The sequence below is a fragment of the Vicugna pacos genome, chromosome 15, assembly GCF_048564905.1.
Source record: "Vicugna pacos chromosome 15, VicPac4, whole genome shotgun sequence".
NCBI classification, from domain to species: domain Eukaryota; kingdom Metazoa; phylum Chordata; class Mammalia; order Artiodactyla; family Camelidae; genus Vicugna; species Vicugna pacos.
In genome coordinates, this window is record NC_133001.1 from 3490590 (window position 1) to 3725809 (window position 235220).

At 46.1% G+C, this 235220-nt stretch overlaps 6 protein-coding genes and 1 long non-coding RNA gene across 19 annotated transcripts; 4 read left to right on the plus strand and 3 right to left on the minus strand.

Moving 5' to 3' along the window:
• The first annotated feature begins 668 nt into the window (after positions 1-668).
• Positions 669-31552, plus strand: LOC140685375 (deoxyguanosine kinase, mitochondrial). Of its 3 annotated transcripts, XM_072937469.1 has the most exons (7): positions 669-866; positions 11700-11812; positions 20708-20895; positions 24366-24513; positions 30013-30128; positions 30771-30870; positions 31299-31552. In XM_072937469.1, exons 1-7 carry the CDS (start codon positions 725-727, stop codon positions 31335-31337), a joined length of 846 nt encoding a protein of 281 aa, XP_072793570.1. In that variant the 5' UTR covers positions 669-724; the 3' UTR covers positions 31338-31552. The 3 variants fall into 3 exon arrangements, with proteins under 3 accessions (XP_072793570.1, XP_072793571.1, XP_072793572.1); XM_072937470.1 differs by lacking the exon at positions 11700-11812 and having other exon boundaries at positions 727-866; XM_072937471.1 differs by lacking the exons at positions 669-866; positions 11700-11812 and adding an exon at positions 13224-13317.
• A 21912-nt stretch (positions 31553-53464) lies between these two features.
• On the minus strand, positions 53465-55925 carry LOC140685982 (uncharacterized). The gene is made up of 3 exons (XM_072938373.1): positions 55911-55925; positions 55597-55742; positions 53465-54715 (listed from the first exon to the last, which is right to left on the minus strand). The coding sequence occupies exons 1-3, from the start codon at positions 55923-55925 to the stop codon at positions 53626-53628; spliced, it is 1251 nt and encodes a 416-aa protein (XP_072794474.1). The 3' UTR covers positions 53465-53625.
• On the plus strand, positions 53740-154743 carry LOC102543706 (methylcytosine dioxygenase TET3). 8 transcript variants are annotated; one of them, XM_072937474.1, is made up of 12 exons: positions 53740-53859; positions 55501-56226; positions 69916-69972; positions 103520-105665; positions 121984-122074; positions 131976-132069; positions 137453-137661; positions 138911-139061; positions 141567-141656; positions 142088-142225; positions 146113-146449; positions 146961-154743. In XM_072937474.1, exons 2-12 carry the CDS (start codon positions 55924-55926, stop codon positions 148748-148750), a joined length of 5406 nt encoding a protein of 1801 aa, XP_072793575.1. In that variant the 5' UTR covers positions 53740-53859; positions 55501-55923; the 3' UTR covers positions 148751-154743. The 8 variants fall into 8 exon arrangements, with proteins under 8 accessions (XP_072793575.1, XP_072793574.1, XP_072793576.1 ...); XM_072937473.1 differs by lacking the exon at positions 53740-53859 and adding an exon at positions 54408-54658; XM_072937475.1 differs by lacking the exon at positions 53740-53859 and adding an exon at positions 54408-54658 and having other exon boundaries at positions 137453-137619.
• A 16879-nt stretch (positions 154744-171622) lies between these two features.
• On the minus strand, positions 171623-183251 carry LOC140685627 (bolA-like protein 3). Its single transcript, XM_072937480.1, has 4 exons — positions 183028-183251; positions 180783-180906; positions 178754-178842; positions 171623-171864 (listed from the first exon to the last, which is right to left on the minus strand). The coding sequence occupies exons 1-4, from the start codon at positions 183079-183081 to the stop codon at positions 171799-171801; spliced, it is 333 nt and encodes a 110-aa protein (XP_072793581.1). The 5' UTR covers positions 183082-183251; the 3' UTR covers positions 171623-171798.
• LOC116283567 (uncharacterized) lies at positions 182614-184631 on the plus strand. Of its 3 annotated transcripts, XR_012058877.1 has the most exons (3): positions 182617-182733; positions 183413-183879; positions 183967-184631. It is a non-coding gene; the product is annotated as an uncharacterized lncRNA (long non-coding RNA). The 3 variants fall into 3 exon arrangements; XR_012058878.1 differs by having other exon boundaries at positions 182614-182733; positions 183456-184631; XR_012058876.1 differs by having other exon boundaries at positions 183413-184631.
• Positions 184632-189870: 5239 nt separating this feature from the next.
• On the minus strand, positions 189871-205809 carry LOC140685628 (MOB kinase activator 1A). The gene is made up of 6 exons (XM_072937481.1): positions 205563-205809; positions 202069-202235; positions 198627-198720; positions 197034-197167; positions 193151-193314; positions 189871-192055 (listed from the first exon to the last, which is right to left on the minus strand). The coding sequence occupies exons 1-6, from the start codon at positions 205574-205576 to the stop codon at positions 191978-191980; spliced, it is 651 nt and encodes a 216-aa protein (XP_072793582.1). The 5' UTR covers positions 205577-205809; the 3' UTR covers positions 189871-191977.
• A 16576-nt stretch (positions 205810-222385) lies between these two features.
• Positions 222386-234824, plus strand: LOC102545702 (bifunctional methylenetetrahydrofolate dehydrogenase/cyclohydrolase, mitochondrial). 2 transcript variants are annotated; one of them, XM_006219002.4, is made up of 8 exons: positions 222386-222538; positions 227903-228087; positions 229248-229370; positions 229789-229941; positions 230545-230652; positions 231857-231949; positions 232341-232466; positions 233637-234824. In XM_006219002.4, exons 1-8 carry the CDS (start codon positions 222426-222428, stop codon positions 233798-233800), a joined length of 1065 nt encoding a protein of 354 aa, XP_006219064.1. In that variant the 5' UTR covers positions 222386-222425; the 3' UTR covers positions 233801-234824. The 2 variants fall into 2 exon arrangements, with proteins under 2 accessions (XP_006219064.1, XP_072793590.1); XM_072937489.1 differs by lacking the exon at positions 227903-228087 and having other exon boundaries at positions 222402-222538.
• Positions 234825-235220: the final 396 nt, after the last annotated feature.

Below are 235220 nucleotides of genomic sequence, written 5' to 3' on the forward strand. Positions count from 1 at the left end.
AGAATCCAATCTTAGATGGCTTAAATGACTTCCACGCTTGTCCCTGAGACTCCACCCTCTTTATCCTTATACAATTTTTGGCTACTATTCAAATCGCTTGAGCGAACATTTATTCATTCAAAAGGCAAAATGAGAGGTGGGGTGTAATTGATGAAGTAATTTATTAATTTATTCAATAAGGTTCCTGCATTGTGCCGCAAGTTACAGGGCCTGGGGAAAAGTCAGTTTGTGTAAATCATCAGGTTGAGTCATTTTCCTCCTTCAAACCGTCCAATTTCTCCCCATATTAGAATTAAAAACCAGACAACAAACACTTGGGGCGGGGAGGGGAGGTACTCTTTTAAAATTACAATTATTTTTATTTGTCTTTAGTTATGAAATTTATTTTAAAATGATACAAAAGTGCAAAGGTGATGGAAATACTAGCTTATGTCTCTGTTTAAATGTTGTTTGGGCAGTGAACGGAAACGAAGGCGAGATTCGCGCGGCGGCCACTCCAATTGTCAACAAACTCCTCCCGCACCTCACACTCGGCTTTCTCTCCGCAACACTCTCCTACAAACATCGCGAGAACAGAGCGGTCCCTTTGGCCCCCTCCCCCTTCCAGCTAGTTCAACCCCACCCACTTCCTGCCTGGCGATCGCCTGACGTCAGAAGCGCGTCGGAGGTACCGGGGGCGGAAGTGCTCTCGGCGGAAGTGATCGCTGCGTGACTCGTGGGCGGGATGGCCGTGGGCCGGCTCTATCTAAGGCTGCTGCGAGCACCCTGCAAGTCCGTGGCTCAGAGCCCACTCGGGGGCATGCCCCCCTCCAGGGGTCTACACGCGGGGCGCGGGCCCCGAAGGCTCTCCATCGAAGGCAACATTGGTAAGGGCCGCAAAGTAGCTGCCAAGCTTCGGCCTCCACAGAACAAGTGTCTGAGAGGCTGGGAGAGGGAGGTGGGCCCCGAACCCCCTCCCTCTCGGCCTGATGCGGCCGGATTGCTTGTTCTGAGCTGGCAGGCCTTTCCCCTCACAAGGTGCAATGTGGGCTTTTGCTTCTTTGATTTTACAGACGTCAGGCCTCAGTACGCTCCCACAGGGACACGTTTACTGGGGCCTAAATGCCACGCAGTACGTAGATAGGACAAGAGCTAGCTAGTTTGGATAGGTCAAAATGGAAGCGATAAGGAACAGGGTGCGATTTCTTTGTTCTCCTAAGATAAGACTGCCAGATTTAGGGGAGAAAAAAAATGCGCATTTAAAATAAGATTTCAGATAGCGAATAATATTTTAGTGTAAGTGTGTCCCATGCAATATTTGGAACATACACTAAAAAAACCCTAAGATTCAAATTTAACTGGATGTCCTTATTTTATCTTAGAATAGGCAGCCCTACCCTAAGATAGTTCCTAACCTTCAGTCGTTCAGATACCACTTTCACTGTTTTTGCTATGTCTCTTTGCTAGTCCCACTATAATTTCTAGCGTTTTTCTTAGAAGGTGCTCACTTGTTAAGCTTTAAAACGTGTATTATATTAAGAATAACTGTTCTAAGAATAGAGACGCAGTATCTTAAAAATAATCAAAAAAAATGAAAACAAAACATTTCAATTTAATGTTACTACAGTCTGACTTGAGGCTTTTACCTGCCAAGGTGCTGAGCCCAAAAAAAGGGATTAGCAAGTGTTAAGTGTGGAAAACATTCTAGCAACAAACAATTTCTTTTCTGGCACATTGAACAAATAGCCCTTTGAGTGACTTCCATATTCAGGCGCTAGAGATACTGCAGTGAACAGAGCAAATAAAAATCTCTGCTCTCAGGGAATTCTTAGTAGAGCGAGATAGACAAGAGACAACATGAATTAAGCAAAGTGAACAGTAGATGAGATAGTAAGGAATGTGATGGAGAAAATTCAGGGATGAGGGGTTGAGGGAAGTTGCAGTTTTTAAATAGAGTAATCAAGACAGGCCTCACTGAGAAGGTGATATTTGAGCAAAAACCTGAAGAAGGTGAGGGAGTGAACCATGTGGATGACTGGGAGAAGAATCTTCCAGGTGGAGGGAAGGCCAAGTGAGAAGGCCCTGAGGTGGGAAGTGTGTTCAGGGAACAGTAAGAAAGCCATTGTGGCTGGAGTGGAGTGTGCACGGGGGAATCGGGGGAAGATGAGGTCAGAAGGTGAGGAGTGGCTGGATTGTGTAGGCCTTGTAGTCCATCATGGAGTTTTCCTCTGAGATGGGAAACTGTTGGAAGGTTTGAGCAGTCAAGTGACGTGATTTGACTTAGATTATAAAAAGATCACTCTGGCTGATATGTTGAAAATAGAAGGTGTCAGGAAGTTGTTGTGATGACGAGTTGTAATGGAGGTGGTGAGAAGTGATTAGATTCTAGTTATATTTAAAGTAGGCACACTGAATTTGGTCACAGAAAGATGTGGAATCTTGGTGCTGATGATCCAGGCGTGATGTCAATCTTGAGGAGAGTTCATGGGGATGAGTGCTTCTTATGCCCCCACAAGCTTTTGTGTCCACAGAGTGAGCTGCAGCCACCACCACCCCCCCCCCAACTCCCCAGGAGACCCTCCAAGACCAGCAGATTTTTGAGTGGGTCGGATTATCCGAGAGGAGGCGCACTGGGGAAACATCCTTTGGAGAGTCCAGTAAAGACCAAATCAATACATGACCCTCCAGGATCCCTCGAATGTTGCCTATTTATCCTGCAGCCCTTAACCAAGTAAACACCATTGATCAATAGGAACAAAACCAGAGAAAGAAGAGCCCGCCTGGTCTACAGCAGAATGAGAAGATGTTGGAAGCCAGGTGTGAACTTGATTTTAGCCCCTTCACTTTGTAGCTGTGGAACATTAGCCAAATTAAGTATCTATTCTACCTGTAATGTGACTTTAACCATAGTAATGCCCTCCGGCAGTTGTTGGGAGGATTCAGGGAAGTCCTGAATGCCAAATGCCGATACTAATCAGAACTTTTTGAATAAGAATGTTTCTTTGTTTAAAGTAAAAAAAAAAAAAAAAGAAGAAGAAAGTGGCATAGAAGATAAAGAGGGCTCAGTGATGACTCCAATCATTTTGGCCTGAGCAACTTGAGAGATGGAGTTCCAGTTTTCTTAGATGAGGAAGAGTGGGAAGAACAGCCGGAGGCCAGAGGGTCGTTTCACGTTTGGGGTTTTAGGCACGTTAGGTTTTTACACGCATTTTAGAGATCTAAGCAGGGTTGTTGAATAGTCAGCTGGGTATATAAGTCCAGAGTTCAGACTCTCCCTGGACTGGAGTTAATAAATGTAGATGGTATTTAAAGCCAGGAGCCTACGTGTGTGGATGGAAAGGATTCCATCCTGGGCACACAAAGATTAGAGAGATGGAGGAGAGGGGAAGGAACCAGCAAAAGAGACTGAGAAGGAATGACCACTGAGATAGCAGAGAAACCAAAAGAGAATGATGTTCTGGAAGCCACATGACAATGGTGTCCAGGGGCAGGGACTATAATGCCATTTAAGTAATGGAGCTCTATGGTGAACTTGAACAATTATAGGAGCGGGAGGGGTGAAAGTCTGATTGGCAGAGGTTCAAGGAGAATGGGAGGTGAGGAACTGGAGACGGTGGGTGAAGACAACTGTTCGGAAGTTTTTCTAGAAAGGGGAGACACAGGGTGGTAGCTGAAATGAGAAGAGGGTTTGAGAAGGTTGTTTTCATTCTTTTTTTTCTTTTTCGTAAGAGGAATTAGATCATGTAAGCTGATAGAGAAGGAAAAAACTAGTAAAACAGGAAAGAGGAAAGACTTGCCAGAGTGATTTCAGTAAGCAAGGAGGAGTGGAACCTGTTGCCCAAGCAGAGAGAGGCTGGCTTTAGCTAGGAGCACAGTTTCCCTAGGAACGGGGGAGCGCCAGCATCAGTGATTACTGACTCAAGTAGGTGTAGCGGGACCTTGGGGAAGATCGTCTGGTTGTGTCCGTTTTCTCAGTGAAACTGGAAGAAAAATCAGCTAAGGGTGAGTGTGAGGAGAGAGGAAAGACATGAAAGAGTCTAGAGAGTGAGCGGGAGAAATGCAGAATTGCTGGGTGGCAGTAAGGACCCATTTATACTCAGTGGTCTTGAATTTAAACTGAGCCCAGTCACCAAAGCCAAATCAGAAACATGGAAAGGAATGAGACGGGAAGGTCCTGCTACCTGCCTGAGGGTGTTATTTCAAGGTGTTCTGTCCTGTACTTTGGGAACAGCAAAGGAAGCTCTGTCCTCAGAGCCCAGAGAGGAACAAAGCACTTCACCAAGTGAGTACTTTGTCAGGCCATCAGGTGAAGTGTGAGCTGCCTCTCACAGTTTTCCTGACCTTTTCTTCTTAACCTTCCCAGATTCCTGTGCTTCTTCCTTGCTTTCTCACACATCCAAGGCTCACTGAGTGCCTACTGTGCAGGTGGACTCAGATGTGGGCCACCTCGTATCCGCACAGTGAAGTGGGAGGAGCAGACTTCTGAACATAATTTCTGTAGCATGTGATGAGTGCTAGGTTTGGACATGGACACTCAGAATCTCTGGGGTAGGAATTCCTACCCGCAAGGAAAGAGTGTTCCAAGCACAGGAAGTAACACTTGCCAGTGCAGAGCCTGGAGAAACATGCAGGGGTTTTTTGTTTTGTTTGAAACATGCAGTTTTAATATCGATCTTGTGCCTGGAGTTTAAAGGGCCTGAGAGAGGACGGTAGAACCAGAAGTTGGAAGGGGAGGATTTGCCAGATGTTGAACAGCTAGGGGTTTCTCGTTTGGGCTGTGGGAGGCTGCTGAAGACTTGAAGCCAGTATATGCCGTGGTCCAGATTAATCTTAAAGAGGAAATTGGCTAGAATGAACGAATAGACAGAAAGCTCCATGAAGCAGGCACTTTGTGTGTTTTGTTTGCTGCAGGACTCATACTGCCTTGCATCCAGTTTGTTGAATGAATGAAAAGGAATAGAGTTTGGAGTAGATAGACTAGTTTTGTGGCTGTTGTATAGCTGAAGGGAGGGAAGGTGCAGGCCTGAACAGAGAATGGTGGGACAGAGAAGACATGATGGTTTGAGAGAGATTTTGGAAGTGGGATTAACGGGGCTTGGTGGCCACCTTGGAGGCAGGGGATAAGGAGGTTTAATTTGGACACTGAGTCTGAGAACCGAGGATGGAAATAAAGGAAGAGGACATCTGGGGAGGTAAGAGTGATACATTTTGTAGGAGGTGGCTCTGAGACAGACAGAGATTGCTGTTCTGAGGCAGACCGGAAGAAGAACCTAAGTCAGTAGAGAGATTGGAGCTAGGATCTGAGATATGGAAGTTGTTGACTTGTGGGGGTAGTTGTGGAAGCCTTGGAAGTGAACACAGTTGCCCAAGGAGAGTGTGACTAATGAGAAGTGGACTGGGGGACCTTAATCTGGCTCTTTCTAGTTTTATCTCCTGTTATGTTTTTCTCTATCACCCACACAGCCTGATGACTCTCCCCAGACAGAACTGATCACTGCCTCCTCTGTGTGCTCGCGTAACGTTCTGTGCCCAGAACGGCTGCAGCACTTGCGTCCTGTTGAGATTGTTTGCATATTCCCTGGGTTAGCCACTTAGTGTCTTGCTCATCTCTGTATCACCAGCACCTAACCCACGCCTGGCCCGTTGCACTCATTCAGTGTTTACCAGATGCTTGAGTTCTGTGCTGTGATATCCTTGTGGAAGTTAGTCATTGCTGTCCACAGAGGAAATACATTAAACTTCTTAAATAGTAATCGTGTTCTCTTAACCACAGGTGGCACCCCTCCACACACACACCCAAATCAGAGAGTTGTCCACTCAGAAAATCTGAACAGGGGAAGGTGAACCCCTGTCCCAGCTGAAGTTAGATATGTGTAGAGGACCTTTTCTTGTAGTCCTGCTGCTGTAAATCTTGTTCATCTGATCCTGCACGTGCAGACAGCAGCAGACAGGAAGATGGGTCAGTGAGGTAGCAACTAATGGCACCTGGCGTGAGTTACTAAGCCAGATGCCGTGTGTGATTGAAAATCAAATGCTTGCAACCTAGAATCGCTTACAATCTAAAAAATAAAATACCTAGCCTATCTTTTAAGTGTATTCATCACTGAAGTGTATTTTCACCTTCCAAAGTAAATTATTTTATGATTACAAATCTGAATTATTCTTAGTGAGGCATCTCCGACTGTTTTTTGGTTTTTTCACTTTGATTTTCCAAGGTCTGACAGAGAAGAGGAAACTTCACTTTTGCCATCTAGAGACTTGTACATAAAGCAGTGGAGGAGTTCCCTAATAACATTTCCTCCAGCATTCAAAATTAGTGATTTAACATCACTAATGTGTATCTTTTACTTTCATTAAGTATAAACAATTGGACAAGAATCCTAGTGGGGGAAAGAGACCTATTTATTCCAAACACTGTATATTGGATTCTCTGTTTCTGTGATTCACCTCACTCCATCCATCCATCTCCAGTCTTAGCACCTGGCTAGATACTCAGGATGCAAGGAAACAGTTAGTCCCTGAGCTCCCAGCCTAGCTGGGGAGAGTGATGAGTCAACAAATAATTACAGTGTGATGCCTTGGTAAAGCAGAGCAGGCAGTAATTAACTTTGCCCAGGGATAAGGTGGAGCTGGAGAGAGTTCAAGGAGACTTCACTGAGGAGGCGACAGTGAAAGGATGAATCAACTGGTGGGCAGAGGTGGGGAGGGCATTCCAAATCGATTAGAGCCTCATGCTGAACGCAGGAGTTTGGTAGTCTGGAAGCTGTGAGGAACTTCTTTGTGTTAACAGTTTCCCAAGAAAAGAAAAAAGAAGAGAAAAGAAGAGTAATCAAGGCTAAAATGTATCAAGTTTCTTTAACTCCGCTGAGTGCTTTTTTTTTTCCCCCAGAGTGCTTTTAGGCTCAGAGCCTACCTGATCCTGGATGCTTAATCTCAGTACAGGTTTCCTGAAGGCAGCATCTCAGCCTACTCCATCATTTTAGTTATAGTACCCACCATTAGTGACTACTCCGTAAACAGCTGTTGGTTGAATGAATGCAAATATAGTTCCCGAAATAAAGACTCTGAATTTTCTTTGGAAGAAGTTTTTGGTTTGAAGATAGGCAGTTTTATATTTACTACTTTAGTTGGCTTTTTGGTAAAAAGTTTTAGATTGGATTTTTTCCCAGGTTTTTCATCTTGTTCAGGCGGAGAAAATGCCTGGAGATGATGGTATACTTAAGAGGCTCCCGTGAATTACAGTTACATTAAATTAAAAACAATATATTATTTTGAGTGTTATATCAAATACTATCTTACTACTAGATTTTAGTATCATGTAGCTATACCAGACATCGTAGTTTACAGAGAAATTGTGGGAGGGAAAAAAAGCATGATTTAGGAAAAGATGAACATTAGCAACAGAACTCTGGTCCATCTTGTGGAATGACAATCTTGGTGCTAATAAAAATCAACACATTGGTGTGAACTTGCTTTAAGTACCTTGCATCCTTTTTCCCTTAGGGGAAGGTTTGATGCTACTTACGAGATCTGATACCTCCCAAATTTCATGATATTAAAATGTATATTGAAAGAGAACAGTTAAGCTGGGACCTAAATTGTGATAAGTCTGAGATAACAATATCATAAGAGGCTGGTCCTGTGCATGGAGACCACCAAAGGGAGGCATTTGTCAGTTTGCCCAGTGCTGCCTGAGGAAGAGGGACTTTTGGTGGACACAGACATTCTGGTCATTAGGAGGAGGCCCGTGTAGCAGTGGAGAACCAGACAACACCATTCTTATGAAACCCCTGGGAGTACTTTAAAACATTTGTCTTAGAAAAAAAAAAAATTAAAGCCTTAAAAGGAAGAAAAAAGCTATTATTATCATGTGTCATAGCTTTAAAAAAGTTATGCTGTGTCTAGTTTTAAGATAAATATGTAATTTTGAATTATTTTTTAAAATAATTATTCCATATCTGGGTGGTGCCTGGTTCAGCCAAGTTCTGTTGGAATGCAGCTTAAGAAATGCTGCCCTATGGTAAATTACCCAGGCTCCCCGAGCCCTCCGGCAACATGGATGGCAAAGCTTCTAGGACTTTCCGCCCCCATTTACTGTCTTTCTTTGCTGAAGCTGGCTTCTCATTACTCAACCGGCTTTCCAGAGTGGGGAAAGCCATTTTTGGAATGGGGAGTGGTGTGCAGGGTGGGGGTGTTGCCTGGTGTGATTGTTCCAGTCATTGGAACTGCAATTTCCCATCACATCTGATTTGTTGGCATTCCGGGTTTTGTGTGTTTAAATGGCATGAGTCGGTTTCTCAGAGCCCTGACTGCCCTTAGATGAACTAACAGTGTCTGATCTCAGAGGTGAAGTTGGCACTCCCTAACCCTCAGGGCCTGTCCTTTTTTCATCTGCAATCATTTCTTAGGTAGTTGTTTTTAACCGTAAAAAATTTAAGTAATTCTAACAACCATGCAGTCCCACCCATCTGACAAATCAGTTACCTTCATCTTTTCATATTAATTGAGACAGTTTTTCAGCTGATAGGCAGAGACCCTGTTTTAGGCTTAATCAGCAACCTGCATTCTAAATATTGACTCTCTGTGCTAAGTATTTTAAACTAGGGTCTAGTCTGAGGAGGCAGGTATCTGATAATATACAAACCCCATCAATTTTTAATTCCTACAACTCTGTTGGATATTCCATGACAAGCCCAGAGGGTTTTATTTAGTAGTTTGGGATGTGATGTTTGGAACCTATATTTTTAAAAAACCGCCTGTGTTGGTTGTGATCAGATTGTTCCGGTGGCAATCTCAAATGTAAGTGCGCATCAGGGTTCCTTGGGGCATACTTTACAGGTGTGGATTCCTGGGACCCAGCCTCAGAGGTTGAGATCCTATTAGGAAACCAAAAGTGAGACCCATGAGACGATAAAAACAAAAAGCTAATCCTATCAGAGGGAGTTAATGAATATTTCTTGTTTGATTCAACTGCCCAACATGGTAGGAATTTGGTGTGAGCTAGAGAAGTTCTGAATTTCAGGAAAGAGGTGGGCCTTAGGCTTGGTAGGGGAAAGGATTTAGACACAGGCCTAGCAGAGCAGGGGGGAGGGATTTATTCGCTGAAGTGTGGGAGGAACAGAGGCTGAGCAGATGTGCAAAGACTCACATGAGTTGGGTGGAGGTGGGACTGAGAGACCAGCGTGACTACAAAATACACAGATTTCTGTTTTGTTCTGACCCTGTGTGTTCAGAGAGGAGCTGAGGTGGTGTGTGATAAATGTCACATAGTGGATGTGTGGGGCTCTTCTGCTGAGACATCTCTTTACTCCCGATCAGTAACCATGGGTGGCTGATAGAATTGACTGGAAGGGTGCCTCCCCTCTCCTTCTCTTGGTTCCATTTGGGTTCTTCCTAAGGGGAGAATTCACTTGAGAAAGATCATCTCTGATAGGGGAGATTGAGCTCCAAATGCACTGTTAAGGTTCACTTTTTGGTTTTTAACCAATGTGGGTTTCGTGGGGAACCAGAATTAATAACATATTATGTGTTTTATTCATTCAGCCATGTCATTAGTCTGGGCTTTGGCTCCTGCCCTGGAGGAGCCCCATCTTCTACCTAGAGAAACAGAATTGCATTGTGGGTGATGGAGTCTTACCCAGAATGCCAGGCCAAGCGCAAAGGAGCTGGTCCCACTTAGAGGTGTCAGGGTCCTGAAAGGCTTCCCACAGGAGGTGCATCTGAGCAAAATCTTGAAGATTGAGTAGGAGTTTGCCAGGTGAAAAGAATCGCTGTTCCAGGAAATGGGAAAGCATATGCAAAATCACATTTGCAGCAGACAGCATGGCATGATTAGAGTTTCAAGGAGTTTGGTCCAGTGGGAGCTCTGGATGCCTGAAGGGAAGCTGAGGTGGAGAGGTTTATGCAGAGGCCAGATTTTGATGTGTCTTGTAGACCATCTGAAGGGTTTGAGTTTTCCTGTAAAGGCATAGGGAGCTGCCAAAGGATTCTAAGCAGTGTTATTTAGTTTTTGGTGTGTCTGCAGTGTGAATGATGAATTGAAGAGGGCAAGGCCAGAGCTGGAGAGGCAACAAATGAGATCCTGGCCTTGGGTGGGAGGTGGGAATAGAGAGAAAAGGACAGATGGAGAAAATTGAGAAGGCAGGTTCAAAAGCACTTGGTGGCTGCTAGAGGTTTGGCAGAGGAGGAAGAAGTCCTGACTGCGTGGATGGTGCTGCCAACCCCGGAGGTTGGGATGCGGGAGAAGCTCATTCTGTTGGAGAAGATAATGAGTTCACTTAGGGACCATATTGACTGAGGTGTTTGTGGGACATGCAAGTGGAAGTGTCTGAAGGGCTCTTGGATGGTGAGTCTGGAACTTAAGGTATGGGCTAGACATTGGTGTAAATGGGAAAAGATAACTTGAATATCGTGGTACTAGGTTAATTTCATCTCTAAAGCATTTCTCACAGCAACCACTGCTTTCTTCCTGCTCTGCTATCACCTTGGTTCAAACTCCTGTTATCTTCTAACTGGTCTGCCTGCTTCCTTATCAGTCCATTCCCACATCGCTGGTGGAGTGGTCTTTTACAAACGAGATGGAAGGTTGTCATTTCCCTGCTTGAAACCCATCATCACCGAATTCCCATTGCCCTTCGAATGGAATTTAAACTTCTTACCGCGGCTGTGAGGCCCTGTGTGAGCTGGCCCCAGCCTGCCTTCCTGCCTCTCCATGCTCATTCTCTCTCACTTGACCACCCTGTTGCAGCAGTGGGTGCTTTAATGCCACAGACTTTTCTGTCTTGTCGTGCACAACGTTTTCTCTTTTCCTGACCTTTGTTCACACTTCTCCCTCTGCCTTCCCCCTCTACCCCTTGGCCTGGCAATCCTGATCTTTCAGGTCTCACCTCAGATGACATTTTTCAGAGGAAGCATCCTTAATCTTCTGAGTTACAGTAGAGCAGTTCTGCACTTTTCTTTCTTTTCTAACACTTAACACAATTCCTTAGTTACTCGTATGAATGTTTACTGTCTATCTCCCATACGAGCTCTGTGAGGGCAAAATCCATCCTGTGTTTGGTTCACCATTGTATCCCCAGGGCTGGACAGTCCTGAGTGCATATAATAGCTCCCTGAATATTGGCTAGATTTGTTGAATAAATGAGGGTTTTATCTTCATTTTTTCTATCTTGAAAGACTTGCAGTTTTTACCCTGTCACAGAATAAATAGGGCTGTTTTAAGCTTGACAACATATGTAGCTGATTTCATCTATTTCTGAGAGTCTATTCGTTTTTTAATATTTTATTTATTTATTATTGTATTATTTAATTATTTTATTTTGGCAGGGGTGTAGGTAATTGTTTATTTTTAGAGGAGGTACTGGGGATTGAACCCAGGACCTCATGCATGCTAAGCATGTGCTCTACCACTTGAGCTATACCACCCTCCTGGAAAGTCTATTCTATTGTTGTTAAAGATTCTGCCTCTGGAAGGTTGGGACATTAAAATTACAAATCAAATCTTAGAGGTATTCCCCACCTCCCCATGGGCTGCATTAAGGTAACTCTGGTTAGCATGGCCTGATCTGTCATCAGTCTGGCAGTGATGTGGCTGCTGAGTTTTGAAATTGGAAAAACCGGTACTTACTCCCTTGAGTCGGGCGTTTGTGGCAGTTTGGTAGCAGCCTTCTCCTGCGGCCCTGCTTCAGGAAGCATCCCAATACATGCTGTTTGCGTTGCAGCTGTGGGGAAGTCCACCTTTGTGAAGCTACTCGCGAAAACCTACCCAGAGTGGCACGTAGCTACAGAACCCGTAGCGACATGGCAGAATGTCCAGGCTGCTGGAACCCAAAAAGTAAGTTTCTAGTTGTGGTGGGTAGTTGGCAGGCACGGGTGAATAAACTAATTGTAATAATGTAATTTGCTCTGAGTAGGTTAAGTAGTCCAGTCTGAATCACCTTTAAAAAAAGAAACCTTTCATTCCAGAAAGGACCGTGTACACCAGAGAAGATGACTTGTTTAAATCTGTTTAGTTTTGATTTTTGTGGTTTTTACATGTCTACATAAATGCCTCTGTTCTTTGTGGTTTCCCAAAGCATGTCCAGCCAACCTGACTTTGAAGATTAATTTTGCCATTCCTACCCTTAAGTTTATTACTGAAATTGACCATCAGGAGTAATAGTTAACTATAGTGACTTTAACATATTTGTGAAGTCTTAGAAACTGGAAGGGACCTTAGCGAGCATCTTGTCACATTTGGAGGCAATGCAGAAATAATTGCTAAATTTATGAAGTGTTTACTACGTGCCAGGCAATAACCTGTCCCAAGCACTGTGCATTTCACTTATGCCTCGTGGCTTAGGCCCGAGTGTCAGGTCAGTTGCTTTGGGAGAGGCTATAGAGTTGGTTTCAACACCAGCCACATCACTGTGAGCAGGGAAGGACCAGCTGGACATGAACCTTAGAGGGAGCTGGGGGAGTGGCAGCACCATGCCTCAGTCTCCACAGACTGTCCCGCAGTCACTGAGCACTCACTGAGTGCCTCGTTCTTGTTTTTAACAACCTATTGTTAGAAAGTTTCCTGTACGAGCCACTTTGCATACCTGTGACTCTGACTCATTGGTTCAAGTTGTGCCTCTTAAGTCTTTTTACTTTTCCACATGGCAGCCCTTCATGTATTTCTAAGGCTTGCTTTTTCTCCCCCATCAAGTCTTCTCTTTTTGAAACCAAATACCATTTTCCTCCAGACTAGTCCTCATTCTCAAGTTACTCTGTCTAGGTGATGCACTCCAGTTTGTCAGTTTCGCACCTAGCTTTTAGTCAGAGTAGTACTCAGAGCTGGACAGGACATTCCGAATGTGGTCTAAATAGTACAGAGCATCATAGAACTTGTTCCGGGTGCCGTTTTCTGTTATTCCAACTCAGGATTGTGTTACCTTTTTTGGCAGGCACGTGATACTTATTGAGGATGTTTATTTTTTAAATTGTCTCTGTGTATATGTATGTGTGTGTGTATTTGTGAAATTAACTTTTCTATTTAGAAAATAAATTATCTTTTTCTGAGTACGCACAGGTCACCTGTTGTGGGGATTTATACTCTTTTCTCCAAGAGGTGGCCCTTAATTCTCCCCTTGAGTGTGGGCTGGACTTAGTAACTTGCTTCGAATGAATGCACAGTAGCAGGGTTAAAAGTGTGTGACTTTCTATGGTAGGTCATAAAGGGCATTGTGTCTTCCATCTTGTTCTTGCTTGATCACTTTTACTTTTGGCTCTGGTGATGCCAGCTGCCAGGTCATACAGATTACCTGTCTATGAAGAGGCCCACACGGCAAGGAACTGAGTCCTCCTGCCAGCTGCCATGTGAGTGAGTCTTCTTGGAAGCAGATCCATTAGTCCCCTGTCAAGTCTTCAGATGACTGTAGCCTCAGCCAACATCCTGACCGAAATCTCATCGAAAACCCTGAGGCAGAACCAGCACTAAGCTGTGTCCCAAATAACTTTACCACAGAAACTTGAGATAATGAATGTTTTTTGTTTCAGCCACTAAATTTTGGCACAAATAGATAACTGATGCTCCCGTAATCTTATTATCCAGAGGTAGTACAGCTAACATTTTTGTCCTTTTAGGTTTCTTTCTACAGAGGAGAAAATATATATATATTTACATACACTTACATAAATGTATCAAACATACATACATTTCCTTTTTTAAAACAAAAGTCCTGATTGTCACCTACATGTCACTTGATATACAACATCTTTCTTTCATAGTAACATCATTTTGATGGTTGCCATATACTGCATAATATGGTTTACTATCATTTAATTATGTAGTCTTATTTTGAATATTTAGTATTCTAATTTCTCCTTATTATAAACGTTGTTACAACAATGAATATCCTTGTAGCTGTATCTTTTTTTCTTTTTAATAGCTAAATCTTGAGGGTAATCTAGAACCATAATCTAGAACTAGAATTTTGATATCCAAAAATTACATGTTTTGTTGACTTCTGTTATATTTAACAAAATTTTCCTTTGGAAAAGTTGTACTAGTTTTCTCATACTTTCAGCAACATTGGGAGTTTTTTTTTCATCTTTTCTTTTTTAAGGAATTATTATTACTATTTTTTTTAAATGGTTCAATCCCCAGGACCTTGTACATGCTAAGCATGTGCTCTACCGCTGAACTGTACCCATTCCCCTCATCTTTTCTAACTTGAGAGGCAAGAAAATGGTGTGTTACTTTATTTCACATTTCTTTGGTTGCCAGTGAAATGAACTTTTTTATCAGCCATTTATTAGCATGCTTTATTGAACTGCCTGTTCAAACCTCTTGCTTTTTTTTTCCATTGAGATTTTCAGGTTTTTATAATGACTTCATAAGAACTCATTGTATATTATGTATCTTAACTCTGTCAATACTTTCCCCAGTTTGTCATTTTTCCTTTATATTTACATATGATATATTTTGTAGTATGATACTTGGAAGTTTTTATATGATCAGATCTGTCTTGTCCTTTATAGTTCCTACCTTTGATGTTAAAGTTTAAAAAGACCTCTCACAGCCCAAGATTATAAAAACATGCACCTGCTTTTCTTTCTCTTGCTTTTAAGCTTTTACTCTTTATATGACCTTAAAGTTACAGGAGTCTCATTTCCCCTACTAGTTATCTCTGTGTCCCAGCAGTGGGCTTGTTTAGTTTATTCCTGAGTGATTTTGTATTTTGTTACTGTGACTAGGATCTGTTTTCCCATCACCTTTTTCAAACAGGTTATTGCTATTTTAAAGAAAAGCAGTTGATTGTTGTATTTGTCTTGTGTGCCTTAGTTTTCATATTAGTTTTTTAGCTTAATTGCTTGAGGTTTTAGAAAATAATCGTTTTCTCTAAATACTAATCATTTGCAAGAGTTTTCCAGTATCCAAACCTCATTTCTGTTTCCTTTCATTGGACAGAAGTTCCAGAACAGTGTTAAATGATAGCAGTGGTGTTAGTCACCCTTATCTCTTCTGTCGTTAGTGAAGCTACCTCTGATGTCTCACTGTTGAGTTCTGTGATTGTCATTCATTTCAGTAAACCATATGGAGGAGGTACCCTTTTATTACCAGGATATTAACTGTTTTTATCAGCATCAGATGTTGGATTTTCATCAGAGGCCTTTTTTAGCATCTAGTGAGGTAACCATGGGATTTTTCTTTTCTTTTTATATCTCTTAGTATTAGTCATAGATTTGATAATGGTGCCATCTTCACATTCCTAGAATGAACCCTTTCATTCATGGTGTACTGTTCCATTCAGTTGGGATTTTGCATGTATATTTATAAATTTAACGGTATTAATATTTGTGTGTCCAGTTTTTGACGGATTTTACCTTCATGGTTGTGAAAACAAATTGAGAAGTTTTACATGATTTTTAGCATAAGAATCATCTATTCCTTGAGGGTATGATAGAAATCAGTTTTAAAGTTATATGGATTCATAGTTACTGGACAACTGTTTCTTCCTCAGTTATCATTTAGTGTTTTTTTCCCCCACATTCTTGAGTCAATTTTGATCATTTTGTTTTCTTAGGAAATTAGCCTTTTATTGAGATTTTCAAATTTAATTGTGTAAAATCAGTACATGTATTCTTTTATACTTTTAATTCTTTTGTGTCCAGAATTACTGTCTTTTGTCTTACGTTGCTTATTTGTGTGACTATTTGGGGAAGGATAGATAGGACAGATGATTGTCTGTTTGTCCTGTTTTAAAAGACCCAATTAATGGGTTTTATTTTTTAATTCTATGGGGGCTTACATTCTAATTTGTTCATTTTTATCTTTAAATTTATTTATTTACTTCCCAGGATTTATTTGCATTTTTAAAGCTCTTTAGTGTGAATGATTGATTTGTGTATTTCCCCCTTTTTCTGCCTTAGTAATAAAAGCATTTGCAACTGGAAATTTTCTTCATGGGATAAGCTTTGGCTCTGTCTTCTGGATTTTAACATATGAGATTTTAACTGAAATTTCTAGAGTTTATAATTATAGTTTTGATTTATTTTTTGCTCAAGAATTACTCTGAATGTTTTACATATTCTGAGTAGATTTTGGGTGTTTATTACTTTGTTAATTCTAATTTTATTTTGTTATGGTCAATGTGGCTTATATAGGTTTTAAAACTTTTTGTTTGTTTTGGAGGGAGGTAATTAGATTTATTTATGTATTTATTTTAATTTAATTTTTTTTTATGGCGTGCTAAGCGCATACTCTACCACTGAGCTCTATACCCTCCCTGCCTTTATAGAGGTTTTAATTGGGGAAACTTACTGAGCATTTCTTCATGGTTTATGTATGATCATTTTGGTAAGTGTGCCATGGACTTTTAAGAAGAATATGTATTATCTGTAAGGTATGGAGTTTAAAGTGACATATTTTACAAATTCTAAAATGCCATTTTGTGTAAGACACATAATCATTTTAGTAAACACTTCTAAGGAATAATTAAAGTGTCTGTTAAGTTTAATAAGCATTGTAAGATGTATCCCAATTTCAGATATGTGAGAAAAATAATGACTAAGAGTCTTATCCTCCAAGTGCTCATTTTGGGGTCTACTTTTATTTATTAAATCTTAGAGAAGTGTATTTAAGTTTTGAGCTTTTACTGTGTTCTGTTCGTTTCTCCCTGTATTTTTAATTGGCTTTGCTCTATATTTTTGTATTTTAGTGCTTTATTCATGTGAAAAGGTTCATGACTTCTTTGTGAAGTTTTTATTGGTTTATTAGTGTTAAAAACCCCTCTGGTAGCATTTACTGCTTTTTCTCTCAATACGGCTTTGCCACATCTGCTTTTTTGTTTGCATCTGCTTGGTGGAGCTTGCTGTCCCTTTGTTTGCAGTTCATCTGTGTCATCTTGTTTTAGGTATTTCTCTTACGAACAGGGTTTTTAGCTTTCACCCAGTCCCAGGGTTTGCCTTTCCTGAGATTTTTTTCCCGTTTATCATGACGATGTTTAATTTATTCCTGCCACTTTATTTTGTGCTTTCATCTCCTTTTTTCCTTCATTCATATGGAAACTTTACTATTTTTATTCCACCAGTGGAAACATTTAAGTTAAAAATATACATGTTTAAGACCCCCAAATCTAGAAACAAACTTATGGTTACCAGAGGAGGGACAAATTAGAGGTATGAGATTAACAGATACAAACTATTATGTGTAAAACAGATAAGCAACAAGGATATACTGTGTGGCAGAGGGCATTATAGCCATCATCTTGTAATAACCTGTAATGGAGTAAGATCTGCAAAAAATTCTCAATCACTATGCTGTACACCTGATATAACTAATAAAAGATTGTAAATCAATTCTACTGTAATTAAAATATATATACACACACACACACACACACGTTTGAACCTATCTATCAATGTCAGTGAAGTCTCTGTGAAAGAAAAAAATTAACTTTTACTACTTTCTTATAATCCTTTTCTCCCGATTCCATCCCCCAGATTATAGAAATCTGTAATTTTATAGATCCAGGGTGTTTCTATATTGTGAAATTTCTCTTTTAACAGTAGAAATTGGCAGTAAACTTCCTAATCACATTAATAGTAGTTACTTTATACTTAACTCTGTTCTGCTGGTCATTCACTGACCACTGTTTTCTTGTTACAACTTCTTCCCATTTCTTGATTCTTTATTTTGATTCATTTTTCAATTGGTTGAAATATATTTTAGAGAAACTTTTTGGAAAGTGAGTGGTATCATTTCTGAGTGATTGCTTGTCTATATGTCTTCAGTTTCTTTTGTAGGGAAGTATTATATGGTTCTGATCTTTAAAAAAAAATGTAGATAATTCATGCTTTTCCTCCACCTTAGGTTTTTGTGTTGTTTTGCTTATATGAATTGTTCACATTTTGCCAGGATAGGTCTGGTCGTGGGTACCTGTGTGTGTGAGAGAGAGAGAGAGAGAGAGAGAGAGAGAGAGAGAGAGAACTATATGCGTAAATCTATATTAAATCTTTTCTCAGTGACTCAGTGAATTTCTTAGATGGAAAGTCTCACACCTCAGAGATTTTCTTTAATTTTTCTTCTTTGATTTTGGCTGCTTTTTTATCTGATCAGTTCCCACGACTGTAACTCCTAGTCATCCCGTGGTTTTAAACTTCATTGTCGTTCTAAAATACTTGGAGGTAAGCCATGTTTCTGTTAGACAGTGATTCTCACTGATGGTGAAATTTGATGAGAGGGCATCACATACCTTACGAGTAGTGGTCTTCCTCTGCTCATCTCTTTTTTATTGGGGGTGACATGTCCCTGTATTGGACTCTAACTGCATGAGAAGGAAAATTATTTCCTCTGAGTGGGTAGCTTTATCTGAGGTATCATTTTAGCCCTTGTTTGAAAAGTTGTTTGATACAGAATTGTATTACCTGCTGTAAGGTAGGACACAAGTGACATTATGGCTTGCTGTGTCTTTCCAGAGGAAAGAAAGGAAAAAACAAAAAATACCCTACCACTATGCAACAGTGTGTATTGGGTCTCCTAAACTGTGTGTCTTTTCATTTCTTTCATAATTTTCTGCTTTTTTTCCTCTTAGTTTAGGGAAATTTTCTTGAGTTGGTATCTATGTGACAGTCACTGCTTAGGTTGACTGAAGTTTAGTCTGATGGTTACCATCTTCATTGGGTGTTTTGTTTTGGCAGCTGCGTTTTTCCCATCTAAGAATGTTCTTTTCCTATTGCTCTTTTTTTTTTTTAATAGCCTGTTTTACCAATGTGTTAGTCTTGTGAATCTCATTGAGATTTTTTCTGTTTTCTCCTGTTTCCCATATCAGCTGTGTCCTGAGAGGCTGCTTGTCCTGAGCACGTGGATTGGTCCTCTCCTTTTGAGTGGCTGGGTATTTTCACATCCAGTGATTAGCCCTCTGTCTGTTTAAATGTTTGAAGGGTTGTTTGCATACGTTCTGTCGCTGAGATGGGTTCTTTCAGCTGTTTTGTAGGCCTCTGTGCGATATTTTATCCTCGGCTAGCCCGCAGCCTGCTGATAGAAGCCCCCGCCCAGTCAACCGAGTACCTCTGCCCACATAGGGGGCTTCCGCGCTGTGTCAGGACTACACACACTACACACCAGGGGCTCCCTAGTGACACCATCAGAGACTCGAGTAGCTTCAAATTTGTCCCCTGCTTCTACCTCCAGCTCTTAGCCAGGGGCCATTTGTGAGGCTGGTGTGTGTGTGTGTGTGTGTGTGTGTGTGTGTGTGTGTGTGTGTGTGTGTGTGTGTGTGTGTGTGTGTGTGTGTGTGTGTGTGTGTGTGTGTGTGTGTGTGTGTGTGTGTGTGTGTGTATGTGTGTGTGTGTGTGTGTATGTGTGTGTGTTAGGGGATGGAAGGAGGGAGACTGTTTTGTGAACCTCTCTGCTCTGCCTGCTGAAGCCTTCCAAAGGGCTCGGACCCTTCTTTGGAATCCAGGCAGGCCTGATATTTAGCCAAACTGGACCATTGGTTGTCTGACCCTTTTCCCCACTCCTGTATTTTTGTCTCTACCTAAGATTTCTTCTTCCTCCTATTTCCATCTGTGGAAATTCCATGTCACTTCCCAGCTTAATGCCACTTTTTCCCAGAAACTTTCTCAGATTCCCTCCACCATACATGATCGCCCCTTCGTGCTGTGTTCTGCTTTATAGTCTAGCTGTCTGTATCTTTGTCACCCCTCTCCTTTTGCATTATGAGCTCCTTGCGTTTGGGAGCCATGTCTCGCTCACCTTAATATGGAGAAGTATTAGAATAAAGAAGTTAGAGGAAGCCAGGTTTGAGTGTCCACTGGACACTTACTCACCACGAAACCTTGGACAAGTAAGTTACTTAGCCTTTCTGAGAGGATATTCTCAAGAAAATGTGCGTAACCATAGTACCTACCTCATGAAGCTGTTTTTGCAGATTAAATGAGATAACAGAGCACAGTGAACATTGAGATAAATCTTATTTTTTGTTTTCTGTACCCCTTATAGCACCTAGCTCATGTAGTGTCTCCTCCACACAGGCCTTCAGTTAATGGTGACTGAATGAATGCAGATCCAAAATGCTTTGCTCAGAACTCACTTTTGCACTGAGTCAGTGGCAGAGCCCAGGGGAAGAACCCAGGGTTCCTGAGTATCTTAACACATGTTCCCACCTGCAGCTGCTGAGTAAGTGGGTTTTCAGATGCCTTTCGTAAAGTCTCCAGAATCCAGGAGGAGAGATTTGTTTGTTTTTGTCTGTTCATTTGTTTGTTTGCTTAACAAATTATAGCCTTGCTGTAAGAGAGAGAGCACTCTATTTGGTTGGTTTGATTTTCAAATAATGTTACTCTCTTGTCTGGGTTGAAGTTTTAAAAAGAAATAGCCACAAATGGAAGCTCAGAAGAGAAGCAACAGAGTGCTCTGCTCCAAGGAGAGGTTTAGAAGGCTGTTGGTTGTCAGCCCCTCCTCCGACCTGCTCTGCAAGCCCTTCAGTCAGTGACTGTGCTAACCTTTGTGTGGTTCTCCCTCTGGTCTCTCTGGTATATTGACGGTGGTGTGCCATTTCCCTCTGTCAGAGTCTTGTCTAATAAGGTAGGAAGATCTCTTCCTTGATGATGTATTTTTGACTAAGCTAAGGGGTGTGATTGTATCTTTTTAGTGGACGGAAACTTTTATAATAGCTTCTCTCACTGGTTATCACACCTGTGGGGGTGGGGATTGGAGGTGGTTCATGCCTTCTAGGAAATTTTCCATCTTGTAATTTGCCTCTAGGCCGGCACAACTCCAAATCTCGGAAACTTGCTGGATATGATGTACCAGAAGCCGGCACGATGGTCCTACACATTCCAGACATTTTCTTTTATGAGCCGCCTGAAAGTACAGTTGGAGCCCTTACCTGAGAAACTCTTAGAGGCCAACAAGGCGGTACAGATCTTTGAGAGGTCTGTGTACAGTGACAGGTAAGACCCTGAGACCCCACGCCAGTCACGGGCTCCGTGCTCAGCCCTGCATGCTTTCTCCTCTCGCTCAGACCCTGCACTGCTCTGCTCATTGAAAATTATACTTGGGAAAATTGTCTTCTTTTTAAAGACAACACTATATAGATTTGTTCGGACTTACAAATTTCACAGAGTTCCCATATATGTCAGGAAAGGAAATTGTGTTTCTCATAAACTGAATGCACTTAATTTCTCATATTGACACTGATTATGTTTCCTTATTCTTTTCCAACGTCGAAGCAGGCTGGTAGCTACCTAGTGTAACCATTACATGCTAAAAGGCACAGAATAGACACTTAAGTAGCAGAGTATCTTCAAGCAAACCAAATGAATCGGTGGTTGGTGATCACCTTTGAGAAAAAAGCAGACGGAATTAAAATTTGTGTTCTTAAAATGGTAGGAGAAATATGTTTTTCCTTTTTTTATTCTTCGAGAAAGGATTCCTGAGTAGGAATTGCACATTTGCCCTGAGCTGGACCACCCCCCCTGGAGTCGCTGCCAGTCAAGGCTCGCAGCTAGCTGGGGAGCTAAGCCCATCTGTTCTAGAGGAGCTAGTCCCTCTGGGCTCTGGGATTCCTGGTCTGCCACATGACCAGGCTGTGACTTGTGTTTACACCACTCGGAGGTGAAGTAAGGGTGCCTTGACCTGGACATTGCTGGGGGTTTTTTTATCTGAAGGCCATGAATGACCTGTGTCAGTGAAATGGTGGCTTAAAGCACGATGGTCTATCTTAAGCCCCTCTGAGTTATCAAAATAGAAGATGCTACATTTGTATTGTCCATTCACTTCTGAGGACACTAGATTGGTTATCCATGTAATTCCAAATTAGACAAACTAGTTCTACTTGTGAGTGCTCCCATAAAGCCTCCTGGAGGGAAAAACTGAGGGTACATTTGTCAGTGTTTTGTGATTTTTTTAAACATTACTTAAAAACCATTCCAGAAATAAGAACAACCCCTCCAGGTGAGGCTTCCTTCTCTCTGGACTCCAAGAGAGAGACGGCTCTTTTTAAAAGCTAAATATATGAATTATAAATGGTTCGGCTGTAGATTTGGGTTCTTTTTTGACTGTTGGCCATACTGCTACCTACATTCCTCTCCCTTCTCCCAAACCGCGCCTCTCGGATTAGGAAGATGCATTGTGTATAACTATGTGGGTTGCTTGGAAGTGGTCACCATCAGTCTTTTGATTTCCAGCCCTTTAGTGAGGCAGGCACATGAGAGACCCCTCAGAGATAGAAATATTTTGTTTAGAAGTTGCAAGATCTTAACATGTACTTGTAAAGGAGGAGATGAGGATTGCACTATAAGGATCTACAACATCCTATATTTTTTTTCAGAGGGGGCATTTTTGAGACAGAGAGGATAACTAATTACACATTCTAATCCATGATGATAATTTAAAGCCTTTCCACTCATTTAAAAATTTATTCATTTGTTCATTTGCTCAGCATAGATTCTCACTGAATGCTGCCTGTGTTCAGGCTCCAGAGGTCAGCAAAACAGACCCAGTCTCTGCCTTCACGGTGACTTTAGTCTAACAGGGAACCCTGAGGCTGTGTCACAGGTGTTCCAAAGGAGGAGGAAGCTGGGTTGTTTGGGAGAGTGGATGACAGGAGGAAGAAATCTCAGCCTTTTCTGTTTGAGTTCAGAGAAACAGTAGCATGTAGTTTTATTTTAGAGCAGGGACCCCCGACACCGAGGTCCTCGAGCTGGTTCTCCTGTGCTGCAGTGGTTCCCTCCCCTCAGCGGCAGCACCACGCCCTTCTAGTCCCTCTCTGCCCCCGTCACCAGCAGCATGGGAGAAATAGGGCTCATCCTCAAAACAGGCGAGAGCCCTTTTTTTAACGGGGCTTATTAATAGGTATTTACTTTCTCTTGGTAAGATCTTAGTTTCCATGTTACCTGTAAAGAAGCTGAAAACATTTTTCAGAAACTGAATTAGAAAAGTAACCTCTTGATATCTGGAAGAGAGATTGTGCCTTCTCTCACTTAATACGTAACCGTCTTTGATTACCAGCTAAGATACGGAATCACTGTACTGTAAGTAGTCAATAACTGAGAGCTCGTTTCAGGGGGAAAAAAAAGTCACCTCCTTTTTCGGTTGCCTTCACCTAGACTCTCGCTAAACCATTCCAGACTGGGAGGGTCGGCTTCTGGGGCTCCCAGGTTACTCCCTACATAGCCTGGCAATGAAGTAGTTATCATAACAGCTACAGTGTCTTGAGTCCTGTGTGTCAGTCACTCTTGTGAGCACCTTGTCAGTATTAGGGACAGTCCTCACAACTCTGGGGTGTTTCTTCTCTCTTTGTTCAGAGGAAGAAACGGGCTGATGACTTGCTCGTGGTGACACAGCTAGTGACTTTGGAAGCCAGGATCTGACTCAGGAATGTGCCTCTGCAACCCATTCTCTTATCACAACACTCGCAGCCTTGTGGTGTGTGCTTCCCTGAGCCGTTCACACACAAGGTTTCTGAATTTCATTTTCCCACAAGTGGCCAGTTGCTGAGCGTTGCCTTAGAAACCAGAATTCATTGTTCAAAAGATGTAAATTGCGTTTTGTATCAAGATGCCTGAGGTTTGAAAGCAGAGGTGACCCTCCTGAAGCAGTGGGTTCTAGCTGGCGCTGCTGTCCTGTTTACCACATGCTCCTTCAGTTGTGGAAGTAAGCAAGGCGGGAAGCCACTTTGCTTTTTAGAGTTAGCTCTCTTGTGTCTGGATTAGAAGCTCAGCAGGAGAGGAAGCACGAGCCCAGCCGAGCTTGCTTTGGAGGAGGGTCTGCTTCCTCAGTAATGCTGCAGTCAGGAGAAGACGCGCTTCTTGCTCCGTGGCTGACACCGCTTATACATAGTTCCTTCCCCACTTCTCAGTGAGACAGGAGGATGGCTCAGCAGCCCGGAAGCATGGAAGCCTTAAGTCCTTAAATTAGAAGTGGTAGATGATTTATACTAGATTGGTTTTTTTTGTTCGGGGGCTTACTTACTATAATAATAAGGAAATCTCAGAAGTTCGAGTTGACGTGCACCACTTAATGTCTGTTTTGACTGATATCCAGCAGGGGAAATTGTTAGCGACCAGTGACGTTCTCCTTCAGCGCCCCTTTTCTTCCAGTGGATTCATCCATCCGGAGAGCTGTGATTTTGGCCCCTAGTAGTCTGAATGCTGTTCTCATCTTAGTGTTGAGCAAGGAGGGAAAGACATAGGTGAAGAATTCAGATTTCTTCAAGTTTGGTGAGGAGCTAGAAAGGTTAAGAGCCAACTATATGTCAATTAAAAAAGAAAAAGGGGGGAAAAATTGATGAGCTAGAAAGGTTAAGTGGTTTGGACAGACATGAACAAGTCGGTTATTGATTTTTTTCTTCTCTCTTTTGTCTTTCATTCCATTTTCCATTCTTCCTGCCTTCCCCCATCCCACTTACATTTCCAACCAGGTATATCTTTGCAAAGAATCTTTTTGAGAACGGTTCCCTCAGTGACATGGAATGGCATATCTATCAGGACTGGCATTCTTTTCTCCTGCAGGAGTTTGCCAGTCGGCTCGGATTGCATGGCTTCATCTACCTCCAGGCTACTCCCCAGGTAACACAGAATCGAAAGCCTTGGACTTCAGGGCCATATGATACTTCAGAGGTGATGTTCTCCAAGCCCCTGATTTTCCAGTTGGAAAAATTCGATCGTGGCTGTGCCCTGGAGCACGGTGTGCAGTGGGTGATCACACCCCCCCCCCATTCTAGCGTAGGCACCCTTTTCCCACTGGCTTTCTGCAGCAGAGGGCTAAAGCAATTGACCGTGCATAGAAAGTGTCCCTCTTGAAGTAGGAACCACACAGAGGAAGCTGGGCATTATCTTTATCACCCAGTTTGCAGGTTGGACCCTCTGACCAGCTAACCTGTAGCCAGTTGCCTCAGCGTTTCCTTCCCTCTAACGAGTCATCAGAGTCCGTGGTGGTCTTGATGGTTTCCTGAGTAGCATGTCAGGAGGAAGAAAAGGAGGGTATCCACACCTCATCCTGTTACTGCCCTAACATAGAGTCTCCCTCTGACCTTTGAGGATGCCACTGCTAAAGCGAGATGCACCACGGAAGTTGCATCCCATGGCCCTCTGGCTTGGCCCGTGGAGCCGGCCCAGCACACTGCAGGGTGAGGTTATGGCAGAGCACTGAGGACTGGAGGTGGCAGTGGTGCTTGGCTCTGCTAGCAGGCAGTGACCGTGGGCAGCTGCTGGGAGCCCTTCCCCTGGAGGGGCGCTTGTCTGTCGAGTCAAGCGTCTCAGACTAGTGATCTCTAAGGGCTCTTCTGGAGTGGGACTCTGAGTCAAGGTGGGGGCATTTTTTTGAGGATTGTGTTGCTCTCAGCTTGTGAGACATACATCTGATGTACAGTCAAATGCCAGCTACACCACATAATCTTAGGAGGGAAAACTCTGTTCAGGCTAGAGAGACCATTGGTTTTTGGAGACAGGACTGAACCCTATGGACAGGAGGATGCCTGTGAGCAGATTGAGCAGGGTCAGAAAATACTGGCAGAGTCCCCATGGCACCAGCTCACAGGAGCCAGAGAGGAGATGACCTCACAGAAGGCCTGACCTCAGGAAGGTGGCAGCCCGGCAAGGGGCCCTGAGTGTGCCTGGGGCCAGATATTGGGGCTCTTTGTGTCAGGAGTTTATGAAGATTGTGGGGCAGAAGCTAGATCATGGAAGGAAATAAAGAGCTTCCACAGACATAAGCAGGGTCTGAGGTTTACAGTGAAACTCCAGTAGACATTCGATGAAGCCAGAGGGCTGAGAACCTTCTGTGAGAAGAACTAAGTTGAGTCTGGCTGGGTCTCTTATTTATGACTCTTGGAGTAGCTTCGTTGCCTGGGAGCAGGAATAGACAAGGCCAGTTTTGGAGGTGACTGAACTGTAGAGGTGGGGATTGGTGTCAGTGATTAGGGGGAAAAGGAGAGCCCTGCCAGAGACGATGGTTTGAAGTAGCTGAGTGTAGGGTTCAGGGTGAGAGGAAAGTCCTGGGCTCCAGGAGGGCTCATGGCCTGGACCAGGGATGAGTAAGAGCCCCATGGACTTGAACTGGGTGAAGACTGTGGCTGGATATTGAAGAGGTGACAGGTTTCCAGTAAAATAGTTGAAAACAACGGTAGGTTGAAGGGGTAAGCCTTAGGAGAAGAATCAAGAGGACTGGCTGAGCCTCTTCCTGGTTCCTAACCTGACCTAACCTGCTGGGACGCTGGGACCCGTAAGGAAAGCAAGAAAGTCTTCCTGACCTCTGTGTGTACTCAGAATGGCTTTGTGAGAAGGGACAGTGGTGATGACAGTGGTGGTAGTGATTACTATTATGGTCTGACTGATCCACCTGTTTGGAGAGACTAATTGAGGTCTTCCAGCTGGGGAAGAATAAGGGTTGAGGGAGTATTGTAATTTAATGGTAGAAAAAAATGTATTCATCTGGTGACTGCATGGAGATTTGGGTGCTGTTTTGATGCCATTAGAGCCAGGAGCCCAGGGATGCCGATGCCCATCCCTTGAAGTTACCGCCGATGTCTTCTGTGAGATCCAAGAGGGCAGAGCAGAAGTGGCAACATCTCCCCGTGGGAAGCCGTGCAGGTGCTCCGCCACCGGCGCAGAGCCCTAGGAGATGCTGGGTTTGGTGCGCAGGAGGTGGGCCTGAGGTGGGCCTTTTGCTCCTTCCCACCTGCTCTTCCCTAAACTGTAAAAAACAAGCGAACCAACAATTGAAAAATCAGAAAAGAAGTGGCTGGGCCTCCGTGCCCCGTGGAATCAGGACAAGAGAGTGTAGCTGGCCAGTGTGCCGCCAAGAGCCAGGCCGTGTTTGCGACATGGAGACAGCATGCGGGAAGGGCCTGGGGACAAGTGGCACCTGGGTGTGGGGCTCGGGAGGCACAGGGGCCAGAGCCACCAGCAGTCACTGTCCAGTTGCTGTCTCTGACTCCACGCAGTCCGCACGGCAGCTCTTCAAGGGGGTGGGGCCAGTAAGTGAAGGGGCGGGTTGACAGAAGGGCCCCTCCCCTGCCGTGGCCAGATGCTCTGTCTTTCCTAGTCACATTCAGGTGTGTCTTCCCCTGAGGACTGAGGTAAAGCGGGACCAGAATAAAGCACTGTTTGTACAGGATTTTGTGAAAAATAGAACTTCTTGTAACCATATCAATAAAGCAAGAATCATGCCAAATGCTCAAAATAGAAATTTGCCTAGACTTCTGGGGAAGAAGAAAAGTTTGCTCTGTTAAGCCAATTAATAGTGCAAAGGGAAATGTTACCTATTTTAACAGGAGAGACTTTAGCATCAATGTTTGCCTGCCAGCAATGAATGAATAATTATAGCTTTTATAAAAAGAATAGCTCTGCCCTTGTGTCTACTTGAAAACATAAAGTCACATTTTTAAAAATACACATTTTCATTAATGCCAATGATGTTTTTCTCAGAGAGGAAAATTAGATAGCTTTGCTGTGTTTAGAAATCCTGAAGCTGCCTTGCAGGCGGGGATGTGACTTGGTTAGCCTCTAAGGAGGCAGGCGGTGTGGCAGTCTGTACTAGCAAGTGTACAGACCTTTGCCCTATTTATTAATCATGCTCCTTGGAATTTACTCCGTAAATACGCTCCCACGCGGCACTGTGGCTCATGTGCAAGGCAGCGTTGGTTGTAATAGCAAGTTACTGCAAACAACCCACGAGGTCATCAGTAGGGACCGGCTGAATATATGATGCTCCATCGATGCCCTGTTAAAGCCTGAAGTCATGAGAAAGGATTAGAAAGTACTATAGTGATCCGTAACAACAAAACGACGGAGCGATAGGACCCCTTTTAGGTGTGTGTTTTAGAAAGCGAGGCTGGGGTAAGAAAGTGCACATGCATAAAACGTTTCTGAAAGTGCACAGCAAGTCACTACTGTCGGTCATCGTGGGTGGAGGACTGAGGATCCGGAAGCCAGTGGAGTAGAGCTGTGTGATGGGGGAGGGAAGGAAACGAGAAGCGATGTCTGGCTGCAGTCAGCAGCGAGGATGAGGGTGTCCGGCAGGAAGACAGGAGGAAAGAGAGGAGGTTCCGCGTGAAGGAATGTAAAACGTGAACGGTGGACGTAGGAGCACCGGGTAAATGCAGATAGACTGGCTCAGAAGTGAAAGCGTTCAGTGAACACGTGCGACAAATACTTATCCACCGCGTCCTCTGCCAGGCCCCACACTAAGCCCTGAGCAGGACGGACTGTGGCCCGCCTCTGGCACTACGCCCTCAGAGCACCCCGAGTAGACCTCCCGCCATCCTCCGACTCAGCTGAAGTGCCACTGGCGGTCTGCGTTTGTCCGGGGCTCGCACAGCGCCCCGGCTCTCAGAGCGGTGCTAAGTAAGCGGGGACCAGAGATGAAGGGGGAGCCCCCGCCTCCTCCAGGACGCGCCTCTCTGACTGCCGGAGCCCAACTGCTGCCTCCCTTATCTGGCCCGCTGCGCTTAATCTAAGCCTCGCAGCTTAGCGCTTGATCTGCTGGTTTGCGTATTTCGTTTTACTTGTTACCCGACTGAATTACAGAGTCCCTGGGGCAAGGACATATCTACGTTTTACAACAATTCTTGATTCAGGGGAAAGAGGTGTAAAGGGCATGCTGGAAGTACTAACCTGTTAGATCTGTGTTGACCAGTTTGAAAAGTTGGACATCAGATCGTAAATGAAATGTGTTTACATGACTTTCTTCCCTTTGAGGAAAGATGAGATGAGAGGGAAACAGCAGTCTGTACCTTTGTGAATATTGTACACGTGGAGATGAGGTTTAAGTGTTTGAAAGAGAGAAGTCTGAAATCAGTGGGCGCGGCTACCTGTTCTTCCCAGGACGGATCACGTTGAATAACGGGGCGTTTCCCGGGCAGAAGGGAGGAAGGCGGGCAATTCTGGCAAAACACATGCATAGAACAAAAATTTTGAGATTCGAAAGAGCTTGGTCTGCACTGTAGGCAGAAGGTCAGATCTGGCTGAAGCAGTGAGTCCAGGGGAGGAGCTGAGGAAGTTGAGAGTAGGGATTTAGGAGAGGTGGCCAGACTCCGAGAATGTCCTGTGTGACCAGTGAAGGAGAAGGTGACACTGTGCTTCAAACTCTCCCATCAGATGAAGGCAGAGTGGAATTATGCACACTCTGGAAGCAGTGGGGGATGGAGAGTTAGTCTGAAACCTCTGTTGTTTTTTTTTAACTTCCTTTACTTTTGACCTACGTAGGTTTTGCATTCTGCCCCAGAGTGAGTGATATGATGTGATGTGAAAGAGATGTTTCAGATTACTTACTCTACCGTCAGTGTGAAGTTACTCAGACTTCTTGAACTGTGGGCAGTAAGGACCCTGGAAAGTGTTCTAAGCGAGGAGAGTAAGACCATGACAGTCAGCCCTCCGTGCTCGCAGGTGCAGACCCCACTGACGGGGAGAGCTGGCGACCATTTTACACCTATAAGCCACTTGAGCAGCCTTGGAGTTAGGTATCTGCAGGGGGTCCTGGAGCCCTCCCCTTCACAGATCCTGAGGGACGACTGTATATTGCAGTATATGGAGGGCAGACTGAGTGGAAAAACTGGGAGCAAAGAACAGCTTTTGCTGGGAACCTGACATGCCTCCCCCTGTGAGTCCTCACAGCCTCCTTGGGTTTGAGTGGAGGCTGAGGAGGAGGCTCCTGGTGAAGACGGGGATTTCACCCTGGACTTTCTGACCTTAAGGCCGCTGCTCTTTCCGTACACTGCAGGAGGCAGAGAGCCTGAAGGCTCTGCCCCTGCCCCGGTGACGTGACGAGGGTCTGACCGGGGCAGAGGTGAGAGAGAGGCATGGAGAGAACCAACTGGAGAGAGTAAAGAGAGCCCGGTGACTTCCTGGATGTGGTTGGGAGGAGGGAAAAGAAGGGTAACTCCAGGTTCCCCGGCTGGATGATGTTTGCTACTAACCTGTGATTGAATAAGGACACAAGGCTGCAGAAACAAGTCATAGCCGAGAGAGCCCAGGATAGACATGACGAGTGCGTCTGAGAGCCCCAGACTGCACTGTCACAGCCGAGATCAGCAGTGAGCTCAGCAGAGCCTGGGGATTGTCTTCCAGGTTTGCTTGAAGAGACTGCGCCGGAGGGCCAGGGAGGAGGAGAAGGGAATTGAGCTGGCCTATCTCGAGCAGCTTCATGGTCAACACGAAGCCTGGCTTGTCCACAAGACAACCCCGTAAGTGGCAAAGAGAGCGGCAGCGGACAGAGGCCTGCCTCCCTGCCTCCCTGCAGTCCTGCACCCCTGTCCCTCTGGCCCCTTGCTTCCCTGCCGCCAGTCTTTACAATACAGGAAGTTCAACATAGCAGCCCCACAAGCATGTTCAGAATGCATTGAAATTGTCAAGCATTATCCGAATTAGAAATTTAAAATTAGATGTAATCTAGATATTCCAAGAAACCTTTTGTTAGATTCTGTTTCTCCAGCTTTTTCATTTTTTGACGTCCTTTTGGATGGAACATGGTGACCAGTGATGATGACCTCGTTGGCTCAGGGTGAAGGGCTGAAAAATTTTAGACATTGTCAGTTTACTAAGTTGACATTCCTAGTTTCGGCCCCTTCTCCCCCTAGCCTTGGTGTGCTGTCCGCTTAAAATGTCTGGGGCTCTGACCTTCAGTAGAAGTCTCAAGACTAAAGCGAAATCTCAGCCTCATCTTTCCATCCAACTTTATTGAATTCTTTTTCTAAACTGCTGTTTACATGAAATTTCATTGGGAAGCCGTGTGACCTTAGATCTCTCCTCTGAGTTAGTAAGACTTGGTGAGTATGTGAAACTTGCCGTCTTTTTTCCTGTTCCCTGAATGTTCCCACTTCTTCCAGGCTCCACTCTGAGGCCCTGCTCAACATTCCAGTGCTGGTGTTGGACGTCAATGATGATTTTTCTGAAGAAGTAACCAAACAAGAAGAGCTCATGAAGAGGGTGGGAAAGATGCCTGCTTTCTGGTGGTTTTCCTTTATTGCACTTTTACCGCTTCAGACTCCAGTATGGGTCTGGTGCTCTGCACCTCAAAGTCACCCCACACTCCGAAGCCTGTGGGACCTCGTATACATGACTGATGGAACCCCTATTCTGTGGCGTGTTAGGGGCTAGTAATTGTTAAACACTTGACTTGTACGGTGCACTTTCCTGCTAACTCCTCCTCGAAGGCGTTCTGGAACTAGGGAAGTGAGACCGCTGGCTTCTCCAGCTCTGCGCCTTGATACTGTGTGGCCCTGGGCGGGTGACATTTCCTGTCCATACCCACTTTCCCTTCCCCACAAAAACTCACGGGCTTGGCAACGCGCGCATTACGGGTATAATCTCCTGGAAATGTGAGGTTTAACTCATGGGTTTTCTCTTTCCCACAGGTAGACACCTTTGTAGAGAATCTGGAACCAATACCATGATGTTCTAGTTGTGACCTGGGCTCTCTGACTTTCTGAAGCCAGACGGATACAGAGTCACCCACCTTCCCACCCGCACTCCCATGTCCGTTTACCCCCAGAGCGCCCTCAGCGGTTGTCAGCGGCAGCGCCTAGTGCAGCTGTGTTTCTGTCATCCTTAGACCCAGCCCCATCTTCTTTTGTATTTCAAGGACTTCTTACAGTCTGAGTGTTGGTTATCTTGCTAATCCACTTGTTCATTCATTTCAGCGAGTGTCTATTGGTGCTTGCTGTGAACTCCCCTCTAGGCTGGCCATTTTCACTTGAGAAAAGTCTCTGCTTTTTTTCTTTTGGAATCCTTCCCTGTGTGTTCACTGGTTCCCTCTGACATGGCAGGGCAGGAATTGCTTCCAGGACCCCCAACCAAGCTCCACCTTGGACGTGAAAAAGGGAAGTAAAGTGGCTCAGGAGTCGGGGGAGGACGACACTCAGATGGGAGCCCCAGAGCCAGGAGGTGCCTTTATCTCTTCCCACCCAGCGCTCTTGGAATGGGGGTTGGGGTGGGGATTTGGACCTTCGTCCTGGGGCTGAAGAACCTGGACAAGAGAAAGGGAGGCAGGGAGAGAACAAATCAGGAGCTCAGAAGTCCGGCATCTGACACTCGGGGTTTGGTCACCTGGCCCTCTGGCCTGCCCCAAACACCTCACCCCATGAGTTAGTTTCTGATCACGGAGCGAATCTGTCTCTGCTGGACAGAAAGAAAATAATATTTTGTGTGGTATTTCAAGGACAGTTTATTGTTAGAAAAATACACGGCTGTATAGAATTCAGGTGCTTCCATGCCAGAAGCCTGCGGGCCCATGATTCACCGGGATGGGAATTCCTGCACTGAGCCCTTGACAGTTGCGCAGGCCCGCGGGAGAATGAATGCGCTCGGGACCCCGTGTGTCCCAGAAGACAGAAACTTGTGTTTTCCTTTCTGCTTGGGAAAACGCATGTGCGATTGGTTTCTAACAAACGTGTGATGTTTTGAAATAGCATGGCATTTCTTTATCCTACTTTTAAAAATTTTAACAGCTTTACTGAGATATAATTCACATACCATACAATTCACCCATTTGAAGCGTGCAGTTCAGGAGTTTTTATTATAGTCATAGGGTTGTGTAACCATCAGCACAGTTGATTCCAGGATGTCTTCATCACCCCAAGAAGGAGTGTCATACTGATTAGCCATCGCTCTCCAGCCCCCAGCCCCACAGTCCCCACCTAGCTGCACCCCACCCTGTGCATTTACTGTTGAGCTGTTAGAGTACTTTATATATTCTGGATACAAGTCCTTACTGGATACATGATTTACACATATTTTCTCTCGTTCTGTGGGTTGTATTTTCATTTTGATAGTGTCCTTTGAAGCACAAAAGGTTTTAATTTTGATAAAGTCAGCTTTACTTGTCACTTAGCCTTTTGGCATCACTGGTAAGAAAGTTTTGAATAACCCAAAGTTACAAACATTTACTGCTATGTTTTCTTTCAAGAGTTGTATAGTTTGGACTCTTGAATTCAGTCTGTGATCCGTCTTGAGTTAATTTTTGTGTGCAGCGTCAGGAAGGAATCCAGTGTCATTCTACATGTGCAGATTCAGTTGTTCCAACACCATTTGTGGAAAAGAGGAGCCTTTCCTCCCACTGAGCTGTCTCGGCGCCCGTGTTGAAAATCTGCCCCACTTGTTCTTGTGTTTATTTGCTGCTTCAGGCTTTGGACAAGACCCGGGGTGAACGTGGGCTGCTAGGTGGGTTCTAGAAACTCTGTGGTTTTGGCCTTTAGCTTTGAGGGGCCCCAATGTTTAATTGCCATCTAAGTCCCATTTAAGGAACTTGAAGTCACCATTTCCAGGAACCGCTAATGTAGAAATCACCTGTAAACCCAGAGTAAGAGCACTTGGCCCCCTTCATTGATTTATTTGATTATCAACAAATATTTGAGTATCTGCCATATGCTGGAGACCAAGGAGGTAACAGTGAACACAGCAGAAGGCAGACCTCGTCCTTACCTCACAGAACTTGTCATCCAATGGAGAAGGTGACAGACACTGAACAAGTATTGCCGGTGAGATGAGCATTTCAGAGGATGTATGGGTATACTGTGGGGGCCTGTAACCGAAGGGGCCAACGTAATCTGGGACAGCCCCCCACGAAAATAACCATTCTGAAGAATGAATGGGGTATTCAGGCAGAGAAAACAGTCATGTGGCAAGGCCTTCATGTGAGAATGAGGCATTAGGCCCAGATTGTCAAAACTGGAGGAGAGTAATGAGTTTATCATTTAAGAATACCCTCCTCTCCACGTTCCTCACTTAGTCTTAAGGCCTGAAAATCTACACTTTGAGGGCTTCTTTTCATTTGTAAAACTTGCCTTTTAGAATGTAAGTGTTCTCTAAGATACTCAAGCTATCAACTGTCTCACTGGGGTGAAATAATTTGCCATTTTCCAAATTAGCTGAGAAGGTCTGTAGAGAGAAGATAGTTTAATGAGGAGTCATTTTGGGACTTTTAAGTATGAGGGTTGGGGGTAGATCTGGGCAGAATGTTTAAATATGGGGATTGGGTCCACCTGGCAGGCCAGCCTGGGTGGGCTGCTCTCGCCCTTGGGGTAGGCTGTCCTGCACAGTCAAATAACTAGAATTAACACAAAAATAGCTACATTTCCTTCTGGTTTATGATGTGGTAAAACCTGCTCTTCTGGAACCAGAGTAATTACCTTGATGGGCTTATAACGTGGACTGAGGTTGTGAAAGTTCTCAAACTCAGGCTTTTAACGTGAAGGGAGACAGTGATCCTTTCAGGTGAAGGAGGTTGCTATGTACAAATGGGGAACTCACAGGGGAAACAAACAAGAAAGTAACGTGCTTTAAAATGGAAAGACTGTGTAACCTCCTTCAGTCCTTACTTTAAAGAACAGGCAGTTTAAATCTCTGGACTACTTTCTCCTTGGAGCTTCTTTGCTGTTCTCTCCAGGCTTTTCTACTGTTTGGTGTCTCCCTTACTGTCTCCTCCACTGACTCACCATTTTTTCCCCTCTTGTCTGAAGTGTTGGCGTCGCCCCAGGCATCCTTGGCTCATTTCTGCCTTTCCTCACTCCTCTGGGTGATTTTGCATTCATTTTCTATTGCTGCTATATCAAATTACCATGAATGTGGCTTAAAGCAGCACAGACCTATTATCTCATAGTTCTGTAGGGTAGAACTCTGACTTGGGCCTCATTGGGTTAAAATCAAACTTATCAACAGGGCTGCGCTCCCTTCTGGAGGTTCTAGAGGAGAATTTGTTTCCTGGCCTTTCTTGTCTTCCAGAGGCTGCCCACAATCTTTGGCTTGTGGCCCCTTCCTCCTTCAAAGCCAGCAACGTTGCATCTCTGACCCTTCTTCCAACATCACGTCTCTCTCTGACTACAGCCAGGAAAGCCTCTTTGCTGTTAAGGGCCCACTTGATGGCATTGGGCTCATCTGGATAATCCAGAATACTCTCCCATCTCAAGGTCTTGAGCCTTAGCTCCACCTGCGAAGTCCCTTTTGCTAGTAAGATGATGTTCACAGGTGCCAGGGGTTAGGATGTGGATGTTTCAGGGGTGTAATCATCCTACCTTGCACAGATCTCAAACACTGTCCTGGTGTGCATTACTAAAATACGGGGTGATGGCTTTTTAAAAACTTGGAAATGTTATGGAAAATGTGAATCATTGCAATAGTGGAGAGAATAATATAAAGAACGCCCATAACCCTGTTGCTCATGTCATAATCAGCCTAGGATCACCAGGGAGAAACCCGTATTTTGACAAAATCAGGTTAACTCATTACAGTGAAGGAGACCAGATAACAGAGGAACTATGGGGTGTCTCGCCAAATAGGCAGAGAGTTACAGGAATTGAATTTAGGAAGGATAGAAATTTAAGGAGCAGTGTTTTGATAGGCTCAAAGGAAAGCAAGAGGCAACATCTGGTCTGAGCTGCACAGTAGACCCAGGTTCATTTCCTTAGAAAGGGCAAAGTCAGGATAAACTGGGGACGCTGTGTTCAGAAGCCCCTTATCTGAAGCTCTGAACCTGGGTTGCAAATCAAGACTGCTTCTCTGTGTCAACGTGACTTAGATCCTACTGGCACCAGAGGGGTGTTTCATTTTTACTGATAAAATTTCAAATGGCAAAGTTTCTGATGGTCTATCATTTTAGAGAACAAGGTTTCCCAGGGGGTCGGAAAGCAGTAGTCACGCAAGAAGGGGGTGGTTGTGACACTTCAGCTGCAACGTGCCTTTGGGAGGAATATTGTTTCATGGTAATGTAGCTGGCCTTACCTACGTTTGTCCTCCCAGCCTGAGGAGTGGCAGGGCAGATTTTTTTTTTCCTTTAGTGGGAGCTAATTTTTACTTTTTCACCCACTTCAGTTATCTACTTATAGTCAATTTTGTTTCACCTATAGCCTACCCACCATCCTCAGATTATTTTGAAGCAAATTGCAGACGGGAAAATGACTTTTTTTTTTTTTAATTGAAGTATAGTCAGTTACAATGTGTCAATTTCTGGTGTACAGCATAATGTCCCAGCCATGCATATACATACACATATATTCGCTTTCATATTCTTTTTCATTAAAGGTTATTACAAGATACTGTATATAGTGTCTTTGCTATACAGAAGATATTTGTTTTTTACCTATTTTTATATATAGTAGTTAACATTTGCAAATCTCAAACTCCCAGTTTTATCCATTCTCACCCTCTTTCCCTAGTAACCATTAGATTGTTTACTATGTCTGCGAGTCTCTTTCTTTTGAAGATGAGTTCATTAGTGTTCTCTCTCTCTCTTTTTTAAGATTCCACAGAGTTCTTATTCCATTCACCCAGGTGACGACACTAGAAGCCTCAGAGCCATCTTTGCCCCTCCAGCTCTCACCTTCCCTTCCTTTCTCACCAAATTCTGCCTGTTCATTTCTGAAATCCCTCAAATCTTTTCTGCACCTCAGTGACTGTTTCTCTAGTTGAAAGGGTAGTGGATATTGTGGTTGGCTCCCCAGCACTCATACATCTGCCTCCTCTTCCATAGCAGTCACATAGCTCCCAGTGTGGCCATGCCAGGAAGGGGTGGAATGCCCACTCCCAGCCCCGCCCATCACTACTACCAGTCATCATCTCTTCCCCAAGCCACCTCAACTAAACCACGGACAAAAGAACAGCCTCCAGTCAGATCTCACGCCCCACCCTTGCCTCCAGATAGCTGCCCTTCAGCCCTTCCTGTGTGGACATATTCTAGCCGCCGTGTTTGTTTAACCTCACCTCCCACTACTCATTCCATAACCCCCCAAGACTAGCCTATGGTTCTAGAATACATCTTGTGTTTTCCATAGAGCAAAATGCTTCTCTGTCTCTCTCTTCCCTCTCATTCTTTCCCCGCTCTCTTACTGGAAGACCTACTTATTCTGCCAGTCCCCAGTCTCCTCCTCCTCTCTCTATGAAACTCTTCCCTGGCCCCCAACACAAGTAGCCAGTCTTTGTGTCCTTGGGCACTCTGCTTATTGAATTATGTCAAACTATGCATCAGACCTGCGTAAAAGTTGTCTGGAGGCATCTCTTTCTTCTGGGCTTTGCCATTCTTGACACAGACTGTGTCTTAGTCACTTAGCACCGTGCCTGACATGTATCTATTTATTGCTATTTAGTGAGTGACTAACACGGACCTGCTCAGTAACTGAATGTTGTAACTGGAGACATGATCTGCCCTTTCTGAAATCATTAGGTTTGTGAGCTCCACATTACAATCACTGGTGTGCCAAGTACTTTCCAAAGGTTGAGGACATGCAAGAAAATGATGGCCCCAGACCCCACCTTCATATTGTCAAGGGAGCTGATGACTGAATGCCTGCAGTGTGCCAGTCACTTCCTGAACACTTTTTAAATGTTAATCCTCTCAACAATCTTATGGAAGAAGTTCAATATCTCACTTTTTACTGGTGAGGAAACTGAAGCTCAGATTCTCAGTTACTCACACATGGTTCTGCAAACTGTGCTCCATGTTCTCTTTCCACAACATCAAACTGACTTGCAAGGGAGACAAGACTAGACTTTCAGAAAAGAAGGCAAGCATGCATTTCTTTGACTGCCTGCCTGGAATTATCAGCCCACTGTGGTCACCTGGGCAGGAAGATCTTCCAGCTTGCCAGCACTGCTGGGTGGACGTCCTCAAGTGCATCCTAAATATACCTTTGGCCCACTGGGGCCCTAAGCAGGCACAGAGATGCTTCCAGGGGCCCACATTTCCTCTTCCTGGCAACTGCACCTTCAAGGTGCTGAGCTCCATCAGACTGGGCAGTGGGGTGTATTTGGAAGTTAGAAAGTTCTGGAAGTGCCTTCCTATCCCACTTCCTGGACCAAGCTGCCCATTGCTATCAGATGATGCTCCTAAAGCACGTTTAATGATGTAAATATTCTCCTTATAAAGGACTGGTTTCTAAATGCAAAGTGGTATCCTGGACTGGATCCTGAAATACAAAAATAACGTTAGTGGAAAAACCAAAGCAGTGAAATCTAACTGAAATCTAGAATTTGAATAATAGTGATGTACCAATGTCAGCTTCTTAGTTTTGACAAATGTTCCATATAATGTAAGAGTTAGCACTGGGGAAAACTGGGCAAGGGATATATGGAGACTCTGTGCCAATTTTGGAAATTAATTGCAAAATAAAAGTTCACTTTTCAAAAATGTTGGTGCCTCTTACAAGATAATGACCAGGCTCTTTAATGGACATTTGGGGTCTGCCAACCTTATCTTCCCCTGCCCCTGTGAAACAACCTCTGCTCCAGCTACATGGTTTTACTCACTGTCCTTTGAACAAAGTCATGCTCTCTGGTCCCTGCATTTGCCCTAGCCATGCCTCCTGCTGGAAAGACAACTGCCAGAGAATCAGTCATGGTCCTGAACTGTGATCAGAAGCAGTTCAGGACCATGACTGTGAAGCTGATGGAGGCCCAGGGCCCATCATTTACAACTGCTGCATCCACAGAAAATTCTCAGGGACCCAAGGCTCTGGTAGGGACATCCGACTCACAGAATCTGGGCCACGTACCTTTGGCATGCCAAGTAGCTGCAGGGGAGTCTGGGAAGAACAGTATTTGAGTAAAGTATTTCCATTTTTACTATGGGAGGCGGGCTTTACCTCCAACTTGCCTCGGTAGGCTAGTCCCCAAACACAGGAAGGGATTCATTCACTGGTTCTCCGCACAGTGGCAGATGTCCACCACACCTGGGTTTTCTAGCGCCAAAGCTTCCACTGAGGACCATCGGGCTCAGGTGACACTTGGGAAACTCCAGCTGGATTTGGCCTGGAGGGTGCATGGTGTAGACTGTGATTTTTGATATTTGGTTTGCTAGACCAGGATCAGGAGGACTTCATCTCCTGAGGGCACTTGAGTTAAAACCCTGGAAGTGAGAAGGGCCCAAATGCACTTCTTCGGAAGCAGCGATGGGAACGGCAACACTGGGGAAGTGATGGCCAGCTCTGAGGTGAGAGAGCTGGGGCGTCCGTGAGAAGATTTGGCATTCAGTGTTCTCCCCATCACTTCTCCAGCCCCCAGGAGCATCTGACTCCTGTCTCACTCGTTCTGAGTCATCTGGGTCTCGCAGCATCCCTCCTGGTAGTTCTCATATCTGGCTCATCAACAAGCACCTCTTAAGGGAGCCTTTACTGACCCCTCCCCAGCTGGGTCAGGTGCCCACCATTGAGAGCCTTTGGCATGTCTTATTGTTGCATTTGCCACAGAGCATTAAAATGACCTATTTCCCTGTCTCTTTATCAGAATGAGTCCCATTCCTCTTTGTATCTCTAGTGCCTGGCACATAGGAGTGATAGCTCAATAAATATTAAACACAAGGAAAGATGTAGGCTGAGCTTGAGAAGGGCCCCCTTGAACTAAGCAAGGAAGTGCCCCCCAACATCTTTACCCTCTTATGCTCCCAGTTACATGCTACATACTTGCCAAGTCCCAGGCCAGCTCCCAGACAGGCTCTGAGCAGCTTCTCCATCTCTGGACTAGGTCATGTGATTGTTAGCTCCTCAGAGTAAATGACAGAAATGGGCAGCAGATTCTGCTCTCAGGGGCCCCGCCCCAGGTGATGCTGGAGCCGCTGTGGAGCCGCTGAAGGACCCCTTGAGGAGAGAATTGCAGAAGAAAGAAGAAGCCCCAGGCCTTGACTTTGTAAAACTGCCACAGCAGCCCTGGACTGCCCTGCTCAGACTTCTTTTAGGCAAGAAAGATAGGACTTCTCAGCATGGGGAGGGCATAGTTCAAGTGTTAGAGCATGTGCTTAGCATACATGAGGTCCTGGGTTCAATCCCCAGTGCCTCCTCTGAAAATAAGTAAATCTAACCACCCACCTCCCCTCACCCAAAAAAGAAAAAAATAGAAAGAAAGAAATGAAACTCTGTTGTTTTATCATAATATACAGCTGTGGCTCTGAGCTTGTTGCAACATTCTCTCTTACCCAATCTGGGGCCCTGCTGCGGGGCAGTTGTGTCAGATCCCTTGCAACTGGGACCCCAGGGAATATTACCTGGTACTAGGGATCCACCGCAGTTGATAGATGTTTCCACAGGTAGGGAGAAGCTGTGTCACCTTGGGCAAGTCATTTCACCTTAGATTTCTTGCACTGAAAACAAAAAAGATAATCTTCAAGGCCCTTACAGTCTTATGCTCAAAATATTTGCCCTTTGAAAGAAGAAGCATCACCACTGGATGGAGGGCAACGGTTTGAGGGCTTGGGTTTGGGTGTCAGACAACCTGGGCTTCAATCCCCACTGCACCACTAGCCAGCAGTTCACCTCAGACACAGTCCTGAACTTCTCTGAGCTTCTTTTCTTTTCTTTTTAATATTACAATTTTAATAAATATACCTATATAAGCACTTTGGATCTTTATAATTATCAGCAAGGGTATTCTGGAAAAGATTCTGGGGTTTTTTGTTTGTTTGTTTTTTAAACTTTTTTTATTGAGTAATAGTCATTCTACAATGTTGTGTCAAATTCCAGTGTAGAGCACAATTTTTCAGTTATACATGAACATACATACATTCATTGTCACATTCTCTTCCGCTGTGAGCCACTCTGAGCTGCTTTTCTTACATCTGAAAGTGAAACTTACTTTGCAAGGGTGTTCCAAGGATTAGAAATCCTGGAGATAAACTTCTGGGCACTTAACTTCAGAGTAGCCACTCAAAAACTGGAGCCGGTCTGTGTGGGTGGAGAGATGGAGGGAGCTGGACAGTCCGTCACAGTCTGTCTCTGAGCTGAGCCTTGAAGAGCGAGGTGAGGAATGTGTCAGCGGCGGAAAGGTAAGGCCAGGCACGTGCGCAGCACCGGCCAAAAAAGGCGGACACGCGATGCGATGGTGACAAGTGGATATAACGTGGTCTCAAATGGGAAGAGATAACATGTCCCTAGGTGTGATGCAGGACAGACGGTAACAGGTGCTACTTCCAGCAAAGGGAGCTTCAGGGGTCACATGGCATTCGAGCTGGTAGTTAAACGACAGTAGGATGTCTAGAACAAAAGTTACGGTGAGAGTGGCTCTAGGGGAAACCCCATGGGCCCGTGGGCAAAGGCAGGGAGCTAAGAGTCCTGTGGGTCTAGGGGAGGGGAGGCCGTGAGGCTGGAGGAGGAGGCAGCAGTTGAGTGTTTTCAACCCAGCGCTCCGAGGGGCAGGGGCGCGGACAAGACAGGCGGGCGCCGCCCCCGCTGCTCACACCGACTCGCCGCCGCCTGTACCTGCTGCTCCGCGGCACTCCGCGTGGGCTGCATCCGCCAGGCCGGAGCCGGGACGCCCGGGGGTCCGGGAGGGGCTCCCGAGGTCCCCTGGGCCACTCGGCAAAGGGGCTGGTGCGGGACTTGTGTTCAGAAGGTGAAGGGCTGGGAGAGCAGGCAGGCATTCGCTGCAGCTTCCTTCCCGCCCGCCGGGCGGCTGGCTGCGTGCCCTGAACTTGACCTCACATGACCTATGTGTTCCCTTCTTGGAAACGATTCCAGTGCCAGGAGCAGTTGAGCTCTGCCTTTGGCTTTCTTTTTCCTTCAGAGCAGGGACTTTGTCTCAGCTGAGACTGGCTTCTGCTGCTCCCAGAGTCTCGGCTCCCCCGTCAACAGCACCTTGCGAGCCCTCCGTGGCTGCCAGCGGGGGGCCTAGTGTTCGCAGCCTCTTTTCCTTGATTCCTGTCAGCCCTCATTGTTCTTAGAAATGATGACTTTGAGAGTGCGAGATCATTGCATAGATAAAGACCAAGGGGGGGTGGAAATCCCCCCGTCCCCTCCCCCGCTCACAGCCCTCCCCACCCTCTCCCCGCCCCCCGCCGCCCCCCCCCCCCAGGTCACTCGGCTGCGCAACAGCTGAGCTGGACCATCGCAGTAGTTCTGACTCTCAGGCCAGTGCTCTCGGTCCTGGCTATGAGCTGCTTAACTCCGTACTCGTCAAACTCATTAACGCGTGGAGGTGTGGACGTCGGCTCGTTTGCAAGTCTTAATTTGGATTAATGTCAGTGTCTTGCAACTCCTGTGTGAAAAAGTGAGTTATGTTTTGGACATCGTCCTTGTTGACAATACCATGTTTGGATGTTTTGTGGACTGGGTTGGCATGAAAAATAATTCCCAAAATGCCTGGATTTGTCCAGTGTTGCTGATTAGTGTTGTCTTAGGAGACTAAATCCAGCATTAGCCCCAATAAGGGGAAGGAAGCACACCATTCTCTCCTTAGTCCAGTGCATAAGGAATACACACAGCATATTTATCAAAAGAAAGGGACGGATTTCTAACCAGCATAAAAGCTAGAAATTACTAATCCCAAACAGACTGCTTTGCTCAAAAACCTTTTGAGTTAGTTTGTGGGTCCCAGTAGAGAGCCAGGCTCTGTTCACCATTCAGCAAGAATTTGTTGACTGTCTAGGTCCCAGGTGTTATGGATGGTGCTGAGAATACACTGGGTAGCAACACTGACACACACGTGTACAAATGACCTCTTGACTTAAAAAGGAAGACGTCTTACCTAGGCTTGAGTACCATGTTACTCCTCAGATTTGGTTCTCAAAGATATTTTCAGCTGCTTCCTAAAATTAGGCTTCTCTTCAAAGGATGCAGAATGAATTCACTGATTGAAAATACTCAGAAAATAATGTAACTTAGACAAAGGCAATCTCAAAAGAGGGATTCCTAAGACATTTTAAGCAATGGCCACATAGCCTCCCAAGGAGGTGACTTAGATAAGAACATTTATTTAGAAGTAGACATTCTGGGGTTTTTGTGTCAAATGCAAAGGCAAATTTTCATGGGAACAAGGTTTTGGCTTCTGGAGGCCAGCCACCTCTCAAAGCAAGACGACCAGAAGACCTGAACCAACTCAGCCTATTGGCTGCTGTCCACTGTCCATGAGCCCTCAGGCTAGGACTGCCCTGGGCACCCACGTTTGACAGCACCTGCCTGCAGGATCTCCAGATCAAATCAAATTACAAGACCAACACAGCTTAGAAACAAATCTTTTCATTTGCACAGGTTCCCGCACTGCCAAGGATATTTCATTGATCAAAGGGAAGTGCTGTCATCTGAGTCTCCAGCTTCTTTCACAAAGAACACATTCTCTATACTGTCCCACACAGCACTTTCTCAGTTACCTTCTCCTTGGAGTCACCCCTAACTCTTGCAGTAGGCATTAAATATTCCCATTTGACAGACAGACTGAGGTTCCATTAAATGGCTCCCCTAAAGCATGCAGCTGGAGAGGGGCCCTTATGGGGCTTGAAGCCAGATGCTGTGGTTTCTCCTCCCTTCTCCACCAGACCAGGGGCATCAGCTCTGTTGGAAACTCGCAATGGCTCGTGCAAGCAGTGGTCCCCAGCCTGGTTGCACATTAGCCCCCCACCCAAGAGTGATTAGATGTTGCCAGTGACACAAGGCCCAGGCCCCCCTGCAGGTCCATCCCACCAGTATCTCTGTGAGCGGGGCCCGGGGATTGACATTCCTTAAGAGCTCTAGGGAGCTTCCGCGGGCTGTCGTGGTCATTCTGTTAGTCGTCAGGGATTTGCTGCCTGCTCTCTCAAGGACCTGCTTTAAGGCCTAGATATTTCAGTTGTCTTTTCAAAAATAATTTTCTATTTCTCAATTATAGGAATAATACTTATTTATTGTAGAAATTTTAGAAGGTATGAAGAAGAAAACAAAAATCCAGAGATGCACTGTTTGTTTTTAGTATGTTTTTATTGAAGTATAGTCAGTTAACAATGTTGTGTCAATTTCTGGTGTACTGCACAGTGCTTCAGTCACATAAGAACATACACACATTCGTTCTCATATTCTTTTTCACCATAGGTTACTGCAAGATATTGAATATGATTCCCTGTGCTATACAGTATAAACTTGTTTATCTATTTTATATATATTATTTAGCATCTGCAAAGCTCAAACTCCCAATTTATCCCTTCCCACCCCTTCCTTCTCTGGTAACCATAAATTTGTTTTCTATTTCTGTGAGTCTGTTCCTGTTTTGTAAATAAGTTTGTTTGTTTTGTAGATTCCACATATAAGTGATATCATGGTATTTTTCTTTCTCTTTCTCACTTACTTCACTTAGAATGACATTCTCTAGGTCCATCCATGTTGCTGCAAATGGCATTATTTTATTCTTTTTTATGGCTGAGTAGTATTCCATTGTATAAATATACCACAACTTCTTTATCCAGTCATCTGTTGATGGACATTTAGGTTGTTTCCATGTCTTGGCTATTGTATATAGCATTACTATGAACATTGGGGTGCATGCGTCTTTTTGAATTAAGGTTCCTTCTGGATATATGCCCAGGAGTGGAATTGCTGGATCATATGGTAAGTCTATTCTTAGTCTTTTGAGGAACAGAGATGCACTGTTACTATTTTGATGTATTCCCTTCTAATCCCTGTGCATATTTACTTACAAATTCTTGATACTATACAGTGATTATTTTCTTTTGACTTCGTATGGTAAATGTTTTCCAATGTTACCAAATATTTTTCAAAAACACTGTTTTAATATTAAAATATAAAAGATTTTTAAAGATATGGTCCACAACATTAACAATGACTAACAAACACTTGGACAGCAGATTCTTCTTAGGTTTTTCTTTTTGCTCATTTGTATCTTCTTCTTTTTTTATAATTAACTTGTGTTTGTTTAATTTTTAAATGAGATTATTATAATAGCTGCATCATGTTCTATTGTGCTTATACCTTATAAATTAATCATTCTTTAATGTCACACATTTATGTTGTTTCTAATTTTGTTGTTATAAATAAGCCTTCCATGAAGACCCTTGTACCTAGATCTTTGTGCACTACTTTCCTAGAAGTGAGATTATTGAATGAGAAGGTATATAAACATTTTGCAGAGTATCGATAAACCTACTAAATTGCTTTCCAGAAGGGCACATGAGTTTATGATCCCATCAGTGGCATTATCTTGGGAAAGAAAATTGTTAACAGTATTTGCAAAACTGAGCCTTGAACAACATGGGGGTTAGGGCACTGGCATGCGGAGAAGTACAAAATCCCGGTATAACATACAGTCAGCCCTCCGGATCCTCGGTCCTCCATGTCCACAGTTCTGCGTCCTGAGATTCGACCAACTGCAGATGGTGCAGTACTGTAGTATTTACTATTGAAAGAAAAAATCCAGGTATAAATAGGCTCATGGAATTCAAACCTGTATTGTTCAAGGGTCAACTATATTTTCATTTTGTGATCGTCAGCTTGCTGCGTTCATTAAGGAGGCTGGACTTTTTATATCTTCATTGGTCATTTACGTTGCTGCTTTTGTGAATGTTCATATTCTTTGTCTTTTTTCCTCCCTGTGGGAATTCATCTTTTTTCTTATATACTAACTATATAACCCTTTTCCTTTTCATTTGTTCTGTAAATATTTTCCCTGAATTTATCATTTAATTTGGGTTGTTGACCCACAGAAGGATTGATTGATTTTTATGCTTAGAAAGACTTTTTGATTGCTTGATTAGATAAATAGTTACCATTTTCTTCTGTAGGTCGCAATGAATAAATGCTTACTTAAACAAGAGCAATTTTTTTCTGGCTAAGTGGGATTTTATTGGTCTGGACTAAGAAACAGTCCATCTCCTACAGGGACCTGACTTGGAATGATCAAAACTACAATACTTTGATAGTATGCAATCCTTGAACGACCCCACCAGATACATGATCGTGTAAATAAAACATTGTTGGTAGTTCCCACCTTTGTAGGACAAAGCATCTTAAAAGCAAACAGTATAGCACAGCCTCTCACAAAAGACTGCCCCACCCTTAAACTAACAAAATCCCATTCCCACTTCATATTCAAAACTAAGGTGGGTCTTAGGATGATACCACTTGGCCTCAGGTGGACACTTTCTTTCAGGTCAACCCCCCTCTCCCACTCCCAGGTCCCATGCCTTGAGGACAGACACTAATCCTGAGTGGGGTTGCTCTGGCATGTAGTATTTGAGACATACAGATACAAAAAAAGAAATTATTCGCTGTTTCTCTGACATTTGAATTTAACTGGATGCCCTATATTTTTATTTGCAACCCAGATTTATCTGGCAACCCTAACCCTGAGGTTTTCTTTCAGTGTCGATGTTGGGGCCCACGTCCCAGGAGTGCCCACAGGCAACAGCAGACAGACCTGGCACCTCTGACAAACCACATGAAGGTCTGTACCTGTCTGCCTCCAGAGAGGGCTCTTGCAGTCAGGAGGCCTCAGAGACATTTTCCAAAAACCCCCACTACACTGACTTTCCTACGAAGGTCAGCATGTGCTTATAAACCTGCTCTTCTCCCAGGCCTCTCAGGGGTGCTTCCAGGCATCCTGCACTTCATTGTTCTTCCCTCTTCTCTTCCCAGCAGCTGTGAGGCTCATCTTGGGCCTGTGGATCTGGGCAGGCCCTGCTGAGTGCCCGCCACTGCCTCGCTCGGGTCCCCTTAGCCCACATCCCTGTTTGAATGGCCGGTCTGTCTGATCCCTGTGGCCTCTTTCTGCCTGAACACCCATTTTCTGTCTTATAGGCTTTTGATTCACTATAAATAATTAGATTGTTTTCCAAAGGCTGGATGTTCAAATTCAAGTTTTATGGTGGTTTGAGATGGCTGAATGTCATGTGGATGTGCCCACCATTAGGACAACCCTAAAGATTGGCAAGACTGGGACACACGCTGAGAACCCCCTCCCCCATTTAGCAGATAAATTGTACAATGTGGGCAACAGAAAACCTCCCCAGGAACGATGCCAGAGTGACCTCAAATGACTGGATCCATTAGCGCAGGTGTTTCCGAGAACGCCCCTCCCAGCTCCGTGGGGGATGCTTGCATCTTTTTAATCCCTAGCCACTGAAGATTTCTAAGGCAGAGCTTCCCAATCTTTAGAGCACCTGCAAATCCCCTAGAGTTTTGTGAAGATGCAGGTTCTGATTCGGGAGCTCCGGGGCCTGCTGAGATGCTGCACTGCTGTAAACTCTCAGTGGCGCCACTGCTGCAAGTCCATGGATCGCACTTGGGACAGCAGGGCCAAAACTTCTTTCCGATTGACTGCAGGGTGGCCCAGACACCTGGTGTTTTCAATTCCAGGGCTCTGGGCTAGACTGCCTAGGCCCAGGCGGTCTGAATCAAAGGAGATGTGATCCACGTCTGCGAGAAAGGAGACACAGAGCGAGGGCAAAGGAGATGGGCCAGGGTGAGAGAGGAGGGTAGAGGCAGGAAGCCTGAGAGAGGGGACGAATTCAAGACAGTTTAGGGTGGAGCTGACAAGACCCAGGCTGATGGAATGTGGGGCGGCGGGGAGGCATTTGGAGAACAGACTGTCACCAGCTGGGGAGGAAGAGCAGGGGCTGCTACTCAGTGCCACGCCTCATCCTGGGCACCTGGACATCATTATCTACTGGAGGTAAGGCAGTACCTTAGATAACACATAATGTCCTCATTGCTTTCTGTATATATTTTAACTCTGCTTGTCACGGCTACGTATGGTTAAAATATTGTAAGATGCTTTCACTGTGAAGTGGGAAGAGTGATAGGGGATGGGGATGGGCATGGAAGGATAGGACTGTTTGAGTGCCTACTGTATACTAAGGCCTGAAATAGGACATTGCCATAGTGTGGCTCTTTGCTTTCTGTGTCCCATTTTTACAGACGGGAAGAAGGCTGGGAGAGGGTAATTGCCCACCGTCACAAATCAGTACATGGAGGAGCTGGAAATGGAGCCCAGACATCCAGAGAGAGCATCTCAGTGTGTGGGGAAGGGGGAGGGTGTTGTGGGGGGCACAAAGGCTGAGTGGGAGCAAAGTGGTCTCTGGTGGGAGCTCGGAGGATTGGTCGCCCTGCACTGCACAGTTCCTGCAAATGCGGCTTCATCCTCACCCATGAAAGGATGTGGGGAAGGGGAGCCTCAAGGACACATGAGGCTGATATCAAGTTCAGGTCTCAGATGGGACGAGCAGACCCCTGCTCAGCAGAGGTGGGGATGGGAGCAACATATGGAAATAGGATAATGAGATGAACCAATCTTTTAGGGAGGCTCAGCTCTTTCTGTGGTGCCTTGGCACTGCTCTAACTGGATTTGTAGGATTTGTACTTCAGGCATTTCATGATTTTTATACTACACATATTTTCTGTGGTTTCCTCTCCCTAACTCCCCACTTTCTTCTTCTTCTTTTTTTTAACAAGTTCCTTTTTAAAATGCTGACCTTGTTTGAAGATTTGACGTTGAAGTTTAATCGACATAGATCATAGGATCTGGGCACAGCCGGTTTCCCCTGCTGAACCCCAGGCCCCTGTGTGCACTGTTTCCTGGGTCTCTCTGTGGGCAGGTCCCGCAGGCGCCTCAGTGGAACATGTCCTTGCTGACCTCATTTTACAACCTGCTCCTCCTCTGGGCCGCTTGGTCCTGCCATCCACCCTGCTGCTCTTTCAGAAACCTCCTTCCCCCTCCTTGATCCAATCAGCCCCTTCCTGTCTTTTTTTTTTTAATTGAAGTATAGTCAGTTACAATGTGTCAATTTCTGGTGTACAGCATAATGTCCCAGTCATGTATATATATATGCATATATTTGTTTTCATATTCTTTTTCATTAAAGGTTATTACAAGATATTGAATATAGTTCCCTGAGCTATACAGAGGAAATTTGTTTTTTTAATCTATTTTTATATTTAGTGGTTAACATTTACAAATTTCAAACTCCCAAATTTATCCCTTCCCACCCCCTCAGCCCCTTCCTGTTGATTTGACTCCCTAAATCTCTCCAGTACACACTTCTCCTGATCCCCACCCCTACCTATCCTAATGGAGACCATCATTTTTTCTCACCTGGGTTCCTGCAACAGCCTTCCAGCTCGCTTTTCTGCCTCTGTCCCAAGACCCTAGACCACAGCTGGCACTGAGCAAGATATGGTCCCTGTCCATGGCACAGTGGATGAGACAGACCAAATCATTCTTACGATGTGATTGGCTGGCCCAGTCTTGAGAGCTCATCAAAGGCTTCCTGGAGTGTCACCTGAGCTTAGCCAGGAAGGATGAGTGGGAGTGAATGGCAAGAAGGCAGGAAATGCTTCTGCCAAAGCTATGCTGTTTTAGTAGTCTCCTTTAACAGGCAGGCCCCTAGTGACATATATACCCTGAGTCCTTTCCTTTTCTGGATTGTTTTTCTATTCACACATAAATTTCTACTGAGTTTGCCCCACTGCCACTCATCTCTCCCACCATGCTCCCCTCCACTCTGATTTCTTTCACAGTAGTCTACATCTCTGAATGTGCTCTAGGGGGAGGAATGACAACCATTAGAGTGGAAATCTCAAATATATGTCCCCAGGAGGGAAAGATGCTCTAGAAATGGACAGAACTGATTGCACTAACACATACCTCAAATGCACATACACACATCCACCTTACATGCACACACACATACCATTCCCTGCATGTAAGTTATTAGTGCTGTTAACCAAATATTTTTGCTTCTCCTTCCAGGCACATGGGAGCATTGCACCTGTGGTACGTCCCTGCCTGCTTGTGACTTGCTCTGGTCAATGAAATGGGAGCAAAGTGACATGTGTTACTTCCAGGTAAATGCTTTAAAGAGTCAGTGCTCAATTTGCCTTATTCTCATTTTCTGCCTTCAGGGTTGAGGAGGCAACACGTCTATTGCAGCAGCCTGTGTCCCTAAGTGGCTATGGAAACCAGACCCATAGTGGACATATGTCATGATTGAGAAATAAAATTGTGCTACGTCAAGCCACAGAGACCTGGGGATTTTTTATTACTGTAGCACAACCTAACTGATCCTGACTGATACATCTGGCCAAATCAAGGTTTAGGGGCACCAGGGCCTTCACTCTTGTTGGGTATTCAGCATCCTGAGTCCCTGAGTCAATCAGAGTTCCTATCCTCCTGCCCAGTCCCCTTAGGCTGGAAGATTTCCAGGTTATTTCATCTCTTTCCCATTATGATGGGGACCCTTGCATGCTCCTTATAAGCTACGTAGTCTATTTGATTGAACCTAAATTCAAAATGAAGTCACAGAAATAGTTATAAAACATGAAAGCATTTGCTGAGCTTTTCAAAAGCTTATTCTAGATGCCCTACACATGTCACACTAACCAATGCATGTCCGAAAGCAATCCCCTAATGAATCTCCCTTTCCCCAAGAGCAAAATGGCAGCCTCTGCCCCCAGAACAGCCTTGGCCCTGGTAGGCTAACTTCAGAGGTCCTGGATTGTAGGCCTGATCCTGCCACTTAGTAGTGAATGATCTTGGCAGAATACCTTTCTGAGTCCCAGTTCCCTTATCTGTAAAATGATGATGATGATGATAATAACAACCATGTCATAGAAAGAAAAGGAAAGTAACATTTGTACAGTTGGTGTATAACCACTGTCTGCAGATAGAACAAGAATGTGTGAGGAAATGCTTTGAAAAGGGAAAACCCTGTGCAAACAAAAGCTGATAATATTTTTAACCAATACATGACCAAAGAAGAAACACAGCCCAAATCAAATGAGCTTCCCAATGCCTTCAGTCTTTAAAACCAAGCCCAGGTGTAGACATCGGTCTCTATTTACATTTCTGCAAAAGGTCCCGTAATACAAAGCTCATTCTTCAACTAGGACAAATTGCTTATTAGCTGAAGTGAAGGAGTGGGGTCAAGCACCTCAGCGGAGGTCAGTCACATTCAATCATCTGCAGGTTGGGCAAGCACCCAGCAGTGACGGTTCCGCGCAGTGACTTCCCGAAGAACCGCACGCGCGCACATCCAGTTATACTTTCTGTGCCCTTGGCCCAGCGCTGAATGAACTTCAGTTCATCGAGGAAGCCCTGCTTATTCCCCAGCCCCACCTCCATCCCGATCCAGCGAAACGCCCCTTGCCAATTTCGAAGCGCCTGCAGTCCTTCCGGCTTTTCCCTCTCGCGACGGGATTTCCCTTCCCAGCCCTCTGGGCCCGCGGCGCCGCCGGGTCCTGACCTCACGGCAGCAATTGCCGAAAAGGTTCTGCCCTCGGCAGCCGGTGGGTGGCCCCCCCCGGGGTGGGGGCCCCCCGTCAGTCTACCTCCTCTAAGCGCCTCGGGCGTGATGTTGGCCGCCGCCGAGGTGCCGAACTTGCTCTGCGACCGCTTCTCCAGCTGGAGCGCGCACCACCTGAAAGGCTTGTTAAAACAGAGCGCGGGCCCCACCTCCAGAGTTTCTGCCTTGAGTAGGTTGAGGGTGGGGCCGACAACTTGCATTTCCACCAAGTTCCCAGGTGTCGGTGACGCTGCGCATCCGGGACCACCCTTAGTGAACCTCTGCCTCTGGTTTTAGGCGGCTGTCAGATACAGAGGGTCGCTGGGCTCCTCCGCGCCGGTCCCGGCTGTTCTCCCGACCTGAGCGCTGTTCCTGGAGGGAACAACCCAGAAGGTTGCAGACCTGGGAAGGCAGGGCCGGAGGAGTTTGGGCTTTGTTTTGGAGGGCCCTGAAGGATTTGTGCAGATAGGAAAGCAGGCAGGAATAAACTTTGGAAGCCTGTGGGTCGTTGGTGTTACTGGGATATTTCATTCATCAGGTTGTAGTGACCTCGTTTCTTCAACCCGTATTGATCCTGTGCTAGGTCTAGGGTTACAAAGGTGAACAGACAGGGTCCTAGCCTTCCAAGGGCTCATAGTAACCGGGAGGGAAATGTGCAAACAATTAAATTACCGATAAGATAACTGTTCCTAGGGAGGTAGCAGCGTCAAACTTCTGCGGAGGGCGGGCGGGAGGGCGGGAGCGCGGGCGGGCGGGGCTCTGGAATCTGTCTGAGGAGCTAGAAAAAGGTTTCACGAAGAACTGGCATTTATGCTGAGACTTGCAGGAGGGGTGGGAATTTGGCAGGTAGAAGTGGGTAGCTGGGAAGTGGTTTCCCCAGGCAGAAGGCATGAGAAACAAGACTGCTCAGGTACAAGGTTGTGAGGGAGACTGACAGTGCGTCTCCGGCCTGGGCCTGGTTTCCCTCCTACCTCTCTCTCTGGAGGCTCCTTCTGTCTCCTTTGCTGGCCCCTCGTTAGCTGCTGCCCCTCACGAGCTGCTGTTCCCAGGGCTGTGTCCTGGTTGCCGTTTCTTCTCACTCTCCATGTCCACGCCTGATGAGCAGCTCCACTCCCGAGGCCTCCAGATCTCTTCCCGATGGGGCCCACGTGTGTTTCCAGCCCAAGCCTTGCCCCCTCGGCTCCACGCAGATGTCCCCAGGCATCTTTCCTCCTGTGTTCTGCCTTGGTAAATGGCACCAGCATCCACCTAGTTACCTAAACCAGAAGATTTCGTGAAATGACTCTTTCATAGATAGCTGGTGAACTGGCACAGTGAATTGCTGGTGCCATTTACCAAGACAGAACACAGGAGGCTCCAATTCTGAGTCTACAATTTACTAGCTGAGTGACCTTGGGCAAATTACTTAATCTGTTTCCTCCTCTGTGAAATGGATTTAATGATAGTACCCACCTCACAAAGTTGTTCTACGGATTAAACAGTAATTGTTACTTATTAAGCCCTATGTTAAGTACTTGGATTTCTTCAGAGATGGTGAGTACCTTGTCCAAGGTCACTCTGCTGGCAAGTGGGAGAGCCAGGTCTGGAACCCACAGTTCCTTGACTCCTAAGCCACCTTCTTCATTGTCACACTATCTGGAGATTGTATATCAAATAGGGAAATGCTTACAACATAACGTTAAGTGAAAAGAGGACAGCAAATTGCCTAATCAGTGAGTACAGCCATGTTATTTAAAAAAGGGAACTAATCTACAAATAGAAAAGGCTAGAAGGAAATATGACAAATGGTTAAATGTAGTTGTATTTGGGTTATTTTTGACTTCTAATTTTCTATTTTCTATCTTGTCTTTAATATACATATTTTTACTAAAATAAAATATTTATAACATTAAACATTTATTTCACTAAAAACAACTACAAGTCCACAAACTGTTCTCATGTTTGAAAATTATACTCTACTGGTATCTCTTCTCAGTTCTAGACTTACTTCCCTCAACAGAAATTCTTTCCTACTCTCAAAGGCCAGAGTAGGACGTAGGTATTACAGCCATATTCACCACCCACCCCACAGCTGACAACCTGGCCATGAGAGCAGGCTGTCAAAATCAGGCCTGTGAGGAGGGAAGTTCCAGACAGAACCCGGCTTCTCCTACCGCCCAGGGCTTTCTGGACAGCGCTACTTGAGATCAATTACTTTTTTTCTTCTTCTTCTAAGTAACTAGCCGAATGCTCTTTTTCCAGTTCTGGCTGAGTTGTTAGCTTCAGCCTGGTGGCGACGCCTGCCAGGTACCTGGCTCCGTGAACACCGCCCAAACTGGTCAGGCCAGTCCGCCCCGTGGTTGTTTCTGCCAGGACTTGCCCGTGTGTGGCGGTGTGTGTGTGTGTGTGTGTGTGAGGGGTGTCTTAGAGACCCACCCTTCTCCCCAGCAACCCAGGTAGGTGGAAGGCAGCTTCGGGGACCAGCCTGGCAGTCAGGCTAGAATGGGTGGAGCTGAATTAATCTAACCTGGAATTTCAACTTGGCCTGCACAACAGGTGAGGGAAAAGAGCAGCAGAGAGAACAGGCAGTTTGGCAACTTGGAAGTATTCTTCTGCCATGCCCCTTGCCCCCTGCCTGGAAAATAGCCCGGGGTGACTTTTCAAAGTGTCTGCGCCGGCTTGTAGGGCTCAGTTGCGCCAAGGCCTCCAAGGAGGCTGTCCGAGCCCCTCCTGCACGCTGTCCTCCACGGTTACTCTCCGCGACGCGCCCGTTCCCCCTCCTCTGGGAGGCAGGGCGGGGGTATCGGATTAGTCTTTGTTTTCGACGCGAAAGAGCCGAGCGCGGCGCGGGGGAGGCTCGCGATGCCAGGGCCCCGGGGTCCGCCTGGGTAGGGCGCTCGGCCGTGACCCCCGCGAGGGTGCCTCCCAGCTGGCCCGCGGCCTCTGCTCGCGGGTATCCCCTCCCTGCCGGCCAGGCTGACTCGGTACGCAAACGCGCGATGTCCCCCATTGTCCTGCCTCGGAATGAGCGAGCCGCAGGAGGAGAGTGGGGTCAGCCGGGCTCCGAGCTCAGGGCTCCTGGGGGCGCCGGGGCGGTCCCAGACCGCTCGGCCCGTAGGGAGTGGCAGGAAGTGGGGACACCGAGGCTGGCTCCGCCGAGGGCCTAGGCTGGGAGGTCCGCGTGCCCCACCCCGCGCGGCCCGCCGCGCCCGCCGGGGCTGCAGAACCGCCGGAGGGCGGGGGCGGCCAGCCGGAGGAGGGCGGCCGGTCCCGGGAGGACCGACCGCGGGGGAGGGGAGGTACTGCAGGTGCAAAGGCGCGGCGGCCGGGCCGGGCCGGGCCCTGCCCCCACCCGCTCGAGGGCCGCCCGCGCCGTCCCCTCCCCCTCCACGGAACTCCCCCCTCGCGTAGCCGGGAGCCCGGTGGAGGGGGCGGCGGCGGCGGCGGGGCCGGCGGGGCTCGGCGGGGCCGCACGTGCGCGCCCTCCCGGGCGGGGGAGTCCCCAGGCGAGCACGTGCCGCGGCGCGCGGGGGGCGGGGAGTCCCGCGGACGCCTTCATTGCTGCTGCTGCTGCCGCCGCGGCCGCCGCTGCCTCTTCCTTCCTCCTGCGCCGTCCCCTCCTCGGCCCGGGCGGGGGGCTCCGTGCGCCGAGCTCGGCCGGGCCAGGCGCTCCGGGAGGCGGGCGCCCCAGGCGGCGGCGGCGGCCGCGACGGTGGTGGCGGCGGCGGCGCGGGCCGGGAAACTTTGCCCCTTTGTGCGCTCCGCCCCGGAGGCGGCGGGCAGGTCGGTGCAGTCGGTGCCTTTCCGGCTCCGGAGTGGGGGAGGGGCGGCGGGGAGGCGCTGGGGGCCCGACCCGGGGGGAGGGGACGGCCTGGGGGCCGGCCGGGGGGGCCGCTACTTTGTTGCGGGGGACGGGGCTAGGGTGCTGCGGGTCACAGTGTAGCGGAGCCGGGCGGGGGCGGCGGGGCGGGGCGGGGCGGGGGCTGCGGAGCCGCCGGAGCCGAGCGGCCGAGGCCCCAGAACAAAGGAGCCCGAGCGGTGGCGCGCGCGCGGCCCGGCCCGAGCCCGAGCGCGCCCCCCTCCCCGCGCCCCCTCGGCGGAGCCGGCGGCCCTCCCGGGTCTGGCCGGCGGGCGCGGGGCGCGGCGGGGCGGCCGACGCGGGCTTCCCCCGGCGCGCCCCTCTCCAGGCCGCTCCCGTGCCGGGGGCGCCCGGGCAGCCCCGCCGAGTGAAGCTCTCGGCAAACTTTATTTTGAAAGCTGTGCTCCCTTGGGGAGGGCCTAGCGACCTCCAGCGAGGAGTGTGTGGGAATTTTGGCGAAACTGTCCCAAGCCCGTGGGGTTGGGGCAAAGAACAACTTTATTAGAAATCTCACCTTGACCACCACCCCCCCCCGCCTTAAATTCGTTGCCCAGGTTTCCTTAGCACCCCATCGCTCCCTCGGCCTCCTTTCCAAGACAGGGAGCGGGTGCTGGTGCGCCCTGCCAGAGGTTCTGGGCAGAAGTTCATGTGAGCAAGCCCCATCTCTTCCCCCATCTTCTCTTTTCCCAGAAGCAGGAAGAGGTAACATGTGAAAGTTGTCCCCGAGCCCCGAGTGATGCGCTTCCCTTTTCTGTCTCTCTTTCAGGCAGCGCTGCCTTCTCCATCATCCTGACCCGGCAGAAGAAATACTGGAGGAGAAACTCCTCACCCTGCCCCGCCCCCCCCACACCCACCTGCTCACCTCATGCCTGGGTCCAGGGTGGGTGAGGGTGAAGAAGCCACCCAGCCAAGATGATCCCTTCTCTGGGGACTGCTGCTGGTGTCCTCCCCCAGATCCTGGGCCCCAGCAGGTGGGAGAGTGGCCCTCAGCTGAGTCCTGTCAGACTGCTGCAGAGGAGGTGAAAAGGCGTTGAGAAGTGGTGCCCATCCCAGAGCCTGGAGCTACTTGCCTTCACCCTTGTAGACTTTTGACTGCTTTAGGAGAGAAGGACCCGTTGGTGGCCTTTGCAGACAGGAAGCTGGACTACAGCTTAGCCCCAGCACCTATGCCCCCACCTCTGGCAGCGTCATGAGTCAGTTTCAGGTGCCCCTGGCAGTCCAGCCGGACCTGCCAGGCCTTTATGACTTCCCTCAGGGCCAGGTGATGGTGGGGGGCTTCCAGGGGCCTGGGCTTCCAGTGGCCGGTAGTGAACCTCAACTCCGAGGTAGTGGAGATGCGCGGAAGAAACGAAAACGGTGTGGTACTTGTGAGCCCTGCCGGCGGCTAGAGAACTGTGGGGCTTGCACCAGCTGTACCAACCGCCGCACACACCAAATCTGCAAACTGCGCAAGTGTGAGGTGCTGAAGAAAAAAGTGGGGCTTCTCAAGGAGGTAAGCTGGCTCTTGCTTGGCTGCACTTTCCCGTCCTTGAGAGTGCTGTGGGCACAGGGGTCTTGCTAAAGACAGTAAAGCACATTCTCCCGTTCTGGTCGTACTGGTCCAGTTTTTAGTGGGGCTGTGAATAAGCGTATAACTGTCCTTGGAAGCTGGTGTGGGCACCTTTGTTGGGCTGACAGTGTAAGAGTAACTGTCACAGAGGGCTCTGAGCTAGCACTCTCATTTCTGATGTCTCTGTGTGCTGTGGAACAGTGATATCTAGCTTTATCTCTAGAAGTTTCTTGTCCTACTTGAAGCCTCAGATGTACTTCAGGGTCACACCAGCGCTTGGGTAACGTGGGGAGTGATGGTGTCAGGTAAGAGTTGGAGGCTGATGGATTTGGGAAGAAAAATGTGGAGCGACACCGTGTCTTTATGCTGCCCTAGTGTAGTGGGCTGTTTCTTTTCGTAAACCTTCTTTGGGTACCATTATTTTGGGCTGGTACCTGAAAATGTTTGGGAATTTTTTGGGGGGAATCTAATGAGAAACCCATGATGTGGGTTCTCCTACAAGACAGTACTTCTTGAGGTCAGGGACTATTTATCTGTATTCTCAGGACCTGGCCTAGACCCTTGGTGTGTAATAAGCCTTTGGATACTAACTGAATGAATAAATGATGTGCTTTAGAGATACTGTCAACTCCAGAAGGAGTACTCCCTTTATTTGGAGTAGGGAGATAAAGGGAGGGAAGGACGAGTTGGAATGAGAGCAGACGGGGAAGTGTGGAGAGGCAGTGACCCCGCGCTGGCCATCTTTCCTTTCCGTTCTGGTGGTGGGCTGCCGGCATGAGGTTGGTGGCAGCCGCAGCAGCGGAGAGTTGGCAGAAGTAGGGACGAGCGTAGCTGAACAGCTTGGGAGGAGCAGTGTAGCGGCGGAGGTCGCTCCAGGCAGCCAAACTGGCGCTGGACAGAGACGGAGGCCTGCGCTGTCCGTGGGGCTCCCGGGAGCTGCCACTGATTTGTACAAGGGCTCAGACAACTCAGGTCCCTTCTCAGAGCCTGTCTTCTCCCTAGGGAGATGGAAAGGTTGTGCTTGATGGCCTTTGAAGCCCTTTCCAGCTGGGCTGGGAGTCGCTGTGCTTCTGAGCGCTGGGGCACCTGTGGCTTCGATGGGCTGGCGGCTTGCGCTCGGGATTTCCCTGACCGCTGAGTGCAGAGCTGTGCCGCGAGCTTGGTGGGGCTGAGGTCCCTTGGCTGGAAAGATCCAAATGTTTCAGGGAGAGAAGTGGGTGTTGCTGGAATGTTTCTGCCCCTTCTCGCCTTCTCTTGCCCGTTCCCCGTGGAAGCTGCATCGTGGCTCAGGGACGGCGGGCGAGTGTGCCTTGTTTCCCTGGTCTCAGGTGAAAGCAGACATCTGGGTCACATCTAGAGCTCCCCACCTCAGCCCAGAGACAGTGTCCAGCCCCTTTACGTGGCTGGTATTTCTGGGGAGTTGGCATCCTGCTGACCTGGTACCCTGTGGGTCATTTCTGAAAGGGGGATGGGATCGGGGGCTTCCCTCCTGGGCATGAGATCTGGTGTTTCGGTGTAAGGAGGACCTGGCCAGTCTACTTTGTAAAGCTTGGTTCCTTGGCTTGCTTCTTTCCAGGGTTTACCTCCTCCCCTTTTCTCTCATTCCGTTCCTCCCATTATCAAACCCTGGGGGACAGAGGGGATGAGCTTTTCTGGGCTGGGTGTTCCAGAACCTGTGGCCCTTGTGAGCCGTGTTTAAGCGCCTCTCACGGCAACAACGAGGCATACCTGAGTGAAAGGGGTTGGGACTGAAGCCAAGGTCCTGTCAGCCTTGTGTGTAAGCTGCTGGCTCGGGCTGCCGGTGGTCACGGCTAAGAGACCGGAGTGCTGGGTTGGCTGCGGCTTAGAGACGACTGAGAGGTGTCTGTGTCCCCGTGGAACTTGCCATGGCCAGCTGCCCCCCAGCTCCCCAGGGTCAGGGAGAATGCAGCTCCTGGCCTGTAGTCTCCAAGGACAGGGGGTTCACATGCAGGTCTGTGGCCTAATGCTACCCCAGGACAGAGTCCTCTCAGTTTCTTAAGAAACAATGGAAGGGAGACAATGGAGTGAGCTTTTTTTTTTTTTAAAGCTAACTTTCTTTAACTTAAAGAGCAGTACTTTGTTTTAATATAGGTCCTTTCTACTTACTAATCTTTCAAAATTACTCTCTTTTATGAAATGAAGGTGTTGGTAGAAAGATCTATTTTTTTAAAAAGTGTTTACTTGGCAAAGTACAAAATATTAACTAGTATCTGTCTTCACAATTTTTTTTTTTAAATTGGTCCGTGAAGACCGAAAGCGTGCGAACCGCTATGAGGCTACCCTGCCCTGATGAATGTATTCTTGGCAGAGCTGACAGGCCGGAGAGGCCGTGCCTGAGTGAGGGAGCCCGGAGAACCAGCCCAGCATTTACAGCCCCCAGGGGACTGCCGAGACCTTAGCTGCTAGGTCTGAGCAGCCATGTAGTTGAGGGGACATGTCCAAGGATTTGGGAGGTCAGGAAAGGAGACACTTTCCTCAGAAACAGAACTTTAGAATTTTGCCCTGACGCTTCATGTGGGACAAGGCAAAGCATCATCCTAGGAGCCTCTTGGGAATCAGACCGTCTCCTTGCATCCCTGCTTCCCGGCGTCTCCTCTTCTGGACACCTTTCATCACCTCCATCCTGTCTCCACCTCCCCTGGTTTCCTTTGGGACTTCCTCTGAGCTGTGCGCCTCCAGCTGCTTTGTGTCATCCTGTAAGCTGGGGGGCATCATCTTGCCTTCCTTGTCTTCCTTCCCTGCTCCTCACTTTTTTCCCCAGTGCGGGTGATGGTGGTGCTGCAGTCCCCCTACTCAGAAAAGCTCAGCGTTTGAAGACTCGAGGCAGCCCTCTGGGATGGTCCCGTCCATCACAGAGGCAGGTGACTGCTTCTCTGGGCCCTAAGGTGAGGTAACACACCTGAAGGGGCTCATTCCTGTCTCAAGGTCTTCATTCCTAGTTCCAGGAAGGATTTAGATCCTAGGCTGATATTGGAGGCTGTTTGACTTCCACATTCTTTTCACCTGAGTGGTGGCTTGAAGCACAACATGGCAGCTGCTTAGAAAAGTAGGATTTGGTGGGTGTGGAGATACGGTAGGCCTCCGACCCCAGAGCAAGCTCTGTGTATCAGTTTTCTCTTACATCAAATGGAGTAACCCTTCTTTGTGAGGATTAATTGGATAAAATATGCATAATGTCTGGTACCTAGTAGGTAATTGGTGCATGGTGACAGAGCACTCTTAGAACATCTAGAAAAGAATTAATCTTTATGCATAAAAATTGTGTATGTTAGTCTCTGAGCTGTAATTGTAAGAATGCAGTACAAATTAAATGTTTATTTGAAGACATCCTCTGCTTGCTCGTAGGACTGAGGGAGGGAGGAGTTTGCCAGCCTCTTTGTTGGGGAAGGAGGCTGGATACCCAGGAGCAAGGAGCTGTGGCCCAGGGTCTGACTGAGAAGTTGCTCGTGGGTGAGGGTAGTAAACATCTGATAAAGAGGGCGGGAGAAAAACCCTTTGTGGAGGAAAAAATACTCCATGGAAAAATGCATGCATAGATTGGAAGCGTGACTGAGAGCATCGTGGCTGAATAATGGAGAGAGAACTGTGTATGTTGTGAGAAGCACACCTAGCCCTCAGCCAAGTGGGTTTAGTGGCTGAAGCAAAGCTCTGTGCCAGTTTTGAGACAAGATACCTTGGACTGAGGCTGTCTCAGCAGTGTCAGAACACCTGACAGTTCTTGCCTCGCCTGCTGGTGGTTCTGTCTTCCTGAAGATGGAGGCTGTGAGGAGGGAAGCCGAGTTCCCACCAGCAAAGGGAGAGCTGATTGGTAGAGTAGAAGTGAAGAGACACTTTAGAGAAAGGGGCCCCATCTCAGCATTTGTGAATCTGGAGAGAAGCCTAGGCAGGGGGAGGTGTTTACCATAGACTGTAGAAAATTGTTTTTTTAGATGCAAACAGTTTTTAATACCCTGCTGCAGACTTCAGAGTTTAGGGAAGTTAGCTGGAGGGATAGGATTGCTTTTAAAAAAGGAAGTGCTGACTTAACAGTCCTAAATGGTGCCCTAAGGAGGAAGATGGTGGCACTGGGGACGATCTGAACCATCTGCGTGGCTGCTTGGGCTGCTGTCTAGTGAGTGCAGATGGTGCAGACCAGGCTTTTTCACATGGAGAGGGGGTGCCATTCAGGCATAGTCTAACCCTTTAAGAGGAGCATCAGAGAGTTTGGTGGCCAGAATGTGCTGAGGCTCGTGGAAAATGCTCAAAACAATAAAAGCCTTTCATATATTCCCAGCAAGAACAAGAGGGAAGGGGCAGCCTTACAGCTTCAGGAGCAGAACTAGTGACGGAGAAAAAGCAGCCCCTGGGTCCCTGTTGTGTCAGGGAGTGTAAACTGGGGAAAGACCATGGCATGTGTGGTTAGCAAGGGAAGAGCCAGCTGCCCGACCTGCATCTGAGTCATCCACTCCCTACCGAGCACCTCCAGATACGCTCACGGAATGACATCTTTATGGAATCATGATTGAAAGAGGGCCAGAAGACAGGCAGAAAGTTCAATTTTTCTAGGAGACGTTGGAAATTATAAACGACATGTCAGTTTTTGACAGTGCTAGAGCAGATTGTTAAAAGGTGGTTTGTGAGACTTAGAAAGACAAGTGGTGAGCTTCGGGGGTCCCTGTGGTTCTTTGCAAAGTAGCCCGGTCAGACTGTTGGATCTGGATTTCTGCAAATAAATGATGGTATCTCCTGCCAACTGCTTGGACAGATCAGAGGGCCAGTTTCTTACTTAAAGTCATCCTGCAGAGAGGGCACAGGTATAACTGCCTTGTTCAAACTTTTTATCAACCGTGTGGATCAGGATCCCCTGGGTCCTGTCCCCAGGGATTCTGATTAGATTGGGCTGGGGTGGACCCAGTTGGGCTGGTTCTTTCCAGGTGTGTGTAATGTGTAGTTAGAGTGGAACTCCTCTGACACAGATGAGAGCTGAGAGGATGGACAGCCACCTGGACTCTTTACTGCAAATTGCTCACCTGAGTCTTAGGGCACCGGAATGGTTCATAACCATTCTTCCACCTTGCTCATCAGTGAACCAGCATTGGCATCCCCTGGGAGCTTGTCAGACAGGCAGAATCTCAGGCCTTCTCTCGGAGTTACTGAATCAGAATCTGTACTTTAACCAGATTCCCAGGTGATTTGTATGTCCATGAGGGTTTGAGGAGCTGGTCTGTGACACTTCCGTGGCTGGAGAAGGGGACAGAAATAAGCCTTGATGAACATAGGTAAAGAACGGCAGTCCCTGGTTTTCAGCCGATTCTCAAGGGTAAGGAGGATGACCCGACACTTTCTTTGTTCTGTAGGCCAGGGAGACAGGAACAGCTTAAGATTCACCCCACGTTTAGTCTTGTTCTTCTGGAGTCCATTTCCTTCTAGTCTAGTGAGTTACAGTAAGTAGCCTTTAAGAACGTGTGTGTGTGTGTGTGTTCTGAGAACAGTCAGGAAAGGGCTCCCAGAAGATGCGTGCTGTTTCGCAGCCTAACTTGGAGCCCCCTGAGGGAGTAGTAGCTGGTGGTGGTTGTGAAGAGGAGGCGCACATGCCTGGAACCCGGGGACTCAGGGCAGGGCCTGGGGGCTTAAGAGCTGGACTTGTGTGTCCTCTTCGTAAGATGTGGGCAGGAGCCGGGCAGGTCAGCGGGCGGGTGGGTGGTGGTGGTAAGTGGTGATGCAGCTGTTACGCTGAATGCCAGATCGAGGGGTTAAGGAGATTGGAGCAGTCTGGAGCCAAGGACCTTAACTGAACTCAGTGGGATTTAATCAGGGTAAATCTGAAGTCCTGTACTTGTTTTAAGTACAGAAAAGAAACGTATGGTTAAGGAGCCCTGGCTTCCTAGCAGGTGGGAAGAGCTGAGATTCTAGAAGGGTTGTGAACAGCCTGTCTCTAGGAGCTCTGTCAGAGTGGCCACATGCCCGACAACGGAAGAAGATGGGCCGTTCAGCTTGGAAATGAGGAAGAGAACGCAGGCTAAGAGGAGTCCTACATGGATGAGGGAGTCAGTTCCTTCGTGTAGGGAGTAGGCAGAACTTCTCTGGAGAGTAGAAGCTATAAGCAGGTGGACTGAATCCATGTTTGAAGAAAGAGTTGTCTGGCATTTATATTGTTCCAAGACTGAAGAGCCAGCCCTGTGCCAGCATGGGTCTGAGGAGAGGCTGGGTGTTCTGGCTGGGATGTTGCCAGAACGTCCTGTCGGGTGGAGGCCCCCACCCTCAGTGGTCTCTTGCTAAAGCCACGGGAGGTGAAACGCCAGGCCTACCTCGTATTCCTTTGTTGACTACATTGCAGAAGAAACATCGCTTTTAGGTCAAGTTCTACACCTAGTCTCAGACCTGGGTTGGAACAGAGTCTGTGAGCTTTCTGAAACTTTCAGCCGAATGTGTGACTGTGCAGGGGATGTGTTTACTCATGGGAGAGAGTCCCTGCTTTTCAGCCGATTCTCAAGAGTTATTCATGACTTCTCAGATTTAAGAAGCATGCTCTACCTGAGCTGTCCAGTGTGGTAGCCATTAGCCAAGTGTGGCTACTAAAATTCAAATCAATTAAAACTGAATAAAATTAAATTTGGTAATGCAGTCACCCTGGCCGCCTTTCAGGTGGCTCGTGTGTTGGACAGCACAGAGCGTTTTCATCACTAGGGGTAGTTCTGTGGGATATGGAGTTCCCCTGCATGGTCCCTGAAGCCTGTTTCTGAGTCAGGGAAAAAGCTGCCCGAGTTGGCTATGCTTGGAAGGATGTTTTTGGGTTGGGGCCCCTGTTCCCACTTCCAGGTAAGTGGTCAGGGGTATGGGAGGGAGCAGTACTTTCCTGGGTTCTAACCCATGGCAAAGCTCATTGTTTCTCCTTGAAGGCACGGGGCCATGTGTTAATTATATGCTGTGGGGAAAACAGTAGGAGTGGAGTGTGGGTCCCCATCCAAGGTCTCTCTCTCAGGCTCCCTGGGGGAAAGTGGCTTCTCTCACCCACACTCTTGCCCAGCAGCCCTGGTGAACCTTGCCCACATTTATTTCTGGCCCCAAACTTGCTTCTGCACCAACCCCAGCGTTAGCAGTCAGCCCTCACCCCTCTGCCTTGGGCCTCTCCTTCTGGAGAAGGCTGTGTGGTGACTGGGTGAAATGAAGGACCACATGAGGGGTCTCAGGAGTCGTCACGAATTCTCCCTCCCCTCCGCATCACGTCTTTCCGGCTCCCTTGTGGATCAGGGGCAGGATGCAGAGGAAGAGAGGAGGTGTTGGAAAGGAAAGGGACCTCTTCATCTTCTTGAGCCCTGCTGCACTCCGGCTGAGGGGTCCTTTAGGGTTGCTGTGGCCTTCTGCCTGGGTGTCTCTGTGCGTGGCCCAGGCTCCTGGCACACCTGCAGCAGACACACCTCTCTGTGGCCTCGTCTCCTGTCACTTGCATCGGGAAGCTGATAACCTGAGGTTTTATTAGTCACTGGGGGAGGGAAAAAAGAAAGCTAGCAGCCCAGTGTGAAGGAACTGGCCAGCCTTTTGGTGACCACAGGCCTGGGGGCTGCTCCCTTGCCTCAGGTCGCACAGGCTCTGTTGTTGCACTGCTGGTTCTGACCTGTTCAAGTTCCAGCTCCGTTGTGGCATCCCCACCCACCCAGCCAGGGAGCTTTTAGAGGACAGTGCATCTCCCACTACTGGTAGAGCAGCAGTTCTGTTTGTTTATTTTTAAACAGAGATACTGGGGATTGAACCCAGGACCTTGTGCACGCTGAGCAAGCGCTCTACCCCTCCACCAGAGCGGCAGTTTTAGACACTCTGAATGGAAGGGGAGTTGCACTGGGTAGAGTCATCTGGGGACATTTGCCAGACTGCATGTGCCCCGTCGTACCGCACCCCATCGTTACTGCCGGAGGAAGCCTCCAGACGGGGTGCGGAGATGCTGGGTCAAAAGCAGGTAGCAAGGTACTGGACTAGAGTCTGTTCCTTTCTGAGCTTTTCTTATGAGAGGGACGTTGGGTGGCTCTCCCTGCTCTTACTTTGTTCTGCCTTACTTTTTATTGATTGCTCTGCCCTGTAAGGGTGAGCGCTGGGTGCCCCGCTTCTCTCCTTGGTGCTGGGAGTGGTCCTGGCGCCCTGGAAGAGATGGATGGCATCGTTTCTCTGGGAGGCTGGGTCCTGTCGGGACTGTTGATGCTGCAGGCTGGGGTCGGGGCGTCGGGAGCCAGCGTGAGAAGAGCTGTGAGGAGGAGGAGGAGAGGCACCTTCTGGGAATGTTTCCTCAGCCCCAGGATCTCCAGCGTCCCCTGTGCCGGGGGAGGGCAGCACCTCTCCCTGGCGTCACTTCAGTTTCCGGAGGCCGACGTCATCTGCTTTGACTGGTAGACCTGCAAGTTGCCTTCCCGGCTCTCTTAGCAAATCACGCCTGGGACTGGCTGCGTGCGAGGCGCAGCGCTGAGCCTGAGCCGCCGGTAAAGGGGAGGCAGCGTTTGCTCTGTCCTTAACAAGCTCGCTGTCTGGGGAGGGAGACGAGCATGGAAACAAATAATTACAGTACAGTCTGGTAGGGCTATACGGGAGGGACGCCGTAGGGCAGAGACGGGCCTTAGTCACCGTTGGGCCCAGAGAGCCCATCGTGGAAGGAAAGGGGCATGTTTTGAGAGTTTCAGCATAGTGATATGTGCAGGATGGGGGGGCACTGCCAGGAGGAGCGAGGCACCTGCCCTGAACCTGAGGTGTGTAGAAATGCCACTCGGATGCTTGCGGCTGGTGGCAGGGGTGTGGAAGGACGCAGACAGGCCACAGGGCGCCACCTGAGGGTGTCCATGGATCCTCAAGGTGGAAGGTAAGATGTTTTGTGTTAATTACTCTGGGAAGTCTTCCCCTGGGGCTGTCCCCCAGTTTTTAAATCATGCAGCTTTCCTGTCCCACCTTCTCAATGACCTGTTAAGGCTCTGTGTTATTTACTTGGGTCTTGGAACATTTGGTGCTCCAAGGCTGTTGAATTTGGGGTGAGGAGAACCTAATACGGTTCATCCGATATAAGACTGTCTTACAAGCAGTTAGGAGGGCAGGTGGGGCGTGGGCAGAGCCGCCGCCGGTCAGCCTGAGGGGCCTGAGTGCCTTCTGTTTGTTGATGTGGGAGCGTGCGGGGAGTTGCTGGCTGGCTGGCTCTGTTTTCCCTCTGACATCACTGGTGCCTGGGCTCAGTCTGGCTCTGCTGCATCTCCACGGAGGAGCACCCTTTCTGTTGCTGCTGTTCCTCCTCCTCAGCTTTCTCCTCCCTGCCATTGCCGTTGATACAGACTTCCGCTGCCAAAGCTAATTGTGAGGACTGATCAGTGAATGAAGGCAAAGGCAGTTCCCATGACAACCGCGAAGAGTTTCAAATATAGGGGATGATGTGTGTGTGATGGGCTGCAATTACTTGGGTGGAAATTGATGCGTGGACACCGGTGACTTCAAACATAGGCTCTGAAGGTGGAGGGGGTGTTAGGTTTCTTTGGCAGGATCCTTTGTGCGATGGAGAGGGAAGGGAAGGTCACAGGCTTCCCCCACGGTCGATTCCAAGTGCCTTCAGCGTGTGGAATGCTGAGCAAAACCCCGCAGGGGTTTGAAGAGGCACAGCTCTAGCCATTCTGGTTGGAGAGTCAGGACACACAGGAAGACAGATAGCAGCACCAAGCATCAAATGAGAAACCTTAGGAGTGCTGTCAGCTGGCAGAGGACTAGGGTAACCCGAGAAGGCTTCCTGGAGGAAGTAGGGCTTGACCTGAACTTTGAAGTAAAGCCCTGGGGAGTGACCTCTTTCAGGACACAGCCATGGCGAGGGAGGAGAAGTCGTCCGTCTGCCCCCTGCCAACTCTAGAAGAGGTAGGTTGATGAGAAAATCATTGAGCTACACAGGGCAGCCGCGACTGTACTGCCGTGAGTGAGGGGTGGTGAGAGCCCTGCACAGTCTCCTCCTTTCTCCATCTGTGGAATGGGCAGGGGAAGTTCCTCTCTCATTGGTTTGTTTTGAGGGTTAAATAAGATAAAGTACATCATGCTCCAGTTACAGGGCTTGACATCAGGTTGCTGCTTGTTTGATGCTCCTGTGAATCCCCTTGAATCTATGTCTGGATGTGTCCCCATTTCCTAGTCTTTATATATCTGTGTGGGTTCCGGCCTGTGGGATCCGTGTTTCTGAGGTTCTCTGTGTTGGGGTATTTTGTGGGTTCTGGGAGTGAGTCAGTCCAGTCACTTCTCCCCAGTGGGGAGGGCAGTAGCCCTGTCCCTCCTGCTGGGAGTGCAGTGGGGTCTAGGAGTCATTGATGGAAGGTGGGCAGGGACCCTCAGCCCCCATGTAGAGGGGCCCCGAGTACCTCTGGGTCGGTTACTGTGAAGCCTCTAATGTAGAAAGAGGGGCAGACAGAGACAGGAGGGAGTCAGGTGTTGGGTATGGAGAGTGTCCCTGCTGGAGGCAGAGTGGCCCCATCGTGCACCTCTGTGACTCCCTGGAGCTCTGCTATTCCAGGTGCCTCTGAAAAGGGCAGGAGGTCAGGGTGGGATAGAGACGGGAGCAGGTGGACTGACTTGGGGACCGTGGGCTCTGCTAGGGGTGTCCATAGGCTGCCAGGGGGTGGGCGGGGACCTGAGGTTGGAGTGGGGCTGAGTTAGCACTGGGGCAGGGGGTTGGTTCAAGCAGAGTGTCCGGGTGGCTTCTGCAGGCTCGTGAGGAAGATGTGTGCTGTCCGAACAAGGTTGGGCCTCACCGACAGTTCAGTTGTGGCAGGTCATGTCCTCCCAGGAGAGCAAGGGTCTCTCCTATCCTTGGGGACCTTAGAAAGAAGGCCGACCAAGAGAGTGGCCTCTGCATCTCAGTGCCCGGCCCCCTGCCTCTCCTCCCTCCTTGTGCAGAAACTCAGCTCAGCACATTCCAGCTCTGCGCAGAACCTAGTGAGCGGGGAAGACGGGGCCCCTGGCCACGTGGGGAAGACGGCCGTGTAAATAAATAACTGCGCTTGGTTGCGACTGCTCCAGACGAGGTCCCGGGAGGGGTGAGCCGTGCTCCTGGGCTAGATGAGCTGGGGAGGCAGCAGAGGGAGGCTAAGCCTCGCAGCATTGCAGCTTCCCAGCTGGGGAGAGGCAGGGGAACCTAGGCAAGGAGCAGCGTCACCAAGTTTCTGAGGCATGAAAATACTACCTTCCTCAGACGCATAGCTTTTAAAGGGAAGTGGTCTGGTTCGAGTGACCCTGTCCCCCTGTGCATTTCCCTGGTGTTGGCAGGGAGAGGGGGTTAGAGAACAGGAATGAGAAGGGCCTGGATTAGAATTCTGGCTCACCACTCACCAGCTGGGTGCTGACGGGCAAGTAACTTGACATCCCTAAGCCCGTTTCCCCGTAAGAGACAAGCTTGTCCGTGGAGTAAGTCGGGCGAGATGCTCCTGCAGCATGGTTGGCACGGGGCCTGGTACGCAGCAGGGGCTTGATAAACTGTGGCAGCCGCGGCAGCAACAATGTTGATCGCTGCCGTCCAAGCAGTGCTGCCCCTGCCCAGCAGCAGGCTGTGTGCAGTAGGTGGGTGGGGGACCAGGGTAAAGGAGGGACTGCACTTGGCCTGGCCAAGGGAAGAGCTGAGGGGTGCAGAAGCCCACACACAGCGCAGGACGCTGCTCCTTGCCCTGCCTTGTCACCTGCTTTCCTCCCTGCCCTGGGGAGGAGCCCAGTGGGGCTACCCTTTGCCCCAGCGGTGAGGCAGGTATGGGCCTTGGTTCCTCCTGCAGTCTCCTCACCAGAGGCCAGCTTTGCTGTCTCTCCTCAGGCAACCCATCCATCCTGAGTACCCTCTTGGAGCCTCAGGGAGGGGGCAGCACGTGGGCAGGAGCTGGTAGCAGAGCGCATCCTGACTAGTCCCGTAAGTCATTTCTCTCTGACCTCAGGTTCTTCTTCTGGGACTGAGAGGTAGCACACAGTGGGCTCTCTCAGAAAGTAAGAGGGGTGGCTAGCAGCACCTACAGTGTGGCCGGCTGTGTACATTTTTTTCAGAGTCTTCACAGCTGTGTTTAAGGTAGCTGCTGTGTGTAGTTCTGTTTTCCAGGTGAGCCAAGTAGGCTAAGAGAGGTAAGGTGCCATCACGAGGTCCTGCAGCTGGGTGGTGTAGCCGGGAGCTGGGCCAGATCATGAGTACCAGGGTCCACGGAAGTCCCCCTCTGGGACAGCAGGAGCTCTAGGGTGTTCGGCTACAGGGAGTCGATGGTGTGAAGTGGGCTGTGCCCCGGGATGCCCAGGAATTACAGGGTTTTCCTCCCAGTTCTGTTCTTTCTCCTTCAGTCTCCTGGGTATTGCAGCTTTCAAAGCTCAGAGCCTGGGAACTGGAGACTAGAGCTCTTGCGGTCTGGGCCCCCTCCCCTCCTCAGCCTTTACAGGGGGTGGGAAGCCCTGAGGTCTAGGGGCACCACCTCCTCAGCCTTTCTAAAAGAGGAGGAAACACTGAGAGTGGTAGTGGTGGGGAGGCACCAGGGATGAGTGATCCTAGGATGAGTGTGGGTGTTCGAGTGCGAGGGAGGGCAGGGCTGACTTGGTAGGCTTTGAGCCCCAGGCAGTGTGGGATTCGAGAAGAAGCCTGTTGGAGGGAGGGAGGAGAAGGACTGCATAATGGTGAAGAGCCTGGTCTTCAGAGCCGGGCGGACCAGCTTGGAGTCCCAGCGCTGCTTTCTAGCTGTGTCACCTTGGGTAAATTACTTCACTTATCTTTCCTTGTTTCCTCATCCGCAGAACGGGGTAAAGGGTCATACTGCCAAGGCGTTTTCTTCCTCGGAAGATTGCAGGGGCTGTTGCTGTTATCACAGCGCCTGGCACTGACCTAGCTGCTGCGAGAAGCGGCAGTTTGCCGGTGTCCAAGGGTTAGAGAGCGGCCTGGGGGGGTGCCGCCCGCGTCCGCTCGACCCCCGGCGCAGTCCGCCCTCTTTGACCCTGGGGATGCCTCTGGGTGTTACCTTCGGGTCCCCGACTCTGGAGGAGACGGCGGTGCCCCGGGATCCCCGGCCTGCCGGGGAGCGGCGGCGGGCCTGGGCCGCAGCCAGCACGGCTCCACGGCACCCTCGGCGGCGCCCCCGCCTCCCGGCTGGGCAGGTCCGGCCCCCGGCGGCCCTGCCCCCGCTCGGCCGGCCGCGGGGATTGGCTGGCGAGCGCGCCGCCCCCTCCACACCAGCCTCGCCGGCGGCGGGGAGGGGAGCCAAGCCGGCAGCTGGCCGCCGCCGCCTCTGCAGTGCCTCCCTCCGTGCGCTCCGGCGGGGATAATGGGAGGCCCGCCGGCCGATGCACCAGAGGAGGCCGGCCGAGGTAGAGCGGGCAGGGCGGGGAGGGACGAGGCCAGACCGGACGCAGGAGGAGGGGCACAGCCCTCCTGGATCTCGGGAGGGTGGAAAAAGAAGAAATGAAAACAAAAACACTCTGGAAGGCGAATGAGCCATCCACCGCTCGTCTGGGTGGCAGCTGGAGGCAGGAAGATGGTCCCAGCTATCCTTTCTTTGGGAGGCCCCCTGCCTCCCGTTCTCCCCCTTCCCCTGCGGCGGTGCTGGCGGTGCAGCAGAGGGACTTTGCTGCTTTCCTGGTGTCAGCCTGGCTCATCAGTCTCTCCGGCTTCTTTTGCAGGTGGAAATAAAGACTGGTGAAGGAGCCGGGCCGTGGGGACAAGGGGCTGCTGTCAAGGTAGTGTGTGTGTGTGTGTGTGTGTGTGTGTGTGTGTGTGTTAAGGGTGAAGTGTTTGACTGGATTGGATAAAAATAAAGGGTCTCCTCTGGTGATCCCTTAATCTCCCACTGTGTGTGTAGCAGCAGCTGAGGGGGAGGGGCGGCGGGGGTGTGGGCGGCCAATGAATCCTCAGGCCTGTGTGGGTTTTGTTTGGACTCTTTCTGCTTCCTCAGCTGGATGGTTTGGGTGCAGTTGGGATTGGGTTTGTTGAACTGTGTTTTTTTTTTTTTTTTTTTAAGACACATAACCCACTCCCCACCCTTGCCTCTGGAAATCTCTCGAGAATGTCCCTGGCACTGTTGGTTTGCATCCAATCTGCAGAAATCCCGTGGGGGGGTGGGGAGGGGGAGGGGGAATTGCGCTCCTGAGTCTGAAGCTGATAGGGTGTCATTAGTCATGCTGCTGTCACCATGGAGATGGCTGGAGAGGAGAGGAGGTGGTGGGGGTGAGGATATTTTGGGTAGGGTGGGGGCTGATGCAACATCATGACTGGGAATCCTGCAGGCGGTCGGCTGCTGTTACTCTGTACAGCTTGGTGTCTGGGGGACTGGGAAGGGAATGTTACCAGGTGCGTGGGAAGTGGAGAAGAGGGCACTGAGCTGCTCCATGTGGCTGTCTGAGGGCAAGGGCTGGGATGTTTGGGGCAGGGCAGAGTGCTGGAGTATAAGCCATTACTCGGAAACACCGATGTTCCTCCCAGGTTGGCAAGGACCAGGATCAGTAGGTTTCCTTGGGTTTTGCCCTGTTTTCAGGCTGGGGACCCGCCGTGAGTTTGGGATTACTCAGCAGTATCCTCTGCCGGCCCAGGGTGGAGAAGACAGCAAGAGGCAGCTCCGTGTGGCCGCCTTTCAGGTCAGAAGCAGAGAGGCTGGGGAAGGAGTGGGCACAGGTGGGCAGGGCAGGGCTGCGTGGGACTCGTCCTCACGGGGAGGGAGCCCATCCCTGCCCCTGCCCAGCTCTCCTTTTCCCTTCAGCCCCTGGAGCCTGTGAGGAGCTGGGGAGATCTGGTTGCTTGGGTAGCAGGTAGGCGAGCTGCTCGTGTCCCCATATGCTCTTAGACTTTCCTCTGTGGAAATCCTCTGGCTTCCTGGGAAAACTGTGGGAAGCACCCTGGAGGTGCTGAAGTGTCACGCTCGCTGCCTGGGTGGGGACGCTGGCCTCTGCTTCCCCACGTGGGGTAGGGGCTCCTAGGTGAGGCTGCCAGGTGGATCAGGAGCCAGGGTGGGTCCCTGGCCTCCTCCCAAGGAACTTAAGGCCAGCAAGTGCTTGTGGGAGGGCAAGAATTTTGTTTCTGGGGGAAGGAGAGTAGTCAGGTGGCGCTGGCTCCCCTGGAGAACTGGGCAAGCCTCAGTGAGGCTGGGAGTTAGTGGGCGACCCCCTGGACGGGACTGTGGGAGGCCCCTGAGGCAGGCTGAGGGTGGTTGATGCTGGTGATGCTGTGGGTGAGGAGGAGAGAGCTGTGAGCTCACTCCACGCCCTTTCTTCGGAGCAGAACCCCCAGGTTCCACCTCCACTTCCTCCTCTGGCCTCCCACTGCTGGCGAGGGAGCTGTGGCCACCTGTGCGCTGCTGAGGGCCGTGGGCACGGAGAGCGCAGGGTGCGCCCGTTCTGCAGCACGCTGGGGAAGGCGGGTCAGGGGGTGAGGGCAGATGGGCTCAGGGAGGGGGCGGCTCCCTCCCTCCTCTGCGTGTCTGGCCTTGTCAGCCAGAGCTTCCCTCTCTGCTGGGAGGAAGGACTGCTGGCAGGTTTGTTTACTCCGGAAAGCACCCCCTCCTGCCTAGCAATGGCTTCTCTTCAGCTCTTTCCAAGTGTGTTCTCCGTTCCTTCCTGCCTGTATTCTGCTGGCCCTGTCGTCCTGCTGGAAGCTCCCAGCCCAGCACCTCCACCCTTAGTGTCGTGGGCATGAGGCAGGGCTGCTTGAAAAACCAGAGGACGCCCTTCAAACACGCCTTCCACCTTCCCGCTTCTCAGAGTGGGGCCTGTGCTGGCTGTGCTCTTAAAGCTCTGAGGTTGTGTCCCTGCTTGTTGTTATTGTTGGGTTCTGTCAGAAAATCACAGCTTCCTCCTGGCTCAGCTTGGGCACTGCCAGCAAGCACTCGGATCTGAGTCCCCTGTTCTGGTTGCCACCTTTCTCCGCACATAGTTTTCTTAGGTGGCCACTTGGGTGTGGTGGCGCACTTACCCCGGGTGAAGCAGTTTTGCCAAATCCCCTTCCATCAGGAGGTTGTGGTGAAGGCAGATGAGGCCAGGAGTCTGGGACACAGGACAAGGGGGTCTCCCAGTCTGTGTTCCTGCGGGATGAGCACAGGATTGCAGGATGGGTAAGCCCCCTGGGTGAACGGTATCCAGCAGCCAGTGGGGACGTGCTCATTACTGCGTGCTGAGTCCTGCCGGGCTTTCAAGAATATCTATAATGTCAAGTGTGCGTAGTGCCTAGCCCGGGCATGGAGTTGAGCTTGGTGGACACAAGGTGTCATTCGACTGTCTAGCGTGTTGCATGTCTACCCATGATACCCCAAGGAACATGCCATACCACACACTGTCACCACTACCTCCGTCTTGGCAGCCTGGACAGGAGTGCGTGCCCAGTGCTGAGGGCACCAGGCTGCCCTGCTCACGGGCTCCCACGCTCTGCCCCATGGGAACCCTTCGCTGGCTGAGGATGTCTGGAAACTATTTTGGAACTGTGCCCAGGATCTCCGCCTTCTGCCTCTCCTTTGGACCACTGCAGAAATGCTCCTTGGTCAAGGATCTGTGGTCCTCAGCTTTCCACACACCGCGGGTCACTCCGCTCGTTCTTTCCCCCTCTCTAGCCCTTTGTGAGGGTCCAGCAGGAACTCTTTTCTCTCTAAGGTACATTTACAAGCAGTAGTGAACTTGGGGAGCTATGGAAGCAGGTGAACATGCCAAGCTAGAATGGGAGAGAAACCAACCCAGAGGATTTCAGAGTTGAATTTGAGGATGGAGAAAGACGGCTTCCCCATGCATAATAAGGACTGGAGTTAGAGTCCCAGAGCTCAGCTCTACCTTCTTGGTGACCCAGGCATTTCTGAGTGTCATGGGAGAGGGAGGGGACTTTGCAAGGCAGACAGACAGGTGAGTGGGAGGGAGAGCGCTCCTGCCTACCATGGTGCAGGGCCCTGGAGCCACCTGCAGGGGTCACTGTGATGGCTCCTTAGCCCCCTTGCTGGGTTGGCTGAGGGGCCTGGGTGCCGGGCTCACTCCAGCTGTAGATGGATGTTTCTGCTAGAATTGGTCTTTGTGGTCTTGCCAAGTCCCCTCTCATGCCCCTGAGGCTGTAGCAAACGGTTTGGCTGCCTAGGAGTGGGGGCAGGGAGTGTGGGGAGGGGCTTTGGTTGGGCTCAGCTTTTGGGTCTTCCCCTCACTGACCTCTGAGCCTCCTTCCTTCTGGCATCTGGCAGTCAGCTGAGGACTCCCCCTTGTTACCAGCATGTAAGGGGCAGACCAAGCCCCTCGCTCCCAGCTGGCCCTGCCTCTCTACATCTGCTTTCATGAGGAGGAGATAGCTTCCTTGTGGGTTGGTTTAGGAAGCCTTTGGGCAAACAGGGCACAGGGATGGCTGAGACAGTTAGAATCTATAGATTGTCATGCTCTCTAGAACTATGACCCTGTCCGCATTCACTTTATCTCCCCTTCTTCCTCCCTTTGTCTTTCCCCATTTACTGAGTGCTTGCCATGTTCTGGGTACCGTACGAGGTCCTGAAAGATAAGAGAAATCATTATTATTTGATATTCACAGTATCACTGGAAGTAAGAGACACTGACTAAATTTCCTACAACCGTGACTCTGAGTGGGAGAACCAGCACTGGCAATCTTTTTTTTTTTTTTTTTTTTTTTTTTTTACTTTAAATACAGTGAATGCTTTTGATCTTTGTGTTTGGGATTGTGAACTTGCACGTGGCAGACCAGCCCCTTGCTCCCAGCTGGCTCTGCTTCTTTACGTCTGCTTTCATCACGGGCTCAGTGGACCTCAAGGGACTTTGAAGGAAGAATCAACACCCCAACCTTGTTTGTAATAAGTTAGCCTTTCTGGGATCTGGCAGTGACAGATCAGGGTAGTGGGGTCAGAAATGGACTCACTGGGATGATAGCTTAGTTTTGAAAGGAGGATGTTGGCTTTAGATGTGCTGGGTTTGAGATACAGATAAAGCTGGAAGGAAATACTGTGCCTGGACAGTTTGCCTTGAATGTGAAATTGTCTTCTACTCATTCAAAGTGTGTGGGTCCTGCGGCCCTTACTGCTTCAGGGGCTCCGACAAGACTGCTGGCTGGGAAGAGGAGGGTGAGAAGTGTGGCCGTCCCGTTTCTTTTTCTCTCTCATCCCAGCTCTCCTATCCTCAGGTTCTGTCATTAGCCATGGGGCAGTCACTTAGTGTCCCTGGGCTTCAGTTTCTTCTGTAAAATGAAAGGGTTGCCTCCAAATTTAGTTTTTCTCAAACTAAAAGGGGAGAAGGATCAGTTTTCTTACTCTTCAAAATATCACAGACCAAAACAGGTCTTGCTTTGTACAACTAGTTGGCAGCTCGAGCCATGCGTGGCTCCCCTTGGGAGCTGAACACCATCCAGACCAATCTGTGCACCATTGGATGAGGTGGTCCCGCCAGCGCGCACTTGGATGTGGCGGCAGGTTCAACTCACCGTGCCGGTTTCTAAAGGCTCACTCTTAGCTCCTGAGTTTCTGTTGTGGGGAACTGATGATAAACAGTTTATGGGCCCTTCCGTGATCAGCGTTACTTTAGAACTTTGCTTCTGGGAGAGCAGAGGGTCTCTGTTTTGACCTCTCTCTTCCATACACTCCATCTTGGGGGCAAAGCCACCACTGGAAGAGTAGAGACCTTGCTGGCCCAGAATTCTGTCTGCAGTGCCTCAAAAATTTTTACTTGCATCTCAGCTTCTGTAGATAAGGTTGCTTCCTGCCTGCCCTTTTATCACTGCAAGCTTCAGATTCTGATGGTGGACTGTCAGAACCTGTCGGGAAGGACCGTGTGCGCGTGTGCGCTGCATGACTTAGAGAACAGGTGAGGCTCAGGCTGGCTCCCCTGTAGTTGCCGGAGTGGACTTGGGCCCTGCCGGACACTCATGCTTCATTGCCTCAGGCCAGGGCACCTGGACTTCCGAGTGTTATCCGTGCCGTGACTCTCGAAAACAGAGGTGGCCGTTTTCCTCTGAGGGCTGGTCACGAACTCTGCCCTGATTTCTGTAAGGACAGACATCCCAGTATTTTTGATAGCATGAGCTGGGGAATCTCCCTCCTGTTTTGTCCCACCCCTCTACACACACTCTGCAAAGGTTTTTTTCTTTTGTTTTGTTTGGGATCTTTGGTATTTTCATTTAAGATGTTTAAGTTTAGACAAAAAAGTAAAAATACTCATTTCCTTCTACCCTGGCCGCCTCATCCTGGAGGAGCGTGGGGAAGGGCTAAGGTTTGCAGGTAACACTGGCGGGCCACGGAAGTGTTCCTTAGGAGGCAACATTCCAAGGACAGTGAGATTAGGACCTGAGCGCATGCTGGTTACCTCTGTGGCCTGGAACGCCTGTGTCTTTGGTGCTTAAGTAATTGGATTTCCTAATCCCACCTCCAAGCATTTTTCATGTGTAATCCTAACCTTACGGGCTTTGCAAGGGTAACAAAGACACTGAAAGGGTTTGCAACTTATCCCTGACAGTGAGCTCCTGAGCTCCCTGCCCTGTTGCGGAGTTTCCTGCTTTGCTGCTGCAGCAACTACACACCCCCACCAACATCCCCTTTCCCGGGAGTCCGCTCCTTCAGCCTGCGGGCCTTGGTTCCCGGCCCTGCTTAACAGATGGAGTTTACAGTAGGAGCTGTTTCCCGCTGGCCCACCTTCCTGTACCTTAGGGGAGGGTTGCGTCTCTGATTCCTGCTGGCCACTGTGCAAAAGGTCGAAGAGCCAGGGAGGCTGGTAACTCCTGACCGAGGCAGAGACCCTGAAAGGGGTTCAGGCTGACAGCCCCATCTGAATCCCCAGACAGACACCTTCTGCTGCACCGTCCCCACTGAGTGTGTCCCCTGGGCCAACTCATTTCTCTGTTGGCTTGAACAAGTTCTGTCTGGGTAAAGAGGGTGCCCCCTGACTGTACCAGGCTCTGCTGGACCCCGGGAGGGGACACGTGCCTTCCCAGTCGCCATCATTGTTGCTCTGCACCTGAGCTCTAGTGGGGGAACACAGAAAGGGATTTTTAGTGGCGTGCTGAAGGTGTGTGCCCAAGAGATGCCCAGCTGTTTTTCCTGGCACGGCAGGTCCTTTCCTCTTCTCCTGCTGTGCTTCCATCCTAAGGCACTCCTCATGGCTTCGGCTCACCCCCACTCTCACCCCTCATGCTTTGAGCTCAGCCCTAAGTTCTGGACTGAGCAGAGTGCGGGCCTCTGAGGGCACTGCTCTTTCTGTAGGGCGCGGGTGAAGGATTCCTTCTATCAGAATTATCTAGGAGCATGTAAAATCCTATAGGGTGGTAAGGCCAAGATAGCCATCTGTTGGGGTCACACTTGTGGGTTCCTGTTGTATAATTAGGTAGGGTGGACGCAGGATGAGTCGGTGTGGGGGCCCCGAGGGTAGTGTTGGAACCTCTCGGCAGGTGGGCTGTGTCGCGTCCCCTTTTCCCGTCTCTTGTCCCTGAGCCAGGTCCTACCTGACGGTTGAGCTATACCCTGACCTCTACCCTGTGGCCCTTCTTCCTGTGGTTATTTCTCCTCGGTTTCCTGTTTTCCAGCTGTGGGTTCCCAGTGGTGTCATTTGGATCCTGGGTAGAGTTGGGGCCTAGCTCTGGGATTGTGTGGTTGGAGCGGTGTATGTCTTGGGGCTGTATTGACAAGTGGTTCAGAGCGGTCTCAACACCCAGCTGGGAACCAGAGCCCAGGGTTCTGTGTCCAACCCCCCAGAAGCCCCATCCATCTTACTTTCCAGAGGCTGTCTCCTCCGTGTGTGGGGCATCGCTACACCTTGGGACTCTGCTGAGGTCTGGGCACGCGGGATGTGGAGGAAGACCTGCGTGGGTGTCAGGGATCTTCCGCCCTGAACACTTGCTCCTACCCTGCAGCCTCCATCAACTGACCTTTACCTTGCCTAGAGAGCTTCCAGTGACCAGTCCCTGTGGCTCAACTAGTTTAGTGGTTCTCAGTCTCGCTGCTTATTAGAATCATCTGCGGGACTTTTAAAAAAGAAACTATCAATGTCTGGGCCCCAGCACCAGAGACTCTTATGTAATTTGTCTGGGGTACAACGGGGACCCCAGCATTTTTCAGAGCTCCCCAGGTGACTTGAATGTGCACTCACGGTTGAGAGCCACCACCCTCATCTGTTTTGGTTTTCCTCGTGCTTCCTATATCTGTGGGTTGTCCTGGAATTTTTTTTTTCATCTATTGATAATTTTAATGATCATCTTTCCAGACTCTGTATTTATTAAGACAATGAGACATGTTAGACAAAACACTGGATTGAGTGTTCTCTTCCATGAAACTGATCCCTAACTTCATATTTATTGTAACCAGAATTTGAGGGAAATTCTGTAGCTGATGGCAGAAACCAAGGGTTCTCCTCTCAGCTTTTAATTTTGTAAAAACTTGTACGAAGTGTGGCATACACACAAAAAAGCACATAATGTGTGCAGCTTGGTGAGTTTCACAAAGTGAGCTCACCTGTGTAACCACCACCTGGATCAAGAAATGGGTACTGTCGCCCCATTCCCATTGTTCAGAATTTCTATGGCATTTGGGCAAAGTCAGGCGAGGCTGTGCTCAGTACAGCAGTGTGTGCTAGCGTTGGGTCTGGAGGGCTTCAGCTGGTCCTCTGCCAGGAACACCTTTACACGCCCGAGTGGGTTTCACGGTAACGGGGCACAGGGCAGAGGAGTCCTGCAAGCCCCTGCCTGGCGTTGCCCTCTTGTCTGTCGCCTTTACTTCCTTTTCCACTTTGGCCTTTGGGCTTGCCAGTCCTCAGTCTTGACTGAATCCAAACCTCTGTATCATTTTTTGACTTTTTAGTCTTTTTTTTTTTTTTGATTATACAGGTAATACATGTTCTTTGGAAAAATTAGAAGGGAAAGAATTTTCCTGTAATTTCACAACCCAGTTAACCACTTTTAACTGGAGCATCCCTCTAGACTTGATTCTGTGCACACCACACGCTTGTTTTGTGCTGCTTGTGAAAATGGAGTCGTGCTGCATGACAGCCCGCTTGCCCCTACTTAACAACCAGCTGTAATACTGCTGTTGAGCATTTACCGCGTGTGGGGCTCACGGGGCAAAGTTTTACTAATTCTCTGTCTCTTAGTCCTCATGACAACTCCAAGGCAGGTAGTGATAGCCCCACCTTTCAGATAAAAAACCTGAGATTCAGGATAGTAGTGTGACCAAGGGCTGGTGGTTCACAAGGGGAGGAGCTGGATTTGAGGCCAGGATGTATCTGTTTAACATGGTGTGAAGAGGAGAGGGTAGATCTCCTTTGCCTGAATTGTGTTAATACATTTCTTAATACTGAACTATTTTTGTATTCCTTGAATATGCCATTGTTGGTGTTGGGGAGTTTGTTTTTAACATGTTTTCATTTGATTTATTAATGTGGGAGTTTTGCGTCTGTATTTGTGAGTGAGGTTGACTTAGGACAATTTTCCTTTCCTGTTTTCATCATCAGTTGGTTTTAGAGTAATAGTAACTTCATACTATGCATTGTGAAATTTTATTCTTTATGCTCTGGAGCAATTTAAATACAGTTTAGTCATTTCATTCCTTAAGGATTTTGGGGAAAAAAACTGGCAGAGCCTTCTGAGCCTGGTACCTTTTTTGAAGGATGGGTCTTTGCAGCTTTTGGATTTTTTCCTCCTGTGGCTATTGCTATAGAACATTTACTGTGTTTATTCCATGAGAGTGATCTGTTTTCAAATTTATTATCATAATGCACATACAGTTATTGGTTTTTGGTTCCCTCAGTATCTGTAATTTTTTTTCACTTAATTTCTACTGTTGTATGTTAATTTTTTCTTTTCCTTCCTTACCTTTGCCAGTTTGATGTAATAAAAAAGCACGTAGATTTCAGTTGTGCTTTCTGTTTGCTAAAGCATTAATTTCTCCTTTAGTTTCAATTCATTTTTTTCCCTTAAGTTTATTTGGTATGTGCTTTTTCTGAATTCTCAGTTGAATCCTTAGGACACTCTACTTTTTCTCTTTCTACTTTTTCCTTTGATCACAAACACATTTTAAAATATGACCTTTTCTCTATGTTCTGCTGTAGCCTCATTCTCCAGGTTTTGATGTTACGTGTGTGCTGGAGCTCTTGGGTGTGCCAAGTCCTGGCGTGGCCTGACTCCGCTTCCTCCCTGCGTGTGGAAGAGTGGCGAGGCCAGACAGTGCCGCGCTCGCTTACTCCTGGGGGCTTTTTCTCCAAGCCCCTAGGTAGAGACCTAGAAATGGCTTACCAGCTTGGCAACCAGGACCTGTGGAAAACTTTTTTTTTTTAACCTAAGCAAAATTGGTTTAATTTGCTAGGACTAGAGCATATCCTAAGCCCAAATGGAAGTTTTAGTAGTATTTCGAAAAGCCTCACACATTAACACCATAGGAAATGAAGCTAGAAGCTAAGGTTGGTGAGGGGAGAGGGAAAAGAAATACTCGACCCAGAGCTCATGGCCTAGCTGAGCTGGCCGAGGCTGCAGGTTCGAGTCTTGCTCCCTGCTTCTTTCATGCCCCTCTAGAAGCCATGGCCCAGCTGGTGTCTCTGAGGCCGCGTGTAACGTGCTAAGATGGAGAGGACAGCAGAAGACGAGTGAGGCATCCAAACTGCTGGGAAAGACAGCGTTAGCATCTCTTCCTGTGCGCCACTGAAAACCTATTTCCATATTCCTCCTAGAGCTCAGGGTGCCAGCAACAGTGATCCCAATTGAGAGGGCAGTCGACCCTCTCTGGGTCCCACAGGGCCTGGTAGGTGGGGGAGGCCTCTGCACCCAGCCCAAACTTGTTCAAGCCAGCAGAGAAGGACTTGGCCCAGGGGCCACACTCAAGGGAAATGGTGCAGCGCCTTGGTGGCTAGATTTTTCTCACCCTTTATCTTGATTCCTTAGAGAGCAGTAAAGGCCAGGGGAGGGTATGGGCAGGGGACAGAGAAAGGGTGGACTTCGAGTTCAACCTGGAAACCAATGGCAATATTCTTCTTCTCTTTTTTTTTTCCAAAATGGAAAATAAATTTTGGGTCTTTAAATAAAAATAATTACATGCCCATTTAAAGAAATAAAAAAAAGAAATCAAATAATATAAAAATGTATAAATTGGAAATTGAAAATCCCTGTATCTTCTCCCTCCCAGTGTAATCTCTGTTAACAATGTATACATGTCCTTCCAGACTTTAAAATGAGTACCTGAACTTACTGCCTTTCCTGCAGTAATGTGTTCAAACCATACCTCTTTTTTTGGGTAACCTTTTCTTTGCTCATACTGTGTTGAGGACACCTTTCCTTGTCATTACACTTATCTTAGCCTTATAAGTGGCGGTAGAGTCTTTCGTTTTATGGATTTATTGTGATTGTTTCCTATTGATGGACATTTACAGTTCCAGTTTTTTTGCAGTTGCAAATGATGTGGTAGTTTACGTATTTATACGTTTTTTTGCTATTTGTTCAAGTATTTGTACAGGACAAAGTCATACAAATGGAATTTTAATTAACACTGACAAATTACCCTCCAAAAGGTAATATGATAATATCTATCAGATTCACTCTCCTAATAACACTGAATGAGGAATCATCAGCCTTTAAGTTTTTCCAGCTTGATAGGTGAAAAAGGATATAGTATATTTTATTAGTGAACTTGAGAATGTTTTGCATGTTAGACATTCTGCGTGTATTCTGTGTATTACCTATTATATCCATTACCCATTTTTAATTAGATTGTCTTTTTATTGATTCATAAAAGTGCTTAATATGTTATCAGTATTAACCTCTATTATAGTTTGAAAAAAATTTTGGCCTCTCATTTGTCTTTCATTGTGTCTATCAAATGGAAGTTTTATTTTTTTGCGATCAGAATTCATCAGTATTTTTGTACCCAAGTTTTTACTTTATGGTATAGTTGTATTGTATATATTTAGATCTCTCTAAGCTGAGATTTATTTTTGTATATGGTATCAGATAGGGGTTGAATTTTTCCCAAATAGAAAGCCTGTTGTCTCCAGTCTGTTTATTAAATATTTATTGTTTCTCAAATGGTTTATAATTCTACCTTAAGCATCCCGTAAATACTCATATGTTCATGGGCGAATGTTTTAGGGCCTTTTCAGTTCCGTTGAATTATTTGTCTGATTCTGTGTCAGTATTTCATTGTTCTAATTACTGCAGTTTTTATATAACAGTTTGGTTTAAACAAAAACTCATTTTTTCCACAACATTTCTTTGGCTTTTCTTTTGCATTTCCTTTCCCAAATAAGCTTATAAACAACTTGTCAAGGTCTGTGGAAAATGCTGGGATTTTTCAGTTGGGATCACAAAGAATTTATAGATTATTTGGGGGAGAATGGACAGCTTTATAATGAGTTTCCCGTCCAGGGAATGGGAAGTATGTTTCTATTTATTCCTGTCCTTTTGCGTGTCCATCAAAGGTTTAAAGTTTTCTTCACGTGGGTCTTCACCCGTTTCTCGTTAAGTTTGTTCCTAGGGCACCTGGGCTCTGCTGCTGTTGCTGTGGATCAGGTCTCCCATTACACTTTCTAACCTGTCGCGGCAGGTGCGTGAGAAATGCTCTGGTTCTTGTCAGCTGCTGTCTAACACCCGGGCAGCCCCTCGTTCTTACATGCTGGCTGAACCTCTCCAGCGACACTTCAGTCTTCAGCGCTTGGTATGAGTTCCTAGCGGTGAGGTGCTCATCTGACTCAGTTTTGAGGTTGGCAGGGTGTAGCTCAAGTGGTAGAGCACATGCTTAGCATACACAGGGTCCTGGGTCCAATCCCTACTACCTCCTCTAGAAATAAATAAATAAGTAAACCTCATCTTACTCAGTTTCGTTCCCCAGTACCTGGCACAAAGCCTGGCATGCAGTAAATCCTTTTAATAAATGCTGTGGAATCAAATTGATGCGCAGGACAATGAGCTTCAGCTCCTCAAAGTGTGACAGCCTAGGCCAACGTGGGGAGCAGAATGTAAAGCAGCCCTGGCGCCAAGCCTGGACGCTGCGAGCCGGGCAACAGGTGGGGCACCTGCGCTGCTCCCACAGTTAAGAGACGGTCCTGGGCCATGTTCCCACAGGCAGATAGCAGGGAGGAGCCTTTAAACCCACACCTCGTAATTACCCTGAGGCTGACAGCCCACTGATCATTAACCCTCATTAGCACTAATAGGAAGAGCTGTGTTCTTGGTTCCCAGACACCTGCAGGCAGCCTAAAACACACACGTATCTGCAGCTGCTCTTTGGGGGTGAGGATTCATCACGGCTGGAAGCAGAGCTTGTAAGGCCACAGGTGATACTGACCCCACGGCTGTGCGCCTGGTCTCCTTTCTCGAAGGTAGTATCTGTCTGCTCTGTACTGTTCTCTTCCAGAGTCCATGGCCACCCCCCACCCAGGTGATTTCTTGGTGAAGTTTATTCCTGTGAAAGGGCTAATCCTCCTCACTGTGTTTGCATTTTAAGCTTTAACTTGTTGTTGGGGAATGAAAGACACCTTTTCTTGATGGAGCTGTCCAGTGCAAGCCACTCTGCCTTGCTCCCCTGCTGGTCTTCCCTTAACCACAGGTCCCTGATCTCTGCTGCCTAGGAAGGCTTTATCCACCAGGACCAATGAACAAGGGACCCCTTATCCCTAGGGGGGGGGCTGGCTACAGACCTAGAGACGTGAGGATTGCTGCCTCTTGGCCTGAGTGAAAAGAAGGTGGGGGGGGGTTGGATAAACTTGGCTTTTGCAGGTAAAAGAAATAGCAGTTAGAGGTGGGCTGTGAGCTGCTTCCCAGTCACTCTGTGACGCTGTGCATCTGGCTCACTGTGTCACCGTGTTGCGTCTGATTGCAGCAGGAATGGTTCTCATTTAGCCTGTGGTCTGTGCTTGCCCTTGCCTTCAGTGTTCAGGGCACAGAAGAGATAGAACCACCTTCTCTGGCTCCTCTGCTAGTTCATTTAAATCCCCTGGGAAACAGTGGAACCAGGGTACACCCCAGAGGTCAAGGAGGGAGGTAGAAGCACTGCTCTGGACCCCCACCCCTCCGTGTCTTCCTTCCTCTCCCAGTGCCCACCTGGGGTGGGCGAGCAGCCCTGGGAGTGGGGAGGTCGCCATGGGTCCCCGCCTGGGCTGTCCTCAGGATGTCCTCAGGCTCCTCGTGGCAGCCACGGCTCTATCTCTGCCAGCTCTGGAGGAGCTGCCTTCTCAGGGTGCTGAGCAGAAACCCTTGACAGATGGGCCTCCGTGAACCCGTGGAGTTGCTCCAAGCGCCTTCTTGCAGAGCAGAGTGCGTTCTGGCAGTGAGGCTGCGATGCTGGGCTGCTCGGGCTTTGGCTCACCTGTTGGAGAAAGTCTTTTCCTAGCCCTCCCCCAACTCCCCACCCCACTTGTCACCTCTTTCAAGAGAATGGGCACTGACCACTGACAGGTGGAACCTGCGTGTGCACGTGGTGGGTGGAAAGAGACTGCTGTTCCCTGTTCACCCAGTTTCTGAACTAGCCAGGACTTCCCCCTTTTTCTGCACTCACCCTCACTCCCATAGGGTTGTTGGAGGGGGAGTTCTCAAAGGGTAGCTCAAAGACCAGCCGTGTCTGAATCCCCTCCGTAGACCCCAGGATTGCTATTTGGAGGTGGGACCTGGGACTTTGGGGCTAGCTTCCAATGGGTGATTGCTCTTCTCACAGGAGTTTGAGAACTGCTGGTCTGTGCAGTAACGTAAAGGGGGCTGTTTATTCGGGGCTCCCAGTGCTGGAGGACTGAAAAGACATATCTTTAAGTGCTGTGATGGTTTGTGAAAAGGTCAAGCATTATGCAAACACATAGGGAAAACCAAGAGAGACTAAGTGTAAAAGCTATTAAATTTCAAATAAGATCAAACTCTAGGAAAGAGTTAACTTTTTTGTTGTTATTACAAAGAATGCCAATTCACTGTAGAAAAATCAGGAAGTTCAGGTAAGCAAATAGAGAAAATAAAACATCTGTAATTTTACCACTCAGAGATAGCGCTCGTTAATATCTTTACAGCTTTTACTATTTTATAACCTTTTAATAACAATCATCTTTTTAAAAATTTAAATGTCTTCATTGCTTTTTAATCCCTGATTATGAAAATGTTTATAAGCTAATTTTAATTGGTATAAAATTGGTATAAAATGTTTTGATTTGCACAGTTTTTATTACTGTATTTAGTTGTGATCTGTACTTTGTGACTATATTTCGCTTTGTCTTTGTGTGTTTGTTTTAATGAATTCATAAGAGAACGTTATACATTAGTGGTATTACTGCTTTATCATACCTTGGCAAATGTTACAAATGTCTTTTAATTTTTTTTGCAAGTCTGTTCCTGTAATCTTTATTTTATTCCGTTAATATATGTCTGTCCTCACCCCAGAACCACAGTCTTTTTTTCTTTTTTTTCTTTTTAAATTGAAGTGTAGTTGATTTGCAGTGTGAGTTTCAGGTGTACAGCAGAGAGATTTAGTTGTTCATATACTTACGTGTATTTTTTTCAGATTCTTTTCCATTATGTGTTATTACAAGAAATTGAATATAGTTCCCTGTGCTATACAGTAGGTCCTTGTTGTTTATTTTTTATATAGTAATGTGTATCTGCTAATCCCAAACTCCTAATTTATCCCTCCCCTGCCCTTTCCCCTTTGGTAACTATAGTTTGTTTTCTATGTCCATGAGTGTATTTTTGGTTTGTAAATAAGATTTGTATCACCTTTTTTTTTTTTAGATTTTACAAAGAAGTGACATCGTATGATATTTTTCTTTCTCTGACTTACTTCACTTAGTATGATAATCTCTAGGTCCATCGTGTCTTTGTACATTTCTTTTTTTTTTAAATTATTTATTTATTTACTTATTTTTTTGTTGGGGGAGGTAATTAGATTTATGTATTTATTTATTTAGAGGAGGTCCTGAGGATTGAACCCAGGACCTTGTGGATGCCAAGCAAGCACTTTACCTCTTGAGCTATACCCTCCCCCACCTTTGTACATTTCTGATATTTGTTTATGTTTCCTTTTTAAAATGATCAGCCTCGCCAGAAGTTTACATATCTTACTGGCCTTTGGAGAGCCATTAGATTCTTAGATTCATTATAGATACGGCTGCCTTTTGTTTTCTCATCAGCTGTTTCTGTCTTTATCTCTGCTAATTCCCTTTTCTTGTCTTTTATTTAGATTTTATTTTCTAGCTTCTTGGATTGAAACCTTTATTTTCTTTCTTACTTAACAAAAGTATTTATAGAAGCATGATATTTTCTGTTAATAGCTATTGTTTTCATTGGTACTCATTAATCTTCAAATCTGTTAATTATGACTTTTTTCCTCACAGAAACAATTGTTTTTATACTCATCAGATTACATATTAATGATGTTTAAAGTATGTACCCACCATAAGAAGTACAGCTAGCATAAACAGATTGGAAAGAAACGTCATTGTGATTTTGACTTTTTCTCCCCTTGACTCTGGCGTTATTTAGGAGGCTTACTTAGGACCTGCAGATGTGTTCCTTTTGGTCAGAGAGGGCTGTGCTTCCTGTCAGCGCGGGTTGTGGTCCTGTGCTCCACGTGGGCCCGCATGTTCTGTTGGAGCCGGTGCGTGTGTGTCGCGGAAGCTTCGGGTTAGCCCTCTGCGGGCTGCTCTGTGTGTGTGGAGGGAGGGGGTCTGGGAGAGGGTGGGGGCCCCTGTTCTGAGTCTCCTGCTCCTCCAGCCAGCCAGCCCGACACTGCCCACTGCCCGGGTATCCCCTTTCTTACTTGCTTTCTGCTCTGCGGTTCCCATCCATTGCCTGGGGTGGTGACTGGGGCTCACTGTCCCTCAGCGGTGGGGAGAGCTGGAGTCTGGGGCGAGGGGGACCTAGGGCCGAGACCCTGAGTTCTAGAGCCCTCCTGCTGCCGAGCAGCCGGGCTCGCCGGTTTCCTGTTCCTGGTCTGTAAATTGAGGATGATGTTACCTTTTCACAGAAACTGGAAGAGTCTTGCAGATCATCTAATAACACAACTCTTCTAAAAAATATTTTTATTTTGGCGCAATTTCAGAGTTTCAGAAAAGTTGCAAGAATAAGTACAAAGAATTCTCTTCGCTCAGACTCTCCAGATGTTAACATGTTGCTACATTTGCCTTACTCTTTTCTATCTCTTTCTCTATAATTTTTATTTGAACCATTTGAAAGTAAGTAGCAAATGTGATACCTTTTATTTCTAAATATTGAGTGTGGAGTTTCTAAAATCACATAAATAACCACAGTGCAGTGACCAAAATCAGGAAATTAACACGGATGCAACACTAGTTACTGACTTAATCTACAGACCTCGTGAGCACTAATAACATGAATCTACAGACCTTATTCAAATTTTGCCAATTGACACAACCTCTTTTGTAGGAGAAAAACCCCTAGATCACCTGTATTCATTGGTCAGGTTTTTTTAGTCTTCTTTAATCTGGAGCAGATCCTCAGTTTTTCCTGACATTAAAAAAGAAATTATTTTGAGCAGGTAAGGAATAGTGAGACCCAGATAGATAAAGTGACTTGTCCAGTACAAGTCTTAGAAGAGCTGGGACTGGGAATCTGGTCCCTCTGCTCAGGTGCTCTCCTGGTCACATGCTCCTCCAGCTCCCAGTGAACACTTAGCTCCTGGGTCTTTATCATCAGCCAGCTCCTCAGGCAGAGAGGTGGGGCAGGGCCCAGTTCTCCAGGGAACTCCTCCTGTTTTCCTTTGCCCCTCTGTCCGCAGTGCCAGGCCGCAGCACCCTTCCCCTAGCTGGTTTGGCGTCAGCCAGGGATCAAGGCCAGAGCTGGTGGGAGAGAGGGATTTTAAAACTGGTCCAGCCAGCATCACCTCGGGGCAAGTTACTTAACCACCTGGGCTTCAGTTTTCTCTTGCGTAAAGTAAAGGGTTATGAGGATGGAGAAATTAAAGCTCTTAGAACATGCCTGAAACATAGAAAGCATTATATATATTAGCATTTCTCCAGCCTCTGAGTCAAGTAGGAAAAAAATAGGGGCAAGTATCTGAATAACTCACACTGAAACACTCTGATAACTGAAGCCAAATAAAAATATGCTTCTGTTTCTAACCAAACAAAAGAGCTGGTCTAGCCACTGCCACTCCCTCTTGAGAACGGCCTTGGGTAGGGTGTGGCTGGCGCTTTCTGCGGAATGACACCTCGGGTTGGGGGTGTGGGAATTCACCCCTCTTGGCCACTTCGGGGTTAGTGGCCTGCCAAAGTGGGAGCCTTGGCTATGTCCTGAGGCCGAGGCCGGGCCAGAGCTGGCGGGTCCCCTGCCCACCTGCCCCTGTCCTTGGGTGGAGGCTGTGCAGTGGTCATTTGCATTACAAGGGGGACACGGCACAGGTAACTGACTGTGAGGTTCTCTCGCAGCCCCTCTTACACTGTGGGTGTTAAACACTTGATTCTTGTTTTTTTCAACAAAATTTAACTTTTTAAGGGCATGCTAATTGCTTAATACACATTCTTGATCTTATTTGTTTTTATTTCACTGACTCTTTTGCGAACTCCCCTCTCCAACTTTTTTCTTTTAAATAATAAGGATCTTCTGAACCAGCCTACATTTCATGGGTTTATGTCAGTGGTTCTCAGTTTTGGGGATCTCAGCATGCACTGTCAGAGCTCATGGCCACACCCGCTTGCCGCTCCTCTCGGAAGTGACAACCCTGCTCTACTAAGGGGTCCTTCCCTTCAAAACTTGGCAGCGGATCGAGGGGGGGTGGTCTCCCCCTCTAGGCCACCACCAGCTTCCCCGAGATGAGGCCTCCCTTGTTTTCACTTTCGTTTGTAACCCAGTGAGGAAGTAAAAGGAGTCATCAGTGCTTGTGTGAGGGATGTACAAAGAAGAGTGTTTTCATGTTCCTGTCGTTCCTCTGTCCCTTTATCTCCTTCGGGGAGAGGGTCACCAGCTCAGCCCTTCCCTCCTGGAGCAAATGTCATTTTCTGCTCTTGTTTTAAAGCTTTTTATAGAGATAGAAACGAAAGTTTTCTCTAAAGGTTTTTTTTTTAAATTACAGTTTTATTGAGATATAATTTACATAACATACAATTTATCCAATTTCTCCACTTAAAGTGTACAATTCAGTGGTTTTAGTATATTCACAGAGTTGTCCAGTCATCACCACTGTCTGTTTAAGAATATTTCCATCACCCTGAAAAGAAACTCTACCCACTAGCTTTCACTACCTTTTTACTTCCTCCACTCCCCTCAGTCTTAGGCAACCACTAATGTTTTTGTCTCTATGGATTTGCCTGATCTGGACGTTTCACATAAATAGAGTCATATAATACGTGGCCTTTCGTATCTGGCTTCTCTCACTGAACATAATGTTTTCAGGGTTCATCCGTGTTGTAGCATGTGTCAGTATTTCGTTCCTTTTAATGGCTGCATAATATTTCTCTGTAAAGGCAGACTAGAGACGTTCCTCCTAAGTTGTCACCCAGATGAGATGGAACCCTCGTGCTCATGTGAGTGAAATCCTGCCTCTTGGTTATCAAGGTGGTTACCTGCAGCCTGTGGGGTTGGGAGAGTCCATCCCTTCAGCCGACCAGAGTCCTGGCTTAGTGCCAAGTTTTCCATCCCCGCCCTTGGAGGAATCACAAGCCTGGACAGAGGTGACATGAAGAGGGAAAAAACTACCCTACAGTTACTGCGTGTCTTGAGAACCTAGCAAAACGTGAGAGTGCTAGACCTTCAACCTCGGGGGCCGTACATATGCGCAGATGCATACCAGGGACCGTAGAAAGCTTTGGAAGAAATGAAATTCTTGAAGTAGGTTAACACTATAGGAAAATACTTGTGATACGGCAAGAGGAGAAATTATTATTTTAAAAAAACGAATATACTCAGCGACCCCAATTTTGTAAATTAAGTGCATGTTGCGTAGGGGAGAGGAACTGTCATCCTTCCCAGGTGTTAACTGCGGTCATCTCGGGGAAGTGGGAGTTTCTTGCTTTCACCTCTTCATCCTCTGCTTTGCATGACAGACCTTCCTGTTCCTCCATCTCTCTGCATCTTCTGCTGAAACTGTTCTTTACCTTCCTTCTCATTCTCTTCTTAATGACCTTCCTGTATTCTCTTTGGTCATCCACCAGGGTTCCCCTGGCTCTATAATGAGTTTTAGTATGCCTTTGATACTCTATCAGTAATTACACAAAGGGCATCTTCACTTAGAGATAAGCTTACAGTTAATATCATTTTTCGTCGCTTTCATTGCATACTCAAAGCTGGAGTACAGATTTATGCTGCCACACACGTTGTAGAGATAGTGGTACACTGCCCTAAAGGAACGTACCTTTGAATGGGACACAAGACAAATCCAAACCTCTAAAAAGTCTCTGTCCATGAGGCAGGGACCGCTTCCTCACTGCTGTGTCCCCAGTGCCTGAAATGACACTCACATAGTAAATGCTCAATACGTATTTGTTGGGGGGGAAATAAATGAATACATAATTATATATATGCAAATATATATATGGTTGTTAAAATGTACTGGTAGCATCTATAGGTGAAGCTCCATAATTCTTTGGGGCTGCTACAGCTATTTTCACTTATTTAAAGAACTACCTTCCCTCTCTTATCATTTGCATGCATATGGTACATAGTTGTAATCATAAATTCATGCAGTATGCTATTCCCCAACTTTTACTTCCCACTTTACCCAGTTTTTTTCCTTGGTGTTCATAATCTAAGGGTCTTGATGACTCTAATATCCCACTGAGTTGTATCATAATTTACTAAGCTGCTCCCCTCACCCTGAGTTCTCAGTTTTTGCTAATGTGTAGAAAAGATTTTCTGAAGTGCAGGTTTATAAACCTAAATTCCTAGGAGCGGCACTGTCAGATGGAAGGGTCTTTTTTGCCCTTGACACGCTTACCTATTTGTTTACCTACGTGTTTACTGTTATCACTTAAACCAGAAGAGAAGATTGAAGTAGCGAATTAGAAGGCGCCCTGGCCTGGGAGCTGGGGGCTGGGGTTCCCGCAGGGCTCAGTGCATTGACTGATCCCCAGCTTGGTGTGCTGGGGTGAAAGCTGGGCTGGCCAGTCAGGGCGCCCCCTCCAGCTGTCCCCGTGAGAGGTAAGTGACGGGAAACTGAGAGAAGGCAGATCTGCAATACTGTGCAGAGGAGCGGTTGACAGGACCAGGGTCTGCTTGCACATGGAAACATAAAGAGGAGGGCGTCAAAGCTGACGGAAGGTGTGAGCCAGGATACCCAGGAGAATGACTCTTCACGTGGCTTTTGAAAAAAGGAACGTCCAGAGGAGGAGTTGCTGGAAAAGGACAGGTGCCGAGTTAGGTTTTAAGTGTGTTGGATTGAAGTCGCATCCAAGTAGAAATGTGTGCTAGTTGGAGAGCAGGCTGGGAGCTTGTGGTACAGTCCAGGAGAAAGGACGCTTTTGGGTTATTCGTGCCAGCTGAGCAGTGGAGCCTTGGGGTAGGTGAGGTTTCCAGGAGAGCTGAGAGGGTGAGGTTGGAAGGGTGGAGAGCAGCTCTGTGGAGGGGACGGAGGAGGACCAGGATCCAGCAGCATCACCAAAATCGAGGGAGGGAGGTGTGGGGATGGGCGGCAGAGTGGGGGTCTCCTGCAGGGAGGGAGGAGGATTCTCACTGCCTTTGCCCTCACCTCTGACCCCAGGGAGGAGAAATGGCTAAGCAGGGATCAAGGCTCCTGTTCCCTTTTTTTCCAACACTGAGGGCAGGACTTTCAGATGAACATGTACAAGAGCCCAAATTACTGGCATCTTTCAGTTAATCGGGGCTAACAGACCTGTAGTGACTGCAGATACTGAGAGTTCACACTGAGATGCACGGTGTGATTTTCCCAGGGAGTTAGGCTGAGGAGAACTTGTTTTCACTCCCCAGTTTCCTGCCTTGTGGACACCACCAGACTTCCCTAAATGTCAGCTTCCCCCTTTTTCCATTTCCTAGCCCACTGTGTGAAGTCGGTCTTATGACTGATGGGTGGAGGCCCCTCTGCCAAAAACTACTTTTCCTCCAGCTTTTTGGGTAGTGGCTTAAAGATTCATTTCTTTGAATGCAAAAAACTTAAGTCCTCTCGAGTCTTTGAAAAAGGAATGGATGGGGACAAACTCACTTAGCAGGGCTTCAAGTAAGAGGCTGAAATCCATAGTTATTGGGACTCTCCTGCACATGTGGGATCTCATTGTCTGAAAGACTAGAACCCCGGCAGCTAGGAGGCCATGGGCATCCACTGCCTGCTCCGATGTTAGACTTGGCCTTTGCCACTCACCAGTTCTGAACATTTGGAGTATGTTAGTTAACCTCTCTGTGCCTCATTTGTTCATCCACTAAAATGGATATTGGGTTGCTGGAAGGCTGGAAGAGGTTGTCTAAAGATGAAAGCACTTTCTTAATCCAGAGGTTAGCACTCAGCACCCAAAACTGTTAGCTGCTGTCTCATCACCATGTACCCTAGCGCTGGTGCTTTTGACCCACTGCACTGCCAGTAGGTTTTGTGGAGTTTGGGGCACCTTTGGGGAAAGTGCATGGGGCTCTTAGTCAAGGATTGGCTCTCTGTCAATGGTCTGTGGTGTTGGCCAAGTTTCTTACTTCCTTCACTTTTTAAACTTTGGGGGTAGGAGGTGGGTGGTGAGAACTGGGTGTGAGCAGCTGGGTGGGTGGAGCTATGGGCTGGCCCGGCCTGGCTGGGGATTGATGGGGGCTCTTCTGGCCGTGGGGCCGTGGGACGTGCACTGCGTGGCTTGGGCCATGGCCCCAGTGGCTGTGGGGCTGAGTGTGGGGTGTGCTCTGTGTGTGTGTGTGTGTTGTGTGCTCTGTGTGTGTGTTGGGGGGGGCGGGCCCTCTTGCTGTCTGGCTGAGGAGCCGCCTCTGCGTCCTGACCTGGTTCTCGCGTGCTGGCGGCCTCCGAGGCAGCTGCTGCTCCTTTCGCCAGGCCTCAGATGTGGTCGGCTCCATTTCCTCCCGCTGGCCTCTGGCCGTGCCGCCGCGGCGGCTGGAGGCCCGCGCTCGGCCTGGGGCTGGCTCCGCCCCGCCCCGCCCCGCCCCGCCCCGCCGCGCTGGCTCCGCCCCTGGCCCCGCCTCACCCCTGCGCTCCCGGGAGGGGAGGGGGTAGGAAGTAGCGGCTGGGGAAGAGTGCTGCCCGGCCAAGTCGTGGTGCTGTGCTGGGGGCTTATAGTCCCGAGCACAGCACAGCGAGTTACAGGGAACTTAAGACTCAGCACCCCACCTCAATCTGACCCCGTCTCCCCACCTCCCCACCCCTCTGTAGAGTACTGCCCATCTTTTAGGATTTTTCTTACTTTCTGTGTATGTGTTGTGTGACGTGTGTGTGATGTAAAACAACTCTCTAGCAACAGAAATAGCAAGAAAATACACCCATGAATTCCTCTCCTTGAGGCCCCCCTCTGGTCTTTGCCCAGAGACATGCGTAGTTTGTGCAAACTTTCAGGTGTATTGTAGGTCCTTTGTTCTTAAACTTACCCCCCTAAATAAAAATGAAATACGTACAATAAATTCTGGAGACCCAGCAAGAAAATATACCCATTCTTTTCCATCCAGAGATGAGCACTGTTAACATTTCTGCATGTTTCCCCTTGGTGTTTTGTGTGTATGCACAGATGTTGATTGTTAATGGAACTGTATTCTTAAAGTGGGCAAAATTTCGAATGCTATTTTTTTCTACTTCAAATAGTGTAAACACTACCCTGTCATGAATATCCTTAGAAAGTATCTCTTAGTATAAGTACATTCTTGAGTTTCATTTTTTCACTGAAGACATTTCCCTGTGTTTTTCTATGTTCTATTCTTTATCGTTTTCATCAATAATATATCTACTGATAGAATATTACATTTTACAATTTTCTTACATATTGTTTGAAACATGTACTTAACATAAACAGAGAAAGCGTAATCATAAGCACATGTGAGCTCCCTCCCTACATTAAGAACTAGACTATCGCTGACGTTGCTGAAACTCCCTGGGTGCCCCCTAAGCTCATCCCCTTTCTTCACCTCCCGAGGCAAGTGGTACCTTGACTTTTGTGTTTTTCATTCCCTTGCTTTTTAAAAGTTTTAATTTCATATGTTTACATTCTTATACATTCACATATGCTTTTTTTGTTTGAGCTGTAGAGCTAGTAGACTATATGCAGTCTTTCCAGGTTTGCTTTTTTTTAACTTGATGTTGTTTCTGAGACTCATTCATGTTCCTGTGGTTCATTCATTTGCACTGCTGTGTAATATTCCATTGTCCATTCTGTGGATGGTGGGCACTTAGACTATTTCCACAGTTTGGTTTTTATAAGTAATGCTGCTGTGAACACTTGTGTACACATCTCCGGATGGGCATGAGCTGAGTTTCTCGAGGAGCGGAATTACAGGGTCATAGGGTATGTGCACGTTTAACATTGAAAGATGGCACCACAGACCTTTCCAAAATAGTTGTCCTGTTTTGTCCTCTGCCAGTGATGTATGAGAAAGAAGTTCCTGCTAAATTCCACCAGCACTTGGTACCTAACTAAAATACCCTTACCTGGGGCTTTCTGTGGACCTGGTACATAGTTGTGTCTTTCACATGTTAAGTTGTTTAATCCTCTTCACAACCCTGTGCATTTAGGTATTGTTATTAACCCTTGATTTACAGATGAAATAGGCACAGAGGGGTCAACTTTTTTTTTTAAACACCTTTATATGGTATTGTTCCTGTACAGTAAACTGCACATATTTCAGATGAACAATTTGGTAAATTTTGATAGATGAATACACCCATGACACCACTACCAGAATCAAGATAGCTAACATTTCCATCACTCCCCAGGAGGTGCAAATTTCAAATTCTCCATTTATCCCTTCCCACCCCCTTTAACTCCTGGTAACTGTAAGTTTGTTCTCTATGTCTGTGAGTCTGCATCTGTTTTGTAGATAAGTTCATTTGTGTCCTATTTTTTAAGATTCCACATGTAAGTGATATCATATGGCATTTTTCTTTTTCTTTCTGGCTCACTTCACTTTGAATGATGATCTCTAGGTCCATCCATGTTCCTGCAAATGGCATTGTTTTATTCTTTTTTTTACTGCTGAGTTGTATTCCATTGCATGTATATACCACATCTTCTTTATCCAGTCATCTATCAATGGAATATTTGGGTTGTTTCCATATCGTGGCTATTGTAAATAGTGCTGCTGTGAACACTGGGGTACATGTGTCTTTTTGAGTTATATTTTTCTCTGGATGTATGCCCAGGAGTGAGATTGCTGGGTCATATGGTAATTCTATCTTTAGTTTTTTAAGGAACCTCCATACTGTCCTCCATAGTGGCTGCACCAATTTACATTCCCACCAGCAGTGTAGGAGGGTTCCTTTTTCTCCACACCCTCTCCAGCATTTATCATTTGTAGACCTTTTAATGATGGCCATTCTGACTGGTATGAGGTGATAGTTCATTGTAGTTTTGATTTGCATTCAGAGAGGTCAACTTTTAAACCCCAGATTTATAGATTTAAAAATGGGGAACGGAGAGATTAACTTGTTCTGGATCACACAGCTAGTTAGTGGTGGGAGCAAGATTTGAACTAAGCATCTTTGTTCTTAAATTCTATGTAATGGATATAAAATGGAATCTCACAGCAGTCTTTTCCTATGTTTCTCTGTTTACTAAAAAAGTCGAGTATTTTTTTTACCTATGTTTGTTCTCCATTCTCTTTTCATGAAAAGAAACATTTTAAAACCATTCCCCTATTGTTGGGGCACTTAGGTTGTTTGTAGTCCTTTTTTTTTTCTCCTTAATGGAGGCACTGGGGATTGTACCAAGGACCTCGTGCATGCCAAACATGTGCTCTACCGCTGACCCGTACTTCCTGTAATTCTTTACTATTAATGTTCCAAGGAAAATCCTTGGCATATATAAATTAAAATTTTCTTCTATTGTCTTATTTATTTTATTTGCATTTCCTTAAGTGAAATTGAATACTTAGTGGTTAAAAATAGCTGTGTTCTTCTGGATTGCTGTGTGGTATTGGAAAAGTTACTTAACCTCTCTGTGTTCAGCGTCCTCATCTATGGAGGTGAGTCTCTACATTATAGGATTTATGATGACTGGAGGAGATTAATGAGTGTGCAGTGATTAGCATGATAGTCAGTCTATCTTAAGAATGTTCCATCAGAGCTAGGCAGAGACTTTTCCTAGTTTCTCCCTTTCTTTTCCTTTTTCCCCCGAAACCACATTAATTATGATCAGATCAAGGGCCTGAGCAATCACAGTCCCATGTTTCTGCCAGATACGATGGCCTCAGGGAATTAGACCTTGTTTCAGCTTTTTCCTGAGCATCAACCCACCCATTGAGAAATATGCTGTATCTGTCTATTTTGTAGTAGGAGAAAATTAGATTTTAAAATGTTTTACTGATATGTACACGGTAACCACAAGAAACATTACTTTCCCCCGCCTCACACAGGGACACCCACTCTTACACCTGACAGTCTCTAGAGGGTTAGATATAACCCTCTGAGATTTGCTGTCTGCAGAGAGAGCTCAGATGTGGAGAGTGCAGACACGGGACTGGATTAGTCATGTACACACACACACACACACACACACACTCTCTCACACCTCTGCAAAAACAGGCAGCTGTGTACCTCCTCAGAGTCTCTTTCCCCACTTAAAGATTTGTATCATCAGTAAACCCCAGAAGTGGAGAAGTCTCTTAAGAGGTGAATAATTGATCACACTGGATGGAACATGCCGCAAATACAGCCCATGTGCTATTAGAGGGAGCAGGGCCATCCCCTCGGGGGAGAGAAGGAAGGAGTTGACTTTGTGTGCTGTGGTGGCTGTGAACTCTACCGACTAGGGAGAAGGATGGAGCTGGAAAGCAGCCCTTGAGTTGGTTTCCCAGAGGGCAGCTGGGGAAGTGCGGGGCTGAGATTTGCTGGTCAGCTGGGTGGGGAGCAGCCACCCCTATCCTGCGGTCCCAGGAGAATTCACTCTTGGAGATTCCACCCTAGAGGATGTGCCCCAGACTGGCCCTGCCTCCTGGCCACTGGCCCTTGTGGAGGCTGCCTGCAGGCTTGCTCGCCCCGGGGATAGACCTTCCTGGGCGTGTGTCTCTTCTAATGGCCTGTGACTGCGGAGCGGCAGCGGCCCTGGGACTCTGCCTCTGCTAACACCACGTTTCCTAGAGGACCTAAGAAGGCCGGGCAGTGAGGACTCTGATCTCTCACGATGACAGTCTTTGTCTTCCACCCTTTCTCCTGTTTCCCTTTAGTAGAGGCTGACTGACCACTGACCTGGTTTTGATGTGTTGATGCTCTGAGAGTCAGGAAAGGCTCGGAAGACCTGGTGTCATTTCCACACCTTTCACTGTGTTATGAATAAAATGAGGTGTCCGGGGGTGGGCTTCCACCCTCCTGTCAGGGGCTCTGGAGCCCCTGGGGAGGGGAGGGCAGGCTGTTGTTGAATACCTGCGGACGTCTGAGGGACCAGGTGTGGGACGGGAGCACAGAAAGGAGTCAGCGGTAGAGGAGGAGGCACGTGGACCTTGGGAGCCCTGACCAAGCAGGGTACAGGGACACGCGGGCCCCTGGAGGGAGACCTGGCGTCTTCTGCAGGTGAGAGTGTGACCGGGGGTGGTGATGCTGTGCATACACTCCAGCCCTTCATCACGGAGGTGAGGAGCGGGTCTCTTGGCGCTGAGAAGGGCATTTATTCTTCCAGTAACAAACCCCTGCTGCCCACTCCCCAGTGAGGGGGTGCGCCCCCAGCCTGTCCAGGCCAAGCCTGGGATGGGCTGGAGACTTCCCAGTGATACTGTGGCAGGGAAGAGACCTGGTAAGCCCGGATGTGTGGGGCCCAGTGAGGGCAGGGAGGGGTTTTGTGCTGGGAACATGGCTCTGAGAAGGGGCCGCACCGACACCTTCGGTGGGCCTCGCTGTGGAGACAGATGGGGGCAGGCTGTTCCAAGAGCCCACACCAGGCTCCCGAGTCTTCTATGGCACAGGCATTCCCGAGGGCCCGGGCAGCTCTGCGGCCCTCTTCCGTGTGTGCGCTGTGACAGGTGCTGTAGCAGAGCAGGACCACCAGCTGCCCAGAGCTTCTGCAGGCTGTCTCTCAACGTCAGGGGGTGAGCAGGCTGGTACCAGCCGGGTCCCGGGAGGAAGAAGCCGCTGACCCTTTTTGAGCACATGCTGAGCACTCTGCTGGATTCTGCAGGTGTGATGGAACTTGTCCCCTAGGAGTTCTGACAGTGCGCTTGGTCTCCTCTTTTAGGGAAAGATCCCCAGCAGAAGGTGGCTGTGTGTGGGGACTGCGTCGGGTCGGGTTCAGACCTGTGCTAGGCAGGACTGGTCCAGGAGGACGTTATCATTTGCCCATAGTCACGCTTCACCCCCACCTCTCTGCTGTTGCCTTGGTTCAGGCCCTTCTGACCACTGATCTGGACAGCGGCACGATTCTCCCAGCCGGGCTGCCTGCCACCAGCCTTGAACCCTGCCGGTGGTGCTTTGTGCGAACGCCTGAGGGCCCCCCTGAACTGCAGATCTGCTCCTGTGTGTTCCTGCGGTGATCCCCACCCCTGCCCTCCTCACACTCTGTGCTCAGACTGTCCCTGACAGCTCACCCTCCCCTGCCTGCCAGGCGTTTTCATGATTCCATGCCTTTGCACATGCGAGTCCCTCCATCTGGAGTTCTTCCTTCTTCCCCTCCTCCAAAATACCTGCCCATCCTCTGAGTCTCATCTCGAAAGTGACTTCAAGGTGGAACCTTTCTCGACACACATGTCCACCTTCTCAGAGAGAAGTGGCCCCATGCCCCAGGCCCTGAAGACTGCTCTCATGACACCGGTATGCCAGAGGGCTTCTGTGTGTGCAGGACTGTTTCTTGCCTTTTGCCTTGTAAACTTCTTGATGTTCCTGAAATATACAGCCTGGTCTATCGTAAGGTAGGAAACCACCCCGAAATTCAGTGGCGTGAAACAGCGTTCATTTTACTATGCTCATGGAAGCCTTGGACTTGGAAGTCAGAAAGGACACAGCTTGGGTGGCTTGTCTCTGTTCCTTGATGCTTGTGACCTCAGCTGGGGAGTCTTAGAGCTAGCGGTAACTTGACAGCTAAGCTGGAATCCTTGAAGGGCTCTTTCAGTCACTCGCTTGGCAGGTTGATGCCGGCTGTTGGCTGGGACCTCATCTGGGAATGCCTGGGGACACCTTCATGTGGACTTTCCAGACGGCCTGCATTTCCTCACAGGATGGTGGCTGGGTGTCATGAGAACGAGGCAGAAGCTGTGTTGTCTTTCATGATCCAGCTTTGAAAACCATGTAGCGGCACTTCCACCACTGTCACCAGCCCGCCGCGATTTGAGGGGAGGGACACAGACCCCCCCACCTTGCTGGGAGAAGTGCACGTGGGATGGAGGGGTTTAGTGACCCTGTCACGCACGCTGAGTGCTGGAGGCGTGCAGACAGCGCTCGTAAATTCTGCAGGCTGAGCAAGGGTGGAATGTGAGGCAGAGACGTGAGGCTGGTGCCTGGGAGTCTCGGGAGGGTGGGATCAACAACGGACTGTAGGGGGAGAAAAGACTGTGGGAGCGGGCTGGGGTACACAGAACTGCCCAGAGGAGCTACTGCCAGGCTGGACATTTAGAAAGTGTGTACACACACCAAGGCCAAAATTAGGAGGGCAGGAAGGGAAAGGGAGGAGATAGAAGGGAGAGGCATTCATGTCTAGACTTGTTTGGACCTGGTGACTGGGCACCTTGGCAGAACGGGGATGATGCTTGGGTTGGGAACACTCGCAGGAATAAGACAGCTGGGGACGGAGCCGTTGGAGGTGGAGTGGGGAGTTTGGTCCATTTTAGGTGCACTTCCCCCAGCGGGCCTGTAGCAGGTTCCAGGACTTGGGGGCTGCTGGAAGCCAGACTTTAAGGAGCAGCCTCAGAGAGGTGCTTGCTGCAGCCCAGGGGCGGTGAGAATGAAGGGAGAAAGTGTGGAGGGTTTTGGGGTTGGGGCACGTCTAACTGGGGCTTTGAAAGGGCCTAGACTAGCCTCTGTCCTTCTTCAGTGTTGTCCAGCCCTCCTGCCAATAACTGTCCAGTAACTGCTTGATTTCCTTTGGAATACCCTCTGGCTGTTAGGTGGCCAGGGGGCAGTGTATTTTTTTTTTAAGTATCTCTCAGTATTAAAACTCTTTCCTAAATTGAGCCCAAGTCTTCTCTCTAAAGCTTTACCCGTTTTCTGATTCCAGCCCTGAGGGCTACTTGAAACCAGTCTCATCTTTTCCCAGATGATAGGCCCTCACATGTTTAAAGACCTGAGTTTTGTCTTCTTTGGAACCAGACGGGACCTGCTCCTCTTTTTTTGTTTTTTGGATTTTTTTTAAAGCATCTTATTCTTTTAAATTATTGTGTTATTTAATTATTTTATTTTGGCGGGAGGAGGTAATTGAGTTTATTTATTTTTGGTGGAGGTACTGGGGATTGAACCCAGGACCTCGTGCATGCTAAGCGTGTGCTGTACCACTGTGGCTGTACCGCCCCCCGCCCCCTTACGGTTTTGAGCTGCCCTGCTGGCTTCTCCTCTGTGCCCCCTCACAGGGTGCAGCCCCCAGAGGAAGCCTGTGCTCAGGTGGGGACTGTCTGGGCAGAGCTGGGCTGTTGCTGCCCGTGCTGCAGGTCTGGTCACGTGTGTGTCCAGCTGTGTATGGGTTGGGACCCATTAGTGGACTGTGAAATCACCTTAGATTGTTACAACCTGCAAGAAAGAGGAAGGGAGGGATTCCTGTATCTATTAAGGAGAAATACCATTTTGCAAACCCGTCATATGTGTAAGTACATAATAGATCACAGTATAATATATATATATATATATATTTTTACTGTGGATTATAGTAAAAAAAAGTTTGAAAAAACATTAATAAAATCCTTTGAAGCTGCCAAATTGCATCATACTGAGATTAGCTTCAGTTAGTCTCTTACCCCTCCTGTCTTCAGCATCTGCCTGTTTAATAAGTACACCTTCACTGTCATTACTGATAAATACGTTGAATAGGACAGCTCTGAGGAAGAGCCCTGCAGCACAGCCCTAGAGACCGCCCCCCAGTTGATACACCACTCGTGCTTTGAGCCATTGGTGAGCAGCCCCTCCAGCCACTAACTCTCCGCAGCTGGCCCTCAAAGGGAATCACAGTCCACCTTGTGAAACTTGAACATCTACAGCTCGAGTCACAAACCCAAATGCCTACACAGATGAATGAAATGGTACGTAACTCAGGCAATTCATAAATGATCCCTGACTCCTGGCCTTGGTTTCAAGAAGGCAGCACGGATGGCGAAGCTGGGGGTGAGCAGGGGCGGTAGTCAGCGCTCGGTTGTAGGCAAAATTGCCAGACAGAAGTGTGGACCTTCAAGAAAATCTGGGTTTCATGTGAAATTGATTTTTTTTTTTTAACATTGGTGAAACAAAACCAAATAAAGCAGATCTGTGGCAGACTTGGCCTGCAGCCCTTGAGTGTGTGGCCTGTCAGCCAGGATGTCTCCTCATCTCCTGGTCCAGGGACCGCACACCACAAAGCACCAAGGTTAGCTGAGCGTTGATGGGTTGATGGGTTTCGTGAACCTGACTCCTCGAGGTCCCTTTAGTTACCCACACGGGGCCCTTACCCAGACCTTTCTCACCCAGTGGACTGGAAGTTGGGGGTGACACTTGCTCATTTCTCGCCTCTTGGCGCTTTCTTCTGACGGCAGGTTTCTTCCAGGATCACTGGCAGGCGTGAGGAATGTGTCAGTGGGATGCCCTGGCTGGGAAAACTGGGATTTATAGAGCTTCTTAAAGTTTTCCACCCGTCTTGGCTTCACTTCCCTCATATCCGTGTCTACTCTATCCTTCCTTTCTTTTTTTTTTTGGTCCAAAGAGCATCCTTCTTCCTAGGGAATTCAGAGCCATAAGGCCTAGCTCCTCCTTGTTCTTCTTATTCATACAACAAAAAAAACTTTTTAAAATTGTTTTAGCTGTCTTGACCATTTTGGGGAAGCCTCAGCTCACATAGCAGTTGTCTTCCTAACACTTCCTATAAATCCATGTTACTCTCTTTTGTTCCTTCTTGGTTATGCAGGCTCCTTCTGTCTTTTATACGCAAGCATGTAAAACTTTTTAAAATTGTTTTATCTTCTTTGGCAAGGAGAGGTAATTAGGTTTTTAAAATTTTACTTATTTTTTTTTTATTTTGGAGGAGGTACTGGGGATTGAACCCAGGACCTCGTGCTTGCTAAGCACACGCTGTACCGCTTGAGCTACACTCTCCCCATTGTCACAAGTGTGTAAAATTTGACCACTTCAGGTTTTGTCTTTGCAGCCACCTTGGATTCTAAGAAGGAAGGAAGGGAGTACTGGCTTTACAGCCACATTCCTAAAGGAGAAGTTGTTTGTTTCTGGTTCTGAAAGATGGTCTTTCCACCAGGGTCAGGGCAAGGCCTGTGAAGGTGGTCCAAGCAGCAGCTCTGGGCAGGCGGCGCAGAAGTGGTTAAGATTTGGACCTTGTCTTGAAGGAAATACTGTCTGGTGTGGGAGGCAGCTGCTTGAACAGCAGTAGTGGCGTGCGATAAGCGCTAGCAGGCAGGTGCAGGGTGCTGTGGGAACGCGGGGGAGGGGGCCGCAGGTCAGTCTGCCGAGAGGAGGTGACAGCTGATGCCTGATGGATAAGCCAGAATGGCCTCCGAGGCCGGGAAGGGCATTCCAGGCAATGAGAACTGCGTGTGCAAAGCTCAGAAAAGCATGTTGGAACAGCATGAGGGTCCTCTGTGGCCAGAACTGGGGCAGTGACGAGAATGAGGCGGCAACCATAGACCGAGGCCTCCGCTCACCTCCCAAAGGCCTGTCCCGGATCCCAGCTTCCCACCACCACTTGGGGGCCCACGATGGCCGTGTCCGACCATATTCAGGTTTCGTCAGCTGTCCCCATCCTGTGCTTTCTGGCTCTCTTCCCCCACTCCAAGACCTAGCCCAGGAGCTGCGTTCTGCTGTCCTGTCTCTTTAGTCCCGTGTCAGCTGGGAAAGATGTTTTTCTTTCTTGTCTTTGAAATTTTTGAAGAGAACAACCCAGGTGCTCTCTAGCGTGCCCTTCCGCTTCAGTTTATCTGATGTTTCCTCGCAATTAGATTTAAGTTCTCCGTTTTGGCTGGAGTTCTACGTGACTGATGTGATGCTGTCCTCAGTGCATCCTATAAAGAGGCACGTGGTGTTGTTCCGTCCTCATATTAGTAATGATGACAACTTTGATCATCGGTAAAAGTGGTGTCTGCCAGATTTCTCTATTTTAAAGTTACTGCTAAATAATTTTTAAAGAGATGTTTTGAGGCCATGTACATACCCTGCATCAAGCCTTCACCTGCTAGTCACAGCATCCACTGATGACATTCTGAATCCATCGTTCCTTCTGTATTTTTGGTGGCATTCGACTGGAAGAAGGAGCCTTCCTTTCTGGTGGAAAGATTCCTGCCAACTCAGTTCCGCATCCTTGTGTTAGCTTTCAACTTACTGCACTGGACACCTGGCCTGCTTCCTCTTGTGCCCTCCCCCTTCTGTGTGCTTTGGGTGGACATAATGGTGGTTCCTGGGATGGGGAGAAGCTTGTATCTTCTTCCCAGCAGCAGCTCACGTGGCATCGGTGGGACTGGCTCGGTGTGGGGCTGAGCACGCTCTATGAGATGGTTAGTGTTTCCTCGGGCCGCGGGCCGGGGGTGGGACTGTCGTCTTGTCACCAGCTCTCTGAGCTCAGCCTGGGCTTAAGTGAGGGCAGTAATGGGCAGAGAAAAGAACTGTGGGTTCCTTCCCCCTGAGAAGCTGTGACTGACCTCTTGCTCAGGCTGAACTGTTAATCAGCTGCTCGTTCCCTGTCCCTGCCCCGCACGCACGTGCACTTCCCGCCTGTGGCATACTGTTGCATGGTGTGCTGGTTAGCTTTCTTTTGCTTCTGACAAAAAACAAAGGTTCTGGTGTCACATTGGTCATTGTGAGTTAAAGATCTTTTTTGTGTGTTCTCAACAAATGCTTGGTTTCAGGGGAGTTTGGTCAGCGTGATTAGTACGAGGTCCAAAAAGGGCCGAGCAACATTCAGAATTATGCGTTAGGGTCTCTTAAAGGTCTGCCTTTTGCTTCTGCTGGTGCAGCTAGCTGGGAATGGAGATGTGGGAAGATGAGCTGAGGTCCCAGCTGTATCAAAGACAGGGAGGGTTTTGCAAGAAAAGCAGTGTTTAGGTGTGCATCTGAGTGGTGTGATGCAGGACAGTGCTTCTCAAATACTATGGCTCATCTTTCCCCCTTTTCCCTCTCCTCTCTCTCTTCAGGCAGGCTCAGAGCTCAGCGCAGTTGATGGACCTGTTCCAGGTCCGATGGACTCAGGGCCAGTGTACCATGGGGACTCACGGCAGCTAAGCGCCTCAGGGGCGCCGGTCAATGGTGCTAGAGAACCTGCTGGACCCAGTCTGCTGGGGGCTGGGGGTCCTTGGCGAGTAGACCAGAAGCCCGACTGGGACGCTGCCCCAGGACCAGCTCACACTGCTCGCCTGGAAGATGCCCACGATCTGGTGGCCTTTTCGGCTGTGGCCGAAGCTGTGTCCTCTTATGGGGCCCTTAGCACCCGGCTCTATGAAACCTTCAACCGTGAGATGAGTCGCGAGGCTGGGAACAACAGCAGGGGACCCCGGTCAGGGCCCGAGGACTGCTCTGCTGGCAGCGAAGACCTTGACACGCTGCAGACTGCCCTGGCCCTCGCTCGGCATGGCATGAAACCACCCAACTGCAACTGCGATGGCCCAGAGTGCCCTGACTACCTCGAGTGGCTGGAGGGGAAGATCAAGTCTGTGGTCGTGGAGAGCGGGGAGGAGCGGCCCCGGCTCCCAGGGACTCTGCCTTCTGGGGAGGCTGGCCTCCCGGCACCCATCACCAGGCCACTCCTCAACTCCGAGGTCCCCCAGATACCTCCTCCGGAAGGCCTGCCCCTGTCCCAGAGTGCCCTGAGTATCGCCAAGGAGAAAAACATCAGCCTGCAGACCGCCATCGCCATTGAGGCCCTCACACAGCTCTCCTCCGCCCTCCCCCAGCCCTCTCATGCCACCTCCCAGGCTCCTTGCCCCCTTCCTGAGGCCTTGTCCCCTCCTGCCCCTTTCAGATCTCCCCAGTCCTACCTCCGGGCTCCCTCATGGCCTGCAGTCCCCGCCGAAGAGCACCCATCCTTTGCTCCCGAGAGCCCTGCCTTCCCTCCAGCAACTCCTAGAACAGAGTTTGCTGAAACCTGGGGCACCGACACCCCACCAGCAACTCCCCGGAGCCCTTGGCCCATGCCTCGCCCAAGCCCTGACCCCATGGCTGAACTGGAGCAGTTGCTGGGCAGTGCCAGTGATTACATCCAGTCAGTATTCAAGCGGCCTGAGGCCCTGCCCAGCAAGCCAAAGGTCAAGGCTGAGGTGCCCTCTTCCTCCCCGGCCCCCTCCCCCTCCCTCCAGAGAGAGGCCCCCCCACCATCCTCAGAGCCCGACACCCACCAGAAGGCCCAGGCAGCCCTGCAGCAGCACCTCCAGCACAAGCGCAGCCTCTTCCTGGATCAGGCCCACGATGCCCCCTTCCCCCCTCCCTCGGAGCCTTCTGCTCCCGGCTGGTGGGCACCACCCAGTTCACCTGCCCCACGGCCTTTGGACAGACCACCCAAGGAGAAGAAGAAGAAGCCCCTGGCACCAGCTGGGGGTCCTGTGGGAACCGAGAAAGCCGGCCCTGGGATCAAGCCCAGTATCCGGAAGCCCGTTCAGATCAAGAAGTCCAGGCTGCGGGAAGCGCAGCCTCTCTTCCTGCCTCTGCGGCAGATCGTCCTGGAGGGGCTGAGGTCCCCAGCCTCCGAGGATGCACAGGCACACCCAGCCGCCCCTGCCCCTGCCCCCGCCCCTGTCCCCGCCTCGCAGGGCCCTGCTGCCCCCCTGCCCCCAGAACCTTCTCTTGCGCTATTTGCACCTAGTCCCTCCGGGGACAGCCTGCTGCCCCCTACTCAGGAAATGAGGTCTCCCAGCCCCATGGCCACCCTGCAGCCGGGCTCCACTGGCCCACTTCCCCCCGCCGATGACAAGCTGGAAGAGCTCATCCGGCAGTTTGAGGCTGAATTTGGGGATAGCTTTGGGCTTCCTGGCCCCCCATCTGTGCCCATTCAGGACCCCGAGAACCAGCCCACCTGTCTCCCAGCCCCTGAGAGCCCTTTTGCCACCCGCTCTCCCAAGCAAATCAAGATCGAGTCTTCGGGGGCTGTGACTGTGCTCTCGACCACCTGCTTCCATTCAGAGGAGGGAGGCCAGGAGGCCACACCCACCAAGGCTGAGAACCCACTCACACCCACCCTCAGCGGCTTCCTGGAGTCACCTCTTAAGTACCTGGACACGCCCACCAAGAGTCTGCTGGACACACCTGCCAAGAGAGCCCAGGCCGAGTTCCCCACCTGTGACTGCGTGGGTAAGTCCGCCTGGGTATCAGGGAAGGGCAGAGGGATTTGGCCTGGTGGGTTGGAGTTCTCGGCTCTGTCTTTTATCTGGAAAACAATTACTGTGTGCCAGCTAGCACGCTGGGGCCTGGGGACACTGAAATGAGCCCACAGACCCGTGGAGAAGACATTGAAGGAAACTGATGGTGCCGCCGTGTGGTGTATCGTGTGCCAGTGGAGTGGGCGCAGGTACTATGTTGTACGGTTGAGCTGGAGGCATCCTGGAAGCCATCCTGCAGGAGGTGGTGCTTGTCCTGAGGCCTGGAGGGCTGTCAGGTCAACAGGAGACAGGCCGGGGAGAGGGCAGCTTGGGCAGCAGCTTGGTGGCTGTGAGCGGGGAGGGCTTACTTGGACGGCTCCCTGTCCGGAGGGAGCCAAAGGGGAGGAGTGTGTGTAGGGATGAACCAAGGTGGCATGAGGGCCAGGCCAGACCTTGTAGGGCCCAGCGAGCCAAGGCTGGGAGTTTGACTTGATCTCATTGGTGATACGTAGTGAGCTCCTGAGGGTTTGACAGCAAGTACAGACCTGTTGTCACCTTGTGCTTCGGAAAGACTATTCTGGCTCGTGGGAAGGAAACGGTGGTAGGAGGATGTGTAAGAGAGGTGTTGCCATGAACCTGGCAAGAAATAAAAAGGGCTTGGACTGAAACAGTGGGTGGCGGGGGTGCAGATGAGCGGGTTTGAGGGCCTCTGAGGAGGGGGACGTGTGGGATGCTGACAGCTCGGGTTGCCTTGGTGGCAGGGGTCACTGAGCACACGGATGTGGAGAAGGGATGAGCTCTGTGTGGACAAGCTGAGTCTGAAGGGGCTGAGAGACTGGGGGTCGGGCTCTGAGTTACGCGTTTGGATGGAGCTCACGTCCGGGCAGTGGCTGGAGCTGTGATGTGGGGAAGGGCACGGAGGAGCTGGGCCTGTTTCTGAGCCCTGCCTTCTGGAATAAAAGCAGGGCCCCAGGCAGCGGAGGACTGCTCGCGGGGACTCCGGCTGACTCGGGGCAGGTCCCTGATGCCTCTGTCAGCTCCGGGCCGCTCCAGGCTGCCGCTCTCTGCCGCTTGCAGGGTGTCCCGTAGGAGGCATGTGTGTTTCACATGTTCATGCTGGTGATGAGCATGTCGAATTCTTGTGATTTTTTGAAACACAGACAAGTCTTATGAGAAGGCTGTCTTCTTGCTTGTTCAAATTTAGCATCAGGTCAGTTGAGTGATTTGCTGGGATACTGTATCCTAGTCGGTAAGGAGAAGCCGGGCTGTCCTGCCCACTGCAGCCACCCCCAGCTCCTGGGGCACAAGGCAGTGGGGCCAGTGACAGAGAATCACTTGGGGAACAGGAAAGAGTTGGCTCCAGTGCTCCCATCTGGGGGCGAGCAGATGCACAGCATCCTGCCAGATGCTCTCCGTGTGCTCTGAGATTGTGGTTTCTGCTGAGGGCTGACCCTCTCTGCACTGCTGGGTTTAATAATGAAGTGCCTTTGAGTGTCCCTTACTGCCCGGCGTTTGATCATAGGGATCAGGCCTCCCCTTGCTTCCTTTGTGTTTGTATGTGTCTGGTCCATCTTCCTTGTGTTGACGGCCTTGTTCGCTGTTTCTCCCCGTCCAGGGGGGAAATACCTTTATACAGGGCTGAGGACAGGGCTGATCCATAATAAATATTTCACTTGTGGAATTCAACTATACAGATGTTATGTTTGGTCAAACTAGTTATTTTAATTCTAATTCCATCACTTTCTCACGCCTAAAATGGAAGTGGTGGTAAGTAGTCGACCCTCTCCAGGGCCGCTCTGAGGTCTGGGCTAGTTAGAATGTGTAGAGCACTCAGGACTGCTTCTGGCACACAGGAAGCCCTGTGAGAGTGCTTAGCTGTTATGGAGCCTCGTGCAATAAAGCCAGAAAAAGATGTACAAACATACATATTATGGGGGAAGAAAAGTGTTGGCTGTCACTTTATTCATCGGTCGTTTATTGATTACCTAGCTCTGCACTCATGACAGGCAGGATAAAAACTTAGAGAAATGGTTCATCTCTGAAGGCCTTTGTGGTTTGCTTGAAGAGACAGCATGAACAGTAAAATACCCATGCAGCAGATGTCTGCCCCGTGCCCGTGCTGTCCCGGGGCCGTGGCCGGAGCTGTAAGAGTGCTCTGAAACACCAGGCTTGCTTGTCCGCGGGAGGGTGACGTTTTACTTAGGAGGCTGTTGTTCAGAGCCGGGTCTGGAAAACTGCGGTGAACGCCGACGGGGAGAGGTGAGAAGGCAGCCGCTCCAGACTGCAGGGAGCAGGCGTGCAGGACACGGGGCCAGTGGCGCAGGGTGAACCGGGGCCCTCAGGGTTCTCCTGCGTTCCCGAGACCAGAGGCGCCGAGGGGACAAGTCTCAGCGTGAAGCTTGTGAGCAAAGCTCAGGCAGTAGGCTGTCAGCATCAGAGAAACCCAGCTGTGGCCATGCTGGCAGCCCGTTGGCTTGGCAGACAGGGGACTGGCAGGGGCGGTGGGAAGCAATAAAGGGGGCCGCCACCACCCATCATTTGCTGCTCCCGTTTGTACTTTCTTTATGTGGAATATGGATAAAATATTTGTATCTAATGCTAAACGAAGAATTAGAATCAGACCTGCTTTGTGTTGTTAAATTATGGGGAAATGCTAAGGTCAAAACAGCAGACACAAAAATGATATATAAATGATCGGCTCACCTAGGTTAAAAAAAAAAAAAGAGAGAGAGAAAAGACCAGGAAGAGATACACCCACAGTGGTGGTATCTGTGGTCAGACTGTGGGTGACTTTTCCCTCAAATGTTTTCTGAATTTTCTCTAATGAAATATGCATTTTATAATCAAGAAATATTTTTGAAAGTGCATCCTCTTAGAAGTGGTCCAGAAGATGGACTGGTGAAGAGTGATGACCATGTGGCAGGAGAGCGGTTAGGGAGCCACGGAGAGTAATAGTAACAGCAACCAGGGCAGTGACAGTGGTGTGTCAAGTCCTGGCTCTGTTCTAGGCACTGTCCCGGGTACTTCCGCTGCCTCATTTAATCCTCTGTGACATCTCTACGGGGTAGGACTGTCAGTAGTTGCATCTTAATGATAAAGAAAGCAAAACTAGATTCAGGAGTTTATCCAGATCATGGAGCTAGCAAATGACGGAAGTGAGAGTTAAACCTAGGCAGCTGGACTCCTACCACCATGCCATACGATGATTAACATTGTTTAGTTGAGAAATGAGTGATATGAGGAATGAAGAGGGCCAAGGGAGAGACGATCCACTTGGTAGCGGTTTCTGGAGGTGCGAGGCTCACGTTAGGGAGAGCCCCCACGTCTGGACAGGTGCTTCCATCAGCGGGTTTGGCAGAATCTGTCTTTGTGAACTCAGACTCAGGGCAGGGGTTAGGAATGAAGCTTGTTCACTCTGGGCTTAATGCCAGATACAAACCTCCATATTCCAGAAACTCATCCCCTCAGCAGGGGACGGTAGGTAGAGAGGTGCAGCTGCAGGTCACTAGAAGGAAGAATTTGCCATAGACGTGACAGTGAAATTTGGAGATGCCATTAAGTGCCCATAACAAACAGTTAAGTACTGGAGCAACTTTATAAAAGCACAAAAAGGTCTTATAGCATAGTAAAAAAAAACCCCTAATATTCAAGCTTCATGGTGATTTTTGCTAAACAAGCAGTTTTGGCCAGTATGGACACCACCAGGTAACCAAAACCTCCAACACCAAGAGCACTGTTTTACAGTGGTAGGAAGATTACAGGTTTCTGAATGTGTGGATGGGATTCATATGTACTTGTTCTCTGAATCTTGAAATACTAGAATTAAAGGTATCCCTCAGAGTTTCAAAGAAACAAATCTGAAAGTCATGAAAGGAAATGCCTTATTCCAAAAGGTAGTGTATTACGTACAGGCTTGAGAAACCTTGGCACAAATCGAAGTTCTGCATTGGACTATTGGGAGAAGAAAGTATTGATGTATTTCTAATATTTTGAGGGACACATTGGAGAGCACCCCAGCCACCCCTTAACTGTCCTGTGACACCACATCAGAGACAGGGCAGTGAGCTGCAGTGGCTGTCAGCCAGGCCCTCTGTGTGTTTTATCTATTCTCAGAAAGGGGGAAGTTCACGAGGAGAGCCAGCTCAGGACAGGGAGTGAGTCCAGGTGATGCTTTAGTGGGAAACCCTTCCTTGGAGATCTTCTGTTCATCATTTTATAGATAAGGAAACAGGTCTGTGTTAACTTTTAAGTCGTGTTCTGATGACTCTGAGGAATAGGCCACAGGTTGCCGGAGACACTAACCACAGCAAAAGCAGGGAACTGAGACACAGGTTTTAGGGGTTGTCTTCATGGGAATGCTGTGTTTTTATCCAATTGATCATCCAGCCCTAAAGAAGTAGCCAAAGAGCAACACAAGAAAAGCATCTCCTTTGCCTGAAACATAGTGAAAGTGTGGGGGAAGGAGGGATGCTGCCCAGCAGGTGTGGCTGGTAGCAGTGTGCCCTGCGTGACTTCCGTGTGGACCGCAGTTCTGAACGGGGGACACAGAGACTTCCTCTCATCTCTCTTGACAGTAGTGTAAGATCTGTTTCCTTTAGTTTTCATGAGAATGTGTTTTCCTCCCTTGCATTTAGTTTGATATGAAGATTGAACTTCATGTCTTTAAAACATTTTTTTGGCAATAAAATATTTGAACACCAATATAAAGGTGGGGAATCTGACTCTGGGTAGGAGATGATGTCTGATCTGAGTTTTAAAGGATGAGTAGAAGTTTAATCACAGGGAGAAGGCAGAGTGTTCTAGACAAAGGGATTTGAAGATCAGGGAGATGAAAAATACATGAAATCCACATGGAGATGTGCAGATGAGAGAGCATGGAGAAATACAAGAAGTTCTGGTGTGACTCGTGTGTTAGATGAAAGATTGGGAGTGGCTGGAGAGGAGAGTTTCAGGGGAAGAGAAGATGATACCAAAGGCAGAGAAACCAGTTTGCAAGCTCAGGCAAGAAATAATGGGTGCCTGAAGTAAGAAAGACATTGAGTAGGAGGGAGGAGAGGAGGGGTGGATAAAAGAAAGAAGAGAAAGAATTCACTGGTTCAGTGGCCTGTTGAATGTAGGAGTGAGGAAGAAGGAGTCACAGGTGACACCTGAGGTTCCAGGTTGGGTAATGGTAGACACTGGTGCCGTTTTCCACCATTTGAAATACTGGGAGGGAAGCAAGTTTGGCCATCCGCCCCTGAGCTTCTGCGGGGCCTGCGGGTGTGCATCCGTGTAGGTCTGTGAATCGGAGTTTCTTCCGCAGACCGATGGTAGTTGAAGTCTCAATTATGGACACTTCCCTAGGCTGACTACAGAGGTCAAGCAGGGGCCTGAGAATGGGGGATGCTAACTTTCGTGGGGAGAATCTCAAACAGGAGGCCTTGGAGAAGGTGTGGAAGGGATGTGGAAAGAAACTGAGGAGAGGCTAGGTTAGAACCAACAGGTGGTTTGGGAGGTCTGACAGCAGCAGCACTGAAGAAGGGCCAAGACGTAGTGCTGGATTCTCCTTTTATTATATGCGTATTTCTTTCAGTTGAATCCCGGTCCCTTAAGAACAGGGACTAAATGTTGTGTTTCTAAAACACGTAGACTGGTGCTGAGCACATGGTGGTGTGCTACGTATCCTTTTCGGTTAACTGGAAACCGTTCTCTACCCCCGTATTTGAATTCTGCCAAGACTGCAGATAGGCTTCGGCATGCTCTCCTTTGATCTTTGTCATCAGTGAGTGTGCCCATTGTTACGGCACTATTTCTGTCTCCTGCCAGCAGGCTCAGCATGCTGCCCGTGAACTCACAAGCAGAGGACCTAAGATTTTAGTTTAAACAAAGTTCCATCTGGCACACCTGATCTGGGGTAGGACCCAGCCATCACCTGCCCACTGTGTGGATTCATGATTGCCCAGAGGCAGTGTGCCAGCAGTCAGTCATTGACTGTTGTGGGAGTGGAGTCTGTTCTATAAGCCTAAGCTGTTTGGCTTTAAGTTCACTAAAATTACATCAGGAAACTGAGACGTTACATACGCTTGTTTAGAAAAAGATGGGTGCAGTAAAATCTTTGTGTGATCTAGACACCTATGCATTAATTATATGCCACTTATCAACCATCTTTCTGTGTCAATGTCATAAAGAAAAAATGCCTCCACCTGCGTCTGTACTGGCTATGAGGAAAGCGTGGGTGCCCTGGTCTCCGCGCAGACAGGCGGAGGTGGGGAAGGTGGAAGATTCATTTAGAAATTCAGGACCCCCCTTTCTGCTAGGCATTAGTGAGTCGTTTCTTGTGTTTAGTATCTCTTGCTGATAGTGCAAAAGATACATTTCATTCTCTCTCCAGCCTAGTGCAGAGGTGGAACAGAGCATAGTTTTCTGTTTTAATGAGTGTAAAATTAAGTGCTCAGGGCAAAAAAAAAGTCACTTAGAGCCACATAAGCAGCATTTCCTCAAAAATTGGATTTTACTCTCCTGAGCTCTACCCCAGAGCTTTCTACTCTGTATTTCAGGAAAAAAGTCACTTCTCCCACTGCTCAAAGCAAGACATAGAACAGATTTTATTTTAAGAAGAATTGAGCCGTTTCTTTGCCCTGTCCCTTGGCCTCTGTGGAGAAGGAAAAAATATTACACTGGGGACTAAAAGGAAAAGTGGTGACTTAATAGCAAGTTAGCAAAATCCTCCTTTCCTAAAACCTGGTGAAAGGAACCAAGAGAAACAAAAAGGGAAGAGAAAATTTCATCAACTGAAATTTGGAAATATGAATTCCAAGGGCTACCTGCCAGTTTAAGGTCAGTTTGAATTGGAATAAAGGATAACGTGGGGCATACAACTCCAGTGGGGGAGAAACAATAGTGGAGGCTCAGAAAGACCCCACAGCTTGGAGACATGGGCTGGAGACCACCCATCTGGAAGGCAGTGCACTCTGGGACGCTGGGAATGCAAACAGGCTCCTTTTCCTGCTCTGCTCCAGCTTCTGATGGGGATAAGGTCTGGGGTGAGGAGAGAGGGCTGGAGAGATGGGAAACCATATCTTAGGAGCCAGCTTTGTGGCCAACAGCACCAAACAAAGGCTATTGTGCAAAGAAAAATATTTGCTGAACCAATCAAACCATGGGCCTTTATTTTAACTTGATGTCTTATCAGAGTGACCAGCCCACTCCCATATGAGGAAATGAACCAAAATCTTAGCATCAGGACGGAGTAAAACCCAACCCTCCACACACACGCACAAGCACGCACACACACGTGCACACATGCACGCACGCACACAGATTGAGAGGCACTGGCCCTAACAAACAGAAGGCATGGAGATGAAATTTCCAGTTGCCGCTGTCCCCAGCCAGGCCCAGTTCCTCCCATACCCATTCAGGCTTCTGGGCTTCTGAACTAATAATTGAAACTTCTACAACATCTAATTCTCTTAAGCTTGATTCCTACGGGAAGGATTTGACCGTGCCCAGGTTAGCAGAATAACGAGGAGACCCTACCCATTCTACTTTTGGACAAACTAGTCTAGACGAGTGGCTTTCAGCTGGGGGCCTTCACCGCTCTTCCCCCCCAGGGGACATTTGGCGGAGTCTGAGGACATTTTTGGTCATCTCCACCAGTGTGGTTCTACTGGCACCTAGTGGACAGAGGCCAGGGACACTGCTGAACATGCCGCACTGCACAGAACAGCACCCTGCTCCCCAGTGAAGAATTGTCTAGCCCAAGTTGTCAGTAGTGCCCAGGGGGAGAAAGCCTGGAGATAAACTTCTTCCTCTGAAAGATTAATTAACCAGCAAACAAAAATCCAACATGCAGCCCATTCCAATTCTGTGGGGGAAAGTGGAGGCATTAAATGTAACATTCAAAATGAAGACTTACAGTAGGAAATACAAGAAGAATTTGAACAACTGATTTATCCCTTCAAGGACGTGGACTGAAATGCTCACTGTGAAACCAGAAATGAAAGATGAGGAGCTAGACTAAGGTTACGAAGAGGTCACGAGAGTTATGGATTAAACTGCAGGGGAAGCGTGCCTTTCACAAAGCACCCACAGCGCTCGAGAAGCTGTGGAGGGCAGAATCAGAGTTACAGAGAAGAGTTCCAGTGAGGGAGAGGGACCGGCTTGAAAGATCCCTCCAGAACAGGGGAAGAATATAGAAATGAACATAATCAGAGTGGGGCTAAGGGGCACAGAAGAGAGACGGGAGGGGTTCTCCACGCTAATGCGTTCTGGCGGGAATGCTGGGACATTCGCTGGTGTTCCCAGCAGGGATGGTGGAATAAATTGAACAAAGGCAAGAGTCAACGATAAAATAGAGAACGTTTTGAAATGAAAGAAAATGAATAAAAATCAACAAGTAATGTTTCGGACGAACTTACTGAATTTTAAGGATGAAGAATTGCCTACAAATAAATTAACTGGAAATTAAGTTGGTCACACATAAACTTTTTTTTTTTTACTTTTAAAAATATACTTAAAAATTCTTTTCTATGGTTTGGATGTAATTTTGGCTATTTATTTTTCATAGAATAAATTAGACTTTAATATTGATGTAAAAAAATTCTTTTAATTGAAACACACACATAGGAAGGTTTGTAGATCTTAAGTGTACTGCTCAATACAGGCGTACCTCAGAGACATTGCGGGTCCGGTTCCAGACCACTGCGATAAAGTAAATATCACATTAAAGCGAGTTGCGTGGATTTTTTGGTTTCCCACTGTGTGTAAAAGGTATGTGTACACCATACTGTAGTCTACTTAGTGTGCAATAGAATTATGTCTAAAAGAACAATGTACATGTCTTAATTAAAAATACGTTATTGCTAAAAAAAAAGTTAACCATCATCTGAGCCTTCAGTGAGTTGTAATCTTTTTGCAGTAGTAATATCAAAGATCACTGATCACCATAAGAAATATAATAATAATGAAAAAGTTTGAAATATTGTGAGAATCACTGAGATGTGACACAGAGATGGAAATGAATCGAATGCTATTGGAAAAATGACTTGCTCATCACAGGGTTGCCACAAACCTTCAATCTGTAAAAAAAAAAAAAAAAGAAAGAAAACGCAGTATCTGCGAAGTGCAATAAAATGAGGTGTGCCTGTACAGTTTAACAAAAGGCACGTACTTCTGTAACCACATCTAGATCAAGAGATGGAACTTTACCAGCATGTCAGAAGCCTACTTGTGCCCCAGCCTGGTCACTTACACCTGACCCCCTAAAGCAAACTATGGCCTGCAGACCAAATCTGACCAACCTCTGTGGGCCCCAAACAGTTTTTTTTGTGTGTTTTTAACAAAATCAAAAGAATGGTATTTCATGACTCATAAAAATTATATGACATTCAGATTTCAATGTCCATGAAGTGTTACTGAAACACAGTCATGCGCGTTTGTGTGTGTGCAGTCTGTGGCTGCTGGTGCACCACGTCAGAAGATGAGTGTAGTAACACAGAGACTGCATGCCTTGCACAGCCTTAAATGCTTGCCATCTGGCCCTTTACGTAAAGTCTGCTGGCTCCTGTCCTAGGGTTACTACTGTTCTAACTTCTAGCCACATGGATCAGTTTTGCCTTTTCCTGAACTTCGTCTGTAAGTGTTGTTTTGAATTCTGGCTCCTTTTGCTCGATGTTGTGTTGGTGAGGTTCATGCATGTGTGTATAGCAGTGCCTGGAGTCCATCCATCCTCACTGCTGTACACACAGTATTCCATTTTATGAACGTACTACCATTTGTCCATTAGATTGTCGACAGTCTTTTACACTGTTTCCCAGTTACGGTTATAGCTGATATAAGATGTTCTTATGTGCATCTCTTGGCACATGGATGTACGCACTTACATGTTTTTGTTGGAGATATACCTAGGGATGAAACTGTGTATGCTTACTAAGTACTATCCCTTTTCCAAAGTGGTTGTAGCAGTTTAAGCCCCCACCAGCAGCACTCCACCTTGAAACCAGCATAGAACGTCAGCGGCTTTCTGCCACTGTGGTAGGTGTATAATTGTATCTCATTGGCGCTTTACTTTGCATTTCCCTGGTGACTAATGAGATTGAGTACCTTTTCGTGTGTCCCTTTCGTAGAGTACCTGCTCAAGCCATTTGCCCGTTTCTCTGTCGTGTTTCTGTTTTCTTCTTATTGATCAGTAAGTGTTCTTTATTCTGAATATGAGTTCTTTGTTGGAGATATATATATATATATATTGCAGTTCTCAGAATACTGAGATAAAAAGTTTGACCTAAGAATTCTGTGCCCAGTAAAGTTGCCATTCATGTGTAAAGGCTTCATAAAAAAACATTGCCAAATACGCTCGAACTCTAATTTTCTGGAGATGAATCAAATAAGAAACAGATTGGAGAAGCTGCGGTGTGAAGGGGCTGGCAGTGAACACTAAATTATTCAAATGTAAAGTCTAAATAACTGTGACCATTATTTTTCTGAAACAAAAGGTAGTGTACTTATTCACACTATACAAAACCTGTAATAAAATAGTTTTTAAAAGAAAACAAGGAAACATTAACATAGAAAACATAAAATGGCAGAAGACCATGCATGTGTTACAGTAATCAATATAAATAGGGTAAACTCATCCGTTAAATTTGATTAATAGCACTAAACAGCACCGAGAATGTTAATAAACCTTATTTCATGATGGGAAAACAGAAGCACGTATTTGTCATTGAATCAGAGCATATACTGTATTCCATAGACCCTTACCCCAACCTTGCAAAGTATTGCCACCTGTCTGGCACTGCAACTAAGTACAAGTCCATTGCCACACAGAAGATACGTGTGTATGTAAATAAGATGAGGGTACATACTGTGGTGATGTATATGTATCTCCTCATATATATGTAAATGCATATGTTAATTAGGAGAATTAAATTAGGGAATGTATACTGGTTTCATAACTAGGCATACTTGGTTGTAAGTCCAATTTCTTCCCACAGAATATCCTCTCCCCCATACAGACATCTAATCAGGGAAAGGAATGTATACATGAAGATATATATTCAAGGAAAGGGATGTAATTAAAAGAAACAGGACTTCTAAATGACTGCTTGGCTGCCTGATAAACTGTGAGAAGAGGGGTTGTGGCTTTGGCTTTGTTTGGCACTTGGAGCTGCATCTGCCCTTTGTGTTTGTTGGTGGCCTTCCTGGCAGAACCTGACCATCTAATTTCCAGGTTAGCTTCGTTTAGGATCTTCATATCTTTTTTTCCTAGCTTCTGGAATGGAGTTGCCATGATTTTCTTCTTGAAAATCTCCTTTCTCTGCCCTTAACTGTGTAAGTTTTGAGTTTTTTCTGATTCGAGGCAGAAGATTATCACCAAAAAGTAAGTTATATTCTAGTTCCAGGGTAAGACTCTGCAGTCAGTCTATTACTTTGACTTTTCTCCAGGCTGTAGAAACTGGAATAGAGCCCAGAACATCCTGGCATGTTCTTATATTCTGTTTTCTGTAGTATCCTAGTGCCTGTAAAGACCCTTCAGACCACTACCTCCAGCACCCATGTTCTCACGTTCTCTTTCCCTCCTCATACCTTGGTCTCCTCCTCCCCGCCCCCCCACTTCACAACCATCCTTCTGTAACCTCTGTTTTATGGCTCAAAATAGTGTATATTTGGAGCTAGTGATTTTTAATCCTTTAGTTGAAAATACTCATTCACTCATGAAACATTTACATGGGTGGGCTGAAACCTGTGCTAGGTACCTTCCATCTCATCTCATTCTCAACGGTTCTGTAATGTAGAAACATTCCTTTAGCTGCTCTGAGGCTCATAAGGCTTGTGCCGCTTGGTCACAGTCAGACTATTTGGTTGGCAGAGCCTGGACAGCAACTACATACAGAGTTCATCTTATGCACCAAGTGCTGCTCTGAGCCCTTCACGTCTTTTACACAAGAAGGTGTGAGGATTACAGAGAGGCTGGGAAAATAACCCATCACAGTTGCCCAGGTCTCTGTCTGCAAAACTGTGTTCATTCTGCTGTGACACGTTAACAATAAAAAACTGATACACGCCTTGATGTTTTTGCTGCTGCAAGGTACTCTGGGAGTCCAGGGCGAAAAGGAGAAGTCCATTAGGGTTTCACAGAAAAGATGGCATTTAAATTAGGTCTTCATACCTGTCTTTTTCCAAAGAAAGAGATAGAGGAAGGCACTGTTGTCAATGAGAAAACGTGTTTCAAGACACAGGGGTATTGCATGGTTATGTAGAAGGAGCTGTGGTGGCTGTTGCAGGATGCGAGGCTGGGAGATGTGCAAAGATAGCTCCAGGGGGCCTTGTGGGCTGTGCTCTGAAATGTGTGTCCCGTCTAGCGTGGAGTCGTCGGTGAGCAGTGGCGTGATCAAATTTCTGTTTGGGGAGCATAACTGCTGGTGTTGAGTGGGATGACCTAGGAGGGCTGAGGCCAGGTAGGAGACCATGGCAGTAATTCAGGGGCGTGAAGAGTCCCTGTGAGTGGAAGCCGTAAGTGGTAGCCAACTTCCATCAGCTCGTCTGCTGGACTGCACACACCGTTGCCAACCTTTTGTTTGTTCATTTGAAACCAGAAACGCAACTGAACTCATTTTCACAAACTTGCTCTTACACTTACTCTTAGTGTGGGTAATGACATACACATCTTTATACTTGCACGTGTGTGTGTGTCTGTAGTGATGTACGTGTGATTGTGTGGATGCTAGCTGTAGCATAGTATACACGCTATACTGAAATTTGCTTGTCTTCCCACTTAGAATACCTGGGAGGTCATTTTTTAATCAGTAAATCTGAAGCTGCCTAATTCCTTGAATGGTTATGTAGAAGAAGCTGTGGTGGCTGTTGTAGGATGCGAGGCTGGGAGGTGTGCAAAGATGGCTCACGGGGGCCTTGTGGACTGTGCTCTGAAATGTGTCTAGCGTGGAGTCATCGGTGAGAAGTGGCGTGATCAGACCCTCCTAGGCTGCTGGTGGGAATGCAGGTTGGTGCAGCCACTGTGGAAAACAGTATGGAGATTCCTCAAAAGACTAGGAATAGACTTACCCTGTGATCCAGCAATCCCACTCCTGGGTATCATGTGTTTATAACACCTAACGTGTTGTGGACATTTAGACCTCTAAGATTTTTCCATTATATATGATACAGTGAATATGCTTGTATATATATATCATTTTGTATGTATGCAAGTATATCCAAATTCCTGGAAATAAATTCTTAGAAGAACTTGGCATTCTTTGAAATTGCTGAGTCAGACGGATTGGCCACTTGTCATTTTAACGTATTGCTAAATCACCTTCCTGCACCCCCACCAACGCGAGGCGTTATCAGCCTTTGATGGTGACTCATCCGAAAGGTAAAACTGGTCCTTTACGTATGTTTGAGCCATTTTCATTTCCCTTTGAAAGAACCAATTTTTATATATTTTTTACATTTTTCTATTGTGTTGTTGACCTTCTTTAACTGTAGGAGCTCTTGGTATGTTAAAGAAAAGCAGCCTTTTGCCCGAGTTCCAGATATGGCTCCCCAGTGTGGCGCTTGACTTTTCGGAAGTTATTACTATCCATTTTTCTTTGGTTAAACTTGTTGGTATTTTGGTGTGTGCGTGTTAGCTCCAGAATTTCATGTTATACTTAGAGAAGGCCTTCCCACTTCCATGATTATTTTTTTTAAAACGCATTCATTGTTTTTCTTCTAGAACTCGTATAGTTTGAATTTTTTGGATTTAAATCTTTCAGCCATTTGGAATGTATTTGGGGGTAAGGTATGAAGTATGGATGAAATTTTCCCCCAGTTGTCCCAACACCATGGTTTGAAAAATTACCCTTTCCCCATCAACGTGTCTTCTTGTGTGAGGGTCTTACCTACCCAGCTAGGCCACAAACGCTTTAAAGGCCCGAGCAGCTGTTGTCCTGTCCTGCTCTCCCCGCAAAGCTGAGCATGATGTTCTGCGTAGAATAGGTAGGACATTAATTTTTTTTTTACGTTTTAAAAATTGTGAGTTCCATATATAGGCAAGTACAGTTTAATGAAAATTATAAAATGAACACATGCGTAACCACCCACCTAGATCAAGAAGGAGGCCGTTTCCAGTTCCCTAGAAGTCCCCTGTGTACCTGTCCCAGTCACAGCCGTCTCCCATCCCCCAGAGGCAACCACGCTCTTGACTTGTGGCAATGATTTCCTTGTTTTTCTTTCATTTAAGGTTGAACCATATGAAATTGCCATTTTTTGTATAAAAAAATCATTGAATATCTGGAATTTTATATTTCAGCCTAGTAATTTCACCACCTGTGTGTGGATCTCTAGACAGTATAGTTTAATTGAGCCTGGTTTTAAGTATTATTTGAGTGTAATCTTAGTGTATTTGCTGTGTGCGGTGTCTGTTTCACTCAACGGTGGCGGTGTGGTATCTGGCCGTGCTGCAGCGCCTTGACAGGTCTCACTGCTGTGAACATACGCTGTTACATGGCTCTGTTATGTTTTATTATCCTTTCCACTGTTGCTGGATTTGTAAGTTGTTTCCATTTTTGACTACTGCTAATAATGTTGCTGTAAAAATCCTTGTACGTGTCTTGATGTATGTGACAAAGATTTCTTCTAGGACAGGATCAGCAATTTAGGGTACTTTACATAGTTTTTTGGTTCTGTTTGTTAGTTTTTTTAAACTTTTTATTTTGAAATGATTTTATGTTCATGGAAGAGTTGCAGAGTTGGTACAGATTTCGTGTATACTTGTTACCCCACATCCCCTAGTATCAATGTCTTAAATGATTACGGTACATTTCAAACTAAGACGTTAACATTAGTACAATACTATTAACTGTAGACTCTTTGGATTTCGTCAGTTTTTCCACTAATGTCCTTCCGTTCTAGGACCTATTGCATGACACCACATTGCACTTAGTTGTATATCTCCCCAGGTGGGAAATGAACTTACCCGCTGTGGAATAGTATTTGTGTGAAGTTCTTTTTGTTTATAGCCTTACAGTATCCAAAGTACTGTTTTCCAGAGTTACTATTACACCGTCTTAACAGTCTCGTTTCTTTCACTTAGAAAAATTCATTAAAAATTCATCCATGTTGTTCTGTGAATCAGTAGCTTGTTCCTTTTTTTTTAAAATTGTAGTGAACTTCAATAAAATAAAATTATTAATTTTAAAATGAACAGTTCAATGACATTTAGTACATTCACAATGTTGTGAAATAATCATCTCTGTCTAGATTTAAAACACTTTCCTCACTCCAAAATAGAACCCTGTCCCCTTTAAGTAATGACTCTCCATTCTTCCCTCCTCCTAGCCTCTGGCAGCCATAATCTGTTTTCTGTCTCTCTGGATTTACCTATTCTGGATATTTTATATGGATGGAATCCTGTGATACGTGATACTTTGTACCTGGCTTTTTTTTTTTCCACAGTGTTTCTGAAGGTTCACTCACATTGTAGCATGTATCAGTACTCCATTCCTTTTTTTTTTTTTTTCAGATTGTGGTAAAATTTGCCATCTTAACCATTATAAAGTGTACAGTTTAGTGGCATTCACAGTATGGTGCAACCATCACCACTATTTCTAAAACTGTTTCAACACCCTAAACAGAAACTCTGTACCCATTAAGCAATAACTCCCCATTCCTCACTCCTCCCAGCTCCTGGTAACTTCTAATCTAATATTTATCTCATTGAATTTGCCTATTCTAGGTATTTCATAAAAGTAGAAAAGTATAATATCTGTCCTTGTATGTGTGGCTTGTTTCACTCAGCCTGCCGTTTTCCAGGTTCATCCGTGTTGCAGTATGTATCGGAACTTTATTCTTTTTTTCTGATCAAGTAATGTTTCATTGTATGGATATACCACATTTTGTTCATCTGTTGGTGGACAGCTGTGTTGTTTTCGCCTTTTGGCTCTGTGAATTATGCTGCAGTGAACATTGCATCCAGGTGCCGTTTGAGTCTTTGTTTTCAGTCCATTCGGGTATGTACCTAGGAGTGGAGTGGTTTGCTGACCCTGGTCTAGAATATGTATCGTGATAAACTGACTTCCAAAGTGGTTAGACTACAGTCTTGACAACGCATAGTTTTATTAGATTTTAAATTTTTTTGCCAGTTTGGTCCGTGTGTGATGGTGTTTCATTGTGATTTTAATTTGTATTTCCTGATTTCTAATGGGTTGAACACATTTTCGCATGTTTATTATAAGCCATTTGAATTTCCTGTTTTGTAACGTGCCATTACTTTTCCAGTTGGTGGTTTGCCTTTCTAAATGAATGCTGATGAATTGGTGTCTCCAGATAATGTTTACTCTGTGTTTCTGCAGAACAAATAGTGGAGAAAGATGAAGGTCCATATTATACTCATCTGGGATCTGGCCCCACAGTCGCCTCTATCCGGGAACTCATGGAGGAGCGGTGAGTGATGTCCAGGGAGAAGTGGGCAAGGTGCTAATAGACCGTGGATTTTGAGCACCTCTCGTTTTCATTGATAGTTTACAGAAGGGAACCCCTGATGTACAAACTGTGAGGAGTTGAATGCAGGATTTTCACCCCCAGTGCTCTGGGTTTCTTTCTGTATATAGATCTGCCCTCTATATAGCTCCTTTCACGCTGTCTTGAAATATTTTTTTACGGAAGGAACGGAGTTAAACAGTTGTGTGTCCTATACAACTTCCCACGGTCTGAGTTTGGCTGCTACCTTTACTGTGGTGTCGTTTCACCTTTTCTTCTGCCCTGTGTCCTGCAAACTGGTGTTCGATCTAAAGGCTTGATCAGAATCAGATTGTTTCTTCTTTCTTTCAAAACACCTCTACTAGGAGGAACGTAATGTCTCATCTTTGGCCAATCGGCACCGATTCAGATGGTCTCCTGAGTCTTTCGACACGATCCTAGGAGTTCTTAATTCCTCATATGACAAGGTGTTCTGGGCTTACATTGTACATTTATCCAAGAAGTCCTGGTTCCTTTTACTGGGGGAAAAACCGGCTCTGGGTGCTAGGGGCGCTCACTGCTACTGGGGTCTTCATTGTTCTAGGCCATTTCAGTAGAAACAGCCAAGATGTATGTGTAGGTTTTTTATTTTTGTTATTGTTTAGTGATTAAATACATCAAATACATCATGAGTTGATGCTGGCACTTCCAGCTCAAACTCCGGACTGTAGAGCTTTTACTTAACAGCTTTTTCGGTTTTCTGAAGCTGTTTGTATACATAGATAGTTTAAAATCTAGGTACATGTTCACAGCAGTCATTAAATACTATGGGTTCCAGAGCATAGAGAGATAAAATAGCTTGGTGGTTGACAACATATGGACACCAGAACTAGGCTAAGGTCTAATGCCGGCCCTTCCAATCACCCCTGAGTCCTTTGGCAAGTTGCTTCACTTCTCTGTGACTCAGTTTTCTTGTCTATAAAACGGAGATGATACAGGTACCTAGACTGGAGGAAAGTTGTGAGAATAGACTGAATTGATGTCTGGAAAGCACGTAGTGTTTACTAGTAAGTACTACATGCAGGGCATGTACATCATATCCACATGTACTGACTACATTTTCATAACAAGCATTAGTGTTTTAATAGTAAGGGGACAGATCGTGTAGCTATAAATGCGTTTGTTCACACATATACATACAGATGTGTGGAAGGCTGAGTAGCTTAGAATTTCCACAGATCTGGGGACCAGATTTCATTTGACCCGGGTAGTCAAACTAATATTGTCATTAATATAGCAGGGAACATAATTTTGAACTTAATGACTGTGTTGGTACCCTCAAATGAATAAAAGGTAAGGTGAATAGAGGACAGTGATCTGCTGTAAATACTCTTAATCACCCAGTACCATCTGGAAACGTTTATATTCAAAGTACCCCATCAGAAAAGCATTTGATCAAAGACCCCATCTGTAAATTCAAGCCCTATTGAAAGGGCACCTCTGAGTCCATGAGAATCACCACAATCTACAAATAACAAATGTTGACCAGGATGTGGAGAAAGGGGAACCCTAGTACACTGTTGGTGAGAGTGAAGCATTTGAAACAGTGTTTGTGTTGTCCATGCCCACCCGCATGTGCCCCCATGCATATGTGTTGCTGTCTCAAGGTTGGAGCGGGCGTTATTTTGGCCGGGGGTTTTTGTGAGCAATCTTGACACTATTGTTTTATGGGTCGAGGGCTGCAGGGGAGTCAGATGTATAAGTTCGACCTGGGACAGTTTTTGAGTGTTTGTTTCTTGGTAACAGTTTCACAAGATTTCTAGACAGCTCTCTAAATAACTTTTAATTATAGAAGATATGTTTTTAAACAAGGATTAAGAGATAATGATAAAGTTGAGATTTGTCCTTTTCTTTTTTTTTCTCATTGCTTTAAAAATAACAGCCAAGTATAGATTCTTCACAAACTGATCCAAGGAAGGAATTCCTCTCAAGACCAGGAATACTTGTGTTTTTCCTCAGCAACTGGTTTATTTTTATCTTAAGGACCTTGTAAATCATGTAACAGATTGTGTTTCCATCTTTATGTTGGCTGCTAGTAAGCTTAGAGCCAGCTTTGTGTACGCTCATTCGGAGGAATGTAATTTCTCAACTTTGGCCCATGGGAACCTGTTTAGATTCACTCCTGAGTCCTTTGATATGACCCTAAAGAGTCTTCATTAGCTTCCTTGATTTCTCATGTAATGAAATGCTGCAGGCTCATCTCTCAAACATATGCACAGGATCCCACGGTTGGCATTTTGCATACCAGCATCATGTCCGTCTGCTTCCCCCTTTACTCTGACTTCATCCCTTCCCTTCCCTTCCCTTCCCTTCCCTTCCCTTCCCTTCCCTTCCCTTCCCTCTTTTCTTTTCTTTTCTTTTCTTTTCTTTTCTTTTCTTTTCTTTTCTTTTCTTTTCTTTTCCTTTCCTTTCCTTTCCTTTCCTTTCCTTTCCTTTCCTTTCCTTTCCTTTCCTTTATCATCACACAGACATCTTTTTAAGCTCCTTCTGGAACAAGGAGGGGAATGAATGACTGCTGAAAGTCACCTGGCTGTGGGTCTGGTTTGAGAATGATCTAGGCTGCCTCTATCTCTAGACTTCCCCTGCAGGACTACTCTACTGCCAGGAGTTGGCCAAGGCAAGGAGGGGAAGCAAACTGAAATCAAGGAGACATTGGTGCCTTTAGCTTATCTGGTAAAGATTGAGAGGACACAGGGAGAGATCAAACACCAGTCTTAAATATTACCAAATTTATTAATGGGTTTCTTATGTTCTGAGTACCCAGGTCCTCTTTATCATAGATAATTGAAGTCAGATGTTCAAACCCATCTCTGAAAACGGTGTGCTACACAGAGCCACGTGTCCTCTAACTGGAAAGGGGGCCCTCTAGGAGTTCACTGAATGTTTACTCTAGAAATGAAGAACACACACAGTGCTAGTAAATCCTCTGAGTTTGGGGAGAACTGGACTCATTACTGTGTGACAGAGATTACCCCTAAGAATCACCACTCTAGGTCAGTGGTTCTCAAGCTTGAACGTGAATCAGGTCTCCTGGAAGGCTTGTGAATAAATGGATCACTGGACCCCACCCCAGACTTTCCAACCCAGCAGGTCTGGGATGGGACCCGAGGGCCTATATTCCTCTCATTTCTAGGGGATGCTGGCCCTAGCACCACCTTTGAGAATCACTGGCTGAGACAGTCAAGTTACCCTTTAGAGCAAGGTTTCAGCCTATCCTTGCAGACTTAGTTTAGGGTCTAGGAGTTCATCTGTATCCTAGAAGGTTCTCTTAACAATAGGCCAGAAAGTAAGACATTTAAGAAAAAAGAACTAAATCCAGAGTTGGTTGGTTGCCTTTAAATGTAGAGACACAAGGAAAAACAAACTGCAAAAAACCATGAACCCATGAAGGTTAAGCAAAATGCTACTAAATAACCAATGGATCACTGAAGAAATCAAAGAAATCCAGAAATACCTACAGACGAATGAAAATGAAAACACCACCACCCAGAACCTGTGGGAGGCAGCGAAAGCAGTTCTTAAAGGGAAGTTATAGCAATACAAGCTTAACCTCAGGAAACAAGAAACATCTCAAGTCAGCAGCCTAACCTTACAACTTAAAGCAACTACAGAAAGAAGAACAAACAAAACCCAAAGTTAGTAGAAAAAATGAAATCATAAAAGATCAGAGCAGAAATAAATGAACTAGAGATTTAAAAAAAAGTAGAAAAGAGCAATGAAACTAAAAGATGGTTCTTTGAAAAGATAAACAAAATTGATAAACTTTGGGCCAGACTCATCAAGAAAAAAAGGGAGAGGGCCTAAATCAGTAAAATCAAATGAAAAAGGAGAAGTTACCACCGACCCCACAGAAACACAAAGGATCGTAAGAGGCTACTATGAACAATTTTATGCCAACCTAGAAGAAATGGACAAATTCTTAGAAAGGCACAGTCTCCCAAGACTAAACCAGAAAGAAATAAAAAATATGAACAGACCAATTACCAGTTCTTCCACTGGATCAGTAATTTAAAAACTCCCAACAAACAAAAGTCCAGGACCAGATGGCTTCACAGGTGAATTCTAGCAAACATTTAGAGAAGAGTTAACACCTATCCTTCTGAAACTATTCCCCACAGTTGCAGAGGAAGGAACACTTCCAAACTCATTCTGTGAGGCCACCTTCACACTCTGATTCCAAAACCAAAGATGTCACAGAAAAGAAAATTACAGGCCAATATCACTGCTTAACATAGATGCAGAACTCTTCAACAAAATACTAGCAAACCAACTCCAACAATACATTAACACGTTGGTCACCCACTGTGGATGGAGTGTGTTTCCTGCGGGGCCCGAATTCACACGTCACCCCAGTGTAATGCACTGGCAGTATATGTGCTTATCATTAATCTCTGTTTTTCCAGTGTAATTGAAATTGTTTTTAAAAAATAATTTCTCATTTTCAATTTTCAACCTATTTAGAGTTTTATTTCTTCTTTGAATGTCATTATTCTGCACGGAATAAATTCAGGTAACAAAATAGTTTGGGACACTGTGGCGCTACTTGTAAACAAATTACTTGTAAAAACCTGCATAATTGAATGAAGAGAAAAAAATATTTTCTATCTGTATATATACTTATATGTTGTTCTATTAGATACTTGTATTACAGACAAAAGTTGTTGCAAATTACTTGTAAAAACCTGAATAATTGGATGAAGGAAAGTATCATCCATATCTGGGTGACAGGGCCCCTGAGGAAACAAAACTTCACCTGGATTTGGGTGACATGGCGATCAATGTGTTAAGAGGATTGTACACCATAATCAAGTTGGATTCATCCCAGGGATGCAAGGATTTTTCAATATCCATAAATCAGTCAGGGTGATACAGCATATTAACAAATTGAAGAGTAAAAGCCGTATGATCATCTCAATAGATGCAGAAAAAGCTTTTGATAAAGTTCAACATCTATTTATGACAAAAACTCTCCAGAAAGTGGTCTTATGGGGAACACAACTCAACATAATAGAGGCCATATATGACAAACCCATAGCAAACATCATACTCAATGTGAAAAGCTCAAAGCATTTCCTCTAATAGCAGAACAAGACAAGGATGCCCACTCTTAGCACTTTTGTTCAACATAGTTTTGTTAAGTCCTAGCCACAGCAATCGGAGAAGAAAAAGAAATGAAAAGGGTACAAATTGGAAAAGAAGTAAAACTGTCACTGTTTGAAGATGACATGAATCTGTGCATAGAAAATCCTAAAGATGCCACCAGAAAAGTACTAGAGCTCATCAATGAATTTGGTAAAGTTGCAAGATACAAAATTATTATACAGAAATCTGTTGCATTTCTACACTAACAATGAAATATCAGAAAGAGAAATTAAGGAAACAATCCCATCTACCATTGCATCAAAAAGAATAAAATACCTAGGACTAAGCCTACCTAAGAGGCAAAAGACCTGTACTCTGAAAACTATAAGACACTGATGAAAGAAATTGAAGATGACACAAGCAGATGGAAAGATATACCATGTTCTCGGATTGGAAGGATCAGTATTGTTAAAATGGCCATACTGCCCAAGGCATTATACAGATTCAATGCAATCCTTATCAAATTACCAATGGCATTTTTTCACAGAACAGAACAAAAAAATTTTAACCTGTATAGGAACAAAGAAAACCCTGAATAGCCAAAACAATCTTGAGAAAAAATGGAGCAGGAAGAATTACACTCCCTGACTCAGACTATACTACAAAGGTACAGTAATCAAAACAGTATGGTACTGGCACAAAAACAGACACATAGATCAATGGAACAGGGTAGAAAGTCCAGAAATAAACTCACACACTTATGGTCCATTAATCTACGACAAAGGAGGCAAGAATATACAATAGAAAATAGATAGTCTCTTCAATCAGTGGTGCTGAGAAGACTGGACAGCTACCTGTAAAAGAAGGAAATTAGAGCATTTGCTAACACCATATATTTATACAAAAATAAACTCAAAATGGTTTAAAGACCTAGATGTTAAGACTGGATACTCCTAAACTCTTAGCAGAAAACATAGGCAAAACACTCTGACATAAATCATGACAATATTTTTTTTCAATCCATCTCCTAGAGTGATGGAAAAAGCAAAAATAAGCAAATGGGACCTAATTAAACTTAAAAGGTTTTTGCACAGCAAAGGAAACTATAAACAAAACAAAAAGACAGCCTACATAGTGGGAGAAAATACTTGCAAATGTTGAGACTGACAAGGGATTCATTTCCAACATATACGAACAGCTCATACAGTTCAATATCAAAAACAAAACAGAACAAAACAAACAATCCAATTAAAAAATGGGCAGAAGCCCTAAACAGACATTTCTCCAAAGAAGACGTACAGGTGGCCAAGAGGCACATGAAAAGATGCTCAACATTGCTAACTGTTAGAAAAATGCAAATCAAAACTACAAGGTATCACCTCACACCAGTGAGAATGCCCATCATTAAAAGTTCTACAGATAATAAATACTGGAGAAAATGTGGAGAAAAAGGAACCCTCCTACACTGTTGGTGGGAATGTAAATTGGTGCAGCCACTATGGAGGACAGTATGGAGGTTCCTTAAAAACTAAAAATAGACTTACCATATGATCCAGCAATCCCACTCCTGAACATATATCTGGAGGGAACTCTAATTCAAAAAGATACATGCGCCCCAATGTTCATAGCATCACTGTTTACAATAGTCAGGAACATGGAAGCCACCTAAATGTCCATTGACAGATGAATGGAAAAAGATGTGGGGGGGGGTGCGCACATAAAAAATATTACTTGGCCATAAAAAAGAATGAAATAATGCCGTTTGCAGCCATGGATGGACCTAGAAATGATCGAATTAAGTGATGTAAGACAGAGAAAGACAAATAGGATATCTCTTATATGTGGAATCTAAAAGAAATGATACAAATGAACTTATTTACAAACAGAAATAGACTCACAAACATAGAAAAAAAACTGATTACCAAAGGGAAAGGAGTGGGGGAGGGATAAATTAGGAGTTTGGGGTTAATAAATACACACTACTATATAGAGAAGGTACAAACAACAAGGACCTACTGTATGGCACAGGGAAGTGTATTAAATATCTGTAATAACCTTTAATGGAGAAGAATCTGAGAAAGAGAGTATATGTCTAATTGAATCTCTTTGCTGTGCACCAGCAACTAACGCAACATTGTAAATCAACTATGCTGCAATAAAAAAAGTTTTTTTAATAAAGAATTAAACACAGACAGTTTTGCTTTAAAAAAAAAATCTAGCTGATCAGACAGTGCTTGGCCCTTTTATTTGCTCTCAGCTATGAAGTTCACGACAGGAAGTTTCTCACAAGGATGGGATGGTGGAGACAGTCCTGGTCAGAAAGCCCGAGTCTGTGTCCTCAGCTCACCCTCCTGCGGGGAACACGATATCCTGTCCGTTTCAGTGAGAGCAGTGTGGTCACCTCGGGCCATTCTTCCCAGAGTGACCCCAGGACACACTGAGTGCCCAGGCTCTGCACTTGAGGGCCGCTTCCTGATAAATGCTTGTTGAGCTGAAAGTTTTCCAGGAGCCAAACAAAAGCGACACTCTTCCTCTTGAGCCAGACCAGCTATATAAACTCCCCGGAGTCCTATCTCCAAACACATTCTATAAGGGACTAACATAGCCTCGGAATTTTAACGTGGCAGTTATCAGGAACTCCTTTCACCTCATTCCCGAGGTCTTGAGTGAAATAGAGAACACTGAACTCAGGGGAAACTTAGATCAACATTTTAAAAAATGTTTTTCTTTTCCAATTACAAAAATAAAACATGTCTATAAAAGGCCTTAAAAAAAAGTCTAGGGTGAATAAATCTCTTTAGTAATCATCCTTCCCAGAAGAAACTGTTTTTTAAAAGTTTGATGCTTATCTTTCTATTTTTTTCTAAGCATTTACAAAGACACACATATGTATATAGACAAAGTTTGAACAAAATGGAATCAAGCTTACTATACCCACGCTTGTAGCTGCTTCCCCCGCCCCACCGAATGTCTTTCTGGTCAGTACGTATAATTCTGTTGAATTCTTTTTGATAGCTAAATGGTTTTCCATTGCATGGGAATGTATTATATTTATTATTTAGCCAGTCCTATACTGGATATTTAAGTTGTTCCTAAATTTTCTCTTGATACAACAGTGAATATCTTGTTCCTAAATCTTGGTGTACTTGTACATTTATTTCTGAGGTAGAGATTCCTAGAAGTGAAGTGGATAAAATAAAGAATTATGTGTAACTGTATATGTATTTATGTAAAGAAAATGTATTGCAGTAATAGCTCTGATAACATTACCCTCTATTAAACAGTATATGAAAATAGCATGCCATGATCAAATTGGATTTATTATAGAAATACAAGGGTAGTTTAATTGAGATAGTCCGTTAAAATAGCATACCATGTTAATTGGCCAAAGGAGAAAGACCATTCAATCATCTGAGTCTGTAGATGCTAAAAATACATTTGATAAAAAGTTATTAATTCTTTTTTATTATATATATATATTTTAAAGTAATTAATTTTTGATTGAAAAATCCTTAGAGCAGGAAACGCTTAGGAGAGTCTGTGTCTCTGTCCCGAAGTCAGCGAGCTTCATGCTCAGTGACAGTCAGAAGCATTTCCAGTAAGAATAAACACAGATACCTGCCCGCACTTGGGAAGCCCTGACCAGCGCAGACAGGCCAGAGACTGACCTAGAGGCACGGGGAGTGGGAAGGCGGCGGTGGCAAATGACCACTGTTCGCAGGTGATGCTGTACCTGAAAGTAAAAAATTATTAAAGATAAGGCAATTCAGTAAGGTGGCTGTTTACATTATTAAGAATAATGAGTGTTTATTGGGCTCCTCCTCATGCCAGGAACGTCAGAGTACTTAAATGCATTCTCTGTGGATTGTTTCACTTGATCTTTTCCCGAGCCTAGGAGGCAGGAATCATTTTTATCTCCATTTCACAGATGAGGAATCTGAGGCTTCATTTGGCCACAGTCCTGTAACAGAAAAGAGACGGGGCTGGCCCTCAAGCCCCAGCTGTCTGACCGCCAAGGCTGCGCTTTAACCACCGTTGCCCCCAGGTAGCTGTGTGGCCTTGGGCAGGTCAGTTCAGCTCTGGGGGCCATAGTTTCATCACCTCTGAAAGTGGTGTGGTTGATTACCTGGTCTCAGATCCTTGAGTGTGTGCGGCGTGCGTGGGCCTGGGCAGGGGTGTGTGGGCACCAGACACGGTTCACAGCAGTCCAGGGGAGTCTCAGCCAGTGTGTGCTGGGTTAGGGTCACTCCCCCCCCACCCCAGCCCCCCACCCCCGGTCTCAGCTGTCTGTCCTCATCTGTTCAAATGTCAGTTGGGGATTGTTGAAAGAGAATGACAAGGGTTTCCCCATTTATTTTCTTTTGATTATTGAGTTTGTAAATAACTCATTCTCAGGGCAGCTCAGCTAACAGGGCTGGATACAGATGCCCGTGTTGAGCCTTTGGTTTGAGCGCCCTTCCCGGAGGCTCGGGGTAACAGTCAGAGACCTGCTGCCGGACTGCTCCCTCCGCCCTGGGGCAGAGTGAGGTCAGGTGGGCCAGAGGCCCTGAGGGGAGCCTGTAAGTGGAGCTGTGTCCCCAGAGGCTGTTGCACAGAATAAACAATTAAACCTTCCCCCCCTCCTCTGTGCCCCGACAGTAACTGGAAACCCAAGCTGAAGCACACTGAGGCTGGCCTTCTTACCCAGAGTGGCTCTCCTTTGCGGTTCTGCTGTGCTAACAGTGGCTTCTGTCTCCATCTCCAGGTACGGAGAGAAGGGGAAGGCCATCCGGATCGAGAAGGTCATCTACACGGGGAAGGAGGGGAAGAGCTCACGCGGCTGCCCCATCGCGAAGTGGGTACGTGTCAGGGTTCCACGGCCGGGGCCGGGAAGCGCGGGACAGACGCGTGCCCCGTCTGTCCAGGGAGCCGTGAGCCAGCACCCGGTGCTTGGCTAGGGTCACCTTCCCCCAGGCTCAGCTGTTTGTCCTCGTTGTGTGTAGATGCCAGCCCCTGACACCCGAGGCTGTCCTCAGAACTGCTCTGGTCACCTCGCTCAGCTCATGCTGCCCCTTGTTCACAGCTGCAGGGGGAGGAGAAGGGGAGGCTGGGCCCAACCACGGCCCTTTGACGCCTCGGCTCTGCTCTGTGTGCCCTGGAGCTGCCGGTGTTCCTGTCTCCAGTCCACAAGAACTAGGTCTCCAGGCAGGGTCAGGGACAGCATCGCATCTGCCTTACTTTTGAGCCACTGCTTCTTCTAAGGCAGCCTGTGTGTCTTAGCGGAGGGAACCTCAGTGACTCAGATTCCAGTTTCACCCGAAGCTTTCTGACCTTGCCCTCCCAGTCCTCACAGAGTGCCTTAGAACCAATGCAGACCCGTGCCCAGAGCAGCAGCAAGGCTACCAGGGAGCTGTTTGCTCAGCGCTGTGCTGCATGCTTGGTAGGGAGGCTGCGCATGGAATGTGGAAGGCTCCGTCCCTGTGTTCAACCTGCTTATGACGTAAGGAACGTGGAATAAAATCACAGACTTGAATAATCGATGTTTAACATCGAGAGACAGACTTGGTGCTGTAGAGTTCAGGGGCAAGGGACGTGGGTGGCAGGAGGAATTTTCAGGCTGGTTTTCCCAGAGGGGGTGGATATATGTGGGGCCATATTAAATGGGTGAGGAGAACGGAGAAGCATTTCTGGTGAGAAGAGTCGCGTGGGCAGAGAGGAGATGGCTGGGTGAGCATCCCCTGGCTCACTTTGACTGAGGGATGGCGGTGAGATGACCTTTGTCAGCCTCCGTCCAGCTCTGCGCAGGCCTCTTTTCATCTGGTCTACCTCATACCTTTGTACCTTTCTGTTTAATGTAAATAAGAGGTATCTGAACCTGAACTATTGCATAACTGTTTGTAGGAATTTTCAGACGGTGCTGCAGAATTGTACACGACAAAATCTGGAGCGACTTACGAGTATTCACCAGTTTGAAGAAGCATGTTGTTCCCACCCTCGTGAAAGATGGTCATGACGGTGGGAGGTTGTCTGTGTCTGTGGCTGATCAGGGTGGAGTGTCATTCCCTGCAGAAAACCCCTCAGGGAGATGGTATCTGCCCCTTTCTCCTGCTAATCCATGCAGTGGTGGAGGAACTCCAAAGTCTTGGGCAAGGAATGGAAGATCCTTGGAGCACAGGTAGAGCTAGGGACTTTTCAGCCTCAGAAACAGTTGGCATGTTAAAGAAAGAAGGCAGCTGGCTGTGTGGATGGCATTGAGGACAAGGATACGCATTTCCAGCCCCTGAGTCCCCACGATGAAGCTTTAGCTCTTGACTAGCCCTCTGCTGAGGGCTGAGGAAGATGGCACCCAGGTGAAGCATGAGACCAGCTCCTGGGGCTGCGAGGTGGAGGGTGATGCCAGGCGCCATCCTGGGGCCAGAATGACGGAGGGGGAGGAAACTTGGCCCTCTGGGGTCTGTGGACAAATGCCCAGGGCAGAGCAGTGCAGCACAGTGAATCTGAGGCTTTGTCCAGAGGTTGGGAACAGCATGTGGGTATCACTGAGCCTGGTGGCAGATGCCAGCTTTGAAAGAAAATCTCAGGTAGAAGGGAATACAAGGTGACAGAGAGGTGAGGAAATTCCTGTATCCGATGAGTGAAGATAAAAGGAGAGAGAAAAGAAAAGTTTTTATGAGAAGAGCAAATGGTGGTACATCATAGAACTGTTACAGTGGCAAGAAAATGGCAGTGCTGAGTTGTGTTTTTGCTCTTTTCTTTTCTAGCCATCTCCCACGGTGTAGTCCTGCACAGCCACCAGATGCCCTATGTGTTTTGGCTGTAGGGCTCATGTGAAGAGTTCCCACCTCCTTGGTCATTAGAGAGGGGGCAGGTGTTCCCATTCCCTGCCCACTCCACCCCCCCGGAAAGTGACCCACCATTGCTAAGAAGGACAGATTATTCTTGGTGGCAGCATGGCGTGGGCGACACCTTCTGTGGTTCTTCCTGCCTCCTCCCATCCCGTGTCTAGAGCCTAGGTTTTCTTTTCCAGCCAGGGTTCATGCCTGTGTTTGCAACCTGAACCCCCGACCAACACCTTCAGCTACAAGCAGTGTGCCTGGCCAAGTTCTTGACTGACTTGACTGGCTAGGATCCTGGGGCACAAAGCTGAGGTGCCTCATGGATGCCCAGCAAGTGTGTGTTGAGAGGATGCTCTAAGAAAATGGGGCTACCCAGAGTACCGGCTGGTAACTGCTCGTTTTTAGGTGGCCTGTGCAAAGTATGGAAGTCACCAGGCATGGGAGTGAGGGAGCCACCCAGGTAGCATTCCACAGGCTCAGAATAAATGGAGGCATGCCAGAAGCAAATACCACAGACAGCAAAAATGGGCTATTAGTAGAAGAACCACAGAGATGCTGCTTGGACCGGTCAGTAACAGTAGCAGGTCAGAAGGCAGGTATCTGAAGGCCCACCAGGGGTGTGGTGCAGCAGACTTCCTGAGGAAGCCCAGCGGCCCGAGCGAAGTACCCCGGGCGGGAGTCGTGGGGGAGGAGACTGGGGTTCCTGCAGGGTGCTGTGCTGTTCCAGGTTCAGTGCCCAGGGACTCCCTGCCTGGAGTCTGGGTGATTGTGCGCGATCCTGTGGCAGCGTGTGAACCGCCTATGCTGCCGCGCTCGAGTGTCAGGGCGTTCACGCCTTCTGATGGCCTGGGACCTTTGAGCTTTGTGCGTTCCCTCCTTCTGGGTTCCTCGTAGATTGTGGATGGGGAGCCCACTCTGTTTTCTTATGGCCATTTAAGTGTACCAGAGGCCCGTGAGGTTGAGGCCGCTGAGCCATCACATTTATGTGTTTGCCACTCTGGGAACCTGAAGGACGTGGCCTCGGTCTCAGCTTTGACAGTCGGCTGTCTGTGTGCTCTGAACGTGTGTTACACCCGAGCGTGATCGGCCGTGCGCTGCCTGGGCCGTGAGCAGAGGTCACAGGGGCCGCTCTCCAAGTCCCTCCCGTGTGTGCAGAAGCCCGTGCAGTGCCCGGCTCGGTCTGCAGGGGGCCAGACAGTCACTCGGGGATATGACTAATGGGTCTGTTCGTTTATTTACTGATCCCCAAAACAACTTTATAAGTAATGATGGAATCAGTGCTTCCATGGGGGACGGGGTGGTGGGCACCACTATTGCTGTCACTCAAAGCAGGAACTCATGGCCCAGACATTATGTTTTGTTTACCAATCAAGGTGTCTTTTAAATTTTTGAAGAAAATTCTGACACATGCTGCAGTGTGGATGAACCTTGAGGACATTATGCTAAGCGAAATAAAGCCAGTCACTAAAGGACAAATGCTGTGCCACTTACTTGAGGTATGCACAGTAGTCAGATTAACAGAGTCAGAAGGTTGGGTGGTGGTTACCGGGGGCTGGGGTTGGCAGAGAGTGGAGAATTAGTGTTAAAGGGGTATAGAGGTTCTGTTTGGGAAAATAGAAAATTCTGGAGATGGAGGAAGTTGTGATGGTTACACAACAGTGTGAATGTACTTAATGCTACCAAACTATACACTTAAAATGGTAAATTTTATGCTATGTGTATTTTGCCACAATTTTAAAAAGTTGAATTTGGCACGCATATCTTTAAAAGGAGGCTTCATGTGGAGACCTGGATCTCTGTTTTCTTCTTGCAAAATTGGAAGGGTAGGTGCACTAGGCTGGAGTTCCCACCAGGCAGTGGTTGAGGAAGAGAGGGGTGGCCTCCCGCCCCACCCGCAGCTCCTTAGCTGTCGGCCCGCTTTCCTCATTTGTGTTGCCGCCCGGCCTTTCCGCGTCTCCCTGCACTGCCGCCCGCGTGACCGAGTCTGTCTCGGCGCAGACGTCTGCTCCCCCTTCTGAAGCATGAAGCCCTTGGTGTAGGTGAGCCCCCTGCGTGCAGTCCTTTGTGGAAGCCTTGAGTCCTGGTCCCTCAGCCTGCCATGCAAAGCCCTCCCGTCTCCCCCATCACAGGTGCCCACGTCTTATCTGGTCACAGAAGCACTTGGGATTTGGGGGGAGATTCAGCCCCCACCCCACTCCTGGACCCTTTGCCCTGCCGTACCCTTCTGTGAGCCAGGACGGCGTGTAGGGAGTAGGTGGAGAGTGAGGTGAGGACCCGGCTGAGCGAGCAGCTGGACCCTGAGGAGCAGAGCCCTGCCCAAGGCCCTTGTTTTTGTTTCTGTTTTTGTTTTAACAGTTTTATTGAGACAGGATGCACATACTGTACGGTTCACTCATTGAAAGCACACAATTCAGTGGTTCTTGGTGTATTACATTACTGATTTTAAAAAACTGTGTTAAAACATACATAACGTAAAGTTTGTCATTTTAGCCATTTTTAAGTTACAATTTAATGGCCTCAAACTACATCCACATTTTTATACAACCATCACCACAATCTATTTCCAAAAAGTTTTTCATCACCCTAAACTGAAACTTTATACCTGTTAAACAGCTCCCCAGAACCCCCTCTCCCCTCCCCTAGCCCCTGGTAACCACCGTTCTGCTTACAGTCTCTATGAATTTTAACAGTTACAGGTACCTCATGTAAGTGGAATCATATAGTATTTGTCCTTTTGTGTCTGGCTGATTCCACTTAGCGCAGTGTTCTCAAGGTTCTCTCATGTTGTAGCATCATTCAGACTTCCCTTTTTAAGGCTGAATAATATTCCACTCTGTGGATGTGCCACATTTTATTCATCAGTTGGGCACTTGGGTCGTTTCCCCCTCTTGGCTGTTGCTGGGTGACGCTCCTCTGAGCATGAGGGCACCAGTGTCTCGCAGGCTCTGCCCTCACTTCCCCTTGTGTATCCCTCCGTGCAATTACCTGGTTGTATGTTTAGCTTTTTGCAGAGCTGTCAAAAGCTATTTTCCACAACATCGAGGTGCATTTTAACTAAAAACATACAGATATACACCAGTTTCTCTGCACATGTTTTAGAACAACATAAAAATCTCAGTATATTTTGGCTTACACTTTTATCTATGTATTTTTACTCCCACGTCTATATAAATCACCAGTAATGTAGATTTTGTAGTAATTATTTTAAATTTTGCTCTTTAATGTTTTTCTTTCCCTAATTATGACAGTCTTTTAGCCTGTCACCAGGGTGTGGCACCCCTGGGACATGGCCCGAAGGATCTGCGTCCCCAGGTCTGTTGGGCAGAGGTGAGGGGGTATGGCATTCGTGTGGAGTGCGTGGTACCCGGATCCTGTGGGTAACAGCGCCCGCCCTGCCTCCTTGCAGGTGATCCGCAGGCACACGCTGGAGGAGAAGCTGCTCTGCCTGGTGCGGCACCGGGCGGGCCACCACTGCCAGAACGCCGTGATCGTCATCCTCATCCTGGCCTGGGAGGGCATCCCCCGCAGCCTTGGAGACACCCTCTACCAGGAGCTCACCGACACCCTCCGGAAGTACGGGAACCCCACCAGCCGGAGATGTGGCCTCAATGATGAGTACGTGGGCGGTCCTGGCAGGCAGGGGCGGGCAGCAGGGCCAGGGCCCTGTGTGTCCCTCCCGGCAGACAGGGATGGGCAGCAGGACCAGGGCCCTGTGTGTCCCTCCTGGCAGGCGGGGGCAGGCAGCAGGGCCAGGGCCCTGTGTGGCCTGTGGAGTTAGGGTGTGGAGGCAAGCAGGCTCACCTCAGATCTGACCTGAGGAGGGTCTCCTGACTTGGCTTAGCTTTGCTTTATGCCCAGATTGACTCTGAGCCTCTAATGATGGTAACAAGTGTGAAAAAGGATGAGTGCCCCGCTGGCATAAGGCATCAGCAGCAGTCACAGGCCTACCCTTAGAGCGCTGGTTCCCCCATTTAAAAAATTAAGGTATTTTTACTTAACAGGAAAATTCATCCTTTGAGTTAGACATTTTGAAGTTTTGACAAATGTGTATAGTCACACAGCCACCGCCACAAGCAAGCTGCAGAACAGTCGCATCATCCCCACAGTCCCACTGAGCCCCTTTGTGGGAAGGTCCTGCCCCCGCCCCTGGCAACCACAGATCTTGTCACCTGTCCCTGTAGGGCTGCCTTTACAAGAGGGTCATATAAATGAAACCATACAGTATGTAGCTCTCTGAGTCTGGCTTCTTTCCCTGAGCATAGTGTTTCTGAGCTTCCTCTATGGCTTTGAGCTCATTCCTTTTTTATTGCTGAGTAGTATTCCACAGTGTGGCTGTGTCCCCGTTTGTTTATTCATACCCTGTTTGAGGGGCATTTGGGTTTTTTCTGGATTTTATTAAGTGTTGAACTGTAAAGTCAGTGTTTATTTGTTTAAAGGCCTGTCAGCACCTGAGCCTGCATGGAGCAGGCATGTTCAAGTCCTGTGGTTCACATTTCTCCCATTTGTGTGGTCTGTGATGGAGCTGGTCAGGATACTAAAGTTCAGACAAAGTGTAAACCTTAGAGTTTTTGATTAGATTCTTCCCCAATGCCTCAAACAACCCATGTGCTTCTCCCAACAGCAGACTCTCAGACCTTCAGGCTCAGAAGTGGGAGCCCAGCAGGCTGCTCAGGGCTGGTTCTTTACCCACCGAGGGTGGAGATTTGGAAAAGGGGTTGAGGGCCAGGAAGGAAGGATGTTGTCCCAGGCACTGGGAGGCTGGTGGCTGCCAGTTCTCAGTAGGGCCTCCCCCGAGGGATGGGGAGGTAAAACGTCCAGAACTGACAGTGCACCTCATATGCCTAACCCGGGACACGTGTTGCAGCCGGACCTGCGCGTGCCAAGGCAAGGACCCCAACACCTGCGGTGCCTCCTTCTCCTTCGGTTGTTCCTGGAGCATGTACTTCAACGGCTGCAAATACGCTCGGAGCAAGACCCCTCGCAAGTTCCGCCTCGCAGGGGACAACCCCAAAGAGGTGAGCAGAGCTCCGCGGGGAGCGGGGACCCTCCTGCCGCCCTGTCGCACCTGCTGTCCTTAACTGTCTGGATGGGAGGGAGGTTAGCACGCTGTGACTCATGGAACTTGCTTTTTTTTTTTTTTAATTGGTCTGATCCTGCAGTGAAATAAGGTATGCAGGGTGTGGTGTGGTGTGGAGTGGTGTGATGAGTGAAAAATTAGGCTTAACACTTACAGGTACCTCAGACCCTTCCATTTTAAAAAGGTTCTTTAAGGTAAATGTTCAGATTCCTCATCAGAATTTGACCCTCTTAAAGGGTTATTTCTTCCCTCCGTTCTTCTTAAGACACCTTCTCTGGGTGTGACGTAGCAGCAAGAGGGGCCTCTGGGCCCCGGGCCACCTTCTGGCCAGTGCTGGACCCCCAGGGTGCCCCTCGTCCGGCCTGGCTGCCAGGCAGACATCTCGGTGCAGTTGTCCAGGCCCTCGGCGTCTCCTTGCGGGGGGCCTGGCGTGGTCCTCTGGCACTGAACTAGCACCTACGTGGTATGGCCTCTAGGCCTGAGGCCTCCTCTCTGCAGTCTCCTCCCGCCCTTCATCCTTCCTTGCCAGCCCAGCGACAACTGGGTGAGGGCTCCCTCTGCAGGCCAAGCCTGGGCTGTGGGAACCAGGAGCATCAGGTCAGGCTGTGTTCCCCTCTGCGACTTTTCCTCTGTTGTCCTGGTTCTGAAGACCATCGTGAGGGGGTCTCCACTTGGAGTCCAAAGGCAAAGGAGGTGCAGGCTGGACTCGATTCCCCTGCCCCAACCTGAGCCCCTGCGAGGCGGGACCGAATTCTCCCTTCACCTGAGCTCCTACACGAGGGGACTGGCTCCAGGCAAATCTTGATCCCAGCCTGTGCCTTCTGAATCTCTCCAAGCCCCTTGGACCAGAAGGGCTCCCCCTTTTCCACCGGGCAGGGATTTCCTGGGGCACATTTTTTCTACACCACAAATGACCACCTGTGCTCAGACTTTCAAGCTTTGCTTTTCAGAAGTAAAAGGAGGCATGTTCAAATTTACAACCCTTTTTTCCCTGAAAGCCTGGCTTTTCAGTGACTATTGCAGGACCTAGTCTAATAGTCCAGTTTGACTCTAGGCTTTTACTTATGGCAGCACCTGACCTCCCCTGGAAGCAACAAAGGCAGTTGCTTCAATGAAAAGAGGCGTCCCAGCACCGGCAGCTAGGAATCACCATGAGTGGAAAGACACTGCTTGAATTTCTCCCAGACACTTCCCCTGTGCCGTCAGCCACCGTCTCCTGTGCACTTACTCAGCGCTGGGCGCTGTGCCCAGCACCCCACAGGTGTCTCTGTTAGTCTTCAGAATCTAGGCACTGTTACTGCTCACCTTACAGATGAGGCAGTTGGCTTGCCCAGGGCCACATGGCAGTGACGACGAAGTCAGGGTTTAAACCCAGGCCTGTGTTTCCCCAGAGCTCACAAGCCTCAGCCCCACGTTGTGCTGGCTTCAGGCCCTCTGTGCTGGTGGCGGCACCTGGAAGGCAGCCAGGGAGGCACAGTGGGGGTGGCTGGCAGCTCTGGCCACACCACTGGACGCACACCTGGGCCCTTGGTCTCGCTCTTCCATTTCTAATTCTGTGGGCTTGGTACTTTCCTCCTTTTTCTTCCTCTTGTTTCTTCTCCATAAGCTCTTCATGCCTGTGCTCCAGGCTGGCCAGGTGCCCCCCCAGCCCCGCCTGTTGCCCTTCGAGGGCTGGAGGGGCTGTGGGAGCCCAAGCTCTCTGCCAGGGGCTGTTTCAGCTCGGGTGGCTCGATCCTGTGGGACTTCCTGTGATGATGGAATGTTCTCCGTAGAAAACACAGAGCCACGGGAGCCGCGGGAGCCGCGGGAGCCACTGAGCATTGGAAATGTGGCTCGAGCGGTAGAGGGACTGAATTTTTTATTTTATTTAACTTTAATTAAAATTAATTTATATTTCAATAGCCACACATGGCTTGTGACCAGTACTTGAGATGGTGCTAGTCCAAAGGACAGAACTTTGCAGTCTGTCCATGCACCTGGCTCGTGGCAGGCTCTGGGCCTGGCTGGCTGTGAAATTTCTAGCACAGGCCTGAGCTGCCGCTCTCTGCCTTTACTTACCTGCCTGCGGCACCAGAAGACAGGTCCACACTTGCTGCTCATGTTTTTACACGCCTGCCATCCCACACCTCTGACCTCGGTGCTGAGCTCCCAAAAGCAAGCAGCTGTCCTGGGTGTCCTGGACGGCACTGGGCTGGAGCCTGGAAGAGCAGTCGCTTAGCAGTCAGGATGCCTGGCCCTTGAGGCGGTGTGTGCCTGGCGAGCGTCAGCTTCTCCAGCCGTGGAGTGGACATGGCACACCCCCCGGGGGAGCGCTGTGAACATACTCGCTGGTGCCTAACTGCCTCTTGCCCGGAGAGGTTCTAGGAGGGAGGTTAGTTTCCGCTGTGCGGAGTTCGCCAGGCGGGGCTGCTCTGGAGACACGTGCCTCCTCTTCTGTCCGTAGGAGGAAGTGCTCCGGAAGAGCTTCCAGGACCTGGCCACCGAAGTGGCTCCCCTGTACAAGCGGCTGGCCCCCCAGGCCTATCAGAACCAGGTACGGGGGCTGGGGCTGTCCTCTGGCCGCCGGGGAAGCGGGAGAGAAAGGCCCAGCCCGCGGGAGATCCCCCTTGTTCACACCAAGCAGACGCGTCCCGGACCTGTCTCCCCCTCCCCGGTCTCCGCCTCTCTCCTCCTGAGTACTCCTCCACCTCTTCTGGTCTGGTTTCTACTGGGGAGGCTCAGGTTTCTCTCACAGGTCACCCCCACCCCCCCAGAAGAGGTGAGGGGGACTTGAGGTAACTCAGAAGGAGGTCATCCCTACAGGGCTTCAGCCAGAAAACCTCCCTCCTGCAGCCCAAGTACAAGATGGCCGTGGTCTGTAACCTCCCTCGTCCCTCCCTCCCTCCAAGACCTCGCCTTCCCCATGCAGAATCGGGGCCACTCACCGCAGGTCACTCGAGCAGCTCTCCTTGGCCATCCACACAGGTGACCAATGAGGACATAGCGATCGACTGCCGCCTGGGGCTGAAGGAAGGGCGGCCCTTCTCGGGGGTCACGGCCTGCATGGACTTCTGTGCCCACGCCCACAAGGACCAGCATAACCTCTACAATGGGTGCACAGTGGTAAGGAAGTGCGTGACCTGTCACAGCCCCACCTGCGAGACGATCCTGGGTGGGCAGACAGGTGGGCTCAGGGTAGGGAGCTCTGGGAGGTGCCCTGCCAGCCTGCCACTCCTGCTCACGTCCCTGGGAAATGCGGGGACAAGGCTGGCATTGTTTCCGTGCTTAGGTAGATGCTGCGAACTGCAGCCTCCTGGGCACCCGGTGTCCCCCAGTTATCGAAGGTGTGGTTCCAGGTCTCTGTGAGCACTTGATTCGTTCATTGAGCAGACGTTCACTGTGCCCCAGGTACTGCCCTAGATGCTGGGGAATAAAATGGACAGAGCGCTGCCCAAGTGTGTGAAGTGATGTCCAGCAGCTGGAAGGCCGTGGGGAGAGAGGGAGTGGGGCAAGGGGTGGAATGGCAGCAGGTGCTGTTTTTGGTCAGGTGGAAAGAGGCCTCTCTGAGGAGGGGCACCTGAGCAGAGATGCGAAAGTAAGTGGCTGAATATGTGAGCCGGAGAGCTCCAGGCAGAAGGACCAGCCAGGCAAAGGCTCAGAGAATGAGAGTAGAGGGGCAGCCGGGGGTGAGGTCGCAGGGAGCAGGGGAGGCCCTGAGTGGGATGGGAAGCCCTGGCGGGCTTTTCAGCTGGGAATGCTGAGATCTCATTTATAAAGTCAGAAGCCCTCTCTTGCTCCTGCAGGTGGAGAATAGACTATGTTGGGGGGTAGGGGTAAGTGAGGGAGGATCAGAGGAAGGAGGCCAGCTAGGAGGCTGGGACAGTAATCCTCACCAGAGGTGGCAGGGCTTTGACAGGAGTCAGGGTGGGGTGGGGAGTAATTGGACAGATTTTGGGTGATTTTGAAGGTAAAGCTGAGAGTATTTACTGATGGGCTGGACATAGGATGTGTGAGTTGCATGAGCAACTGGGCAGGTGTTGGTGTTATTTACTGAGATGTAGAACCACAGGAGAAGACCAGTTTTGGGGTGAAAAATCAAAAATTCTGTTTTGAAATGCCTCAGAGGACTACTTGCAGACGGAGCGGAGTGGAGGGTGCAGATGGAGAAGAGGGGAGGTTTGCGCTTGGGTGGGGCACCCTCGGGGGGCGATGTGGCTCTCTTCTCTGCATTTTAACTAGGTCCTAGGAGACAGGGCTCCCAGGGGCTGTGGACGAGGTCAGGGCACTGGCGTGTCCATCTGAGAGGGGCTCCCGGAGTCTGGGTGCAGCTTGTGTCCCCATGGGGTGGATGACCCAACCCTAGAACGTCATTTCTCCACCTTTTCTTCCTTCCCCGTGTCCAAGAGTGAGAAGCAAAGTGGGGCCGGCTTCTGTCCCCACTGTGTGGTGAGGGCTTCTGGCTGAGATGTAGAGAAAGGGGGGCCCTCCAGAATTGGGAGAGAGCAGGAAGGAGGAAGGGGGCATTGGGAGATACGAGCACAGTGAGTTATTCGGATCCCAGAGCTTCTAGAGTTTAGAGTGAAAAAAAATCTTTTTTTTTCCAAAATGAATATTTTTTCTAGTTAAACAATTATTCATATTGTAAAAAAAATTTTAATATGAGGAAGTATAAATAAAGCAAAAAATTGCGTGAAATCTCATAGATAACTTGTGTTAGCATTGTGCTGACCATCCATCCAGACCCCTGAATGTACGAGTATGGACACAGCTGTATACACAGAGGGTTCACGTCATGTGTACATGCTGCTTCTTGCTCTCCGTAACTCAGGACAGCTTTCCGTGTCAGTGGATGTAGGTTTGCTTCCGCATGCTCTAAGGCTGTGAGTACAGCTCTGGCACCATTTACTGACCAGCCCCCCGTGGATGGACAATCAGTGCTTTCCCACTCCCCTCTATAAACCACAGGGAGGGCACCCTCGGCACAGCTGTGTGCAGCGGCCCCAGGGTGAGGACCTTTCCAGGCTTGGAGTGCCCATTTGGCAGCTCACTGGGCAGCAGTAGGTTTGGTCAGGAGGCAGAGAGGGGAGAGGGTGACCCAGAGCTTTACTGGGGTTTCTGGGAGAGGAGTGGGCAAGGAAGGGAGATGAAGCTAAGCGGTTTAGGTCTGGAGAGTCTGAGGAGTTTCTGCAGGCTCTGGGCTGTGGGAGTGGTCCCTGGTTGTCTCTACCTGGCCCTGGGTGATTTAGGGCAGGGAGAACATTTGCCTGGGATGTGAGGGTTTGATAAAGGAGACACTTAGGGGCGGGAGCCCTGGGTTGGTTGGCTTGCGTATCAGAGGTGCAGTGGCAGAGGGCCCCTTGCCATCTTTAGGAATTAGCTTGGCCTTAGAGGAGGGACAGTGCCTCCAGGGTCAAGGCCCCAAATGCCAGAACATCAAGAGTACAGAGACTAAGCAGCAGGTTCATACTGTGCAGCCCAGGGGGCTGTATTCAATGCCTTATAGTAACTTACGGTGAAAAAGAATATGAAAATGAATATATGTATGTTCCTGTGTGACTGAGGCACTGTGCTGTACACCAGAAATTGACACAACATTGTAAACTGACTACACTTCAATAAAAATAGAAAACAAAACAAAACAAAAAAACAAGAAGAGAGCTCGGTCTGACACCCAGTATTTAGGAAGGACATAATCTCAGGACACAGAGTGATTCTCAGGAGTGGCCGTTGGGCAGCTTTACAGTGGCCGTTGCTTGGAGAGGGCGGCCCTCGTAGGGAAAACGGGGGTGGTCATAACAGTGCCCCACTGGGTTGCCGTTAGGAATAAAAGAGTCATTACCGTGTCTGGCTCATAGTTATCATTCAGTAAACTTTAGTGATTATTAAAAAAAAAAAAGAATACAGAAAATAAAACAAAGTCAATACAAGAGTAAAAAATTAACTTGAGAAAAAAAATCAAACCTTATTAGTAATCAGAGAAACATACCAACAATGAGATACGTTTTGATAATGAGCAAAAAGTTTTAAAGAAATTAATGGCAAGAGTATCAGCAAAAGTATAAGAAAATTAAGCTCATACTGCCCGTGTGAGTGAGACACTGATGATAATCATTTTGGAGGGCAGTTTGGCAACAAGTGACAATTCTGCCTCACAGCATTTATTCTGAGGCATTAAGTACCTTAGAAAATTCAGCTAAAAGGATGAAAGTATTATTTATGATAGGGGAGAACTGGAAACAGGTTTAAATGGTAGTGAGGAATCCGTTAAATAAGCCAACACGTTGACATAATAGAATATTACTGTGTAGTTCTTAAACCATATTGGGGAAGAATATTTAACGTGTATGAAAACATGTTAAGAAAAACTGTGAAAACTGTGTTAAGAAAAATCAAAGTTATTCTAAAACTGTATGCATAATATATATGATCCTATTTAGTTACCAAGAGGTGAGCGTGTCTGTGTGGATACATGTGTATGACCACCTGCTTACAGTGGTTATTTCAGGTTTGTGCAATAATGGAGGTAATTTTTATGCCCTTTGTGCTGGCCTACATTTTCTGCAACCAGCACATATAGTTTTCAATTTTAAGAGCTAAAGGAGGTCGAATGTGGAGGGCAAGGAGGATAATGGTGTGAGCTCGGGACTAGGAGATGGCGTGTAGTGGCAGTGATGGCCGTGGGGGCAGAGCACATCTCCCAGTCCTGACCTGGCCCCTTTCCAGCCACTTGACCCTGGGCCAGTCATCTCATCCCCTCTCTGCCTTATTAGGTTCACATGAGACAAAGTGCTGTGAAAGCTGTAGAGCAGACTCTGAATGTGGGTGATACTGTCACTGCCTGCTTCCAGACACATGTGCTCTTTAGACACTCTGGAAAGTGATGGTGGCTCGCTGGGGTTGCGACTGTGTGGGGAAGGGGGCGGTCTCGGATGCAGGATGCTCAGCCACTCCCTCCCAGCGCCGGGCTCCCCCAACCCCGCGCGCCCTCCCTCCCTCTCTGCTTGGGGCAGGTCTGCACCCTGACCAAGGAAGACAATCGCTGCGTGGGCAGGATTCCCGAGGACGAGCAGCTGCACGTGCTCCCGCTGTACAAGATGGCCAACACGGACGAGTTTGGCAGTGAGGAGAACCAGAACGCCAAGGTGGGCAGCGGGGCCATCCAGGTGCTCACCGCCTTCCCCCGCGAGGTCCGGCGTCTGCCTGAGCCCGCCAAGTCGTGCCGCCAGCGGCAGCTGGAAGCCAGGAGGGCAGCGGCCGAGAAGAAGAAGATTCAGAAGGAGAAGCTGAGCACCCCTGAGAAGATCAAGCAGGAGGCCCTGGAGCTGGCCGGCATCTCCACTGACCCAGGTGTGTGGGGAGAGGCTGCCCGGCAGGGGTGGCGCCCACGCTGTGGAGAGGGGACACCCTCGATGGTTCCCTCACTGCCCTTCTTCCTGCCTTGAGACAGAATTCCAGACAGGAAAGTACTGGGGTCTCTCCCAGCCACCTGGACCATCCCATTACCTTAATTTTGTCAGTCAGCATGACGTCCACAGAAGGGCCGGGACACCAGACCTGACAGGGAGCTGGGTGTCCCCTGAGGGCTGCGGGGAGTCCGCAGTGGGCAGCCCAGGGGGCTGCGGTGAGGCCGGGTGGAGCTGGCCAGGGTCGGAGGAGGAGGAGGAGCGACACTCGCAGGGCTTGGGTGGGCCGGGGCCTGTGCCGAGTGGCACGGGAGGGGGTCCAGCCCGGCCTGTCCGGCCTGCCCCGCAGCGGAAGCCCCTCGGGGGAGGAGAGGGCTTCCCTCCCCGCCCCTCCTCCAGGGCCTGGGCTGTGGTTCTCCGTTCTCCTTCTCTGTCTTGCCTCCTGTCTTCCTCAGGCCTGTCTCTAAAGGGCGGGTTGTCCCAGCCAAGCCTGAGGCCCTCCCTCAAGATGGAGCCGCAGAACCACTTCAGCTCCTTCAAGTACGGCAGCAACGCGGTGGTGGAGAGCTACTCGGTGCTGGGCAACTGCCGGCCCTCCGACCCCTACAGCGTGAGCAGCGTGTACTCCTACCACTCCTACTATGCACAGCCCGGCCTGGCCTCCGTCAACGGCTTCCACTCCAAGTACGCTCTTCCCTCCTTCAGCTACTACGGCTTTCCCTCCAGCAACCCCGTCTTCCCCTCTCAGTTCCTGGGTTCTGGTGCCTGGGGGCACAGTGGCAGCAGTGGCAGTTTTGAGAAGAAGCCAGACCTCCACGCTCTGCACAGCAGCCTGAGCCCGGCCTACGGTGGTGCTGAGTTTGCCGAGCTGCCCGGCCAGGCTGTTCCCACAGACACGCACCACCCCACTCCTCACCACCAGCAGCCTGCTTACCCAGGCCCCAAGGAGTACCTGCTTCCCAAGGCCCCCCAGATCCACCCAGTGTCCAGGGACCCCTCTCCCTTTGCACAGAGCTCCAGTTGCTACAACAGATCCATCAAGCAAGAGCCGATAGATCCACTGGTCCAGACCGAATCTGTACCCAGGGAGCCTGGTAAGATGGGCAGAACGCCTTTGCCCGAGGCGTCTCAGAATGGGGGACCCAGCCACCTATGGGGACAGTACTCAGGAGGCCCAAGCATATCCCCCAAGAGGACTAACAGTGTGGGTGGCAGCTGGGGCATGTTCCCTTCTGCGGAGAGCCCTGCCATTGTCCCAGATAAGCTCGGTTCTTTCGGGGCTGGCTGCCTGCCCCCTTCCCACTTCCCGGACGGCCAGCATCAGTGGGCGTTGCTCCCTGGCGAGGGACAGCAGCCAGCTCCCCAGCCTGGAGGACGGCTGCGAGGCAAACCGTGGAGCCCCTGCAAGTTTGGGAACAACACCTCGGCCTTGGCTGGGCCCGGCCTGACTGAGAAGCCGTGGGGGCTAGGGGCAGGGGAGTTCAACTCTGCCCTGAAAGGTGGTCCTAGCTTCCAAGACAAGTTGTGGAGCCCCCTGAAAGGGGAGGAGGGGAGGATTCCAACCCCGGGGGCGAGCCAGCTGGACAAAGCCTGGCAGTCCTTCGGCATGCCCCTGGGCTCCAGCGAGAAGCTGTTTGGGGCCCTGAAGTCCGAGGAGAAGCTGTGGGATCCCTTCAGCCTGGAGGAAGGGGAGGCCGAGGGGCCCCCCAACAAGGGGGCGGTGAAGGAGGAGAAGGGCGGCGGGGGTGCCGAGCAGGAGGAGGAGGAGCTGTGGTCAGACAGCGAGCACAACTTCCTGGACGAGAACATCGGCGGCGTGGCCGTGGCCCCCGCCCACGGCTCCATCCTCATCGAGTGTGCCCGGCGGGAGCTGCACGCCACCACGCCCCTCAAGAAGCCCAACCGCTGCCACCCCACCCGCATCTCGCTGGTCTTCTACCAGCACAAGAACCTCAACCAGCCCAACCACGGGCTGGCCCTCTGGGAGGCCAAGATGAAGCAGCTGGCCGAGCGGGCGCGGGCGCGGCAGGAGGAGGCCGCCCGGCTGGGCCTGGGCCAGCAGGAGGCCAAGCTCTACGGGAAGAAGCGCAAGTGGGGGGGCGTGCTGGTCGGCGAGCCCCAGCAGAAGGAGAAGAAGGGGATCGTCCCCACGCGGCAGGCGCTGGCTGTGCCCACGGACTCAGCCGTCACCGTGTCCTCCTATGCCTACACGAAGGTCACCGGCCCCTACAGCCGCTGGATCTAGGCGCCAGGGTGCCGGGGAGCCAGTGTACCTCAGCGTCGGGCCCGGCCCGAGCTGCCTCTGTGGTGCTTTTGCCCTCACACCTGGGGGCGGGTTGGGGGTGCAGAAGTCTTTTTATCTATATATACATATATAGATACGCATATATATGTATTTATGGTCCAAACCTCAGAACTGACCCGCCCCCCCCTTCCCCAGCACTTTGAAGAAGAAACTACGGCTGTCGGGTGATTTTTCGTGATCTTAATATTTATATCTCCACGTTGGTTTTTTTCCCCCTTGTTTGGGGGGGCCTTTATTTTCTCTTGTTTTTAAAACTCTATCCTTGTATATCACAATAATGGAAAGAAAGTTTATAGTGTCCTTTCACAAAGGAGTAGTTTTAAATTCCATTTAAAATGTGTATTTATTGGATTTTTTTAAAGTGACAATTGTAATGGTAAAGGATCGGCAGGAAAGGCCAGAAGCACTCACCCTGCCCAGGTGTGCTGGGCCGGTGTGCCTGGCCCTCTTGGGAGCTGACGAGGTTCGTCTCAGCCATCTGCCCCTCATGAGCCAAGTGCAGGTTGTAGCCACCCACTGCATCCCTCCTGACAGACATGCCTTCCCTTCAGGGGAGGGCACCCTCAGGACAGCTTCTGTCCTCTCCGGTAGGATGGGAGAATCTGTAGAAAAACATCTGGGGTCCCTTTTCCAGTCACCGGCTCGGAGTCGGGGATGGAGGGGGCAGGTGCACCCCAGGCCAGGCACCTGAGATGCCGGCATAGATTTCCCCAGAAACCAGGTTGGAAGTAGACAGCTTCAAGCTTGCTAGTCTCCACACTGAATCCTCTCTGTCCCTTGTCTATCCAGTCACGTGGTATCACAGTCCCCTTAGCAGCACCTTGGGACGGAGCTGGAATCGAGAGGTTCTCCAGAGCCTTTCCCACCGAGCTGACCAGCCAATGAATGCTGGCTGGAGGAATTTGTCTTAGTGGCAGGTTTAAAAAAAAAAAAAGCCCCAAAGTCTATGCTGATCCAGAAAAGGGCTACTGTATCTAAAAACAAGAAGTCGAACCCAAGCTGTGAAAAGCCGGCGGTGCTGTGCGCAGCACTGCGCGGAGCCTGGTGCTGCAGTGCTGTGCAGGGACCCCTGTTGCGGGCAGGCCGCCCGCCGGGAGCCCCGCGCGCCATTGTGACAGCAGCTAATGCATCTCCTGACCCCTGGATTTTACATTGGACAATGGTGCATGCCTCACCCCCGAGCCCACGCCCTCCATGCTGTCATCTGGGGCGTGGGCCTACACTTAACAATTTTAAAGTGCAAGAGTCAAACATTTTTCAGCAGGTAGCTATGATTTTCCTCCCTGATTGGTGCCATTTCTCTATTTGGTCGTTTCCTCCTTCCCTTCCTCCCCTCTCCACCCACCTTATCACGCCCGCTCTAAAATTCTGGTGCATTCGTTCAGTTCTTTGAAATGAGAATGTGGTGCTTAATTTTTTCGACATTGTCAAGAGAGGTTGGGCCTGACGGGTGGAAGAAACATTCGTCGACAGCGCATCAAAACTTCATGGAGTGTTGTTTTTCCTGTGGTATTATTAGCAGAAATTATACCGAGAAATTATACCCATGCGGATGCGTGTGGTGAACGGGAGGCTTCGTAAGGACACAGAGGGGAATATGGCCACACAGTGAGTGACAGCCAAGCCCTGAGAGAAACAGCAGATACTTATTGAGCAGTTTTGTTCAGATGTGGGTCTTCATAAAATGAGCTTAACAATCAGATGACGATGCTAAAGGCAAGTTCCTGAGCTTCCAGGTGCCTTGTGTAAGAGCTGAGAACCGCCCCGCTGGGTGTTCACTGTCCCTGTCCCAGAAGCACTGCGGAGAGTCGCTGTGAGACGTCCTGAGCATTTATGTGGTCTGGTTTTAACTGTAAATAGTGAAAAAAAATTTTTTTTAAAGCACTTTTGCCTAGATTTAAACAGCAACTTGAAAAAAAAAAAGTATGTTTTAACATGTAATTGTGGGAGAAATTGTAAATAGTAGCTGAATATTTAATGTGCTTTGTCTATCCTTCACTTTTACCATATTCTGTAAAGTTGCATTTATTTTACAGGACAAAAATGAAATATTATTGCTTTTAAAATAAATACCCAAGAGCTTATCAGGATTTCGAATTATTCAGAACTCAGATTTATAGGAAAACCTCTGACCTGCAGTTTGACAAGCTAAAGGAAGCAGAGTCTTTAATAAGCATGCTGATTTTCTAGTTTTGAGGAAAAGTTGGGTCCTTTAAATGCTATTTTGTTTATCACATCAGTACTTTTATGCAGGTCTCATTTGACTCTGTGCTTAGGTAGATGCGGGGGTGCCTTGAAAACTTCATTTTGAATTTTCTTAAGCAAGAAATACAATATTTTGCAAAACATTTAGAGAATGTGACCGTCTTGTGTGACCCGGGAAAGCCCCAGGTTGGCTGTTGGTTTGGAAGGTCCCGAGTGTAACCCAGGTGATTCTGATACTTGGCGTGTGACTCTCCCTGCTGTGTGTTCAATAGACTCTTCCCCTCCTCACCCTTTGGTAGCAAAGCCATTAGATGAAAGGAGAAACCGATGCAAGCTAAAAGCATATGATGTCTGTCCCCTCAGCCCAGACAGCCTTCGGTTCATAAATTTCTAGATTAGCAACGGGCTGCTGAGAAGTGAGTCAAGAGGCAGTCTCCATTGGACGTCCCCGTTCCCTTCCGAGCGCTGTTTCAGAAATTAGGTGGTGCTGTTCCCATGCTAGACCCCATGCTGACTTTCACACACTACACGTATAACCTACCTCAAATCTCAGTTGTTAAAATTAGCATGCTTTAGACGTATGTTTAAAAAGTAACTATGCACAGCTCTTTATTCCCCTGCCCTTGCTGCTGAAGGTTTCTTAAAAGAGAAAAGTCAAATTTTTATTTTTTACTGGCACTATCATTTTTTAAGTCCTAAAGATGATTAACAGACATTTTTATCATGAGAAGAAAAATAAAGCCATTGCAACTAAAGAACCTAACAGCATGACCAAGTTTTAAGAAGAATATTATAGCAACGGAAATGATGGAGTCTTACAGTCATCTCCCCAGTGTGCCCTGTCCGCAGACGCCATCCACATGCAGTGCAGACATTCGGTTCTTCTGTTTCGTTTTGTTTTCCCTGCCTTTTGCGTGTAAGAAAAGTGCTTGCAGAGTTCTGTGCTAAGAGGTTTTTAAAGTAAAAATCACCTTGCGGCAGGTTCTCACAAAATAACTGGTGCTAGCTCAAGAAACCGTTATCCAGCCATCAGAAATCTCGACTAAAGGTGTCCCGTGGATTTTGAGGTGTTGTTGTTGCTGTTTGGTGTGTTTTTTGGCAGGGCCTAGGTCTCCCACACGCTGGCCTGGTGGGTGCCGCTTTGCCTCCTCACTGAGATGACAGGCGTGCACGGGAGGGGAAAATACCCCCTTCCTCCCAGCCTTTCCACCAGCCTCTTTTGGAAACAGTTGCTTGCAGAGCAAGGGATTCTTAAAGTGCTAAAGCCAGGAAGGAAGTAGCAGATCTTAGTTGCTTCGTACCAAACAGCAGTGGGTGTGCGAGGACCAGTGGCAAGGAGCAGATGGTGACCTGATTGCCCTGAGAGAACCCAGCCAGGCTCTGGGAGGGTGACCGCCACCAGATCTCACAGCAAGGCAGTGCTGGGGAAAGGGAAGATGACAGCCCGACGTGCCTCAACCAGTTGCTCTCCTTTTGTTACTGAAGTGTGCTTTAGGGACTAGGAAGCATTTTTATGAATTGAAATAGTCTAAATAAAATGGTGCTACGGTGTTTTAAAGTGACTGTCCCTGATCCTGTCCTGCTGAGGTGCTATAAAGGTTCTGAAACCACAACCAACCAAAAACAAGGTGGGCTCCAGTCTCTCTCGGCTTCCCCCCCCCTTTGGTGCTGTCTCCTTAGACCTCTGTTTACCGTGCTTGAGCCTGCTCTGAGCAGTTCTTCTGTTTTATTGTTCTTCCCTTGCTGGCCAAACAGAAAGGCAATTCTCAAAGACAGCCGGCCTCCTTACTGTGACGGGAGTGGGCCTGCCTGGCTTGGAGGTGGCAGTGCTCTGGGGTCACATCTGTCCTCTCGGGCCTCATGAGAAAAGAAGGGCGAAGGGTTTTTTTTTTTTTTTTTTTTTTTGAGGAAGAAGAGTAGGGTACTCCAGTCTCTTCTAACGTGGCAGGCAGTCTCATAGCCAACACACATGTTCCTCCTGAATCCAGGGTGCCAAGTAGCTGCCTCTGAGGGTTCCAAAGGTGCTCTGCATGCCACATGGACCAGATGGACCTCCTTCCTCACCTGACACTGGCCAGGACCATGGTGCGCCTCGCAGCCTTTGCCCCAGCACTGCTTCTGCCTCCCGTTGGTGACCCCTCACGTTCAGACTAAAGGAAGAGGCTTTCTTTGCTCAACTCTGTGCCACCGAGGCTGTTTTTAGTTGGTGCTACTCTAAATTTCTTCTTGGATCCACAAAAGTTGATGTTTTAAAAACTCAACAGGAAGCTCCATTTTGTGTGTCATCCACTGTCACAGTACTTTTTTTTAAATACCTCAAAAACAGGACATTGTGACAACTTTGGTAAAGTAGATTCCACGAGGGTCTGATACCTTCAGGTTGTCCATTTGCTGACGTACTTGCCCTTGAAGAATCTGGGCTCATTTTATTTTTCATCCTTTAGTTAAAACGGCAAGACGCCTAAAGGAAGGACTGTGGTTGACTTTATTTCGTTTTCTTTTTAAGTTTCGCTTGTCGAATAAAATGTGAATTTCCTATGCCCATCTCATTGAGCTTTTTCAGTCTTTGTGCTGTCATTTGAAATGACTCCCTCAAAACCTAGTTTTATTAACCAGCTGCCTCTGCTGTAGTGCATGGCCAGCTTCAACATACCCTGGACCAAAATGAACATTGTTTTTGGAGGTGCGTACCCCCAGCATAGGCTATCCGGTCTCCCACCGTGCGTGCGTAGGGAGTGTTTCCCACGTGTCGGCGTCTCAGCGCTCCCAGCCCTTCCTCCCGCAGAGCTGCCCTCAAGAGCGGAGCCGTAGGCTTCTTCCCTGAGCAGAGACTGCAGCACAGAAATGCAAGGTCTAAAGTTGCTTTTTTGCCTGAGAATCAGTGAGTGATTTGGCCTACTTCCTCGTTTGCTTCTATTCTGATATCAGGGATGCTTTTTGTAGTGGTATTGTTTGCTCTCGTTTCTCGTTTTGACTACCTGTCATTCAGGGATATCTCATCATCATTCATTCACATGAGAGTTTAAATACTATTTGGCTCATTTGAACATCCAAATTTTCTTGGTTCCAGTACTTGTTTTTTTCTTTTGAGGGGAAAAAGGAGGAGAAAAAACAGGAGTGGTGTAGTTTCTTTTTCACATATTCTAATTGAAAAAAAGAAACAAGGGCAGGTCATATTGTGGCATATTAATGCATTAGACTTAATCTAGAACCCCTGTAGCTTTTTGATGTGTTTTATTTCTTCTCTCTTTGAATTCCTGTTTGGTTACTTGGCTTCCAATGGAGGTGAACTTAACAACCATACTTGAATATTCCGTCTTGACTTTGTAACTGTGGCTACTTGAAATGAAGTTTATCTGGGGTTGATGGATGAATGGTAGATTTTTGCAATGTCTCAAGGCAATAGGATGTGTATTATTAAACTGTAGATATTCTTAGTACAGTAAATTTATGCTGATAATTTTATTTTGTATAATTTTTACTTTTTTGTTAATATTTTTTCCTCCCACTTTATTGGTTTGCCTCCCGAGCTACCCTCCTTACCCTCCCTTCTCCCCCAGTGTTTCAGCAGATTTAATTTAGGGTGCCTAGGAATTGCAAGTATGTATCCTTTTTTGATTTGTATTTTATTATAATTTACACAAACAACTGGGTTTGTGAACTGTATTACTCCTGGTATCTTTAAAATATTGTGGGTGTTTTAATAAATTTTATATTTATTTTTTGCACTCAAATCCAGTGTGGCTTCTTTCCCCTCCCCCACCGCTTCAACCAGTCCCAGACTGTGGTGTTTAGGGTTCCCTATGATCCCACCCTCCCCCTGTAAACTGTAGGCGCACAAACAAAGCTTCACTAATAGCAGTGATAGAGCCTGTCCTTGCCCCTTCCATCTCCCGAAGAAAGCAATGTACAGAGGCTGCCGGCTGTTAGAAAAGCTGGCTCTAAAGGGGAAGGTGGCCTTTCACTCACCTGTGTTTCTCCTTTGATTTATTTCCCCCCTTTTATCTTTTTTCCCCCTTTTCATTCAATTTGGAGACTCCCTCACCCCCATTAAAATTGTCCACTTCTGATGTTACACTTGCCGAAGGATTGCTGAACCCCACTCCGTGCTGATGGCCAGAACGCCGCATCCAGTGGGGAGGGCCAAACGGGGGCCCCGGAGGACGCTGCCCCTAAGGCCCGTGCCCCAGGCTACCTCATCTGATCCAGCCTGCCAGTTCTGGTGGTGGCCAGTCTTGGAAAGGGAACTAGTAATTGAGGAAAGGAAAAAAGAGAAGGGTAAATAGGAAAACCCGCCCCTCCTGCTGGAAGCATCTGTCTGAAACGGATGCAGAACCACCCCCGCCGTCCACAAAGACCAGCATTCCCTCCCGTGGACGCCAACACGCCGTGACTGGGCCACTAGGCAGCAGGGCGCCTCTCTGAGGACAGCCGAGTGAAGACCCCGCGATCCCAGCGGGGCGCCGGGTGCCAGGCGTGGCGCTTTGCAGCTCAGCTTTGTTTCACTTGCAAGGGAACCCTCTGGAAGTGCCCGGGCGCACACGGCTATGGGGGGGGGGGGGCTCAGGTGTGCGCGCCCGTGTTTACTGAAGGGCAGTCACACTGGGTCTCGTAACCTGCCGCTTCCCACGTGACATCTTCCGGTAGGAAGAGGCCCAGCGGGCCCTCTCCCAGCCCCTGTCGTGCAGCCACATTTCCGGGGCCCGAGGGGAGGCCTGGGAGGCTCACTGCTGGGTAACTATAAGCATGCTCTCATCTCTTCTTACACAAATGCCGCGTTAAATACAGAAAAATTAGAAGACAGTGTTAAAAAAAATTATTTGAAATCCCACCACAAGAGAACCACATACTGGTCACAAACATTTTCTAAGTATTTAAATATGACCATATTGTGTGGAATAATACAATAAAACTAAATAAATAACTAAATAAGCTAAATAAAACTAAACTAAAAAAACCTAAAAATTAAATTAATGGAATAATACAATAAAACTGTGTTATAATCTTTTTTCACTTAACATATCTTCAGCTATCAGTAATACAGAGCTATAGTTGACCCTTGAACAACGTGGAGGTTAGGGGCATCAGCCCTCTGCACAAAGATCCAAGTATTTAATAATCCATTCTCTGTATCTGCGTTTCCTCCATCTCCAAGGTTCCGCATCCACCAATTCAACCAACTTGGATCCTGCAGTACTGAAAAAACTCTGTAAGTGGACCCACACAGTTCAAACCCTTGTTGTTCGAGGGTCAACTGTACATCTTTTTAAAGAGTGGCCTGCTATTTCATTGTCTGGATTTAGAAGCTTTTAATCATACACATAATATTATTGAACTCTAAGATCCCAACTTGTTGCAGCTATATACTGAACTAATCTAAATCTGCCTTCATCTAATTTCCATTGAATTTCTTTCTACTCTGAGAAGCATCTCAAATCCCTCTGAGTCACATGACAGTTCCCTGCACCTTCTTGTGACATAGCTCCAGACCCTGTCTTACCCCCAGCATACCTCTGTTCATACCTAGACTCTCCTTCTTTATAGTGGAATCTCTAAAAATGAACACTGTTCCAAGTGAGATCCGGCTGACCTAAACCAAGCACAGAGACACCAAGGACTCCCAGGATCTGTACAAGCCATTTGTATAAACACACACCAACATGTATTAGCTTTTTAAAGCAACTGAGTCATGCTGAGGGCTGTGTGGCTCGGTGGAAAGAACATGGCTCCCTCACTTCAATTGTGATGTCATTTTTGTTGTCTATAAAACAGGCTAATAACACCACATAAGATTGATACGAGGATCAAAAATAATATACAGAAATAAAAGTACGAGGCATTGGAGACATGGCAGGTAATAGAAGCTGTCATTATTACTCTTGGCATATACAAATCTTTAAGTCACTAAAAAGTCCAAAACTTAGTCATGGACCGCATAGCGACCTCTCATGTGAACTCCTGCCAAGTCAGCTTTCCCTGCTCTAGCCTTTATGCAATTCGTCTTCTGTTTTAAATTCTATACGCAGTACTTAAAGCTTAACCATCTTAAATGGACTGTTTAACCCATCCTCCTTGCTAATGTTGAATCTTTTTTAAAAAATATTTTATTTATCATATTGTTTTATTTTGGGGGGAGGAGGTAATTTGGTTTACTTTTAGAGGAGGCACTGGGGATTGAACCCAGGACCTTGTGCCTGCTAAGCATGTGCTCTATCACTTTGCTAGACCCTCCCCTGCAAAGTTAAATCTCAATTTTACCCTACGTAGCTATGCAGACTTGCTCAACAACCTTATCCCAAGCTCTCCTGCTGATGCTCTTGTAGGCTTTTTAACCTAGGAAAGCAGTTAGTCATTGTATGTCTCCTGTTGTACTCTGAAAATAATAGACACTCACGGTCCTATTGAAGAAATGAAATGCACCCCCAGGGAGTGGTGGCTCACCCTAAACACATTCAACACATATAACCCAGTGCACATGCCTGTCAGAGACACAAGAACTCCTTAGGGGACACCATAGAAGACACAATCAAAGCTTCATCAAAATCTAGATCCTCCCAATGCCATCCCCACTCCCACCTCCTGGAGCCCTGGCAGATGCCTGGCTCTCCTCCTCTACCGAGAAGCCCACCAAGCTTGCCAATTCCCCTTCACTATCCTTCAAACATCTTCCCCTATTTTGTCCTTTTTCTTCACACACAATGATTCCTAATCCTGGGGGCTACTTCCCTCTGTCCCCTGGCATTTTCTTTTGGCTTGCTCCCTTTGCACCTCCTCTGGGGCCTACCTTGTCAGTTATCCCCTTTCTGCGGGGCCTCTCCTGCAATGTGCTCTCAGGACAGTCTGCCTGATCCCGCCCTGCCCTCAAGCTCCCCACCTTTTTCACTCCTTCTCATCACCACCACATTTCTGCAGGCGTAGACAACCTCCTGGCTTCAGCTTCCACACTACTCACTCACCGTGCCCTTGTCTCTCCAGAAAGAGCTGTCTTCTAGGCCAATGTTTCTGTCTTCACTGACCTCTCAAAACCCTCCACTCCCAGGATGTACCACCAGGAAGTAACATTCCATTATCCCAGAACCCTGAAGCCCTCCGCCCTTCTCACAGCTCCTTTGTGCCCTCATGTCCTTTAAACACAGATGCCCCAAGAGAATAGGCTTGGTTCTATGGCCTTCAGAGGACTTGTTCAGCCACTGCGCCTCAATTATGACCCTAAAGCCAATGATTTCCATAGCAGTGTCCAGCCCCTATATGCCTTATGAGTTCGGGCTTCTGGGTAGCTGTGGGTGGCTGTTTCAGCAGGGCCAAAGTCCTAACACACCTAAAACTGACCTCTCAAGTCTGCCATGTTTTCCTCTTGCTATTGATGGCCACATCATTCTCCTGGTCACATCCTCACACCTGCCAAGTCTGGATGTTACCCCCTTAGTGTCCTCATTCCTGCCTCTCCTTGCCACTAGTATTAGCAGTCCATGCTGTGCAGTTGTACAGGCTGTGCACTGCACAAGTCTGGAGTGGGGCACCATTCATATGAACTAACACGTGGGCCTTGTTCATTGTCATAGACTCCCCCTGGACCACAGTAGGGCCTTAGTTATAAAGCCAGGGGCCCAAGGCAGAGGCCTCTCAGATTGTAGTCTAAAAATGAGAACTTTCAGAAAGATGCTGACTTGCACAAGACCCATCAAGCTAGGAAGTAGCAGAACCTAGACACAAACCAGGTGTCTGACAAATGACCTGTGCCCTGTTCAGGTGTACCCTTGCTTCTTCCGCATCTTAACACCACGTAACCAAGGGATACACACTGTTCTCACGGCAGGAATCTACCAGTCTGTGGGTCTATCAGCACAAGAGACACGGGTCACAAGGAGGTGGCCCTGCAGGAAGACATGTACTCTTTAGAGCTTTTCAACAAGTCTCAGTATTTGAATGCCTGCACTCTAGCCCCAATTTTATCTCTCTGCTCATTTCACCAAAACCAATCACCTTACCAGATAATCTTCCTAAAAACCAAAGAGGATGATACCATGTCCCTGTAATATTCCTCAGTGCTCCCCATCTGGCACAGCTCTCAGGGTGAGGTGCCACCCCCTAACCTCGTCCCAAGGCCCTGCAGGACCTGGCCCCAGCTCACATCTTCGGTGCCACTGCAGAGCATGCCGTGTCTTGGTCTGGTTATCTCCTCAGTGCCCGCCCTGACTCCAACCAAGTGGCTTCTCACGTAAAAAGATGCTTTCAAGCTAATGGTAGCCAAGTAATCCCACCAAGAACTCACTCCTTTCAAAATCCATTCAAATATTTACATACACTATAAAACTACTCCAAATAAGAACAAAAGGATCAACAAGATTTTACTCAAAAAGCATGAATCAACAGGAAGCCAAATTATCTGAAACCAAAGAAAAACTTCAACTGCACAAAGAACCTCAAACATTAGTTCAGAGAGTAGCAACGCGTCCTTTGCAAGAAATACAAAAGGTTAGACAGTGATTACAATCTATTTTCCAAAAGATTAAAAGGAACATCTCACCTACTCAACAAAAGCAAGATTACTAGATAATAGATTAAATAGTATCTATGCTGAAAACACGATTGATGTGCAGAGAACAGAATAACCAAAGCAGATCCAGAAACAGCTATTTAACATGAAAGAATATATGGGGAGATGCATGAGGCCATAAAAGACCATGAGAATAGAGCACTGAAATGCCTCTTGAGAATACTGAGGGTTCCCAAAAAAGGACACGCAAGAAATGGTTCTGAACCAGTAATCAAAGATCTACGGGAAGAAAAGTGTTCTCAATGGGATCAAATGGAACCGATACCTCCAAGGCGATTGCAGGCTGTGGTTCATTCAATCAAGAAGAGTCCTGAAGATTAGCCTCCTCCTAACTGGCCAAGGAAGCACTTCTGCAAAGACATTTTGACTCTTTAACCATGTTTACATTTGGAACCCTAGCGAAAGCTGCAATCCCACAGCCCGTGAGTCTCAGATCCACTCACTCCACAACCAGCACTGAGCACCCTGCTCGCAGCAGCTGCTGTGCTGGGTGCGGGGCACACACCAGCAGGCCCAGAGAGCCAAGCAATTTAGAGCAGAGGACCTCGCCGAAGACTTAAAGATCAGGCCGTTTTTCACCATCCCTGTGCACTGGCCATTCAAAACAGCGTCATGGCTAACGCAATAAATGAAATGAGTATTATGGTACGAGAAACGAAAAGTGAAGTGTTTCTGGGTTTAAATTAATAAGCTTTATTTTTAGAGGAGTTTTAGGTCTATAGAAAAATTGAGTGGTAAGTAGAGCGTTCCCATATACCCACCGTAACCTCTCCAATTTCTCCTATTACTAACGTCTTGCATTAGTGTGGTACATCCGTTATGATAGATGAGTTAATATTGATACAAAATTATGAACCAAAGTCTATAGTTTACATTAGGGATCATTCTTTGTAGAGTACACTCCACAGATTTTAACAAATGGATGATGATAACATATCCACCATTATAGCATCTTACGGGATCGTTTCACTGCCCTAAAAATCCACTGTGCTCCACCTGTGCATCCCTTCCTCCCCTCCAACCCCTGCCAACCACTGATCTTTTCTAACTGTCTCCAAAGCTTTTTCCAGAATGTCACATAGTTGAGATCACTGAGTATGTAGCTTTTTCAGACTGGCTTCTTTCCCTTCATAATATGCCTTTGAGTTTCCTTCATGTGTTTTTGTGGCTTGATAGCTCATTTCTTTTTATCACTAGAATTGATATTTTTTATTGTATTAATGTGTGTTTTGAAAAAGGGAGGTTAGAGAGGCGGTTCTGTGGGTGCCCAGGGAAGCGTTTGGAGTGGGCAGAGCGCCAAGCCTGAGCGAAGCGCCTGTCACCGCCCAAAAGGTGAGGCGCCCCGGGGGCAAGGCGGGGCGAGAGGAAGCCCGGAGAAAGATGCGTTGGGACCGGATCTGGTCCTGTGTTGACAGCATCCCTCCGGCTGCTGGCTGAGCGGTGAGAAGCGCTGCGGGGAAACTTCAAGTCAGAAGGCAGCCTGGAGTCATCAGGCGGGGTCTGTTTTCAGCAGGGCGCTAGCAGACCCCTGCCGGAGAAGCCCACGTGGTGGATCTAAATTCTAAAAATCATCTCTGTGGTTACTGTTTTAACAATATAAAACCTTCGGATTACCACATTTTAAAATTACTTACTTTTCAATACACATTACATTCTGCTGGTAAATTAATCCCAAATTAGCCCCTGACATGCAGACTCAGCTGCTTGCTTTCTTAAAATATATATATATATAAATAATTTCTATTATTTGATTTGAAGTGGGTTTTCCCCTTGGCTGTTGTTTACTTAGCAAATTTTTAAATTAAGTTTTATAGTAAAATGTACATCAAATAAAGTTTATGATTGTTAACTATTTATTTACATGTGTTAAGTTCAGTGGCGTTAATTACCTTCCTGGTTTTGTGCAGTCACCACCACCGACACCAGAACGTTTTCATCATCCCAAACAATAACTCCCCATCTCCTCTCTCTCAGCCCCTGGCAACCACCTTTCTACTTTCTACCTCTGTGAATTTGACTACATATGAACCTTATATAAGTAGAATCATACAGTATTTGTCCTTCTGTGTATGGCTTAATTCACTTAGCATAATGACTTCAAGGTCCATCCATGTAATAGAATGTGTCAAAATTCCACTCCTTTTAAAAGCCAAATTATATTCCATTGTATGTGCATACTACGTTTCATTAGCCGCATGTTTTTAAGAGTGAATTTGAGGAACTACATTCAATACCTCGTAGTAACCTATACTGAAAAAGAATATGAACATCAACATACACATGTATATGTATGACTCAACTATCATGCTGTACACCAGAAATTGACACATTGTAAACTGACTATATGTCAATAATTTTTTTTTAAAGAGTGAATTTGTAAAGTTTCTGATCTTTGTCTCTGGCTTTGAGGTTCTCGACATTTGTAACTACCCCCTCCTACCATACTCTGCTTTAAATAGTACATTTGAGATAAAATCATCACAATAAAATGTAAGATGAAGAAACAGAACTTATATTAGGGTTCACTTCTTTCATTCTCTGTGACCAGTTTGAATTTTCTTATATGTTTAAGACTTTTAAAACCACTAGAATCAGTCTTGAAAAAAAAGAGACATGATTACAATTTCTGGAATTCATTGTGAAATGAGATTTTTGTGAATCTCTGCCAAACAGCCATTTGTCTGCGAATCTTCCTATTTGAATATTTCCTGTCCCATAAGCTATGAGTGAGGATTAACACAGCTGTCTGTTCATCTATGGGACATGAAGATGCAAAGAAAATAAGTTCTGACAAATTTGCAGAAATTAAGACCCTAAAAAAGAAACTGTAATTTTATTATTTATTAACATGACAGACCAACGTGTGGGTATAGATTTCCCCCCTTTTAAAAGGATATATTAATATAATCATAAAGTATTAATCCATTTTTTTGTGTGCTGTACTTTTTTTATATTTACTTCCAAATATAGAAAATAACTCCTTATAAGTTGTATATGTTCAAATTGTAGCAGTCAGGTTAAATAATGTGTATTTATTACTACAAAAGTAATATGCCATAATAACTAATGATGACTATGAAAGCTGTGAATTACACAAAAACAATTATCAAGAATTTACAAGTTGGGGGAGGGAATAGCTCAGCAGTAATGTGCCTGCTTAGCATGCACAAAGTCGTCGGTTCAATCCCCAGTACCTCCGTCTAAAATCTAATTACCCCCCCAAACAAACAAAACCAAAAAGACAAAAAAAAAAAAGAATTTATGAATAATTGCAAGTTTAATGCACAGGAAAATAGGCAGATGGTTAATACAAAGAGTGAGAGACAGTGTTAACTGGGTAGCCTTAGAAAGACATTATATCCTTTCTGAGCTAACAAATGTTTATACATTTTAAAACAATGTGAAGTAGAATAATAAAAATGAGATTATATCTTAATTCTAATCTTTGTAGAATTGGTTGCTACTAATATTGGTAACTTTGTACATCCTAATATTTAAGAACTAAATTAATTTTAGTTATTTCCTTATATTTAGGCCATGAGGCTTTCAAGAGAAAATACTATTTGGGAACTCTGCACATCACATCTGGATGAATTAAAACATCACCAGTAGACATTTTCCACCTCAAAACTTTACAACGAGAAAAAAATCCCAAGATTATGGACAAAAATACCCATGCTCAGTGAACTTCAATCCAAACATAGTAACAAAATATGATGAAAAAAAGAAACTGTTAGAAGTCTTTGTTTTTAAAAACTAAAAATAGACTTACCATATGACCCAACAATCCCACTCCTGGGCATATATCTGGAGGGAATTCTAATTCAAAAAATACATGCACCCCAATGTTCAAAGCAGTGCTATTTGCAATAGCCAAGACATGGAAACAACCTAAATGTCCATCAACAGATGACTGGATGAAGAAGTTGTGGTAAATTTATACAATGGAATACTACATAGCCATAAAAAGAATGGAGTAATGCCATTTGCAACAACATGGATGGACCTGGAGATCATCACTCTAAGTGAAGTAAGCCAGAAAAAGAAAGAAAAATGCCATATGGTATCACTCATATGTGGAACCTTAAAAAAAAAAAAAGACAAGTGAACTTATTTACAAAACAGAAACAGACTCACATAGAAAACAAACTTTTGGTTACCAGGGTAGGAAGGAGGTGGGAAGGGATAAATTGGAATTTTGAGATTTGTAGATACTAATTACTATATAGAATATAGATAAACAAGTTTATACTGTATAGCTCAGGGAACTTGTAGTCTTGTGGTGACTTACAATGAAGAAGAATGTGAAAGGGAAGGTATATGTGTGACTGAAGCATTATGCTGTACACCAGAGATTGACACAACATTGTAAACTGACTGGACTTCAATTTTTTTTAAAGTTAAAAAAATTTCTTTGTAGGTTTTCCTCATTCTCAGAAAATGTCCAGTTAAGAGTACTGTATTCAAACTTACTTTAATTATGTTTTTCTTCTATATGAATGATTTTGTTATCAATTTGACTTACAGCCAGGTTCATTTTAAAATGAAATTTTAAGTGTTTTTCCCCATCCTCGTTGATTTAGTTTTATTTTTTGAATATGTGTAACATTGCCACAGTTAGAAAGTCAAAACTATATTAGAAGATGTGCTGGGAAAAGCCTCATTCCCTTCCCTCCTCCTCCCACTCCATCCCCACCTCGCCCCTCTAGGTAAGCCAAATTTTTTCATTTCTGGTTTATCCCTCCAAGCTTTCCTTTTACAAAAATAAGCAGGCACAATATAGACTTTTATTTTCCTTACTTACCCAAAAGCTAGCATATGAAGTAGGCTTTCTCATTTTGCTTTTTTTAAGGTAGGTTTATTGGGGGGAGGGTATAGCTCAGTGGTAGAGTACATGCCTAGCATGCATGAGGTCCTGGGTTCAATCCCCAGTACTTCCACTAAGTAAATAAACCTAACTACCACCCCTCCAAACAAACTAACAAAAAAGTTTATTGAAGTATGATGTATTCACCCAAGTGTAAAATCTGATTAATACCGATAAGTATCCGACTAAGTAACTACCACCAAAATCAAGATACACATTTTTAACATTGCCTTCAAAATCCCTATGTCCCTTTGCAGTCAGTCTTCTTCACTCTAAGCCATTGGTAAACATTGATTTAATTTCTCTATTTTTAAAAAATCTTCTCTAGAATATCATAGAAATGGAATCACACAGTATTTAGCCCTGTGTGTATCATCTGGCTTCTTTCTTCTGGCACTCAGCATAATGAAAGTGAGATTCATCACCGTTGTTAAAACTGCTAGTTGCTCCTTCCTTTTTATTGTTGCATACTATTCCATCGCACAGCTGGAACAATTTGTTTTATCCCTCTACGGGTTCATGGACACTTGGGTTGCTTCCAGTTGATTGCACTTTAATATCTTAACAATACAAACTGGAAATAATTTCTTGTCAGCTCATAGAGTTCTTATTCTCTTCCTCCATTTTTATACCTGTTATAAAAGTAACAGCTTTATTGAGATACAACTCACAAAGCATAAAATTCACCCTTTTAAAGTGTATAATTCACTGATATTGATAACACTTATCTTGATCAGACCTCTCCAGGGGATTGTTTCTGGTCTCCTTTTTAAGTATTGTAGCAAGAAAATCAGCTGACCCTAAAATGATGGAGATCTGTTTTAAAGAACCATGATGCTTGTTAAACTGGTAGATTAACTGCTTTTGGCATTTAACCGAATGAATGGGAGGCCAGAGATATTAAAACCGGACCTTCCTGTACCAGATTATGAACTCATTTCCATACTGTTAATCAGCAGAGAAAGCAAACTAAACACTGAAAAATCCTAGAACAGAGCAAATCAACATAAGCTTTTAAAAAGCTTGCCTTGAAAAACATCCCGTTCTTTGAAGGTTTTTTTCCCTTTAGAATTGTGCAAATTTGATTTAGAAAATCACTCAATTAGAGCAAGTCTTGTGTGCATAAATTGATGATCATTATTTTAAGTCGTAGCCTCAGCACTGAAAACAGATGAAGATATGGCACATTGACTAAACAGTTCAAGATATTTTGTGGTTTCACAGCATGGCAGTCTCAGGGGAACCACATGTCTTAAATCATGGTTGGCATCGGCTGGAGCAAGCAGTCCAAGACCGGACGGAAGCTTCAAAACACTGCATGACCAGGCCTCAGAAGACCCAGAATGTCACATTTCTGCTGCACTTTGTTGGTCAAGCAAGTCACTAAGGCCAAGATTCAAGAAACTAGGAACTAGGCTCCATCTTCAAAGGAGGCTTAGCAAAGCGTTTGCATCTATCTGTAACCTGTTGCAAGTGACCGTATCCAATTTTCAAGTGAAATAATGCACTTTAATTCCAATTTGCTATGAGAGTAGACTCAGATCACCCATGTTATGTATTTATTTAACTACCGTTATTTGTGAAAACAGACATTTATAAATAAAAATGCTATCATAGTTTTAAAAAAAAGGTATTTTGTAGTTTTGGTTCATTCAGTCAATAACTGAAATATTAGGAAAAGTACTGAACAATTTCCAAAGGATCAGGAATTTCCACTTCCACCCAAAGTATTCTTTGTTTTCTTCCAACAGTTCTCTGCTAAATAAAAGAAGGGAAATCTTAGCTTGTTTATCAAGTTTTCTTCCTTTACGTTACAGATGAACAATAACAAATTTACAGGTTAATAGTGTGTGCGTTGGAGCCTTTGCTCCCTAACCTTGTTTATAAATCCACCAAACCTTCCTTCCCTTAAACTCATCCTGTTTGGGTGAGGCTGCTACTTCCTGAGGTCCAAAACTCAGGGCAGTTGTCTTTTTAAAAATGCTAGGACACTTTTTTGGCGTGGTGACTAAGATGTGATTATTTACTGTTTGCCAAAATGTTTACAGTAACTTTCAATTGGCCAGCTGGATTGTTAACTCCTCCTTTTGCGGTTTTGTTTTTGTTTTGAAAATTGTTTTCAGTCAAACACATCTAAAATTCGCCCCCACAGAATATATTTGTAGGCACTGCTATTTTAAAACTAAAGAGTCATCAAAACCAAGGAAGTTCTGAGAAACTAGCATGGCTGACAGGAGCCTAAGGAGACAGGAAAACTAAAAGTAATGTGGTATTGCAGAGGGGAAAAGACGTTATGAAAAAACTATGGAAAATCTGAATAAACTTTGGGCTTTAATTTGTAACATTGTATCAACATTGGTTGACCAACTGTAACAAATGTACCATATTAACGTAACCTGTTAATAGGGAAAACTGGGGTACTGAGGAACTCTGTACTATCTTCCCAATTTTTCTGTAAATCTAAAACTGTTCTGAAAAGTTATGTAAACTGTTCTAAAAACTGTTTATAAAAAAAGAAAACCTTAAGTGATTATTGGAACTTCAGCTGTTTCAACTTTTTACTCTTTTATCCATGTTTAGCTGGTTATTCTGGCTCTCTAATGATCTTTCTGTTTTTATAACCGCCGGGAAGGCTGCCTACTGGATGCTGCAAATGAGACTATTATAGACACTTGGGTTTTGAATAAACTGTGGTAGAATAAAGGTCAACGTGTTTCTTTTTATTCTTATTCCAAAAGAGAAGACGCTGTTTGACATCTTTTACTTGTACCCCTCTTGTCTAATAAACGTATTTTTCTCAAAAAAAATTCAAGTGCAAAGAACACATAAATGTTCTCTTAAATTCACACTGTCAGGGGTATTTTACCACAACTAAGAGGTCAGTTCCCTGAAAAAAGGTACCTGACGACAGATGGAACCCTGCCAGCATTATTAGAGTAAAACGCCAACGGAAAAGTTGTCGGAAGCTCTGGGCTCCCCCGGCGAGGGGCGGGGCTGCGCAGGGCCCGGGGGAGGGGCGCCGGGAGCCCCGCGGGGGGGAGGGTGGGGGATGGGGCGCGGGGGGTAGGGTGGGAGTTGGGAGAGCGGGGGTGGGGTGAGGGTGGGGTTCCCGCGCCTTCTGGCGGCTCGGGAGCGCTGCGCCGCGGCCCGCAGCCCAGGGTCCCCGGGGCGCCCGGCGTGTCCCACGCGCGAGGAAGGAAGCGCAGGGCAGGTACGCGGGCCCCCTCCGCTCCTGGGGCTCCCGGCGGCTCCCGGGAGAAGGTCGCAGCTGGTGGAGGCCCGGCTCCTTTGTCCTGGATCCCGCAGGCCGGATGCGGCCCGAGCCAGGCGTACTCTCCGCCCAGGTTAGGTCGGGGCTGCGCCCGGCTCGGAGCGCGTCGCGCACTCCTCCGCTTTACTCCGTGCGCCCGGGCCGTCGGGACCGCTCCCCCTAGACGGTGGCGGCGGCGGTGGGCGGGCACAGTGACGCATGCGCAGCAGCTCCCTAGAGGGAAAGGGGGCGGGGCGTGGCGGGGCGTGGCGGGGCGGGCTTCCCCGGTGGAGGGGTGGGTCCCGGCTCCTGGGGCTTTAAGGAGTCCCGGGCGGTTCAAGCCCAGTCCAACTTGACTACCTGGGGTCTGAGCATTCACTCTCCCTACTCCTCCCTAGCTGGCCTCTTAGGCCTGGGAGGGACGCAGGTGTCGGTATCTTTTAAACACCAGAGGTAGCTCTACTTTGCAGTGGAATTGGGAATCACTCTATCTTATTTCTCAGTGTCGGCTTCCTCTTAGACTTGCCAGTACCCTTCATGACTGCTCCCGGGCCATGTTTTTCAACTTCTGCTTCTCCTTGACTGATTTTCTCTGTATTTCCCGGCTTGAACCAGAGCTTTCGACCAGTCGTCAGCTGTCCTTGGGTCATACACTCACCCTTTCCAGTTTGGATTCCCAGGAAAGGGAATGGAATCTCTCGATCCCTTGCCACTGCCAGTGTCTGGGTGGGGCTCTGTGGCTCCAGTCCCCGCTCCCCCCAACCCCCTCAGGTTGCAGGCCCGCCAGTCCCGTGCCTGTCAGTTGGGTGGTCTAATCAGGAGTGAGAGGGGCACCACAGGAACCCATGGAACAAAATAGCTCGAGGGAAGGCTGTGGACCGGGCAGTGTCCCTTAAGTTGACTTGCCCAGTCAGCAAGCACTTACCCTAGGACGCTTTGGATTTTCCACTGGAAAACTGTACACTGTTTTTAAAAGAACACTTAACTCAGAAAACTTATCACCTTAATTCAGCAGTTTCCGTAAGTAGCATTTAATCTAAAAGCTAGGAATTGGCTGTATCAGATGCAGCGTTATATATACTTTGGCCCCTAACATTAAACAATTTCTTCTTCAGTCAGCTAACAAGAAACCTTGTGATTCCTCTCCCAGCGTTCCTTTAGTTTGGTCGTCAAGAACAACTGTGTGTGTGTATGTCGTGGTAGGGGGCTACTTTTTAAAGTTCTTGCCAGATCTGGAGGCAGACATGTGGAAGCGGTCAGACTGACACATTTCACTGGGTCTGAGGAGTCCCCTGGGGTGGGGGTTGGGGGGTGAAGCAGAGGGAAGAGTCCCAATTTCTCTAGGGTCCCCCCACTCCTAGGAGGCCTGCTAGGTCCACTCACCTTCTCCTCCAGCTGAGAATACCTGTTGCTTCCGCCCTAGTCTCTTCTTTGGAGAATTAAAAGACCCCTACTTTTTTTGGCAATTGCTCCTCCTTCTGCTCCAAACCAGAGTCCAGAGAGATGCTGCAGTGTACGCTGACCCCTGGACTCCAGCTGATTAGTCCAGGGTGTCTCCTCATTCACGATGGGCCAATCAGAGCCTTCCCCGGCATCCTTCGAAGCGGAAGTTGGAAAGAAAGTCTGCCCTTCTCATGGCCGAACATTAAGATATAAAAATTAAGAGCTACTGGCAATACAGTGAGTCATATACGGGCAGTAGTATATGGTGAATGAACATTTACGGGGAGACAATGATGCTGATCTGGAGAGACGCAGACAGGAGATGCAGGGGGACCCGGTGGCACTGGTGTTCCGACATTCAGCGGTACTCCTCTCCTTTCTGCAGTTTGGCTCTTTAACCCTTCCTTCAATATGTGTACTGCCCCAGTGTCCTCCTAGTAATGCACAAATGTATCAGCCATCTATCACCGCATAAAAATTCACCCCCAGATTTCATGGTTTAGAACAGCAGACATTACCTCACCGTTCCTATTGGTCAGAAATCGAGGAGGAGCCTAGCTGAATGGTTCTGGCTCTTTGTAGCCAAGATGTCAGCCGGGGGCTAGTTTTCTGAAGGCTTGGCTGTGACGGACTTGGACAGATCCACTTCCAAGACAAGTGGCTCTCGTCTCGGCAGAAGGGTCACTTGTCTCCTGGCTGCTTGGCAGCCTACTTCATTGGCTGTTAAGATGCCTTAGTTCCATTCCGCAGGCTGCTTGAGTGTCCTCGCAACACAGCAGCTACCTTCCCACGGAGAAAGCAATCCAAGAGAGCAAGGAGGAAGCCACAGTGCCTTTTGTGACCTCATTTCTGAAGCTGCACACTGTTCCTTCCGCTTTATTCTGCTGTTTAGAAGCACATCACTATGTCCAGCCCATGGTCAAGGGAGAATTAGCTCCACCCAAGTAACCAACATGTATCTCATTCTGTGGTCGCTCTGCTCTCGCTGACCACGGCCTCCTTCTCGCCTCTGGGACTCCAGTCTTAGGCATTTCCTCACAACACCACCTAAAAGCTGCCCTCTGGGGTGTCTCGCTCTTTCAGGGGTGCCTTGGGCCTCAGCAGTTGTTTTATCCTGTCTTCTCTGCTCTGACACAACTGAGTGAATCGACTGCTCGTAAAAGGCATTTCTGCCTTGGCAGGACACTAGTCTCTCCCCTACACTGTGGAGTTAGAGAATAATTTTAAACCAAAAATGGGGGCATGGTATGTGAACACAGTATTTAAAATCTGTGCTGTTCAAAAACTCTGGGGCCCAAGGCTGTTTTACCTATGTAGACTTATTTCTTAGGGAGATGGGAAATAAGAGGGACCTTAAGAACCAGTACTGAGCAGTGTTTTTTTTCTGGTGATCAGTTCCATGAAAGACAAAGGAGTCTGAGGAAGGGGTGGAGGGTCAACCTGCCACCACTGTGGTGACTGGGGTCACACGGAGGACTGAGGGCAGCCGTGGATGTGTTCATCTCTCAGAAAACTTTCCAGTAGAGATGGAAGAAGGAGGGCAGAAGCCACACTGGGAGGGGCGGGTGAACCCATCAGGGCTCTTGGTTGTAAGCAACAGACATTGACCAGGCCGACGTGAGCAGAAAAGAATTTAGTCAAAGGATATTGGGATGATTATAGAATTTCTGGGAACACTAACAAAGCAGCTTCTGAAAATGGGCTGGAACAGGAAGACACTGTGGCCAGAGCCCAAATCATGCTGCTGACACTGTGACCACCGTCAAGGACTCCAGGGACAGCAGCCTGTCACACCAACACCACCCACGGCACTGGACGTTGCTGCCACAGCTGCCGAAATGGACACGCCGCTGCCCCTGCTTCTCAGCATCACTTGCTCCCAGTGCCAGGTTCAAGGCAGATCCATCTGATTGGCTGAGTCTAGATCATGTGCTGGTGCCTTGTTTGCCAAGGAGCTAGGGAAGTCTTTCCAGCTTCTGTCACGGGAGGTGGGCTCAACCTCCCACCAAGATGCAAAGGAGGATCTTCAAACCTGAAGAAGAATCCAGGCAGCCCAGATGCCTGAGTCCACTCCAGGAAGTATGAAGCTGAGGGTCCAAGATCATTCTTGTAAGCAGTTTGGAGGGGAAGGGAGAGAGAGTGGTAAATGAAGGAAACAGCAGAACCAAGGGATCTTTTCTTCTCGGTAAGATTAAGGGGACTGAGCAGTTTCATAGACGAGAAGAAACCAGAAAGTTTCTGGGCGAGATAAGGAAGGTGGCACTGTACTCTGCCTCTAGCAGCAGGACAGAACTGTTCAAAGACGAGACCACTCTGAGCAAAAGGACGTGCTTCTGAAATAAAGGAACTAGAAGATATTATTAACGACTCTTCAAAACCTTCATACAGTTCTTTCTCGGTTTGCTTCTATGAATTACCTTATTCCCGTATTGAGAATGCTGCCTAGCACAGAGCACGACTCAATAAATATTTTTTTGTAATGAAAAAAAATTTCAGTTGTCTGTTGCCTTTAATTAACATCTAAATAGATAACATATTCTATAATTATATTATGGAAATGTCTATCAGCAAAATAGATAAACTTTTCGTTGGATGCCTATGAAAGAATGGTTATCAGTCAGATTCATCCAAGATTTAGCAGCAGCATCTGCGCAGCCAGGGTGTGGTCAGTGTTTGGGGACGGAGGTAAATATCCGCAATCCATGCATGCCTTTGATTTCTTCTTTTAGTGCCTAAGGAAGCAGAAGAGCATCGTCACTGGTCTGTACCTGACGAGGATTATGTAAGCCTCTGTGAGGGTATCTTTATATAGCTCTAGATAAAAGGATACTTAGCACACACTTTCTTTAAGCAATTTTTCCAGAAAACATCTTTTTTTTTGAATCAGTATTTAACCTGGCTCAAAAATCAAAAGGCATACAATTTGACACAACATGTAAAATGACTGTAACTCAATAAAAAAGTTAAAAAAAAAATCAAAAGGCATACAGTGACATCTCCCTCCCACAACTGTCCCCAGTTCCTACCTCTATCCCAAACAGAGAACTGTTGGTACTTTCTTATATGTCTTTGCAAGGATTTAAAAACGCATATTTGCAGGGGAGGGTATAGCCCAGCACATGCTTAGCATGCGTGTCTTGGGTTCAATCCCCAGCACCTCCATTAAATAAGTAAACGTAATTACCCCTCACCGCACACAAAATTTAAATTAAAAAAACCTTAAAATTAAAAAAAAAACATTTTTAAGCTAATATGAATATATATTCCACTCCACCACCTTTTAAAAACACAAATGATAGTATTTCAGACACACTGTCTACACTCTGCGTTTCCCCCTAACACTGGAGATCTTTCCATATCAGGCATAAGTCACCCTCCTTCTTTTTTGTATCGGCACAGTGTTCCATTATATGGATCATAAATTTTCAGCCTGTCTTAATGATGAGCTTTTAGGCTGCTTGTGTTTTGTTATTTCGAGCAATGAACAGCTGTTCTTTAAAATTACACTAATTAGCATAAATTCCCCAATATTATTCTAGGTCAGAAAATAAAGTAGTAAATTATGAGTTTTGTTTAAGGCTACAAATGGAGTCAGGGCCCAAGTGTAGATGAGCCACCACAATCAAACAGATAATTAGCCAGGAGAGAAGCTACAGGACCTGAATGAGGCACGGACCACTGGTGTTTATAATCAGTGCAGAGGTGGAGTCAAAGACCTCACAGAGGCGTGGACATTTTTCCCCCAGTCTGTCCAGCAATCCCCCTTTTCCTGGGGAACAGTTCCCTTCCACTTTCATTGTGTACTTCTGGTGGGACTATCCAACTGGCCTGGCACTGAGGTAGCTATGTGCCCCTGGCCCAGCCTGACTGGTCCAGGAGTGACACAGGACCCAAACTGGGCCAATCAGAATATCCCCTGGGATTTTTCAGTGTAAAGCCTTCTCTCCTGGTCACTACAGACATCCTTCCTTGTACTGCACTTTGCTGTACTGCATTTTGCAGGTGTGTGTGTGTGTGTGTGTGTTTTAATAAAGTGAAGGTTTGTGGCTTCCCTGTGTTATCAGATAATGGTTAGCAAAGTATTTTTTAGTTGAGATAGGTAGAATTTTTTTTTAGACATAATGCTATTGCACACTTTGTAGATACATTATAGTGTAAGCATAACTTTTTTTTATCACTGGGAAACCAAAAAAAGTCACGTGACTCAATTTACTGCAGTGGCCTGGAACCAAGCCCACAATGTCCCCTCAGTGTTGCCTGTGTACTGGAATAATGTCACCTGCAGGCAGCCTGGGGCTGTGTTCCCCACCAAGAAGAGAAAGCCCATCTCCAACAGGAGAAAACGAGGCCCCCACACAGAAACTGAAGGCCCAGAAAGAGAGAGTATGACAAAGCGCGCTGATGAACTTAAGACCCTGTACTGCCTGGGCCAATTAGTTGCCTTTGTTTGCTCATGCTAGTTTTAACTTTGTCTCTGTTGCTTATAACAAAGAGAATACTAACACACGTGGTCAGGTTTATTGGGTCAGAAGGATCCTTAGGGATAATCTTAGAAAAAAAAAAAGAAAAAGAAAAGAAATAGAGTTTATTCCTTGTCCAGAGTCAGCAAGCAAGCGATCACAGACAGAACCTGACCCCAAGTATCCTGACCACCCCCGGTTTCCCCTGGGCCCCTATCCAGCCCTGACCCCAGGAGCTGTGGCTGTGTTAGGGGCCGATCAGCTGCCCCACCATCTCCATGTTCACAAACCAGCCCCCTGCACTCTGCAGATAAGCAGAAATGCCCCTGGAACAAGCCCCACGTCACTGCAGGGGGCGGGGCACACAGCCCCCTGGGCCACATGCTCTCTGCTCTCTGCAGGCACAGAATGCTCCCTAGAGGCTGTCCCTGTGCCTGGGCCACAATTCTTACAGCAACCCTGGCAAGATGACAGCCCAGTCGCACCTTCACATGTAAGACCTTGGACAGAGAAACCACCTGGGCCATGCACATCCCCGCCCACTGTCTTCTCCCAGGATCCCTGCAGCCCTCGAAGGGCTCCCCAGCATAGCCTACAGTATCTTACAGCTACAGAGGGTCTCGGAGAACACTTGGGTCTCTTTAAATAGGCGAAGAAACTGAGGCCCTGGTGGGAAGTGACTTGGTCACAGTCCCACAGGTCATAAGATGTAGCTTGGGTAAACACTTTTCAGCACCTGCTAAGCCCACAGCATCATGCTGGGTGCTGGGGACATAGATGAAAAAGGCACGGGAAAATGATGAAAAGGTAAGGGAAGTAACACACCTGCCAGGGGAAAGGGGGTGGGAAGGGATAGATTTGGGAGTTTGAGATTTGCAAATGATAACCACTCTGTATAAAAATAGATAAAAAACAAATTTCTTCTCTATAGCACTGGGAACTATATTCAATATATTGTAACAACATTTAATGAAAAAGAATATGAAAACAAATATATGTATGTATATGCATGACTGGGACATTATGCTGTACACTAGAGACTGACACATTGTAACTGACTATACTTCAATTTGAAACAAAAAGAAAGAAAGAAAGAAATGGACTCAGCACAGTGATGGGGGCTGCCGAACCACAAGCCAGCTCGGCACTGCTGTGGGTTTCACAGGACGGAGCATTTGCTACTGCACTGGTCATTTGTGGAGGAGGCAGCCTAGGAGCTAGATGGATGGGAGCAGACCAGGGGGAGAGGGATAGGGCACTGGGCCCCGGAAAGCAAGGCGAGGAAAGGCTGGGAACCTGCCACAATTCACCAGGAAAAGCCTGGTTTCAAGTCAGGCGCGTGGAGGGAAGACTGAGGCCGACCACACAGAGGATCAGAAATTGCAGCGGAGGGGGGTAGGACTGGGCTCGATGGGCAACCAGGGTGCACTGAAAGGCTCTGAGTAGGGGGACAAAGGCAGAGGTAACACTAGGGGAGCGTGATGGGCAACAGACAGGAAAGAGGCGAGAGAAACGGAGAGGGCAACTGCTATTTACCAAACGCCTTCCCCGTGCCAGCATGAAGCCAGAACATGCTCAGTATCTCACGTGGTATCTACCAACAAGGAAACTGAGGCTCAGATCACAGTGTGACGTGCAGAGCAGGATGGAACTAACTCCGCCCAACACAAAAGGGGACTCCGTGCTTGCTCTCTTCCCAGTGGCTGCTCCCCAGGGTAGGGACAGGATGGATGGGGAAGGAACACTGGTCTTCCTGCCATCCCTGGGGCCTGGCCTAGAGCAAATGCCAGCGACGATCTGAGAAGAGAAGGCTGATGAACCGTGGGTGCTGGGAGAGGCTGGGCCACAGCTGGCAGGGGCCCAGGGGAAGGGCGAGTTCACTCCTGAGGGTGCAGCAGGTGTGAGTCGTGACAGGGAATCAGGCAGGGACTGTCTGATGAGAAGGTGGGGGGACAGGAGGGTGGATCCCAGCATCAAATAGGCCAAGTGTCCTTTTCCAGGACTTTCTGGCCTGAGAGTCTTGATTCTGCTAGGTGACCAGGCAAGATGAATGAGGAAAGCTTCACTCTGGCCTTCAGCAGGCCCCCACCTGAGCCTGGGCACTGCCCCAGCTCTCACCCACCCGCAAAGAAACTACTTACTGGGCAACCACGAGCTGGGAACAGAACCCGGGAACACAGTCTGCTCACCTCTCTGCCTTCTCCGCTCCACTCCGAGATTGGCCTCCTCCTGTCGGAACCTTGACCCCCACCACCCGTAACTCCAGGTCCAGTTCAGACCCCTACAGGCCAACAGACTTCCTCTTAGAGACATCTCACTTTGTCTTTCCCTCATGACTCGCCAACATCCACAAACATAATCATCTGAACATGCCCACGACCACGTCAGTGTGTGAGAAGCGTGCATTAGAGCCCTCCCTAACTCTTTGCCGTGGCCATTAATGGCCTCTGCTCAAACTGAAGTTCAGGCTCCGAGAACGCCCTTCCTCCCCTGCCTACCCAGCACCGGCGGCTGCGGGCCTGCAACACCCACTCCCCGACAGGCAGTGCTTGGTAACCCAGGCGGTAGTGGCTCCGGGTTACAAGCACGCCGATGCCTGGAGGTGCGCTCTCTGTAATGAACACCTTGTAGGCATTAAACATTTGCTTTCTCTGTAAACCAATAACAAAATCCAGACCAGCTCTCCTTACTGTCACAATCACTTGTGACAAAGTGATTGAGCTCTTTCAATGCACCAGGTCCTCTGTCACGTGCTGCGGACAGACACAGCAGTGAAGAAAACAGACCCAGGCCTGGCCTGCAGAGTCGGCTTCCTGGGGCAACGACAGACAAGTGAGCTAGGTTCTCCAGCTGGGATGGGGCCGGAGAGGGTACGTGTTCTGTAAGGGCCCAAAAGAAACCTTGAACCCAAGATGATGCAGGTGACATTCCCCCACATGGAGGAAACTGCTGCCCTGCCCCCTGGATGTGGTGCGGGCTCCTCGCAGTGTTTAGAGGGAACAATGATGGTGGTGATGGCACCGACATTCACTGAGCGCTTACTATGTGTCAGACACTGTTCTTACTGCTCTGTCTTCATCACTAACCCTCAGAAGGGCCCTTTGAGGCAAATCCTGTTACGCTCCCTGTTATAGACTAGGGAACTGAGACACAGGAAGATGAAGTAATTTGCTCAAGGTCACAGCACAGATAGTAGCAGAGCTCAGATCTGAAATGCTGGCGGTCTGACTCCAAAGCCTGCATCCTTAACCACCTACAACCATGGCGTCAGGCCAGGGGATGCACTGAAATTAAAGCGCCCCTAGGAGCCCAGGTGCACCAGGCAGCCTGAGTGGTTTTGGTAGCAAAACTCAAAGTCCCATGAGTTGGGGACGATCTGGGCCAGTCAGGTCTTCCCTGCCTTGTCTTCTACCTTGGCTCCAATCTCTGGGATCACAAGGGGCTAGAAGTGCTTCTGGGGGCCTGCAGTGGTTGCTGTCCCACCCCAGATCGCCCAGTTGGACCACCAGCAGGCCTCAGGGCCGTAGGTGCCCATATCCAACTGCAGGCTAGACTCCATGAGGAATCCACAGACGGACCCAACAAGGAACCAGACCACAAAGGGCTGAGAGGGCCAAGGGACAGGTGTCCTACGCATCCTGGACACAAGGCAGAAAACGCTGGCGTCAGAGGGTGGGGACACTCATTCAGAGGGAGGCAGCATTTGAGCTGGAGGAGTGAGGGGCAGGGGGCAGCCGAGGCAGGAAGCTTGACATGGGCAAAGGTCCAGATGCAGAGAGACCAACGGGCAGGGGCCAGAGGGAGGGTCTGTGCAGAGAAGGGTGGGAAGGGCCTGGAAGAGCAGGCGGGACACCTGAACTCAATGTACAAGGGGCCGCAGGGACTCTCATGACCAGAGCTTTGCTTTACACAAGTTAAACTAGTTTACGAAGTGCAAGACTTTCCAGAATGACGTCAAACACACCAGCTGGAGGGAGCGAATTTACAGACACAGGAGCAAGGGTGAAGGCTGGTATAAACTCCAAGGGAAACAAGCATAGACAATGAATCTATTGGGCCTACTCTGCCATGCCTCAGTTCACCCACCTATCAAGCAGCCCTAAACAGGCCAAAAAAACTCCTTCAGATCTACAAAAACATATACCTTTTAGTACTCCTGTGTTTATAAATACTAGTCAATATACAACAACAACAGTAAATACTGGTAGCATTATACAATATATATATGCAAATATATATTGGAAATGCAATGTAACTATTGGATAGTTTATTTTCAATTTTGAATAAAATTCACATTTGCCCCAACTCAATCCCAGGCAGTTCCAGATTTTATTTTCCTCAGGTCCTGAGTCCTGTTCACATGATTGTGGTGTATGTTTTTTTACTGATGTACAGTTGATTTATAATGTTGTGTTAGTCTCATGTGTACAGCAAAGTGACTTGGTTTTATACATATATATGTCTGTAAGTCTATTTCTGTTTTATAAATAAGCTCACGTGTATCTTTTTTTGGATTCCACATACAAGTAATATCATATATTTGTCTTTCTCTGTCTGACTTACTTCACTTAATATAATACTCTCTAGGTCCATCCATGTTGATGCAAATTATTTCATTCTTTTTTTTGGCTGAGGAATATTCCATTGTGCATGTACACCACATCCTCTCTATCCAGTCATCTGTTGCTGGTCATTTAGGCTGTTCCCATGTCTTGGGTATTGTATACAGCGCTATGAACACTGGGGTGCAAGTGTCTTTTCGAATTAAGAGTTTTCTCCAGATATATGCCCAGGAGTGGGATTGCTGGATCATATGGTAACTGTATTTTTAGTTTTTAAAGGACTCTCCATACTGTTTTCCACAATGGCTGCACCAATTTACATTCCCACCAATAGGGTAGGAGGGTTCCCTTTTCTCCACACCCTCTCCAGCATTTAATATGTGTGGACTTTTGAATAGTGGCCATTCTGACCAGTGCAAGGTGACACCACACTGTAGATTTGATGTGCATTTCTTTGATACTTAGCGATACTGAGCATCTCTCATGTGACTGGTACTGCATTATTCTTTCCTAGGACTGTAGGTAAAACACCACCCCCGCTCACAGGCCCTTTCAGACGCAGAGACCAGTGGCAAAGAATCACAGGTGCCTCTACTGACCTGATTTACCATCTGGTGCTGCTGGACAGTTCTCTTCTCCTTAAATTCTTCTGATTCTATATGAATCTCATACATTGCCCCACAGCCTCCTGAAATAAATGCAATTTGAAAGTGTTTCAATTATTTACAGCAGCCACAGTTCCTTATGTCCTTGAAGTAAGTACCACATAATCCAAACAAGGTCTGAATGTTACTATTCAGCAGAAAGTTGCTAAGACTGTTAGAAACAGATCACGTCCTCCTCCTGGTAGGAGGATCCAAAACGAGCTCCTCCTTTTGCAAGGCACTTGCACTACCCAGGATCATTGCTTCTGGGGTAGAAATGATAAGGCACACAGCATGCAAAACCTAGGAAATGGAGGTTTTCCTAGTATTCCCTTTTAGTGGGGAGGGTACAGCTCAGTGGCAGAGCACATGCTTAGCATGCACGAGGTCCTGGGTTCAATCCCCAGTCCCTCCATTAAAATAAATAAATAAACCTAAGTACCTCCCCCTAACCCCCAAACAAAACAAAACAAACAAAAAACCTTAGTATTTCCTTCTATGAAGCCAGCAAATGCCATGGAAGAGGGTGAGAGGGACTGAATTTCAGTATTCCACCTTCCAAAGGACCAGCAATCGGTATTGTTAATGCAAAAATACGCTAACATCGGTTTGAAAACCGTGTGTAATACTATCCCAAAGAACAGGAACAAGGAAGCCTGAGAGAGATGGGGACGCAGCATCACAATAAACTAGCTAAAGACAGAATGGCCCCTGGAGCATCCTGGGCTGCAGCAGGGAGGGGGCGGCTTTCTGGGGACGCTCTCAAGGCAGAGGGTGTATGGGACCCATCTACCCCCAGCCCACGCTTTGTCTCCACAAGGCTGGATGACTGATAATAAATGTGCCGCTCTAGCACGAAACAACGTGGGCAAGAAAACGTCCCCAGTGCTCTTAACACCAGGCTGTTTCATGACAAGTGCCTCAGTGGGTGCTGTTAAGATTCTCTCTAGTTACCTAGGAGGTTCCTGGCCTGATTCCCTTTCTGCACTCTACCTAGGGCTGAGCAGAGCCAGACTGGAGGTCAAGTTCCAACTCCGCCCAAACTGGGCCTGGGGCACATCCAGGACTGGTGACATCAAGACCGCAGCGCTGCCCTGGGACCCCTGACGGGGCTCACCCAACCTACCATTCCAACAGAGCTTTAGCTTGGTTAATTTCCTGTCGTTTCCAGAATAAAAACTACTTTCTAAGCTTTCTCCCAATCTTTGTAAACGTGATGTTGTCAGAGAAGCCAGGGAGCCCTCCAGGCAATGCAGAGTGACAAAGACGGCGTCTGGGTGGGGGGAGAGGCAGGTGGATGCCCACCTCGCCACCGCTGGCCAGCCTTTCCATTTGAGTCTAGATAAGGGCCTTGTCTTCTCCATCCTGTGGGTGCAGAAGCTGACTTCCCAGCCTGCTCCTAACTCAGAGTCAGCCTGAACTTCTGAGGGGCCAGCAGCCATTTGGGAAAGGCAGGACCTGGCTGTGGCTGGTAACTGGGCTCAGGACAGAGTCTGTCCTGGGTCCTGGTTCTGCTGCCTCCTCCTCATGAGGGGCTGGGCAGGTTCCTAGGACTCTCTGGGGTCATCTCCTCATGGGGAAAATGAGGCAACTGTGTTCCTCAAAAGGACAAAATCTTCCTGGGGTCTGTTCCAGCTCTGACATTCTAAGGTGTCAGAAGAATGTGGGGAAATTTAAGGCTTATCTTGAAGTCAAATTAAAGATTGTGGACCTGTGGACCCAGGGTGACTGACAGGGACCCCATCTGAGCTGGGCCTGACTGGTAACCATGAGTCCTCACAGCTGAGCCTTGTCCCCAGTTTCCCTCTGATGTTTTGACACCCCCACCTCCACTCCATCAGGTGGGAGGGGCTGAATTCTATCTGTCCAAAAGCTACACAAGCTGAGAAGCCACTGATGGCAAGTTTCCCCTGAGCCCGCTGCCCTCTGCCCATCCAGCGGTAAAATCCTACCAGACTCCATGGGAAAGATGAGAGAGCCTTACCTGAAATGTCGGTGACTTTGATAGCTGTAGCTCGAGGAAACTTTTCTTTGAGAATTTGGGTCACCTTGAGCTCCCCCTCGGTCTGCGAGGCAAACATCCGCTGGGCACAGTGGAGAAGAGGAAGCTGTCGCAGAACAGAGGCGAGTCACTGAGCAGGCCCCGCCTGCCCGCCCCCTGCAAGGCAGGGCCCTGGACCAAGTCAGAGGGACTGCCTGGTGACCCATGTCCATTTAAGGTCTCCAGGATACGGAATAAACTTCTTTTTGAGGGGGGAGTGGAACTGTAAATAACTCACTTCTGACTCGAGAGACAATAAGGCCCCAAACTGAATTCAAGAGATGTTTAACTCCTCATGGTCATGTTGTGAGAGAGACACTATCATGATGGCAATTTTATAAGTGAGGAAACTGAAGCACTGGTAATGTGCCCAAGGCTGGATCCGTTAGCAAGATGCAGAGCCAGGAGAGGCTGGGCATCCCGGCTCAGGTGTGCCCCGCTAGGCCAGCGTGCCACTGCCAATGCACTGATGGGGCCAGATGTCACCCACCCTTTGGGCCTGATTAACATTCCACACTCTCTCCAGTGGGATGTAACCCTGTGACCTACTGCTCAGCGAGCCAGCTATCCTTTGCATCTCTACTGGGGAGAAGAAACATAACTCTAGTAAAGAAACCTGAAGGATAGACATTTTTAGATTATTCACCATTGGCCGCAACACTCTCCCCTCCCCCAGTGGCTGCCATAAGGAGCCAGTGCTTCTGATGGGAATGTGTCTCAATGCTTAGGGGTGAAGGAGCAGAAAACCAGGTCGGAGGCCCCTTGGCTGGGTTGAGCACATGCTGAAAAGAGGGTCTGAAAACAGAGCATGGCAGGCCTTGAATGTCAGGCCAAAGATTCTGGACTTTGTTAGACAGGCTCCTTGGTGCCCAAGTAACAGTACCTTTTGAAGCTGGTCAGGAAAGATGACCAGATGATAGAAGCATTACAAAGGAAGTGACTGAAGGATGGTGGGTGGAGCGCTGTTCATTAAGCGCTGGTGCCGAAGGTACCATGCCCTCACCCGCTCAATGCTGCCCATCCTCAGGCCTTTCCTGATGGCCAGACCAGGGCCTGTGTCACAGACTCTCAGAGCACTTTCTTTAAAATCACCTGCGCACTGACTCTTTCACCAACCAGTCTTCAGAGGCCAAGACTGAGTCTGTCCTGTTACTGCAGTCTTCCAGAGCTGAGCCAGGGTAGGCACTCAGGAGGACTCCGGTGATGGATGGATGGATGGATGAATGAATGAGCAGGGAAAGAATCACATGATTCAGGGCATACCTACTGTGAACCCGCAAAGAAGTCCCGATTCCAGGGGCAGCTGAAATGCAGGTCAGGAGAAAGATCTGGAGGGAGACAGTGCTGTACAGAGGGACAGAAACTTTATGTTGTGGGCCTGTGTAAGACTAGGGAGGGAAGTGGGACCTCTTCTAAAGACAGGGCCCTGGAGGGCAAAGGCAGAGGGTAGCCAGGTGGCAGGCAGAAGCAGCAATCACTAAGGGGTGAGGGTGGTAGCACCGTTGACTCCTCGGGGAAAGCCTTCTCTCATCTTAGCTGATTTGCAGGCAGTGGCCTTGAACTAGCAATCTATTGACAAAAATCTCCAGAGTGCCGACTGTCCATGCTGAAAGTCACCAGCAGAACTGCTCTTCATGCTTGCAGAGGCAGGTCCCAGAGAAGGAGGGATGTGAGCGGAAAGCCAAAGAAGTGGATGAAGGCAGGAAAGGATGCATCAGAAAGGAGGAGAGAGCGCGTAGTGAGTGCCCTCTGCTGGCCTCCTACTCCGGGAGTGTGGGATTTGGGGAGGGTCAAGGTCACAGAAGCCGGGCGGACGTTCCGGAGCTGCGCCCCAGCCACAGTCCCCGGCACGCACGCCGCGACTCCGGGTTCTGACTCCCACGTCTTCGGCTCGGTAAGTCAGCGCTGTCTTCCCGCGTCCGCTGTGCTGTGACTGTTTCCTTGTCTGTTCCCCTCGCCCTCCACTCCCAACCCGGTTCGCGAGCTCCCCCGGCGCGCGCCGGGCCTGACACTTCTCCAAACGGCCGCAGCCGGGCCCCCAGAATGACGAACCGACGAATGAATGGCTGAGAGAGAAAGGCAGGGGAAGCCCGGGCCCGGCGCGCCGCCCTCCGCGAGCGCGTTCTGCAGCCCCGGCCCCGCGCCGCTCCCGCCCGGGGAAAGCAGCCCGGTCCCCGCCCGCGCTCACCCCGCGTGTCCCGCGGAGTAGAGGCGCCGCCGCGGCCGGGCTCCACGCCGCCATGCCCGGCCGACGCGCCCGCCGCCCGAAGTCGCCGCTGTGGTCCTAAAAGGCGCGGAGCCCCGGGACCAGAGCCGCCACCGCCGCCGGCGAGGCCGCCCCCTGCCGTCCGGAGGCCGCGAGTCGCCCGGCCCGCTCAGGGCCCCGCCTCAGCCCCAGCTCACACCCCGGGGCTTCTGTTGCCTCCCAGGCCTCGGTCCGGGCGGGTCCTTCCTCCTCCGCCTGGAAGCCGGTCCGAGATACTCAACCCAGGCCCTAGATGGAACGCCTCCCATTCCCACTCCATACGCGGCAACCGGCTGCTCAACTGAGGCGCCTGGCTTTCTCCCTCCAGGAGGGAGCCAGGGAAGAACCTTAAGGAGGGGAGTCGTTTTCAGATTTGCATGTTAGAAAGATCACTCTGGCTCCTGCGATAAGCGGAGACAGCAGGGAGCTGAAAACTGGAGATGAGGACTGAAGTCCCGAGACTACTGCAATGGTCCAGGTGAGACTTGAAGCCGGAACTGAAGGAATGACGCCAAGGATAGGAGTGGATTGAGACACCTGGGAGGTGAATGGACTGGCGTGACCGCATTGGCGGGTGAGGGGATGAAGGTGTCAGGGATGACTCTCGGCTTTCCGGCTTGGACAGTGAAATTGGGAGAGGCAGGCTAGGTTTGGAGTGAAGGGGGTTCACTCACTCCGTTTTGGATTTGCCTGAACTTAAGACGTCTGCAGGACATGGCCGAGCAGAGGCGGAGGCTGGAGCCACAGACCTTGGAGTCTTGAGAATGCAGTGGAAACTGACACCATCAGGGACAGGTAAGGTTGTGGGCAAACCTGTCCTGCCTCTGGAATACTTTAGACAGTTGTCAAAGCCAGAATTCAACCAAGCCTTTTCTTTGGCAGCATTTGTTTGCAGCATGTGGTCTAGTATACCCTGAAGCATGTACCAGCTCTTTTTGCTATTGCATTCTGGACTATAAAATCAGTATGTTCAGTGTTGCACTTGGATGGGTTGTGTAAGCAAATACAGTAGAAGAGAATCAAGCATGGCTTTGTCAAGCAAAAGATAAGCCATTTCTGGCCCAGGTCATTTTGTGATCTAAGCCTGGCCACAACGCTTGCCTCGAAACAGGTCTCAGTAATTAATGGTCTTAAGGAAACAAAAGAATGCAGGAACAAATGACTGTTACCAGGCAAGAGAAGTAACAATGGCAAAGATAATAACTGTTGGTAAAGATTAGCCTGGATTATGCTCTGGAGGTGTTTTGCAGAATTCAAGCCCCTCACCCTCACCCTGCCCCGCTCCAGCAGTCAGGCACAAGATCAGCTGGACTTAAGGAATGATGGTTTTGACCTTTCTTGAGCCTCGTGACTCCAATCAACTAAAACTTGGACTCTGTCAACCTTTGCCCCAATTCTAGACTGAGTTCTCATCTGCTCCACCCCCACATGAATGTGCATGTACCCTTGGCTTAAAAATTCCTCAATTTTACTGTTCCAGGAGACACTGCTTTGGGAAATATCCCCAGTGTTTTCTTACTTGCTGTAATAAATCCTTCCTTCTCCTGCTCTTTGACTTGGATGTATCATTTGGCTTGACACCCACTAAGAGGCAAACCCTGTTTTCAGGTTAACAGTTAGACAGACCTACAGTTGGATAGACCTACAGTTGTTCTTCAAACTGATCAGCCAAAAATACGCTCATTCATTCCGGTACCAGTCGAGTGATTCCTATGACTAAAAAGAAAACTGCAGGCCCCAAACGGAGTCGGTTATGCTAGGCCACACCACCAAATGGGCTTAATATGTAATGCAATTAAAGTTTCAACCTCTGCCAGAAATGCAGTCTTAACTGGTCGGTCAGGAATTTTCTGGTCAACATCAATGAAGTAATCTATCATACAGACCCATCCCATTCCCCACAGGTAGGTTACCTACACCTAAAATAATCTTTTTTTGACTTCCTTATCTTGCCTTTAAAAACCTTTCCCTTTCTGTAGTCCTTTGGCTGTTGCCTGAATCACAGATCATTCAATAAAACCAATTAGATCTTTAAAATTCGCTCAGTTCAATTTTGTCTTTTTTACTGTTTTAACTCTAAGAATTTTTCCTCTCTCACAGTTTTTGCTTGAGTCCTTAAAAATTACGGATGGTGGGATTAGGGATGAATTGCTCATCTTTCATTTTTCTTCACACATCTAACTAAAATTGCCAAAATAACTTTTTCTAGTCTACAGTAGCAACCACTTCTGCTACTCGGACCACGTGGTTCATATGAGGCGGACCCCCTTGTCAGCTCTAGGAGTGGTCACATGACCCAGGTCTGACCAATCAGATTGGCTTTGGGCTGGTCACATGATCTGAGCCAGACTAAAGGGAGCCTGTCTAGGGACTTGCCCAGAACTAAGGAACATAAAGGATTACTTGCCACTGGATTGCTAAACTGGTAGAAAGCCTACTTTTGGCGACCATCTTTGCAATCACGTGGGCAGTGCCACTTTGGACATGAAGCAGACAGACGAAAGGAGAGCTGAGAGGAGACATATTTGACATCCTTTGTGCAACTGGAAACAAGCAGTGCCAGAAATGAGAGCTTAAGTCATTTTAGTTGGTTTTGTTATTTGTAACTAAGAGACCAATGTTAAACTCACTGATTTGTATTTGCAAAATTTCTCCTTTCCTTTATTGAAAGTCAGTATTTTTGCTAATCTCCAGCCTTCATCCCCATAATTTAACAGCAGCTCACATTGCTATTTTGGACCATCACTCTGCTTTGGTATTCCCCTCTTATCCTCAGTTTTCCACACTGCCATCAGAGCCATCTGAAATGAACACTTGTCCTTTATTTCCTTCTCTAAAAGCCTTCAGCCTCATCATCACCTACAGGTAAAAATCCAAGATCTTCCTTTGATCGAACCGCCTATCTACCTTTCCAACTGAAATGTACCCTTAGCTAATACTAGACTGCTTCCACTTCCTTAGACAAACTATGCAACAATTTTGCTTATGCGGTAACTACCCATCTTTCAAGCCAGTTCAAGCCTTGTCTTCCCCAGGGAGACACCTCTGACTGACCCACAGTAAAACTAAGGGCCCACAACGTGCACATAACTTTTATTACACAAATGGCCCTTTAGAACTATCAGTTTACGCATATGTCTGCTTTTTCCACTGGTCCATGAACTCCATGACACGTTCTTGCTTTAACAGTAATCTATGTCAAAGGTCCAGCATGGCACGGGACAAAAGGGCTGTGATTGCTGAACAAAACTGACAGTGGTTTGGCAATTCTGGCCCCACGGTGTGAATCTGAACCTTTTAGAAAAAGGATTTTCAGGACAACCTCACCATCTTGGGCTTCCAAATGAGCTCCAACTTTAACAGTTCACAGATAATTTTTTATGCTAGAAGCAAATAAAAGGCCAGTTTTACCTTATGATTAGAAGTGTAATGCCTTTAGTCTCAAGAAATGGGTCTATCCCTTCTGCATTTTGCTTTCTGTCCTGAACTTGAGTCTCTTCATTTTATCGGTCCATGATCACTCCGTTTTCATCCTTGTATTTATATCTGAGCTAACTGCAGAAAAGTCCTTGAGTAGGATCTATTTGGGTACATCTTTTTTTTTTTAACTTCACTGGGATGATTTTTAATTTCAATCAGTTTACTTTTATAGAGCCTCCAAGCTAGTCCTGAGCACACAGAATTTTCACAGAAGCAACACTCAAGAAGAGATCTGCCTTTCCATGTCTTCAGAGTCTGAGCTTTTGTGACACGGTCTAAAAAACAGAATTCCTAACATATCTCTCAAATGCCACCCCCTCCCCAGGTTGCTGTAAGGATTAAATGAGATAAACCCCCTAAAAGACTTCCCCAAATCAGGTAGGTTCCTGTAAGGAAGTGATATTCAAACTGCTGGTCAGCAGCAAGATACAGCGCTCGGCCAGAATCTGAATCAATAATCTATTCCCTTCAGTTAGCAAATCTGCTACAGAAAAAAGAGAGTCAGCTGAGCTAAACAGTACACTCCGATACTTAAATTTTAGTGAAAACTCCTCATCTTTTCACACAACAGGAACAAAAAGTTCACAGAGCAGCAGCCTGTCCAAGCTTTTGGAGCATCCAAGATCTTTCAAACTACTTGCTATGAGCTCTTAACCTCCAGAATCTTTTTCTTAGCCCCTCTTGCAGCCAGGACAGAGGTATGTGACCTAGAATCTGCCAACCAAAGGCACCCATTTAAGGTTTTGATTAGGAAGAAACACAAAAGGAAGAATGTGCTAGGTGAAATCCTTTATTCTGGTCAAGGCAGATGAATCTAGCTTTTGGGGGGAGCGAAGGCCAACTGACATCTAGTGGCCAGCGATGAGTAACAACGCAGGCTATCATGTCGGGTCCACACCTAGCCCGACAGCAGTGGGTAACGCCAGAGAAGGCCCACGGCGTGGTTGGGACACTGTTTCTGGCTGTGCAGCTTCCAAGCCAGACTCTGGCCTTCCCAGATGTTACTTCAGTTCTTCTTCTACTCATTTATAAAGTTTGAAATAGCTTCAAACTTTAGCCTTAAACACCCTTGCAAACTTAACACTTTGGCCATACGTTTTAAGCTTACTGAAAAAACAAAAAACACAACTATATTTAAAAAAAAATCCAGAACTTGATTGCTAGCTTACCGTACCTTTACATAAAATGAGTGTTAACCTGTATTCTTTAGTCACATTCGTTAAGTTTTTAATTTTAACTCCATTTTAAAAAGGTCAAAACAATTCTAGCACTGCTATTTTGAATAGACCTAAAATTAGGCACCTGTAACCTGGATCTCTAAAAATAACTCTAGTACTAATAGTAATAACAAACGGCTGTTTGGAATAGGGGTGTCCTATGGTTCTGCTGAGGACTCAATTTCCAGGTCAGAAAATTAATGAGTGCAGTCTCTCCGCATCCCTTTTCTCAGTCTCACAACCGTGAATGTGCAAAGGAGGTCAAGAGCTTGGTTAACGTGGTAAAAAGGAGACCACCTTATTTTTTTCTGGGATGAGTTTTAGCCACTGCAGCCAGAGGCATCGTTTCGCTTCTTGGGGGTGGTATCCTGGTGTTATAAGACGTTTAGTTCATTTAGGAACTTCCCTTTCTTCTGAGAGTTAAGAAAACATTTTAGCTACTAAACGATAAGCAAAGAACCTTCCCCAGAATCTGCAAAAATCTCAAGTTTCACATTTAAATAGAAATGAGTGTGGTGAGACATACTTTCATCAGTCCTTTCTTTCTTTCAATATATTTTATTCTGATGAAGTTACAAAAGTAGATACAAAATATTTTTTTAAAAGTACAGTTAACTAACTTAGAAAAATAGATAAAGCCCCTAAAGGTTTAAAAATACAAAATAAATTTTCATGTAAAGAACATTTAAAAATAGATGATAACCAAGACTAACTTAAGCAAACTATTTTTGATACAGACCAAACACAGAATGTTGTTCTATATTAAATCTATAGCACAGCGGTAATCCATCTGGATTTACAGGATACTTGTATGGAACAGAATCTGACAGAAAACCCAAGTGAATCAATGCAGTTGCTCCAATGAAATTACTGCCACCACAGGTAATAATATCACCCCCCAAAGCCCTTTACAGTCTGAAATATCAAAATCTAACGCAAAACCACAGGAAGACGGAGGGATTATCTGCCCTCTTTGCCAGAATTCTGCAACAGTGAAAAACCAAATCCAGTTACTGAACTGGTATTAGGAGGAAATAATGTCCCTGTTCGAGCCACTTAGTTTAGTGTCCCAGCTGGTATTTTCAAGCTGGAGTTCCACAGACAGGAGAGACAGGCAAGGGTGACCCCAGCACCACGACTGGAGCGGCTTAAAAACAAATTTCTAGGACTTCTACTCTTTGGGCCGGATTTATTTATGCTTATGAGGTAATGAATGATGTTCTGTTTAGAAGCTCCACTGTTAATGTGACCTCACTGCTCAGAGAGAAGGCGGACAGTATCATCAAGAAGCCTCAGCAATGCTTGTAAAAGTTAACAGCCACAACAGGGATCGCTTCTCCTGCCTCTGCACTACTGGAAAAACATTCCTCTTGCTGTTATCAATGTCATAATAAATACAGATGTGCACTTCTCAAGAAGGCAGCTATATGAACTAGGGCCCTACAAGCCTTAGATGAGAGGAAATACTGTTAGCTGGCAGCCTGCTAAAATCACTTTATTCACAGTCTGAAGAAGAATAAAGGATACATTTGCTTGTCAATACAAAAACTATAGTACAAGGAAGTTTCAATATTTAAACGAAAGTCTGCATATCATTGTCCAAAAGTTTTTTTAAAGGCCCGGAAATTAAAGCACCACAGGATTAACTGGGTAATTTGGCAAACACTGTCCAATCCATCGCTGTACTCAGGTGTGGGGGGCGGCGGTTACACTGAGGAGCCTGCTGATTAGGAGAGGGCAGGGGAGTAAGCATCATGCGACAGGCAGGCTCTGGGACAGGGAGATAAATCAAGATGGAGAGGAGTCAAAGACAGGCTGATTTCTTTTTCTTTCTTTTTAAATTTTGGGGGGGAGGTAATTAGGTTGGTTCGTTCGTTTGAATGGAGGTCCTAGGGACTGCACCCAGGACCTCGTGCTATAAGCACACACTCTACCACTGAGCTATCCCCCTCCCCCACCACACTGATTTCTTAAAACCTGAATCAAAGGTTGCCCTCCAGCCAAGCCAGGGAGGTGTCAGCCTCTCCTCTTCCTCCAACTCTCCGGTCCTCGGATGTAAGCAAAAAGAGTTGTTTAGATATGTTGCTGGTTAAGCCAAATTAGCTTGGGAACCTGGTAACTTTTTTTTTTTAAAGGACATTCTGGGTCTCAAATTACCAACAAATTTTAAACTCTATGTCCTATTAACAAGCTGTCTCTACTGTTGTCCTAGCATGTGACTATCTTTGGTTTGTTTTAGGGCGGAGTCATTAAGAGAGGGAGGATTTCTATCACTGAAAATAAGTGGAGAGAAGTGAGAACCCTTTTGTCTGATAATATTCGGAGTATTAGAAATGATGATGAGAGTACAACCCTAGTTGAGAAATATAATTTCATTCCTTGCAGACTGAATAAAAGCCAACAAGATTTAAAGTCAAGAAACAGCAACATTCTAAGCGGCATCTAAAAATCTTCTTTCTTGTTTGGAAATGGTCAACATACACATACACAATGCCTGACAGGGACCTCTAGACAAGCTGCAAATGGGGACTGGGGACTGCCTCACGGACAGTTTCCCTCTTTTTTTCGTAAGGGATTATCCCACTCTTTATTTCCTTAAACACTGATGTATGGTTTCAGCCTAAATTAGACCAATGTTTTGTTTCCTTTAAATTATGTATATATTTAAGAATTTATTGAAATTGAGTTATTATAAAAATGGAGTTTCAAAGCAATTCTTTTCTTTGCACTCTAGTGGAATAATAAAAAAGAAATAACAAAAACCCTATCAAATTTAACCTTTACAGATGTCAAGGAAGAGTATCGAAGTGTTGCCTGTCTGGCAAGTCTTCGATATATGTGCGCCTCGATACATTTAAACAGTCTAAATCTTAGAAACCTAATGAAAATTAGATCTTTTCTTCACTAAAGGGGAAGATTTTTATTCCAATAGTAACAGAATAATTTCAAGTTTTGATACAAAAACTGACTATTAACAGAACGAAGTTTTTTGGTTTTTTGTTTTTACTTATTCCTCCCATTTTGTCTCCTTTAAACATACACCAAACACACACACACACACACACACACACACACACACACACAAGAACAGCTAGCACACCAAACTTTCAGCTGGGTTATAAAAGGTGTGCATCTTCAAGGCTGTTTACTGTGGTATTCCTTAAGTTTGATCTTTACTGTGATAATGTTCGTGTATTTCTATGCTACTCTTCACTAAGAATCAAGTCACAATAAAAGCAGAATTGCTTTTCTTTAAAGGAGAACTCAAAACAAAATAATCAAGTACTCTGAGTAATTTCTTCCATTCTCCTAGCCAAATTTCAAGGCCTCTGAAAACAAACAATATGAAGCAAAACAGTGGTTTTAAGACCAAAATTCGTCATAATTTTTTTGGAATCCATCTTTTTTCTCAGCCAAAACCTACATATTCAAATTAATCTGAAGTATTTCAAAATAAACATCTGCAAGACAATCCTCAGATGGCCTTAAAAAATTATTTGATGCACACTCCTAAAATTTTAGATAGGTTGATGTGAATAAAATCCCAAATAAAGATGGAAAAATAAAGTCATTTTAGAAATAACTTTGGTTACTCCCACACCACGTGTCATATGATTTAAACTGCAATCATGGATTTTGAAAAAATATACATATATATACTTATCTATAAAAACACTACCGTACAAACTTCAAAGTGACACAAATATTCTAAACATCCAAAGTGACACAAATATTCTAAATCTTAAGGAAATTTAAAAACATCTCTTCTATTTGTAAAATAAAAACAGAATAAAACTGATCTGACTGCATTATAAGGAAATTTGTTCTGGAAACTTGTTAATAAATTATTGGTGGAAATTCTTAATATCCGTCATGCTGTCACCTGAAACAGACTCAAACACTGTCTTCAGTAAAAGGATAACAAAACTAATAAACTAGTTAGTTGTCACATACTACAACCAAGTATGACTGTGGCAGTGGTCACACAGTGCCTCAAATTCAGCTGTGTCCTGAATTTCTCACTCTGAAGGTATTACAATGGCCAACCTACCTTTGGGACAATTTTATCAGTAGACACACACAACAGGTGCCTTTTTTATCCTGTAAAGTTTGTATCTCTAGTCTATAACAGATAGCAATGAGATAGCTGAAGAAGTAGATGAAGCAAGAGGGTAACTGGGTTCTAGAAGAAAAATTTATCTGTCTTTTGATCCAAGCTTCTCGATTAATTCCTGAAGAGGTGCCAACTCACGCCTATCAATCAGATTAAACTCCTAAAAAAAAGAAGAAAAATAAAAATTTTAAACAGACCTATAATGAAAAATCTAGAAATGCCATTCAGACAAGGAATTCCCAACCCGAGGTTCCTGGAATCTGAAAGAATGATGAAAGAATCTCTATGAACATTTTTAAATGGGATCATTTTTACTCCCTATTTTAAAATATAGCAGACTTAGGCAACCGTACATATTAGCATGATCCTCACTGTGTAAAATCAAAATTCTATGTATGTTTGCATTTACACAGAAACTAACTGAAAGCAATACACTGAACCATTGATAGTGCCCACATCTGGGGCAGTGGACTTTTTCTGTCTACACTCTGTGCCAGGTAACAATCTCAGAGGGAAGACAGAGACGCGAGAGCACAGTACATTCTCCTCTGTGTGGTACCCAGAACTGTGATACACAATGATCTACCATAAAAGCAGTTTTTCCACCAAAATACTATCTAGACAGACATATTTATATTTGGCATAACGAATTATATTTCTCTAAAGTTAGGCTAGGAGTCCCTATTTCTTGATTCCTTTTTCAAACAATGAGAATTATTTTGACTTCAAAAAGTTCTAATTCCAACTAAGGGACTAATTCCAACTAAAGCAATAACAAGCCACACCTTTGAAGGGGGTGGTTCTTTTTGAAGTTTCTAGCTGCTGACTTTGGAAGCTTTGGCCTGAAGTGGGACTTCTGGAAACTTAACCCAAGACAGTAGCTAACAAGATCTTCCAGGAGTTTCCCCTCTAGGCACAGGCACCACATGAAACCACCCAGCCAGTGGCATCCCTGGTGGCAACCCAGCAGCGGCGATGGGGCCGGAGGCCACGCACAAGCTCGCTTGGGTGCTGGCGCTTCTCGCCACGCCTAACCAGAGACCCGGGGCAGCCGGAGGCAACAGGCTCAAAATGGGCTGATGCTTTCTAGGCTGCTATGCACATCAATGCAATAAACATGGACAAGAGAACAACACAGAAGAGGGAACCCTGTGTGCTTAGCTCTACAAATGAGACTCTAAAAACTGCTCTTTATTAATTACCAAACAAATACGCCCAAGTCAAAGGACACAAAAGTTAGTGCAGTTCAACTTACCTGAACAAAGAAAATAAAGTGCTTAAAGGAGGTGTTGAGGTGGGCCTCCTCCTGCAGCTGCATCACAGAATCAAAGTGCTGGTGATAAATGTGGGCATAAACCCTGAACAGACGCTTAAGGATGGTCTTTGCCACAGACATAAAGTTTTTGGGAAATGGGACACCTGTAATATACACATGTATCAATTAGCCTTTTTATCAATTAGAGAAAAATAAGCAGCAAAAAAGTTTAGGCACTGCCACGAGCAACTCCAACACACAAATTCACAAATACAAGCCTATTTCCATGTTTTTTAAAAGGTAAGAAAAAAAAAACCCCAAACCTAAGTATAGGAGGTATCCATCCTCACACACCACATTTTTCCCGACTGCCTTAGAAAAGCAGGCACAGGTATCAAGTTACGTAAGATGATGCTGAACCAAAGTTAAAACAATTTGTTCAATAGTTGTTCAATACTGGAGGGTTTCTTCTAGAAAGATTATAGATTATCGCATTTAAACAGAAAATTTTCACACACACACACACCCAGCCAGGACCGGAAACTCTCCCAAACAAAAGGAAAATAAGGGGGCACACTTTTAGTCATTATTATCTATTGTCTACAAATAAAAAGTATTTTATCTTCTGAATTACTGTGAAAAGCCAGTTTTCTTTCTTCAACTAGGAGCCCTCAACGTTTTATTTAGTTTTTAAAAAGTGCCAAAGTCCAAGAAAGTAAGTAACAAACTCCTTCCTGCAAAGGGGAGGAACAGCCCTTCCCTATTTTTCACAATACAAATGAACGGACACGTCCTTAGAAAAGAACTAGGAGGTGGTCTGGCCATCTCTCTTCAAGCAGCGCAAGTGGGGACGTGACTGCTGCATTCCTGCGAGTGCTGGCTGACTATGAAAAACACCTGGTTGAATATTTCTAAGAATAATGTTTCTAAGAAAACAGGGACAGGAGAAAGACAATACAAGCAGCCCTGGGTACAGGAAACACACACAGACGGAGGCGTTCGTGCCCAAGAGAACCTAGATTAGTTGGCCTTAAAGGTCTGTTCACCACGCTACTCTTGAACGTGTTCTGTGCTCTAATCTTTCAGAAAAACAAAGACGAAAACATTTCTCCTTCCCTGTATTTTGTATTCTTTACTTCTCAGCCAGCCCTTAATAGTTTGAGATTTAGTATATTTTGCTCCTGTAAGCTGAGTTTTACATTTTTTGCCTCACCCTACTCCCAAGCTTGGCAACAACTTTGTCTTTTCAAACACTATTCTGGAGCCTATGGGCATTTTTTTCTGGACTGGGTCTTGGATTCATGTACTAAAAAGATGGATTTTTAAGTCAGATCCCTTTTCTCTCAGATTATGCAAATGGACACCTTGCTATGAAAAGGAACATTAATAACTTGGATATATTAGTTTAAAAATGAATAATAAACAGTTCTGTGAAATAAGAATAAATAATTGGCATAAACAAGATGTGAATAACAGCCTAATGAAGGGGGAAAGGATTCCAGAACAACAGGATGAAATATTGAAGAACTGGGAAGCTGAGGAAAGATAATAATGACAGAAGTATTCTTTACCTCTGCGAGAGACTTTAATAAAGAAATGTAAGTAATTTGTTTTAATCTAAGCACTTTCCAAGCTGAATTTAACATTCAAACAGTCAATACACAATAAAGGATCCAGTGAGAAAGGGAACAAAAGATTTAATAGAATGGAAAAGTTGACCAAGAGCAAACAGACTAAACATAACAACAAGATATACATTTTTCTCCTGAAAGAGCCTCTGATTAGACTGCAAAAAGGAATCTGCTATGTTCTGAATGTCTGCGCTTCCCTTAAATTCATGTTGAGATTCTAAGCCCCTAGATGACAGCATTGGGTGGTAGACGCTTGGGGAAGTTGATTAGGTCGTAAGAGCTCAGCCCTCATGAATGGGATTAGTGCCCTTATAAGAAGAAACATGAAAGAGATGAGTTCCCTCTCTGCCATGTGAGGATACAATATCAACAACAACAAAAAAAAAAACCACTGCTTTTCACTGCCTATAAACCAGGAAGAGAACCTCTGACAGAACCTGACCATGCTGGGCCCTGCTCGTGGACTTCCAGACTCCAAAACTGTGAGAAATACATTTCTATTGCTTATAAGCCATCAGGTCTCTGGCATTTTTATTATGGCAGCAGAAACAGGTATGGCAGAATCCAACAGTATATTGTTCATAAGACATCCTTACACTGAAAATGACAAGGACTGATCACATCCATGAATACCAATGCCAGACTCTTAATCAAAGTATCAGCAAATAAAAAGTACTCTGCCAGTAGAACATCAAAAAAAAAATAATAAAAGAGAAAACCTTATGATCATCAACAGACATTAGAAGAGCATCTGCTAAAAACTTTACAATTTGACTTTAAAAAATGCACACAGCTCTAACCAAAAGCAAGACTTTGTTTAATACTGAAATACTAGAAGCACTCATATAAAAGTAAACAAGAAAAGGATGTTTACCATCCTCACCATTACGTAGCACTGCTCTGTAAGTACGAGTTAGTGCAATTAGGTAAGAGTTACACAAGTAGTATATTTATCAGGAAAAAAAAGAGTTGAAATCAATATTATCTTAGTATAATGTGACTGTATACTTCAAAAACTCAAGAAAACCAACTCAAAACAAAAGAAACAATCAGAATCTGATGGTCAATTATAAAATTCACATAGAAAACAACAGCTTCCCTATGTACTAAACAGTTGGAAACCAGATTATCAATTAAAAAAAACATTAAATGCCTATGAATAAACTTAAGAAACTTGAAGGATTAGCATAAAGTAAACACAGAAGTTTACCAGAGGAAATAAGAAATAAATAAACGAATAAAACTTGTTCCTGGATACGAAGACTCAGTACTGGTAAGAGAATAAGAATCCCTGTGTTCATCTACAAACTGAATGAAAGCATAATAAAAGTCTCAAAGATTTTTTTTTTTACCTTGACAAAATGTTTCTAAATTCTTTGGAAGAACAAAATTTCTAGAATAGCCATGAATATTCTGAAAAAGAGGAGCAAGGAAGAGAGACTAGCCCTACAAGATGTTCAAAGATTCATGGCCGTGGTAAGTAAAACCATGCGGAATTTCCACAGGAACAGATAAAGAGACTGACGGATCCAAGATATGTCAATCTGATGTGCACGTATGATAATCAGGAGAGAAAAGATACATGTATTCAATAAGTGGTACTGGACAACTGACTAGCATTTATAACGAAAAAAAGTCAAAGGGGACATTGAGAAAAAAATTCCTGACAGAACAAAGACTTAAACATAAAAACAAAACCGCAAAAGTATTAAATAAAAGCATGGACTAATATTTTAAAAATCTTCTAGTAGGAAAACTTTTTACTTTGTATCTTTCTGATCACTTTTAAAATCCAGACGTCATAAATGGAAAGATTAATAGGGCAAAATAAGAACGTTACATACAGCAAAACCACCTTGTAACAAAATAAGAAAAAGGTAACCTGGGGACAAAGTACATGCAACATATATGACAAAGAGCTAATATCCTTAACATAAAGAGATGGACAAAGGATATAAACAGAAAACACACAATGATCAATAAACCCCAAAAGGCTCAATCTGATCGATATTTTCTAAACGTACATTAAAACAGAAATTTATTTACCCATAATAGAAAAGACGAAAAACTGAGTAAAAAGTAGCATTGATGAAGAAACACAGCAGACACAAACACGGCTGGGGGCAGTATACATTTACAATCTTTTTGGAGAGGAAGTTGGCAGTCTTTATTACATTTTTTAAAAAGTAATAGAGCATTAAGAAGAACAGTTATCATTTAAAAAGAAAATTAATTCTACAAAATTAGCTCACCAATCTTAGAAGGAAAAAGAGTTTCATCATCAAGTTGATCCTGAACCCAGGTCATCAAATAGTCAATGTATTTTGGTGCAGAACACTTGATTGGCTTTTTAATATTAGTACCATCTGCCCAATGATATTCATATCTGGAGAGAAAAAAGCTTTACTGATAAAGTGTTCAAAAACGTTTAGCAAATGTGCAACTTGCAATTAGCGTAGGTTCAGTTTGTCAACAGAAGTTGTATATAACTTGAGCAAATTACCACAAGTCCTGCTGAAGATTACTGGGAGGGAATTCCCTATAGAATTACAGTGGACCCTCAAAAAACATGGGTTTGAACTGCATGGGTCCACTTGTATGCAGATAGTTTTCAATTGTAAATACTACAATATAACACGATCCACAGCTGGTTGAACCCATGGATGCAGAGGAACTGTGGATATGGAGGGCTGACTTAAAAGTTATATCCATATTCTGAAATGTGATGGTTATAAATGGAAGAGAAAAAGATAATGTGGCAGTTGGTTGTGCTAGAATTTATGTTTTATAACACAGTCCTGAGAAAGACAAAGGAACCACATTCCTGCCTGTTAGGCAGACGGTGCTAAGGACTGGGTAAGGGACCCACCACATTCTTAGCTCATTGGCAATTAAGTAATCACCAAAAGAGCCAAGATTATAAAACCTTGTTTCTTGGAGAAAGTTTTAAAGAAACAATGTTAGGCATGCAACTTTTTCTACCTCACCTTTGCTGAGCTAGAATGATTAATAAGACTTATGCAAAACTTCACTGTGTGAAGCATTTAAGCCAAAGATAAGTTTAACTTTCCTCTTAGCTTTATTTAAATTTCTGTTCAGGACGTTTGAGGAATAAGACTTCATTTAAAAAAAAAAAAACCTCCTAAAGTAATATGATAAAAATAAGACTCAAACTCACTGGGGACCTTTTTCTCCTTTACACCTGCAGCAAATTCAGAAAAGGACAATTTTTTTCCCAAGAGGTAAATATCTTGATTACCTATCATCACACAAAAATCAGTCATTTATTGTAGGAAAAAAGACTGGAAACATTAAAACAATTCCATCACATCCTGACTTAACTTTATGGGTGATAAAGAGTTCCACTTCTTTCTCAGTACTTCCTGAAACTTATTATAGTCAAAAAATTTTAATCTAGCATCTTTAAGCTAGAAAACTGAAGCAGCACAATTTGGAAGTAATTAACACTAAGCAAGCACAAGGAAAAAAAAATCAAATATTAAAGGGCCAACTAAAAACTCAACCATGAAACTAAAAAGCAGAAACAGAACTCTAAATGTTAATAAAATTGAAAAAATAACTTTCGCAAAGCAAAAGAAACCTAACTCAAATTTCTTTACTTTTGTTCCTACAACTGAACATTCATATTTTCTATAATGCAATTATAAAAAATCAAAACACTAAGTACCATATACCAAAGTATTTGATAATGAAAAGTTTACGGGTAAGCTTTTTGTTTTCACAGGCAGATAAGAAAAACAATGCCTTTATCCTTTAATTTATATCAACTGCTGATTAGCTTTATTTAGTAATTCAAATACCTATATAATAGCCAGTATATGTACCTTGGACCTGCAGACATGACGGGACAGCTTGCTTCAGTGCAGAATTCTGTAATAGTTCCATACAACATGTTGATCTGGTTGAAGAAATCCACAGCTGGAAAGATAACAGCAGAATTGTGTTCAAATGTCTGCATAGACACAAAACAACAGAACCCTCAGCTGGAGGATTCAGCCAAGAATCCTCGAGAGATTCAACAACCCAGGGGAACTACGAATTCTCCTTTTAGGTTGTTACACCTAAGTTAACTTTTGATATAGATTCACTTTTAATGTTTACATTAAGCTTTTAAGCAGCTGACAACAGCAGGAAAATAAAGTATTAGAAGATAATTCCAACTTAATGGTAATTATTACATTAAAATATACAATTTGATTATATCCAAGCAAATGAAAAAAAAATCCATAGCATCTTATCGGTCTAGACCAGACAATACCGTTTGCATCAGGAAAGAGAAGGCAAGCGTCGTGGAGGTAACTGTGAGGGAGAAGGTGCATTAGCTGTGTCGGGTATTTTAAAAATCAAGTTCATCGTAAAAAAATTGGGGCCATGTGCGTATTGAGGACATAAAAAAGACATAGGATAATGTCCTTTGCCCTGGAGTCTCCACCTAACAGAAGGGACAAGATTAAAAGAGACAAATAATAAGTGTTAGAGTTCAGAGGAAAGGCAGTATCTCCAGTAGCTGAGAAGTCAAGGGGTGCTTCCTAAAGGAGCTTCAGCGACATCTGGAAGAAAGCAGAAAAAGGGGGAAAGAAAGAAACTCAACTAAGTGAAACTCTGTGCAAAGAAAACCACATAAGCCTTGAAAAGTTCTAAAAAAAGGTTTTAGTTCCCTGTCAAAAAGACTACCTAAAAATCAACCAGGGCTTTTCCAAGTTTCTTAAAAAACAAATTAATTTAAAAAAAAAGTTTCATCTTGTCAGAAGGAACTTTATACAAAACTCCCTCGCTTATAAACTTCCAATTAGTCATGTTTCTGAGAAAGCAATACTTAGGTACTTAATATTCATTCAAAGCAAAGAGTATGCCTCGATGGTGTCCTGGTTTATTGGTCTGTTCTTAAAATGTGGTCCAGAGACCCCATTTCTGGGAAAATCTGTGAGGTCAGAACTATTTTAATTGCTCTTTTCACTTCTTTCCAGAGGCACAGAGGAGCTGTCCAGAGGCTCCATGATGTGTGACATCACAAAAGACTAAGGCAGAAGCAGATATGAGCATCCAGCTGTCCTCCTATAAGCCATACATTAAATAAGATTTGCAAACATGTAAAGCAATGTCACATTTCTCATTGAAATTTATTTTATAGTCATTTTTCATAAAAATATATTTATGTTAACATGTCATGGGTTCACTGTTATTTAGAGATAAAATTTTAAATTAAGTATTAAAAATTTCTCAGTTTTAATTGCTAACATAGAAAGTATCACTAGATATAGCCTACATAATAAAAAGCTCTTTGGAGTTTTCAATAATTTTTAAGAGAATAAAGAGATTCTAAGACCAAAAGGTTTGAGAACAGCTGATCTAGAACAGTAAGTCTCAAAGAAAAATCTAAGCTTGAAGAAGGCCAACAGATGCCTTTAGAATAACTGATAATTTGAATAAGGTTACAAAACAGGAGTCTTCTCTGAATACACACTTCACATAGTTCACACATCAAAAGACATATAAAAATATACAGTGAAAAATCTAAATTCCAACCACTCCACCTTCCCCCTACACACTATAGTAATTTTTTGTCTCTTGCCCCCTAAGATTCTTTATCCCATCTTACACAAAAGGTAACATATTACATAGTTCTGCACCTTGTTGTTTTTCCTCTTAGTAATATAAATAATGGCTTTTTAATGAGTTGAGAAAAATACAAATTCTCCTAATGTGGCTACTAGAAAATTTTAAATTACATTCGTAGCTCACAGTATATTTCCATTGGACCACACTGACCAAGGCAAAGATTATCAGTAGTTGAATAACACATAAAAAAGACTAGACATTACAGAAGTATCTACACTGCTAGAAATATATACCACCATCTACAAAGCAGTCTTACAAACAAAATCAAACCTGAATTTAATCAAAGCACCAAATGGGTGCTAACAAGGTAGCCACTAGACACATATAGTTGTCTACATTAAGATGAAGTTAAATTTAAAATTCAGTTCCAGTCACACTAGCCACATTTCAAGTGCTAAATGACCACGGTGAAGATATACAACATTTGCATTATCATAGTAACTTCTATTGGACAGAGCCGCTGTAGATCTAACATTTACAGGAAACAAAAGGAGGAACAGAAAAAGATAATGGACGTCTTGGGGATGTTAGCCGCAAAATTCATACTCTGGAAAATAAGCTAGTTTCTTCAACAACAAAAATAGCAAGGAAAAAAGACTGTGATGAGGGGAAACCTGTAAATTAAGAGATTCAAGAAACACATATAGGCTTTGTTGGATCCTGATTTAAACCATCCATATTTTTTTGTTTTAAAAAGAAACATTTAAAGGACAATCGGGGAAACGTGAACACTGACTGGGTATCTGGTAACAAAAAGGAATGATGGCATTGTTATTATCTTTAAAAGGGGGAAGTTCTTATCTTTTAGACACTGAAATATTTACAGATGAAATAATATGTCTGGGATTTGTTTCAAAATAATCAGGGTCGTACACAGAAGTAGCACAATGGGCCCTGAATTGCTCATTGTTGAAGCTGGATAACAGATACCTGGGAATTCATTATACTTGGTTTCTCTACTTTTGTGTGTTTGAAAATTTCCATTAAAAAGTTTTTAAAAATTCTGGAACATCTAAAATTCCAAATAGACTTAAACTTTAGCACACGGAACTGATCTCCTCTCCAAAATGACAGACTCTAATATTCATCTTTCTAGCCTCAACATATCCTCCCATGCATGCCCTTACTTTCCTGAAATCAGAGTACTTTCAGCCCACGGGTCCCTCCATTTTCTCCCATCTCTCAATTTCCTCTGACTACTCGTAAGTCACAACAATCAGGTGACTGACCATACGAACTGCAACTGACTTCTCAGTATACGTACGTAGGCAGATTAGAGCTGCTGGGAGTAGGGACACAACTGCGAAGACGGATTGGATGGATTCCCTACAAAGTCATGTCCACCACAGGTAGAATCTCTGTATTTATCAATCTTTCATTTGACTTTACTCAGCAATTCAGACCATTCTCCTCAGAAATTACCCCAAAATACTCTTCATTTTCCCTCAGTTCTCTCTACTCAACCACACAAGCAACAATCAGGTACTCTGAACAGAACAACACACTTTGGTAGTATTTGCCCTTAACGTTCTTCAGGTAATCTGTTGTATTATGACAGTTACACCCATAAAAGAAAATTCATTAACAAAAAGATTTGAGCAAAATCTTCCTATAAACCAGCAAAGTTGAAAGTTATTTAGAACTTACTGTTAACAGCAATCCATTCATTGAGGTCCTCTCCCTCCGGTAACATCACAGCCTGTCTCAGATTCCCACTTCCTAGAGTTGCTTCTGCATGTTTTAAGAGTTCATACTGATGAGATCCTTCAGGGATATTCTTCTTTGGTTTGAATGTTTTAGAAGAGCGGCTACTACTGTTACGTTAAAAGTAAAAGTACATCAGTTTTTAGGACCAGAAGCAGAATGACATTAATCTTAGGCATGTAAGTTGTTTTGAAAATAAAAAATACTCCCTGAAAATGTCAGGATTGGCGAGGGGCAGGGCAGGGGGAGTGGGGGGAATGGGGGAGGTCAGGGCAGGGAGAGATGAGCAAATTTAACATATAAAAGAGTAAGTTAAATTTCCCCCCTCACATTAAACAGGATTAGCAGCACACTTTCACACAGAAGACAATTTTATCATGCCTCGTAAAGCAGTCTGGTGTAACAGAAAGGACATCTTAACCAAAAGAAGAAAAAACCTGGATTCCAGTTCTTGACCTGCCACTAACTCTGACTGCCTGAGAAACAACCTCCTTTTGGCTCCAGGTTTCATCTACAGAAAGCAGTGCTGCCAGGGAGGTAGCTCTAAGGTTCTTAGAGCTCAAGAATCCAGTTTTCTGTATCAAAATATTTGTGATGCTAACAAAGCAAGTAGCACTAACATTTTAAGAGTTTTTAGCGGGGAAAATAAATGAGAGACAACTGGTTTTGGAGAAAAAAAAAAGTTTCTTATTCCTACCTCACACCACTCATAGGGCAGGTCTTCCTAACCAAAAACAAAGCCCAGAAAAAAGGGACACATTTCTAACCATAACAATTAAAACTTAGACAACAGAACAAGGAAACAAGTAGGTAAAAAAGTACTTGCAACCTATACTACAAAGTATTAACCAAATAATAAAGAGCTTTTATAACGTTAAAAAAAGGCAAGGAATGCTTTAGGAAAACAGGCTAAGGAGATTAATATGCAATTCAGAAAGACAAATACAATGACCAATGAATGTCTGTAAAGCTATTCAATTCAAACAAGATTTATTTTTCCTTAATTTGAGTGTCAGAGGTCAAAACAATTACATTAAGTGTGGGCTAGGGTACAGAGAAATTAGCACTTTAATACATTACTGGTCTAAGTATGTAACATCTTCCCAGAGCAATATAGCAGTATCTATTAACCCCGAACTGCTCCTCAATTCACCCCTTCCGCTCCTAGATACGGAAAGGATGTGTTTTCCCAGATTGTTTTTAATAGTAGAAAACTTGGAAACCACTCTAAAGCTTCTTAGTAGAGGAATGAATAACTATGACATAGCTACATGATGGAATATTGCACAGTACTTAAGAAGAACAAGATGGAGCTACATGTATTCACATGGAAAGATCTCAATACGTAGTTAAACATGTTACAGAATGAAATGTAGCAGAAGCCCATTTTGTAAATGCACTGAAGGTGTCACCCATCAAACGGATACTGGTGATTACTTCTAGGAAGAGGAAGGGAACAGAACTGAAGACTTCCACTTTACCTGAGTAATTTGAATTTTAAACAAGACTGATTATGAAAAACGGAGTTACAAAAATGATAAAAATGAAACATGGAAAAGTTTAACACGATAAAAACCTAAATTTAACAGGGAGGTACTAAATTAGAAGGAATGGCCCTTTACAAACTGAAACAAGGAGCTGCACATCACAGGAAGTTAAATAAGGAAAACTAGCATGAAATGATGTCTCAAGATTCAATATGATCTTCATCTAAACTAAGACTTTTGTGCTTCAAACGGCACCATCAAGACAGTGAAAATAATTCACAAAATAGGAGAAAATATGGTAAATTATAGATGTGATAAGGAACTTGAATCCACAATAAAGAATTTTTACAACTCAAAACCAAAAACACAGCCCAATTAAAAAATGGTCAAAGAATCTGAACAGACACTACTTCAAAGATATACAAATGGCTAATAAGCACACAAAAAGATGCTCCACATCATTAGCCATTAAGGAAATGCAAATTAAAATCACAATGAGATACCATTTTGCATCCACTTAGAATGGTTATAATAAAAAAAAAGTAATTAAATGCTAGAGAGGGTGTGGGGAATCTGACACACACTGCTGAAGGGAATGCCAAAATGGTGCAGCGTTTTGAAAAAGTCTGGCAGTTCCTCAAAAGGTTACTTATATACTATATATACTGGCAATTACTATATAGTATATAACCTGGCGATTCCACTCGTAGGTATATATACCCAAACGAAATGAACACATACATCCAACACAAAAATCTGTACACAAAAGTTCACAGCATTATTCATAAACGCCAAAAAGTATAATGTCCATCAACAAAATAAAGTTTAAAAGAAGCAGCCTCTTATTTAGGTCCAAAAGCAACTAAGAACTGTGCATCCACCAACCATTAACTAAACATTAATGTATGAAAGACTGGGGCGGGGGTGCGGTGGGGATTATTGTTCTAGTAATACGGAAATCTGCAATTAAAATGTAAACAATACAATTTTTTGATACGGTAATCATATTCTGAAAACTATGTGCTTAAACAAACAATCCAGAGGGAAAAAAGCGACTTAGACAAAGATATTCTTAGTAGTGCTATTTTATAATATAGCAAGGTACTAGAAAGAATCCAAATTTCTTCCAATAAGGAAAGGGGTAAACTCCGGTTATGAAACACTATGTAATGTGATTTAATAAAACTTAGTAAGAATGTCAAGTATATGGGTGATGCCCGTAACTACAAATGGGTATTTATTCGCTCACACAAGACATATTTAAGCAACAAGCTAGGTAGAGTGCCACCTGAGAATAATAAACAAGGTGCTAGAGCAATGTTTCTCAAACCTTAAAGAATCATCAGAGAATTTACAAATTTTCCCATTTAGTCTCATTTGAGCCCAGACGTTATCTCTAAAACAGGACTCCACCGAGTTAAAAAGAAGTCAATTACATAAATTCACACAGTGGGCTGAATCAGAACTGGACAGAACGTCTGGACGGCTGCAAGGCCCGCAGCTTAACTTCAAGCTTCTCAAACTGTGGCAATCCACATTTTCCTGGGGCGGCATTTTTCCGCGGGGGTAATCTACCGGTGACTGATAATAAAGCTGGGAGAACGGTGGAGTAAAAAGCTAAGTCAGCACGGATCGTCACTAAAAGGCTCGAGACTTGAGCGAAGTCGGGAGCCCGCGGCTCCGCCCCCCGATCGTCTATCTGCCCTCAGGCGCACTGGGGCGGAAAAGTTCGGAGGCGCTGCCGGCCTCGGGGCCTTTCTACTCCCCGGCCTTCTCGGTCCGCTTCCTCTGCCCACATCCCGGCTTCCCGCGTGACCCTGAGAGGAGGCAAAGCAAGGGACCTCGACCCCAGACGCTCGCCGCCGCTTCAGGCGCCCGCTCGCCACCGCCCCGACCTCGGCCCTCAGTCATCAGCCCTCAGCCCTGGAGCCCTGGGCCGGCCACACTCACAAGAGGAAACTCATCTTCTCTTCTCAGAGTGGGGGCGGGGGCCACTCGCCCCCGCCGCGGTTAGGATCTGGAGCCCGCGCAGGACCGTCGGGGAGCGAATAGTCCTCAGCCCGTGGATAGCGGAAGCCCGCGCCGCCGCTGCCGCTCCCCGCCGGGGTCGAGCCGCTGCAAGCCGGTGCGAACAACTGCACCCTCCTCGCCCTCCTCCCCCACCTTACGGACCCGAAATGCGGAACCAGCAAAATCTCGCGAGCAAAGGCGGTGCCCTGCCCCGCCCCGCCGGGAGGGACTGGGCACGCCCCTTTTGCACCGCCCACTCCTCCACCTTAGCCAGTCAGCGGCCTCCAAGCTGAGACTTCCGCTCCGGAAGGCGAGGTGAAATCCCGATCCTGGGCCTGGACGGGAGGCTGACCTTGTGCTTGGTCCCGAGTGTTCCTGTTGTGCTGCGTCCCAGCTCTCTTGATGGCGAAGAGCCTCTATGAGCGCAGCAGTTTTTAAATTTTTAATTTGAATTTTTAGTTGAGTTCTGACTCACACAGCATAAAATTCACCCTTTTAAGAAGTTGGCTTATGTGTTTTTTATCGTGTATTCAGTGTCGTGCAACGGTAACCACTATCTAATTCTAGAACATTTTTTTCATTACCCCAAAAAGCAACCCGTTAGCAGTCCTTTCCCATTCTTCCATTCTCCCACCTCCTGCCTACAACCAGTCTACCTTATTTTTATATGATTTGCATAATCTGGATATTTCATGTAAGTGGAGGCATACAATATGTGGTCTTTTGTGACTGGCTTCTTTTGCTTATGTTTTCAAGATTCATCCATGTCAGTGCTTCATTACTTTACATAGATGAGCGCTATTCCATTGTATGAGTATGTCATAATTTTGTGTATCCATTCGTCTGTTGATGGACATTTGGGTTGTTTCCACTTTTTGGCTATTATGAATAATGCTACTAGAACATACTTTACCGGGTTTTGAGTGGATACATGTGTTCATTTCTCTTGGGTATATGCCTAGGAGTCGCTGGGTCAGATGGTAACTATATGTTTAACTTTTTAAGGAACCTCCTGATTGTTTTCCAAATTGGCTGCACCATTTTACATTCACACTGGCAAATATTTGAGGGTTCTGATATTGCCACATCTTTGATAACATTCGCTATTGTGTATCTTTTTGGTTATAGCCATCCTAGTGGGTATGAAGTGATATCTGGTGATTATGATTTGCATTCCCCTGCTGGTTGATGCTGAGAATCTTTCCACGTGCTTCTTGGCCATTTGAAACAAATTTATTTTTATCTTGCTTTAAGTTACTTCAGGCCCCCAAAGAATCATCCAACAACTCAAAAAGGGGTTCTGGTCCAATAACAGACTTCATTCACTGTTGCAGCAACATCACCACCCCTTTGTTCCTCCACATGAGTCAGTCCAGATTCTGCACCATGAACCCTCTCCCACAGAAACTTTTCTCACCTAGCTCTCCACTGTCAGTTTCTAAATCCCATAGGCATTTTAAAGTCATTATCTTACTTGCCACTTGGTTCTATCTGGCCCATCCTACTAGACTCCTGATTTGATTAGTGACTTTATTTTTCAAGAACTTCCTTGTTATTCCCTATGCTCTGGCTTCTATGGGATGTGAATGAGGCACAGAGAAGAGGAGACCATGACCAGATATGTTGGAAATAATCTACTTTAGCCAGGCTTGTTTGCTACCAAGTGACAGAAACCCTCACTGTTTATGCTTCCGTCTTAACTGTCTTACACTTTCTTTCTTTCTTACTAGACTGTGAATTCCTTTGGGGGCAAAGACGTAGCTTGTTTATTTGTCATCCCCCATGCTGGCACCATGCCTGGCACACACAAACCACTCAATAAATGCTCACTGAATGAATGGGTATATAGATTAACAGAGGAGATTGACATAGGAATAAATGACAATTGGTACAGTATTATCAGCACAGCTAATATAAAAGATGGAGGAATTCTAGGCTATTTATGACTCGGCCTTTAGTTTTCTAGTTTTCTAGCTTCTTTGCTCAAGGTGGTTCTCCTGCCCAAACAACTCTGCTGTTTCCGCAGTAAGCCCTGGACCTCCTTAATCCCGCATTCCTTTTCTTGCAATTCTTTTAACCTGGAATGCCCTAACATCCATGTTTTACCCTGTCCTTCAAGATCCAATGGTAAGGGGAAAGGGTATAGCTCAAGTGGTAGAGTTTGTGCTCAGCACCCAAGAGATCAGGGGTTCAATCCCCAGTACCTCGTCCAAGTGGAAATCAATGAAGAAACCTAATTACCTCTCCCTCATGAAACAATCAATACAAGCCAAGATCCAACTGGAAATCCTCTTTTCTAACTCTGAACTCTGGTAGCCCTTCTTTTATCTATATCCTTCTTAAAGATAATTACAGTTCAAGGTAAAAAGTGGTATTTACATATCAGACAGCTGTTGGGTTAGAAGCTAGGACCTTGAGAGTTTATGTTCTTTTCTACTTTTCTGTGTATTCCAATTTTTTTCTAAGAAGCAAATACTAATATTTCTTTCTTCCTTTCTTTCTTCCTTCCTTTCTTTCTTTCTTTCTTTCTTTCTTTCTTTCTTTCTTTCTTTCTTTCTTTCTTCCTTCCTTCCTTCCTTCCTTCCTTCCTTCCTTCCTTCCTTCCTTCCTTCCTTCCTTTCTTTCTTTCTTTCTTTCTTTCTTTCTTTCTTTCTTTCTTTCTTTCTTTCTTTCTTTCTTTCTTTCTTGGAAACAAGATAGAATAGTGGCTAAAAAGCTCATATTTTGGAAGTGACTATCTGTATTTGAAACCTGCCAGTGCTACTTAATAACCATATAAACTTGAATATTTTCATAACCTTTTGCCTCAGTTTTCTCATTTGTAAAATGTGGGGCAATCTCATAGCACTGTGAAGATTAAGTGAGTTAAGGTACGGAACTCACTTAGACAGTTCCTGAAACATAAATTTACTCAATCAACATTCGCTGTTTAAAAAGGTAGCATGTCTTATCATCTCTGCTAGATGACCAGCTTCCTGAAAGGAAATCCCTGACTTAATTTGTCTTTATATTTTAATTGTGCCTACCGTGGAGCTTTGTATTGGGGTTAGATACTTAGGAAATACTTGCTAAATAAATGCAATCGGATATTTGGCTAACTACTATTTCAGACCATTTTTTTTTGAACTGACGTAGTCCCTGAATTTCAGTAGTTCTTGGGTAGCTTGAGAAGTAGTTGCATTTGTTTGCACTTTTTGTCGTTATCCTTTATCTACCCCAGGTTCCCCCAGTGGAGAGCAAGCTTTGGCCAGATGGCAGTGAAATTACCAGACATGGCAGTACCTATTCTCTGGGAGGGGTGGAAGTGCCTGGGTCCTGCCCCAAAACATTTTTTTACATGAAAACCATGTGGGAAAACCAGAGATATTTTATCACTAGGGTACTAGAGTGAGAGCCACAAGGGAAGTCCCATGCTGGTTCTGTAACCTTGGCTTCTGAGAAAGAATGCAGCCATTAAATGCTAGAGTGGTGGTTTAAACTGGAAACTGTCTTGTTTTTTATGAGAATTTTTTGGTATGGTATTTTCAGTTTGTTGTACACATTCTCTGTTTCACATACACAATTATTTTAGAATGGTGCAGTAGCCACACAAGTAATTGAGATTTGTCTAGTGTATATGTATAAAATATTATATATATACTTTATAAGCAAATATATATATAATTTTTAAGCAAAAATAAAAACAAAAAAACCCAAGTGGAATTAATCTTTTTTTTTAATTGAAGTGTAGTCAGTTTACAATGTTGTGTTAACTTCTGGTGTACAGCATAGCAGTTCAGTTATACATGTATATATTTCTTTTCATATTCTTTTTCATTATAGGTTATTACAAGGTATTGAACATAGTTCCCTGTGCTATACAGTAAGACCTGTCTGTTTATCTATTTTATATATAGTAGTCAGTATCTGCAAATCTCAGACCCCCAATTTATCCTTCCACCATGTCTTCCCCACTGGTAACTATAAGTTTGTATTCTTTGTGAGTCTGTTTCTGTTTTGTAAGTAAGTTCATTTGTCTCATTTTTTTTTTGGTTCCACATATGAGTGATATCATATGGTATTTTTCTTTCTGTTTTTGGCTTACTTCACTTAGTATGACAATCTGCAGATCCAATCATGTTGCTGCAAATGGCATTATTTTATTCTTTTTTATGGCTGAGTAATATTCCAGTGTGTGTGTGTGTGTGTGTGTGTGTGTGTGTGTGTGTGTGTATCTCACCACTTCTTTAGCCAATCATCTGTCGATGGGCATTCAGGTTACTTCCGTGTCTTGGCTATTGTATATAGTGCTGCTATGAACACTGGGAGGATGCATGTATCTTTTCGAATTAGAGTTTCCTCCAGATATATGCCCAGAAGTTGGATTGCTGGATCATACAGTAAGTCTATTTTTAGTTTTTTTAAAGAAATCTCCGTACTGTTTTCCACAGTGGCTGCACCAAACTGCATTCCTAGCAACAGTGTAGCAGGGTTCCCTTTCCTCGACACCCTCTCCAGCATTTATCCTTTGTGGGCTTTCTAATGAAGGCTGTTCCGACTGGTGTGGGGTGATACCTCATCGAAGTTTTGATTTGCATTTCTCCAATAGTTAGTGCCATTGAGCATCTTTTCATGTGCCTGTTGGCCATTTGTATGTCTTCTTGGACAAGTGTTTGTTTCGGTCCTCTGCCCACTTTTGGATTGGGTTGTTTTTGTTATTGTTGTTGTTACTGAGCTCTATGAGCTGTTTGCATGTTTGATAAATTAAGCCCTTGTCAGTGGCATCGCCGACAAATATTCTCTCCCTCTTCATAGTTTGTCTTTCATTTTGTTTATAGTTTCCTTTGCTGTGGAGAAGCTTGTAAGTTTGGTTAGATTCCATTTGTTTATTTATTTATTTATTTATTTTTTAGTTTTTTTGCGGGGTGGGCAGGTGGTTAGGTTTATTTATTTACTTTTTGGAAGAGGTACTGAGGACTGAACCCAGGACCTCTTGCATGCTAAGCGTGCACTGTACCACTTTGAGCTATACCTGCCCCACCATGTTTATTTTTGCTTTTATTTCTGTCATCTTAGTAGACTGCCCTAGAAGAACATTGCTAAGATTTACGTCAGAGAATTTTTGCCTATGTTTTCTTCTAGGAGGTTTATAGTGTCTTGTCTTTTTAAGTCTTTAAGCCATTTGTAGTTTATTTTTTGGGTATGGGGTGGGGGAGTGAATTAATCTTGATGACATATTTTGTTGAACCTCATATATCCAAAATAATGTGATTTTATTTATGTATTTAATTTTTTTTGCATGTTAAATTTTATTAAGTTTCAAATACAAAACATTCCAAAAAGAAAAAAGCCATCTATTATACCTAAGTTCTATATTCAACTGCCATTTAAACAAGGAAAACATGTTACTCTTCTACAACCAGCAGAAAGCCAGAAGAATCAAGACAGATTCTTCTTCCAACAGGAGCAGCATTAAGTCTGCTGGGTCAGTAAGCTATTTGCCAAACAGCCATCTGACCATTAAGCAAACTTCTTGAGTTTAGTATTCATGTTTACTATGATTAATGTCTATGTTCTACACTATCTTCAAGATACTAAATAAAATCTCAAGAGCCAAACGGTCCTCAGAAATATAAACCCAAGTAATTTAGATTGCAGTATGATTGAGGAAGACAGCTATATCAATGCAACAGCTATTTAAATTTGGTCGGTAGCTTCATGCTCTGCGATTACAAGAGCCTGTCAAAGGAGGGTTGTTTTCTAGATTATTCTCCACAATTGCAAATGTTAAACATGATAGTACTGACACAAAATAATGTGATTTTGATGTGGGCTCCATCTAAAATTTTTAATAATTTATGTATTTTTTTCACAATATATGATGAGAGTGTAATTACGTGTACACCCAGCTCATTTTGGACTGGCCGCATTTCGAGTGCTCAGTAGCCCTACATGGCTAGTGGCTGCCGTGCAGACAGTGCAGTTCCAGGTCACCTGCATGGTCCTCTCCCAGCACACTTGCATTTGTGCTTGCTCTTGTTGGTACCATAGTGCCACGCTGCTGTGAACTAATAAAACATTAACAGAAGCAAACAATGTGAAAACAATGCGATAGTACCAACTGACAGCCACACGACACCGTGGTAGAATGCAGAGACCAAGAAAAAGGAAGATTGTGGGAGAATTGAGTGATGGCTCAGAAAACGGTGATGCAGGATGCCCAGTGCAAAGGAAGTTGCCCTGTACCTATCATTGCCACGTTCAAGTAGCACGTGATTTTATTTCACCCAAATATTACCTGTCACATTAAGTAATGATGTTATTTTTATTTTATTAACTTTGCTCATTTTGTTGGTGTTTAACTTATAACTGTATGATTGGATAGCTGTTTAAAAAGCTGTAAACACAAGGATATTTAGAGATTTTATAATAGTTTATGTTATTTTAATAACGTAGTTGTGATTAAAATGTTTTCAGAGAGCATGGGGAGGAAGGAGTTCATGAAAGTTTTTCTCCCTTCTGATGATTGTTATTCAGGTTAGAGACTCACTGAGGCTATGAAAGTCCAGCTATTTATTAGAAAACTTTTCCAGATAGCTAGCTATCAGGGTGGAGAGGGAGGTGGGAAACCTCAGGGATTTGGGAAACATCCCAGGTCAATATTTGACCAGGATATCAATATAGACCACTTAGGGATCAACGATAAGATTTCTGAATGAACAAACAAGACACAAACAGACTCATAGATACAGTGGACAAACTGGTGGTTGCCGGAAGGGATGGGCAGCGGTGAGTGAAATAAATGAGGAAAATTAACAGGTACAAACTTTCAGTTAAAATGACTTGTGTAGCATGGGGAATATAATCAATAATATTGTAATAATTAAATAATGTAAATAATGGTGAGAAATGGTAACCAGACTTATGGTGATCATTTTGTTATACGTCAAAATACCAACCTGAAACTAATATAATATTGCAAGCCAATAATACTTCAATTAAAAAAATAATAAAATGTTAAAGTGAAAAGTATAAAAAATAGAGATAAGATTTCTGAGAGAGAGGAAGACAGGACTAGAGAGAGACAGTGGCGGGGGAGTTGCTAATTGCTGCAGGGCAGTTTTTTCCCCTCAGACACAGCCTATAGTTTACAAATACTGGGGAGGTTTTACTCTTCCTTGGCTCAGTCAGCCAGAGAGATCACCGCACACCATCTGGTCACAGCAGATGCTGAAAGCAGAAGCTAAGCAGCAAATTATAAGGCAACCAACACTGCCTTTTCTGAACCTCTCCCACCCCCTGCCCCACCCCCATTCATCATGCAGTTCCCCTTTCCAGTTCCCTTGGGCAGGATTTGCAACCTTGCATTTTCATTCTGTGTAAGTGTCCTGTCTCATCATTTGTAAAACTCCAGCTGTACCCAAACAACCTCACCCATGCCCCACTCCTCTTTCCACTTTGGTCACAGCAAGGTTCCTGTCCCTCCCAGCTAGCGGTGCTCTCCACAGCAGCCTATGTCTTAACCCCTGTCACAAGGAGATGGAAAAAGACCGGCAGACAGTAAAAGTGCTAAGCTGTCCCTGCCCGTTATCTTAGGACTCAAGTCAAAGGTCGTGAAAGAGAAATCCCAATGTATGAGACACGAAAAACTCACTCAGCAAAGAAGCCATGTGAAAGTTTCTACTTTGAAAATGCCTGAAGTCTAAGGTCAGACCTGTGGGTCACACCCATGAATATAATCCATGGCCCTTGCCCTCCTGGAGCTTACATTCAACTGGAGAAGATATTAATCAAATAATTACTTAATTACTACTAGGAGGAAAAGCACAGTCTGCATTAAGAGCATTAAGAGAGTGTAACAGGAGAGACCTAGAGAAACTGGGGAGTCTCAGGAGATATCAATTAAGTGGAGCCCCCAGCAGGTGAGCGAGCTGAATGAAAATAGAAGAGTGTCTGCCCAGAGTCAACAGCATGTGCAAAGGCTTTGCAGCAAGTCAGAGTCTGCTTTCATCAAGGCACTGAAAGAAGCCAGTGTGAGGAGAATGTGGTAGACAAAGGGAAAATGAAGGGAGCTGAAGCCAGCCACCAGAAATCTTAGATCTCATTTGAAGCCAGGTGGCCAGCCATTGATAGGTTTTCAGGAGAAGAGTGATGCCATGTACACTTCAAAACACTGAAGCGATGAAGAGGCTATTGTGATGGTCTGAGCAGAAGATGGAGTTGACCTGGACTAGATCAATGGAGAGAGTAGATAGAACTGAGGTCTATTCAGTGATGAGCTGAATGTGAGTCAAGGCTGATACTGTGTTTCTGGCACAAGCGACTAACTGGTAGCAGATTGTTTCCAATTATTAAGAAAAGATGTGAGGAAAAGCAGCTTTGCAAGTCGATGAGGAGTTCTGTTTTGAGCGTATGAACTCTGAAATGTCTATGATGCAGATATATTCATGTCTGGAGCTCAGAGAAGGTACCAGGATGGAGATCCACTTGGGAGTTCTCATCCTATAGATATTTAGAGCCATAGCAGTGGATTAAAACAGCCAAAGGGAGGGAAGGTAGTGAGAGGTGCAACAATAGAACTTTCAGGAGCCCTGATAGTTAAAGGCCACACAGAAGAGAAGAAACTGGCAAGGGCGGTTGGGAAGGAGCAGCCGGAGAAGTAGGAGGGCAACTTGGAGGAGAGGTTAGAAAAGCAAGAAGGGTGTTGAAGAGTAAGAGAGGGATGATCTTGAAATGATCTACAGAATGATCTTGAAAGTTGCAGTAAGAAGACTAAAGGGAAAATTTATATAAGTGGTGGCCGTGGGAGAGCTTGACAACGTCCTCATCTTCGTGTTCCCCTCCGGTGATTCAGGAGAGAAGCTCTGTAAATCTGCCATTGGTGTGGGGGAAGAGAGGCAGGCAGGAACCAGATGTACTGATGACAGACTTTGTCACCCAGGCATGTCCTGCGGTAATCACTGAAGAGTAGCCCTCTCTGAAAGTGTACTCTTGGGTGAGAAATTATGCCAAGAATTTGGGTCATACTGCCTTCAGTCATGAAGAGACCCCAATGACTCAAACATTTTTTAATGCCATTTCTTTCTCTCTCTCTTTTTTTTTTTTGCCATTTTCCTTTGCTGCCTTTACTCTGCCACTAACTGTTTACTATTTAACCTCTTTGAGACTCAGTTTCCTCATCTGTAAAATAGGGATCGTAATAGGACTGAGAAGAGGATTGAATAATACATGTAAAATACTTAGAATAGTGCTAGTATATGTTGGCTATTATTATTGGTCTCAGAAACTAAAGCTTTTTAATTTTATTTTTTACTGAAGTGTAGTTGATTTACAATGTTAGTTTCAGGCCATACAGCAAAGTGACTCAGTTATATATGTACATATACTGAGTAACATTCCATTGTCTAAATATACCACATCTTCTTTATCCAGTCACCTGTTGATGGACATTTAGGTTGTTTCCATGTCCTGACTATTGTAAACAGTGCTGCTATGAACATTGGGGTGCACATATCTTTTCAAAAACTAGAGTGTTTTGCTGACTTCCTTCCTTTTCTCCTAAAATTCAAAAACTATTTTTTCTTTTTCCTTAAAAAAAAAGTTAAATTTAATAAAAATTAGATTTGCAATTTATTAGCTGTGTGATCTCAGGGGTTAGTAACTTACTAACCTCTCTGTGCTTCTTTCCCTCATCTGTAGAAAGGGTTATTGTGGGGCCAACTGACATCCTTCCAAGTCCAAGGAGCCCCATTCCTGGGCTCTCAGTTGTCTGCCTGTGACCCCTCAGCAGATAAAGTACGTTCTTTACTGGGCATAAACTAATAGCCCCAGGTAATGCCTAATCTCACAGTAGCTCAGGCCGGCCTGTTTCAGCCCACCTCATCAGAGTCATAACCCCCCCCCTTCTCGGACCCTAAACTTCTTACCTCACCTACAATCAGAGACTTGTGCACAAGCCGATCAGGCACCTTGTGACTCTACCTTGTAAAAGACCCAACAACCACCCCTCGGGGCTCACACAGGCACCCCTTGTCTGTGTGGCCCACTGTTGTCTATGGCAGCTTAACCTAATTAACTCCTTTCCTATTCTCCTCCTTCATCTCTGCTAAACTCCTTTGCCAAGCCACGTCACCGTGTGACCGACTGGCCACCGTTGTGTCCCACAACAGTTAGGATGAGGATTCAATGAATTACTAAGTACAAAGCATTCAGAACAGAGCCTGGTGTATAGTAAGTGCTACCTGTTATTTACGCTGTTCTCTGCAGCTGATCATGCCCTTAATACTGCTATCATCTTTAACCTTGAATGTAATACAATGAGGTCAGCTAGAAAGTGTGTAGAATTTTCTTCACAATAAAATACAAGTGTTGATTTATTTGTAGTTATAATATGTATGTTTATTTGTAATCCATCAAGAAGGTGATGGGTTGGCATCTAAGCACTGCAGTGTGGAAGACAGACAATATTTTCTATAACAATTTTCGGCGCTGCTGTCAGAATCATGTAATTTTAATCACTTTGGTAAAACACCATCTCTATTTTTTAAAAAATTATATAAGATTTTTGTAAATGGTAAAAATTTAAAGTTCTTTTTAGCAGGCCTAAAAGGAGGAAAAAGAAGAGGAGAAGAAGGAAAGGCAAGAAGACTTGTAAAGTGTAACCTTCGGGAGGGTCATGTCCTTAAGTGTTCCGTAACCTAGTCAGCGTTCCTTGTTCCACTTGCTCCATGCTGGTCACTGCATCCTGCCACATGCCCTCTCTTCAACCTGACCTCGCGCAATGGTGATGGGTATGTTTCATGAAGGAACATGGGTTTTGGAGTAAGCAGACCTACGTTTATTCCTGGCACTGCCATTACTGGTTGGTGACCGTGGGCAAATCACTTTAACTTTGTGAATTTATTGCTTCTTCTGTAACAGATATAATAATATATTGACCTCACAGGAACTTTAGGATTATATGAGCAAACGTAGGGGAAAATATCTAGCATCGTTCCCGGCACATGGTTAATGGTTTACAAATTTAGTTCCCTTTTCCCCCACACTCTGACTCCCTGTCCCCTTTCCTATCGTGTCAAGGAAGTAAGGTCCCCTTACTTCTCCTTGAAATTAGAAGAAAACTGGGTTGCATCTCCTCAGGGTACCACACGGACTCTGCCAAGAACAAGAGCCCTTTAAACAGAGGGCACCCCCAGTTCAAAGACAAGAAGTAGAAGAATTGAAGAAAGAAACCAAATCCTGGAAATTCTGAGGCTGGTATTTTTCCAACCACAGGATCCTTAACCAGCTGCCTTTCACTCCGTAAGGGTTAATGAAAGAGATGTGCAAAAAAGCTTTATAAATCTCTGGAGGCTTTTGTGCAGTCTTCCTCACTGAGTTCCCAGCTTTTTAGAAGCTGGGATGGACTGCCTGTGAGCTGCAAGCTCTCCATTTCCCTGCTTGCCTATGACCCTGCCAAAACAGCCTAAACATTCTCTTCAACCTGCTTCCCCAGCCTACACTTTCACTATGGCCATAAAGGTGATTCCAGTCTAAAGGCAAGGGCAAGACTCAGGGGTCCATCCACTAAGCTCCCAGAGCCCCCTGGGCACATCTCTGCCACTTAACTATTCAACTGTTAACATGATTTGTCTCCTACCCCACCAGGCTAGAAACCTAGTTAGGACCAGTTTGTGTCTTATTCAACTTTTCAAAAATATCTTTACTTCGAAGCACAGTGCCATGTATCTAATCCTGAGCATTTCTGATTGGTGATGCAGTGGGTGTCATTTTGTCTCTGTTTCTTACTCTTTTTTTTTTGAGTTTCCAGTGTGAATGTGTATGTGTATGTGTGTCTGTTTTAAACAAAGAATATTAATTACTTCGATAGTAAGAGAAAACACTCAGCTCTGTCTGGCTGGGTGTTTCAGGGACTGGATGAAACTGTCTTAGTGCTGTCTGCTTCAGTGGTATTGAAACAGAAGGCACACTAACCAACAAATGGAATGCTCTGAGATGGGAGAAACTCAGGGAGTATGAAATGGATAGGCACGGCCCAAGCCAGCCTGGTGTGGAAGCAGGATCGCGGTCCAGCTGTCAGTACTGATTGGTTTCCCTAGGGAGGGATGCTAGGCTGCGGTAGACAATCAGAGGGCTCAGGAGAAGAGCTGGTTTTACCAACTGGCACAGAGATATTTCAGTATTTTCACTTCTGCAGTGGTGATCCTGGTGCCATTAATGAGCTCCAGGTTACAGGAGTGCTCAGCATAATTCTTACCTAGAAATTGCTCTGAGATAAATAGAGGGTCCTTGATTTCTTCAGATAAATGAGTTACAAGGGAAGTCTGACTGGTGGTGGAATGGGTGGGAGCTCATAAGCTCTGTGGTTCCTTCTAGACATGGAACGCTGTTACAGTTTAGCTGCCAACTCTGTGGGTTCCACCACCATGGCCTCCTCTGCCCAACTGTTACCTCTCACCTGTTTGTAGTTTTAAGTGATTTTGCCGGTGCGTGGTCCAGATTCCTCTTCACCTATGTATTAAATAGCCAGGCTCACGTGAAATGGAGGGCCAGACTCAAGGCTTTCTTATCCAGCCATCTGCCTCGTCTTGCTGTGGGTGAGTGACTTCAGGCAAGTGGCCAGGTTTCTCCGAGTCTCAGTTCTTTCATCCGAAATGGGGAACATAATACATACCTCGCAGAGTTGATGGGGTTAAAGAAGATGACGCTGAATCCAGTGCCTGGCACAGAACAAATGCTTAATAAATGGTAGCTCATAGCAGAGCCCCCTGGAGCCAGTCTGTCTAGCTTCAGTCCCTGCCCTCCCCTTATTAGCTCTGTGATCTTGGACCTCCTAAGCCCTCCTGTGCCTCATTTTCCCCATCTGTACGATGGAGGTGATGATAGCACTTATTCAGGGGGCTACTGTCAAAATTAAATAGGATAATATATGCAAAGTGCATTGAACAGTGCCCAACACATTGTTCAATAAATCTTAGCTATTACTAGAATTATTATAAACAGATGTTTGGTTATTAATGTGCTTTGTGCTTACACAAATAAGTCATGAGATATGAATTGTCTTGGGGGGAAGGTAATTAGGTTTGTTTGTTTGTTTGTTTTTAATAGAGGTACTGGGGATTGAACCCAGGACCTCATGCATAGCATGCACTCAACCACTGAGCTATACCCTCCCCCCTTGAATTGTCTTGATTTAATAAGCACATCATATTAGATGAGATAGACGGGTGGACCAATATCAAGATGTCATTCTGAGGGCAGAAATAGGAGTTTTTTTTTTCCATGCTAGGATAGCCTAGAAGAGAGGGCAATTCATTCTGCCTGTCAGTGTTGGGTTGGAGTAAAAATGCTATTTTGCCCTTGGGTGTGGTCCCAATGCTTCCTTATGTGTTCATGAAACACTGGAGGCCACTTAGTGTGGAGGCTCAGAGGCAACATTGTTAAGTTAGGCAGTCGGGGTGGGGGGTGGGGGGGGTGTAGCCTTGGGGAGTGAGTCGCAGTGGCTCTGGAGAGCAGAGAGGGGTGGGCAACCAAAAAGCAGGGGGAAGCATGGGATGTACTCTGCGGAGGGCCGAGCAAGGACAGAGCGGGCAGAAAGGCTAGTCAGGGCCCGAGTGTAGAAGGGCCCTCACAGAATCTCACAGAATCTCCCAGAATCTGGACTAAAAACTGGAGCATAAAATATTTTTGTTAAACAAACAGTATTTCAGTATAAATCTGTGGGAGCTTAGAAGCAAATCCTTTTGTTAAGCCTAATAAAAATATATAATAATGTTCTCATGGTCTCACTCTCAAGAGTTTGCATTTTGGGAAGAGGGAAATTCCAAAATTCTGCAGAGTGGTGAGAGGGTTATTTATCCTAAAATCTGGGCGTGTCTGGCTCCTTTCCTTCTTCAGAGCCACTGCTGCAAGGTCCAAGGAACTGTAAAGTCCTCCCCACCACGGCGTGCTGGGGACAGATTTTTGTGAGTCATTATTCCAGTCATATAACCTGAGGGCACACTCTGACCTTTACAACCTTTCACATCTATGTTTTGACGGTTCTCAGCACCACATTCTTCTCTTGTTCACTGTATGTCTACCTCAAGCCCCATGAAGGCAGAAATCTTACTAATTCTTTTTAAATTTTGAAATAATTTCAGACACACAGAAAGGTTGTAGGAAGAGTTCAAAGAATGCTTGCATACTTTTCATCCAATTCCCCAGTTGTCAATATGTTACATTTGCCATCTGTTTTACCAGTTTCTCTCTATGTATATACATTCCTATAGACTGAATTGTGTGCCTCCCAGATTCATGTGTTCATATGAAGCCCTACCCGCCCCAGGACCCTAGAGTGTGACTATATTTGGAAACAGAGCCTTTAAAAAGGTAATAAAGTTAAAATGAGGAAGTCATGGTGGGTTCTAATCCAATCTGACTGGTGTCCTTGCTCCCACAGAGAAAAGGCAATGTGAGGACAGTGACAGGGTAGCCATCTGCAAGTCAGGGAGAGAGGCCTCAAGAGAAGCAAACCTCCTGACACTTTGATCTTGGACTTCCAGCCTCCAGGATTGAGAGAAAATTAATTTTTTTCTCCCAATTTTATTGATACATATATAATTGATACACAGCACTGTGTAAGTTTAAGGTGTACAACGTAATGATTTGATTTACATACATCATGAAATGATTATCACAATCAGTTTAGTGAACATCCATCATCTCATGTAGATACAATAATTTCTGTGTTTTAAGCCAACCAGTCCGTGGTATTTTGCTATGGCAATTCTAACACACAAATGGATGTGTGTGTGTGTATGTATATAAATATATATATATTTTCTGAACCATTTGAAAGTAAGGTGTAGACATGGTATTTATCTCTTAAAGCAAGGACATTGTCTTTACATAATCATGATATGATTGGGTATTGGAAATTGATTCATACAATGCTATTAGCTGATCTACAGAGTTTATCCTTATTTTGCCAGTTGTCCTATAATGTTCCTTATAGCACGAGAGAGAGAAAAGAAGAATGAGGGGAAAAGAAAGAAAATTACATATATATACACACACACATATATATATATATATACACACACATATACATATATATGTATATTATATATATATATATATATTTTTTTTTTTTGTCTGGAATCACACATTACATTGAATTGCCATGTCCAGGCTCCTTTGATCTAGAAAAGTTCGTCATTCTTTGTCTCTCATGACTTTGACATTTTTTGAAGAGTACAGACTGCTTTCTTGTAGAAAGTCTCTCAGTTTGGGCTTATCTGATATTTTCTTGTGATTAGGTCTACTAGTGTATTCCAAAATCTCAGGAATGTGGCTTTTTCCTGGACTGTTTTACTGTTTCAGATCTGTGATCTCTCCTCTCAATGTGTGAATTTTTTGGAATTCAATGGTTTAGAAAAATCATTCCATCCAATATTCAGACTTGCTAAGAGTTATGAAGTGATGTGTCCTCCTCAGTGTGTTATTGTGAAGGAAAAGCTGGGCTGGTCTAACAAGATAAGTCACAAGTCTAGGAATGTGAAGGAGAGGCTGGGCTGGTCTAACAAGATAACTCACAAATCTAAGTATTGGAATACTGATCTGAGTTCCGCTGGACTAACTTGTAAATCTAAGTTAATTAGTGTTGGTTTGCTGTTTATGTTTTCTTGCTAGCCAGCTGGGTTTTCAAACATACATATCTGGCTTTGGAATGTTGGTTTGCTGCCTCCCCGCCTCCACCTTTGTGATGATAATGCTGCTAAAGCTATTCCATGCCTATTGGCCAAATACGCCAAGCTTGTACTTTACCCTATAAAACCTCATGCGCACGTCTTGGAGGTGCTCAGCGCTTCGGAGCAGAAGCCCCTCTGAGCCTGCTGGCGTAATACATCTGAGTACTCCAACCCTCCGAGTGGTGCTTGTTTCTTGGCTGGCCTGTAGTTTCCGTAACATTGTATCTGAGGGCACATAATGTGTGTTTGTGATCACTTGTTTAAAATGATGACTATCAGGTTTCTCCACTGTAAATGTGCCATTTCCCCCCTTTGCTATTAACAAAAATACTTTGTGGGAGACATACTTTGAGATTATGCATAGGGTGGCCAGCCAGATAAAATACAGGAGGCCCAGCTTAATTTGAATTTCAGATAACCGATGAATACTTTTTTGCTAAAATATGACCCCTCCTCCCAAGTTATTTATTTAGAACTCAAATTTAATTGAGCATTTTGTATTTTTATTTGCAAGATCTGGCAAAGCTATATGTAAATAACTTACTCCTCATCCAACTTCACCCAGTTGCTTTGACAGCCATTGAGTCTGAAACAATTTTTAGCATGATTTTTGCCAAATAGTTATTTTCTAACTCCATCATTCTTCTACATTTATTCATTTATTCATTGCTATTCCATCTGTCTAACTTTTTATCCACTCTTTATATTTCCGGGCACATGGTAGATGCTCATATATTTGAGAAATACATGACCGAACTCCAGTTGGCCTGGCTTCCTTGACAACAGCTGCATGTGGCAGGGGCTTGCTTTCCTCAGCCAGTCTCGGGGAGCTACCGAGCCTTTCTTCCGAGCCTTTCTTCCGAGCCTTCCAAAGTCTCGCTCCTAGCTCTTTTTGCTCCAATCACAAGCAGGGCTTTACTGGTCTTCGCTTGCGTTTAATAAAGACACCCGATTGGCTTCTTCAGCTCCAGCGGCCCAATAGACTTCAAGCGGAGTGCGGCAGGGACCAGTGGGTGCCGGCGGGAGGCGGGGCCTGCCAAGCGGCGGCGGTATAACTAGGCTGCCCGCGCGCGCGACCCTCCTGGCGCTGGCTATGGCTGTAGCGTCGCTCGGGTCTACTTTGGCCACATGGCTGTTCCGGCCAGCACAGAGCTGCAGCTTCCGCCTCCGCCTCCGCCCTCGCCCCTTCCACCTCTCGGCAGTTCGGTAAGACGGTTGGGGAGCTGGGCCAACGCGGAAAGCCGAGAAGAACCCAGCGCGGTGCCCGCCCAGGGACGCCCTTCCCCAGCATCTCCGTCCCGGGCGGTGGTGGCCACCGAGAGGGGTGTGGCGGGGCGACGTGGCAGCCGAGCGTGGCGGCAGGCTGCCACCAGGACGCTCGCTCCGCAGGGTGGTGGGCTGAGACCGGGAGCCCGCCTTTAGGAAGGAGCGAGTCTCCGGGAGGCTCGGGGAGTCGCCCTGTCTCGAGGCCGGTCAGCCGGCGGGAAAGGCCCACGGTTTGGAGCGAAGGCGCAGATGGGTTCTGGGGCGCCGCAGTTGACGTGGGAGCATGCGGAGGTCACCGGCCGCCCTTGGCCATGGTGATGCCAGGAGCTGTCTTGGGGAAAGCCGAGGAGCCGCTTTGGCGAGCGCTGGGAAGAGTTCTGAGGGAGCAGCCTTCTGCGAGCCGTGCGTCCCCGGGACCCTAGCGGCGGAGCGGGGTTGGAGCAGTCTGACGAAATCCCCGAGCCTTGCTCGCCCAGGACCAGCACTTCCCTCCTCCTCCTCCCGGACGTGGATGCGGCGCGCGCTGCTCTTCAACCTGCCCCTTTTCCCCTCAAGGGGATTACTGTGCTGTGGTCAGCAGGACTTTGAGGCAGCCCATCCCGAGTTGGTTAGTGCCAGGCCAAGTAAATTGAGGGAGTAAACACCCGGGAGGAGGAGAGGGAAAGCTCTGTTTGCGTTTTCTTAGGGCGGTAATAAGTATCTCCTGATCTTTCTGGACCTCGAACTCCCACGCTAAACCTAGATTGAAGAATCTTTTTTGATGGGTGGGAGTGGAGGAGGAGCTGTGATTTCTTTCGCTAAACCTGTGCGCCCTCTTTGCTGTCAATCTTTAGAACCTTTGCACTGCAGAGACCTAAGCCTTGAAACAGCATTCCCTTTTATCCAGGCACTGTGCTAGGCTGTGCGACTTCAGAGATCGGAAAAACGGTTCTATCCTTAGTGGCACTGCCGTACGTGTCAAGGGTCAGAACACGTGTATAATTTCCAATCAGTGTAAAAAATACTATTAGAGACATTTCCATGGTGCTGTTGGAGCACAGGATGGGGATTAAGTTTTTGAAAGAAGACCTCAGAGGATTTCCTTAGTCTGACCCTGACCTACGTTTCCAGCCCCATCTTTCATTGCTGTCATTTCTCCTCCGAGTTCTGGCCATATGTACCGGTTGCTTTCATGGTTGAAGACATTTATAAAGATCCTTCAATTCATCACCTAGAGAACTGGACCAGTTTGCTCACACTCTCCAGTGACAAATGCCCTCCTTTCACCTCCTTTCCTAAATGAAAATGTAGGTTTCCACGTCTCTGAAGGCAGTAAGTACATATGGTATTCAGGGTTCCAGTGTATTACTTTGAATTACTGCTGGCTGGTAACTTTAAAACTATCTTTATGAAACTATGAGTCTGCATGTATTTATTTGTTTGGTGTGAGAGTTTTCATGGCTAGAGAGAGAGTACTGTAGTCTAGATGGGGTATAGGAAAAAATGGACTTTGGAGGCACAATTTTGTGTTGAATTTTGTTTCTACTGTCCTGAGTTTCTCCTTTCTGTGTAACAGACTTAGTATAATCGTCCTAAGGTTACTCACTAAAGTATGTAAAACTCTTAGCAAAATACTTAGTGTTTAGTACATGTTAGTTCCATCCCCCTTTGTGTCTTTGTTTGTTCACTCATTGCTGGTTCCATTAATTAGTCGATAACAGCACTCTTTCCAAAAAAACTGCATCATGAATTGTGAAATGCACCCCATCCTAAATTTTCATGGGAAATTACAGTACTGTAAACTATTGAATTAGGAGGAAAGTGAAGACGCCACTGACTTGGATTTCAGTTTTGAATTTTATTTGGACAGACCTCTTGACTTTCTAGTCTGTTGATTCATAGTTTTAATGGAAAATTTTCTAAACACATTTGTGAATGCACTTGTAAATAAGTGTTAGCTAATATGGCTAATAAATTTTGGATTCCCTGTAGGACTGATCTATCTCCATTTCTGTTTTTTTGGGAGTAGCAGTAACTTTATCCGCCCTTTGGCAAAAAAAAAATGTTGGGAAATTAGGTAATTAGGGAGTTGCCTTGGAGGACTGTGTTTCACATTTGGCAAAGTTGTACACAGAAGAGGGCTACAACACAGTTATGCTGTGAAAGATAACTCCTTGCGTTGTGGCTCTGTTTCGGTTCTTGCTACTCTTCGACTTTTTTTTTTTCTCCAGTAAATTGGCATAACATCCAGAACTTGCCTTTGGAACTTGGAACACCGGGTTCCCCCAGAACCCTGTGTCTTATTATATTATGCTTAGCCCAGATGTGCTGGTACCATTTTCTCTAAGTTTACTGCTTTTATTTTATTTTTCTAAATCATTTTTTATTGAAGTACAGTCAGTTGACAGTGTTGTGTCAATTTCTGGTGTACAGCACAATGCTTCAGTCATACATGAATATACATGTGTTCGTTTTCATATTCTTTTTCGCTGTAAGCTACTACAAGATCGAATATAGTTCCCTATGCTGTACAGTATAAACTTGTTTATCTTAAGTTTACTGCTTTTAAAAGGAACTTTTTAATGAAATGCAATCTAAGTCCTTTGCACTGAATATTTGTATGGATATCCTTATGAGTGTATAAATAGATAAATATATATATAGTATATTAAGGATATGTATGTGTATAAATCTAACCAACGGAAGAGAGTTAGAAATTAATTTTTAGTTACTACATGTAGTTGGCACTTTATGTGAGTTATTTCATTCAATATAAATGACTGTCCTAAGCCTGCTTAAAGTAGTCTTTTATTCTCTTCTGTACTAGGACTGGGAATATATTTCTGGCCTGGGACAGGTATTCCTGGTATTACTGTAGATCAAGAACGTTGCCAGGGGTATTTGTATCAGCAAATACCCTTTTAATGAAGTCCCCCCCAACCCTGAAATGGATTTGTAGATATTAACATGTCCTCAGTTCCTCAATATACCATGAATATATATGAACTGCTATTACATATTTTGTACTATGCTAGTATCATCACATCAAATCTGGGTAAAAGCATTTGGTTTGCTATAAAATTGTGATGTTTCCTTAATACCTCGAAAGATGCAAATACAGATTCATAGAAGGTTTAGATTGTAAAGTTACTGCATTATGTCTGAGACATTGAGCTTTCATTTAAAGTAGGTATTAAATCACAAAGCAAGTGAAAAGCAAGCATTCAAGGCTTCAACATTGCTAAAGCTGTAAAGTTCCATTTTAATTAACAGTGGCCTTGAGAATTATATCTGACCAGACAAGATATCCGGTACCCTGATGTTATCCCTGTGAACTAAATACATACTGTAAGGGGACACAGATTGTTTCAGTGTTTGAATCAATTGTATGCTTCATTGTTCTTAAGGTTGGAGCATCCCTCACGACACTGGGGACAAAAACCTAAAGGGAAAGTCTTGTTTTCAGCAGAGTCTTTTTTTCTTAAGGAACAAATGCTTATCCTTCTTTAAGTAATGGAAACTTCATTGTAAGGATATGTGTGGAAGTAAGAAAACCCGGGATCTTCCACATTGGAATCCAGGAAGTGGTGCATAACCAGTTTTTACTAGGGAGAGAGAGGCTTTCAGATATTTAAACATGCTTTGGGGAACTGGAGATGCTTCTAGACCCCGAGTTTTCTCACTGCCTCACCTCCAACAAGCAGTTTCTCGTCCCTGTGGTTCTAGCATGTGAATGTAGTTCCGAGAGAAGCTCTTACTGGTTCAATTCACTACCACTGCTCCTGCTGCATAAGCTTTGGCCCCACCGGGACCTCTGGCCAGCCTAGAAAGTACCTTGGCATCAGATACTCACTCCTGACCTGTCAGCTGCGGATGGGCGTTGGGGTCTCAGGGTAGAGCACACTGCCACCTGCGAGATGGGACCTCCCTAGTCCTGACCCACCCCAATCCCTGTTCTTCACCAGGAAAGTCTTTTCCAGGAGGGCCTGTGGGGAGCAGTAGGCATTTGAGGTTTGTTCAGTGTATTGCCTATTGGCTTAACTGCATAACGTAATTTATACATTTAAAAGCATGTATAAATGAAAAGCCAAGAAACTAACTGGGAAATGATTTGAAGCATATGACTGGTTGCCAACAATGTGGGCAAAACACAAACCACAAATGGCACATAAGCATATAGGAAAAACGAACTTCATAGTGGTGAGCGATCAGATAAAATAATGCAAAATATAAACAATGAAAACTTTTTTTTTTTTTTTTTGCCTATCAGTTCGTCAGTGATCTGGAGGCAGGATGGTATAGCGTTAAAAGCCTAGACTCTGGATTCAGACTGAGCTGGATATAAGACCCAGCTTCTGTCAGGTACTAGCTGTCAGTTACTTAAACCCTCCAAGGTTCAGATTAATGATCGTAATATTTCAATCAGCTTTATCCTCCTAAATATGTGGCTGGACACAGATATGCCATGCTGAACCTGCCCTTCAGACTTCAGCTGTCCCTCAGATTAGGAACCTGTATTCTAATCTAAACTTCACATTTTTTTTTCTTTTTGTCATTTTGTTGAGAAATAATTGACATAACCACTGTATAAGTTTAAGGTGTAAAGCATGATGGTTTGATTTACATACATAGTGAAATGATTACCACAAACGGTTTAGTTAAAATCTATCATTTCATATAGATGTAATGAAAAGAAAATTGATTCCTGTGATGAGAACGCTTAGGATCCACTCTCAAAACAACTTTGCTGTATATCGTATGGCAGCGTTAACTATAGTCATCACACCATCCAGTACATCCCTAGTACTTATTTATCTCACAAATGGAAGCTTGTACAGTCGTATCTGAGGGGGATTGGTTCCAGGAACCCCCAGATACCAAAATTCCCAGATATTGAACTCCCTTGTATAACACATTTGTATGTACGGCATAGTATTTGTATGTAATCTATGCACGTCTTCCCATATACTTTAAGTCATCTCTAGGTTATTTATAGTACCATAACAATGTAAACAGTATGTGAATAGTTGTAGGTGCAACGTAAATGCTATGTAAATAGTTGCCAGGTGCAGGGCAAACTCAAGTTTTGCTTTTTGGAGCTTTTTGAAATTTTTTTCCCGAATATTTTTGATCCGCGGTTGATTGAATCATCCAATGGGGAACCTGTGGATAGGAGGGCCCGCGGTGCCTTTTGACCACCTTCCTCCAGCCCCCGCTCCCCGACCCCACGCAGTTTTGGGTATTTAATTCCACTTCTTTGTAGTCCGATCCTTACTCTCCACGAAAAGTCACGCAGTTGGTCTTTGTGACTGTTGCCCTCTGCAGCAATGAAGCTGTTGTCATTTCTGGAAGGAAACTTGCCGAGCAGATCAAGCAGGAAGTGCGGCGGGAGGTGGAGGAGTGGGTGGCGGCCGGCAACCGGCGGCCGTCCCTGAGCGTGGTTCTGGTTGGGGAGAATCCTGCAAGTCACTCCTATGTCCTCAACAAAAGCAAAGCGGCTGCCGATGTGGGTATGTGTCAGCCTCAGACCCTGACTGCTGTTCACTTATCCAAGGCAAATTTTATTGTGATTTCTGATTCCTTTTTCTTATGAGAAAACCCAAGCAGAGGAGGCTGATGTGATTGGACTGGATCTAAATATTTGTCATAAAGAAATCAGGCTGCTGGTGGGGAAAGGCTTACAGACTAGGGAGGGTGGTGTCTTCTGGAATGTTTCTGTGCTAGTCTTAACCTTTGTTAGGTGACCCTGAACGCAGTTTACATCTGCTCTCCTTGAGCAATAATGTGTCTTTGTCTGAGGTGTTTGAGCATTGGTCCAGGAGACCTCAAGGATGTGGCCTAGAACACAGTCTTGGATTTGAAGGCAATGACTCCGACTTCTTTGAAATAACCTTTGATTTCTCCTCCAATTGGTTCCAAAGCTAATTAGATCATGCAGTTCAGAAGTGGTTGGGCTGAGGGGTATAGCTCAGTTGTAGAGCACGTGCTTAGCATGCACGAGGCCCTGGGTTCAATCAGCCCCCAGTACCTCCATTAAAAATAAATAAATAAACCTAAGAATCTATTTTAAAAAAAAGTGGTTGGAGGCTTGAATGCGGAAAGCGCAGGTCTGAGTGATGGGAGGTTTGTGTTCCAGACCTTGCTATGCTGCAGGCTCTGTGTGGCTGTAGGCCAGAGTGGGATAGGTTCAGCGGGGTGTCTGCCCGCGTATCTGTGGGTCAGGGGTTCCGAAGGGCTGTGAAGCCCCTGGTGTGTCTGGGCAGTGTTACCGGACTGGGAGCCCTTGGCATACTCTGTTCTTTATCACTGAGGATTGAGGCCTCTTGCCCTTTTCATTGAAAAACCTCTTTTAGAACCTCTAGAGAGGAGTAAGCCGTGGCTATTTAAGACTTCGGGATGGGAGATAGCATGGTACAGTGGGGAGAACATGGACTTTGGAGTCTCCTTGTCTGTAAAATGAGGTTGATGAGGATTATGTAGAATAATGTATAGAAAGTATCAAGCCAGTATTCTTCAGTGTCCGTATTTTAGAAGTTGCTTAAGGTTCCCTGTGAGCTGATTCAGGTCTTCCAGCTACCAGGGAGGGTGTGAACATGGCTGGCCAACATAGCATTTCTCAACAGATGCCTCTTCTTTTCTTCTTTTTTTAAACCTTGGAATTTTCTTGTAGGAATCAACAGTGAGACAATTGTGAAACCAGCTTCGATTTCAGAGGAAGAACTGTTGAACTTAATCGGTAAACTAAACAATGATAGTAACGTGGATGGCCTCCTTGTACAGCTGCCTCTTCCAGGTGAGTTTTGGACACCACCCTTTAAAGTGATTTCTGAGGAGTGGAGAGGGCTGTTTACTTTACGCAACCGGCCCATCGTGTGGATTTGACTTCAAGGGGAGGTAAACTCAAGACTGAGTGAGTGTGTTACTAGATTTGTGACAGACCTACTGAGGACACCAGTTACTGCTTGATTTGGTATTGAGGTCTTGATGCGAGGGACAGTGGAGGGGAGCAGCGGTACAAGAGGACGCTGGCTTTGATCTTGGCATTTGGCTTTGCTGGTTGTGTGTTCCTGATGCACAGGTGAAGAAACCAGTCATGGGGGCAAGTTGTAGGAGGGGAGCCGATTTTTTTTTGGCAAACCAAGTAAGCTGGAGTCAAGCGATGCTAACTACGTAACAGTGACTTAAAACCACTGCTCCGATTTCTTTTCCAGAGCACATTGATGAGAGAAGGATCTGCAATGCTGTTTCTCCAGACAAGGATGTTGATGGCTTTCATGTAATTAACGTGGGGCGAATGTGTTTGGACCAGTATTCCATGTTACCAGCTACTCCATGGGGTGTATGGGAAATAATTAAGCGAACTGGTAGGCATATCCCATAATTGTGTGTCTGTCTTAGTGTTTTAAAAGCAGTACTTGCAGCGGGGAGGCTATAGCTTAAGTGGTAGAGCACATGGTTAGCATGCATGAGGTTCTGGGTTCAATCCCCAGTACCTCCTCTAAAACCAAATAAATAAATAAACCTAATTTCCTGCCCCCAACAACAGCAACAACATTTTTTTAAAAAAGTTCAAAAGCAGTTCTTGCAAATGGTAAAGATTCATACAGTAACAAAGAATGGAAACTCTGCCCTGTATCCCCTAGTCCTGTTCCGCAGAGCCTAACTCTTAGCAGTTACCTACAACTGTCTCTGCTGTTTACTCCAGAAACCCCTGAAGGAGACTTCAGTTTTAACGGTGGTGATAGTGCACATTCACATAATATTTTTGTAGCTCACAGAATGTTTCCTTTTAGCCTTCACTGTGTGTGGCAAGTGATAGTCCAGTTGACAGATGAGGCAGTAGGCTTGGTGACATCCTTTGTCACAATTAGATTGACATCCTGGGCCATCAGCTTTCTTTTTCTTGGGCTGCCCTTTCTAAGATAATCTGCCCCTATCTTAAATGCAAATATATTTCCTCTTTATAGGTATTCCAACCCTAGGGAAGAATGTGGTTGTGGCTGGAAGGTCAAAAAATGTCGGAATGCCCATTGCAATGTTGCTACACACAGATGGGGCACATGAGCGACCTGGAGGTAAGGAAATTGCTTTCAGAGACGTGTCCTTTTCTTTATGTGAGCATCTTGAGAGACTGCCTGGTGGATGTATGAAGTGTGAACTCTGGTAAGCTTTGTACTTGTTGTGATTTTGTTAACAGGTATTTGGGATCTTTGTAGGAGAAGCTGTACTCAGTGTCACCTGAGAGTTTATTTATATTCATGTAGTATGGCGCTAGTTCAGAAATAGATAAGCCTCAGATGTCAGTTTGAGTTTTGAGCGTAAGTATGGCGGTAGGCAATTCCAAATTTTAGTTACGGCTTTGAGAGTTGGAAGCAGTACTGATTCAGAGTTAGTGTCCTATTCTGCATATGTGGTAGGAAAAATCTTAGACCATTGCAAAGGATTGAATTGATATGACTATAATGTGTCAGCATGTCGAGTCCTGTTCATTTGTCTGAGAAAAAGTCTCAAATCAGAGTCAGAGTATGTGATTATCATAATGTGACCTACATGATTATATCAGAAATAATGGCAAAGCTAAATATTTCCAGATAGCGTTCATCAACCTTTTAAGAAAAATCCTTGAGTAATTCTAGTGATGCTTTGTTTAGAAAGGCTATTAAGTAGGATAAGGAATAAATCCAGTTATATATAACACCAAAGGATAGAGCTAGGACCAACAGGTAAACTTACAAGAAATCGAGTATTTGTTTTTTTGGGTTTTTTATTTTTATTGAGGTATAGTCAGTTTACAATGTTGTGTCAATTTCTGGTGTACAGCACAATGCTTCAGTCATACATAAATGTACATATATTCATTTTCATATTCTTTATCACTGTAAGCTACTACAAAATATTGAATATATATATATTTCCCTGTGCTATACAGTACAAACTTGTTTATCTGCTTTCTATATACCAGTCAGTATCTGCAAATCTTGAACTCCCAGTTTACCCCTTCCCAACCCCTCCCCTCTGGCAACCACAAGTCTGTATTCTATTTCTGTAAGTCTGTTTCTGTTTTGTATATAAGTTCATTTGTCTTTTTTTTAGATTCCACATAAGTATATCTTTTTTTTTTTCAAAGAATGCATTTGGCTGCCCAGAAAATATGGCACAGGAATCGAGTCAGTTATTTTTTTCAGAGATATTTAATTTCTACCTTGGTTTGCCTAATTGTGATCTAATCCAACCGCAGCTTTGATTCAGAAACCAAGACGTCTATTTTTTCACTCTTAGGTGATGCCACAGTCACAGTAGCCCACCGATACACTCCCAAGGAGCAGCTGAAGAAACACACAGCTCTTGCGGACATTGTGGTCTCCGCTGCCGGTAAGGGCACCGGGGAGGGGGCGGAAGGACCTCCGCTCGGAGGGTGAAGGTGGACCGCCTGCCACGCTGCCATTCTGGTCATCATCCCCCTGAGACTGTTAACGTGGGCTGCTTACAAAGAGGAGGGGAGAGTTATGGTTGGCATGCTGGTTTCTGGCCTTCCATTAGACACTTGATGGATGAATGTTATTTCTACAGCCTCAAAATATTTCTTTTTACTATATCAAGTTTAAATGTTTCCTTGGTTGATAGTTTTTTTTTTTTTAAACAGGTTTTTGTAAAACAAGCTAATTCATTCTTCCAGGTCTCTTGAAGTTGAAATTAGATAAGAATCTGACAGGTGCAGTCTTCTTTATAGTACTCCGTCGATCATTTCTGTCTCCATTTCTAGGCGTTCCGAATCTGATCACCGCAGATATGATCAAGGAAGGAGCTGCTGTCATTGATGTGGGAATAAATAGAATTCAGGATCCTGTAACTGCTAAACCCAAGTTGGTTGGAGATGTGGATTTTGAAGGTAAATGGTATAATTTTTTTTAAATAGAAAAATCAGTAAATACTATATTGGACACTTAGGACAGATTACTTTTTTTTTAAGTTTTAAATTTGTGTTACCTTGGTCATACTATTTGGAATGCTTTCCATGAGAATTAAGGGAAATCTTTTTAAAAATTATAGTCATCATAGAATTATTTTAGGTGTTTGTATCATCAAATTATGGAGAACAGATACATAGTTTTCAGAAAGTTGTTTGATTTTTCCCCTAGGATTATTTAATAATTAAAACAACTTCAAGACCTTTAACAAGCCTGAAAATTTAATAAGGTGATTTTCCTAAACCACTAAGTCTCCTAAAAAATGTTACTGGAGTTCTCATTTTCATATTGAAAGGAGAGATCACAGACCTAGAATGTTAAAGTCCAGGGAAAAGCCATATTCCTGAGTTTGGAATTTGCTAGTAGATTTCACCTTTCAGTTTGGAATCTGAATTTAATACTGATAATCCCATTTCTAGCTTTCTGTTTCTTTTCAAGCAGTCAGACTCAAGCCTAGGTTATCCAAGTATTTTTCCTTTTAGATTGGATTAAAAATAATCATACTTTTCACTTTTCAGAAAATTACTCTGCTTGGTGCTTTGGGCAAATAGTATAGTTAAATATAGTACATACATAGGGTAAAATTACAAAAATATTTTAAGTATGTATTAATTGAGATAATACTTATTACAGTTACATATCTCATGCAGTTAACTTACTAAGATGTTTCTTTTTAAGTTAATTTAACATGGAGGAAAAGTATGACTGGTAAATTACAGGTTAGTTTTGGGGGGGTGGGGTAGGTAAATAGGTTTATTTATTTGTAAAGGAGGTACTGGGGGTTGAACCCTGGATGCTTGCGAAGCATGCGCTCTACCCCTTGAGCTATCCTCTCCCCCTACAGGTTATTTAGATGTATAAATATTCATCGAACAACTCTTGCTTCTTATATACATGTTATTTTATTAGTATGTTTAAAAGCCTTTACTCTTGAATAATGTAGATGTGATTTTTTTAAAGAATGAGTTTGAGGCTTATGAAGGTGCTTATGTATATTACTGCTTTTTCTTTTAATGCTTCTTCCATGATATGTTAAAATATATACATTTCCATGGCCGTAGTTAAAGCAATCTGCCCGTCTTTCTGTGTAGGAGTCAGGAGGAAAGCTGGTTACATCACTCCAGTCCCTGGGGGTGTTGGTCCAATGACAGTGGCAATGCTAATGAAGAATACCATTATTGCTGCAAAAAAAGTGCTGAGGCTTGAAGAGCGGGATGCACTGAAGTCTAAGGAGGTCGGAGTGGCAAGGAATTAACAATTCTGTCTTCTGTATCATGAAGAGCACTCCAAGCCAGTTCAAGAGGAAAACCAGGCCAGCAGAAATGCAATATTCTCTATTTATTCTACTTAAATGGCTTAAAACATTGTATTTATTGAAAACTTAAAATGGATAGGTGTCTGTGCACATAGCCCTGCGGTAACTCACCAGGGAACACGCCACTGTCACGCTGGGTCATGTGATCTAGCCGAGAGAAGCCACTGACCCTGCGATTCACAGTGTGGGGAGCATGGTCACACTGAGAACGGCTGTGTAACTCTGTCAGTCCACTTCAGTTAAAATTTGCCTTTTCTAGGATTGCATTTCCCAAGTGCTATTCCAGTAATGAGTTGATACTCACTTTAGGTTCCAAACCTTTGGAGTTCAACTGGTCAAACCAAAGAAAAAATGTTGCTAGAGAAAATTACGGAAAAGGTAGAAAGGAAGAAATGATGATAACTGAGTAGAAGAAATTTACCCTCATTTATATACAAATTGATTGAAAACCAGAAGAAGAACCACATGTCTCTTAAGCTGTCATTCTTTGGCTTAGTCGTGGGGAAAATGTTCAGGGTGGTTCCATTCGCTATTCGCCCTTGTTTTATGTATGCCACCATTCCTGAGGGCTCCTCTTTTGAGTTTTCTAGGATTGAAGGACTTCTTTGACACATTACTCGTGTGTGTTGTCATATATGGCCTTTCCTGTATCCTTCATTGTCATATTTTTGTACTGTTGGGCTTGTCTGTTTGGTCTCTTCAGTGTATCTTGAGATGTGTTTTTGAAAAACAAAACTTGGGTTTGATAATCATTAGTGAAGCTTATATACGTATGCAACTTGCTTTTCCGCCAAAGAACTGTCAACAGCTGCCTGCTTTCTGGTGCACCTGTTGGCTTTCCCTGATCGGTTTTTGAGAGTTTGGATTAAATCTGAATTTAGTCAGACTTCCTGATTAAAGGATTTTTTTTTCGTTTCACTTTGGTTTTTTTGTTTTTTTTTTAAATAAAACACTTCTGACTGTATGGAATGAGTTTCTGAAATACTGTCTCTTCCTGCTACTATCCTGTTGTGACCTAATTTTTCTCATTGGATGTAATCAGTCTAGATACTCCGAATTTGGTAACACCCAGTCCTGTGCCTTAAACAAATTGGTTTAAAGAGCTGTGGAGAAAGCAGCCTAGTCCTTTTAATCTTACATCCCAACAGGTGGTGCCAAGCCAGGACCTTAATCTGTAAGACTCATTTAAGTGGCTGCTCTTGTTCTGACTGTTTTCTACACTATGTGTTCAGTTTACATAGGACTTCTTGATATATTTCGCCAAGTGCCCCTCCCCCATACATTTTTTTTTTTCTGTGTGTGTGTATGTGTGTTTAAAGCATCGCTTTGATTGCACAGATCTGAGGTATTTGCTGTGGCA

What these genes read in the sequence shown, in the direction of transcription:
- LOC140685627 (XM_072937480.1), bottom strand. Translation starts at nt 183,081, where the DNA reads ATGGCGGCGTGGAGCCCGGCCGCGGCGGCGCCTCTACTCCGCGGGACA. An exon ending in TACTCCGCGGGACACGCGGG is followed by an intron (nt 180,907 to 183,027) that starts GTGAGCGCGGGC and finishes GTTCTGCGACAG; the next exon opens with CTTCCTCTTCTCCACTGTGC. An exon ending in AGCACCAGATGGTAAATCAG is followed by an intron (nt 171,865 to 178,753) that starts GTCAGTAGAGGC and finishes CTGCTTCCTTAG; the next exon opens with GCACTAAAAGAAGAAATCAA.
- LOC140685982 (XM_072938373.1), bottom strand. An exon ending in ACCCTGGACCCAGGCATGAG is followed by an intron (nt 54,716 to 55,596) that starts GTGAGCAGGTGG and finishes TCGGGCCCCCAG; the next exon opens with CGCCTCCCCGCCGCCCCTCC.
- LOC102543706 (XM_072937474.1), top strand. Translation starts at nt 55,924, where the DNA reads ATGAGTCAGTTTCAGGTGCCCCTGGCAGTCCAGCCGGACCTGCCAGGC. An exon ending in CGGGAACTCATGGAGGAGCG is followed by an intron (nt 122,075 to 131,975) that starts GTGAGTGATGTC and finishes CTCCATCTCCAG; the next exon opens with GTACGGAGAGAAGGGGAAGG. An exon ending in GCTGCCCCATCGCGAAGTGG is followed by an intron (nt 132,070 to 137,452) that starts GTACGTGTCAGG and finishes GCCTCCTTGCAG; the next exon opens with GTGATCCGCAGGCACACGCT.
- LOC140685375 (XM_072937469.1), top strand. Translation starts at nt 725, where the DNA reads ATGGCCGTGGGCCGGCTCTATCTAAGGCTGCTGCGAGCACCCTGCAAG. An exon ending in AGGTCTGTGTACAGTGACAG is followed by an intron (nt 20,896 to 24,365) that starts GTAAGACCCTGA and finishes ATTTCCAACCAG; the next exon opens with GTATATCTTTGCAAAGAATC. An exon ending in ACCTCCAGGCTACTCCCCAG is followed by an intron (nt 24,514 to 30,012) that starts GTAACACAGAAT and finishes ATTGTCTTCCAG; the next exon opens with GTTTGCTTGAAGAGACTGCG.
- LOC102545702 (XM_006219002.4), top strand. Translation starts at nt 222,426, where the DNA reads ATGGCTGTAGCGTCGCTCGGGTCTACTTTGGCCACATGGCTGTTCCGG. An exon ending in TGTACAGCTGCCTCTTCCAG is followed by an intron (nt 229,371 to 229,788) that starts GTGAGTTTTGGA and finishes TTTCTTTTCCAG; the next exon opens with AGCACATTGATGAGAGAAGG. An exon ending in CATTGTGGTCTCCGCTGCCG is followed by an intron (nt 231,950 to 232,340) that starts GTAAGGGCACCG and finishes CTCCATTTCTAG; the next exon opens with GCGTTCCGAATCTGATCACC.
- LOC140685628 (XM_072937481.1), bottom strand. An exon ending in TGAATGGATTGCTGTTAACA is followed by an intron (nt 198,721 to 202,068) that starts GTAAGTTCTAAA and finishes TTATCTTTCCAG; the next exon opens with CTGTGGATTTCTTCAACCAG. An exon ending in GTCATGTCTGCAGGTCCAAG is followed by an intron (nt 197,168 to 198,626) that starts GTACATATACTG and finishes TTTTCTCTCCAG; the next exon opens with ATATGAATATCATTGGGCAG.